We start from the raw sequence: 271607 nt of genomic DNA, 5'->3' as shown, positions 1-271607 counted from the left end.
GATATTTCAACATGAAACACAGCTGAGAAAAATATGAATCGACTATATTTGCTGCTTTCATGGACTTATCTTATGACGTGAACTAAAAAGTTAAGGAGGAAAAAAAGATTCGATTCTCCTGTCGTTTTCGTGGAATTTTGACATGAAAGAAAGAAATTTTGGAGAAGTCTTAAAGCTTGAACATGAACCGAAGATATGGGGAAGGAGGAAACGATGTGAATTAGAAAGATTTGTTTTTGAATTTGTTCATTTAAAATCAGAGCTTTTCTATTTCATTTTTGTTTACTTATTTTTCAATAGATTTACCTCTCTTTTGTTTCACTTTTATTCCCTTCCAGCACTTCTTGATAAATTTTTATGAAATAATAAACAATACTGATATACCGAAAATGTATAATAATACATACATACATACATAGAATGGAAAGAAATTTAAGAAGTTTGTTATCCAAGAAAAGCAGTTTTTATGCCATGTATATATCAAATCCTACCAAACTGTATCTCAATTTCCAATGTGATATTTTTATCAGGCTATATCCTCTTATTATTCGATTTCATCTAATCAATGATAAATTTCATACATATCTCCGACTTTTATCTCAATTATCAAACGTAAGCTAAATGTCTTCATTAAAAGTGTGATCTTTGGAGCTTCTTGAAAGCCATGGAAGCGGAAAGTCAACCTCACAGGCCGAGGCATTTTCTCAGCGTATGACCTCAAAATAAGAGAGTGAAACAAAAAAAGTCCTAGACCGATGAAAGAATTTAGCTGCGTTTGATCGTCCTATAAAACTTCGGATATGATATGTTTTATCCTATCCCGGGCTATATCCTCGGATAGTATAATGTCGGATGTAGAGGATATAATCCGGATAAAAAATTTCAGGGAGGGGTAGGATAATCCTCACTTTTATCTCAATTATATAACAAGCTAACTTTTAGAATGATACACTTTCTTATCCATTGTTTCTATTTTCATTTTATTTATTTTTTTTTTTGCAAAGAGGTTTGAAAATCTAATAAAATGTGTATATTTTCATTTTTTTTTTGTATGAGAAGGTTATTTTTATAGTAATAAGATCGAATATTTCATGGAAGAGGCATATATGCATTTATATTGATATATTTCTACCAAATCGATATGATAGGCTATGAGACATTTTAAACTTTAGACGTAGTGACTCACGAAATATAGATAGCGATATGCAAAATATTTTTAGCCTCTATGCAAGTCTATCAGGACTGATCCCGAAACCAAACGAATTCTATATGTTTTTTAGGCCAAGAATGAGAGCAAGCATTAATGTTTCTTTGAACCCTCGATGATCTAGCGATGTAGATTCGGTAGATATTTCCTAATTGAACATTCTATGGTCCCCATAGGATAAATAAGACCAGTCCCGTAGTTTGCGTGAACCATTAAATGAATTTGAAAGAAAAAGAATAGTCGGATCGGCTTTTGAAAGTGGAACATGTTATTTGAGAAATTGATTTTGAGTCGTCACTTACGGACTGCTTTGATAAACGGAAAATGTTGGATGAGAGAGCAATTTCAAGTTGATTGCTTTAATAAACGAAAAATGTTACATGAGATAAACATTTGTTTCACAAAAAACGAAAAATTTGAAAATTATTTTCCTAAAATGATAATTTGTATTGCTTGATATAATTACTTAATAAAATAATTTTTTCATTATTGATAATAATTTGTGTTTACATATTTTGATAGAGGTGAAACTATTTGTTGTCCATTCATTTTTGCAAGTCATACTAATGATCATTTAAAAATTATATTTTTCAAATAATCAATTTTTTGCGAAATATATGAACCCTCGTGTACATGAAAATTTCTTGTTAAAAATTATGAAAAAAGTGGAAAGAGAAAAAGAGAAAATGATTAATACTACAAACAATCTCAATCGATATAATTGTGACAAATTTATCCTAAAGTAATTTTTTGACCATCAAAATCACAAATCGGTACATCCGTATCAAATTTACTATTTATTAGTTTTCGTTAAATTTCACCGTTAAATTGTTGAGTTAGTAACATGTGGCATATGACAGGTTTAAGTTTTTTACTCTCTATTTGTCATAGGTGCATCAATTTAGGGTTCTTGGTGGTATAAATTCAATTTAACGAAAATTAATGGAGAGTAAATTTCTCACCGATATTTGAATTGGGAGTGTTGGTGGTCAAAAAAGTTATTTGGAGTAAATTTATCGTAAATGCATTAGTATAGATTTTTTTGTGATCAAAAAATTAATTTGAGATAAATTTATCACAACGTACCAAACTTCCATAGTATTAACCCAAGAAAATTCGACCTAAAAAAAAACCCAAGAAAAAAGAAAGAATTGGGAGCCACCGTGAATTTGACCGGGAAAACAAGCACCCGCGGGCGAATATGTTCATGCCAGTTATCACAGCAAACATTGGATGATGGCCACTGGAGGATTCCATGGAGGACGAGGAGACGACGATGTTTAGTATTAAACAAAGCGAAATGGGGTGGGGTCCTCCCGATAACCCTAACGCTAAAAGTCAGTCGTTCTCGCGTAAATTGTACTCCAACCAATCAATTTGGGGCCGAAAGAATCATGTCAGCTTCTTACATTATCAGTCATATTTATATGGGAAGGCAGTTCAAGCCACGAAGCGTGGAGTCGGAGGGGACAAGGCCCACAGCAAGAAGTGGCGTTCAAAAGTTTGCAAACCAAGCTTCCGAGATAATGCTTCTCGAGGGAGCCGATTCAATTGGGTACCCTCTCTCTCTCTTTCTCTCTGTATTTTTATCTACTACTGTTTTGACGGGAGAGGTTGACGGAAGACATGCGTCTCGCTGGGTGTGTTTCTGGACATACGGGTGTTCATTTATGTGCTACTGTTTCATTAAACAACTGATGGGTGTTTGCTTTTTGGGTTGGGAAGTTTGGTGGATTGGTGTTAACGAAGGGTTGTGTCAGGAATGTCATGTAGAAGAAGAAGAGGAGGAGAAAAAAAAAAGGTTTGACTTTTGTGTGACGAGATTCATACTTGATGCTCTGTTTGGTTGTGTGGGTAAAATTAATGAGAAAGAAGGATTTTTTCTGCGCCTGTGTTGGTTATTGGATCTTGGAATTTGATAAACGATGCAGTCTTCGAGATTGGTGTGGTTGGTTTTTCATATTCATGTATCTCCTTTATGTTCTGAAAGTCAAATTTAGCCCATTCATATCCAGACTGCCTCCACAGTTTATATAATTAATTCTTCTTAGTAATTTCCTTTGGTAGGGTTGGCATTCTCTAATGCTCGTGCATACAGAGGTTTACCTGAAGTGTGGGATATTTGGTTTTTCACACTTCCGTAGGGAGAGCCACCTATTATCAGGAAAAGAGACATGGCGCCTTTCTGACTTCCCAGCATCTGGTCTCTCTCAGAATCTCAAAGTACTCAAGTAAGCTTTACTTTGAAGCAAGTCCTCGATTGTCCTAACTAGATACATGTAGTTTATAATGACAAGGAAATAATTCATAATGCTGTGTTTCCAAGTATTTCTAGTTGAGTAAGGAATTCAGAGCCGTAGAATTCCAGCAGGCTCTGGCAGAAGTTCGTTTGTGTTTGCTTTCTTTTCTTGGGGTGGTAGAAGGGTTTGAGGGAAGACTGGTGATGGAGCTGATACTGTTCGACTGCAACTTTAGTGTTATCTTGTACACTGCTTGTCTCTTGATTGCTTTGATAGTAGGCTTGCAAGTATTTTGGTTATTATATACTGACAGTTTATAGCAATCTGAATAGTGGAAGTTTATTGAATTAACTCGTATTACTTTTAAGATGGGGGGATGGCATTTCTGAAATGATCATATTGGGCAATTGGAAAGGAGAGAGATGTTGAATAGTAGGAACGGAGTAACCAAACGGTTGCTGGCCAACCCAAAGTATTGTGGTTCCCCTGCAACTCTCCAATAGTATTTCAGCACTCATAAGGTTTTTGTGAAGTCTTTCATGTCAGGTAACCTGATTAGGGTTTCTCTATCTGTGTGATTTGGGCACGCTCCTGCAAGCATGTGACTGTAATTTGTCCAAGTACTGCTTCGAGTGATTTCGTTTCGGTTTTATTTATTTTTTTTTTTTTTCTGGGCTGAGAATTCTGGGAAATGCATCTTGTTTCTGGCTAGTTTGTCTCTCTCTCTCTGTCTTCATACCTCATAGTCCTGCCTTATAATTGAGTTGGTTCCTGCTCTGTGTCCATTCAGGTAGCATGGTGGCACCTATAGAATTTGATTGAATTCCGCTTTCATCAATTTCTTTTCTTTCCTGCTTTCATCAATTGGATTGAATTATATAGGATAGGTGTCTCCATAATGCGAAAGAGCTTTATTTGTGAAGACTATTCAAAGCATGCAGCTACTTTAATAAATGGGAAGTATACCGAGAATTTAGAAAATCAATCTTTGACTGACTGTGATACCTTATTTCACCTTATTGCTTCAGGGTCTAGATACACGAAAATGTCATCGCAAGTAATAGAGAAAATGGAGAATGAGCTAGCTTTTAAGGGCAGTTGTCAAGACCTGCCTCTTTCATCTTCTTATGAAGCTGCAATGGAAGCACTTTCCTCACTGATAACACGTCAGAAACGTGGAGACCGAACACCTGTTGGTGGGAAGTTTGGGAAATTGGAAAGGATGTCGATCTATCTCAGGGTATAATTCCAAGGTCATTCAGATATGAATTCATATGGACTGACTTCATGGTTTTACCCTGGAACTTAGCAGTCATGCTTAAATAGAGTGGAAACATCTCTTTCAATCAACTCCATGCATTTTGAGGCATGACAATTATGAGTAAAAGTCTTTTCACATACTACTGCATCAACTTTTAAGCTAGTCAAGTAATGCGATAATGCTGCAAAAACTACTTTTTCTTGATCATCTAGTGCCTTTGCATATTAGTTATGTAGTTTGTCTTTTCTCTACATGCATGCTCTTGGTATTCTTCTTGCTCGTTATATGCAGTATGAGCTTTTCTTGGCTCGTCTGGACTTTAATGGTTAACATAATAAAAAACATGGGCCTTGTCTACTAAATCAATTGTCTGGCTATCTTCGTAGATACTCGGGTTGGAGGAAAAGATTTCTGGGCTTAAAGTAATTCATGTTGCTGGAACTAAAGGGAAGGTAATGTGAAGTTCTTCTGTTTTTCCGTCTCTATTGGACTCATTGGTTACCTCGACTGATGTTAATTCAACCTGTAAAAATCCTCTTATGTTCTATTACAGGTTATTTGAACTGGAAGTTATTGTCTATTTCTTCAGTAGAAATCAACTGTTGCCTCTGCATTTAGTTTAGTCAGTGAAAAAGTAGAAATTACGAATCGAAATATCCTAGATGGTGTAGCTGCAGATGAATGGCTTTTGGTCTAATGCTGAGTGACAGGTCTCTACGATCTACTTTTCGTAGCGTTGTAATATAATGTAAATGTTTCTTCAGAATAACAGTGATGACAAATTTCGTATACTTGATAGAGTTTCCTGTCTTCCTAAATCCATTTCTGATTTGTATTGCAGGGTTCAACATGTGCTTTCTGTGAGGCTATTTTGCGAGAGTGTGGATTTAGGACTGGACTGTTCACATCTCCTCACCTAATTGATGTGAGCGAAAGGTTCCGTTTGGATGGGTCAGTACCTTCTTCAACTTGTGTTTTTATTGCAACCTATCGATTAGTAAACCAATTTCTCTGGTGTCGTATAGTGTGTCATTAACGTGAAGAACTATTATGGGCGAAGTTTGATTGTTGAATAGCTGATGGCCCCATGTATTTCATACTTTAGAAGTGGTGTAAAATGAGACTTATCTATTTGCAGACCAGTATTCTAGCACTATGATGGCAGCTCATTTTGTAGTTTATCCCACTATCAGGAAATAGATAAATCAATTTTGTTTCTTAGTCATCTTTACTGATTAAACGTGATACAAGTACACTCCCACCTTGAAGATCAAGAATTTTCGAGATGGGCCAAGGCTAATGTCACACGGCCTTTCATCTGTTTATTTTAATAACCAGTGAGCAGATGATTTTTTTAAGAATTTTCGAGATGGGGTAAAGGGACTTTTTGCAGTGACAATAACTTCTTGTCATTACTGAAACCCCATGGACTTTTCTGCAAGTCATACATGAGGCAGCTAATGATTCTTCCATATGAGAGCTTCGCACTTGGATGATGACTGTCGACATATGCCCCATGCTGATGATTCTTCTAATCGTCAGTCTATTTGTGACAGTGTAGATCGATGTCTGGTTGGCTTTCATTTAAGAGCAGAATCTGAGTCTGAATTGTATTTAACTATGATTGCAATAATTATAATTGAATGAAATCATGTTGTATTTTCTAAGATAAGATTGTTCACTCCAGCTTGTGAGTGAAGTTACTTTTGGTAAACGCACTGTCAACGTCTATTGCTTCTACTTAAATGTACTTTGTTTAGGTTGGATGTGTCTGAGGATAAGTTCCTGATATATTTTTGGGATTGCTGGAGTCAACTGAAGGTAATATATCGTCTCTTTCTTTGGGCTCTTGAATGGCACAAGTAATGATCAATGTGGGTTTTATGTTTTGAATGAGGAACTGGGAGCTTCCTGTTTGTGGCGTTAACAACCACATTCCTGGATTAGGTCTCTGCCTTTTTCGGCTTTTACAGCCAAGTTAATACATTGGAATACGTTAAAGCATCATTACCTCATTCTTCTCTAAAGCTCCAACTTCTTTTCTGGAAGCTTCTCAAATATCAATTTCTCTTTACAATGGAAGTTTCAGTTACCTTTACTATAAGAAAATAGATGAAGACATGAAATGTGGAAAAGTGAACTTTGAACTTGATTGACGGCACGTGCTCTTGAATTCATGGCTCTGTGCTCAAATTGTCATCTCAATGATCCATGAATGTGCTCGAGTGATCTGTACTTTATTTGGGAAGGTGATTTACATGGACTTTACTTTTAATTCAGAGATTTGGATTTACAGGAAAATGTTTCGGAAGATCTACCAATGCCACCATTGTTCCAATTTCTCACGATACTTGCTTTTAAAATATTCATATCTGAACAGGTATGCTGTCATTTGTTTCTTGCTCCCAAAGCTTCATAACAAATGACATCTCTTTGTTTAAATTGGGTTGTAGCAAGAGTTGCTTTGATCTCTTTACTTCACTTCATTAGGGTCTGTCTTGGCCTGCCAACTGGATGATGGCAGAAGTTAGGTCTCAGAATGATGTTGACACCTATGTTAGTGTTGATTGATTTATTTGCTAAAGTAAGATATCCCTGGTTTATATTGCAATTTGACAAGATTAAAGGCTTGTTTGGGGTTGGATCTATATTTAATGAGACTTTCTAGAGATTAATTTGAGGAAAGCAGATGCAAGGTTCTGAGGCAGTCTGAGCTAACCATGAATTTGGCTCAATGCTTCAAAATCTTAAATGGGAAACACTTTCAAAGAGCTTTGTACTTTTTCTTTAGTTTTATGGAGTTCCAATCATAAAGATCCTGCAACGTGGTTTGTTTATGCCAGAGGCAGCATCATCTGTTAATCCACCGAATGAGACCATGTTTGGAAGAGTTGCTTACATTTTTCTGAAGCTTCTTTCCCAGGGTTGTGGTTTTTGTCAAAGTGACAACCCGAGAGTTCATGCATGACCTTGTATTTGATGGAGGAAGCATGCAAGTTCTCGATGAAAATGCAGTCAAGTTTTTAGATTTGAAGGAGGATTTTCATTTTTGACATTTCCCAACCTTTCCATGTTCTGTGCTTGCAAACATGAGTAGGGGAAAAATGTAGTTCTGTTTTACTTTTTGATTTTTGGCTCCTGAGTCTATGCTTAACACTCAGTTGCCTGTGGATTGGGGTGGGTAGAGAGAGATGTCATGCATTCTAATAAGGTAAATATAATACATTCTCAGTCATCTTGTACTTCATGGTTGATTTAAGTTGCACTTCTGAGATTATAAGTAAGGAAAGTTGAGTCGCCAGAAAGGAGGGAGGGAGGGAGGGAGGGAGTGAGAGAGAGACATCACGCGTGCTCATAAATTAAAACTGCGATGCTAATTATGTGTGATTTTCTCTGTCTTCTAGTATTGCATGGTTGATTTAATTGGCTCTTCCAAGATCATAAGTAAGGAAAGTTGAGTTATAACATTTTCCTTTGTTATAGAAGTACAGTCATTTGTTCTTTGATACCTATGCAGTCTCTCTGCGAAATTTGATTTTTGGTGCAGTTTCATGTTCCAGAACATTTTGGTTGTCCATGGTGAATTTAAATGTCAATGTATCTCCTGGTTAATCAGTGTTTGCCAAGAATTTTGGTCAGTGCCACTTGACAAAATTGTTTTCTCAATAGGTTGATGTGGCAATAATTGAGGTGGGTCTTGGAGGGAAAAAGGACTCAACAAATGTGGTATATTCACCTCCTCTAATTTTGAGCTATTTTTCCAATTATAGAACTGTTCATGTGTGTTTCCTTTTATTTAATTATGGAAGCATGCTCCCAATAAACCTTATACCAATATCTCTTTCTCCTCTCCCGTGAACAACTTAAATGTCAAAACGATTAGGCAGTCAATGGTCACTATTTTTGGTGCTATTGTGCAGATAAAAGAGCCTGTTGTTTGTGGCATTACTTCTCTTGGGCTGGATCATATGGAAGCTTTGGGTGTGTCTAGTTTTCATGTCTCCGTCAACAACTTCAATTTGTTCTAATTCTTAAGCCCCGACCACCTGTATCACTGCTTAATTGGTTTTTTATGTGCCTATGTCAATCATGTTCGATAGGAGGGTCATCAAATGACGCTTTACATGTCTTATGCTATGCAGGAAACACCCTAGGGGAGATTGCTTCTCATAAGGCTGGGATTTTCAAGGTGTAAGGCTCTTGCATAACGGACTCAAAATCAGCATAGCATTGTTCTTTAACAAAGTTGATTTATTGCAGCATTTCCTTTATCATAAAACCAACATATGTAGTTTGAAGTTTGAGTATCTATTTTGAATTTTGTGAGTCTTGCTCCTGAAGCCTCAAATTCCAGCATTCACTGTTCCCCAACTATCTGAAGCAATGGATGTTCTTGAGGAGACAGCGGGTGGACTAATGGTAATTTTCCCTGTCAATCATGATAGACTGATCGTTTTTCTCAACAATGATTAGCTCATTTCTCAAGTGGTAGTTCGACTACCTTTGCTTTTTCCTAAAGTTTAGTAGCAGTTACAACGTTTTGTTGCCAATCTTAAGTTACTGAGTATAAACCTACCTACTTGTTTTTTAGATTTGAAGGATTAATTATTTTCCCTGTTAATCATGATAGCCTGATTGTGTTTCTCAACATTGATCAGCTCATTTCTCAAGTGGTAGTTAGACTACCTTTGCTTTTTCCTGCTGTTTTTTGTTGCCAATCTTAAGTTAACGAGTATAAACCTGTTAGAAAGTCCTATCCAAAAACTTAAGCTATTAGGTGGAGGGAGACCACATGAAGATAAAGAGCATATAAGACTCGTTGTAAGGCGAGTTCATCAAAACCTACCTACTAGTTGATTAAATTGGAAGATTGATTTTTGGAGCAAAGAAGATGGAGCTGAAATGGTAATCATGGCATTTTCCAATGAGTTGACAGTTCTTTCTTCTTACAGCAGTCGAATGTGCGAGTAGTTTGGATATACTTCTGCAGATAGACATTATTTATGATCGTGTAAACTTTCAGAAGTGGACATTATTTATGATCATGTAAACTTTCAGAAGTGGGCATGGCTTGCTATTGGGGTTAGGAGTACTCTAAAACCAGAATCAAGTGATAGAGTATCTTAGCCTTCGCTTTCTCAAATTCTTTTACGTAGCACCAAGTCAGAGAACATCCTATAATAGATGAACAGTGTCCTGGCCATTGCTTCGTATTTATATTACTTATACCCTGCATTCATCATTACGCATTCTCAGAGAATATATCGTTTAGAAATAAATCTTCTTGATTTGAAAGAGAAATTTTGTGAGCCGATTGGAAGAGAGAAGGGGAATAAAAGTTGTAATATGAAACCAAGATTGGGACCGTGCTGTAGCGCATGCAACTTGGGAGCTGATGTTATCTTGAACCTGAATCAAATCCTGAAGGAATCTACCAAATTAGACCTATTAACTTTTGAACGGGCAAGATAACCTTAAAGCTGTTTGGTTGTGGTGCTGCTAGTTTGATACAGATGGGGTAAGGGATCTTTGTGTTTTTATTGTCTGATGCATCTATAACAAATTAATGGGCTGTTAAATTTGTAAATACTAGGTAGGGAAGTTTGAGATGTCTCGACATTCTAAATCTCAATATCAAGCGGCACTTCTTCTCTTATTGGCTGTTTGGACCTTTGTGGGATTATAGATTCAATGAGTGCAAAATCTAGCTCACTTAATTTGATGTGTAAAGAGCATGTCTTCTCTATATGGCATCCTTGGATAACTGGACTCAGGAGATACTGAAATATTTCAGATGGCTATTACATATGGTTTCCTGTCTCATTTATGAGCACATTATTGCTATTTGTGGCTTTGACTTATTAGAGGTGTTGTAGTTACTGTCAACACAGAAACCTTGAACTTCTGCTGGTAGTGTCTGAACTGAAAAGCCTTTTCTTATAGGTTCCATTGCAAGTAGCTGTACCACTTGATATTCAAAGGTGGGGCGGAGACACACTAAGCCTGTCTGGGGATCACCAGCTTGTTAACGCTGGGCTTGCTGTTTCACTCTGCAAATGCTGGCTTCAGAGAACTGGAAACTGGGAAAAACTACTCGAAAAGGTTGCTTCGTAATCCTGTGGGCCTCTCTTGAATTTTAAACAGAATTTAAATGGACAAACCTGCAGACTTAAGCTCCTAATTTGGGTATAAATGGTTCAACAATTTGCGTTAAAGTGGTGAGACTACACTTGGATTACAAACCTTATGCATAATGGCATTGAACTTCTCAATGTTAGTTTAGAATTAATGTCAGTGAATATCCATTATTTATTTTCTCTTCAACGTCAAGGGAAGGGTGCTCCCATCTAATTATTTTGTGTTATCGTTGTACCATTGTTATTTGAATTTGGTGAACACTTCATTCTGACATCTCAATCGCTGGTGTCAGAAACAGGATGAGGTGGCAGCTGGATTAGAACTGCCTCCTGCATTTGTTAGAGGTCTTTCAACAGCACGCCTTTCTGGAAGGGCACAGATTGTCCATGATACCCCTTTGATGTTTAATGGCTCAGCAGATACTTCAGAAAATTCGGGAGAGTTGACTTTCTACTTAGATGGAGCTCATAGTCCTGAGAGCATGGAGGCTTGTGCCAGATGGTTCTCTGGTGCCACTAAAGCAAACAAAACATCAACGCCATTGTCATCACCACCATCTACTTCTTTCAATGTTCTCAATATGAAGTCATTCTGGGGAAATGGTTGCCTCAATTATGAAAATGATTGTGTGCAGTCATCTAATAAGATGTCAAAGCAGGTAAAGTTACTCATATACTGAGTTTCTTTTGAGATGAAAGTATTTTTAATTTCTTTTATGAGGTGTCTTTTTCCAAAGACAAGACACAATTTTTGTCATTTAAGAGGTTCAGTTTTGCTTTTTTTTTTGTTGGTCAGAAAGTTCAGTTTCAGTTTTGCTTGTTTTGTGGGTTTTTGATAATTTGCTTATTTTATATTTGGTAGATTCTATTATTTAATTGCATGGATGTTAGAGACCCTCAAATTCTGCTCCCACGACTTGTGAATATTTGCGGTTCATCAGGTATATCCACTTCAAAAGAAATATGCACTCTTCATGATGCAAGATGTTTCTTTTTGCATTCTGACAAAGCCTGTATAATTTAGTGCGTGAAGGCATTTGATTTGCAATTTGATAGTTTTCTCTTGATGATTGTCATTCTCATTCCTTGCTATATCAATGTTATCATGTGTGCATTGATGCCTCAGTTCTCTTTGTATTGTATGCTTCTCATGCCTGATGGCGATCAGGGTCTTCAAGATGACTTCACCTCATTCTATTATCAAAGCATATTTTTCCAGTTAGCTGCGCTCTTCTTACCCATCATTGACACCCTTGTATAATGATCGTTAAATAGAAAATATATTATCTTCATGTAGAATTTGGTGCATCAGCTTTATCCTGGAAATAATTTTAAGCATTTATCATAAGTGAGGTGATGCAAGTTTCTGTTGCTGCTGCTTCTGTGGAAATAATTTTAAGCATTTGTCATTTTGCAAGGCTTGCAGATGACTGGTTAAGAGCTTTGTTCTAATCTTGTGCAGGGACCCATTTCTCAAAGGCTTTGTTTGTCCCTAGCGTGTCAACGTATAATAAAGTCACTTCTGGTACTTCGGTTATTACATCAGATATCCCTACTACTAGGGACTTGTCGTGGCAGTATAACCTCCAAAGGATTTGGGAGAAGATTATACATGGGAAAGGTTTGTCTACTCTCAGAAAAAACCAAACTTACAAAAAATAGTGTAATTGAACTGCAGCCTGTAGAGTACCATGAATAGGTTTCATTGTTAGCTCCAGCACCATATTTTCAGAAGTGGCCTCAAACAAGTATTTCATGTCAGTTCTTTCCCTTACAGTTTGTTGCTATTGCTATTAATTCTGGTGTTTGCTTCATTCTTCCACATGCTTCTGCTAATGTTAGTTGTAGCTCACAGCAAGCTCTAACTGGCCTATGAGATTAAGGTGGGTTTGCATTGAGTAGTCACGTCAAATAAATTAATCAACAATCAATCAAATCGGTCAAATGATACGGCCTCTATAGAATTAAGGTTGATGTTTCCAGTTGCCACTCGATTGAAAATGCTCCCACCACAATAAAGTTTACTGATCCGTCTATGGGAAAATGTTGAAGTTTCGCTGGAGCTTGTAACAATTTCTTTATACATGAGCAGATGTTTCCCTGGACAAAAGTTCCAAGATGGACAGTGTAGACTCCTTGCCTCCTCACGAGTTACTTTACCAAGACATTTCCCATTGCAGTCCGACAGATCGAAATTTCGCATGCAGTGCGGTGATGCCTTCCTTGCCATTGACAATAAAGTGGCTAAGGGACTGTGTTAAGGAAAACCCTTCTTTACGCCTTCAGGTAACCCTTCTGTCATGATCATGATGTTATTGATGTCCATAGGTTGCTACTAGGAGAGTCTTACCAAAATATTTGTGGGGCCAAATGGAAAATATGTGTTTCTACTGTTAGCGTGAAAGAGATTCTGAATTTGAGAGCATATAGTATGGTCTTTTCACTTGATCTGGTTGTCTTTCGTCATTCAGACCAAGGGAGATTTTTTCCCCTTGATTCACAATATCTACCTTTAGTGAAAAACAGAGACGGAAGATGTGTATATAGAGTGGTTTACATGCTCATGTATCAGACCATTGGTTATATTAACTATCTAATCAGTGGATACACAGGTACTCGTCACCGGTTCGCTGCATCTGGTAGGAGATGTGCTCAAGCTATTGAGGAGGTGATGCAGATAAGGAAGGCATTCTTGTTTAGAACTTCATATACCATGCTATTACTTGTCCCTTTCCTCCGCATAATTGCTGAGGCCATGATTTGTTGTTCATTTAACTGAATAATGCCCTCTTTGCCCCTATTTTCCTTTGGTATTTGAGCTTTCTCCTATTATCCCTCAGGGTTAGTATTGGGGGCATTTGCCGTCTTTCATTCTTGATTGTGAAAAGCCATCTCGGCGTAACATTATCGTTGACATACATTCATTCTTAGGATTAACTATATAGTGCGTGGAGCAAAATTGATGATTTAGTTTCCTGCAACCGATTTTGTACCTGCTCCTGGGATAGTAAGGTAGCTCCACACGGTTTGGGGGGCTTCGGTTTGGTTTTTCAATCTCAACAAGTCGTCGCACTGAAACATAGTGAAAAAATCTCAGCAGTTCCCAGTCACAGTTCAGATAGAATAACCTTAGGATGTAATAGCCCTTTGATAAATTAACCCCGTCCGTAGAGAAGAATTCTTAAAACATTGGGATAAACATCCACGATAGGGGCGCAGCAAAGAGAACTGCCGAAACGACAATGTATAAGTATTTTCTAACCCTTAAATGATTTGCTGTGATATGTGAAAGTTTATACTGAAGACAGTTCTGAACACAAAGTGGAAATGTGAGGTAAAATCTTCCTAGAGTGACTATTTGTATAGTGTAAATGGGGGTGAAAAGTAAATCCTCCCCGCCCCCCTCCAAAGAGAAAAAAATGTCCGAGCGTATGAATAAACATATAAGAAGATTGGCAATCCTGGGAAAGGACCCAAGATAACCGTAAGGAAAAAAAAAAAACGGGGCAAATGCAGAAAAAATCAGCCCGATATAGGGGAAAAAAAAGAGGAAGAACCCCTCCAGGTCAATGCTGTATGCTCGAATCCCGAAATGTACGTCAACGCTTGGGTAGTGATCGGGAAGAACCATAAAACTGGAACTGAACGTCCAATGCCGGCTAGATCTGGCTCCAATCTCTCTCATCCGGCACATTCCACTTTGGCAGAGATGTGTAAATGTCGTGCTTTTCTCAAATAAGACCGGTTATAAGGAGGCAAGACTCACTGTATCCTTAATGCATCAGACAATAAGTGAGAGTCATCCGCACCAGGAGGAGATAATGGTGGGACTGCTGAAGGGTGAATATCGCTCTCGGTACTTTCCAATACTCTTCTTGGGATTGCTCGAGACTCTTTGTTGGTACCTATCTTTCTAGAGGAAACCTCTCCAGATTCAAGTTTCCTAGAAGAGTTCCTGTTCTCAATGGACACAATCTTGTCCGTCTCTTGTGCTGATGCTATTACAGAGCTGAAAACACCAGATTCTCTCAATCCTTGCACGATAACCTGTAAAGTTGGAAAGGAAATGCTACTAGTGATTTTGTTCAATCTTATAGAAGTATCTCACTACCATAAACTTACTTACTGCACAATGTAAAGATGCCCCTTAATTAGAACTTACCATAGGAGCATAAATGCGAGTCAAAATGCCTCTCCTAAGGAGTTTAAGATTCACCGTTCGGTCTGTCCATACAACTCGTTCTCGATACCTGCAGGGAAAAAGAAAGAAATGCATGCAAAATAACTTCAGAATTCAAATGCATCTGACAAAACTGCTTCAGAGAACTGATCCAGCGAAATGTTATCGAGTACACAAAGTAACATTCTCAAGATCCTGTCATACATGGAAGATCCTATGGTGAATGATGACTGTGTCTCTACTCTCCTTTAAGAGAGTTTCACTATGTAAGAGCTGGCACAGAGATATGATAGTCTAAGTCCAAATGGACAAGATAAAAGAAGTCCAAATGGATAGCAATAGTACTCTAATGCATGACCGTACTCTAGCCCCAAATGCACAGCAATGTTATTCTCACGAATGATCAACCCCACATGAAAAACATAGGTGATTGTGGGGATAGCCATAATTTATCCGATGACTTGAGAAAGAGTAAGTTGCTTAAACTTAGGTCAAATGAGTTCACCACCAATTTTCGTTCCTAATCCAAATGGAACCAAAAGCACCACCCAGTTGAGGAATGGGATTCCTTTCCTTGTCCGAATCAAAGGGACTCGTAAATTCTGACCATGCTACAAGATAATAAATCATGGACAATAGAGTGATGATGAAGTGCATTTACCAGCGAAGCATTTCCTCCTCTGTCGCAGTTGATGCAATAATGAAAGCCTGCAATATAATTGAGTGTTGAAAAAATATTGACAAGTCATAAACAAATCTCGCCATCGTCAATTATGATTTTAGTTGCCCATCAAATGGAAATTAGATTCTTAAAATTTCCGAAAAAAAAAAATGTGGTCCTGTTGCTGGGAGCCGGCAATAAATCCCCAGTGGGAAGGAAAAATATACTGTAGGAACTTACTGCTCGGTCAAACTCCAACATGAAGCATCTTTTCACATCCTCCTTTGTAGGCTTGCAGCCACACCGATCACGTCTTGATGTCAAATCCGAAAACTTTGGATATGTGTAATGCAGAACAGCGGCCTCTTCCAATTTAATCTCACTACCACAGATCGCACACAATAATACTTCGTGTCAGCAGTATGAGATGAGTTGCCATCAACTTACAAACAAAAGACATGGCCAACAATGCGTGCGTTGCATGAGATGAGATCCCATAAACACTATCCAAACAAAGGCGAAACATTTGGAACACCTCACTACACACGCATGCACACATGGCATCTCTATATCATCAGCCAAAAAGTGAAGTAAATAAGCATGCAACCACAGCCATACTTTGGGGTTTTCATGTAGTTGTGCCATCTGTGAGCACCATTGGGACGAAGATGATCTTGAATACGAGCCGCAGCCTTCCCATTTCCATAAGTCAGAAAGTAATTTGGATTACCACGAGTTGCATCTTTGTAATTGCCAAAGTATACATCTTTTGTTAGATGATCATAGTTCTTTTTAAACATTGACACCTGTAAAAGACTAACACTTAGATAAATGTTGAAAGAAAGAGTAATTTTTGGTGAAGACAGAGACTGCTATGGCCCAAAACCCAACATAGACGTTTGATGATGATCTAGAGTAGAATATATGTCTCTAAATTATCAATGCACCGTGAGGACCAAGAACATACAATGCATGCAAAATACTAATTGATGCTCTTCCAATGAAAATCGCAGAATGTAGCTCGGAAAGTTCGATGTGAAACAGGTAAAAGATGAGCTGCTTTATATTTAACCAAGTTGATAAATCTAATGGAAGGCTCCAAAGTACATCATGCCTTTTAACCTTGTCAAAGTGATCGCGTTGCAAATTATGCTGACATTAAAAGTTCTTCGGCCAGTTAAGTTATTTATATTCATTACTACCAAAATCAGCTGAAAGATAGATGACAAAATGATCGAAAACCTTACCTCACTAAAGGGCTCTTTAACATCATCTCTCTCCACACTGCTTTCCTGATATAAGAGGATCGCATATTAGTGGATAATCAGGACATCGTGGGGTAGAAAGGGAATTCAGTTTCCACATGCTAAAGACATTTGACTCACATAATTTGGAAAAATGACCATATCAACATTTCCAGGCACATCAGCCAGCAGCTGTCTCAATGAATACTCACGAGTTCCAGCTGGATATATGAGCTCGTCAGTGTCCAGATGGATGATCCAATCCATCCCTGCATCCTAAAATCGAAAGAAGATATTAACTTGCTATGAAATATTCAAATGTCTTTCTAATGAATTTAAAAGACATTTTGGACGATAGGATTAAGCAAATACTATGCATACCCTTGCCATGACAATAGCCATTTCCATATTTAGGGATTGCTTCACAAAAAGCTCATAGTTGCATGGCTTGAAGAAGAAGCTTGCCAACCAAGTCTCATTCCAGATACGGCTGAACATGACATTATATACAAAAATAAAAATAAATTCATCAAAATCGGAAGAGTCGAGCAAGATGCAAAAATGGTTGCTGGTCAAACATATAGCACAACTTCAGTTTTCCTTGTTCGTTTCAACCGATCACACTGTGGAGAGCCAGTACAGTCGAAAAGCTGGCAAGATGACCCTATTTACGTAGGAAACGGCACTTAGCCAAAAAGGAAAAGAAATGGGAGTAGGAAATGGCTCAATCATCGTTGTAGTAGATTTGCATGGAATAATGATTACATATGTCGATTGTACTTCTACACCTCATTACTTTTGTCAAGAAATCTCTGCATCATATCATGTCCAAAATCGGTTGAAGTTTCATCAAATGTTCAAGAAAGAAAGCATGAGAACACTAGAGAACACTATTGTAAATAGATGACTTTCCGAAGACACGGATTATACAAACCTTTTTGCTTGCTGTTCCTCTAGTTCTCTCGTCCTGTATATGACCCTGACCCCCTGAAAATAAATTCCTCAGCAAATTATGAAATAATCATGGATCAAAATTTGATGGGAAACAACAAGAGAAAGATTGCAGAACAGGTGGGCCACTGTTTATATAATTCGGAGAAAACACATAATTTCAACTCACTGGAATAGATTCCAAAACTTTAGACACTTCAGGCGAGGCAGCCTTTCCTTCCACGAAAAGGAAAAAGGTTGATACTCCAATAACCTTATGATAAAATAGCCATGGCAGTGTCTGTTCTAGGCCAGCAGAAGTGCTTGTCGTGATGCATATCTGAAAAAGCACAATAGACATATCAAGTCATCTGTACATCGCTTTAGCAGGAAATAGAACGAAAGGTTGTCATATGCAAACAAAACAACTACTCTACCTTATGAAATCTCACACATAATTAGATGAGAGTTATTTTCTCTTTTGGTGGGAAGAGGAAGGGAGGCAGAGAAAAGAAAAGGGATGAAATGAATTATCAGCCTCAAAACTTGCCATTTCTAAAAGCAAAACTCATTTCAAGACAACATAAGTAGAAATCACCCTCAATTTATGACAATAAGCTAATATCATTCCACTGGCTATGTGAAAAGGATAGGATTTTATGAAAGTGAACCTGCCAGTTGAGATAATATTCCCGTTTTGGGCAGGATAAAAAAAAATCAACATAACGCATAAAGATTAGATGATAAAGTTTGGGTACTCATGTTGTATGAGACAACACAACAGGGTTCTACAACTCTGCAGTATGGATGGAAAGGAATTTCCTCTGTCAACCGAAAAGCCCAACTCTGCTTCCACAATTGTGAAAGGTCATCTTGAAATGCCAAGACATAGTATGCAACTCACGCAAAAAAAGGCCAGCTTTTCTCCAGGCTTTGTAAATGACTGGTCTATGTGTGTGTGTGTGTGAGATCTCTCTCTCTCTCTCTCTCTATCTCTATATATATATATGTATATATGTATGTATATATGTATGTATGTCAATTAATATAGAGTATAACTAACAAAATTTACAGCCAGACTGAATGATCTGACAGATAGGCTCTGACCAGTTTGATAACTCATCCTCCCACTCGTACACACTGCACAATGTTCCATACATAATACCGGTAGAATTTCTTCTAACTAATAAAACCAACACCATACGGGTTGCTCTATTTTCATAGTTAGCAAATCAAATGACCACAAGTTTGCATTCCTTATGGAATAAGTTCCTTAATTCCTGATCCTTGCCCCGTATGACGGAGACAGGCTCAATTTATACACATGGGAGTTGACTACGTCATCCTAGATATACTATAAATCTCGGGCAGTACTGTTATTGGAGAGTGCACATTTGCCATCTCTACTGCTGTGATTAATCTACTTGTTGCCAAATAATTCAACAAAATCGAGATGCTACTGCCGCTTGGTCGTGATCAGGTCATGCAAATGCAAGTGCTAAATTCACTAGTCCACATATCAAACACCGCCAAGTACGCACAAACTGGACATTGAAATAATAAATAGCAACACGAGCCAGCTCACTCAAAATGAAAATGGTGCCTCACAAGCCGTAAGTCACAACGCTTTTCGCACATTGCACAAGCATGAATTAGTAAGAGTCCACACGCGATTATCAACCCATTCCTTCGTGTAGAAACACGACACGTCTCTCCTAGCTTCGAACTCCAATAGCAAAACCGCGGCGCGCCCACATCAGGGAACGCACCGCAAAATCGCTGGAGAACCGAACTCACCTGAGGCCGCAGATCCGATCCGAGATCGAACTTCCAATCGCGGTAGTACGGGAACGACGCCGTCCGGCTCCGGCCGAGGACGTCGGCGCAATCGGAGCCATCGCCGCGCGAGGCGCGGGAAGACGGCACATTGGAGCCCCCGGCGCCGTCCATGCCGGGGAACTCGAGGCGATCGGTGGACCAGCGGGTGACGGGATCGTTGAGGCCGCCGCGCCATTGGAGGACGAAGGCGAAGCAGGCGAGAGTCAACGGGAGGGCAGTGAGGAGGAGGAGGAGGCGCGAGGCGAAGGCCTGGTGAGACGATTGAGAGGAGTGGTGACCCGCCATTGGAGGAGGTTAGCGAGCGAGCGAGACGGAGATGGACGACTGGTTGCATCGACTATATCAAACTCTCCAGCGTTATATGGAGAGACATTGACATTGAAACTGCAGGAGGAAGAGGAAAGCAATGTCACTCGGAGCCGTTTTGTTTTTGTCGTTGGCGGTGTTTTTCTTAATTCCCTTCTTCTTTTTTCTTTTTCAGTTTGCTTTTTTGTCTTCTCCTCCACCTCTTTTGAGAAAATCGCACAAATAATCCTCAAATTTTTACCCAATATACAATATCATCCCTAAATTTTTAATTTGACCAATATAATTTCTAAACTTTTATCTAATATATAATGTGATTCCTGAATTTTTTATTTATTCAATATGACCCTCGAACTTTTGAAACATATTCAAATTAGCCCATGACCTATAAAAAAAAAATCCAATATCATCCATAAATTTGAATTAATGAAAATACTACATTGAATATTATTTTATAGTTCATGGATTAAGTTGAGTATATTCCAAAAGTTCAAGAACCATATTGATCAAATTAATAATTCAGAAACTACATCACACATTGAGTTAAAATTTAAGAACTATAATGGTCAAATTAAAAATTTATGGACCACATTATAAATTGGGCCAAAGTTCAGCAACCATTGGTGTCGTTATCCCTCCTCTTTTCCTCCTCTCTTTTCTTTTGTGGGGAACAAATTGAATCTAAAAAAAAAAATGGAAGAGAAAAACTACAAAATGCATTTATAAAGGAAAGAGAAAAAAAATAAAATAAAGTATGAGATTTGTCAATAAATAAGACAAGTCAACTGATTTTTTTTGTGTGGAAAAGTCAACCAATTAAAAAATCCATATATATTACGAGAATTCACACACGAAAACCCCTCGAAATTGACTTGTTATGACAAAAAAAGAAGCAATTAATATGGGCTACATTAATTGCTTTAGTAAATATTTTATTCATCCACAATAATGGCCGTTGGTTTTAAAATTAATTTTTTCTATTAAAACATTTCCAAAATTGTGGAAATAAAGATTAGGCGACATCCATGATAATCCTGAATTGGCTAGAAATAAGCTTATATTATAATTCTAAGGGTTGCATCTTTCGGGACACACAGGTACATTCCCATCGTGTATTCTTAGGCCTGTCACTAAAAAAGGGTCAATTCCATGCATAATGCATTATGAAGATTTCATCATATCACCTAAAATCGTACCGTAAGATATGAATATCTATTGTCTACTTACTAAGCATCAACCTGAGAAAGTTGAATCCGCCCATGAGTATCTACTTTCACGAGCTTGCATGAAACCGAGACACTCGCTAATTGCCAAATAAAGGAACTAAAGTGAAGCCCTCCCAAAGGACAGAGAATCTTCATTTCACCAAAGTGTTGAATATCCCTAACAAGCCCGAGTGACATGTCTTTGTTGCACCCTTTTGTAATTTTTCCTCCGCATCATTTCTAAACGAACATTTTTCTTGTTTTATCTCTTTAAATTAGCAACGTGGTGGCAAGAAATTAAATGTTGGAATGGCTTCATGTCATCATAAGTATGCTTAAGAATTTTTAAAAGTAAAACTTGCTGAATTGAGACGGGCACGGAGAATTATGTATTGTATGGTTGTCTTTTCAATAGTCATGGGTTAAATTATTTCTATAATGCCTTCAAAATGAGTTTGTAAATATCAAATGCAGTTGTCAAGACTCTTAAAAATATTTAGTACATGGTATGACATCGGCAACTTGCCGTGCTCTTTGACAAATCTTGTTCCGCCAACATTATGTTTGGCCAAAAAGACAAAGGTAAAATTCATTGATTTTACATGTTCAAAATAGATATTATTTTTAAGTCACACACACGTGGCACAATGTGACTAGATTACACGTTAAGACACGTGGCAGAATACGATTAGAAACCATGACGCGTATGATTCTGACGTGGCTCTAAAGCGGAGTCGAGTTCGACCGCGCGAGAGAGAGAGAGAGAGAGAGGGAGGGAGAAAGAGAGGGTCACTGAGGAAAACCAAGACTCTCACTGGGCGGCGACTCGAGATTCAGCCATGGCAGCTCGCAAGAGAGCTTCTGTTTCCTCGGACGCTTCCGCAAAGCCCCGTCCTCCTCAAAACGATGAGACCCTCAAGGCCCTGCCCAAATCCACGGGCACCGCACCGATCGATCCCCCAATCGCCCCGCCAAAGCTCGGCTTCATCCTCAAGCTCTCCGCTCTTTTCTTGGTCCCGTACCTCTATCTGATCGCGCGCCACTTCGACATCGATGGAGAGCTCAAGAGGTCGATCCTCATTAACGCCGGCCTCAGCCTCGCGGGGTTCTTCGCCACGGTGAAGTTGATCCCGGTCGCCTCCACATACGTTCTGAGGCGTAACCTGTTCGGATACGACATCAACAAGAAGGGGACTCCTCAGGGGACGGTAAAAGTGTGAGTATTTTGCACGAACTGCGTGATTTTAGCTGCAAATTTTGATCTTTGTCGAGGTTGTAAATAGAATTAGCTGGTTTTGTACTGCGTTTGGATGCTTGAACTAGAATTTGCTCAACAGTCGCGTTGTATATGTTACATTGAGCTGGATAGGAGTGGAATTCTTGTTCCTCCAATTGGCTTCACGAGACGAAGTCGCTTATACTAAGTTTGGGACCTGTTGCATTTATGATGTAGTTATCTGGGGTTTCCAGCAACGTGATTTGCATTCGCATTTTCATTTCCCGCATTCTAGAATGAAGTATTGCGACATCTCTGCAGCTCCAGTGGCTTGAATTAGAAGCTGCGGTTTGGAATTGGGACACTACAGCTGCAAATGATGTGGTCTTTCTCATTAGGCTGTAGATTTAAGTTATGTCCTAGACAGTAGGTATTGGAATTTGTGTTTTTTCGTGATATAGGCGAGTTGTTCATTGCTTATTTGGGATCATTGGGTTCATAAATTGTTCACCTGGCATGTGATCATGGAAAGCATAAACTCAGTTTTCCCTATGTAGTTGGGTCATTCAGTAAATTTGATGTCTTCTAATTATGTGGCTCTTCTTTGGCAAATGTAATGGTAACACTTGTTGATATGCAGGCCTGAGTCACTGGGTATTGTTGTTGGGATCGTATACTTGGTCTTGGCAATTGTGTTCCAGTATTTCAATTTTACAGCAGATTCAAATGTAAGTTCTCTTGTTTGAATGGTTGACAAGCACGATGATTAGGTGGCTCTTGTTGTTTCTTGGAGCAGTTGACTTAGATAATCAATTGAGCCTCTATGGGAACTTCTTTTGTTTCTTCCTAATTTCAAACTTAATGGCGTGCTGCACTTTTCTTAACTATTCTAGGTTTCTTTTTTGCTCCCTTTTTGAGCTCATAAATTTACTTATACTAAACCTTGAGCTGTTAACGTGGTTCCCTTACCCTATTCTTCATAATGTGATGCCTCAGCTTCTTGTCATGAATCTTGCCGTCTTCTTGAACACGACTTAAAATGTGTAGGGAGTAGTTCCTTCATCATTTCGTCTGGTTGTTTATTTTCTCAATGCTTTGGTTTAGTCATGTCAATTCCCAACTGGTGCATTCTTTCTCCATCTTATCTTCTCTGGTTAATAACCATTGGTGTAATCAGATTATTTCTAAAGCATTGCAAACACTGGGTTTATTAAGTTCTTTCCCACCATGTATTTTTCAACTCTGAGCTCCTCCCTTTGCTAATTGAAAATCAAAATTCTGCTGTTTACTTTGTGCAGTGGCTTGTTGAGTATAATGCAGCGTTAGCATCAATTTGCTTCATGATTTTGCTTGGTTTTATGGATGACGTCCTTGATGTTCCCTGGAGAGTGTAAGTCTCTGTCGATCCATCATTTTCAGATGTTATTGGAATGTACTTCAATATTAGGAGAAAACGCGTGTTGGTATAACAAGCTCACCCGGTCATCACATAATTTATGCCACCAAATTATGAGATGGAACTGACTCTATTCTGGATTTACTTCTAATCTGCAAGAACAGGAAGTTAATCCTACCATCATTTGCTGCTCTTCCTTTGCTGATGGCCTATGCTGGGCATACAACTATTATCATACCAAAGCCTCTCATTCCATACGTTGGTATGGAGATATTGAACTTAGGTATGTATTGGAATCGAAGTTCAAAAGTCTCTAATCATTGAATGCATCCAAAGTGTTTGCTTTCCATGGAAATCTCAATTTCTTTCCCATCTCAATGTCTTTCCCACCCTCGAGGTGATCTAATTTCGGAAATTGTATACAGTTGGACATGATATTGAGAGTGGACATGCATGCTGATGTACATAACTCTTATATCTGTTCGCCCAAAAGTCACATTGGAGCACAAGTATACTGGCCTATTGGGATATCACAGATTGACCTAGCTATTTTTTTTGTCACTGACCGAAACAAGAAAAGAGAAAACAACCTAATTTTGATTTATGCGTTGGTTGGAAACTCATAATGGGTAGTGCAAGTAATGTTGGACATAAGGAGAGGATTGAATATGAGCAATCACCAAGATATTTATTGTTGTCTTGACCATTGAGTTGCTTATCCTCTATGTCGCAAATCCAATTATGATCCGGACAGGATGGATTTATAAGCTATACATGGGACTTTTGGCGGTGTTCTGCACAAACTCAATCAACATTCATGCTGGCTTAAATGGTCTTGAAGTGGGTCAAACGGTTGTCATTGCAGCTGCGGTAAGCACGAACTAGTGAGCATTTAGCATCCCGTTCTATAACAATCTTACACATTTAACCCATTTACAGATTCTGCTGCACAACATTATCCAAATTGGAGCATCAAAAGATCCCGAGTACATGCAGGCTCATGCATTTTCTATTTATCTTGTTCAACCAATGTTAGCCACGTCCTTGGCTTTGCTTTCATACAATTGGTAATCTAATGAATATCTATCCTCAGTATTTTTGAATGTGTTATTAGTAGATGTGGAGAACCACACCTGATAAGTTTCCTGTCTCTGCCCAATGTAGGTATCCATCTTCTGTTTTTGTTGGAGATACTTACACTTACTTTGCTGGGATGACAATGGCAGTGGTTGGGATTTTAGGACATTATAGGTAGGCCCTTTCTTGTGGCTTCCACATTTTAAAGATGCTCTTTCGCTGTTTAAGGAGATATCAAGTGCAGGCATAAGCGAAAGTGCTTTCATCTTTTTTCCGTTATGTGGTCTGTCTTACCTGCATATGCTGTTTTACGCAGCTGAAATGCAAGCATTGTTCCAGTTATTCAGCACCAGTTAGAAAACTATTATACACGGCCTGAATGTTGTTTCATAAATGACTTACAGCGAGTTATTTTTCGTAGATTGTATTCCAAACTGAATGAATTAAGCCGTGCGATTAGCTGTTTAGATTCGAAATAGTATGGGGCTCTGCTTATAAGTCCTTCAATGACATGATGGTTAATTACACGTCCTTTGACCAGACTGTTAGAAAATTGTCCCCTGATGGTGATATACCCCTCTACATATGCACAATTAGCTGTTAAATCATTAATGGCAAAATAAGAGCTGCTGTTTTAGAAACTGATACCAATATAAATCATTAGTTATGTTGCTATCATGTGGGCCATTTTTTACCTTAGGCTAGCTTCCACTCAGTTCCAATTGCAAGTGTTTACCTTTTTTGTCTGGTCAACATTCTGCACAGTTGCATTTGCTATTGCAGCTGAATTCTTGACAAGGCTTTGCAGCTAATTATTTTTCCGTTTCTACTCAATTTGGTTCAGTGAAACACTGCTGATCTTCTTCCTCCCGCAAATTTTGAACTTTTTACTTTCACTACCACAGGTTCTTTCTCTCTCTCTCTCTCTCTCTCTCTCTCTCTCTCTCTCTCTCAATTCTGTGTATTATCTGGGCCATTTTTTTTAATTAATTTTACCTTCTTTTTCCAGCTAGCCGGATTTGTCAAATGTCCAAGGCATCGTCTACCTAGGTAGTATTATTGACCTCCAAATTTTTGGCTTCCACTATGGTAATATTGGTCTATGTAATTTGATGACATGATGATTTTGTGTGTATGAATTTTAGATTTGATCCTCAGAGTGGACTACTGACTGGCACCAATGACGGGACACTAGTCAATTTCTTTCTAAGAGCATTCGGCCGGAAAACAGAAAAGTCGCTTTGCATCCTTCTTCTTCTGTTCCAGGTTTTTTATCTCTTGCCTCTGATTCGTTACTGGATGAAAGAAAAAGAATTATTTAGGACTCTTGGGGTCTGTTTGGCCCATAATGAGCATGACTATTTTCCATTAAATGATTCGATCAAAAACTTTTTGATTCAATGATTTTTGAGAATCAAACAATTAAAATTTTGTTCCAAGAAACGCGTTTGGAGCAATTTCCGTTCCCAATTTTCATTTAAATCAAATAATTATATAATCACATTTGATGGAAAAAGGAAAATAATCAAATAGTGATTATGGACAAAAAAAAAAAAAAATTTCCGTTCCCAATTCGTTTGTCGATTTTCATGAGTATCAATGTTATATTGTTTGAAAAGTAATTCGTATTACATTTACAGAATTTGTCTAAATCATTTGTTTGTTATTATTTATCGTGACTTTAGATTGATTACCCAAAAAAAATAAAAGAAAAGCTCCTCATTGTGCAACCCAAATTTTTTCTCTTGTAATTACACATCGTACAAGCTTACAAGACAACTCAACTACATGATTTTCCTTCACCCGACTTGACAAAATTTTGTGCGCTCGAAAAATGGAGAAAAATGGAGATTTAGTTACGGAGGGTTGGGTCCAATCTTTAATAAAATAAAATAAAAAGATAAAGTTGAAAAAACATAATAGGAAATAAAAAAAAATAGCTAAAAATTTGAAAAAATGCATATTGAGGTCCCTTAATATAAAAATAAATTAGATTATTTAAAAATTTTCTAAAAACTAATTTTTAAATATAAATATAAATTTAAATTGAATTTAAAAATAGGCTTAAAATTTTACAAAAAAACTAATTAAAAAAAGGGGGGGGAAGATTGACGAATTTTTTCAAAATTTTAGCTATTTCAATCTAAATTTTTTAATTATTTTTAATTATTAAATTAAAAATATAAATATTTTCATTTCCCCCATTTCTTAAATTTTTAAATTTTTTATTAAATTTTCCTTAAATAAAAATTTTAATTTAAGAAAATTAGTTTTAGCAATTTTAAAATTGAATTTAATTTATTTTAATTTATGTAAAGTTGAAAATCCACGTGGACTTTTTTTTTAAAATAATACCATTTTATATTAAAATTTTAATTATAAGTATGAGGGATAAGTCATAAGTATATTGTGTAAAATGATCCCCAAAGTGTCCAAAACACAATCATCTTTTTGCTTAAAAGTGTCCAAGTTCCGACCGATCAAAATCATTTTTTTCCATTACCAAACATGTTTCGATCTTTTTGTTTCGGAACAAAAGAGATCGACACCGCCAAACGACCCTTGTTCTCCTATGAGCATGACTATTTATAGGTCCTGCCCATTAACAAGTTTTGTCTAGACTAAAAGGTGTTGTAGTGCAACATCTTGCCCTTGCCCTATAAGGCATTTTAGTTGGATCTTCGGATTACCTTTGATAAGGGCTGCAGGCTGCTACATGGTTCACCTTTTCCCTCTTTTAGAGACCAATAGTTATATCTATTGTAAGCTTTTTCCTCAAATGCACATCACATATAATTGGCGTCACCATGCATCACTGTATTTTTAATTTCTCTGCTTAGCCGTTCTCCACGATTGTCACAAATAGATGTATGTTAACTTCCGACAGGCTATGGCATGCTGCTTCTGCTTCTTGTTGAGGTGGTTGCTTGCTGGATGGTACAAGTAGAATGGTGGAATTGTAGTAGTGCAGCACTGTTCTGCTCGTGAATTCTTGGAGACTCGCCTCTGAATGGTGGCACATGTTGTATTGTTTACACTTCCATCACAGAATTCACTTCACCTCCTCAGGCTCGCAGATATTTCGGAAAGAGATGCTGAAGATTTGTAGCTTCGATAGAGAGTTGAACTAGATTTTGACACGAGATGGTTAAAACGTATCCTATGCTCTCTGATCAGCATGTTTTGTATTAGCATTGTTTAGTTGTTTAATTACAACTTATTTTTGGTGGAAGATATTGATTAGTTTTCTTAACTTTCTTTCTCAAAGCAATGTCTGAGATATGTGATCATACAAATGTAAGATTTCGGCGGGGGATTCCCTGAGAAACCTATAGGGAGCTTCTTCTTTTTTTTTCATAGTTTTTGCGTTTTTGGTTTCTTTTTTATATTTGGAGGTTGCGAGTGACTTTTTAAGATTATTTGTTATGTCCAATCGTTAGACAATATTGGGAATTCAACTCTTGCAGTTGCTCTTTTATTTGTTTGGTTAATTTCGAAATTAAGGTTAAAGTTCTTCAAGACTAATATATTCTTGACTATAATTGCACCCAAACGAGCCTAGATATGATTTGCTTTTCAAAAGAATTTAAAAATGACATTATATTGGGATAGTATATGTATTAGATGTTAGGATTGGTTTGATTTAACCGAATACGACAATATATCCATGATATGTTTTTATAACGCATGAGATGATTTTGTCAATTGAGAAGTAGATTTGTCATTCAGAAAGAAGAACAAAGTCCATGTTAATATTGATTTTTGGCTAGCGAGCTCAATTGAAAGTTCTAAATAACTCCCTTACTACGAGCATTGTCGAAAGTTTAAGTGATGAACAATTAGTTTACATTGTTTTCAAAACGTCATATAAATGTGTTTGAATCTTCATCTACGGTCATATTTAGTGAATCTACCTTAGAATAATTATGTAACATTTTCTATAGATATCTAATCTTATTTAATTGAATATTTAGAACCATCTTTGATGATTTAAACGGGGGTCGTTCGTGCAACGCAATTGCTCTATATGATTATTGGATCCTCGAGAATCTCTAAAAGAAGAAAAGTCGACGAGGAAGATATCAATCAATTGTTTTCTCAATCCTTCAGGTGCGAAATTGGTATCCGCGAAATAGATGGGTTCACGTGATCCAAGTAAATTCCACTTTCAATTGCTTTTCATTTTGGTTGAATTTTTTTTTTTCAAATTATCTTAAAGTGATACAATACTGAACAAATTAGCTAATGTTGAGTCTAACAAGAGAAAAGCAGTGTGCTTCTTAATTTTTTTTTAGGTTAATACTATGAAAAATTTCAAATTAGTACATGCATGATAAATTTACCAAAAACTAATTTTTTGACCATAAAAAATTCCAAACCGATACACCACCTTTCATCAATTTATGTCAATTTTTTAATGTAAAAAATTATTGAGTTAAATGATACGTGATAATTAACGGATGTACCAATTTACAATTTTTACCTTCCGTTTGTCATATATATACCAATTTGAAATTTTTAAAATTTTTAGTAGTCAACAAATTAATTTTCGATAAAACTATCACACTTGTACAAGTTTGAAATTTTTTTAGCTAAAATAAATTTGCCACAAATGTATCAATTTAAGATTTTTTGTGATAATAACATATTTTTTTGTGCATTATCTATGTCACATGCATTTGATTTTACTTATCTTCTCTGTCCACAACTCTAAATTATAAATGTAAGCTTTTGCGACACGAAGTATATTCCATATCTCAATATCTAAAACCTGAGTAGCGCAAGCAAATTGGAATTTTTTAACAAACTAAATTCCCTAAAGTACCAAGGATTAATGCACTAAATTATGTAAGCGAAAGATGCAGTACACCTATAGAATGCAAGAGTAGCTCATCCAAAGCTACTTGCCACCTCCTCAAGCAAATGGGGGTTGATTTTCCTTTTTGTTGTATAGCGTTAACGACTGGCATTGAAACGAGGACAGCAGTACGCCTATCCGACGTCTTAAGCTTGTTCCTAAGACATGTCACAGGGGTCTACCATATAGAAAGAGGCAGGAACCGCAGCTAAGATGTTTGGGTACTTTCTGAAATATCTTTCGAGCACCCAATCGAAAACTATAGTAAAAGCAAGCCAGAAACACTTGTAGACGGGAAAAGGAAACGCTCAAAATCATGCCTCAGATCTGCGCAGACATTTACCAACTTCCGACAGGATCAATTTCTGTGCTCCCGCTCAAATAGTACACGCTAACTGAAACCGAATTTAGTCAACATCCATGGCCTGTTCCTTCATGTCGTCGGCACTGGTCCAAAGCTTAATTGTTCTGTCATGCGACACCGTAACTATATGACTTGCATCTGCACAGAAAGCACATTCATGAGCTGGTAGCAAGTGGAGAGGAATCCATCTAAAGGGGGGAAATACAATGTCATCTGACATTATTCAACAGTGAAATCTCTGTTTTCCTTTATTCTTGGAAAGTGAAAATCATCAAATGAAATACCACATCTGGAGGCCCATTTACTCCGCAATTTAGACAAAAATGAAGTTGTGAATGCTGAGATCTTCACAACCATGAAATACTGTATTCTCTCTCGGATAGACCCTAAAAGGTGAAGGAAGACTGGAATGCCAAGTTGCATCTAGTATTGAATTCACCATCTGCGATAGTACCCATTTTGGGCATGTCCAGTGTAATAGTCATCGAATGGGTAAATTGCCAATTCTTGAAACGGACTATGAAATGTATTTTATCTGTTAGGTTTCGTTATGGGAGGGATTTTACTAGAGGTTTAGATTGTATCAATCTACCCTTGTGTCATTCCAATTAAAGCATATACTGGGAGGGTGGGATAAATCAGTTTGTCATTACTCTTTCTTGTCAAACAATGACAAGTGACATAATTCAACAGTGAAATGCTCTCTTTTCCTTTATTCTTGGGGATATTAATCAGTCTGTCATCAAAACACCAAGAATTCCCCGATGCAGGTTACCTAATACCATGGAGTAACCAGTTTAAGAAACATCCGCACGACAGTAAGTTACAAAAGGCTTAGAAACTACTGAGCAATCAGAGATCTCAAAGTTGCACTTGACTGTATTTATAGATCACAGAAGTCGCTAATGTCAGCCCGCGATCCACAGGATCTTGACATTACTTTGAACAGATTTAACTATTCACCAGATCATAAGTACACACATGACGTCAATAGCAACCGGGGCTGATCAAGATTCAAGGATCATACATGCTGTTCTTTGGGGTTTCAGAGCCACCTAACCTATCAGTTTGGTAACTGAACCTTCAAACACCAATCAATATAAACAATATACATTGCCACCCCCTAATGTTGCTATGTCATTTGCAACCACCATCACCTCATACCATCTAGTCTGGCCACCATATAAACATTTTTTCCTTTTTTGGGTGTGGGTGGGCATAGACTAACAAATTATAAAGACTGAACAATAACCTGTAACAACCATAGTTGTTGTATATTGTTCCCATCCCACCCACTTTATCTCTTGAAACTTAGTGCTTTGCGATTGTTTTTCTCAGTATTGCAACCATTAAAATTTTAAAAAACCTATTTGCTAAAGAAATGAACTGGAAAGTGGATAATTCGATTTACTTTCAGAAAGACTGTCTTAAAAGTAAGATTCCTCATATTGACAGAAAGAATACTATGGAACCATAAGGAGGCTCGGTTCATCATATGGCACGTATCTTCCATGATCAGCCACGTCAAAATTTTCCCGAATAAGTAGAGCACTAATCATATTGCACAAGTTTTGCATAATTTACCCTCAAAACCATAAATCTAAGAGAATTATAACGATGTTATGCTTGCATAAGAATGAAGAAACTTACCCGCAGTGATATCCATTGATGTTATTTTGGCTTCATGCACTGACAAAGTTTTCACCGGCTTAAAGTCTCTGGCCGACCAGACCTAATCGCGTGTAGACACCAGATGTTATATAAACAAGAACAGATTTTCTAGAACAATTTAATTTTAGGGCGGAAAGCCAATCTAGTAAAATGAATACCTTTGCCGTAGTATCATATGATGCAGTCACCAGAAAATATCCTTCTTGAGGCTCAAATTTCACTTCTGATATAAGATTTGCATGAGCAGGAATAGTATACAATGACTTTTTCTTTCTTAAATCCCAAATACGACAGGTATTATCTTCACCACCAGTTGCTAAATGATATCCATTGGGTGAAAAGCTGATTCCCAGAATCTGAAAAGTGTATGGAAGATGTGTAAAAATCAACAGATGACAATATATTGTCAGCCAAGCATACATCAACAACAACAAAGGGAAGCGTGCAATTGATGAGACTCACTGGCTTAACATGTCCTTCCAAAGCAAGGATGCTTCTACCGGTGCGGAGGTCCCAAACACGTGCAAGAGCATCCAGTCCGCAAGATGCCACTAAAGATCCATCCTGGTGGAAGTCTATCCCATAAACACTTCTACTATGGCCTTCTTGAAGAAGTAGTTCCTCACCAGTATCAATATCCCACAACCTCCATGTCTTGTCAAAGCTAGTTGTACCCAGGTACTTCCCTGATGGATGAAATGCAATACGACCAAGGCGATCCAGATGCCCCTCAAAAGTCTTCAAGACAGTTCCTTCAGCATTCCATAACTTTGCAGTCCGGTCAGCAGAAGCAGTTGCTATATGATTTTGCACCGGAGAAAAGGCCACATCAGTAGCACGTTCTGTGTGACCCTTCAATGTAGACACTTTACTTACTTGAGGCATGCGGCATGTGTCCCATAACTTAGCAACTCCACTCATGGAACTAGCAAAAGCAGAAAAACTAAGTTAAGTGATTCTCATACAATTGCTAATGCCCGAGTCTACTCATGAAATATTATTTGGAAAGCCTGATTCCTAATTTATAATGAAAAATGAATAACGATGTTATGCTCGACACTAGTCAGCATGACTGGGTGTACAGCTAGCACATAAAGTCAATGGGATTTCATCCCTCAAGAGGCAATTTGAAATGTGGTTCTGGCGGGTGGACAAAGAGCTTCCAAGATTCAAATAAACACTTAACACGCATGCATCGAGGAGAAAATAAGTAAATTACCATGTGGCAAGCAGCTTTCCATCATGCGAGAAAGAGCAGCCTGAAAGAGGTCGTTCGTCACCAATCTCACTGCAATGCAAGGACAAGCTCTCGGCCTTTTTCAATGCCCAATCTATCTCTGCATCCACATCCTCATCAGGGTCATCCCTTCTCCTTCTTGCCCGTTCAAGACGCAGGGCAGCCCTTGTGATCGAAAATTTTGCAATATCTATTCTAGCATCCAAAAGAGCTTTAGATCCTTCAGTATAGAATGGATACTGAAGCATCTCTTCCTCGACATCCTCCGGTGCAGTGGAAGCAGCGGCCTCCTCATCCTCATGGGCTTTCATGAGCTTCTCGAGCTGCCCTTCAGCATCTAATTTAGCCATAAGCATCCGCAGCCGGTCCCGTCTTTCCATCTCTCTTTCCCCAAAGAGGGTCATAGGTTCTCCGAGCCGGCGAAGACGAGCACGTACAGCCTTATCATTAGTGGGCACTGCCAGAGCGGCAGCGCGCCGCTTCATCATCAGATCTTGCATTGCCTTTTCATGCCGCTCCCGCACCAGCCTGCTCTCTTCTGTAATCTCATACTCGGCGGTCGACCCAGGAACATTGCCCGCACGCCCCCCATCGTCATGGTCCGAGTCCGAGTCACTACTTCCGGCCTCTTCTTTTTTGGGTGCAGGAGGCCTGAAAACAGGAGGGCGGAGGGGTAGAGGTGCCAGAGGTCGAATGACCGGAGGATTCGTAGGAACAAGAGCAACCGGAGGCCCGGCGGGAGGCGGGATCACGGGTGGAAGAACTGGTAGGGTCGGTTGAAGGGTAACACTATCGACAGCAGAACCCAGAGCCTGACTATCGACAGCGGCATCAGTAGACTCCGCGAGGGCATTCAAATCTTCGAGATCCTCTTCAACACCCATGACAGCTGAGAAGGAAAAAGTTCAAAATGAGGAGCTCATCACAACTGGAGGAAAAAAAAAAACACAAAAGCTGCTTCAAGGGTTTCTTCAACAGCCGTACCGGATTGACGAACGCTGGGCAATCAACACGGTACAGGTCCAATTCGAATCAGCACTCCCGGCCGGCGTTGCTAGTAAAAACCAGATATCAAGGCAGAACCTTAGCAAAATAAACGACGTCTTAGCAATGCCGGAAGCTAATAAGAGGTTCAGCCAAAACCAGTCATCTTCAACAGAAAATCAGGAGAAGGCAGAAATTCCACGCAGGAGAAACGCAAGAAAATCCTCGTGCAGAAACAAAATACCCTGCTACGAGAGAGAGAGAAAAACCCGAAAAGGCTGTAGCTGAAGCTTCCTTGATCGCTTGGAGTGCAGTGAGAGCGCAGTGCAGTGCACGAGAACGAGAACGACGGAGCTCCTCCAACCTCCGCCACCTCGAGCGTATCCCAGCTTGGGATCTGCTTCCGCGAGCTCGGGCTGAGCATTGTGCTGAGTTATAGTTCGTAACGGGCCGGGCCGGGCCAATTGTGGAGCCCATATTAGAAGAACCCATCTACTCAAAACAATCATGCAGATCGGGCTCGCACGGGCCTATCGAAGTCGGATCAGGCCCACTAAGGAACCGATATTCATACCAACCTTACTCGCGTGTGAATCCAACAGCACATAAAGGGCTAAAAAGCCCCCGCCGGAGCGAATTTCCAACTCGGATCACGGCGTCTCCCGCTCAGAGGAACTCGAAAAGCTACACCTATCACGTAATAAGAATCGTTCACGTACGATGCATGTGACAAAGTGATTATATCGCGTTCGTGAATATTGGTCGAGTTGAGAATTCGTGCAGGTTTTGGCTTGTGGGTGTCTCCCCAAAAGGATGTAAACCAAACAATTATGCATCACGGGCCAATAAATCCTTAGCTGCAGAATAGCTTATGCAGCGCCTAGTGAGCCGATAACACCAAACCATCCTTCCTTCTATAGTTATTCTCAAGAACAAGATAGCGAATCAAATCCATAGTCAACTTAAGTTGGACATCCAATTCATCGAACGAGACACACAGAATACTTTAGCACAACTAATTCGGCTTGCCATGACCAAAATGACATCAACTCTCGATCAATTTGTATATGGAATGCCAATCCTATCTCCAGAATTTCGTCAAGTGCACTTATTGTGTTTTAGAATTTCTAATACAAGTCATCCTGGCATATCAATTGTATCGTTCATTATGCATCACTTACTCTTCGTCTTGACGCCCCAGGTTCCACTCATGCGGGAGTACGAGAGAATTCAGTCCATTGAATTACGGAACTTCCGATCTGTGACGCATGCCCGGATATTCCATGGTAGCTACGGTGGTGTCTCCTTATAGCTTTGGCAAGGAAGGAAAGGCAATTCTATCTTGGCATAAGGCATAGCGACGGCGGGAAGAAAAACATCCTTGGACGCAACGGACTTAGATTCTCCTAGGAGATTTTAGCATATTCGGTTGTTTCGTACTTCAACCACCAAAACGACGTCTTTTTATTTGTTTCCCTTTTTCTAGACATTCAGGTGTCGAACCGGCGAGAGAGTGGGACGCTCTACTGTTTTCTTCAGTCGCCGACGGCTCAATGGCGGTGTCGCCATCAGCGGCTCGCGTCGCGGTCCTGTCCTTCGCGTTTCTGCTCCTGAACCTGCACCCAATATCGCCGGCGACGGTGGGGTCCGATCCCGATGCTTCACCGGTTAAGCGCCTCCCGGCGAGGCCGGGGTCGCCTTTCAAGATCGCTCTGTTCGCCGATTTGCACTTTGGAGAGGACGCGTGGACCGACTGGGGGCCCCGCCAGGACGTGAACTCCGTCTGTGTCATGTCCACCGTGCTCGACGATGAAGTTCCTGGTGAAGGCTTGTTTGAGTTGTGTTCCTTGTCTTCCAGTGTGTTTCGCTTCGTGCTTAGTTCGCGCCAGAGGTTTGGCGAGTGTATTGGACCGGCCAGATCCCTGGAAATTGCAAGGATAGTATGTTGTACTTGTGCCTTGAGAATGTGAGTGTGAGTGTGCTGTGGTGGGCGAGCTCCAATTAGTAGACTGCGGGTCGTAAGGAGATCGAATATTGAAGAAGAGGGGATAATTGGGTGGATCGGAATGAAGTTGGCTGAGATAGAGAGAGAGGGGGAAATAGTCTTTTCGCCTTTTGAAAATACTCAGACTCTGCTAACAATTCATAGGCCTTAAGGTGTTCCAATTTTAGCTCCTGCTGCTGCTATTTCTGTGAATCGGCTTCGAACCTGCTAAGTTTAGTGCAAGGCTTTAATTTGTGCGTTTTGAGACATTACTCGCTTGCTAATTTGCCCAGGAAGCTCTTTGAAAGAGGGACCTGTGTTTCATCTGATCCACATTGAATTGCATTGCAGATTTTGTTGTGTATCTTGGAGATGTCATAACGGCGAATAACATTATGATAGCAAATGCAAGCTTGTACTGGGATCAAGCTCTCTCTCCAACAAGATCGAGGGGCATTCCCTTTGCTAGTGTCTTTGGAAACCATGACGATGCAGCATTCGAGTGGCCATTGGAGTGGTTTTCAGCCCCAGGCATTCCTCCGGTTCACTGCGCTGTCGCAAATTCATCATTTTCAGGTAAACATTAAGGTTTGCTTACTTATGTTAAAGTTGACGATGCTCACCTTCAAACTGAAAATGTTTCTAATAGCCAGAAGATAAGATAAAGTACTAGGATATCTTCACATGGATGTGATTGCCAGCTTGATGGAGTCATTGTTAGACTTGTATCTGAGATGAACAAAAGAAGCAGAAAGAATTGCTAGTCTAGTCAATAATTGATAAATGAAGTTGCACAGCAAATACGTTCTTGGAGTCGAATAAACTCAAAAAATGATCTCGTCTTACAGGTACGTGATTGACGTGTTGGATCTTATCTATAAATGATGTGTTAATTTGTGATTAGGAGATTGCAGCTTCAGTGGAACACATCGTTTGCAGCTCATGACAAATGAGATAGAGCAGTATGCACTGTCCTACTCTAGCAAGGGTCCAAAGGATCTGTGGCCAAGCATATCCAATTACGTTCTTCAGATCTCGCCAATGGATAATCCTCTATCCCCTATAGCGTACCTTTACTTCCTTGATTCTGGCGGTGGATCTTATTCAGAAGTATTATCAAACGCCCAATCCGAATGGTTCAAAACCCGATCTCTAGAGATCAACCCGGATTCAAGGTACAAAGAAATGGCAGCACAGCTTTAATCTATTTTGCATGCACCTATAACTATCACTGATAAACTGAACTTATCCAGCTCTTTTGCCCCGTTTCCCAGGAAGAAGCAATCACAAACACTGATAATCACTGTTGTAAAGAAATCTTTTTCTGTTTTTCTCGATAAAAAGTTGGAGGAACTATATAACGAGAGAGCAATTCGATGTTGGTTAGAATATCTATGGACTCTTTCTCCAGTTTTCTTGTGAAGAACAATTTCATCGTATGGCGCAGGGTACCAGAGTTAATATTTTGGCACATACCTAGTAAAGCTTACAAAAAGGTGGCTCCATGGAGTGGTGTACCTAAGCCTTGTGTGGGCTCAATCAACAAGGAAACAGTTGCTTCTCAACAAGCTGAAACAGGGATCATGGAAATTCTTGAAAAGCGGCCTTCTGTGAAGGTAATAATGCCACGAATCTGTTTATCCATTGATACTTTGATGATCATCGGGGTGGGCTGCTTTTATCAGCTGGGGTTTTGTCTTTGTCAACATGCGAGTATCATCCCGAATCTAGACAGGCATGAAACCAAAAAAATGGCAACACTAAATGCTTCAACCACTTTCAAAAATTTGCCTGGTTTCTTCTTTAGTTTTTTTCCCCGGTCAGCACATTCTTGCTCCAGGTAGAAATGCATGTGGCTATGTACAAGTTACTCTGGTAAAAAAGGAAACTTGCTTCTCAAAAATTGCCAGTGGAAGCATGTACCACAAGTTTCCTGCAATAAGTTCTGAGATATTTATATCTTGATAGTTCGCTATGATTGAAATTGTAATTTTTCGTCACGATGGCAGGCGGTGTTTGTTGGACACAACCATGGATTGGACTGGTGTTGCCCCAGCAAGAATCTGTGGCTATGCTATGCCAGGCATACTGGGTATGGTGGCTATGGCGATTGGGCTAGAGGTGCGAGAATAATTGAGATAAATCAACACCCTTTCTCTATTAAGTCTTGGATAAGGATGGAGAATCACGATGTACACAGTGAAGTTAATTTGAGTTCTTAAAATCAGTCGATGTACAGTGAAAAAGTAAAAAAAAGCCGCATGATAAAGTACCGAGTGTTGGTAAAATCAGTCGATGTACAAATGTATTGAACTCTTATAGAGAATGTATTGATAATAAATTGTCGATTATATCGTGCTGGTAATCCATTTATCAATTACAATACTTAACCCATTTCGGCGCCTGTAGAGTAAAATCCTTGCAATCATTGGCAAGTGAGTTCCAGCTCCTCCAAGCATAGTATAATATCAATTCATCAAACCGCAGAACTAATTTCCATCAGTGCAGCTAGGCAATTCTGTGTCCATTCACACACCCTACGAGTTTTTAGAACGACGCCTTTTCCGATGGAGGGACGGTGATCAGGAAAATCTAGCCTGCTGCACTGTGGAGTGTGGACTCCTAATACCAAACTGAGTTTCTATGCAGCCACAGACCAACCACTGTTCTCAGTCTTGTTACAGCGGGCCGTCCTGAAACAAGATGCCAAGAATTATACCCGCATAACAGTTATCAAATTATGTTTTTTGGGGTTGGAATCCGTTAAAATAGAAGTTTATGATTATGAACATTCATCTATTAAATAATAGTTAATCATGTCTGATGGTGTCGAGGATCAACTTTCTTAACTGAATTGAATACTCAAATTAGCTGTCATGCGTTAGAGGAAGAACTGCATGAAAACTTTCGTGAGTTATTCTGATTGGCATTTCCTCTTCTTTCCTGTCTTTGCAGGTTACATAGTACAGCAACTCCCTTTATTTTAACATCATTGAGCTCAAGATAGGTGTGCCCTTATTCCTTAATACAAGTCGGTGTGCACACACTAGTTGAAATTAATAGGGTACTTCGGCTGCCTATTGGGGAGAAAGAGCCCCCAATGTTTCTCATACTCCGGGTTCTTCTGGTTCTCGTCAAACATAGCAAATATGTAAGTTTCGGTCGGCTTTCCAGGCCTCTTGGGAGTCCCTTGCTTCACGTGCTGAATCAAATTCGAGTTGTAAATTCTCGAGTTGTCAATGGATGTTGCCTGCCCGCCAGCAGATGGCCAACCGCTCTCCGACACAACCACTTCTAGGGAACCCCCACCGGCTTTCTCCAGTGCAGAGTAAACAGCATCTAGAATTGCGTCAAACAAGTTGCGGTACCCGAGTGATCCATCCGACACCACGACTGAGTTTGCCGTGAACAGAGCATAGTCGAGGCGTTCCTTGGGATTGTTGATGTAGCTGAAGTACGGATAGAGGTTGACAAGCAAAGGGGACTTGTTGTTGACTAGGAAGCGGATTATAGGATCTAGGAGAGGTCTGTAATCGGACTTAAGTGTGCCCTTCGATGGAGGATACGATTCTCCTAAGATGCCTGTGTCAACAGCTGTTGAGACCTTGATCTGGGCCCCGAGTCCGGCGTTTGAGATGGCAGTCTGGATGTTTTGCATGGCGGGGACGAGAAACTGGGCATATTGAGAAGAAGGCTGCACTTCATTGCCAACTGCTATGAACCTGAACTTGACATTGCCATAGTTCCTCACATTGTTTTGGACCCAAGTGTTTGCATTGGCTTGGCTAGAGGCAATCCTTTGGAGGTCCTCATTGGGAAGGCCCAGCATGAGCTCAATGTTGGTGCCTCTAAGGGCTTGGAGAGCGGGCTGGTCCGGGCCATAGAGCCGCATCCGGCGGATATTGCGCTGGTTGTAGAGCGCAACCACGTCTGCCCGCGAAGGCAAGTTGCTGCCCAGCATTCCATAGCAGACCCCTATTTGTGCACCTGAATGGAATGAACAGAAGAGTTATTACTTCAACATAATTTTAGACTCTGCTTACAATGTGAACGAAAATCTTGCAAGATCTAACATCATTAGATGAATCAAAATTGTTGAAAGGGGTCTTTCATACGAATTCAAACTTATGATAAAAAGATTTTAAGATTATTCTCAGGGTACCTAGCACTGTCTAAGGAGGTTTTGACATCTTGTACTTCTAATATAAAAGAAGCCTAGTTTTGTGACCTTACCAGCTTTGACTTCAGGCATGGTCAATTCAAAAGCCTGCTTATTTGAGTGGGCACAGATTTTTCCCACTGCACTATCTTACCTTATACATGACATGATTTCTAGAAATTCCTCCATAGACTTTCCTTGTAATTTTCTTCATTTGGGCTAAGCCTCTAAGGTAAGAGCAGGGAAATGCCCATCTATATACCATTTCATTCTGTGCATCTTTGATGAGAATCCATTTCATGGTCACAAGATACGTCCGCGGCCTGGTTCGGCTCCATTTTATACAGATATGCGTGACATATCAAGCGCATAAATCTATGGTGAACCATGAAGGAAGATGCCATGCATTAGTTCCCTCCATGATTGCTCATCCAAGAGAACAAGTCAAGCGTAATCTCTGTACGTTACCATGCACGTGAGTGACTAACTTGCTTAGATAACTCATCTAGCTATTCGGAGATCCTAGGTGCGAAATGAAGAAACCACGGCATGAGAACACGCACACAGAATCAAAAGATAAGAATGAGTATACATATTATAGTGCCATTAAGAAGTAAAAAAAGATCTGATTCATCATCTTGCTGATGACGAAATGAAACCATTGGATGATCCAGAGAGAGAGAGAGAGAACGGGCCTGTTGTATCAAAGTTAGCTGCTAGAAGAGCCAGTGTTAGAACGACAGGGAACATGGAAGATGTGAAGGAAGCCATTTGAGACGGAGTGAGTAAGTTGCACTTTGCAGTATCGGAAGAGGCTCCCTTTTTATAGAGGGAGATGTGCATTGTGTCACTACTTCTGCAGATTTCTGAGTCATGACATTCGAAGACTAAGCACAGTCTCTCCTCTCTCTCTCATCCGTCCAATCAAGACTTCATCGTCTGCCAGGTCAAGTATGCAAAATCCGAATGAAGAAATCTTCGGCTGCAGAAGAAACTAGATGATGAAAGTCATCTCCATCTATGGATGGGAATGGAATTTGCCGCTCAAGCGACTAAGACTCTTTCAACCTCCCACGAGGTCCACTACTGAGTGGAACTCCAAGCTATCGTGGCATGAGACTCTTTTAGGACTTTGAAAAGTTGGCAGAGGCTAGTGTTAGAAAACCAGGACATTCTTCCACAGACGGGGAAAATCAAATGCGGTCCGAGTGATGACGCGGATCGAGAAATCATGCTTTCTTCCGGGATACGGCAAGACTTCGGTTTTGTGCATGCTTCACACAGTGGTCAAGCGACGGTACCGAGCTCGTCCTTACAATTGCATGTCGAAACTGGATTTCATAACGGATGTGAGACTCTTTTGAGTAATGCCAGAGAGGTTGTCAATGGAGAATCCTCACCCTTTTCACACGTGCATATTCACACATCAAAAAGATAATAGCTCTTTGCAAGCACCTTGAACTGGAGGTGTTCCTGTGTGCGTGTTTTTTTTTTTTTTTTTGGGGGGTCATAGCACTGAAGGTGTTTGTTATGGTTAACTTTTGCCATTTCTTGTGAACTTTTAGGATTTGAAAACACGTTCTTATTGAGCATCTCAAGTTCATAAAGCCACCTAACTCATGACATTGTAAAATCATATGACTTCTCCATAATATTTTCTAGAAGGGGTATTCCGCTTTGTCACGGGGTGGATTTATTGTTTCCAAAGTTTTGCTTCTAACCAAGAGAATTATCTTCATCAATAGACCTCGTCAAACAACCTATTCCACCATTCGCCCACTCCATTGGGTCCCTGTAGAAATTCTTGTCTGGATGGTTGGAAATTTACGCCTCCCACACTAGTCAAAGGATTGATATTGACATTCCGACTAATGAATGCCAAGGTTGAAGTTCAAGCCTAGTGGTCCACTGACATTCCGATTCAAGCACCGTGATTGGCGCCATTGCATTGGAGTCCTACAAATCAGGTCTATCAGCACTTATTCTTTGTTAACCCACTTAATGTAAGCTACATCCGGCATTCGAAAATTGGAAACAGTATCAGGGATAGTTAACGTAGTGATCTTATCTAGACAAACGAACTTGCACCATCGATGGGGGTATATCTTGTCCTGTCCTTCAACTGATTTTCACTCTCTCTAAAATTTTGAAGAGCATATGCATCAAGACAAATGAAGATAACGGTTGCACAGAATTTCATCTAAAATTAATCAGAATGACTTATTTTGATTCTTTTTTGGTAAGAAACAGAAGGAGCTCTATTGAACAGAGGAATACATAACTCTACTTTGCCGAAAAGATAAAAAGGGAGAAAAGCTCCATTTCATCTACTGATAGACAACTAACTGTCGTACAGGAGTATAAACTCACAAATAATGCAGCATAGATGATCTTGACCAATTTACACCGACATACAAACCAGTGGCAGTTAGATGGTTGCTAGAATCACCATGCTCCAGCAATATCCTGATTGGGGGGCGATCTACAAGCCATGGAGATGAATATCCAATCCTCCTGGGGAAGTTAAATAGAAAACGGCGCCTCACAACAAATCAGCTTCGCTTTTTGGAGCCATTCTTTAACACGCCTATTTTGGAAGAATCTGTGCATATGCGAGCACATACAAATGCTGCAGTTCAATGAGGTCATATTTTGTCAATTTGATGTCAACCAGCTCCAACCAACAAGAACGAAGGCATTAGGCTGGTTGTCCAGGAAAGCTCAATCGCCTAAGGAGAAGTCATCCTCATCCAATCAAGGAAGTAGTGTCATCACTCCTCATTTTCAAGCAGATGACTCCTCAATATCATGGTTATCTTTTGAAGGACCCTATCATTTTGAGCCAGATATTCTTCCACTTCATGTTTAGCACAGAAAACCTCCCCGTGTATGTGGTATGTGGATCCTTCTTTCAAGATAATCCCATGATCACAGGCCAATTCTAAGACCTCCGATTCCAAGCAAAAACCCTTTCCAAACATGATTCCTAGTTCGGCTTTCTTCTTAGTTGGTGCCAACTTATTTTTCACCACTTCCACGCAAACCCCAAGACCAGTTGGCTAGTGAAAACACCACCCAAAAGTAAATGTCAACAAATAATAAGGGATAATACTATTGGAAAAATCATAGTGCAAGAAGATTCTCTGTACAAACAATCTAAAGTTAGAAACTGAATTCCATCAACTAATAAAAACAACCCTCTGAAAGTCAGAATATTCTCATTTTTACAGTTAAGAAAAAGAAACCCCATCTTGAAGATCTTGTTTATGTTTCATTCACACAAATATCAAAATAGATAACCTTTCCCTACAAATCAGAACAAGATCGTAATGAGCAAATCCTGTAATACTTCTGCTCCCTTCCAAATTTTGAGAGTCTAACAAATAGAGGGACACTATAGGCTCCATCAATTAATCCATAGAAATTTACACTGCTTGGAACATACTAATAAAAATACTTAAAAGTGATTTAGGTAAGGGAAATTAAAACTTAAAAAAGGTGCACCAATGCCAATACTGATCCCATGGAAAGTGTACATAGCAACTATTTGAGAAAAATCCTCTACTTCCAACAAATGGGAAAATGCAACTATCGGAGGGTGGTTACCCATTGAAATCCGTCAAGTAAATGAACAAAGATACTTTAAGAAATTGAACCTGATTCTGATAACAATTTAGAATATGCAACCTAATAGCTTAGACTATTCGGTGGAAGAAGATTACACGTATAAAGACCATACAGTGACCCCCAAAAGAAATAGTGTCTCCAAAAGGCAAGGGAGATTATCGTCTTCTTTGAAACCAAAAGGTCATTTACCTTATCGTCTGTTTTAAGCAATCCCATCCTGACCAGTCTCATCCGGACAGCCGCATAGAACTTCAAAGCATTTCCACCGCATGTAACCTCATCTCGATGTCCTCCAAAAGCGTGACCAAATTTTGGAACTGACCTAACCTGGAATTGAGTGAAGCTCATGTTTAGAGGCCATCATCCTTCTTCCTATGAGAGACAAGTCATCCCATGCAAAAGAAATGGAAGTTAAAACAAACCTGATTCACAAAAACAATGAGAGTTTTCGACTGGAGAAGAGAACAGTGGATCTTTCTAAGAGCCTGTGTCATGATTCTTGATTGTATGTCTTTGTTTCTGCAGCCTATTGGTTCATCGATTTCACATTGGGGCACAAGGGCAGCGACCTGCAAGAGCAATGCATGCCACAGGCATATGACAAAGCATGAAAAAATGCATGGTAGCAACACCAGAGAGAGATAGCCACTAGCCCACCAAAAGCATGCTACCGTTCAATTGTACAACCCGTGTTCTCTACAGGATTAGCATTAGACAGCTATACCAACAAGCATTATCAGAAACCAACAGAAGAAATTGAAGCAATAAAACACTAGAGTTGCTATGGAAGAATGTAGCGTAAAGATAAATAACACTAAAGGGGCATAAAGAGTTCTAGTTAAAATATGGGATAAACAAAGAGAAGAGCCAAGCGCTTACGCTATCAATGACAATGACATCTAGGGACCCACTTTTTGTCAGTGTATCAACTGCACTAAGCAAATTTTCAGCAGAATTTGGACGGAAAAGAAGAAGATTTTCTGTGTTTATGCCCATTGATTCTGCGAGTGATGGGTCGAGTGCATTCTCCACATCAAAGTATGCACAATAACCTGCTCAAAGAAAGAAAAACTAAAGGAGATGAAGCAAACAGTCTCTCTGATTATAAGCCATTCAAAATAATCAAATAAGAGAACAGATTCAGAATAGGCAAACAATTGCTTAGAAACACAACTAACTCTAAAAAACGCAAAATGGTCTCAGAAGCTTGCTATCTTCACAGCAGGACCAAGAGAAATCAAATCATAGCCTACAAATAGAAACTCTGCAAGAAGACAGACGCATACCACCAAATTTCTGTGCTTCTTTAATGATGTGAAGAGCAAGTGTTGTCTTGCCAGATGCCTCTTTCCCATATATTTCAACAATTCTACCCTGAAAATGGAATGGAAATCTTTATTTTTGGGTTCAAGGGCATGAATAATCTAAAAAATTCAAAACTTCACCACAGGCTTATCAAAACATTCAACTCAAACTCTTTATGCAAAGAAACAATTGGACATAGAGAATTCATATCCAACAGAAAGTAAACGTCCAATCCTAATCAGCTTCACATAAAGATAATAGATAGTGCTTAAAGCAGCTATAAAGCAATAACCATGGTACTATATGTTAGAATGTTGCTCATAAATCATGTCTAAGAGTAGTTCCAAGATTTAAGTTAAGTTTGAACAGCACAAGCTTTCTTTTCTTTACCAACACCCAGTCTTGACAGAAATGCATTCGATACAATTCCCATAACTTAAATCCAATGTACAATTGTCAGGAAATCCATGGTAATAGCTATCAACGGGACAAAACCATTGCCTTGTGACCAAGTAAACCATTAACTTCACTATTAAAAAGATAAGGGCTATCTATAATGAATTCCAGTTAGAGAGATATTCTCTTTGATTATAAACTTTTATCAATTAATCCTCTGCATGTAAACGTGTGCTGTGATTAAATATGATAGTTTCAATAGAAAGAGGACCTTACCCTTGGTAACCCTCCAATCTCAAGGGCTAGATCAAGCTTTAAAGAACCAGTGGATATTATTGGTTGACGCCGTGAACTGAAAAATCGCCTCAAAGACAGCATGGATTCTCTACCAAATTCACCCGCAAGGCTTGACAGAGCATGACGTAGGGCATTTTCTCTCTCCATCATCTTCACATCATCATGAAGTCCGTCGCGTTCAAAATCCAACTCTTCAACTAAATTGGAAGAATATGCATCAAGTTCAAAAATTAGTCCTAACTACCATCAAAGACCAACCCAAATTACTCAACCAGCAAACGAACTTTTGGTGGACGTGTTTTGCAAATTGATGTAACATTGACGCTATGTGAAGTTACATCTTTTCCAGTAGCCATCCAAGTAAATAATGTGACTCACGAAGCTAAGAATGTACCGTCCAACCAAACAAAACATGCTGGAGAAGCTACTATGTGAGACAGTTTGTAAAATGGATTTTCAAGTTGCAGCATTTTAACATTGTTGAAGCAGAATCCAATTAAGAAATGCCCACAATCTGTGCAGCTAATCTTCAGAACAGTAGGGACATCGTAAAACCACAAATCATGCCACTAAAACCCAGAACCTTCAAAAATTGGGAGGCATGTAGAGTCAACCCATAAGAGGGCAAAAGAGTTAGACAGGCTAAATTTGCTTTTGACAATTCCCAGCATCCAATTGTGCAAGGCGTCCACAAACAGTGGAAGCAACAAGATACATGCATGGGGGGAAGGAAGTGAGGAACTGATTACCTACAGTGGAAAGGCAACGTGTGCGCGTCCTTGTTCTGGAAACTGAATTCCTTCCGTTGCTCTGTCGACGGGAGGAGAGAACATCACAGAACAGAAAGACAGGGGGGACAGATATGCCGAACCAAAAGGCAACAAACATGATACCCAAAACCCTCTAACTAGGTGAAAACCTTAAGATAACTGAGACCTCCAGTTACTAAGAGAATAAAATTGTCCGACAAAGAGAAGACCCCTGCCCCGAATAGTCCAGCACGAAACGCTTATATACCAGTCTCCCTCCCTCATGAGCCCACTCGCAGCTAAAGAAAACTACTAGCTTCCACTTTCGCCATCCACGGCACGTTCCCATGCACTCGTAATCACAAGCGGAAAAAATACAAAAAAACTTCAATCGAGTTACTTGGCGTCGAGCAACTTACCTGGCCGGAGGAACTCAAAAGGGAGGAGAACAAGAATCCTCGAGAGGCTCGGAGGCAGAGAGAATGAGAAAGCGGACGCGGGAGAAACGCCATGTCTTCTTCTTTGGTGATCGCAGTGATGGAAGTGAAGGTGTTAGGGTTTTCAAATGGCGAGAAGAAGCGCCAATTTCCCCACTGTCCTGAGATTCGCCTTCCTCCGGTCTTCGTCCCCTCCTCTTTTACCATTTTTCGTTTCGGTTTACTTTTTTTCTATCGGCCCCTGAGCTTCTTGGTATTATCGTTTTGGCGCGGGTCTATTTATGTTTCGCGCCCTAATATTTTGGGATCGCCTCAAGTTGCCCCCAACTTTCTACTTTTGCAATTCTTTCTATGAATCTTCAAAATCGGGTGTAATCCAGTCCTTCCACTGGCTTCGGCCAAATTTTGCTAGTAAATGTAAGATTTGACGTAACAATTTTTGGAGGGTGATTTTTTTTTTTTGCTGATGTTGTGGTTAGCTTTAATTCCAATAAAATTAATCATTAGACATCTAATTTGGTCACATCTTTCATGTACGATATATTTTTGAACTATCCTTTCACTTTTTTGTGTGAATACATATGGGCAACCGATTTTGTAAACTCAGGAGGCACACTTTGAAAATTTGAAGGTTGCACCTAGTAAGTCCCCAAAGCCGTCTACGGCCAAAACTTACATGCAAATATTCAACCCAAGCCGATACCATCTCAACGTTAGTTGGAATGGACTTTCTTGAGAAAGAATATCACTTAAGCCCGTCATTCTAAGATATCGATTATTCACCTCCATCCTAAAGAATTTAGCCTATATGTATTTACAATATCAATTTGATTCTGTGTTTGTAATGGTTAGGTCGACCAAAACTATAGTAACTAAATTAAATTAATCGCATCGACAAGTCTTACTTCGAAATTCGAGGTAAATAATGTCGAATAGTTCTTCTCTGAAGGCTCCGAGAAGGAAAGGAAAATGATTATTCGAGGGGAGTAACGAATGATTCATGTTGCATGCTCAACGCTCTGTCAGAATTTCCGAATAAAGCCAGACATATAGCCGAGTCGGCCACCAAAACCAGCACGAAGAAGTCAAATCAAATCAAATCACAACCTTTTTCTCTATTGATTGAACTCTCTCTCTCTCTCTCTCTCTCTCTCTCTCTCTCTTTTTGTCAATCCAAGCCAAGGTCAGCCAAAGAGCTGCTGCTTCTTCTTCTTCTTCTTGTCTTCGATTTCGATTCCCGGAGTCGATCCGCGCCGTCAGCATGGCATCAACCGCGACAACGGCCACCGTCTCTCAGTCCCAGCTCTCCTGCTTCTCCGCGATCAATCGCAAGCTCCAGCTTCGCAAGCTCTCTGCTTTGACCTTCCGAAACCATCGATCGAAGGTACCATCCGTGGGATTGTTTCGATTGTGCTTTGCTCGGCGTTGCCGCATTTCCATCGTGGTTTCTTGGGGATAAGCGATGCGGGTCATGACGTTCTCGATATTCTCACATTCGCCTTTAATAGGAGTACCTGCTTAGAGTCATGATGTTAGGCTTGGTCATCGAGTCTCACATGCCTTGCAATCGAATTGTGCAACTGGGATGATCTTGTATGTTTGTTCATGTTGCATAAGTTTTTTGCAATGTCAGCATTATGGAATCAGAATGGTTTTTTCAACTGCATATTTTGCACTCCCCTACATTGGACAGGCTTTTTGAATCTTTTTCCGATATAGGAAGAGACATTCTTTAAGAATCATTGTTCTGCCGTTAATAGGCCATAGATTTCATGGACCCAATATTTGTGTCTTCGTCTCGGGACCTGTCCTCGGATGTTTCAGGTATGTATGTAGACTGTAGCCAGATGTCCAGGATAGTATTACTGTGGTTTGCTTATAGATCGTCTGCAAGCCAGAGCTTTTCATGCTCCATTGGGAGTGAAAGTGGAGAGTGTGTTGTGCTATCTCATTGCCTGCTGCTTTTTTATGAAGTTAATTTCCAGGATTTCATGTATCTGGAAGTATTGTAAGTAGCTTATCTCATACCAACGGCTTTTTCTTGGTGCATTAACGAAGTTCCCAACTATAAATTCAGTTTAGATTTAGTGGAGTCATACTCTTTGTCCCCTTGTTTTTTGCTTCATAATGTTTGCATAATGTCTGGAACATTGTGTAGTCATCGCTTGTCATGAGTCTTGAAGGACGTGGCCCAGAGACTACTTCCCCTGGCAACAGAAGTTCTTTGAGTTACACAGATGACGCATCAGGATCACAAATGAACGGGGCAGCAAAGTCATATACATCTATGGAAGACCATAATGCTGAAAATAGGGGAGTAAGTGAGCCTGAACAGGAACAGGGTGTTGTGCAGCCGAAGAGGGCTGCTATGATTCATGATTTTTGCCTTGGAATCCCCTTTGGTTAGTGTGCTGAATATGAACTCCTTATTGTCCATCATCATAAGAACTCATAACTTGAGGCCTATCTCAAAATGCATGCCTGCCTTTGGTCCCCAGCTTAGTTCAACATTGTTGCAAAGTAGTTGAGATTTGTCTTGTTGATCACTTGATTCACATAACCTTTCCATCGTACATGTTCAGCTTTCAAACCTGTTAAAGGTTGTAATTTGACAGCCTCAGGAGGAAAATTACTCAGGTAATTTTGTTGTTTCATTCAACAGGCGGTCTAGTTTTCAGTGGTGGACTTCTTGGTTTCCTTTTCTCGAGAAATCCAACTGCTCTGGGCAATGGTGTACTATTTGGAGGCGCTATATTAGCCCTTAGCACCCTTAGCTTGAAGATCTGGAGGAAAGGAAAATCCAGCTTGCCTTTCATTTTAGGACAAATAGGTACTTGCGATTCTGTTGATCCATGGTCCATACAGACTTTACCATCCTTGTGAATTTTCATCTTTATATCCATGAGAAGTGCAAGCAAAAAGTATATGGAAGATAACCTGGAAGTATGAGCGTGATGTTTTCCATTTTGAATGCCTTGCTTTCTGCATCAAGTGTTTATGCACCTTGCATATGGGGCTGGAGCTCATTATTTATGATAAGCAAGCATAACTACTCGACCAAATGAAGTACATACATTGTTATAGCGTACTCAGCTGTTGGCAATGTAGCATTTCTGCTTAGGAACATGATTGTATTTTCAATTTCTGCTGATGGAATAAGTGACAGATTTGAAGTAGTGACAGATTTGGGCATGGCTTCACAAGTATTGTGGAGATGTATCACTATGCTTGTTAGAGGTCCTTCTGCTACTTCAAATGGAGGATGTCCTGGGAGTGAACCTCACTTGTTTAGGAGATGCAATATTTGGTTATCATTGGATCTTTAGTTTTACTGTCTTACAAAAAAGGCAGCTTTTCAACCTCAATTAATCTAATTTATGGTCTTTCAAGTACAATTTTCAAACAATCTATGAGGATTCTTCTCTCTTTAAATCAAAACCTGTTATGCATGACTTTGCAATTATGATTCCATCATGCTGATCATAGTAGTTAGTGTATGATATACATAAAGGAGTACTTATATGGTCAGGACACTGACCTGCTGCATCAATGTGTATTTGAGTTAACAAACATCCTTGGTCACAATCTCTGTGTAGAGACCTCTCCGAGCTTATCTGTGCTTATTATGCATCTATTTTTCATCTTGCAGTCCTCTCTGCTGTCATCTTCTGGAAGAACTTTCAGACTTACTCTCTGGTAGGTCTCAAGCACCATACCCTATGATGCTCTTTATCTGTGAAAGTATGATGTGCACAAGCGCATGTCTGGGCATTTCCTGTAGATTGCATATAAAGACTCATTGGATGGTTCTTTGTCTTAACACTTGCCACTTGTGTCACAAATGCAGACAAAGAAAGTATTTCCGACAGGGGTTAATGTTCTTATCAGGTAATTTGGTTGTTGCAGAGAAATGCTTTGCTTACTAGACTCTGAATTCGGTAAAGTGACCTGTATGATTTTTGATTTTGTGCATGTAGTGCTGCGATGCTGTGCTTCTATACGTATGTAATCTTGTCGGGAGGAAATCCGCCACCAAAGAAGTTGAAATCTTCTGCATATGTCTCGTAGTTACATGGTTGCAAATGTTTGAATGAGATAGAGAGGTTGGAATCTTTTTCTTCCTTTTTGGCTGTAATAGAGTTGCATGGTGAACTGAACAGAAGTCATGGGTGGATGGGTGCAGCCTGTAATTTCATGTCGATCTGTATTTGTTTACTTACATAGCTCCCAGTTATATGCATTTGGAGTTCACAAGGATGGTTTGCTAATATAGAGTTATTTTGAGGAAGAAGCACACCACTCAGACCGACTCTTTCTTGTGAACCCCTGAGCTATGTCAAAGAGTGAAGATTCGGAGGTATTTGTACTTAATGCAGTGTTTTTTTTGTAAGCATCTTTAGTGCAGCGTGCCGCTGTGGGTTAATAACAGAAATTTTTTGTGAACGGTAGTTAACTTCTCAGTCCATGTACTTGGACCTTGTCGCTCTATGTATCAAACTAGAATAAGAAAATGAGGGTGAAGATAAGAAGATTTTCCTAGTTATGGACCTGCTGGTCTCCTACCCGCGTGGCTTTTACTTATTATAGGGACCTGATCAGTGTGAAGGTTGTCATTATGATAACTATGCAGCAGGGTAGAATGGAAATAAAGTTTCATGAACACGAGGTTGAAGAAAGGGCATGCTACATTGAATCATGGATTTTCTTGGGCGCATTAAGTTTCAAAGAACATCTTCAGTTTGGATTTATATTTGGAAACACGCTTAGAGTGTAGAATTTCTGTTTAGACAATCCATCTCAATTCAAAGTTGCGGGAACGAAATCATGGCATTTATATTTTTGCTTGCATTAGACCGAACTGTCATTCACAATCAGCTTTCGTCAGCGTTACCGCCTTAAACATGCTCAGGGAAATCCTTTACGTGGAACTGTGACTACCGGTGGCCCATTTCGAGATGCCATCACTTTTGTTTCATTACCAGCAGAGCCAATTTACGTTATCAACGAGCATGACGACTCTCGGGTTGCAGCCGACTATTTGCTATCAAATATAGCTGCTTCATAGGTGGCTAAGATAAAGGATTGCTTCCACGAGCTAAGGCAAGAGAAAATTCTATGGTTGCTAATCGGACCAATCAAAGAAATGCATCATAGTGTAACTACGCTAACTTCAAGTGAAAAGATTCAATTACTCTTTGAGTTAAGTTCATAACTTGTGAGTTACAAGACTTGCAACAACATTTATAAGGGGACTCAAACTTGCGCATCAGAGAACTAGGTACATCAAAGAGAGTGATGATCGAGCTAATGGTGTAGAAGTACAAAAGAAGTTGAGCTTATCAACTCGCGCAATTGTTAGTGACGAGGTAGCTATTCTCTTTGTGCACCTTCTGTCCAGCCAAGACCCGGTCTGCACACTTCCTCTTGCAATTCCTCATAGTCTCGCGCATCACGCAGAGCAGCTTCAAAGTCTGTAGAATCACTAGCAACTGGAAGAAAGCTACTTATATCGTCTCTGGCCCCAAAACCTCCAGCCCTTATTACATCATCAGGAACTATGAGCGCTTCCATGTTTACTTCGCCAGAAATGTTAGTGTCATTAACAATTGCATCCAGTCCAACAGTTCCCCCAGCTTCTGGATCAGAAACTTCGACCTGTGGGATCCTTCCAGGGGAACTTGGAATTGGTTCCAAGAAATCCTTAACTTCAATCGAGGAAAGCCGATCCTCTTTAATAACATCAACGCTTTTGTTGCTCTTCTTGCTGTTTATTTTATCTGGAGCACCCACAATGCAAAGATTCTCAATTTGGAGAAAGGACGGGGAAACCAAGTCTATACATTCAAGGCAAGCCAAAAATTTCCATGGTCAAACTAACAGACCAGACATGGCAATTTGCCAGAATTTCCATCATCAGATCGGTCTGTTCTTATTTTCAGTACAGAGAGGTAGTGTAGTGACAGGCAACCGGCATAGAGAAAGAGATTGGGCACAGAGGTAGATGTCTCGACATTCCTGTCTAGAAGTCGGCATGGACTGAACGGCCAATAACGGGTGTTCATTTGTACAACGACACGAGATATCTCAAGAAGTCATGATACTGAAATCATCAAGTAATAGTCTATGAATAACCATAACATCCATTTGCTGCATAAATAGCCCCTTTTACCCACATTACGATCTTTCAAAATCTGTCATGGAAAGGAAGTGTGAGCACATCCCTGCAAAAAGCAGATCATGTGGGCAGGGGAGGGGGCAAGAGTTCCACAAAGGCCACCAAGAGTAATCTTGTTAGCAAATCGACAGCGCTTAAAATTCTCCCAAGACCCAAATATTTTTTTGACAGCAGACGAATGTCAAACAGCTTCTCTGTCCCTAAAACTATACAAGCTCTCGTCATGGCAAAGGAATTGAACATCAAAGGATGAGTAAGTTCTTACCGAGTGAAGTTTCCAGCCGATTGTCCATGTGGTGTCACACAAATTTTTTATACTTCCTCTAGCAGTCCTCCAAAAGCCTCCAAAACTTGCCTGGGAAAACCAAACAAGAGAATAAAGATAGTAATGGTTTTTGTGGGACAGAGACTTTCCACTATAGGCCCCAAATGAACATGACGTATCACATCGCACAGAGAAGCATTCCCGGAGCAGCAGATGAAAAAGAAGATGCAACTATGGTTTTCCTCAAACCATAGAATGGGTTGGATGGCACTCAGATCTCATAACACAAAAGCACAAGAACTTCGACCCGACAACGCGAATTTGTCAGCTAACAAGTCTAAGCTACCTTGGAAAGAGTTGCATGTCCTAAGCCAAAACCCGTAAGAGGAACAATAGTCGGATACAAACTCACCAGATAGACACCGATAGAAACCCAACAACTAGACGACCGTTCCTTCTTCCGGAACAAAGCAAGCCCAAGCAATCTACTTCGACTATTTCGGCCGCACGAGCAAGAACTGCGACGAGATTCGGGGCATTCGTATGGATCACAAAAGCGAAAAACGAGGAGGGGGAAGAACGGGAATTTCACAGAAATGAGTTTCCGCGTCTCACGTAGCTAGAAAACTGGTCTCTAGGATTTCCAATGAACTCTGTCGGACATTAAACATGAGGGGAAATCGAGACATACCCTGTTCAAGAATTTTTTTCGCTTCGAAGGAGATTGTACCTTAGCGAACGCGACGCGATCAAAACGACGAGTGATTGCAGAAGAGTGTTGTTTCTTTTGCCGCAAAGAGCAACTTAAGCTAGATTCCGGTCGGTCCAGTAGAAACACGGCCGATGTTCGGATCTAGACGATCGGGACCCACAACAAATGGTAATGGCCCGGCCCGACCCGGCCCGTGACCTGAATCCTGAGACCTATATCAGAGCGACGAGAGCTTAATTTCCAATTCATTAGCAAAGGTCCACCTCAACACCGGAAAATTTAAACGATTTGTCCCCTAAAAATAACGACGACATTTTACAGAAAATTTTCGATTTTTCTGCAAAACAAACGTAACCATGCTATATTCTTTCCCTCGAACCCCGTAAATAAGAGGATGCTTTCCGGACCGCGTCCTCAATACGCGTGTTAAACATCAAAGAGAGGACAAGAAAATCCAAAATGACCGGGTTTGGGATATCCAATCTACTCACTTCAGTCAACAATCCCAACACGTCTAGAAAATCTCCACTGATGATCACCATGATGAAGACTTTGTGCTAGCTGCATTTGACTTGCGTCGATGGGAGTTCCATGAGACCAATTTTGGAGCAATGACGGTCACATATCTCCTAATCCTTGCTCGGGACATTCCATGTCACGGAGACACGGGTTAAGAGTCATAGTTGATTTCTTCAAAAGCCCATCGAAATCGAATTGTCTCAGAGACGGATAACTGAAAATCGAAAGGTTTGATCATAGGATTCAATCCAACATTTTGGTCCATCTGGGTAACAAACTACCGCAGACTTTAGTGAATGTCTGAAGGGTTTTGTGAATTGGCACTACTCCATAGACAAGTTAATTTGTCTATGAGGCAACCGATCTTGGGCAATTACTTTCATAAATAATGATACAAATAGTCCATAAATGTTGGCTTTATGTGCAATATGATCACCAAAACTTTAAATTTATTCAACATCGAACATTTTCGCACAGCCTAGGGATTAAATTGAACATGTATGAAAAAATCTAAGGACCACATTAAAGAAACCAAAAATTCATGAACAACATTATATATTGAACTAAAATTCAGACATTGCTTTAAACAAATTTAAAACTCAGAAATCACATTATACTTTGGACGTAAATTCAAAGACAATTTCTATCACGCCCTTCATACTTTTTACTGCTAAAACAAAATTTTGGGACCGTAACATAGAAAGGAAAGTGTTTTTGGCAAATCGCATGTATAACATTTGTTCATACATAGATCCTCTCTATCAGGTGCACAAATCCGAGATAGAACTCTATTCATATGGAGTCCGTTCAATTCACATTCCATTCTTGAACAAAATTCTGATGGCCAACGCAAAATTGCAACTAAGTATCTGTCAATACAAATAATCAACAAGGATTCTTGGTAAACAAACATGAATATCTCCCACAAATTTCGACTTTTCTCATCTCTCACAACAGAAGCTTTCTTTGGACAAAAGCTTCACATAATATGTAAAAGACGCCCTAGCCCTAAAAAGAGGTGCTGCTCAAAATGGTCAGCTCCAAAGTTACCAAGCAGGCTGTGCCTGCACGTGCTCCAGAACCCGACTTACCGAGCAGGTTGTGCCTGTGTGTGCTCCAGAACCTGAGTGACTAGCTTGTGAGTGCGCCCTGAGAGTGCCTTAGTATGGTCTATCAGTTGTTCATACCTGCAGAAAAGGATAAAAACAGAAGTGCTATAACATTAGCACAGTTAATTTAAGGACGTGTTCGTCCACATCTGCATACCTAGAGAAAGAAAAGACACAAAGTGACACGAACAGAAGGTGGTTTAGATATCATAATGATTAGCAAATATTTCTAAAGAGCTTGGAATTTGAAGGCAATCTTACACATTGGGGTTATTGGGTTCAATGACAACGGTCCCCAGTTTGGAATCAATCTTGGCTTCGAGTTTTGAGGTCCGAATAAGATTGACAATCCATCTCTCAGCATCTTCATAATTCAAATTCAGCTTCTCTGCGAGGACCCTGCAAGTAAACTATTAGAATAAGAAACATTGAAGAAAAGCCTCCATAGATGGTATATACCAGGTGCTTCAAGAACAGAATCTAAGAAGTCCATCACAGCTATTCCTTCTATTTTGAAAACAATTTTGACTTGTGCAATTTTCAATAAAGTAGAAGCAAATTGGACAAGTTAAGGTCCCTCAGTCGTCATGGTATTCAACTGGCGGTTTTTTTTTTACCAAAAAAAGCTGCATGCAAAATTGATTTAGATAAAGACAAGACCCCAAAAATAACTTGCATGTCTGGGTAAGGCCAGTCCAACTACTATAGAGCTGAATGTTACACATTTTCCCCAAAATGTTTTTAAAACCCTTGCAGTGGAGATGATCATATTGCTATTTGCTACCCCTTGACATGATTGAATCAAATGAGAGCCATCATAGAGGAGTTGTACTATCACTCAGATGAGACTATGAGTAAAATGAAGTTACAATGGATGCACCAAAACAAGCTTCAGAATAAGAAAGCTCAAACCAATATCAAAGGTTTTCAAAATGCTGTGAAGAGATCAATTTCAAATCGTCTCTTAAGTTAAATCTTCCATCTAAATAGGCCAATGATGCGACCTTGGTGATTTCTTCTTTTCGGATTATGAGCGACATTCTCGAACTGCAAGCCTTGACTAAGCAATATGAGCACACTAACTTGCTATTAGAAAGAGAAAAAACAATGGCAAAAAGAGCTGAAAAAACAAAAAACAGGAGAAAGGATGAGCCTTCAATAACCATTGCCATGCAAACTAATTCAAGCAACCAAAGAGATAGCAATCCCTTCAGATGGAACTCTATTATACATTCAGTCACCACATACATACCCCATATCAATTCTTCTATGAATTCGGCAGTAGGTCTCAAATATGAAGAGGCGGGCATTTTCTAGAAACTCATCTCTCAATGGCACGGTGGAGAAGTTCCCTTCTTCAACTCTTTTTCCAAGGAAAGGGTCATTCAAGATCACCTGCAGAGAATGACAATTAGTAAATCCACAGTCCAAGCTACAACACTTCACTTCCAAACATGGTACAGCAGAAAGAAGGCTAAATGAAACTTCAAAGACCATGCAGTATATCTTTCCTATTAAAAGCAGAACAGCAATTCCCCTTTCTCAAGACAAAAAGAGGATCTAAACTGAAGCCTGACATTTACCAAATTCTGTGAATGCATCAACAGTAGCATCAAGACAAAAAACTTACTTCTTCACACTCTCTCATTTTCTTTTGTGCACCATCAAAGTCGTAATTGACATAGACACAAGCTAAAAACTCTGTGATTGGATCTTTGAAGGAATGCTGCTCTTGTTGAACAACCCTGATGAAATCCTTGAACTGAGGGCGCCTTCTTTTATTGACGATGAATGCAGTGGCCAGATAACGTAAAAGATGGGGAGCACTTGTCTGAATGGCATTCAAGTACCTGCAAAGAAGAAAATTAAATTACTTTCAGACAGTTATTTAACAAGATCAAGACAGTAAATACGTGTTAATACAACGCCACAAGAAGAGCGTAAGCTACATCTTGGGCAGAAACTTTTAATAAGGCATGATGCACAAAAGAGGAAGATTGATCAAACAGGGAAATAAAGATCCATACTTGTCTTGGTTAAACAGGTCAATGATCTGAGTCCTCCCATTCTCATTGTTGAAAAAGATGAAGAGACTCCAATTCATCAACCATATCCTACTTTGCACTTGGTTCAGAGGGGATGAAAAATTCTGCAAAAGAAATCAGCATGAATAATTTCAACCCAGGCCCAACAACAAAAACTACTCTATCAATTTCACCAAGACAAGGATTATCTAATCAATTCTGAATAAAACAGTCGGGTATGCAGCCAAAACCTTGGAGTCTACGATCTCTTTCAAACGATTAAGTTCCTCAAGAGCAATGTCCCAGTTTTGCATCAGAATCTCAGCAGCCAGCTTTCCCCACAATGCACTTAGACTCCTTTCACTGTTTGTGCACAGTGCCCTGTACTGATACAAATAGTCAGCAGCACCTGAGTAGTTCCCGCATTCGAACTGGAATTTGGCATACTGATACAGTGCCTCTATCTGATCTGGACCGATCTGGCAAACAGCACCACCAAGTACGCCAAATTCACACCATAAATTTACCACGTTAACATAAGCAGAACAACAAGAAGTATAACTAAACGCAAGAAATCAAATTGCTACACTTCTGGCTTCTCAAACAAGTGCACATCACCGCACGTGACAAAGCTTTTACATTTAAAATATATGGACGGCCTATTGCAGAACAACTCCTTTACTCGTACTTATTGCGCTCGCACCAGTGTGTGCAAAAGAGAGAGCTTCAATTCCATCGATAGTGTGACCTTAGAACATACACCAAACACTTCATGATCTTACCTGATATCGATCGTTGAGCATCTGGAGGTTGTAACTCCTGTCGGCCCTCAGCTCCTGAAAGGCGCTAGGGTTCTGCAGGAACGTGACGAGGGGCGCCGCCGCCTCCTCCAGCGACTTGAGCCTCGCCACCACCTCCGCCCTCCTCTCCACCATATCTACACATAACAAACGCACCGGCACGCGCACACCCCGATCAAATTGCAGACTCGTCGTACCCTCCAAAACCCTAGCGCTTGCGCACATAAACCAATAAAAGAAAATAAGGACAAACAATCCAACGATGAAGAAGAAAAAAGTATGACCTTGAGGGACGTCTTCGGTGTGGTAGAGGCTCTTGTGGATGTCCATGGCATAGTCGACCATGTTGGTCTGGCTCAAGAGCTCGATCTTCGCCTTGAGGATCTCCTCGTCGGGATAGAGCTGCCTCTCCTGGAGGAACTCCAGCATAGGGAACACCAGATGCCTGTCGAGATTCGGCGCGACCCGAGGCGTGAGGTCGTACGCGGCCATTGCTGCGTCTTCTTCGTGAGACCGAAAACGGAGAGGGAGAGGGAGAGGGAGAGGGAGAGCAAGGGTTTCTGCTCGTGATTGGGCTTCGGTTTCTCTCAAGACCTCCCGGGTCAAGTATTGTCAATTGGATAGCCACGCCTCCGACCCGTAAACCAATTGATATTCCTATAGCTATTTTGCTTAAATGGTTTTTCGGCAAATTTAAACCTATTGCTATGTGAAAAATAAAAAGTAATCTCTCCGTCCATACCCACAAGACAACTTACCTATTTTTCGTCCTTCCATCTTCAAACCTCACTTTTTCGATTGATTTTATTTTTATTTTTTGTAATTTCGCATAGTTCAAGAAAATGTCACGTCATTTTTTCGGTTAGAAAACATCACTTTTTTTTTTTGTCGGAATCACATCTTATTTACTATACCAAAGAATTTATGTTTTTTCCTTGCTATGCATACCATGTATAGGAGTATTTATACCCTAAAAAATCGGCGTAAAAAAAATTATGCGCATCGATACATCTTGAAAAGCATTTAAAACAAACTCTTCGTTTCTATAAAGTTTTAATCAATCAGATTCAACTTTTAAAGCTCACTTGAGGTAATAAAAAAATCTTTAAATAGGGTTTCCTTTTATAAATCATCCGATTATATGATCAAAGATAGATGATAAGAAAGAGTTTGATGATGACATGCACAAAAAATTTAAACGTTCATAACCATATGACCGTATTCTTTTTCTTTTTTTTTTGTTGAAATCATGTAACTGTATTGAAAAGTTGTTTATTTGGTAAACTTTAAATTACTTGCCAATTAATCCATAAATTTGCTCGTTAATGTACAAAAGAATTAGGCGGCTTAAAGATTTCTCTTTTCAACAAAAGTAGTTTCTATAGAGCTAAAATCTAAAAATAAAAAAAAAAAAATAGCGTTTTTTAATATACACGAAATACTCATAATTAAGAAAAACAAAGCATATGATATTCTCAATTATAGCAACTAAATTTTGTGTAGAAATAGCAAAAAAAAAAAAAGAAGGAAAGTAAATAAATTTGAGGCTACTATATCAAATTGCAATCGAATGATTGAGACCCTTTTATCTATTTAATTAAAGTGTGGAAGGTTTAGTTGGAAGTTTTAAACTTGTCATAAAAATATAATTGAAGCCTAAATTTAGAAAAAGTGCAATATAAAATTATCAAACTTGTGCAATCAAAACTTCCGTAAACTCCGTCATGTGATTTTTCCATTATTTTCTATATCCTATGTGGAGTGACGTGGTTAAAACAACATTATTTTGGTCCAAATCTAATTTTTAATGTAACTAGCGATATTTGGGGCGGCGGTGGCAATCCTCGCCACCTGATTCTCATTTTTATATTTATTTTAACTTAGATAAATAATGTATGAAAAATAAGATTTGACCAAAATGATGTAGTTTTAACATTATATTTCATGTTCTAGTCACATCATTGTCACGTAGGATAAAGAAAAAAATAAAATAATTCAGAAAAATAATTGAAATTTTCAAAAATACTAAAATATTAGTAAGAATGTCCACGTTAGCGCTAATTATCACGAAGGAAGGCTGATATCTACGTTAGTAATTCCCATTTAAAATTGATCGAATAGAAGTCAATTAGACAAAATTTGAAAAGGTTTAGAGCATAACTTACAAAATTGAGAAGTTTAAAACTAAATTGATTAAAGTGCAATAGGTTTAGGACTTTTTGTACAATTTTCCTTATCAGGTTTGGGCAAAATAAGTTCAAGAAAGGATCTAAAAATTTAACTTTTTACGACACATTGCAACTTTTTTTTTCCCTCATAAGTCACTAATGACGTTAATCAATTCACGCTCCTTCCAAAATTACCTTTAGAATTGGAAAAGTTACTACACTGGAACAAAATTATTAATAATTCGTAAGAGATAACTTTCCTTCTCAAACCTTTGAACTTACTAAAGAAACTTACTTCATATAATACGTAAAACCTAATTTTTTAAAATTACTAAAAGAATTAAAAAAAATTACTGGCTAACATTTATAGTGCAATCAACAACTTTGCAAACTTAAAAAATCAAGTACTCTTCGTTTTTTGCAAATAGTAGTCTTTCAATATGATTAATAAGCTTCGAGATAAGAAGAGTAATTCTCAACTTGGCCCCATTATTTACGCAATCACAAACCAAACTCGAGATTTTTAGCAGCAAAAATGCTTGCGGAATGAATGGTAGAGTGCGAGCTCGCCCAGGCTCACCCAATTATTTGCCATTAACTTTTTCTATCTTGATTCAAATGATGCTACACTTGAATAAACTTCATATATGAGAGCTACATTTCGATCGATTGGATATTGATCCTTTATCTCGCAAGTTCTTATGTGGGTATCTTGACCATCGATGTATAATTTATCTATACAAATTGATAATTAAAAACCGATTGAAACCCCCACGGAACCATCATGCAGGATTGAGAAATTTTATTCCAATTCTAACTTTGCTTTATTTGGGATCAAATGACAGAGCTTCGAAACATTGTGGAGATGAATTACTTCTCTTTGATCAACTGACATGATCAATGTCAGGGAACATTTGGGAGCCCATTTAATCAAAATTTCTCAATTAGCAAAAAATCGACGCATTTAACAATGTTGTTAGGCATGTAAATCACGCACCACAAAATTCTAGATTGTTTTGTGCTAGAACTTTCGCAAAATTCAAGAATGATCTTCAATACCAAGACTTTATGAACGATCGATTTAGTCCAAAAACCTTTTTAAATCGTCCATTTAAGAGATTCCGGTGAAGCAACATCATATTTTCCATCATTAGAGTCACTCGAGTGATCGCTCGCTCAAAATTGTGGCACTTAACTAACCCTTTGAAAAATTTTGATAACAAAACGGGAGCCGTACAAACAGCAAAAGTTCTGACACAGATGCCATCCTTATCCCGGATTAGAACCTTCTACAATCCTGGAATCTGCCATTCACTCATCAATTGCACAGAGTCTGAATCTAGACTAATCTTCACCAGTACATATTGTTGCATTTCATCGTCATAGTAGTGCAGAGACACATACAAGACTAACAATGGCCATAGAAGCACTGCAGCACCATTTTTGGCCCCCGGCAACTGTTCCACATCAGACAGAGGGGAAAAAAAAAAAATTCACGACAGCAATCAGATTGAAGAAAGCAACAATGTAAGATCGTCCGAGGAACAATTTTGACATCAGTTACCCTTTCTATCTGCTTGTGTTATAAAGAGGAAGGCATCACTCAAGACAAATGTTTTATTGCTGTAGAACGGATCATTTCTTCAGAGAAAGGATGATGATGAGGGAGGAGAAAAGGAAGAGAATCATTGAAAAGAGAACGAAGAAGAGTGACTGATGGCATTGGCAAGCTATAATGATAATTGGAAGCCTATTTGACAGAAGCAAACGTAACATTAGACCAGTTCAAATGGGGAAAAAGAGGCCCCAGAGACGCGAAAAGTACTTAGGAAACATCAACAATACTGCCCGAGAACCATCCTAAGGATCTCAAACTCAAGCAATAAGGAAAGGCAAGACAATCAGCATGAAGCCCTCATAGTTGAAAGTCGCCGAGCCCGAGTACATGGGGTCCCTCTCCTTGAACTTCTCTGTCAGTCCCTGCACACATCATGCGAACAATGGGGATCAATACGATAAGTTCCAACTCCTCTGCTTTTGGTTAAAACCACTATAGACATCAATGAAGACTCAATTGGGGTAAACAGCGAGTGCCCGCGTGAGTATGAAAGCTGTATCTTCCGAGCCAAATTTTCCAGCAAAGAGCCCAGGAAAGCAAGTTGCAGTCTTTGATACCAGTTAGGCTAAAGATTGTGAAGCGAAATCCAGTGCATAAACCCAAATAGAAATCGGAAAGAAAGGTTATGTGGAGCGAGAATTCTCACCTTGACAGTGAGGCAGCACCTGCATCAAAATCAAACAAAGGAAATTCAAGCATTGGTTAGTTAAGCGGTGACAACAGGGAAATCCAATGGTTTACGAGGCATAAACTCGTGACATAATGGGTACTAGGCAGACACTAGGCACGACACGTACTCGATGAAGTTGTCGTATTCGATGGCCTTGTTCTTGCCTCCACTCTTGTCGTACTTGGAGACGAGCAAGTCGAGAACAATGGGCGAGACGGAGAATCCCAGACTAAGAAGCGCCTCTCTCAACTCGTTGGCGTCAATCCTCCCGCTCCTGTCCCTGTCGAATCTCTCAAATATGCCCTGAAGAAGTTGGCAACAACACAAATTAGCGACGCCGGAGGCATATGTGGATATCTCGTGCCGTTTGAGATTACAAATGGAAAGCTGTTAGATTTAGAACTTTACCCTCCAGTTCTGGAGACTGTAAAACACCTCGGTGAATTCCTTGGGTCCTGCCAAAAGATGGGAATTTGTAAAGGAAGTCCTCATAGGTCATCAAGATATATAAGCCCGGTCACTTTATGAATTGATGAAAAGTAACATCTCAAGACGACAGCCACAAAAATCAGATCCGACAGGACTGCAGATTGCGAATATTCGCGCTCTCGAATCACCGGTGCCTGAAACCAACTGTCTAAAAACTCTTTCGCACTGACAGTGCCTGCCCATATGCTGGAGCGGCGCTCGGTAGCCGCAGTTCCGCGGCACCTTCGGGGTATCCCGCCATTTTGATTGCGAGAGTTCACGCGCGCAGAGAGTGTCTGATCGAGAGCGATGGCGAACGTCGTGCTTGGACAGACTGAAATGGCGTATAGCATTCCGGTCGGGGGGGATTAGGCTCGCGATTGGCGATAATTACGGTTTGTGCCACTCACGTGAATCGCGATCGGGTCGATATTAAGTGGGCTACATATCGAGTAAGATAAGGATGTCCTCATTTTAAAGGATATTTTCGCAATATGGATAGTTATCTCAAAAAAAAGTTGGCCTAAAGTCGTAGATACTGAACCTTTGCATCTTTCATTACTATCAAATGCGCACAGGTGGAGCGGTTGACTGGCTCCCCAGCATAGAGTTGATCCAACTCGAGAACGTACACGGCTCCGCGACTAGTTTTAGACCTAAAAAGAAGAATCGGTCGAACTCTAATGGAAAATTCTCACGCTTTCGGCCACCTTCCCATCCACTGCTCAACCACTTTGCTTAGTCGTGGCCGTCAAAAAAAGGAGTAACTATAGCAGGCACCGTCGGTGTGGCAAGAGTTTCTACACGGGATGGGCTCAATTTAGGACTTGAGAATCTAAGTCAACGATGGATGGATGGATGGATGGATGGATGGATGGATTAGAGATTTCAATGCTTGAACCCTGGACCTTGGCCGGCCTAAGTAATAAGAGTTCAATAGCCCTAAACAAAGTGGAAACGAAAGGAGCCCTCATCCCACTCTTGCCATTTCGTCTCCTGTCACGATTTACATGGATCTCTCGACTCGAGGAGTAAAAATAAGAGGAAAGAATTAATCAAGTACAATAATGTTTAAAAAATCTTGTAATCTTGAATTGTCCTATCTGTTATGCAATCAATGTGAAAGCGCAATTGCATTTTCGTAGATATTATCAAAACAAAGTGTTATAGAATGCATATGTTTTCATTGCCCGAGAAATCGCGGTTGAATATCCCATGAACTCTTTTTGGCTTGAAATTATTATTGGATTTATTTCTTTAAAATGCGACGGTGTCGTTTTTGCTTGTAACGTTCGGGGCGATCTCTCCGCGAATCCATCGCAAAGACCAAAAACGCGCGTCGTCGCGCCCAAGGCAGAGCGAGACGAAGTGAAACCCCTTCGAACTCCAAATTAAACAGCTATACGCACACCACCCTTCAAAATCCTCGCAATCAATCGAGCTAGATCGAGGCCCGTATCGGCTGGAGTAGTAGAAAAACTCACCGATCTTCCTCGTGTTGGTGTTGGTGAACAAGTACATCAGCAGGTGAACCGTCCTCATGCTGAAGCTCTGGCTGTAGCCCGACAGCGCCTTCTGGAGCTCCTTGTCGTCGATGAAACCGCTCCGATCCTGGTCCGCCATCTGGAAGCCCGCCACCAGGTTCGGGTCCGTCCCCGGCGGGAACTGCGACGGCATCAGCGCCGAGAACGGGTTCGCGTACGGCGACGCCCCCGGCGCCGGCGGGTATCCGCTGGCGGCTCCATATGAGTCCTTCGGCGGCTTGTCCTTCGCCGGCTTGTCCGCAGGGTGCGGCGCCCCGTAGGGGGCGGACGGCGCGCCGTAGGGAGCGGAAGGAGCGCCGTAGGGCTGCTGCCCGTACGGCGGAGCGGCGCCGTACGGCGGTGGCGGGGCTCCGTAGCCGTAGTTCGGTGGCGCGTTCGGGTATCCGGCCATTTCTGTTTGGGGGAGAGTTCACGCGCGCGGAGTGTGGCTGTCGAGAGCGATGGGATGCGTCTTGCTTGAACAGAGTGAAACGGTGAGGTGACCTATAAGTAGTCTTTCAGTCGGGGGATTAGGCTCGCGATTGGGGATTATTACGGTCGTGCCACTGACGTGAAGCGCGTTATCTCGGCTGGTTGGTCAACGCTTTGTTTAAAGTGCTCGATACACAGACGTACGAGCCGGACCGCATCAAATTAATGTTTCAACTAATGCAAGTTGGGAAATATCGATTAGAATAAGGATGCTTTTACTAGGGGTTAAGTTTTCATTTTTAAATTGGAATTCTGATAATATGGAAAGTGGTCTAGTCATGCCAATTTAGAAAGTTAAGCAAAGTCATAGATCACGTGCATGAAATTTATTAGGTCTACATGTCACCCATGGATTTTAATGTTGTGGGTTTTCTTCACTACATGTTAATATGAAAGGTAGTTTTCTTGTGGTTCTTTTCAAGTAACTTTAAAGCGAATAGGTTCACATAATCGCCTCATTACAATTCAATGTGACGTGGATCATCAGAAGCGTGTTAAGTATAACCATGTTTGGAATCAAAGCTCCTCAAATAGGAAAAATGAGGCGATTAGATGAGATGATCTAACTGTTTCCCTCGTTGGGTTTGGGATGGGACCCCCACGGCTCCTCTCTTCTCTGCATACATCCACATCGGTACACGGACTATGAGGAGCTATCTCTCGAGCATATATACACATACTTAAAGGATCTTTCATTTGAGGGAAGCTATCAATGCTATGCAATCAATTAGTTATGTTGCTGTCTCTTGTAATGGCAAACTCCATATTTATTTGATAATAATTTCTTATATTCTCATGATCTCGAAATGAAAGCATTAAATGTCTTGCATATAAGTGAAAGACTCGACTTAAAATTAGATGTGAAACCGATTAGAAAAATTGATATGCAGTTAGTCGAATATATTTATAGCAAGCTATACATTATGTGGCCAAAGGTGTTGCCCTAGAAAATAGTTTGTATGTTCTTAGAAAACACGTGGAAAATAAACATTTTACGGAAAATAATACGTACTTTATAAATAACTTAACTTTGAACGAACACTTTTGTATTTTATTCGAAAGCATGGAGGGAAGGAAAGACAAGAAAAAAATTATAAATTTCCCCATTTTCGCTTCAAAATGGCCTCACTCAAGGCCTTTGTGGCCACATTGACCACGAGCGAGGCGGTTCTCGCCTAATTTGGGCACGGCGTTCACGGTTAGCAAGGATGGCCGGTGGCCCTCGCTGCACAAGGAGGAAAAGCAAAGAAAAAATAAAAATAAATCAATAAAATTATCAAAATTATTCTCGTGAGCACCGACTATGCTACGAAAGAACACCAACATTTACGTCAACGATCTCCGGCCATGATTAGTTATAAAGACTCAATTGACAAAATGTAACAAAAGTTTTGCGAAGAAATTGGCACAAGTGTTTAGATTAAAAAAAATGATACAAATTACAATAAGTTTATGATTTCTGTTGGTAATTTTGAAAAGTTGCTACCACTCTGTTGTCAATTCTTAAGCATATCTCTTAGTACAAGTTCCCTTGTACCATTGTAGAAATCATGTGAGGGAGCAACCGTACACTTCAAACATGAATAGCTAGTAGCGATCCAATTTTCGCGGCGTCACATTCTGCCCATCCTTCCCACATGACTCTCTTTCCCTCTCCCTCTCTCCGGTCTTAGCATCCAGCTTTCATGAGTTGACTCCGTGATCGAAGTCAACTCCAATTATCCAAAACGTTAAAGAAAAATGTCAACTTGATATTTGAAGTGTTCCTATGACATCGTCAACGGGTAAAGGGAATGAAACTGTGGGCATGCTATCTGCAAATTCGTTATCCTCTCGAGCCCCTCACCCTCCATCAATTTACTTACCGAAATTTACGCACGCGCGAAATTATGCTCATGTAGCTCGTCCGAAGCAATTTTCTCATGCCGAGCATCGACTCGAGAACCGAACCTTCGCTCACATGCCAAGACTTGAAAGTCAACTCCGGGTGGGAAAGCTACGAGAAGAAAGCAGACATAGTGAAACTACGAGGACAATAGAGTACCTTCATCCGAAATTCGAGGCCAATCACCGCGGTTGACTTTTCAAAGTTTTGCTTGACTTATTGTAGATCCGTTGGTCGCCTTCCGGTACAATATCACGAAAAAAAAAAAGAAGAAAAACTATAATTCCTTAAGCACTCGCATAATATGATTCTAAAGATCTTTGGTCAAATTTGTCTTTAAACATTTTGAGGTTTTCAATATCATTAAAGGGTACTGCTAATATATACGTAACACAAATATTCATTTATAATGAATTGATTGTGCATAATGCAACGGAAACCGCGTTTTAAGAATTGATAAAAATTTCTTTAATTTGGATGTTTACCCGGTGCCTAACAAAATCTAAACGAGGATAGTACTCTCGAACTTAACATATTCTAAGACATCCTAATTTTTTTTATTTACTTATTTATTTATTTTTTTTGCATTCTAAGACCAACAAAATATTCAGAAAACCTATTTATGACTCATTTAAGATACTTATCTCAGCTAATCCATTTATGACAGTTTAAAACTCATTTAGGACCTATTAAATTTCTAAGTAACGCATTTATGATTCACTTAAATTTGTGTTTAAGATTTAAGCCAACTCATTTGTTACTCACTACTGTTAAATGTGGGTTCTAGATCCATTCTGCCACCTCTAATTGAGAATAATGATGTGATAGTGAGGATTGAGAAATACGTGTGTACTTCTATATGTATCACAATAAAGATTGCATGCATAATCAAAATAATATAAAAAATCAGAGAAAATTAATCGGATTGAAGCTACAACGTCATCATTTGCTGGAATCGAAATATCTGCAAGATCCGGATCACAATTTGTAAATCCTAAATATATCTAGAAGGAATCTAAATATCTTTAACAATAGCATGCATTATCATTGTGAAAGAGTTTTTACACGCTGCACCATTGATTTGAGAAAGTGAATATTTACAATCTTTGATTCAATGTCGAATAATATCCCTTGTGTAAAATTTCTTTACATTGATGATCTATGATTGTCTTTCTTAGAAAAATATATATGCTTAGCATTAGTTTGGTACATCTTCTTGTGGCAGCTTCGCCCTTGGAAAGGGTTGTCGCAATCTTTAAGAGTGATTGGCGAATGCCTAAACTATTGCAAAACATCCAAAACTACAACATACAGAATCGCAATTTCTTCAAAACTTATGAGATTCTGCAACTTTTAAACTCGTGCCACTAGATATATAAATCACAATGCGTCATAATGCGGTTACAAGACAAATAGTTACATTCATCGACAACTCTACTTATTATTTTAGAGTGTTTCGGCCCGAATTTACAAAATTGGGTAGTGACAGGAGCACATTCATTTGGATTGAGCAAGTCAAACGTATGTAATGGCCATTGAGGAAACGCTGTGATTTCTCTTAACGCAGTAGTTTTTAGGAGGACTAACATTGCTTAAAACACCCAATAAAGCAAGTAATTTTAGACTTTTTTCTCTTTTTCCCCAGCACTTAATTTTAATTCTGTTTATTCATAAACTAAATAATAATGATTATTCGACTCTATTTTGTAAGGATGTAAAGCAACTTATGTTCACTTATAAAGAGGACTAAACAAAGACATCAATTAATTACGCGTTACTCAGATAAAAGGCACCATTGACATTATTGTTAGAATTAATTTTGTGTTTCCTTATCAATCCACCGACATGTCTATTTAAAAGGCCTAAATCTTCTTTTTCGCTTTAACTTTATTCCTACATTAATCAGTTTTATTCACTTATGATCAAATTTAAGCATATCTTCCAAAATTATTATCAAGTGTTTGCACTAATTTGTTTCATAAGTCATCGATGTTCATCTAACTATAACTTAAAAATGCGTCAAATACGCTATTTTGCTATTATGTAATCCGAAATAGATAATGATATAGCCAACCTCATTTGCTATGTCAAAAAAAGTTAAAACTACAATAAATGACAAAACATAAAATTTTTCATTTTCATTTTTTTACGTATGCAATTATGCATCTTAGAAAAAAAAAATGAAGCCGGTATTTGATTTTTTTTTCATCTTGTCCCTTTAATTAGCTCATAGAGTCAATGAGCTTTCGATGAAAGCCTTTCAAGAGCGAATGTCTCGTTAGATTTGTTGCATTGCCAGCACGCAATTATATCTAAAATCTCAAATCCTAGCAACAGTTTGCATCAAACACCACTCACTTTTCAATAATCGCAAATTTCATCCCCAAATAAATTATTGTCTACAGAAACATCGAACAATCTCTCCGTCAAAGTCAAACTTTCCCTTCTTAAAATAAGGATCGAAGAATTTTAAAATTAAGCATCCGCCCCGACCATCCCTCGGCGCATGTAAACTACCGTAATCCATCATCGAAAAATTGTTACGTGTTCTGGAGCTTTTTGCATTGTTGGATGACTCCCATCTAAGAGTACATGAGCCGATGCATCCATTGTATTCGCAGCACGCGATTATGCTTGAAATCTCAAATCTTAATGATATTTCGCATCAAATTCCACTTAATTTTTCATAATCTCAATTTTGTCTCCAAATTGTTCCCCATTTACAGAAATACTAAACAATCTCTCCGTGGAAGTCAAACATCTTCGTTCTCAAAACATGATTGAAGATTTTCGAAATTAAGCATCCACCCCACACATCCCTCGGTGCACTATGAGCGAAAACATTCTTGCATGTTCCAGAGCTTTTTGCATCAAATTATGAGTTGATGGACCCATTGTATTCGCAGCACTCAATTATGCTTGAAATCTCAAATCCTAATAATAATTTGCATCAAATTCCACTTTTTTTTTCATACTCTCAATTTCATCTCCAAATAGTTTCATATTTACAAAAACACGGAACAATATCTCCGTGGAAGTCAAACGCCTTCATTCTCAAAATAGGATTGACGATTTCCGAAATTAAGCATCCACCCCACCCATCCCTCAGCTTAAGTTAACGAACGTAACTCATCAGTGAAAAATTCTTGCATGTTCCGGAGTTTTATGCACCGTTGGATGACGCCCATCTAAGAGTAAACGAGCCATTGGATTCTCTCTACTCAGGCCACACAATTATACCTGAACTCTCAATTCCTAACAATAATTTGCATCAAATTTCATTCAATTTTTCATAGTCCCAGTTTCATCTCCAAATAGTTTTCAATTTACAGAAATATGGAGCAATCTCTCCATAGAAGTCGAACGTCTACATTCTCAAAACAAGATTGAAGATTTTTGAAATTATGCATCCATCCCACGCATCCCTCGGCACACTATGACGAGTACAGCTCATGGCAATTTTTTTTGCACGTTCCAAAGGTTTATGCACCATTGGATGACGCCCGTCTCAGAGTAAATGAGTAATTGAATTCGTTCTAGTCGCAGCATGCAATTATCCCTAAAATCTCAATCCCTAACAATAATTTGCATTAAACCCCAGTCACATTTTCTTAATCCCAGTTTCAATCCCAAATAGTTTCCTACTTGCAGAAACACGGAGCAATCCCTCCGTGAAAGTCAAATGTCTTCATTCTCAAAACAGGATTGAAGATTTTCGAAATTAAGAGTCCGTATGATAACGTAAAAGACAAAAAAAGTAAAATGAGAATATTTTTGAGAAACGAAAATACTTTTGGAGCATAAACAATAAACAAGAAAAACTTGCTTACGTGTTCTCGGAAAACTTTTTAGAAACACATCTAGAATATTTTTAGAAACAATTGGGAACAATTTTGTTTTTGAACACACTTTTTTTTCTTTTATTCTTGCATGATGTTGACACTTGATTTTTGATCATTTTATTTTAAATAATTAATTAAAAATATGAAAAATTCATAAAATTACAAAATCAACCTTGGAAGCTTTGGCCTAGCCTTAGCAACCAATTTTGAACAAAAAATATTTTTTGTAATATTTGACATTTTGCAGATTTATTTTAATTATAAAAATAGCTGAAGATAAGGAAAAATAGTATTTGTGGTTAGAAAGATGTGCAAAAATAGTCCATATTCTTATTTTAATTCCCTTTTCATTTTGGTCTCTTAACTTTAAAAAAATTCAGTTTGGGACCACATGCCTCTTCATTGAACATAATCCTAAATTGACTAAAAAATTTCATTTTAAATCATTTTTGCCAAAATTTTTACTTTTAGAGTCACGACATGAGATTTTAATACCTTTCATCTTATTTCAGTCCTCATGTTTGGAAAAATTACACAATTGGACTAAAAGAACCTAAATGCACAAATATTTTTCATTTTAGTCACCGATTTCACTCAAAGTGCAATTAATATTTTTCTAAGGTCCCCATTTAAAGGTAATTTTATTTTTAACTACTTGGGAACATTTACGTGTAACTCATAATTGTAATTTTTCATATCTCTAGAAAACATATTTGATATTCTCGTTGTCTAATTCCAATTCGTGTTCTCTTTCGGTTTTTTTTTTATAGTTGATCTCGTCCATATCATCATTTGATAAATCGTGCATAAATTACTTATACATATATTGGCCCAATTTGATTTAGTAAATTGAACAAATGCGATTTAATTTGATTTAGTAAGAGTTAAAAGATAAAGACATTTTAATTTATATATATATATATATATATATATATATATATATAGTCCCCTTAATTAAATGAAAAAAATTAGGAACAATTTTTTTGAAGCAATCCTTTTCTTCTTCTTTTTTGTTTACGAATAGAAATTTTATGCAGTTACCAAATGTGCTTATGTTCTTTTTTTTTATTTCGGGAACAGATTGTTTTTTGCAGTTACCAAACGCATTTTTATTCCCAAAAATCGTTGTTGGGAAAAGAAAAAAAAAAATGTTTGTTTCTAAAAGTGGGAAAAGGAAGCATTACCATCCTAAGCATCCATCCCACCCATCCCTCAGCGCATGTTAACAAAACTCATCAAGGAAATTTTTTTTGCACGTTCCAGAGTTTTATGGCACAATTGGATGACACTCATCTAATAGTAAATGTGTCGTTTCGCAGCACGCAATTATGCCTAAAATCTCAAATCCTAACAATAATTTGCACTAAACCCCCCACTCACTTTTTCTTAGTCCCAGTTTCATCCCAAAAATACTTTTTCATTTACAGAAACACCAAATAATAGGTCAAATGTTTCCGTTTAAAAAAAATATGATAGAAGATTTTAGAAAATTGTTGCCTAGCCCGCCCATGCCTTGACGCACATTAACAATTGTAACTCATAAAAAAAAAAGTTTCTTATATATTCCGGATTTATGCATAGTTAAATGACGCCTATCTAAGAGTGGATGTGCCATTGAATTCGTTGTATTTGCAGCACGCAATTAAGCATGAAATTCCAAATCCAAACAATAATTTGCATCAAACCCTATACACTTTTGCATAATTTCAATTTCATGCCCAAATAATTTCTTATTTACAGAAACACCCGACAATCTCTCAATTGAAGTCGTACGTCTCCGTAGATCGAAGATTTTCGGAATTGAGCCCCCACTCCACCCATCCCAAGGCGCACGTTAACAGCGTAACCCATTAGGCGCATTTTAGCGTGTGCCCCCCTTCTCCACCAATGCTTCCGACACCGTCTCTGTCTATGGCTCTCCTCTTTCCGCCTCTCCACTCTCCCTTTCCCTCCGTCGCTTCTTCTTTGGACTTATTAGGGTTTCTTCCGGTCTCTTCTCTCTCTCTCTCTCTCGCTCTCTCTCATTCTCTGTCTATCGCCATTGACGACGGATTCTGCATGCGACTGACGGAGCGAGGCTTTCGCTCGTCGGCGTTGCCATGGACCCCTGGAGGCACTCCAAGGACTCGCTTTCCTATCCCAATCTCTTCAATCTAGAGGTCCTTCGCTAGCTCGTTATTATTTTGTTTGCGTTTTGTTTCTGTTTGATTCTAGTTATTTTTGTTGCGGTTGGCATGTGCTTGTTTGGCGAGTTGAATTGGTTTGAATTTGATTGAGTTGTGGACTTTTGGGGTTCGCTTTAGGTTTCGTGTAGTTTTTTTGCTGCAGTTTTGCTTGGCGAGTGAGCTGATTCGGTGCTTTTGATTGTGTGTAGCCACTGATGAGCTATAAGCTACCCCAGCGCGATGATGATTTCGACTACTATGGCAGTAGTAGTCAGGATGAAAGCAGAGGTAGCCAAGGTAACTAACTCTCTTTGTTCGCCTGTTCGGGTAGCGGCCTTGGAGTTCATGCCTTAACCAAGTGTACTCTGCAGTCCTTGTGCATTGAGTTTTCAGGGTAGAAATGGTTTGGCGGGGACATAGTTTGAGGTATTGACGTTGCTTACTGCAAACGGTTTTTTCTAGGAGCAGCATTGCGACAAAGTAATGGTACGATGTCTAATAAGAAGAAGAAGCGATCTCTTAATAGTGATAATGAAGATGGAGACAGTTATTATGGAACAAAGATTACAGAAGATCATTACCGAGCAATGCTGGGGGAGCACATTCAGAAGTACAGGAGGAGACCGAAGGATCATTCATCCCTTCCTCAACCAGCAACAGTGGGCATTTCACTTCCGAGGAGCAATAATTCTGGCTCGAAAACTCATAAATTGGTGAATGAGCGGCATGGAGGCTCATATGACGTGGAAACTGAACCTGAATGGGCCAACGACATCAATCTTCATAAGGCTAGGAATAACCAGAATGCCGATGTAGCACCCAGTAACAATTTGGAAAGGTCTGCTTTTTATTTATGTATACATTTGTTTTATCTGTCTTTATACTGGTCTGCAATGCAAAGCAAATAAATTAAAGATGCTTATCTTTTAATTCTCGTGTCTCTTGGCAGGGTGGTATATGAACCTTCGTTTTTGGACATTGCTGATGGCATAGCATATAAGATTCCCCCAACTTATGATACACTGGCAGCTTCATTGAATTTACCAAGTTTCTCAGATGTCATGGTAGAGGAATTTCACTTGAAAGGGAGCTTGGATTTGGGTTCCTTGGCAAAACTGATGGCCAGTGAGAAAAGGTTTGGGCCTACAAATAGAGCTGGAATGGGAGAGCTCAGGCCCCAATACGAATCACTTCATTCTAGATTGATGGAGTCTAATGCAGTCCAACAGTTCAGTCTTAAAGTATCAGATGTCGGGTTGTCCTCAATTCCTGAAGGAGCGGCTGGGAACATAAAGAGGTCTATTTTGTCTGAGGGTGGTGTTTTGCAGGTTTATTATGTGAAGGTCTTGGAGAAAGGAGATGCATACGAGGTATGCATGCGATACATGAGGTTACCGCGAACAAATTAGTATTTTTTGTGAGCTTATATGTTATATAGCCAGATAGCCAGGAGAGAAGTGCAGAACTTTGAATTTTTCTCTTTTTGCTAAGATAACTAAGTTGTCGTCTTACAGATCATTGAAAGAAGTCTGCCCAAAAAGCCAAAACTGATAAAAGACCCTTCTTTGATTGAGAAGGAAGAAATGGAAAAGATTGGGAAAGTTTGGGTGAACATTGTCAGGAGAGACATACCAAAGCATCATCGGATTTTCACGACCTTTCATAGGAAGCAACTAAATGACGCCAAGAGGTTCTCAGAAAACTGTCAGAGAGAGGCATGTTTATGAGATGTTTTTTTTATCAAATAATCTTCTTTGTATTTACCAGGGAAAGTTCAAGCACACACTCACATCTGATGCTTTAGTCCTTTCTGATTAATGGGGTTAACAAGAGATTTCATAATTAAACTTTCTTTGAACAGGTCAAAATGAAGGTGAGTAGATCACTTAAGCTGATGAGGGGTGCTGCTATTCGTACAAGGAAATTGGCTAGAGACATGTTGCTGTTCTGGAAGCGAGTAGATAAGGAGATGGTATGGCACATACTCTTTCCTGTAGCTTGTTGAATTCTTTCATGATATTTGTCTAGTAATATTGTGATCTCCAATTGTGAAGTCTCACCGACACCTGAAAATATTTCTTGCTGCACTTTGTTAAGTAGTGAAAAGCTTGTACCTTGTGGCTTGACTTGAGCAAAACCTTGTTCTTTTTCTTTTTGACAAGTAACTTCCTTGCCATAGCAGAATAATATTTTGGATGATCTGTCTACAGAATCATGTGACAATCTCAGTAGGAAGTCAAACCTCTTTTTTTTTTTTACTGTTAGCTTTCTGTGTAATTATCTTCCTCCGTATTCTTAGTGAATTGATTGAGCTGAAAGTTCATTAGCTGCTTGCTTTTGGAATATGCTGTTGTAGTTTGACTGCTGCCCGAAGTTAATTTGGCAAGATTTTGGAGGAATCCGTTTTTATTAGAAGTCCCTCTTCAAAGCAGTTTCTTTGCTTATAACCATAAGAGGACAGTATTTTACAGTTATGTTAATCGTTGTCCCATCTCTACCTTCTCTGTTGGTCTACAATTTCTTTCCTTCCTAGCTTCCAATGTTGTTTTGTTGTCATGAAGAAGCTGCGGGTGAGCTTGTTCGGGAATTAGGTTCTTTTTCATAGCCTGGATGTTGCTGTCTCATTTTGTGAGATAGTCTCTCTGAAGATGACAATCATAATGTAGTTGTTTGTTGTGGAAGTATGTTGTGCTTACAGTTTACCTGCTTTACAGGCAGAACTTAGGAAAAAGGAAGAGAGAGAAGCTGCTGAAGCCTTGAAGCGTGAGCAGGAGCTTCGAGAAGCAAAAAGACAGCAACAAAGACTTAATTTCCTTATACAGCAGACGGAACTGTATAGTCACTTCATGCAGAATAAGCCAAATTCACAGCAGCCTGAAGCTTTTCCTGTGGGCGACACAAAGGCAAATGATCAAGAAGCACTACTCAGTTCTTTGGATGTCGGGCCTGGTGAGGATGAAGATCCTGAAGAAGCTGAATTGAGAAAGGAGGCTCTGAAAGCTGCTCAAGATGCTGTCTCTAAACAAAAAAGGCTAACTGATGCATTTGACACTGAATGCTTGAGATTGCGCCACCCCTCTGATTCTGAGGTGACTCTGCCAGATACCTTAGTAACAGGATCGAGTAATATAGATCTTCAGACGCCGTAAGTCTATTTGTTCATCCCACTCGGACAATTAATAATATTTGTTTGATTTACATGCTTCTTGTGCATAGATACTTAGCCATTTGGATGCTTTGTTGTCTACAGCTCTACCATGCCTGCTACTTCAACTGTTCGGACCCCAGAGTTATTCAACGGCAGCCTTAAAGAATATCAGTTAAAGGGGCTTCAGTGGCTAGTCAATTGTTATGAGCAGGTCGTTAGACAATTTCTTGTGAGCATTATATTGTGCTTTTTACATTAATTTCGGGGCATTTATTGAGTTAGAATATTTTTAGGGCCTGAATGGCATACTTGCTGATGAGATGGGTCTTGGGAAGACTATTCAAGCAATGGCATTCTTGGCTCATCTGGCTGAGGTAACAAATATTATGACTATTGTATGGCCTTGGTTATCTTCTCCTTTCATATGTAGTCAAATGAAATGGCGAATTTCCTACAGGAGAAGAATATTTGGGGTCCGTTTCTTGTTGTTGCACCTGCCTCTGTGTTAAACAATTGGGCAGATGAAATTAGCCGATTCTGTCCTGATTTGAAAACTCTACCTTACTGGGGTGGGCTTCAAGAACGGACGGTACTCAGGAAAAATATCAACCCAAAGCGCCTTTATCGAAGGTAAATGCCTTCTAATTACCCCCCTTTTAAACCAGTTGAAGGTTTAAAGACATAGAGTGATGGCTTTTATGTCGGATATGTTTGTTCATGGTGCAATGAATTCATCTCAAATCATGTGCGGGTTTTTAAAGGATATGAATAATTGTCGTAGGAAGTGTCCTCGAGCCATAAGTTCATAATGGCTGACCTTTGAGACAATGTATCTGCCTTGTCTTTTACATTTCCTGTTGTCAATATGTGATTGTTTAGTTCTTCTGTACTTAAGTGCACATAGCCAATAGAAGATTGATTTCTGAGCTCCCGCTCTAGTGTTTAGGCAACTGCTCCATATAGGATTTCTTAACTATGTTTAAATTCTATATAATGAGGAGTGTTAGAATAACTAACCCAAAAGTTTGTGGAATTAGGTGAAGGTAGATTCCGACCGTATCAGGTCGTGATAAACCTTGTAAGCAAACATTGTGAGATAACACTTAATACCCCCTTTCCCATGCAAATTAGTACAAAGAATGCATATGGAAGGATAACTTATGCGAGCAGAGAATTAGAAGAATTAACATGCCTGGAAGCTATAGTCTTTCATATTCTGCAAATTGAGTTCTGTGAAATGGAGTTTTTAATTAGTTCTGATTCCTTTTTTTTATGCCAGGGATGCTGGATTTCACATTCTCATCACCAGTTACCAACTGCTAGTTTCTGATGAAAAGTATTTTCGGCGTGTGAAGTGGCAATATATGGTACTGGATGAGGCACAGGCAATAAAAAGTTCGAGCAGGTTTAAGTTTGATTAAGATTAATTGTTTTTCCTTCACACATTGTGCTTTCATTGAAGGACCAAAGTTCCCCCCTCCTCTCTCTCTCTCTCTCTCCCATATTTATTGAAATTTCATATGTTCACACATACACAAACATACATAGATGTTGATGTGCTTACATGCTGTTTCCCTGTGCATCATCTAAGACTGCCCTGTTGGACTACATGCAGACAGATGCAGTAATTTTCCAGCACTTTGCAAAAACTTAAGAATTGTTTTTGTTAGTCAAATACATAAAGCAGCGACATCTCCAAATACAATAGCTATTATAATTTTTTCATGGGATATAAACAATTTGAGTTGTATTCTTCCCTAAAAATGGGTTTTACATGCTTTAGAAATGGACTTCAAGCATGTTGTCGTTTGCTTATTTTCTGTTTTCTCGTATAATTTTTTTCTTGTTGGATGTTATGTTACAGTATAAGGTGGAAGACACTTCTCAGTTTTAATTGTCGGAATCGCTTGCTTCTTACTGGCACTCCAATCCAAAACAATATGGCTGAGTTGTGGGCTCTTCTGCATTTTATCATGCCTACGTTGTTTGACAGTCATGAACAATTTAACGAGTGGTTCTCTAAAGGGTAATCGTTCTCCTGAAGATCGTCTTTACTATATGAATATATACTTGTAGTCTCATAGTTGTTTCTATGTTAATCCATCTCTTTTGTGTTGTCTCAGAATTGAGAATCATGCAGAGCATGGTGGAACTCTAAATGAGCACCAGCTCAACAGATTGGTAATCACATTTTGTCTGTAATTTACTTGGATTGTGTATTGAATTGATTTCATCATTGGCTGTTGATTCTGCTATAACTTCATGCTTTGCATGGTTAATTCTGCAGAATTGCAAAAATGAAAAAAGAAATAATTGTTTCTTGTTGGACTTTGCTTTCTTTTCACGTGCAAGTTACCTAAGGCATTTACCTGGCAACTTTGAGCTTGAAGTGTGAAATTGTATAACCTCCAGAACTAAGCCAATTGGAGCTAAAATAATTGCTGTTATTGTTTATGGCATGGGAAGCTTCCTATGATTATTCAGGTGGTTGTGTAGTTGCAGCCAATGACATCTTTGTATTCTCTTCTTCCATCCTGCATGATGTTTTTATGTTTGTGTCTCACAGCGAAGCAACTTTTTATTTTCTTCTCTGTACTTATGGAGTTATAATGCCTGCCTGCTGTGCCTTTTTTTTTTAATATAAACTCTGTGCAACTTGCCATGCATATCTATTATATTACATTCTTTATGAGAGGTATGTTGGCGAGCCTGATTAGTATTTTGACATAATCACCAAAGATTCGGCAGAGGAAGTTTTAACATGTTTGCTTTTTTTTGGGGACTGTGTTGGAGTTTTCAGACTGGGAACAGAAAAAATGTAGTTGTGTTTCTTTGTAATTCCTCTATTTTGTACCATTGCAAAGGTGGCTGTGAGCCTGTGACCAATCTTTTATTCATGACTAAGATGTTCCTGTTGTCACAATCTATTCTTGCTGAATATTCGAGGGTTCACACTTATTTGCTTTTCTGACTTGTCATATACTTGCTTGAGTGGTCAGCACGCAATTTTAAAGCCATTCATGTTGAGGCGAGTTAAAAAGGATGTCATCCAAGAGCTGACCAGAAAAACAGAGATTACTGTGCATTGCAAGTTGAGTAAGCGGCAACAAGCTTTTTACCAAGCTATCAAGAACAAGATATCTCTCGCTGAATTGTTCGATGGTAGCCGTGGACATCTCAATGAGAAGAAAATCTTGAATTTAATGAATATAGTTATCCAGCTGAGAAAGGTACTTTTTTCTTTATATGCCTTTTTTCTCTTGTTGCTGCACCATCTACCGCGAGATAGCTGGCTGGTGCTGATGAACCTTATCTTTGTAGGTCTGCAACCATCCAGAATTGTTTGAAAGGAATGAAGGAAGCACATACTTCCATTTTGGAGAAATTAAGAATTCTCTCTTGCCTCCTCCTTTTGGCGAATTGGAGGATGTACACTACTCAGGAGGTCAAAATCCAATAACGTACCAGGTACTCTTCCAAAGCTGTGTGCTCTCACAGATTGACGATAGAGAAACATACGTGAGTGAACTAAAAGTATGGTTCAGAGCCCAATCTTATGTACAGACAGATAATCTAAGTGTAGCTCTACATTTTACCTCAAAAAATCTCCTCCTATCTGAGAAAAACTTCTATCTCCAGTTTTGGAGTTCCTCCTAAAAAAATCTAGAGGTTTACCTGTTTAGTATGTATCTGAGAAGAGTTTTGCCTTTTCTGCATAGATGTTTCTTCATGTCTTTTCACAGTATTGTTTGAAATGAACTGCTGGCAACGCTAACTGCCAGCATTCTTTATATTTTGTTGAGTGATGATAGTTGCTCCAAACTTGAGGAAAATGGTCAATTCATCTAAAAGCTTAAGTTGTTAAATGGGGTTGTGGATTATTATTTACGTGCTCTAAAACTCCCCCTCATGCAAGCTTGAATTTGGAATAAGACTGAAGTGAAGATTCATTATAAATGGAAAGAAAAATTAGTAGCTTGATGAGATTTGAACACAGGACTGCTCACTGAGAACACGTTGGACAAATAATTTTCCTGAAAAGTTTAAACTATTTGAAGCAGGCCAGGAATGTGTTTATAACATATCCCTCAACCCTAACTCTCACGTGTAAGCCAGTCCTTACATGTGAAACACAGGGCAGGGGCTTAATCACATCAAATAGACAACTAAGACCGGAAAATAGGTTAAATAGGGCGGGGCCGTAATCACATCAAATAGACAACTAAGACTGGAAAATAGGTTAAATAGAATGAGCAATTCACGGAATGAAGACAAAATGGGAGTATGAGTATTTGTTCTGTTTATGCTTTGGCATCATGTGAAAAGGACTATATCCATAGAAGCTTAATTTATCGGATGAAAGCTCAGTTTAATAATTGTATTCTCTGATGTCTGTACGGTACATTTCTAGGACACAGTGCTATGTGCGTCCAGCTCATGCCCATGGGGGCTTATGAGCTCAAACTAGGATAAAGACGACATCTACATAGTAGATTAAAGGTTATTATTTAGAATTTTCCGTGATGTTTTTACTTTAAAAGAGAACGGTAGTGTGTGACTCTGTGCACATGATTGTCACACTGACAGTGCCCAGTTTTTTGTGCTGAAGCCGTTTGATTTAATTAGTTAAGCACATTGAAGCGGTGAAAATGCTTTCTGGAAAATTTAAAGATCTTCCCCTAGCACCCTTATGAGCTAATTGAAAGCTAAGCACTTAGGGAGCTTGTTTGAGTGCACAATTTTTTCATACCAATTTTGAGTAGGCATTTTGCGCGAGCTTCTTTGCAACTTGCCTTAGTGTCATTATGAAATTTTTTGGTACCAACTTTATTTGAGTAAACTGACTTCCTTGTTTAACTGGATGCTACGTGCCCAAGACAAGTGTACAGTGCATGTGTTTCACATAGATATACGAAGTAGAATGTTGGATTCTTTTTCGTGGCTGTTAATAATACTTAGTTGACATATTATAATGTGCACCCATGTGTGCGGGGTGACATTCATCAGTGCTTTCCACTATTTGTGTAGTCCTCCTTATTTTTAGCTTGGACACCTATATTCCTTCTGCTTTCTTGCAGATGCCAAAACTGGTGCATGGAGAAATTCTACAACACTCGGGAATGCTTGACGCATCTGTTAGGCATGGTTTATGCAGACAGTCCTACCTAAAACTTTTTAACATATTCTCCCCCTCAAACGTGCATCAATCTATATTTTCCGAGCAAAACAGCTCTAAGGGACCATTTGTTAAAAGTGGTACCTTTGGTTTTACCCGTTTGATAGATCTTTCGCTGACTGAGGTTGCATTCGTCGCTACTGGTACCTATATGGAGAAACTGTTATTTTCCATGGAGAGATGGGACAGTCAGCTATTGGATCAAATAGTGGACTTTTTAATCGAAACCACAGATGATGACATGAGATGCAATCACCTTGACAGAGGAAAAGTGAAAGCCGTCACGAGCATGCTGCTAATGCCATCAAGATCCGAAGCAAGCTTGCTTACAAGGAAATATGCTACTGGTCCTGCCGAGGCTCCATTTGAGGCTTTAGTTTGCTCTGATCAGGATAGGCTTCTATCCAACTTTAGGCTACTGCATTCAACACATGCATTTATTCCCCGAACTAGAGCCCCTCCGGTATCTTTTTATCTATCAATTCCTCTTATTTGATCTTTCAATCTCATTTTTTGGCATACATATTAGACTGTCTATCTTTCTGCAACAGATTGGTGTCCATTGCTCGGATAGAAACTTCGCATACAAAACAATTGAAGAATTACATCATCCTAGGATTAAGAGATTGTTCTTAGGATTTGCCCGCACATCAGAGTACAATGGACCAAGGAAGCCATTTTGCTCGCCTCATCCTTTAATTGAAGAGATTGATGCTGAGCTACCTATCTCACAGCCTGCTCTTCAGCTTACATATAGAATATTTGGTTCTTGTCCTCCCATGCAGAGCTTTGACCCCTCGAAGTTGCTTACTGTAAGCTATCTACATATTGGAGGCTCCAATCTGTTGGCATTGATATGTTAAGAAATTTTTGTGGGAACAGATAATCTGATTGCTTGACTGTTCATTTGAAATTGGATACAGGATTCTGGTAAGCTCCAAACATTGGATGTGTTGCTGAAGCGCTTGCGTGCAGAAAATCATCGTGTCCTTCTGTTTGCTCAGATGACAAAGATGCTCAATATTCTTGAGGTAATGTTTACATTCGATCTCTTCTGTTCCTTGTTCAGTCAGGATCCTATAATTTTCCTCAACTTATCGAGCTCTCCATTGCGGTTTGTCATGCTCAGTATGATTAAAGTGAATCGGGAATGATTTGATTGTCCTTTTTGGGCGTACATTGTTCACCTAATGGCTCGCCTTTCTTAAGTCTTTACGCGCTGATGAATTGCTGAAGCCCTAGTAGTTAATTGGAATATGTATGATGATTTATCTGGATCCAGATTTAGGGGGAAAACTGCAATCCCTGTAGATATCCAATACCATATAGTAAAGAGGCATAGAACTCGCCGTCCTTTCATAGTTCACAGTGTACTCTTCTTTTTCTTTCTTTAGGGACATATTAGAGTGCCTTTTCATATTTGTTTTTCTTCCCCTCTTTGTTGCTGGATAAGTCCTTGCATGTGATTCCCAGTATCACATGTTGGTGAATCTGTAAGTCTAGAAGGAACAAAGGGCAAAGCAGTTGATGTCACCTGTGGGCTGCCAGTTCCAAACCTATCAGTTTGTCTTTCCTCGACCCACATCCCCTATTTATCCTCCCTTCATCACACTGGCTTTCCTCTGAAGTGGCCGTGGCAACACCCCCTCCTCTCTCTCTCTCTCTCTCTCTCTTCAAAAACCTCTTTTGCGAACAATAGTCCTTTGGCACCAGGAGATGCAAGGTGGTTTAGTGGAATACAAGTGCACTGTGCAGATTGAGCAGTTGCGTTCCCTTTCGAGCAAGATATCTTCAGCCTATTTATCTCGTGAATATTTGTTTGCATCACCGTTCTCTTGTTATGGGGAGAAATGGATTGATGGTCATGTATCAATATTTATTGCGAGTGGATACTTACAGTTAATCAGATTTGTTCCGAGCTGGTTATCTGACATGCTGCATCTTTACAGGACTATATGAATTACAGGAAATATAAGTACCTAAGGTTGGATGGATCCTCCACCATTATGGATCGACGAGATATGGTCAGAGACTTTCAACATCGGTAGGGACTTTAGAATGATGTTCCAACTCATCTTATCCGCAATACGAATGATGTTTTGTGTGTGATTCCCTGTTCTTTGGAAAATTTGGTAGTGTCCAATTGTTGTACTTGTCTTGCAGGAATGATATTTTTGTCTTCTTACTAAGTACCAGAGCTGGTGGATTGGGAATTAACTTAACAGCGGCTGACACAGTCATATTTTATGAAAGTGATTGGAATCCAACACTTGATTTGCAGGCGATGGATCGAGCTCACAGATTGGGTCAAACAAAGGATGTTAGTTGTGAAAACTCTCAAAGGCTCTTTTAATTTCCAGATCCTTATTTCTCCATTATACTTGTCTTAGGAGTATATCTTTGCCGCCACTCCTTCCCAAAAAAAAAAAAAAAAAAAACTCCTTACACAGCATTTAAGTGACGTTGGGTATGCCTGCAAACAGTCAAGGCAAACAGTCAAGAACCATCTGTGCTTGCTGAAGTTGGTGTCCCTTTGGCCTCTATGGATAAGTTTTGTGATATGTCTGTATTTTGGATTCCATCTTTAAATGAAAATTTGAGTCGTCTTTCTGTTTTATAGGTTACTGTTTATCGGTTAATCTGTAAAGAGACCGTTGAGGAGAAAATTCTTCAAAGAGCTAGTCAGAAGAATACTGTTCAGCAACTTGTCATGACAGGTGGTCATGTCCAGGGCGATCTTTTGGCTCCTGAGGATGTTGTATCGCTACTTTTGGATGATGCTCAATTGGAGCAAAAACTAAGAGAGGTTCCACCACAGGTTGGAATAGAACGTTTGTCATTGTCGTCTTTTTCGGACTTTAGTTGATGCAGTTTTGCCTGTACTCTGTTTGAGACATTTCCTAATGAGATGGAGAAAGCACAATATAAATGAAGCTTGAGTTTTGCAAAGGGTGATGTATTATCTCATCCCGTTGTCAGGTTAAGGATAAACAAAGAAAGAAGCAGCCAACAAAGGGCATCCGCTTAGATGCTGAAGGAGATGCATCTTTGGAAGACTTAACAAACATTGCTGCTGAGGGTGCTGGAAATGAGCCCAATCCTGATGCAGACAAATCAAAGTCCAGTAGCAAAAAGGTATCCTCTCGTGTTATGATTTTAGCAGTCAGAAATTGGGATTTACTCTGTGAAACTATCTAAAAGAGAGGGGCATGAGGCATGACTGAAGGAGCATAATTGTGTGATCTGGGATAAAATAGTTGAAATTTGTTGTTACCGGTGTAAATACCTGAACTTTTGAAGTTGCTTCCTTTTGTTGTGCAAGCTCTTGGTCTAATTAGTGAATTCTGTCCCTGTTAGCACAAATCAGATGTGCACTGTTATCTGAGGCTTTTCCATTTCAAGTTGTTAGTAGGAGGGATGTCGCAACACCCCTGGGTAACATTCTCTAGTATTGGTCTGAGGAACTGAAAATTTTGAACTCACAGGAAAACTTTTGGTAATAAATCGTGGATGTCAAGTGAATATCCTTTGCTAATGGTGATGGATATCTGCTGGCATCAATGTGTTCCTTGTCCTGAATTGTTTTCTTTGTTTGTTGCAAGCTCCATGTGGTCCCCCATTTTTCAGTGCACATTAATCGTGAGAGGGGTGGGTGAGCTTGAAGGGATATCGTGCTAGTGTGAGCTTTTATATTATGTGTCCCTAGCATAAAAGCTGGTTCTTTTGTCTAATTGCCATGTTGTTTACCCATTGCATTTATTGTCAATGTACATCCTAACTTGATTGCTGCTGCCGCACTGTTTTTGTTTGTCTTTTTGCCTTATTATGCCGTGAACTTTTTTGCTGGTGATTCTTTTAGTCTCTCCGTGGTCTTAGACACTAGCATGACTTGTAACGATGGTGTCAATAGAATGCTGTGCTTTCTCCTGTTTTTTAGCATGCTTTGCTGGTCATGCAGAGGAAAGCTGCTGCGGACAAGCAAAACTCGTTGAAGTCAAGAAACCCGCCTAGGATGAACGAAAGTAGCTCATCGCCTGCAGAGTATCCTTTTGACGACGGCTTACAATATGACGACCAGCAATCACAGAAACCGAAGAGACTAAAGAGGCCTAAGAAGAGCGTGAATGAGAATCTTGAGCCTGCATTTACTCCTGCACCCAACATGCCTCCAGAGCAAGCTCTATTTCAGTCTATCCATGAATTTGGTTCCAGTGATCCCAGCATATGAACAGTCCTCAACTTGTGACGCCATGATATAAAGGAATTGTGAAGTGTATAATCATATCCGCTCCCACTTGCTGACCTTCCACATCACGGAAGGCATCGAGCGCCGCTTTTTGGCCCCTTAACGGCGTGGGGGAAGAGTGATGAGATTCGAGGAAAGGCAAAGTCTGACCTGTATAATTTTTTTTGTATAGGTTTCGGCAAAGTAGTTGTAGATCTACTGTTTATTGATAGCTTGTATAGGCCGAGGTTATCGAGTCTTTGTCCCATAATGCAGAGATAAACATTTGTACAGGTCAGATCCCAATTATAATGGATAGTCCTGTTCGGAAGAAGAAGCTGGCTTCAAGTCTTGTAGCCTACTCGTTCATGAAAAGAAAGCCAGTTTAGCGAAAAACATGGCGAAATCACTTGTGAAAGAAATGCCATGAGTATTGAAGCCAAAAAAAAAAAAAAGAAAAAAAAAAAAAAGAAAATCGATACACTATATTGTATTGTATAACATATAAATATTGGAATTATTATTTGGTGATTCCAGGCTACGTTAGCCAACTCAATGTTGGTCGTTAGATTCGGTGGTGCCATTTTTTTTTCTTCTCTCTTTTGCCCACCTTGCCAGAAAAACCATGGACATATTGGGGGTTGACGGGCTTGGCCAGAGAGAGAGAGGGCAGGCTAACGAATGAAGTAAAACAGGGCAAAAATTGAAATGGCGGAGTGACTGAGATTGAGGCCAATGTTGAGTCCTTTCATGGGTACTCTCGTATTAATGACCGTTTGGGAAGTCGGTAGCTTCCAAAATATTTATTGCACTTTCGCACCGGCCTCTATGCTCAACTAATCCCGCCCTCTCATTTAATGCCTCCCTCCGTCTCTCTGTGGCTCTCTCCACATGACTCCAGCTCACCAGTTTTTCGTTTCAGCTTGGTGAGCTACATGCAACTCTCCTCTTCTGCTCCCAATGACTCGCTCCAATTCACAGTCGCAGTCGCACTCTTGTTATGCACCCCGAGCTTTAGCCGGTTCTTGCCTCCTGGGTCCGGCAATGTAGTCTTGAACAAGAGAAGAAGTAGAGTCAGGTTTGTAAGTGGGAGAGCGTTGTTACGATCACAAGTAAATGACCCTTTATTGGACGGCTCGACTTTGGAGTTACCGACACGGAAAGGTCGGTCTTTTCTCCCTTCCCAGCAATATTTTAGTGGCATTTTGGGGACTTCCGTTGAGGCTTTGTAGTTGGGGTAGATGAACGAACTTAAGAAGACGGAGATAACAAAGGTGGCTAGGTTGGTCAGAAAATCTGAGTGGAAAAATGCAGAGTTAGTTTGAGTTTTGGCGTAGAATATCCAACCAACAAGATTTCATTCTTCTGATAAACAGCGAAAACTCGGAAAAAGTGGGGAAATCTCGTGGGGTTTCAAGCTGGGGGTTGTGATCATTCATTTGATGAAGGACTGTTGTTGAGAGAAGCAGCTGCATAAAATCAGGTGGGTTTTGCAGTGTCTGATTGTTGTGGAATTAATGCAAGCATCAAAACAATAGTAAGAACTGGTGAGACATACAAGCATTCGCAGGGCCACGCCTCTTCAATATCGCCAAGGTCTCAGAAATTAAGGTGGTGCTGGTATTGTTGATGATCTATTGATTTTGGAGTTGTATTGTATCAACTCTTTGGGAGAAAATGGTGGGTAGTGTTGAGAGGGTTGCTCAAAATGGATACTCAAATGGATCCATTCACAATAATGGGAATGGTTTGGAGGAAAAACTCGACGAGCTCAGGCGTCTTCTCCTCAAGGCCGATGGCGATCCATTGAGAATTGTCGGTGTGGGGGCTGGTGCTTGGGGCAGTGTTTTTGCAGCTCTGCTTCAAGATAGCTACGGCCAATTTCGTGACAAAGTTCAAATCAGGATATGGCGAAGGCCTGGTCGAGCCGTGGACAGAGCCACGGCTGAACATCTCTTTGAAGTCATAAATTCAAGGGAGGATGTCTTAAGGAGGTTGATACGACGCTGCGCGTATCTGAAGTACGTCGAGGCTAGACTTGGCGATCGTACTCTGTTAGCTGATGAGATTCTGAAAGACGGTTTCTGCTTAAACATGATCGATACGCCTCTCTGTCCCTTGAAGGTGGTCACCAACTTGCAGGAGGCCATTTGGGACGCCGATATCGTGGTGAACGGGTTGCCTTCCACGGAGACGAGTGAGGTGTTTGAAGAGATCAATCACTATTGGAAGGAGAGGATCTCCATGCCCATCATTATTTCTTTGGCGAAGGGCATAGAAGCTGCATTAGATCCCGAACCTCATATTGTAACTCCCACTCAGATGATCAACCGTGCAAGTAAGAGTTACCTCCTTGGAGTTAGAAATTATCTATCACCCTCCCTTTCTCTGGAGTGCGTTGTGAAGGGTTTTGCTGATTTGTGTGTAGAACTCTGTTTTCCTCCTAGTCTAGCCAACTCTGCTCCTGCAAAAATATATTAGAAACTTGGATATATCCTGTCTGTTTAGGACATTGATGAATACTTCCCTTCCAACGCTGAGCATCATCACTAAACAATTTGAGTCTTCACTCAATTCATCTGTTGCATTGAAGTTCAATCCTTGCTTATTTAGCCTAGCTTTTACAAAAGGATGGTTGCATTCATCTGCTTTCTAAGCATTTATGATATCCGCTCGCTTGGCAGCTGGAATCCCCACGGAGAACATACTTTATCTTGGTGGACCGAATATTGCCTCTGAGATTTACAACAAGGAGTATGCAAATGCTCGAATTTGTGGATCCGACAAATGGAGGAAGCCTCTCGCGAAATTTTTGAGACAACCCCATTTCATAGTGTGGGACAATAGCGATCTTGTCACGCACGAGGTCATGGGCGGCCTCAAGAATGTCTATGCCATTGGAGCTGGTAATTTGTCAATAATCAGTAACTGTTGTACAATGCAAATATGTTTGTAACATTACCATCATCGATACAATCATTTTAAGAACCCCCTGCATTGTCCTCCTTCCACGCTGAATTTTTTTCCAGGAATGGTTGCTGCTCTTACCAATGAAAGTGCTACCAGCAAATCGGTGTACTTTGCACATTGTACATCGGAGATGATCTTCATAACCCATCTGTTGGCAGAAGAACCGGAGAAACTGGCAGGGCCTTTGCTGGCCGACACGTACGTGACATTGTTGAAAGGTCGTAACGCATGGTACGGGCAGATGTTAGCCAAGGGGCAGCTGAACCTGGACATGGGAGATAATATCAGCGGGAAAGGAATGATTCAGGTGTCCGTAGTTTGAAACCTTACCGTCTTGATGCAATTGTCAGCTTACACATAACTCTGATGATTGAGTTCATTTAATAGTTCCTGTAGGTTGTCTATATATTTTGCCGAATTTCCTTCTGTTAGTATATGTTTGATCTTACACTCAGCTGTTGCCTGACTTCGACATGTTAATTTCAGGGTGTCTCAGCTGTCGGAGCCTTCTATGAACTATTGAGCCAGTCGAGCTTAAGCTTGTTGCATCCAGAAGAAAAGAAGCCTGTTGCTCCTGTTGAACTCTGCCCGATCCTGAAGACACTATATAAGATTCTGATAGTGAGGTACTTTCTGTATTGCATGATGGGAAAATTGTCTAAAGTCTTAAACTTATTGCACAACGACTAGTTCAGTCATAAGTCTCATAATTGTGCTAATTGAGTTTTAAACCTTTTGACAATTTACCAATTTAGTCCTTCGGTTAATTTTAGCCCGAAATTGCTGTTGTGGACGTCGGCTGCCCTACTTGGCACGGTTGACAACCGACGTGGAATTTTTTCAAGCTTTTTATTACAATTTTTTTTATTGTTAAGGGTTGGCAAGGGCCAAGGGCGAGGGATGCGAGCCTCGCTAGTGGTCAACGGTAGTCCCCGAGCCTCAGCCGCTAGCTGGCAGCCCTCAACAATAAAAAAAAAAAAACTAAAAAATTTCAAAAATTTCAAGTCAGCATAAATCGTGCCACTTAGGACAACTGGCATTCACATCAGCAATTTCTGATCAAAATTAGCCGGAAGAACTAGATTGACAAGTTGTTAAAAGATTTAAGACTCAATTGGCACAATTATAAACTTTAAGACTGAATTGGTCAAAATGCAACATGTTTAAAACTTTATGGACAATTTTCCTGAATTTATTCTGATTTTGCAACTCAATGTGCGCTTACTCTCTTGCATATATGCTACAATCCATTTCATTCTGCAAGCCGACTAATCTCAGCTCCCTCCAATCATTGAATCCTTTCTATGAAATTCATTTTTGTATGGTCACCATTTGCCAGGGAACAACCTGCGCGAGCTATCCTGCAAGCTCTGAGGGATGAAACCTTGAACGACCCTCGCGAACGAATCGAGATTGCACAGAGCCATGCTTTCTACCGACCTTCGCTTCTTGGTCAGCCTTGAGCAGCTTGTTCATCCGAGAGAGCGATAATAAGAAACCATCGTCTTCACAGGACAGGACCATTAACTAATACCCAAGACAGAAACATAATGGGCTTGTAATGGATTTTGATTTAATACATCTACATTTTGATCAACTGGTAGCTCTTGCGCTTTAGCTAGGAGTGGCTGCACAGCTTTTCTGCAGGATTTTTCTGAGTCTTTTCGAACCCTTCTCAAATGAAGATGGAACTTTTGTCCCCATGTTCTTAAGAATTAAATCTGCTTAATAGGTCGGCTTGCATTACTTCGATCCTGACAGAAGGGCCAGAATCAAGTTGGATCCAACTGGATCGCACCCCTCTCTAGTCTCGTCGACTTTTTTCGATGTCGGTGGTTTGTTGGGTTGTAACTGGGATATGGATTCAAATATACGGAAAAGCTAATGGATAGGAAAGATTTTTCTTTTTCTTTATTCTCTTTGAACAAAGGATAGGAAAGAGTTGAACGAACCTACAATGTTTAGAGGAAATGGGTTGGCTGAGTGGAGTCAATTGAGTCATTTTCATTCTCCTTGAGACACTCAGCAAAAAGGATGTTTGATTCTCCAACCAAGATGCATCATCTCTAGGACACTCTCTTTGAAGGCAGGGTGATTTCATGGCATGATAATCTCAGCCAGTATCATGACCAAACTGCAAAACTATCATTACATGTCGCAGATGATCTGTGAAATGATTTAACTGGAACTCCCCCAGAGTCACCTAATAGTAATAGATAACCAGTAGTAGTAGATGACCAGCAGATCAAGAGAGGTGTTGTCTAGAAAAGGCCAACTCTTTCCAATGGGAATATTTAAGTCACACGTGTGGTTAAAGATTTAAATCTGACTATGAACAAGGCAATGTGAGTCTCAAAAACAGAATCTCTGTGCTCGTTTCCACTCGGGCCGAGATAGTTACCACTAAAGCTTAACCAAACGGAGCCTGCAGACCGCTCTTCCTGCTTACCTCATGCCAAAACTGAAAGCTAGCTGAAGGAGTTCTGGCTACAAACTGTCTGATTAATGACCGGTAACATAAGGAGTTCTGGCTACAAACTCTTGCCTGATATTAATGACCGGTAACATTCTTTCACAAAGACGATATATGATGTTAGCAGAATTGAAAATTTCAAGGTCGGTAGCGATATCACCTGCATTTTCTCAAGATTCACAAACAAAATATACAAACTCTAACTCCAGGACAACACATTGTTTCTACTTGCCCAATTGTACGAAGTGCAAAAGATGAGTGATTCAGTACATGAACTTGTGGTGAAGATCTGACATTCTGTAACTATGTAATTGTTCTATCATTTCCTACATGCTTACTCTTTCAGCACATGTGAATACCTATTTATGTACATCTGAACAAGATGTGTATTAAAGCTTTTCTTACTAAAGTACCTGTTACTTTGTATCACCTCATGTATGATTTCCGGCCATGGTCCTTTGAAGATGGAGCCAACCCTGTAACCCACATGGATCAGCACAGAACTTTCCAAGGTGCAATTGAAGTTGCAAGAACACCCACAAATGCGCATATACAAGCTGTAAGCACATAGCGGATATAAACCAGACTTGGAAATACGCACCTGTAATCTAGCAGCGACCGACTTTATTAGCTATTTGCTCGACCAGCAACTTTTTTTTAAGCTTAGAGTAGTTTTTGAGTTTGTGTTTCTTTGCAATGTCCCTCAGATCCTTTACCTTCAAACTCTCCAAACTGACTTCAGCAGGGCTCCGCAATATCCCCAGCTCGTTGTGTAAATCATCTGATTTCTCAGATTTAATCATCAGTGGTTTGGTCTTACATCCAGAATCAGATACTTCTGCTTCAAAGTTGCCCATGTGGGTAACCCACACAGAAGTTACTGTGTTCGATGTCTTCTGTCTTTTCCCTTGTTGCTGAGAAACCAAACCTGCAGTAACATCAGGGGCAAGAGCAGGATGTCTGGCTTCAGAGTGGATTGCAAGAACAAACTCCTTTAAAATCTTTCCAGTCAAAGGCTCATTTACATTGGGGCACTTATTAACAATTTTGAATAATCGTCCCCCTGCGGTGTTTGAAAGGGATGCACTTGGTGCAATTTCCACTTGCTGCAAACTTTTAGAACTCGATAAATTTTGCTCTGTTTCCCTCTTACCCTTCTGCTTATGTGGCCACTTTGACTGGATCAAGTTGGATCTATCAGCAACAGAAGCATCATCCTGTAGTTTGACTGCAGTGGAAATTTGTACTTCTTCCCCAGGATCTGTCTTCATCACATGTTCACTCTTCGGGTCCCCTGGCTCTACCAATGAGGTCAAGGCAGAACTACTAGTGTCAGGATTTCTGGTTTTCCCACTAACAATCGGAGATGAGCTCAGCAAGGCCTGCTTCTTGGTAAGAGCACCCTTCAGTTCTTCCTTTCCATCTTTCAAGGCAATTTTCAGCATTTGATCGCTATATCTTGGCTCTTCATCAGGATTTCTGTTGTTTTCTGGAAGTGCTCCTGTTACAGCGTTAGGTGTCTTCGTTCTCCGATTGCAACCACCATCATGAATAGAGGGATCTGGAACAGTATACTCAGTGGTTGCATCTGGAGGCTGGCCATTGAGATGAATAATGGTGTTACTGATGGAGTTGATATTGCGTAAGTGCTTTTCTAAGAGTCTGCCCTTCAACTTCCCAAACCCAATGAAAATGACGGAGGTATTTCACTGAAGCAAATGAAGAAAATGAAATTCTTACCTCATCAGATTTCGCAGTTCTCCCCTGCAGCTCCATAGGCTGATTTAAGATTCTGCTCGTATCGCTAGCACTACCATTTCCATGTTCAACATCGTCGACAACTTCCAGTTTAGGCTCACACAGCTTAACCATGTTCCCATTGTGAGTAGTTTCATCTCTTCGAGCAGACAAACTGGAGCTTTTGACGGTGGTATTTGAGGGCTATGGATAGCAAGAGGAGAAAAGCAGAGGTGAAAGTCAGATAGGTTCCTGGAGCAGTAGAATCAGACTAAAAAGATGATTAAAAAAAATGCAACAGTGCCATGATTTGCACATTTGAGCTGAGTTAGTATATCAAACCCGAGTAGAGAACTTAAGAGTACATTTTTTAGGTACGTAATCTAAATGCACTTTTATCTATCGAAGAAAGAAATTATTCTATTTTTCTCAGACTTGTTTGATGATTTTAGGGCTGCAACACTACAAACAGTTATGGAACTGTATCCAACCTCTGCAATTAAAGCTTCAGGATGAGGTTCCCCCTGTTGTTTCCCGTCAGAATCGGAATGAACAGATGGATCATCTACTGCATCTGTACTGGAACTTTCATCAACTGTTTCCAGAGAACGTTCATGCTTCTGCAAAAAACAGTCATCATCAGTCACTAGATGAATTAGAAGAGAGCTAGAAGCTGCTGGCAGTTCTATCAGGAACTCACAATGAGTATCTGACATATTCAAATCTGTTTAAAGAAGCAAAAAGGAAACTACAAACTACAAAGGCAGAAATAATTGTCAAGATATTTTCTCATGCTTTGCCCAAAAGAGATGCTGTGCCAATGCATAGATTGTAAGATGTAAATAAATATGTGAAGAAGAAAGAGAGTACTTATTGAAGACATTCCCTCAGTTGTAACAGTACAACAGACATAGCCCAATCAAATATTTATGCTCCCTGTTTGACATAAATTGATCGAAAGAGGGGGACGCTTGCAGGATTTATGATGTTACTTGGCTGACGAATAGGTGAATATGGTCAAAAAGAGGATGCCGACAAGTGATTTATTAAACTCAACACACTTACCATTCTAACAAAGGGCACACACATACTTCTAATTAGTATAAAAAGAAGATTCATACATGGTATTGCTTACTGCTACACGGACATGTGGATATCTCCTAACTTAATCCACGAAGGAAAACAAGAATACTGTTAAAATCATCACCAATGGTGGATTTGCTGATTCTGAGGACTGTTCATTCTTTCGGATATCCAAGCATGGAATAATCAATAACAAAAAATGACAATAAACCTTAGTATTCGTGACATAGGAACTGGAAGCAATTGACATAACGAATGGGACACATTAATTGTTGAATGGAAGCAGTTAGCCATTGCATCTTTGGCACATGAACACGAGATTGTATTCAACCATTCCTTTCTACTCGCTCTCTTTTGATCTAGTTAGGAACATCAGATCCTGGTGCCACAGCAAGCACAGGTTTGATTGCCATTAGAAGTACAGCGATAATGAAATAAGAGCCAAACCTGGTCCTTTTCATGGCAGTGGCTCCTAAGTAGAGCCTTCACCATGTCATGCATTCTCTCAGTAGGTTCCTCATTCACATTTGAACGAGCGCCAGAATCATCCTGATCTCTACACCTCAACCACTTCAGAGATACACGAAAGTAATCAATCTTTTCTTTCAATGCATTGCAGCATATGTTAGGCCATTCTTCATATTCAATACACGCTAGTTCACTTTGCAGGCACACCAGATGCTTTTCTAGTTCATCGATTTCGTCATCGGCCTTCCTTACCAATATTTGCAGCACTTGTACACAAGCCAGCTCATTCGCCGCATTCCCTTCTAGTAGATCTGCAACCAGCAGACATAGTTGGAATCACAGTTCCACTGTTACTGATGACATAAAGAACACTGCCAGGACTTGTGGAGAAGATGAGGATGAAAACTCACCAACACCACAACCTCCGTGGAAGTCATGTTGACACCCAAGTGGCATGTCGATGCTGCTCTCTGGTTCACCCGTGTAGAAATAATTGAATTATAACAATGCGATGGTACACAAAAGGAGCCTTAATATTGAAAAAATTTATCAAAAAAAGTAAAGAGCAGGAGAACCTTGGATATGGGGTGGATCCCAGAGATCCCATGCCATAATTTCGTAACTGTTTATCCTGGAAAGTTTGCAATTTACCATCAAATCTTTGTTGTTAACATTACCATTCCCGAAACACTGATGTAGACCAAAGTTCATGAGTCAACAAACACACGAAGAGGTTTAAGCAAGCTTACAGTGTGCAGATGACATACTATAGCAGCTATTTGCAGATAGATTGGGCATGGGAAATTTATTCGTAGAAATTGTACAACTAGAACACACAATCGATTTTTCATGGCCATTGAACAGACAAGCTAAGAAATTCATCCATAGGCTGTCAAGAAAAGCACGTAAAAAAAGCAAGAATGTGCGAAAAACCAGCAGAAAAGGGAGGAAGGAAGAGAAGAAATACCCAGTCGGCTGCATCAATGCTGAACATGAAATCACCCACCTGAGAAACCAAAGCACGCAGGAATGTCACTTTGACAATAAATTAAGGACATGAATATTCCATTCGATCGATGATGCGACCCAGCCCCGAGGCGAATAGCTATAAAAACTACGACAACGACCTAATCAACTCGAGCGAAACAAAGCCAGCAAGACAAAGTTAAAGAATCGCAGTCGAAGCAAGTGAATGCTGAAAATTACAAACTCAGAATCGCTAAGGCGAAACTCCCAAAACCCGATCGAACAGGAATGCTACAGCCCTGGAAAAAAAAGCAAGAGCAACCCAGAAGAAGAAGAAGAAGAAGAGAGATTGTGGGTAAGGGGGCTTCAGTTACTGCAAGTTCTTGTCGTCAGGCGCAATAAAAGAGGCTGGGCGCGCAACGCCAAGAAGGTGCAAAATGGAGCCTTTGTTCGTAATGGTAGCTTCTGAAAATGTCGACAAATTGCAACAGCTAACGCACGCGATTTCGCGGTAAATGTCGCAAAAAAAGATACGCCAATCCTCTGCGCATGTGCGAGTCACCATCTTCGCCAAAATTAGAAAAAAAAAAAAAGTAGAGAGAGAGAGAGAGAGATGACAATGCACCACCGTCAAAGACGAAGCGAGAAAGAAAATATTGGCGTGAGAAGAGTGAGAGATGGAAAACCAGAACGGAGCGTGAAGCAGCAGCAGTACCTTGAAAACGAGAGAGAGAGAGAGAGGCCTGCAAATGAAAGCGATCGACCAGCTGCTCCTGTTCCTGCTGTTGCTCAGCTCTCAGGAGAGAAAGAGAGACCGCTGACTGCATTGAAGAAGGTGGAGAGAGAGAGAGAGAGAGGTGGGGCCCACTTCGGACAACCTTTTTGGACACGTAATCAGCCTACGTGGACGCTGTGGACCTCGTGGAAACGAAAACGGCTTTGCCTTGCCTGCTAAGTATATTAATGATTAATGAGTAATGAGAGACCCACTATTACGTTTTTTATGAACAGCTCTTTTTATTTTTTTTCAAAGTTAAAAAAACAATTTATCACCTGAATATATCATTTGAAGTTAAGGAGAAAATTCTTTATTTTTAAAGATAAAAATCGACTATCATCACTATTCTTCTTTATAATCGGTAAAAACACGATCCACTTTTTATTCCTTCCAAAATTACCATGCATAATAAAATAAATAAATAAATAAAACTATTATGTAGAACTGAAGTCGAAGCTCAAATGTTGTTCCCTCATATGTTCGTCACTTGACATTCGATATTATGTCGGTGATTGCCATGTAATAAGCGGCATGGCATAGTTATGCCATATGACTCATACTTGACCGGCTAACATTTATTTAGTTATTTGACATGTTTTAACTTCCATCACATATTAAATTAAAATTTAAAATAGGTAAAGAGAAAGTATCCTCAAAAGTGTTCTTTGAAATTTCAAGTTTAAATTGATAACGTAAATCAAAATAAGGATAACGTTCACAAATCTTGAAACGAATTTCCATTGTTATTCCTAAACATTTATCTCTTTTGATTCACCTCATTAATTTTAAATTTGAAAAATATCTTTTCTATGATAGGTCCATGTTATTTGAAATTAAGTAAAAAAGACGAATGTATCCTATTACATGAAGGATGTTCATAATTTGGAGCATAGCGTTTTTTAAAGAGTTAATATTATGAAAAATTTCAAATTGATACACATATGTTAAATTTACCTTAAACTAATTTTTGACCATGAAAAACCTAAACAGACACGCCTGTAATAAATTTATTTCAAAGTAATTTTTTGACCACAATAAATCTCAAATTTACCCTCCGTTAGTTTATATTAAATTAGGTTAATAACACGAAAAATCCTAAATAATAAATGGGGAAGGTAAAACCCCAAACCGGTATACCTGTCAACTAGCATATGTCATCCAACTAAAAAATTGAACAAGAAAATTTAAAAGAGACTAATAGATAGTAAGACTTCCGTTTGTTTCGCAGAAAATGAGTCGTTTCTAGAAAATGCTTTTCGGGAAGTCAATTTCCAAAAAAATGACTATATTTTTTGGGTGTTTGGTTGAAATATGAGAAAGATCAGGAAAATATTTTTTGTTGTTTGGTATGGGAAATTGGATTTAATTTTCTTCCATGCACTTTATTTAATAATTTATTATTTTTCCATCTTTTTCATTTTTTATTTTTTAAAATCGAATTTTAATATTTTTAATTATTTATCTTTTTTCCCCTTTTTTCTCCTTTCTCTTTTCTTTTTTTCCTTTTTTTATGTTTTTCTCTTTTCTCAATTATAGTTTTCTGTCGGTAATGATTGGGAATTTTTTTTATCGTCTTTTTCTGAATAAGAGGCGAAACATAATTAACTTGAATTCACGACAACTATTCGAAATCTTAGTTAAAGACTGGATTTGTTATCTCATGTTTGCTTTTCGTGAAAAAATACCAATTGAAGTGGAGGGTTTTTTTCAAACAACAAGGAGTTGGGTCAACTATTCAATCAAATGATATTGAGCATATTTGACGGCCGGCGACCGGGCGTAGGCAATACCTGGCCTCACACAAGGTCGGCAATCACCGGCCTAGCCTTGCGCGAGGTCGGCTACGCTAGGCCGAGCCTTACGGTTTGTGCGAGGCATGCGACGGTTCGCTTGGAGTCGGCTCCTCGCCTTGCCGGATCTGGCGAGGCCAACGATGGTTCGTCTGGTTTCGCTCGAGGTCGATGACGCTTGGCCGGGCCTTGCTCGAGGCCGGCAACGCCAGGGTTCACCTTGGCGACCACCACTGTGGCTGTGGCGGGCGACCGGGCGAGGGAGAAGAAGGAATACTAAAAAAAAAGAAAAGAAAAAAGACGAAAAAAAGGAAAAAAAAAAAGAAAGTAATTAAAAAAATGAATTTTATCCAAAAAATAAAAAATAAATTTTTTGAAATTTTGAAAAAATAAATAAAAATGAAAAGAAAGAAAAAAATAATTAAAAAAGAAAAAATAGTTAAAAGAGAAGAGGAATGAAAAGTGTGAGAAATGTTTTCCTCTTTTCAAAACGAAGAAATCATTTTTCTTAGTTTTAGAAGGTGTTTTTTTGTTGACGGGAAAATATTTTTCATTGACCGCTTATTTTCCGTCCCCCAAACACCGGAAATTGGGGAAAATTTTTTCGAAAAAATATTTTTTGTGAAACAATCGGAGCCTAAATTTATCACGGATGTGCCGGTTTTGGTAATTTGCCACAGTTTTATCAATCTGAGATTTTTCGCGATCTTAATCTTTTTTTCAAATTGTGTGAATATATGCATTATTTGTCCATTCAACTTAAAATTAAACTAGAATTTATTAAAAGATGATTAATTTTGATTATTTCAGTTAATTTTCCCTTCATATTCACTAAATTAAACACAGAAATGGAATAACAAAAAGTGCAACTTACGTGAAAAATGCGTGTTTATTTACGCTTAATTTAGATTTACTTCCTTTTTTTAAATTCCACTTAATCTAGAATATCTTATATCACGCGAAGCAAATTTGTTTAGCAGAAAATGAAAAATGACAATAAGATATCAAAAAATAAGATATAAAAATGCAGCTCCCACGGCGGGGTGGGCCTTGCCCGGGTCAAGTCCACGTACTCCCTCAGCCGCTCCGAGACGTCCCCGCCGCCCTCGTGCGCCAGCGTTAGGTACTCGACCAAGATCAGCTTCTTGACCCTGGCCGGCGATCGGAGCACCGTCGCGGGGTAGAAGGCGCCGCACAGCTCGGGGTCGGAGCTCGTCGCCCTTGGCGGAGGAGAAGCGCGATATTGTGGAGTGGGCACCGAGAGCTCAGGTAAGTTTTCCGTTCCGTTTAATTTTTCAGTTTGGTTGAGTTAACTGAATCGAACTAAACTAACTCGAACGGAAAAGAAGAGAATGGTTATTTTTTATTATCCGAACCGAAAACTGAACCAAAGCGAAGTGCAATTTTCGGTTTGGCTCTGACAATCCTATATTCCAATAGAGATCAAGCCATCAACCTCCGCTTCGCGAGGAGGATCCCAAATTCGCGAAATTCAATTTGAATCTAAGCCAATGTTCAAGAGAAGAGAGAATTAGAGGGTTGTCACGATTTGCTGATGCTTGCTCGAGTCCTGCAGCGACGATTAATCTTGTAGGGCAGACGAATCTGGTAAGCACTGTTGCGCTTTCATTTGTTTCCTTGTCGAAACAACTTTCCTCTTGTCCTCTACTGGTGCCTGCCAACTGTTTGATAATTTGTAGCTATAGCTAGAGATGGCCAAAATGAATCGTGGGCCCAGAACTGTCCCGGAACTGGCCCGTTGACTGGGCCCATGGTTTCGACCCGGTTTTAAAAAAAAAAAAAAAAGGGAGGAAGCCAGGGGAAAAATAACCATTGGGCCTAGGAACCGGAACCGGCGGTTCCAAGGAACCGGCCACCTCTAGCTATAGCCACCCAAGATTGTAATTTTGATTTTGGACATGTATGATGAAATTATGGTCCAGTAGTTGTTTTTCTACGCTGTTGCCTTGTCATTTGGTTTCAAGGAATTGGTTTTAGGTTAATCTTTGCTTGATGATGATGGTTGAGTTGTTATGAAATCAATATGCAGCTATCTGATTCAGTGCACAATTTTCGCTCATTTTTCTGAGAGTGGAGTTGAGCAATTTTGTGTTGTTTGAAATTTTGGAAATGTATAGGACTCCTCAAAGCCTGATGTGGATTTAAAAGCCTACCTAATTGGCGTAAAAATGATCAGTGACAGCTGCCATATACTGGGAGCAGCCAAGCTGCTTTCCCGTATTGCAGCAAAATCAAATTGTTTCCATTAATTTTTCTTAATGAAGAGAGAAGTGGGTATAAAACTGTGAAAAATGACAAGGTGATCATCTTCACTTATGAAACACTGCTCAACTGGCCAGCCTCTGTACACTATTGAAAGACTCAAAGAGCACACTGTTGCTTTTAGATTTTTAAGTTGGAATTTGTTGTTAACATGTGGAACTGACGTTAATGGGCAGTGTCCGAGGTTGGACCCTAGACAGCACACAATAGGTTTCAGCTTGTAGAGAGTGGGAGCTTGTGAGTTACATGAGGAGGTATATTTTTTTGTGTGTAGAAAGCTCATGGATTCGGAAAAAAGCAATGGCGCTCAGATCATTTACCTTCAAACTCTTCAAACTGACTTCAGCAGGGCGCAGCAATATGCCTAGGTCGTTGTGTAAATCATCTGATATCTCAGGTTTGATCATCAGTGGTTCAGCCTTACATCCAGAACCAGATACTTCTGCTTCAAAGTCGCCCATGTGGGTAACCCACACGGAAGTTACCGCGATTGATGTCTTCTGTCTTTTCCTTTGTTTCTGAGAAACCAAACCTGCAGTAACTTCAGGGGCAAGAGCAGGATGTCTGGCTTCAGAGTGGATCGCAAGAACAAACTCCTTCAAAATCTTTCCAGTGAAAGGCTCATTTACATTGGGGCACTCATAAACAATTCCGAATATTCCTCCCCCTAGGGTGTTTGAAAGGGATGCACTTGGTGCAATTTCCACTTGCTGCAATCTTTTAGAACTTGAAAAATATTTCTCTGTTTCCCTCTTACCCTCCTGCTTCTGTGGCCTCTTTGACTGGATCGAGTTGGATCTATTAGCAACGGAAGCATCATCCTGTAGTTTGACTGCAGTGGAAATTTGGTCTTCTTCCCCTGGATCTGTCTTCATCACTGGTTCACTTTTCCGGTTCTCTAGCTGTACCATTGAGGTCAAGGCAGAACTACTAGTGTCAGAATTTCTGGTTTCCCAACTAACAATCAGAGATGAGCTCGGCAAGGCCTGCTTCTTGTTAAAAGGTTCTTCCTTTACATCTTTCAAGGCAATTTTCAGCATTTGGTTGCTATATCTTGGCTCTTCATCAGGATTTCTGTTGTTTTCTGGAAGTGTGCCTGTTCCAGTGTGAGATGTCTTCGTTCTCTGATTGCAACCACCATCATGAATAGAAGGATCTGGAACAGTATACTCAGTGGTTGCATCTTGAGGCTGGCCATTGATATGAATAATTATGTCATTGATGGAGTTGATTTTGCGTTTAAGTGCTTTTCCGAGAGTTCTGCCCTTCAACTTCCCAAACCCAATGAAAATGATGGAGCAAATGAGAAAATGAACTTCTTACCTCATCAGATTTCGCAGTGCTCTCGTGCAGCTTCAAAGGCTGATTTAAGATTCTGCTCCTATCTATAGCAATACCATTTCCATGTTAAACATCATCACTAACTTCCAGTTTAGGCTCACACAGATTAACCTTATTCCCATTGTGAGAAGTTTCATCTCTTAGAGCAGACAAGCTGGAGCTTTTGATGGTGGCACTTGAGGGCTATGGATAGCAAGAGGAGAAAAGCAGAGGCCTAAGTCAGATAGGTGAACAGTTCCTGTAGCAGTAGAATCAAACTAAAAAGATGATTAAAAAATGCAACAGTGCCATGATTTGCACATTTGAGCTGAGGTAGTAGGATCAGACTAAAACGATGATTAAAAAATGCAACAGTGCCATGATTTGCACATTTGAGCTGAGGTAGAATGTCAAACCTGAGTAGAGAACTTAAGAGTACACTTTTTAGTTAAGTAATCTAAATGCACTTTTATCTTCTGAAGAAAGAAGTAATTGTACTTATTCTCAGACTTTTTTGAGGATTTTAGGGCTGCAACATTGCAAACAGTCGTGGAACTGTATCAAACCTCTGAAATTAAAGGTTTGGGATGAGGTTCCTTCCATTGTTTCTCGTAAAGAATTGTAATGAACAGTTGAATCATCAACTGTATCTGTACTGGAACTTTCATCATCTGTTTGCAGAGAAAGTTCATGCTTCTGCGAAAAGCAGAGTCATCATCAGTCACTAGATGAACTAGAAAAGAGTTCGAAGCTGCTGGTAGCTCTATCAGGAACACACAATGAATATATTACATATTCACATCTGTTAAAAGAAGCAAAAAAGAAACTAAAAACTACAAAGGCAGAAATAATTGTCTTAAGATATTTCCTCATGCTTTGCCTAAAAGAGGTGCCGCATCAATGCATAGATTGTAGGGTGTAAATAAATATGTGCAGAAGCAAGAGAGTACTTCTTAAGGACATTCCCTCAGTCGTAACAATACAACAGATGTTGCGCAATCAAATATTTATACTCCCTGTTTGTGACATAAATTTGTCGAAAGAGGGGGATGCTCGCAGGTTTTCTGATGTCTTAAGCATTGTTTTCAAATTCCCGAGCCATTCTAAATTTTTAACTTTGATGGTTAATCTCAACTGGAAGGAAAAGTTTTAAAATGATAGAACTGGTATGAACTTTTTATTTGAGCTCCAAAACTGGTGTAATTTTCTCCATGATGATTTTCTGTACTTTAGTAGAAGCTTTAGGAATGTCACTGATAAATGTGCGTGTATGTTGCATCGGCTCGACACGTGACATGACACGACACACGGACATGTGTCTGACACACACGGACACGTGTCCGACAAGCAAAAAACGCCCAAACTCCTGAGTCCGTGCTACATAGGCGTGTACCAGAGAGTTTTTTTCATTCTAAAAGCCACTGTGTCTCCTTTTATGTTTCCTGAATGTCAGTCCTTAATGTTTGTTTGCTTTCCTTTTGTTTCCTTCTCAAGAAGTATGTCCGATTGGTGTTTCATTACTTTATTTTCATTCTTTTTGCCTATAAAATGCTTCGCATAATGTAACAGCATGGCACAAAATTGATGAGAGTTGAACTGTTTTCTTCTGCAGATTCCTTGACGAATAATGTCCAAAATGGACTCTGAAGATTGGGACCGCCTATCAAGTGACCCTGATTTGTTAGAACAAGACTTGCAGGATGAAGAGGAATATAACTACACGTCCAACTCTTCGTCCAAGTTGCAATTCAGGTCAGTTACTACGAGAAATAGCTTTTCCATGACACTATTGAGGATGCTTTTGAAATTGATATTACAATCTATGAAGGCATGTTTTACAGGAAAGTAACTTCTGTAGCTCGGTGGAGTAGCTCGGTTGGAATGTCTGAGGTGGTGGAAAGGAAGGGTCAGTTATGGACAACAACTGGCATTGTCCGTAGCGGGAAGCTTTACTGCTCAATTGAAGAGACTTTGTAGGTGATGCATTATTCGTTGCCAGTCTATCCATTGCTTTGCTGGTGCCTTGATTTTCAACTTCTCTATTCCACATTGGTGAGACTAAAATTTGTTCTCTTGTCAACTAAGTGGGCTTTTAAACAAGAAATTTTAATTCATAGATTCATAGACATCTATTGATTAAACACATTTACATAGTTAAGAAGCAGATTTGTCCAGTTAACTAGATGTAAAATTGTTTGTTGATTGTTTATCTCTCCTTTTTCCTTTTTGTAGGTTCTTCATGGAAATAGGGGCTTTGCTTCTTTTGAGTGAGAATGATCAATCCGTCTCCTTGGAAACTATGTATCAGCAACTAACAGAGGAGAAGGATGGATGCTGTTGGGAGCTTTATGAGGTCTATAGACACCTGAAGTCCCTTGGTTACATTGTTGGTCGGCATGACATTCCTTGGTCTTTGAAGAGTGTCAAGAGAAACACTGGCACAGTTTCTTCCGAAGGTACTTCAGAAAGCCTAGAAGTGCACTCAGCTCGAGACTGCAATTCTATAACTGAAAGATTTGTGAAGATGGACTTGAATGAACTGAAGCTGGTATTTGATGTTTATTTCCCAAATGGAAAGTTCAGAAAATCTTCTCCTGGTGAACCAAGCTATGTGCTTTGCTTGATCAGGTAATAATTCATTAGATTTCTATAACTCATGTTTTTCTTTGGAAGGCCCTGCATAAAGCTACGTGTGTTGAGTATTCTCTCTGAAATATAAGCAGATAATCGAAATTTCTCATTGCATTGATTGCCAATGCAAACTATTGAAATTCAATATGCTATCCCAAGACCCGAGTTCCTCGTTCCTGGGTTTTGTAGCCGATGTTTGTGTTAACGTAAGTTGAGAACATTCCTAGGTCCGAAATTTTGCAGAGAAACATATTATATCGCGATAATTTGTTTTTAGTTGGTGCATCAAAGTGATTGAATCGGCTTATCCTGAGAAAAGAATATGAAATTCAGTTCAGTTCAATCATGATGCGGACGTGTGTGTAAGAACTGTGTTAATCATTTCATTTTCTGAATAACTTTTTGGGTATCGTCAATGCTTCTATTTCAATTTTTGGAAATTGGTTACTTGCAGAGGCCAACCACCATCTAAAATCGAAATTGAAATTCTTGAAAGACAATGTGGAGACATTCCACTGAAATTTTGCCTTGTGGAGCACGGGCGTGTCAGTTTCTATTCCTTCAGCAAAGTGGAGCTTCCTGTCCTGCCCTGATATGTCTGTGTGCGTGCAGCTCCATAGATTTATTTCATTGGAGTTTCTTGACGCTCTTTCAGAATGAAGGACTTTAAATGGAGGTGAATGATTGTTTCTTTTCCCTGGAGCCTAGAGTACATTCTATGATTGTTCTTCTACTCATACTTAATAGCATTATTCTTCCAGAAGCCAGCGCGCAATTTGATGGAACAAATTTTTATTATTCTGGCAGCAGGACGGCATCTTGTCAAGAATCCCCAAATGATTGATTATTTAGTTTGCTTCCTGATCCTGTTTATGTTTCCACTTTCCCCCAAGAATTTGCTCAAACTGTTTGAACTTTGAATGACCAGGCTAATATCTTTCCTCTCCCTTTACTTTCAGTCAATCAAGCCTTGCTTAGTTGTTATTGCATTATATATCTGTTTTGTACCTTTATGAAGGTAACAAATACCAAAAAGGCCAGTTGGTAAAATTTATTTGGCTGTTGATTTTCTCGGTTACATGGCGATGGGGAATTTCGCAGAACTCTCTTTGATAGCTTTATAAAGGAATGTCCTTTTCTTTCTTGTCTATTTTTCGCTGAAAACTATTGTTGGCCATAGACCTACCTGGATCTACTTTAATGTGCAGAAAGAATAAAAGATGAATCTATATTATTTCTAGATCTCCGGTTGTACTCATATCTTGAATGGCTTCTTTCAAGTGAAAAAACAAAATTGTTTCTAAGAACCTTGAGATAAATCGTGTCTGAAATGATCCAAATTTAGGCTATGGATTGACTCATTGCACCTTCGTGGTCCTTTATTGGGCAAGTTTCCTGGAAGGGATTGTGTAATTCAAGTTTGGTCCTACTACGTAAGGTCTCAAAAGTTATAAATGGCTAGGACTGGCATTGGCCTTCAGTTGGATCTGACGCTCTTTGAGATTATATAGATTGCTACCTCTTGTCTATATTATTCCCCAACACTATCTCTGATGAGCTTGTGGGGTTCCTAGTTCTAGCGGCCTTTACTTTTCACTGTTGATCAGGTATCCTGATGCTTGGTGTGCTGAATTTAGTTGGATAAAATCAGTGGCCATAGGGAAATCTTTCCTATCTTGTTATACAAGCTTGGTGTGCTGCTATCATCTTTGGATGGAAAGCTACAGAAGACTTCATGATGATCATGTTGTCTTGTGTGTTCGGCTGTGTGTTTAGTGATGCAAGATTCAGGGTTGAGTCGTTGTAAAGCGAAGCAAAGGGCCATTAATGTAATAATCAACTCAGTGAGAATTGGGTTTTCATAGTTTTGTTGTTTTGAACTGTTGGGCTGCTGTATTTGGGGCCAATAGCATATGCATTTGCCTCCTGTTGGTAAATATTGGTTTTCAATCTATGCAACTTGGTCCCTAAACAGGGTCAAAGGATCTTAAACCAATACTTTGTTTAGTTCCTGCAATCCTTTTCTGAGAATGAATGGTATGCGAATGATCTGATTTGACCTCTTTAGGGACCAAATTGCGTGGATTGAAATGATTTTAAATCAATACTTACCAACTTGGTAATCGAGCCAAGACCAGCTCGTTTGTCATTTTTAATTCCATGTCTTTACACTAAAAAGAAATAATAATAATAATAATAATAATAATAATAATAATAATAATAAATAAATAAATAAATAAATAAATAAATAAATAAATAAGTCTCCAACCACTTGGGTCTTGGCAGTTTGTAAGTACTCTCGTCCGAATAGTTTGTGCGCAATTGATGAAATACGAACATGGGACTTCTAGTTTCTAAATTAGAAATCTTGACACAAATATTTATGAAAATTTCATAAAGCGTACACCACCAACATGCAATAAAGAATTTTACACGGGTGGTTTTAACTATCAACTCTCTTACTAACTATCAAATCAAGGGTTGATTAGGTCACTTGTGGAATTTTTTTTTTTTTGCGCCGATGGTGTATGTTGTAATTAAACTTAATTTAGTTATACACAACAGCACTATTCATATCTTTATTCATATCTTTTAGAATAGATAAATGCGCTAACTGTGGACATGATGCTGGAAGACAGAATTTTTTTTTTGAAGAATTTGCCACAACTCTTTGTTGTACTGCACTCTTCAAGTGTGCTTGTTTCAAAAAAAAAAAAGGCTTGTTACATGCTTTATAGGTATGTCATAATAAATCCGAACACTTGCCCCGGATCTTATCTGAACAAGGGCTTTAATTTTCCAGGGCCTTGGAAAAATTACTTTTATTCAATTCATCTTTCCTACCAACTTTCCAATTCCATATTCAAGCTAAACTTATCTTAAACTAAGAAATAGTCTCGTCATTGAACATTCTATTCATCATTATATGTGAAAATCCTTTAATAAACCGACCATGTCGGATCAACATTCTGTTCACAAGTGGGACCACTTGCTCCCACCTTTTAACATCTTTTGGTCAATCACAGTTCTTGCCATCACATTACCAAAATTTCTTTGAAAAACTAACAGAAAAAGGCGGGTCATCAGTAAGTTAACACTCGTCGATCTAATTAATCATAAGTTAAAATCTTATGGTATTCAATGGCCGGCAGTTCAGTTTTCTATCTTTCCTCCGTATATATAAGACTCATTCCCGGTGCATGAAGCACAATAATTTAGATTGATCTGGTATTAAATTTCAAAGAACAATTCTTTATTCCTAGGATGTCTCCCTCTTGATTTAACTACGTCCTTGACTACAACTGTATGATCCAAGAGCCCAGGACAAATCACGAGCTAAGTTCTTTGTAACTCTACGGATAGTTATGAAGAGACGGTTATCGGAACTCGTTCTCTATTAGATCAAGTCAATTACATATTGTGAATGTAGAATATATCCACATTAAAAGTTGCTAAAAACACAAGCACTTAGATAACTTCCGTATTACGAATGATTTTTATGCGTCAAATCATTCAGGCATAATTATGATTAATAATTAATGCGAGAGAAAAAAAGGATAATGGAGAAAATCTATCTGGAGATGTGAGTGATGAAAGAGTCCAGCTCGGCCCGAGAAACTCCGCCCTCGTCCATTGACCCCTGGACAGCTGCCCCTAATTCAGCCGCCCTCTTCCTCGTCTCCTCCCCTTCCTCCGATGCCATGAGCGCCTTCACGGCCCCTTCAATAGTGGAGGACTTCACGACGTCGTCTTGGCTCATCCAATGCTTGACAATAAGTCCAATCTTGAGGACTCGTGTGATCAAGACAGCATTCCTGGGCTGATCCGAATGCATAGGCCATGCAAGGATCGGCACTCCCATGCTGATGCTCTCCATGCAAGAGTTCCACCCGCAGTGGCTCAAGAACCCGCCCGTCGCTGGGTGCCCCAAGATCTCCAGCTGCGGTGCCCAGTCCCTCACCACCACGCCGGAATCTCGGGCCTGTACCGTCTCTTCGAACCCTTGGGGCAGTTCGATTTTCCTCGCCTCTCCTCCTCCGCTGAAAATGTCGGCCTTGTCAGCTTCCCTCAATACCCAGATGAACTTCTGCCCACTACGTTCCAACCCCATCGCGATCTCGCGGATCTGCTCGTCGCTTAGCGCCGTCGTGGTGCCAAAGGACACATATATCACCGAGCTCGGTGCTTGCTTGTCGAGCCACTCCATGCACCCATGAGCCGATCTTCTCGACCTCTTTTCGTGTAATTTGACCGGGTTGAACGGCCCGATTGCCCACTGCTTGGTCGCAGCGTCGCCCGTGGTTGCGCTGGCAAATAAGTCTACGTAACGGCCTTCGACTACCCTGCACGTGTTGTAGATGCTCCCTGAGCTGAACTTCTTGAAATCGTTCTGCGACGCGAGGAACTTCAAGAACTCGTCGGTGGAGGAATCCAAGAGGGACGGGAAGCCCTTGGAGATGAGCTCCGTGATGTCCACCGCCACCTCCGGTGGGGGCGCCATCCCTGTGCTCTCCCACATGTACCAACAGAGCGTGAACGCGGAAACCGGGTTGAAGACGTAAATCTCGGCGTTGGGGATTGAGGCAGCGTCCTGGACCACGGATGCCATCATCGAGTCGTGGACCACAACGACCCGCCTCGACCCCGAGGACAGGGAGCAGACGAGGGAGGCGACGGGGCTGCGGAGCGAGGAAGTGACGTCGAAAGCAGGCTGGAGGTGGGAGGGGAACTTGTAAGGGGTATTAAGGCTGGGGGCAGGGGAGAGGAAGGGCGGGGTTGGGAAGTCGTGGAAGCGGATGTTGCCGGGCGTGGACGAGGAGGGGAGGTGGGAGCGGAGCTTGGCCTGGTGGTTGTGGGAGGCGGAGCCGACGTAGTGGACGGGGACGCTGTAGGAGGCGACGAGGTGGGCAAGCTCGAGGAGCTGGTTGAGGTGGCCTTGCGCCGGAAGAGGCACCATGATCACCACCACTGATCCTGGGTCTGGTTGGTCATGGTGGGGGTGCATTTTTTTTTTTCAAATTTGGCTTGAAGAGAGAGATCAGAGATGAATCAAATGCTGGTGTGCCCTGAGAGGCAAAATTTTGGTTTAGGGTGTGTTTGAGTGAGGGGTTAGCATTATCATTATGTTTGATAAGCACCCATGTCCTAAAATTTTAATTTCGATGGGGACAACAGTTTACTTAACATGGTGTCGGAAAAAAATAATAACACTAATAAGAACGTACGAAATTTAGTTCACGTTAGTGTACTTTATACACCTACATATCATAGTGTAACTATCGGGGATCGAAGGGTTGCAACCTTCAAGAAGAGGAATTGCAAGCTGCGGAAGTAAACGTCGATGCGGGGATACCGCAATGGTCTGGGTCTTTCGGTAATCGTTTGTAAATGCATGTTGCTAATTTTCAGTCACGTAAGATGTTATTTGCTTTCTCTGAAACCGTGTTAACTAGGCCAAACCAAATAAAAAAATCCAACAAGGAAACAAATATTACCAAACAGGGTCGACCCGCTGCCAATTTAGGCCGCGCGCGGGGCCGGGCGTGCGCCCAGGCCGATTGTTCATGCTTCATCTCACGTCGCCCCCGAAGGCCGCTCACTCGCTTAGTGCCGCCCGCGGCCCGATGCGACACTCACCGCTGCAGTTCAGCGTGTAGGAGTAAACAAAGCCATCCCGGTCTCATTATAGGGTGAGGAAAGGACTATTAAAATAGAGCGTATGCATCATGTTTATGAATTAACGCTCATGTTTACGTTGCGTGTTGTGGTTTCCTTACCATGCCTAATGCTTAATGGAGCGGACTCACAGGTACACATCTTCCATAAATTGGAATTATTTGCAAAATGAGTTGCGAAGGAACCACACCATGTCGACTGAGGATGAGTTGCAAATGGATTTCATCTCTCCTTCCAATTGAATCGAAGGTCTTGATGGAGAGGTCGCCTGAATTGAAAATTGGGGATGAGCAAGTGAACAATCAAGTCCGCGGAGCAGAACAGCACCACCCCGGGCAACAAGAGCAAACGAATAATATCGACGCCGGAAAACAAACAGCAGCAAACAACAACAAATAGCCCACCTGCGGACCGACCGGGTTTGACGTCATCGCTCGCGTAACCAAACCATGTATTATATAAATTTCATTAATATTTGTCCATTCCAGAAACAAATAATAATAAAAAAATATTAAAAAAATAAAAAAATAAATTAAAAATTGATTAAAAAAAAACAATAAAATAAAAAAAAGGTTGAGTCTTGCTCGGCAATATGAATGCCGAGCAAGCATAAAAATTTTTAAAAAAATATGCACACATCCGCTTGGCAATCAAACTATCGAGCAGAAATTTTTTCTTGATTTATAAAAAAATTTTTACACTGATTGGTAATTATTATTATTATTTTTTATCTTGGTTTGGAAAAAAGCCCTGTTAACTACCGGTAGTAGTATAAATGCTTGACTCGTAGTTTGCTGAAGAGCCAACAATCAATCAATGAACATCAATTGTTTGATTTTATTTTCACATTATCTTTACATTCCAATACCCTCTTACGAGGACGGCCGCCTCGTCTATTGGCGTTTCCTGTCCGAGAATCAGCAGAGGACCCCCCATATCCTTTGTCGTTTGGTTCGTGGATCTATCCTTTGAAAGGTATTTTCTCGACACTTTCCGGCAAAATAATTTCAGAAAACTTGTGGGAGGGGCCTTGGAATCGTCTACGATGACGGCGGTTCACAACCCTCTCTACATAAGTCCGTTCGAGATTTGCTTACAACATGACTCGAATCACAAATCGAGCTCGTGGGAGCACCGGACCATCTTGACTAGGCGATGAAGCCTTATGTCGGCGAACGCTTGCGTTTAGTAAATGCTCTCTTTTATCTTTCCTAACCCCTCATAAACTTGCTTAGGCACCAGCATACAATCCAATCTTCCCATCCTTAAAAAGCCGGACAAGTTTATAAGTAATTTATATTGATGACTATCGATCCCAAACGATCTCAAGCATTGATGTTTGTTTCTCTCCTTTCGGCATATAATATCTCCTCAAGAATCTTGACTTATCCATTCAAGCTAAAAAGAGGGCCCCTTTTGCAGAGATAAAATGCGATTCACACATACACATCGGGCACATGGAGTCGGTCGTCACATTCATATCGAATCTCAAAGATATGCAACATCAAATGGAGAGAGACTACTATGAATATCATCAACCATTTTTAGATTTCTACGACGTTTTGTTTCGCGTGATGGTCTTTATCCGCAAACCCGCACATAATTAAGCAAATGGAACGATGGATCGAGAGATTAACCCGAGTTCTCACAAGTGGAGATGAAAGAGGGCGTCGTCGTCGTGCTGCACTACTACCGCAACGACATAAGGACAAGTCTCTTGTTCTTTGGTGCTGGGTCACTTTCTGTGGCCACCAACATTGTTAATCGCACTAGAGCCCTTGATGCCGCTCGTCGGCAATTGTCTTGATTGCGATTTCAACGCTCGGTCAAATTGATATGTGTTTGTCGTTTATCTTCGTTTTATACTTTTGAGGTTCTCCGTGATGGGGCACGGACGTATGAATTCTTTCCTAACGGGACAATTGAAGAATTTGTCATCAGTCCACAAAATTTATACTGACTTAGGATATGCCATAAGATCATTTTACACTGGAAAATATTTCTTTGACAATACTTTTAGGGATGGTACAATCTCAAATCCTAGATTTACATATCATTATAGCGTGTTTTGCATAAAGTACACACTAATTGGGAGATCGTTTGATAAGAAATAACTAACAGTCTTGTTAGATTATTATATTAGTGGCTTCATTTCTATACGAGAAGTTAACCGATGTCCCAAACTAGTGCTTAGGTATCAAAAGAGAGTGGGTGATTTCCGAAAGTGGATGAGTGGTTACCTTTTGGGAAGGTCAATGAGATCGAAGAGCCATTTTTATTTTTATTTTTGGTTTTAGGTGCGTTTTTTGAACTGCAAAAATGAGATCGAAAACCCCAACTTTTCATTTAATAATAATGTTAGATTTTATGGATGGGCAGTGGGCCACCTATGAGTGGGCTAACCCGGCCCAAGCCCATAGCCTTGGATAGTAACTGCCCCTTGGATGAGAACGTTAAAAAAAAAACGTTTCTCACGTCTGTTCTTTAGAGGAAGAAACTGATGTTCACTAAATAGAGAGAAAAGAACAGAGACTGATGGCGTCCTTCTGTATTTCTCCTGAACGTAAAATCAACAACGAGATTTCTCTCTCTTTCAAGACTGCGTCAGGAAAATTTAATCCGTGAAAATCGAGGCACGCTCGTTAGTGATGTACTTCTCCAATCAGTGAGTATGATTTTTGGGCATATTTTTCGTGTAATCCGCTGCGTTGTATTCGGGATTCGTTTCCTTCAAATAACATAGATACGCATGTAGACAGACAGTTGTGGAATTTCTCTTTGGTACACAAACATGTGTCAAGACAAATTACAAGCTTTTCGAATCCAAAAGACCAAACGATAAGGTTGAACATCACATGCGACCCAAAGTCCCACCAGAAAGCTCCGATTTATTTCACGAAAAATAAATAATTTGAAAAATACTTTTTTTAAAAACGATTACTTTTATCTCTTACAAAAATAAATAAATGAAAAAATATTTTTCATCATCCATAAAATATTTACATATGAATTATAATCGAACATGGAAACTTTTTGTCATTAAATAATTATTTCAATAAATACGAGCGATCGTTTTTAGAAAATATTTTTTAAATTATTTATTTTTCACGAAACAGATGGACTCATATAAGTAGTGTCCGATTAGAGCGCGGCTAATCCCTACGTCGGCACAAGGATGAGACAGGATCGGATGGATAAGGCGAGCAAGTGTCCAGAACCCAGAAAGAAAGGATCAAATCGACCTAGTCTCTTCGATCTCCCGGTCTTCCAGTCGTGCAAGGAAGGTGGTGCCTGGGGGACATACTTGGTCCACATAACGTGATGGCCCCCTAGGGTTTTCAGAACAGAAAGTTGCATAAGATACGGTTCAAGCTGATGCTACCTGACAAGGATCACCATTGCATCGTTGGAGCGTCGAAGCACTGACGACGCTCCTAATGGCGGAGGATCTGGAAAGGGGATGTTCAGGTTCTTCTGCAGAACTACAGGGGACTACTTCCAACCTCCAACTAACGGCAAAACGAACAAGCGTTGACGTCGACTATGTTAAATGGAGTCGCATTTTTATTCTCCGAGGAAGTACTCCCAACAACCTTTGATTTGTGTGTTAATACTCCACATGCATGAATGTATCGAACCGTACCAATTATAGATTTTTTCGGAAGAAGTTTCATCCGAAAGGGATAGAGGTAAATGTGATTGGAAATTGAAGGAAACGTTTGAACAAAAGGGAAAGCGAAAGGACCGACATCGACATTATCCCACGTTGCCAAGGCCCGGCTATCGGTGATAGGATTTTGGTGAGATTTCCTTTATGAGCTCTCTCTTGTTCCTCTTAGTTCGATCACAAAATAGAGTACCATTAGATTGTTGATGTTTCGTTTACTGTGAACATGATCCATTTCTGTATGCACACACACACAAAAGACATAGTATATACATCATGACTCGAGAGCAGCCTTTGGGGGAAAAAGTGTTACAACTTAATTAGACAACTTATGTAGACAATAGAAATTCCTATGCATGGTTATCAAGAACATGACATTATCATTGTTAATTGTAGTTAATACTATACGTTAAGATGCATGTCTTTTTAAATTTTTGGATTGGATATTCTGACATGGTGTCAAAGTATAAGTTGAGAGTTCAAATTCTAGCATTCTCGTCTTGAGTACTACTAACTCATGCCAAACAGGAGTTGTGTCCATTTGACAAATGACCGAGCTGAGTCATACACGTCTAACTTAGGAGTCGGCTTATACATGAGAGGAGGGTGTCAATTGTAATCCGCCATCACTTAAATACATGGGTGTAACGTGCCTTACATACATGTAATCTCCTTCTACATAATGGCTTAACTTTTTCAATTGGATGTTATTATAAATCATCGCAGCATGTCACGTCAGGCTTAGCTAGATGCCCCCGATCAGGGAAAAAATTTTTGGGGAGTCCATGCTATTAGATATGTCTAAAGATTGCAAGCTAGACGAAATGAAAAACCTTGCTAATTCTGTCCGTTGAGATTTTCCATTTAATATCGTTTGGCCAAAAAGATTCATCATAGGACACTAGGGCGAGTTTTGTGCCCCCACGCAGCGTGACTCACATTCGTCCTTGGATTGAACCTGTAGAAAAGAGATCCTTGTCTGGGTTGTTTACCGTCATTATCAATTGACAGTACAATGACCAGCATACGATGATAGGACAATTTATTGAGTAATAAATGTCGTTAGAACCAAAGATATGTCGCATAGAGATGAATGTTTACCATATAATTAACACATGAAAAATGCATTATTAATTTTACAGAATTGCTAGCTTGACAATCTCACAGTACTGTTAGTTTTTTGGTCACACAATCTCCGGTAATTATATGAATTTACGTTGGAGATTGTAGAGTTTTTGACAGTACCATCAAAAATGTATTTTTTTTTCTTTTTGCCCTCGGATATCATTTGTCCGAAGGTCAGTTGATTGCCAGCTCAATGATTTTGGATGCGCCTTTGAACGTGTTTACGTATGTCCTCGACGACAACTGGATATTAAAGCCGCGCACATGCTTATGTCCTTGACAGCCACTGCGCGTTCCTAGAGCCCAGTTCAAATCACGACCTAAGTTCTCTGCAACTCTTCGAATACTTAATTTGGAGCGATGGTTTTCCGTTTCACTATATCAAGTCAATCATATACTAAAAATATAACTCCACGTTAAATTTTTCTGAAAATTCATGCTCTCATATGATTTCTATATTTAAATAGGAGTTAAAAAAAAAAAAATCAAGATTTGAAAGTAATGATAGAGAGAGAATGATAGACAAAAGAATGGTAGATCAAGAGAGGCTTAAATAAATATTTGTTGTGGAGCCCATGGATAAAGAGGGTTTTCTTCTTTAATCTACCAAAGCTTGAAGAGAGGAGGAAGAGAAGGAAGGAAGGGGTTTCCATATATAATAAACACCCAAAAGAAAAAAAAGTACGCACAAAAAAGACCAAGTAGAGAAAAGCCAGAAAGAAAGCAAGAGACGTGTTTCGGCCGCGGCGGCGAACACGAGTTGCGTGAGCTTATTTTGTTATATCCAAGTAAGTTGTTTATTGTAAACACTGGGTGGGTATAATCAGGTCGGAAACACGAGCGTATGAGCGATGAATTCCGATCGATTATAGTGGATTATCTGGCTTCCCGTGGATGAGGTACATATCGGACAAACGTAATGGTCATTAGCCGTTATTCGTGGCGCATGATTATTGCAAGATGGTAGCTTCCCACGCGTTATATTACAACAATGGTATGAGCACAGGTTCGGATATTCAGATGTGATTGGGGCTTGCTTGTCTCCGATATCCGTGATGCAATTAGTGGAAAGCTGAAATGAGAAGTTAACGGAGGAACAACTGGTTATGAGTCCAAGATGGAGCGATATGACAACTCAAGGTTTAGCGAAGCATTGGAGGCAAGGAGTTCCAAACGATGACAGAAAAAGGATGTGGTAATGAGGAAAGCTAGAAGTTTAATCGAATTTATCGGATGAAGTGTTAATAGAGGTGGTGAGGAGAAGGATAGCATGGGGCAAAACGGGCGCCATGGAAGGGTTGAACAATCGCTATATATTGAAGAGATGTTCGAGATAAAGGTGTCTATCGAACCCATCAGATGAATTTAATAAACTCAGATGGATTGAAAGCAAACAAGATGAAGAGCGGGGCATGATGTTGTAGCTTACGAGTCATGGGAGCACTTTACTCACGCGGCGTACACGATTACCCGGAAGAGGTAAAGTCCGCTATTTTCTAAAGAGTGGCGAGAAAGTTGCAGAGAGCCAGCGAGATGAGCGCGAGGACTAGTGATTCGGGGTAGAGAGCAACAACGAGGGTCACAAGAGAAAGCAATCAAGTCACGCACGAAAGTCCAAGGGACGCGGAAATGCTGAGTGTCAGAAGAGGCACATAGGAGAGATTGTCCTAAGTTGAGAAACAGAGGTGATAAGAAAGCCACAACCGGTGCAACGTAAGAGACACTAGGAGCGAGGCTTTTTGTGTGGAGGTTCATCGGAGAGAATGGGTGCTAGATTCGGGGTGTTCTTATCATATGACCCCAAAGAACCGTACTACTACGAGAATGGGGTAGAGTTTGGGAAAACGCACCAAGGGGGGATAGGGACAGTGGATCGATGCAAGGCGTAGTGCGCACAGACGACGAGGCATGTGAGCTCAAGAAGAACCTATTTCTCCGGGACACATATACGGGTGAAGAACCAAGGTGGAGTAAGATCTCTGAGCAACAATGAAAGGGAAGAAAGTAAGTTCTCTCATCATCTACAGGAGAGGGGCGCGCATCGTGAGTCGATGATTTAACTGTTATGGCATAGCGCAGGGAGAGTGGGCGGGAGACGAGAGGATAGAGGGTTGTAAAGGAAAAACAAGTAGTAGACTAGTGAGCACCGTATCTTGGGAAGCAGGATAAGTTTGCTACGGTATTCATCACCAAGCAAGTAGAAATATCATTGGACGCGGCCGCCCTTCTTGAAAGAGGTGCGTAATCACATTTATCGACGATTATTCCAGAAAGTATGGGTATACTAAGCACAAAATGTGTTGATGTTCAAGAAATTTAAGGCATTGATTGAACGACAAATAAACAGATCAAGTCCAGAACGATAACGGCATGGAGTCGTGGTAAAGATTTACGAGTAAGAGAAGGATAGACACGCAAAAAACACCACAAAGCGGAGAAGAAGAAAACTACAGCGGCCAGCATGCTGCATAAAGCAAGGAATTTGGGCGGGAACATGGCATGTTACCCATAATGATCCACAGCTACAGTGGAAGAAAAAGTATGGTCGGGAAATATTACGATAGAATATGATGTGAGCAGCAGGATGGTAGCTGACAGGTAAGAAGTGCATATTGGTTATGCACAGGGGGAAAGCTACGGCACCGATCCCGATCACCGATTTTCTAATCAAGATGTGATCTGACGAGATTGCAATCGAGAGGAGTTCGGACAAACAGAAAGACAATCATGGTGTAGAGGAGGTGAGATCGGTGGAGACGAGACCTAGAGGTAACAATGTGAAAAGCCCAATCCAAGCGGTGATAGTGAACAACAGAAGATAGTAACCGAAAAGAAGGCAAATTAAACCACCACGTATGCTTAAAATTTGCTATGCTTGAAGGTGATGAGGTGGAGAAGATGAGCCGTTACCACGCGATGGCTAGTTAGTCGAAGGCTAGGGCTAGAGCGAAGAATGGAATCACCATGAAATACAGGAGTTAGTTAAAGTACCCAAGAGCCGAAGATTATCGAAGTAAATGGGTCTACAAAAAGAAGGCATTCCAGGGACGAGATAAAGCGAGACTGCAAGGGGATACCAAGGGAAGGCATACAAAGGTGTTTTTCCCGTGGTAAGGCATACTTAGTGTTTTACTTGCCTAGTTCGCAAGGATCTGAGTTGGAGCACTTGATGGAAAGCGTTTCTTCACGTGAGTGGAGGGGTTACAAGCAAGGGATTGCTATTCGAAGGAAGATCATGTTTGCTTATTAAAGAAATCTTATATGAAACAATCCAGACAATGGTACAAGCGGTTTGATGCTATGGCAGTCAAGACTATTCAAAGAGTGATGGATAGATGTTTATTTAGGAGATGGAGGACGGGTCTTGATATATAATGTGATGATATGTGATACAAAAAATAGGATATTGATGTAAGAGGCAGTAGTGCCGAGTTTGAGAGAAAGATTAGGTTAAGAAAATATTGGGTAGGAGATTTACAGAAGATTATTACGTTTGTCTCAAAAGAAATATATTGAAAAATTGTTCACGTTTTAATAGCAAAGAGACGCCATTAGCAAACACTTAAACTTGAAGTTAGCAAAAGGAGGAAGAGGAACATATTCTCGTTTCCTATTCTAGTGCCGGGTAGTATATGTACAGGTATGCACTAGGCCCGATATTTCACAAGCCGGTGGTAGTGTTATAGAAACGTCCGGTAAAACCATGGGAAGGGAAATGGATCCGAATATTGAAGGGGACATGACGTGGTATAGTATACGGAGGACAGAATGGTAGTGAGACCACGGTTTTGTGGATCGATCACAGGGACTGGATGAGTGGGGTCTTAGCCGGGTCGTGTTACGCTGCGGGTGCGATGGAAGGCGCAACAGGATCACGTGGCCTGGTCAAGAGGCGAGTACATGGCACCACCTTGTGAAAGAGGCAATATGGTTGCAAGGTTGCATGGACTTGGGTTAGAAAAAAAGTGTTGATATAGATAACCAAGGTGCGATTACGCATATAATCGGTTTATCACGAGCGAAACATACAATATCGGACCACTCATCCGAGATGTCTTAGCGAAGGGTAAGATTGTTGGAAAAAATTCAAGACCCCGGAAGATGACAAGCCCTGGCAAGCCAAGCTCGAGCACTATGGCGTCCGAGAGAGTGAGCCGGGGGGCGGGGAGACAGCATGGATGATGAGCATTATTAACTGCTAAACATCGAGCCAAGTGAGAATTGTTAAATATGTCTCGAGTTTAAAATTGTTATTGGCACCACAAGACAAAATATGGGACCACGTTTATCATTCTCAAGATTTTGGTCGACACTTCTCTCTGATAATGATAGATCAAGAGAGTAATGGTAGATCAAGAGAGGGGCTTAAATAATATATTTTGTTGTGGAGCCCATGGAGTAAAGAAAGAGGGTTTTCTTTCTTTAATCTATCCCTAGCGAAGCCTTCGTAAGATGAGGAGGAAGAGAAGGAAGGAAGGGGTTTTCTCATATATAATAATGAGCACCCAAAGAAAAAAAAAGTGAGCCGCACAAGAAGAAGACCAAGTAGAGAAAAGCCGCGCAGAAAGAAAGCAAGAGACGTTCGTTTCTTGGCCGTGCGCACCGTTGCTGGGCTTGAACACGCGGACGGTTTGTGCTTCGTGAGCTTTATTTTGTTATATCCAAGTAAGTTGTTTATTTGTAAACACTTTGGGTTTGGGTATAATCTAGGTGCGGGAAACACGAGCGTATTGAGCGATTGTAATTCCGATTCTCCGATTATAGTGGATTATTCTTGCTGGCTCTCCCGTGGATGTAGGTACCGATATTCGGACCGAACCACGTAATTCCCGGTGTCATTTATCGTTCCTCGTTATTTCTCGCGGCTTTTCGCATTGATTTATTTGCAAGATCCGGGTTAGCTTCCGCACGCGTTATATTACAACATATATAATGACTGCTTTTTGCATTGAATCATTCGCAGACCGACTCGTTAAAAACAGAATAAGGAAAAGGGAGACAACTTATCTAGAGATATGAGCGATGAAAGAGTCCAACTCGGCCCGAGAAACTCCGCCCTCGTCCATTGATCCCCGGACGGCGGCCCCTAACTTGACCGCCCTCTTCCTAGTCTCGTTCCCTTGCTCCGACGCCATGAGCGCCTTCATGGCGCCTTGGATCGCGGGTGACTTCACGACCTTGTTTTGGCTCATGCAGTCCTTGACGATAAGTCCAATCTTGAGGACTTGCGCGATCAAGACGGCATTTCTTGGCTGATCCGAATGCATCGGCCATGCGAGGATTGGCACTCCCATGCTGATGCTCTCCATGCAGGAGTTCCACCCGCAGTGGCTCAAGAACCCACCCGTCGCAGGGTGCCCTAAGATCTCCAGCTGCGGTGCCCAGTCCCTCACCACCACCCCTAAATCTCGAGTCTCCACCGTCTCTTCGAACCCTTGGGGCAGTTCGATTTTCCTCGCCTCTCCTCCTCCGCTGAAAATGTCCGCCTTATCAGCTTCCCTCAATACCCAGATGAACTTCTGTCCACTACGTTCCAACCCGATCGCGATCTCGCGGATCTGCTGGTCGCTCAGAGCCGTTGTGGTGCCAAAGGACACGTATATCACTGAGCTTGGCGCTTGCTTGTCGAGCCACTCCATGCAGACGTGAGCCGATCTTCTCGACTCCTTTTCGGGTAATTTGAGCGGGTTGAACGGCCCGATCGCCCAGTGCTTGGTCATGGTGCCATTGGCCGTTACGCTGGCAAATAAGTCTACATAACGGCCTTCAACGACCCTGCATGTGTTGTAGATGCTCCCCGAGCTGAACTTCAAGAACTCATGCTGTGACGCCATGAACTTCAAGAACTCGTCTGTGAAGACGTCCAGGAGGGACGGGGAGCCCTTGGACAAGAAGAGCTCCGTGATGTCGACATGTTCCTTCTGCGGGAGCGTCCTCCCTGTGGCCTCCAACGTGTACCAATAGAGCGCGAATGCGGAAACCGAGTGGAAGACGTAGTTCTCGGTTTTGGGGACTGAGGCAGTGTCCTGGACCACAGACGCCATCATTGAGTCGTGCACCACGATGACGCGCCTCGACTCCAAGGAGAGGGAGCGGACGAGAGAGGCGACGGGGCCACGGAGCGACGCGGTGGCGTCGAACGCCGGCTGGAGGTGGGACGGGAACTTATTGGGGGAATTAGGGTTCGGGGTAGGAGACAGGAAGGGCGGGGTCGGGAAGTCATGAAAACAGATGTTGCTGGTCAGGGACGAGGCCAGGACATGGAAGCGTACCTTGGCCTGGCGGTTGTGGGAGGCGGAGCCGACGTAGTGGACAGGGATGCCATAGGAGGCGACGAGGTGGGCGAGCTCGAGGAGCTGGTTGAGGTGGCCTTGCGCCGGGAGAGGCACCATAATCACGACCACTGATCCTGAGACGTCTTTCATTTTTAGGCCATTTGGTAGTTTTTGGACATGGGTTTGGTCAAACATTTCCTTTATGGTGTCTAATTTTTTGACAATGGTGTAGCCCGAGAGGCAAAATTTAAGGAATGGAATGGCAAGACGGGATCGTTCTGACCTTTCCTATGAGCTTTTTCCCCTTGATATCTCTTGTAAAATTGCTTATAGAGACGTGTTATTTATGGAGAAAATTTTGTATTAAGACAAAATAAATCACATCCATGTCTTTATCGATGAAATGCAATGTAGGTTTTACTTTTTCCCTGTTTGTCTAATTCGTGCGGTAATAACCTAAAAAAATTGACACATGTCGGGTCATAAATAATTCGACCCAAATAAACACATTTAACCTATTTATGATTCATATATTGTGATGCAAATCTAGTTACCTATACACAGCTAGACCCATATCCAATATATACCCGACTCAATCCATATTCATAAAACACATCCATATTTAATTAAATCTAGAAAAACTCATACTCAAATTGAGGTGAGAGTACAAAACGAGCGGGTGCGAGATCGGTGAGGGCGAGAGACAATAAGAGAGAGTCATAGAGATGAGTTGGATCTAAGTAGGTGTACTACTATTATTGCTCCAACAACAACAATAACAAAAGGACAAGTGCCCTTGTTCTTTGGTGCTTGGTCACTTTCTGTGGCCACCAACATTGTCAATCGTCCTGGGGGTCCAATGAATTTGTCCCAAGGATTCTCCATTCCCTCCTGCGTTAGGAAAGTTTCCGCTTTCAACTTGAGCTTTTGTGCGCCTCTTAAAGTTGGAGAGAGTCGTGTGAAAGATGCCAACAGAAATCTATTGTAACCCCTAAAGTCTGTGGCTGTCGTTTGTATGTATCCCGTAGGGTCTAGGCAAACGGCGATCAACACGATGGAACATCGAAGGGCTCTTTGTCGTCTACGCTCGTGTCATACCACTACGTGCCCTTTCGATGCCGTCGGCGATTGTCTAATTCCGATTCAATCCAATGATGCGTGTGCTTGTCTTTTATCCTTTCTTGTAAACTGGAAATAGCGACGGACCTATGAGCTTTTTCCTGACGGGACAAACTAAAGAACTTGATTACCAGTCCACAGAATTCTATTGAGTCTCTCAAGTTAGTGCTCATGTATCGAAAGAGAATGGTTAGTTACTGAGATGAGTGAATCGGTGGTTACTTTCGATGGTGGGAATTTTCCAAAACGTCCAAAATTTATTGCCTTTTTTCAAATTCAATTCTAAATTTGTCAGTTCGACAAATCTAGTCTTAACAAGGCTAACCCTCGCCCTAGCCCGGCCAGGCATTGCCTGTGGCTGGTGGCCAGCCACCGACAAAAGGAAGAAAAAATAAAAATAAAAAAATAAAATGATAAAAATAGAAATATTATTAAAAATTATTCACATCAACTCGCTCATGCCACGAGAGAGTGCAAGCGTCCACGTCGGTAATTTTCCGGCCAAAATTGATCAAATGGACTCCATTGGTAAAGTGTGAAAATGTTTACAACTCAATTGACAAAATTGAAAAATTTAAGATTAAATTGGCAAAAATTAGGTTCAGGAACTTTTTTGAGAAATTTCCCCCTTTCAATGCGTGGGTTATTTGGAAAAGGGTCAGTGAGATCTAAGAGCCCATTTTATGGCTCTAGGGGCATTTTTGAAAAGAAAAGATGAGATCGACAGATAGATAGATGTGGGTTTTTTCCTTTTTGTACACAAACATGTATCAAGAAAAAGTACGTGAATTATGTTGGACATGTAGTCCTGAAGCAAAGATTCCAAATCCAACACGACAAATATCGCGGGGAAATTGGTACCAATGGATAAGAATGAACATCACATGCAATCCCCAAGTCCCCATCAGAGGGCCTAGATCATCTCATGCACACATGCACTGGGAAATTGACGGCTGACCAAAGTGAATCGCATGTGTTCCAAAACCCAGAAAACAGAAAAGATCACTCGTCCTAGTTTCATCGATCTCCTGGTTTTCCAGTTGCCCAAGGAAGGTGATATGCACGAGGCGTTGTGCGGAAAAGCTCTTTTAACTAGATGAGATGAAAAAGAAGAAAAAAAATAATAATCAAGAACATTGAGATTTACGTTGTTCGGCGAAAATCTGCCCACATCCACGAGAGAGATGATTTCTTATTTATGAGCGTAAATAGATACAAGGTGCAATGCTGAATAAAAAAAAATCATTAGATTGGTATCCCTAAAAATCTTATCAATTTAAGAAACTAACTAATAAATCTTTACTAATTATCCCCCAAATCTTTTAATATATTTTGATGTATCTCCAAGTCTTCCTTGACTTCATTTGAAATTCAAGACAATATTAGCACGAGGGACAAAAGAGTAGGGGTAAGCGATTTCATGTCCGATCTATGAAATTTACCCATCGAAAGTATGGGCAAGTAGTTTCACGGTTGGTCCAAGTTTCACATGAAATCTGGAATCTACCCATCGAATCAATTCTCTTATTTTTGAAATCTGAAATCTATCGTGCATATCTTGAAAAACTGGAACCGGTCTGATTTTCCGGCTCCCGATTCTAATTTGGAATCATGCTCACTCCTATAAAAGAGGGCTACATATTTCATCCACATAACGAGATGCTCCTTAGGGTTTTCATTACGTTGGTAAGATGGGGTGCAAGCTAATACTAACTAACGATAATCATCATTTTATGACTAGAGTTCCAAAACACTGATGTCGATCCCAATGGCTCTTTGTTGCCGCAAATGAGAGAGAGAGGAGTATCTGAAACCCTATGTCCTGGTTCTTGAGCAGAAACCATAAGGACTACTTTTAAGTCCATCTAATAGCAAGAGGAGGTACACCAACAAAACCCTTGATTGGTGAGTTATAATCCCCGCATGTAAATTTATCATGATAGATCAAATGTGGGTAGCATTCGTCCTTGTAACCAATCGGAGGTTTTGTTAGAAGAAGTTTCATTCAATAGAAATAGAGAAAAATACAACTGAAAATTGAAGGAAACGTTTCAAAAACAAACAGAAAAGTGAAGGACGATTCTGAATTTCGATCATGGGCATTCAGACCAATTTTGAAATTATCCCTCGTGCCCACATGGCGTCTATTAGTGATAGGATAGAGTACTATTAAATTGCTGTCCTTTGTTGTAAATACGATCCATCTTTGCATGCATACACACATAAACAAAAACATGTGTTGGAATTCAATGAGGTCCTTCAGAAAGACATAATTTACACACGAAAACTCAAGAGCTGCCTTTTGGAGATAAGATTTTACAACTTAATTAGACAGCATGTGTAGACAATACAAATTATGACGCGAGATCATCAAGCATATCACATCACCATTGTTAATTGTAATTTCAATGCTTTTAAGCTTTTTGGTTGGATATTCAAATTCTAGTGCACCCATCTCACATTTGTGGTAGTTTCACAATAATTCACACATAAAATAGGAACCACACCCAATTCACAAATAACTGAGCTGAATCATACACGAGTAATTAAGAGACAGCTTACACACGAGGCGGTGATAACCGTGATCCCCCATCGCTTAAACACATGGTTGTAAAACGCCTTAAAGATATGTAGTTTACTCTACTCAATAGCTTAAATTTTTCGAATCGGACATTTTAGGGCGCGCATGATAACACTTCTAGAAATCAACCGATCGAAGTGATTCCTTCTCCTCAAAAGTAGAAGTTGATTTTCATTTCACTTAGATTGACTTTGATTAGAAAATTTTGTTTGATAATGATTGAAAATTTCTACTTTGAAACATTATTAAGAAAATCTTCCATATCGGCGCGTGGTCGGCGACGGCGCGCGGCGGTGGGGTCGGCGGCAATGGCGGGGTGGCGGCCGGCCATGGCGCTGGGCGAAGGTGGGGGGCTAGCCGACCGGGTGTAGTCCAAGAAATATGGGCAGAAGTGAAAATTTTTTACTTCTCAAAATTGACCAAAAATCCTATCAAAAGTGAAAAATCCTATCATAAGTCAATTTTTTTACCAAACGGATTCCTACTTCGATCAGGTTTTTATCAAACGTATTTCTCCCATGGGCCCGAGAAATGAAATTTCTGTCATCAAGCCCTTAGTAATCGTCACAACATGCCGCGTAGGCCTAACAAGATGCCCCTGATTAAAAAGAAAATGCAATGAGTTCGTATAATGAGATATATCTAAAGGTTACAAGTCAGGCAAAATGAGAAGCACCAGTAAATTCTCATGTTTGAAATTTCCAATTCAATATTGTTTTGGAAATTTGGGTACCTCCTTGAAGACAACGATTGCATATTCCTAGAAAGTCTCACATGTTTTTCAAGTACATTTTTTTTTTTTTTGGGGTCGGATTTTAAGTATGTCCTTGACAACAACTTTACAATCCTAGAGCCCAAGAATTTAGGAGGACTTTTGTGTTATAGCTAGCGTCATCACCAAGAGAGGAGGTGAATAGGTGATTTCAAAATATTTTAGAAATCAATGCAGAAATTCAAATGAATAAGCTCAAAGTTTTGTTTAGAAGATGATTGCTAAATAAGATCCGAGGTGTCCTCATATGCAATAATGTGCACAATACTATTATCACAAAATAATAGAGAGTTTAAAGGATAGAGAATTTTCACAAAGAGTTTATAGTTAGTTCGGCTTTGTTTAAGCCTACATCCATTTCTTTACATTTGCCGGCTAATCAGCTGAATCCCACTAGTAAATAGCTCAAAGGTTACAACTCAGTGATAGCTCTTGAGTCGAAAGACTTTTCGCCTAACACTCACTCACTCGAATATTTTTCCTCTAAGTATTACAATGCTTGGATCAAAGGTATATAAAGAATGTGGAGCTCTCTTAATCTTGAAATTTAGAATTCGGTTCTCTTCGTGCGCCCTTTTTCACTTCGACCTTGAGATGTTCTTTTATACTCCTCCACCTTCAACTACTTGTTGCAAGGTGTCCAAGGATCACTCTCCAAACTTCCCCGTTTGGATGAAACTATATGTGACGTCCCAAGGCGTTATCACTTTGCTTAATGAGCTCTATTTTAATATGATATTACACATAATAGAGGGCACATGCGGAAACTTGATCAACTAAAACAATCAAATGGCCATACAAAATCATACAAGTGCATGAAAACAAAGGAAGACATGAGTCATACGACGCCTAAAAGGGGTATGGCCTTTTATAGAATTTGCTAACCTATTCCACACACTAAAACACAAAATATTAATTTTTATATAATAGAAAACTATTTAATTACATCTTTCTTTACTCAAATGACTACCTAAATACACTAGAAGGATTCAAAAGGGGGTAAAGTCTACTCCCGAATACTACCACCAACGACGTGCTTGATCACTATCACCATCATCTAAAGTCACTTGAACTTGGGTATCCGAAAAAGATGGAACAACTACGAAGTGAGCTATAAGCCTAGCAAGTACAACGTTTGGCCTAACGACTAAACTATCCGAATCGCCATTCATTCAAACGAAAACCAGACAATCAGCAAAAGTACACAACGGTGAGCACAACAATGCACACATGTAAAGGCTACGATTAGTCAGAATTCCATCGGAATCAACTATCGAAGAGCATCGAAGGTCATGATTCCCTTATAGGGCTCACGGCCAAACAGCCCTTATACATACTTCCATGTCCAATTTACTCCATTCCTGCTATAATTTCGATAATTTGTCCTCAAATTCATACTACCCATGGCTAAGAGGTCGAGATTTAACCAATAGCTTCAATAGGCAAGCCACAAGCAACATGGACCATTCCTTATAACCCACGGCCAACACTCATGTATGGTTCTACTCCAAAATTCCACTAGTTCGATGACATTCAAGATGATTAGTCCATGAGTCCTATCTACCCATGACCCGAGGAAGTTAACTCGAGCAACAGATCGTTCCCGCAAATGTGATTTCCCTTCCATGCAAGCAGAACTCCCACATAGCACACCCATTTTTAAGACAATGCATATCATTAAAACAAACAACCATCGGACAAGCTATTGGTTAGGATAGAGGTAGTACTTGCCTTAGGATCGCGTACGAAGAAAACGGAGCTTGAATCACCACAAGAAAGAGCTCGGGGTTGTTCCTTCCTCTTTGGCCGCAGCGACAAGGAGAGAGATGGAGCGGGTGGACGAGGTTGAGCACAGAACCTAGAGGAGCCTGAAGATCATCGTCGCTAAGGAAAGAGGGAGCTCTGGCGAGAGAGAGAGCGTCGGGCGTCGACTGCTAGGCGAAGAGACCGAGAAGCAGAGAGGGTTCGAGAGGGGGGGGAGTCTGTTCACGAAGGAAAGGGAAAAATGAAGAGTGGAGAGAGAGAGAGAGCATGGGGCCTTATATAGAGGGGTGAGGCAGTAGCTTGGGGCTGTCCATGGTTTCGCGATCAAATCATGAACCAACTTTGCTCCGGATTGATTATGTACAAACTACACGCCCACACCATATCAATTTGCCAAATAAATTACCACGCCTACTTGTCTCATAACCTTAATAAATCTACCATGCCAATAATAAATCTCCCAATCATAATAACTAATAAATCACGTCCGATATTGACTAATCCGTTCGTTAATCTAATTGGGCAAAATTCAGATCTTCACACCGTATGAAAGAGATCTCGTAGCCGTTGAGGTTGACAAAAGAAAGAATTTTCTATTAGATCAAATCGTCCATACAATCGTGATGGGTTTCCATAGGTAGAGTTCTTCATTAGGTTAATCATCCTCGTCTCCTTTCATCCACACCCTTGATTGATTTTTAGGTTTGAGAATCTTCAAGAACAATTTCACTTGATTTGCTAGCCATTGTGATGATGTAATATTCCAATAAATCATCTCATCGATATCTCTTGATACTCTAGTCGTGCACATTAAAAACTCTCTTAGACCTTGAGTTCTATTCCAATGTCTGAGCTTCCCGCTCAACATCTAAGCTCCATACATCGTCCTTTATCCACATTCAATTGGATGTACTTACACCTTTGGACAATTCAAAAAGGTATTCATTGCATTAACTCGAATAAAATAACATGAATTGTTTTGCCAATCTTCAAAATCAATTAGCGATTTTTTTCAACACTTTGAACATGCTTGTGTCCGTTTTTGTGTAAGTTTCCCACATGTTTACGTACTTGACAACAACCGCATGTTCCTACCCAAACAAAACTAAGTTCTCTACCGTAGCAATATTAAATCTACTTCATTCGGCATATCTCAAAAAATTTATAATATTATCTGTAATTGATTAACTTTCATATTATGTTTACCTTATTACCTTAAATAATTCTCTAATAAAGTCTATAATTAGGCCTATGTAAGTTTCGTTGACGCCTAAATTTTGACTAAACTATTTTTGCAAAAAAATTATAAAAATCACTCACATATTTATTTTTAGCGTACATGCATTGGCATAAACTTAATATTTAGCATGCGTCTAGACTAGGCACGGATGAAAAATACACCGAGAAGATTTGAAACATCGTAAATATTAAAATTAGCGCATTGCAAATACTTGGAACTTTAGGGGTATTCAAAAAAGTCGATGAAGAGAAGAAAGAAAGATATAAGAAGGTGATAAGGGAAGATGAAAATGGAAGGTGAAAAAAAGCTTACAAGGAAGCTTCGGAAAATGGAAGTGAGAAGGAAGAAAAATGGAAGTGAAAAAATAGGTATTTCATTGCATTAACTAAAAAGATATAAGAAGGAACGTTTTGGAATTGTTTTGTCAAAAAGAGAGTTCTTCAGAAAAATCGAAATTAGAGTGATTTACGATTCAACACTTTAAACATGCTTGTGTCCGATTCTTGTGTAATAGAAGGTTTTCCTCCCACATGTTGATCTACAAAAGTAACCTTTGGTTTGAACATTTGTTTTTTACTTTAGACATGCCACGTGTTCCAAATTTTAGCATTATTACATGTTTTTTTTTTTTTTAAAAAATTTTTTGTGGGTTGTTTTTTTTCTTTCTAAATCACCCAAGGCAAATCATGACTAAGTTCAATGTTCTACACCCTATAAAAAGAAAAAAACAAAAAAATTTCATCTTTGAATTTCAAGTAAAATTCATCAAAATTGCCAAATCATATTTTTCTTTCAGGGATTATGCATATTTTATTTAGATTTCTAATCAACCTACCAAAATGATTAGTGGCGACTTCAAATTCAGAAATTCATGTTAATTATTTGAACCTTAATTGTTTGGTTGGGAGGGGGGTTGGGTTACCTTAAATAGTTCTCTAATAAAGTCTATAATTAGGTTTATGTATAGTTTATCAATAAATATCGAAATATATAAGAATTTCTCAATTCCTCTTTTCCGCTTTATCATTCTCAACTTGATATTAAAGCCTCCTTTCTAAAATAAACCTAGTGCACCCCATGCACTTTGTAACAAAATAAATCCACTTTGCCGCTCCATGGTGCTCACCCGAGTGCCTCATTCTTGTCTAAGAAGCACCATGATAGTTGTGTTAAGACGTTGACGAGGCGTCGCCAAGTCAAGCTTTTTTCACAGAGATGGTTTTTTTTTTAATGCTAGCTGCACATATTCCACATTGCTGAGTAACTATTTTACTATGCCAGCTATATTGGTCGCTTGATGCTATGACGCCAGCCGTATAGGCTGCATCGTTTATTTCCTGTTTTGCAAGCCAACCATATCGGCTTCTTGCTGTTTCCCCTCCGATTCTTGACCTTTCGCACGTCATTTCAAGAAGCCAATACCACTATCGCCGCCCTCAGACTAGCTAGATCTGAAAGTTTCGCCATAAACAGCCACCGAACGCCATCTAACCATCCAGCTGTTTATACAGCTTAGTTTGAATACAAGTACAAACAACTCACATGACAGATTAGATGACGTCCGGTGACTCTTCTTTTTCGAGTTTTCAACTTCTACAACTCTTCGAATACCTAGTTTTGGAGTAATGATCATCCCAACTATTTCTACTATATCAAGTCAATTATATGTGGACAATCAATATATATGTATCCATGTTACATCTTACTGAAGATACAAGTTCTCATATGATTTATATATACATTGATTCCTTTTTGCGTTGAATCACTCGCAAACTGACTTTATATAGGACTCTCTCTCTCTCTCTCTCTCTCTCTCTCTCTCTCTCTCTGGTTAACTAAGATAAGTCTTCAACGCTAGAAACAGAATACAAAAAGGGAGACAACTTATCTAGAGATATGAGTGATGAAACTCCACCCTCGTCCATTGACCCCCGGACGGCCGCCCCCAACTCAGCCGCCGTCTTCCTTGTCTCCTCCCATGCCTCTCCCCACCTCCTCTGTCATTCGAGAATCTTAATCCTATGTTTTATTTGACTTTGCAATCGATCATCGGATCAATTTTTAACACCGTGAACAACACAGCCAGACAAATTACATACAATAGCTATTCTAACAACCAAGGTTAACATTCAGCATGGAAGTCACCAATAGAGTCGCAATTGAAGAATGCCCGATCACAAAGCATCTCCAATTGCATGACATCCTCTTGGACCTCGGAACACCAAGCAAACAACCAAGATGATTCTGGTTGACCGACCTCGACCCGAGCATTGCAGGCTTTGAGCTCAAAAGGGCGAGGTTTGGCGGGTGAGGGTAGAGGTGCACGTGAGCCGCAAGGAGTAAGGGCGAGCATGGTTTTAGGTTGTTCAATCCGTTTGTATATCTATGCACGTTCAAGGACTGCAGTGACTTATACACAGCAGGCACACGTGGAGGAACCGCCTAAAATCACAGAGTCTTTCAACCTTCGACAGAAGAAAGACGAAATGTTGTCAACCATTTATTTCAGTTTTCAACTATACCTCCAGCTTTCCCACTAAAATCCCAGTCGGGAAGAGAATAGCCTTCAATACATTCAGGTATAGCCAATAGCCAAAAATCTTAATTCCGATAAAAGCTGACAATGTTTCTCCAGTCCCCATGAGTTAGGGTGGCAAGTGAAAAAAACAGCAAAGCGCCATTACCCTGTGCAGACTCCTATACCCCTTAGGAGCCATGATATTGTGCTCGTGTTCCACCACGAAAATGCCGAAATTTCTGCCATTGAGGATCCAATCCAAGAGAACAATTCATTTTTGTGCAGCAGCACAATGTTTAAAAGAGCGTGTTCTTCCTTTTCCACTGTTCTTTCGGATTCCCTATTATGAAAAAAAAGTCTGCATAGTATGATCATCACTATAAATTCTACATATTTCTATGTATCCACATATATTGGACAGTGGATGCATGAGTCCTCTTGAGAAAAGGGGGGACTTGTACAATGAGCTGGAAAATCACAAGTACCTTACGCCAAACTCTTACTACAGATTCTTGAGCAGCTTTAGCAGGTTGGTTGTTCATCCCAACGTTGGAACAAAAACGCCTCTTAAAAATCAGATCAATCGCAGTGTCATAAAGTATTAACCATGGGCAGTAAATCCTCCGCATTGGAAAATCAGAGGAGCTAGCAAAATGGTCTAGAAAGAAAAGTCAACGGCCTCGTCACCTGCATGTAGGATTAACCATGTGGCTGCTATCCATTACGGGAGAGGAAAATGAGATTTAACTCGATCAACTTTTCTTTATACATCAGATTTGCTCATCGATCCAACACTTAGGAACCAAGAATGGCAGGCGGAAACGCCTGTTCAAAAGAGAAGTGCTTCTGGAATATTCGTCAGGCCATCCGCATGTCGATATAAAAAAATCGCAAGGTCCGGTTGTGCTTAAGGAACCAACTATGGGAAGCGGAAACGCCTTTTACCGAGAAAAATGCTTCCGGAATATTTGTCAATCTATCCACATGTCGATACAAAACAGTTGCAAAATCTTACAGGACGATATTTCAATGTTTCCCGCCATAACTACCGGTAGCATACCATGCCATTATTCATTTAAGTTCCAAATTCGCTGTTTCCTCTACAAAAGAGGGCATGTTTGTGACCAAGGAAAAGTCTATTTGCTTTGTGAAAAGCAAAGTACCATTCTTTCATAAATGTATATCGCGTAAAACTACAGGAAGTAAAGGCAAAAGAGTCCGCGAGAAGCACCCGAGCACACACAGCTACAAGGACTCTTTCACATAGGTCGGCACAAAATGATCGAGCTCTTCAATTATCTTAGCTGGATGTGTGCATACGCAATCTATTGCTGATAGGTTTTAGAATGATGCAATCAAGAATCTATATCGAGGGAGGAAGATTCCATTAGCATTAGTAAGTGGATGAAAGCCATGACTTATGCTTTCGACATAGTAAACATATTAATGTAGACATGATACAGAATGAAGGCTTATGCCAGTAATAAATTTTCAGAATTAGTGGTATGGCTTTGGAGGGGTTGTCTTAATATGTCGTTAGCAAGGGGTAAGCTACTCCGCTGGAACAGCATCTATCCCGATGAATTTTTAGCTTGTTCTTTGGCCCTCTTCTTTAGCATTGGTTTACTCAAAAGTGTTGGGGTGTGGTTCATACTCCCCATCGATAGGAATCCACTATTGAACGTAACCCTAATTTAAGGTGAACCATGATAAAATCTTGTATCTTGATTTCTCTTTCTCGCTTTTACATTTTACTTCGTTGTGATTGTGCACAGAATTCTAGTAGAAAGAAACTGTCCTAGCAGATAACTGAATACTTGGAAAAGTTTTCGTCCACGCTTCAAGCAGGTAAATCTACCAGGAATATCGACAACTCATTTTCCCGCGCTTCGCAATCATCTCCAAAACCAGAGCCGTTCTCTCACACGAGGAACAGCTAGTACTGGTGCTCCCGCGCGCCCGAGAAGATAAGAGTTTTCACCTGTCGGACATAGTCGCGATGGTCTTGAAAGCGAGGATGAGGCCACGATCTAGATTCGAGCCTCGGTTCTGCCACCTACCCAGCGACGACGAGAGGAACTCCCGGGAGGTCCCGTTTGGCTTCGCAATCACAGTGGACCAGCCCGCCGTCGGTGAGGAGCGGGTTTGTGGGCCTGCCGACATGGACGGGGCCATCGTCGCCCGATTTGTTGGTGAAGGTCCTCCACTCGGAGGTTTCGTCGATGGAATGCGACTCGAGCACGAGGCCGCACTCCCAGCACACCGTGTTGCCGGCCAAGTGGTCGAAGACCACCTCCGTCTGCCTCTTGCGGTCGCTGCAGAACACATCGGACATCATTCGGAGCTCTGAAAAGACAAATATCAATTCAGGCTCGCCGTGAAGTGTCCAAAGGTTTCCGTGGAGTTTACGTTATGATGATCGTCTCAGACACGAATCGTTCATGAAAAGTGCAAATTCTACTGTCCTGTTACTGTTATATTCGAGTAGAATGGGATATAAATGGAGCTGGATAGAATTCTCCACATATTTCTCTCTCTTGTTTGATAAATAATTAAGCATGACATTAAATACGAATAAATACTTATAGGAATCGATTGCGTTATCGTGTGTGGATACAACGAGTTCAAAGGAAAAAACGAATTCGTATTGAAAAGAAAACTCATATTGATCCCACGATCATTGCCCACCAAGGCGAGCGACGAGGTTTGTCTTGTAGCCCGGTCCAATGATCACCTCGCAGCGACCCTCCACATAGAGAGAGAGAGAGAGAGAGAGAGAGAGAGAGTAGCAATGATGATAATCAAACCATTGGGAGGCATTAATCCAAACAACGAGCAGGATAAAGATAACTCGCATCATATCATCTGTAGATGTATCGCATACTAAACACAAATCAAATAGATCAAGTTGACTACACTTAAAAGAAAATTTGTATCGACCAAAACAAAAATTGTAAGAACAACCCACTAGAGTATTGGATGGTATACAATGTCGTGCAATTCATGTCAAGCTACATTATAAGCAACTACAGTATTGTATGGTATATTGGACGGTATAGGGTCGATTTCAATCGATGGAATTGGAAACCAACCCTGTCCACTTCTGACCCGAGCCGGACCGGTTTCGAAAATAGAGTGTTTTTATCTTAAATGTCTTATCTTTTTTTCTCAAAAGTCCTTAAATATGTTGAAAGTTACTTTAGTAGGGTGAAATTAATAATCACCGAGAAATTACTAGTAACACAAGATATTAATCCCACAAATAATATACACCTTTTTCCCTTGTTGAAAAAAAAAGTTAAATAACATACTCTGGGGCCGATTCAATTCGATTCTGAAACTAAAAACAGATTCAGTCCGGTTCCCGAATTAGGCCGGGACCAATGCTGTTCGACAAGAACACAAGATGGAGGAAATTACTTTTACTCGGGCTTCACATGGCATCCCTGAAAGCTACCACCAATCAAGAGCCCAACAAAGTAGTGCCTTGTAATAGTCGTAAAGGGAAAGCTCGGGCTAGCATGGTAGGACAAAATGAACCATTTCATACCAGACTTTGGGCTTTAGCTTTGGTCTAAATGTGCCTCCAGTTTGAATATTAAAATCTAAACAAAGTAATAATGGCCTGCGAAGGTAGCTTTATAGTGAAAGATTTCTTTGCAATTGCACTGCCAGAATCGTTTACTTTTGGGATACCAGACCATATAGAGTTCCTAGAGAAGTCGCATGCCAATTTCAGGTCTTTATTAGGCTGAGGAATGACGATTTTCGTGGTTTGGTTCGATATGGCGCAACGTGATGCTGAGACGATGACAGATTGTTCCGATTTCGGAGCCAAACCAAACTAGGTGGAGTAAGGGAAGTCAACGCTCGAAGCAAGCAAACTTGAAATCCGTATTGAAGATATCACCGTCTACTCTAGAATCTTCAATAGCGTGACTCTTCGTAATTTTATGGTTGTCGATAGACTTTTCGGTTTTCAAGGGACGTCTATCCGACGCGGGTGTTTAGTGTCATTATTGTTTTGTAATTTTTTAAGAGTCATTATTTGTCGTGTGTCCCGAGAGTCTTTTAGTATTCCGATATGTAATTATTGTTATGTATCTAGACGAGTCTTTTCATGTACCTAGGGTATGTCAGGAGTCATGTTTCTAAGCCTATATAAAGGCAAGTCTTGTAATCGTCTTCTGTAAGGTGAAAGTAAGGTGAATACAGAAAACTATAGAGTCCATCCATCTCCTCCCTTGGAAACTTCTCTTGTGTGAAGAGAATCTTTCACCTTCTATAGTCTTCGATCATCTTGAGGATCGAGACGTCCTTCGCGACTCTAAGGTTCAACAATCCAATTGCGAATCCCTTTAAATAAGCTCAAGTCCTTAAATCAATCACAATAAAATCTTAAATTCTCGATTAATCATAAGGCAAAATTTGAAATCCGATTTTTATACTTAAATCTTCTTGTGACATGTTCTAAAAGTTATTTTACAGAGAGTTGGGACCAAAAAAGGACGTTCTTCACTCTCCTATACGCGTCACTTCAAATTGGATCTCTTGGCGAAAATCTGCAGAGCCGTGATTGTTGCAGAGCCGTACAGCGATACCGAAAGCGAAAGCTCTATGCACGTGATCCAAACAAGATGACATTACCCCACTCGATAAGCACGTTGGGCTTGGGAGTTGCGAATGAACGAACTTGCTTCCCTCGATTCGTAGGACGAGTGTTGTCCGAGGATTAATTTCCCGCTCTCGAGCCCATGAAATTCTGAAATTTTGTGAACAATTTCCATTCATAAATAATTTTTCCTATTTCTATTCCTCAGAAGAATTTGAAAAATACGTTTAGTAACCGTATAGAATTTATCAAAATTCCTATTCCCATTTTTTTTCATTTAATTATAAAAATGTTAGTACAAATTTAACAATTCGTGTGTGAATAAAACTAGACTTTAATAAAAACTTAACTGATCAAAATATCTCCACGAAATTAGCTTTCTAACCAGCCAGAAGTCTTATGGACACTTCTTCGTAACAAGGCTCCTTTAACGGGCCCTTTTGGTGTTGCGTAGAATATGAATGAAGGTTAATTTTTCTGACCCAAAAAAGAAACAAAACCGATCAAGATATTCTAAGATAGTCTCCTAAAATCCAACATAGTAATTAGTGAGGGTGTCGCAAAATATCAGACCCTGACCTACCCGACCCAAAATTTACACTATTTTTCCATTCCAGTCTGGTCGGGCAAGGTAATGAATGAATAATTTCGGGTAATTTGACTCTTCGGGTCGGTTTTCTTTTTCTTTTTCTTTTTCACCTGCATTCCTAAGAATTCTGAAAAGGCACCATTATTAATTAATCAAAAGATGTGACTATGTATGTAATCGTTCTATCAGTTCCTACATGTAAATATCTATTTATGTACATCTGAACAAGATGTAAACCAGACTCTGATATACGCACCTGTGATCTAGCAACGACCCACTTTCTTAGCTATTTGCTCGACCAGCAACTTTTTTTAAGCTTAAAGAAGATTTTGAGTTTGTCCCTTTGCAATGGCCCTCAGATCATTCACCTTCAAACTCTCCAAACTAACTTCAGCAGCACGCCACCATATCCCCAGCTCATTGTGTAAATCATCTTATTTCTCAGGTTTGATCATCACTGGTTCGGCCTTATGGCTGCAACACTACAAACAGTTATGGAACTGTATCCAACCTCTGAAATTACAGCTTTGGGATGAGGCTCCTCCCGTTGTTTCTTGTCAGAATCGGAATGAATAGATGAATCATCTACCGCGTCTGTGCTGGAACTTTCATCAACTGTTAGCAGAGAAAGTTCATGCTTCTCCGAAAAGCAGTCATCATTAGTCACTAGATTTTCTAGTTAGAACCTGCTCGTAGCTCCATCAGGAACACACAACAGAGAATATGACATATTCACATCTGTTGAAAGAAGCTAAAAGGAAACTACAAACTACACAAGTAGAAATAATTGTTTTAAGATATTTCCTCATGCTTTGCCCAAAAGAGATGCCGCGTCAATGCGTAGTTTGTAAGATGTAAATAAATATGTGCAGAAGCAAGAGAGTACTTCTTGAAGACATTCCCTCAGTCGTAACAATACAACAGATGTAGCCCGATCAAATATTTATACTCCTTGTTTGTGACATAAAGTGGTCAAAAGAGGGGGATGCTCGCAGGATTTTTTATGTTACTCGTCAGCCACTAAAACACGAATAGGTGAATAGGGTCAAAAAGTGGATGCCAACAAGTGATATAGTCAACCCAACACAGTTAACATCCTAATAAAGGGAACAGACATACTTCTGATTAGTGCAAAAGGAAGATTCATACATATTATTGCTATTGCTACACAGAAACGTGGATATCTCCTAACTTAATCCACCAAGGAAAAACAAAAAAGCACTGTTAATTACCCGATTTTGAGGACAGTTCAATCTTGCAGATCTCCAAGCAAGGAAGAATCAATAAACAAAACCAATGATAAACCTAAGTATTCGTGACATCGGAACTGGAAGCAATTCACAACTCACAAAATGAATGCAGCACATTAATTTCTTAATGGAAGCAGTTACCCATTGTATCTTTGGCACATCAATCTTATTGCCAATGAACATGAGAATTCAGTCAACCATTCCTTTCTCCTCGGTCTCTTTGGATCTAGTTAGGAACATCAAATACTGGTGCCACCGCAAGTACAGGTTTGGTTGCCATTAGAAGTACAACGATAACGATATAAGAGCCAAACCTGGTTCTTTTCATGGCAGTAGTTCCTGAGTAGAGCCTTCACCATGTCATGCATTCTCTCAGTAGGTTCGTCATTCACAAGCATCTTGATCTCTACACCTCAACCACTTCAGAGATATGCAAAAGTAATCAATCTTTTCTTTCATTGCATTCAGAGATATGTGAAAGTAATCAATCTTTTCTTTCAATGCATTGCAGCATATGTTAGGCCATTCTTCATATTCAATACACTGCAGGCACACCAGATGCTTTTCTAGTTCATCGATTTCGTCATCAGCCTTCCTTACCAATATTTGCAGCACTTGTACACAAGCCAGCTCATTCGCTGCATTCTCTTCTAGTAGGTCTGCAACCAGCAGACATAGTTGGAATCATAGTTCCACCGTTACTGATGACATAAAAAACACTGCCAGGACTTGCAGAGAAGACAAGGATGAAAACTCAACACCCCAATTGCATGTCAACCCTGCTCTCTGGTGAACCTGTAGAGAAATAATTTTATTATAATAATGCAATGGTACACACAAGGAGCCTTAATACTGAAAACAAAATATTAAATAAGTAAAGAGCAGGAGAACCTTGGATCTGGGGTGGATCCCAGAGATCCCATGTGATAATCTTGTAACTGTTTATCCTGGAAAGTTTGCAATTTACCATCAAATATATGCCCAACCTACCTGCAAATAGTTGCTATAGTATGTCGTCTGCACCTGTAAGCTTGCTTAAACCTCTTCATGTATATGTTGACTCGTGAACTTTCGTCTACATCAGTGAAAAGGAAAAAAAGGAAGAGAAGAAATACCCAGTCGGCTGCATCAATGCTGAACATGAAATTACCCATCTGAGAAACCAAAACATGCAGGAATGTCACTTTGACAATGAATTAAGGGCATGAATATTCCATTCGATCGATGATGCGACCCAGCCCTGAAGCGAATAGCTATGAAAACTACGACGACGACCTAATCAACTCGAGCGAAACAAAACCAGCAAGAAAAAGTTAGAGCATCACAGTCGAAGCAAATGAATGCTGAAAATTACGAACTCAGAATTGCTGAGGTGAAACTCCTGAAACTCGATCAAAGAGAAGTGCTATTAACTATGAGTAGTAGAACAATCACAAAATGTACTCTAGGCTTGAGGGAAAAGACACAAACATTCACTTCCATTTAAAGCCTAGCAAGCCAAAAAAAAAAAAAAGCCTCGAATCTAGAATCCTTCGTTATGAGAGAGCGTTAAGAAAATCAAATGAAATAAGTCTGCTGCAAGCACAGACACATTTATCAAGGCAGGACAGGAAGCTCCACTTTGCTGAAGGAACAGAAACTGACACGCCCGTGCTCCACAAGGCAAAATTTCAGTGGAACGCCTCCACATTGTCTTTCAAGAGCTTCAATTTCAATATTAGATGGTGGTTGTCCTCTGCAAGTAACCAATTTCCAAAAAAATGAAACAGAAGCATTGACAATACCATAAAAGTTATTCAGAAAATGAAATGATTAACACAGTTCTTACACACACATCCGCATCAAGATTTAGCTGAACTTCATATTCTTTTCTCAAGATAAGCCAATTCAATCACTTTGATTCACTAACTAAAAATAAATTCCCCAGATATTATAAATTTCTCTGCAGAATTTCAGACTTAGGGATGCTCTCAACTAATGGCTACAAAACCCAGGAATGGGGAACTTGGTCCTGGGATAGCATATTGAATTTCAATAGTTTGCATTGGCAATCAATGCAATGACAAATATCAATTATCTGCATATATTTCAGAGAGAAGTACTCCACGCGTAGCTTTATGCAAGGCCTTCGAAAAAAAAAAAAGATGAGTCACAGAAATTTAAAATATTATTACCTAATCAAGCAAAGCACATAGCTTGGTTCACCAGGTGAAGATTTTTTGAACTTTCCATTTGGGAGATAAACATCAAATACCAGTTTCAGTCCATTCAAGTCCATCTTCACAAATCTTTCAATTATAGAACTGCAGTCTTGAGGTGAGTGAGAAGAAATTGTGCCAGTGTTTCTCTTGACACTCTTCAAAGACCAAGGAATGTCATGCCGACCAACAATGTAACCAAGCGACTTCAGGTGTCTATAGACCTCATAAAGCTCCCAACAGCATCCATCCTTCTCCTCTGCTAGTCGCTGATACATAGTTTCCAAGGAGACGGATTGATCGTTCTCACTCAAAAGAAGCAAAGCCCCTATCTCCATCATAAACCAACAAAGAGAAAAAAAAGGAGAAATAAACGATCAACAAACAATTTTACATCTAGTTAACAGGACAAATCTGCTTTTTAACTATGCAAATGTGTGTTAATCAATAGGTGTCTATGAATCTATGAATCAAAATTTCTTGTTTACAAGTCCACTTAGTTGACAAGAAAACAAAGTGAAGTCTCTCCAATGTGGAATAGAGAAGTCGAAAATCAAGGCAACAGCAAAGCAAATGGATAGACTGGAAACGCATTATGCATCACCTACAAAGTCTCTTCAATTGAGCAGTAAAGCTTTCCGCTACGGACAATGCCAGTTGTTGTCCATAACTGACCCTTACTTTCCGCCACCTCAGCCATTCCAACCTCACTATTCCACCGAGCTACAGAAGTTACTTTCCTGTAAAACATGCCTTCATAGATTGTAATAAACGCATCCTCAACAGTGACGTGAAAAACCCATTTCTCGTAGTAACTGACCTGAATTGCAACTTGGACGAAGAGTTGGATGTGTAGTTATATTCCTCTTCATCCTTCAAGTCTTGTTCTAACAAATCAGGGTCACTTGATAGGCGGTCCCAATCTTCAAAGTCCATTTTGGACATTATTCGTCAAGGAAGCTGCAGAAGAAAACAGTCCAACTCTCATCAATTTTGTGCCATGCTGTTACATTATGCGAAGCATTTTATAGGCAAAAAGAATGAAAATAAAGTGATGAAACACCAATCGGACATACTTCTTGAGAAGGAAGCGAAAGGAAAGCTGACAAACATTGAGTACTGACATTCAGGAAACATCAACGGAGACGGTGGGAGACAAATAATGGATGAGATACTAAAGTCTGCAGGTCAATGTGGCTTCTAAAATGAAAGAACTCCCAATTGTTTGATATACGCACATTTACTAGTGACATCCCAATAGCTTCTACTATAGTACAGAAAATCATTTTGTTCCATCATTTTGAAAATTTTCCTTCCAGTTGAGATTATCCATCAAAGTTAAAAATTCAGAATGACTCGGGATTTTGAAAACAATGCTTGAGACAGCTTCAGATGAAACCAAGAAATGCTATAGCTGAACAGTAAACATGCATTGCCTCATGACAGATCGTAACAAAATCAAGTCGAATATCTCTTCACACTTGTACTCTACCGCACTTATATTGCCCTTTTTGCGAAACCATGTGCTTTCTTCACACAAACAATCTACCACCTCATGTAACTCGCAAGCTCCCACTTTCCACAAGCCGAAAACTATTGTATTGTCAAGAGTAAGACTACCCATCATCGTCGGTTCCACGTGTTAATGAAAAATTCCTATTTAAAAATTTAAAAGCAACTATGTGCTCTCTGAGTCTTTCAATAGCATACAGAGGTTGGCCAGTCGAGTAATGTTTCATAAAAGAAGATATCACCTTGTCGTTTTTCACAGTTTTATACACATTTCTCTCTTCCTTAGGAAAAATAACGGAAACCATTTGATTTTGCTGCAATACAAGAAAGCAGGTTGGCTGCTTCCCAGTATATGGCAGCTGTAACTAATCCTAAGAGCCACTTAGGTAGGCTTCTCTAGACTTTTAAATCGGCGTGAGGCTTTCAGTTCTATACATTTCCTCCAAAACTCCAAACAACACAAAATTGCTCCACTCCACTCTTAGGAAAAAAAGTGAGCGGAAATTACGCATTGAATCAGTCATCAAGCAAAGATTAACCTAAAACCAATTCATGGAAACCAAATGACAAGGGGACAGCATGGAAAAACAACTGTTGGACCATAACTTCATCATACACGTCCAAAATCCCAACAGGTCAAATTACAATCTTGGGTGGCTTCAGCTGCAAATTATCAAACATTTGGCAAGCACCAGTAGAGGACAAGAGGAAAGTTGTTTCGACAAGGAAGCAAATGAAAACGCAACAGTGCTTACCAGATTTGTCTCCCTTACAAGATTAATCATAGCAGGACTCAAGCGAGCATCAGGAAATCATGACAACCCTCTAATTCTCTCTTCTCTTGAACATTGGCTTAGATTCATATCGAATTTCGTGAATTTTGGATCCTCATCGTGAAGCGAACTTGAAGGGATTGATGGCTTGATCTCTATTGGATTATGTTGGGGTTCTTGACAACATAAAGCTTCGCATCCCTGAAAAAGTTTCAGCTCTGCAAATTTTGATCTATCTTCACCTATCAAGGTATCAAAATGAAAAGACGAGCCTCTTAACTATAAAAAGGAGGAGAGAACCTTTGATCCTTGGATGTAGCAGATTTTCCATGAATTTAAAACAAAATCCAATCTTTATTGTCACGAACTAAATTAAGATTCACGAACTTGTATTTTTATATCTTATTGTCATTTTCATTTTCTGCTAAACAAATTTGCTTCAAGTGATATCAGCTATTCTAGATTAAGTGAATTTTAAAAGAAGGAAATAAAACTACATTAAATGCAAACAAACATACATGTTTCACATGAGTTGCACTTCAAGTAATTAAAATTAGTTATCTTGTAAAATATTCTACGTTAATTTCAAGTTGAATGGATAAATATCGCATATATTCACGAAACTAAGAAAAAGCTATGCTTCAAATTATAAACATTACTCATGAAATAATATACATTGGTGTTTTTTACTTAATTTAAAATAAAATAAATATATCATGTTAAAGATGATTTTTCTTCAAATTTGAATCGAAAGAGATAAATGACTAGAAAAGCTTATTTGATGATCAATTAACCAGCGAGATCCTCACAATCCCACTTGGTTCTGCATTAACTGAGGACAAGCTGGTTTGGACCAACACAAAATCAGGAGAGTATACAGTCAAGAGCAGTTATAATAGAAGTAGAGAGGGGAATGAAAAGCAGAGCCATATCTCGGCCTCTACCTCCTTCCAGACCCCACGGTCGTTGTGGCCTAAGATTTGGAGAACAAAACCCTCCCCAAAAATAAAGCATCTTATCGTGGGCTTATGTTGAAATGCTTTTACCTGCTAAAGAAAATCTGTTCAGAAGAAGCATTATAGAGGAGGATACCTGCGAGTTGTGTAGGCAACATCCTGAAACACTTGAGCAGCTATTCCTGCTGTGTCCCTGGACATACGAAATCTGGTCGGACCAAGTAGTGCAAATTCAAATCTCCCGACAAGGGCTAACGAGAATCGAAGATTGGCTACTAAATTTCTCAAGCCCCTCAGTCAGTTTTGATCTCCTAGTAGTTATTCTCTGGCAAATTTGGAAGTCGAAGGACGATTACGTCTTCAGGAAAACTAAACCGAATCCGCAATACCTGGTGAGCTCTGCTTTCGCCGAACACTAGAACATCAGTAGGTGGCCTTACAAGGAGAGTAACCCAGGAGCAAGAGAGGAAGGCTCACCTGAATCTTGGCGACGACCGGCGAAGGGAGTTCTGAAAGTGAATGTTGATGGCTCATTCGTGGAGGGCTCGACGGAGGGAGCTATGAGCTGCGTCTGCAGAGATTATCTCGGCCCGCCTGGTGGATGGTTTTGCCAGAACAGTGACGGTGAGCTCGGCTACGCTCGTGGAGGCAAGAGCCTTTGTGGAAACCCCAGATTTCCTGTACGAAAAAAGAGGACAGCAGATCGTAATGGAGTCGGACAATCTGCACGTGGGAAGCAAATAAACTATTGGGCTTTGTTGATCTTTCTTTGGCCCATTACAGTAGGACTGCGAATCGGGCCGCTGACTGGCTGGCTACGGCCCAAAGGAATAAGTGACTGGCCCATGATTGGCTGGCCCATCCCCCAGAACCGTTTCGGAATTTACTTTGCTCCGAGTCTTCTGTCATCTCATTGCAAACTTTTAGTGGGTAATGAAATTTCTTATTTTCCGACAAAAAAAAAAAAAAACAGCTCTTTCTACTTTTTTGAAAGTTAAAAAAAAAAACAATTTATCAGCTGAATATTTCAGTTGAAGTTGCAAAGAAGATTATATATTTTTAAAGAGAGAAATTGATATAATTCAATCATTTTCAAAGTAGGAAACTTTTGTTTTCATTAATTAGAAATATCATTATTATCATCTCTAATCTTCTCTATATTCAGTTAAAACACTCTATCGACTCACTTTTTGTTCCTTCCAAAATTATCATACATAAAATAAAGAAAAATCTATTATTAGAATTAGAGTCGAAGTTGAGATCTTGTCCTCTCTTTCGCTGGTCGCTTGATATTTAACTTCATATAAGTGATTGTCATGTGCTAAGGCGACATAGTATGGTTATGCCATATGACTCGTGTTTGATCGATTATCATATATTAAGTAATTTTTCATTTTTAAACTTCGATCACGTATTAAATTAATATTTAAAATAGATAAAGAGAGGGCATGCTCAAAAGTATGTTAACAAGTACAAATGATCGATAACACAGATTAGCATAAGGATAACGTTCACACATCTTAAAATAAGTTTCTGTTGTTTTTCCTAAACATTTACTCTTTCGATCCAAATTTGAAGAATAATCATCTTTAACATGATATATCTATTTCATTTTAAACTAAGTAAAAAAAACAAGAATTTATTTTATTTCATGAGTAATGTTTATAATTTGATGCACAGCTCTTTCTTAATTATGCGAATGTATGCATTATTTGTCCATTCAACTTGAAATTAAACTAGAATACTTTACAAGATAACTAATTTTTACTACTTGAATTAATTTTCCCTTGATATTCATTAAATTAAACACATAAATGAAATAATAGGAAGTGCAACTTATCTAAAACATTCTTGTTTGTTCGCATTTAATTTAGTTTATTTCCTTGTTTTAAAATTCACTTATTCTAGAATAGTTTATGTCATTTGAAGCAAATTTGTTTAGCAGAAAAGGAAAATGACAGTAACATATAAAAATATAAGTTTATGAATCTTAATTTAATTCATGACAATAATATTGGAGTTTTATTTAAATTCATGGAAAATTTGATACAACCAAAGATTAAAAGTTCTCTCAAAATCCTTGTTATAATTTTTTTTTGTCAGAAAATAAGAAATTCCATTACTCACTAAGAGTTTGCAACAAGATAGCAGAAGACTCGGAGCAAAGTAAATTCCAAAACAATTCGGGTGGATTGACCAGCCGGTTAAGCGCTAGGTTGTGTCATTCTAGAACGTCACACGCTACACTTACGAGCTTCTTCTTCTTCTTCTTCTTCTTCTTCTTCTTCTTCTTTTTTGCAAGGTGGAAGCATAACAAGGGAATAATAACATCATACATCACCACATAACATACTTGTTATTGTGTATACATCACTAGTACATGATACTAGTAGTCTACATTACAAGGCATGTGGAGGGGTGAAAGTTATCTTAGCCCCATACTACATTTAGGTTATGACAAAAAGACGACCTCCACAAAAGTCAAGTTACGAGTCGACTACTTGATATTCATGGTGAGCTGCCGTTATTGAAGCCCAAGGGTCCGTCGAATCCTCTAAGGGGTCCGATTAACGTCCGTCAACATTCAAGTACCACGTTATATATACTTAAGGGACCGTTTCCCCTGAACCAACATCGACCCATATGATGACTTTGCTCCTAGTGAACACAACTTTAGTTTCCACGCCGAGCACATCATTCATAGAGAGATCGAAGTGCGCTGTGAAACCAAATCGCGGTGGCGGAGGAGTATCTATCCTATGGTCCTCGAAAGATAAGGAATGAGCTACAGCCCAGTAAATGAACCTCTAGTTCTAAATGAGGAGATTGTCCCATTGCTCAACCTGTAGTAAAACAACGTGAGTAAAATAAAGGCAATTTTAATGTACATATCGATGGCGGATCGATAGCAATATCACTAAATGCATGCGGATGACATAACGATTCATTATGCATTAACTTCATCTATTTGAACCATGCATCAAAATCATACACTTAGTGGCTTATTCACTCAATCCACAATATAAAATATAAGCATGCATTAGGTTCGTTACTCCATCTTTCTCTTGAACACTCCCAAGACATCTTGACATATGGGGTATCGCAACTTAGTGGCATCCCGCAACATCCGCCCACGGGACAACCCGACACATGGGCATCTCAACTCCCAAGGCATCCCGAAACACTCCCCAAGACATCTCAATGCATGAGGTATCGTCGCCACCATTTCGTGGACGATGACATTATTGTTCATAATACTTTCCATACGTATGATAGCATCACAGTTTAATTTACGTCCCTTGTCATCTATAATGCAACCAACACATACTCTCAAACATCATTTTCATTCACGACATTTTTCATGACTAGAAGCAATCCATGATCAAGCAAAGAACACCAACACTTCACGCACCATCATAGAAATTTATACACTTTATAACAAAGCAAAGCCAACAAACACTTAACCAAGTCAAGAGCACTAAGGGATCAATCTAACTTAGCTCCTAGAGTTTCACTTACCTTGAAGGTTTGGCTACAAAGTGACTTTGAAAGAAAGTGGTAGGAGAGAACTTTGCTTGAGGGAATGAGGAGAGCATGAGGTAGTAGTGGTGGTGTGTAAAATAAAGGGTTGGGGGTCTATTTATACTCTCCGACCTTAACTTGGCATTAAATGCCTTCATCATGATAGGGATAAGTGTGCCAATCAAAGAATTCTATTCTGCCTAAGCTATTGTAGGGGTGGCACTTTATTTTAGATAATTTGTCCCTAATGTAATATTATGGGACAACTATCTTGGCCACTAAGAAAAGTAGAAATAATGAGATCTTGAGATTAAGTTATTATTAGCCACAGTTTAGAGTGATTAAGCCTATGTAATTAGTGGCCCAATGAGATTCCTTAATGTATCCTTCATAATAGATTAATATAAATGGTTATATGATATTAGCCAAAGATATTTTGGGCTTAAGGTAAGGTGGCTCTTCCTTAGCCAATTAAATTAATGAATCATTGATGGCATTAGTTAACTATGGTTAAGATAAATGGTGTAAGTCATAGCTTCAATGGGTGGCTTGTGGGGTTAGCTAGAATGTGGCTTCTTGGGTAAGTTTGAGGGGGCTTTTTAGCCAAGCTTAATGGTGGCTTCTTAGACAAGCTTAATTTAAGAAAAAACAATATAGGCAAATTCCCTCACTTTTAAGTACTTAATATAAGAAAGATCTGTATGTCACATAAGCACTTGTTCTAAGCTACGCGGTAGATAGCCTCTTCCTGCACCCACTCAGAAGGTACTAAAGTCGTAGGGGAGGAGTATTGGGAATCGAGGGTTTGAGAATGAACAAATGGTTAGAGAAGGACCAAGGCTCCATCTATACTATTATGATCTGTTCAGCTACTGTGTTGAATTTTATAACAAACATATCTGGGTCCGTGTAAGCAAAACTTATTGATTCCATTTTCCAGGCTGTTCTTATTGTGGTTTGAAGAGCTTGAAGGTTAATAGCTAGACTATTAAAGAGCTTGCCGGAAAGGGTTAGCTGGCATTCCTGTAATTTCTCCTTTGAGGACGCTCCATTTAATATAACTATCTTTGTTTTATACTATAGGCTTCCCAATCTTCTACATAATGTAGCCATCCTCTGAGCTTCATGCCCCTCTCTCTCCATGGTGCGAGAACCAGAAGCTGGGGGCAGTGTTGTGCCAAACAGGAAACGAGAGCACGTAACTAGACTAACAACCAGGCATAGGCTAATATATTTCCTGTTCCAAGGAGGTAGAGGAGGAAAGAGGAAAAAGGAGCAGGAACCAGACAGAGGGCAAGAGGCAATCCCATTTCCTTTCCAAAGTAAGCGTGAGGGAGAGGAGAGAAAGAGAAGGACCGGACATAGGGCACTTAGGATTTTGGGTAAAAAGGGATTTTAGGGTTAGGGTTTAAGAGAGAACTAAAATTAAATCACATTGGGTAGAGGAAGACTCCACAACAGCGAGAGAACATTACTAGAGCCAATTCTTAGCTAGAAATTTAGCGATCTCTAAAGTAAAATTTTATGCTTTCCCCTTCTTGGTATAAATTAAAAGGCTTGTCTTTTCATTTCGATAGCCTTGACAGGCAAAGAAAAATCAAAATTTTGCAGAATTGCTCTTCTTGCATGGCTAAAACTTTCTCGAGGATGCAAAGGTTTACCATCATCAAGAACCCCACCATATTCCGATAACGATCAAGCCGTCAACCCCTTCAAGTCCATTTCATGAGGAGGATCCAGAATGCGCGAAATTCGATTTAAATCTAAGCCAATGTTCAAGAGAAGAGAGAATAAGAGGTTTGTCACAATTTGTTGATGCTCATTCGAATCCTGCAGAAGCGATTAATCTCATAGGGGAAACGAATCTAGTAGGAATTGTTGCATTTTCATTTGCTTCCTAGTCAAAACAACTTTCCCCTTGTCCTCTTCTGGTGCTTGCCAACTCTTTGATAATTTGTAGTTATAGCCACCCGCGATTGTAATTTGACCTGTTTGTATTTTGGACGTCTACGATGAAGTTATGGTCCATTAGTTGTTTTTCCACGATGTCGCCTTGTCATTTGGGTTAATCTCTACTTAATGATGATAATAGCTAAGTTATGACGAAACCGATATGTAGCTGACTGATTTAGTGTGTAATTTTCGCTAACTTTTTTCCTAAGAGTTGATTTAAGCAATTTTGTGGTGTTTGAAGTTTAAAAAAATGTGCAAAAGGACACTAGGAGTGTCAATATGTGTACGGTGTTTACTTTAGTGCCTACATTTTTTTCGGATTACTTAAGTACCAATTTTTTTTAAACGGTTATTTCAATGTCAACTCCGGTGAGCTTCGCCGGAAATCTGACGTGGCTCACCAGAGCTTCCAAGTCAGCAATAAAAAAAGCCAAAAATTAAAAAAATTAAAAAAATAACCTAAAAAACCTAAAAAAAAATGGAAAAACTCTGTTGAGTAGCCAGAGCTTGGAACCCTCGCCAGGGATATCATCCATTGTGGAACCAAACAGGCCTTTCTCTGCTTTGTTCTATTCTCCTCAGCCCATGAAAGCTAAAAATAGCTAATCTAGTAAGTGAAGTCGAGAGAGAATCTTGTAGAATTGAAGCTGGTTTCAATGAGTTATGTGAATTTCGAATTGCATATGCCATGTTTAGACCGTGAATCCCATTAAAATTCAAATTGCTCATATTTGACTCGCACACCACATGTTCGATGTTTTGTTTAAGAGATGCGTCAATTGTATTTTCGTATAATCAATCGCTTGACAGCGTCTAGATTTCAATTATTTTGCTTATTTGTCCTGTTGAATACGCGTTTGTACTTTGTCCTTCGTTTAATGTCTTGTTCTTGTGATTTCCGGTGCCGGCCATTGATGTAAATGTATGAGGAAGCTGCTTGCTCTCCACCCTCATCTTCGGCGACGCTTGCAAACGAGTTAGATTCTTGCGGCCTTTCTCTTCAGATTAATTGCTTGTTGTTTGCCATAGAGTCATAAAGGCCGAGTTTTAGTTGTCATTGAACGAAAAGTAATGCTCGATGATGTGTTACGCTAATTCTTCTCACATAATCTGTACATACGTTGGATGAAAAGATTAACAGAACAAGTGCAGCAAAGTAAAAATGGAGAGACGCAGATTTACGTGGTTCGACAGGTCGACCTGTCTACGTGCACGGGGGCAATCAAGGAAACTGACTTTGATAACCAAAAAATTACGACATAACCACGTAGATATTGCATACCTAAGATTCCTCTTGAGGGAGATAATCCCAGACCCCAATATCTATTGACGCAAAACTCAGAGAAAACCCAAAGTTATCCGCACGCAGATCTTTTGATAGCTGGGATGGACTTTTCGTTTTGGGATTGAACTCAGGCTCCAGAGCACAACAACTTACAACTGTTTCCCCCTTTTTTTTTCTGTATTTCCCCTCCCCACGTACAAAGGAAGTGGAGGGGTGTTTGCACACACTGATGTAATGGAGGGGTTGGCATGGGCGGTTAATCCCTATTTTTTTGTTGTCATAAAATGGTGGCTCGTTGATACAAAGCAGTCGTTGTTAGCACAGTCTATTGGTGGTCAGAATCGAGATCGGAGCGATATGTGGTGGTTGCGATTAACGTTGGCAGAGGTGTGGGTGACTGTGGTTGCCGGAGGTAGGTGGTTGACAACAGCAAGAAACTCCGGTGGGCGGCGGAATTTTGAAACCCTCAGTGACGTCTCTGTGATTCTAAGCCAATGTTCAAGAGACGAGAGAATTAGAGGGTTGTCACGATTTGTTGATGCTCACTCAAGTCTTGCAGCAGCGATTAATCTCGTAGGGGAGACGAATCTAGTAAACGATGTCGCACTTTCATTTGCTTCCTTAGTCAAAACAACTTTCCTCTTGTCCTCTTCTGGCACCTGCCAACTATTTGATAATTTGTAGCTATAGCCACCCAAGATTGTAATTTGATCTTGTTTGGATTTTGGCCGTGTATGATGAAGTTACGGTCCATTAGTTATTTTTTCATGATGTCCCCTTATCATTTGGTTTCAAGAAATTGGTTTTAGGTTAGTCTTTGCTTGAGGATGATGCCTGAGTTATTACGAAACTGACATGCAGCTGTAATTTTCGCTCACTTTTTTCCTAAGAGTGGTGTTGTGCAATTTTGTGTTGTTTGAAGTTTGGAAAATGTATAGAACTCCTCAAAGCCTCATGTTGATTTAAAAGCCTACCTAAGTGGCCTAAAAGGGTCAGGAACAACTGCCATATACTAGGAAGCAGCCAACCTACTTTCCCGTATTGCAGCAAACCCAAATCATTTCCGTTATTTTTTCTAAGGAAGTGAGAAGTGTGTCTAAAATTGTGAAAAAAAACAAGGTGATCATCTTCTTTTATGGAGCGCTACTCGACTGGCCAGCCTCTGTACACTATTGAAAGACTCAGAGAGCACATAGCTGTTTTTAAATTTTTAAGTAGGAATTTTTCATTAACACGTGGAACCGACATTGATGGATAGTATTACCCTGGACAGCACCCAATAGCTTTAAGCTTGTAGAAAGTGGGAGCTTGTGAGTTACATGAGGTGGTAGATTGTTTATGTGAAGACCGCTCATGGTTTCAAAAACTCGACAATATAAATGCGGTAGAGTACTAATTTGAAGAGATATTCGACTTGATTCTGTTACGATGTGTCATGAGGGAATGCATTGTTTTCAAAATTTCGAGTCATTCTAAATTTTTAACTTTGATAATATCAACTTGAAGGAAAAGTTTCAAAATGATAGAACTGGTATAAACCTTGTATTTGGGCTCCAGAACTGGTGTTATTTTCTCCAAGATGATTTTCTGTACTTTAGTATAAGCTATAGAAATGTCACTAGTAAATGTGCGTACTCCGGACAGTTGAGAGTTCTTTCATTCGAAAAGCCACATTGACCTGCAGACTTTAGTTTCTCATCCATTATTTGTCTCCAACTGTGTCTCCTTTGATGTATGTTTGTTAGCTTTCCTTTCGTTCATGTCCGATTGGTGTTTCATTACTTTATTTTCATTCTTTTTTCCCTTAAAATGCTTCGTGTAATTTAATAGGATGGCACAAAATTTACCAGAGTTGAACTGTTTTCTTCTACAGCTTCCTCGACGAATAATTAAGATCCAAAATGGACTGTGAAGATTGGGACGGCCAATCAAGTGACTCTGATTTGTTGGCACAAGACTTGAAGGATGAAGAGGAATATAACTACACATCCAACTATTCATCCAAGTTGCAATTCAGGTCAGTTACCACGAGAAATAGTTTTTTCATGTCACTGTTGAGGATGCTTTTGAAATTGATATTACAATCTATGAAGGCATGTTTCATAGGAAAGTAGCTTCTGTAACTCGGTGGAATAGTGAGGTTGGATAGCTGAGGTGGCGGAAAGTAAGGGTGAGTTATGGATAACAACTGGCATTATTCGTAGCAGGAAGCTTTACTGCTCAATTGAAGAGACTTTGAAGGTGATGCATAATGCGTTGCCAATCTATCCATTACTTTGCTGGTGCCTTGATTTTCGAACTTCTCTATTTCACATTGAAGAGATTTCAGTTTGTTCTCTTGTCAACTAGTGCACTTTTAAACAAGAAATTTTGATTCGTAGATTCATAGACACCAATTGGTTAACACACATTTGCATAGTTAAGAAGCAGATTTGTCCAGTTAACTAGACGTAAAATTGTTTGTTTATTGTTTGTCTCTCCTCTTTTGTGTGTAGTTTCTTCTTGGAAATAGGGGCTTTGCTTCTTTTGAGTGAGAATGATTAATCCATCTCCTTGGAAACTATGTATCAGCAACTAGCAGAGGAGAAGGATGGATGTAGTTGGGAGCTTTATGAGGTCTATAGACACCTGAAGTCCCTGTGGTTACATTGTTGGTTGGCGTGACATTCCTTGGTCTTTGAGGAGTATCAAGAGAAACACGGTCACAGTTTCTTTTGAAGGTACTTCAGAAAGCCAGGAAGTGAACTCACAAGACTGCAATTCTATCATTGAAGGATTTATGAAGATGAACATGAATGAACTGAAACTGGTATTTAATGTTTATCTCTAAAATGGAAAGTTCAGAGAATCTTCATCTGGTGAACCAAGTTATGTGCTTTGCTTAATCAGGTAATAATTTATTAAATATCTATAATTCTGATCTTTTTCTTCGTAAGGCCCTGCATAAAGCTACGCATGGAGTATTCTCTCAAAAATATAAGCAAATAATCGAAATTTCTCATTGCATTGATTGCCAGTGCAATCTATTGAAATTCAATTTGCTATCACCCAAGACCCAATTAAAGTTCCTCGTTCTTGAGTTTTGTAGCCGATGTTTTTGTTAGCGTAAGTTGAAAACATACCTAAGTCCGAAATTCTGTAAAGAAACATATTATATCTGGAAAATTTGTTCTCAGTTAGTGAATCAAAGTGATTGAATCGGTTTATCTTGAGAAAAGAATATGAGTTCAGCTAAATCTTGGTGTGGACGTGTGTGTAAGAACTGTGTTATTCATTTCATTTTTTGAATAACTTTTAGGGCATCGTCAATGCTTCTGTTTCAATTCTTTGGAATTGGTTACTTGCAGATGCCAACCACCATCTAAAATAGAAATTGAAGCTCTTGAAAGACAATGTGGAGACATTCCGCTAAAATTTTACCTGGTGGACCACGGGCATGTTGGTTTCTGTTCCTTCAGCAAAGTGGAGCTTTCTGGCTTGCCTTGATAAATGTCTGTGTGTGCAACTCCATGGAGTTATTTCGTTAGAGTTTCTTGATGCTCCTTCGTAACGAAGGATTTCTAGATTTTAGGCATTAAATGGAGGTGAATGCTTGTTCCTGTTTTCCTCAAGCATAGAGTACATTTTGTGATTGTTCTACTACTCATAGTTAATGGCATTATTCTTGCAGAAACTGGTGCATAATTTGACAAACCAAAATTTTATCATTCTATCAGCAGGACGACATCTTGCCAAGAGGCACCAAACGATGGATTATTCAATTTGCTTCCTGATCCAGTTTCTGTTTCCACTTTCCCCAAGAATTTGCGCAAACTGTTTGAACTTTGAATGGCTAGGCTGATATCTTTCCTCTCCCTTTACTTCAATCAAGTCTCGCTTTGTTGTTATGCATTATATGTCTATTTTGTACCTTTGTGAAGGTAACAAATACTAAAAAGGCCAGTTGAAAAAATTTATTTGACTGTTGATTTTTATTTTTATTTTGGTTGCATGATGATGGGGGAATGTCACAGAACTCTCTTCCATAGCATCTTTAAGGGAATATTAATAGTTTGGCTTTTAAGGTTTATAGAGGTCTTTTTTCTTTTTTGTCTATTTTTCACTGAAAACCATTATTGGCCGTAGACCTACCCCGTTCTACTTTAAATGCGTCGAAAAAATAAAAGATGAATCTATGTTATTTCTAGATCTACGGTTCCACTTATATCTTGAATGTCTTTTTTTCATGTGGAGAAACAAAACTTTTTCTAAACCCTTGAGATAAATGGGGTCTAAAATTATCCAAATGTAGGCTATGGTTTGACTCATGGCCCCTTTCGTGGTCCTTTATTGGGCAAGTTTCCTGGAAGGGATTGTGTGTAATTCAAGTTTAGGCCTAGTACATAAGGTCCCAAAAGTTGTAAATGGCTTAGGAATGGTATTGGCCTTTAGCCGAATCTGAAGCTCTTTGAGATTATACAGATTGCTACCTCTTGTCTGTATTAATCCCCACACAATATCTCCGATGAGCTAGTGGGGTTTCCTAGTTCTAGTGGCCTTTACTTTTCACTTCTGATCAGGAATCCCGTTGTTTGGAGTGCTGAATTTAGTTGTATAAAATCAACGGCCACATGGAAATCTTTCCTATCTTGTTATCCGAGCTTTTCTTGGTGTGTTGCTATCATCTTTGGATGGGAAAGGTATAGAAGACTTCATAATGATTATGTTGTCTTGTGTGTTCTCGGTTGTATGTTTAGTGATGCAAGATTCCAGGGTGGAGTCGTTGTAAAGCAAAACAAAGGGCCAATAATGTCGTAAGCAACTTCGTGAGAAATTTGGTTCCATAGTTTTGTAGTTTTGAACTATTGGGTTGTTGTATTGGGGCCAATAGCATAAGCATTTGCCTCTTGTTCCTTGAAATCCTTTTTGAGAAGGAATCTATGTGAATGATCTGATTCGACCCTGTGTAGGGACCAAATTGCATAGATTGAAACGATCTGAAATCAATAATTACCAACGTGGTAATCGAGCCAAGTACAGCTCGTTTGTCATCTTTAATCCCAAGTCTTTACACCCAAAAAGAAAATTTATTATAGCAAATAAAGCTCCATACCACTTAGGTCGTGGCACTTTGCAATTATTCTAGTCCAAATAGTTTGCACACAACTGATGGGATACGATCATGGGACTTCTAGCTTCTAAACTAGAAATCTTGACGCACATTTATGAAAAATTTTAAAGTGTACACCAACAACATGTAACAAAGAACTTTACACGAGTGGTTTTAGCTATCCACTCGTTTATTAACAATCAAATCAAAGGACGATTAGGTCATCTGTGGAATTTTTTTTTTTGCGCCGACAGTGTATGTTATAATTAATCTTAATTTAGTTGCCCACAACGACACTATTCATATCTTTTAGAATAATCATTATTATTCAATCCGGCTTTCCTACTAACTTTCCAACTCCACATGCAAGCTAAATTAGTGGTCATCCACAGATTCCCCTCATCTTAAACTAAGAAATGGTGTTAAAATACGTCATGAGTTTGAGCCCGAAGCAACAATATGAATTTTGCAATTAAATAAATAAAGTCCGTTGGATTTTCTAGGACGCGAGTTGAGTAAATCAGGGAAAATGAAATATACAAGATTAGCTTCCCTGAGTTACGTTGGAGTCCAAGTTGAAGAAGTCCGAATTTTGGTCACAAAAGAAAGAAAAAGAAATAAAGTAAAATAAGAAGGGGCACACAAATTATGTTACTTCGTACCGAATCTCCCTGCGATTTTGTATGTTTCTCCAATAGGGGTGTGGCTTGTTTGCATTTATCTCGTGTATGTCCTGGTTGAGATTGCTTCTTAGCACGTGGGTCTTCCTTCGAGAAATTATATCCGAGAAGAATTAGTACTCATGCAATTAAATCTCGTGAGCTTAAGATTTGTTAATTCCTTCGTGAGATTGATAAATTATTTAGTGAGGAATTGTAGGGCTAAACACTGCGTGAGTTATTGGATATAATTGGGATTTAGAAGCATTAAAAGTGTTTGAGTGATTCGAGTGTGGTTTGTAATCTTCGTTGTATCGTCTGATCAATAATGGCATTCATTGTTGTTCTTATCGTGAACGTAGGTTTCTATGACCAAGAAAATCCTTCTATTCACAAGTGGGACCGCTTCCCACCTTTTAACATCCTTTCATTACTCGCAGTTATTACCAAGACATTACCAAAATTTCTTTGAAAAGCTAATAAAAAAGATAGGTCATCGATGAGTTAACACTTGTCAATCTAATTAATTGTAATCAAATCATTTTGGTACTCTTATTTTGAAATTTTCCTAATCTAGATTTGGAGACTATGCAATAATTAAGTTTACTCTACGATTATTACCTAAATATTCTTTGTGCATTAGTGTATGCACCGTCGTCTTTGTCTAAAAGTTAAAACCTTACGATATTCAATCAACGAGGGTTTGTTGGTGAGGGCATGGCCGATAGTTCAGTTTTCTACCTTTCCTACGTATAAAAGACTCATTAGTCCCGGTGCATGAAGCACGATAATTTTAAATTGATCTGGTATTAAATTTCAAAGTACAATACTTCATTCCTAGGCCGAACTCGATCATGATTTAGAAACGTCCTTGACAACAACAGTTTAATCCAAGAGTCTTGGACAAATCACAACCTAGGTCCTTTATAGCTCTTTGAATTGTTACGTAGAGGTGGCTGTCTGAACGCGTTCTATTAGATCAAGTCAATTACATATTCAGAATATATAATGAATCCGTATTAAACCTCACTGAAAACATAAGCTCTTAGATAAATTCTTTATTATGAATGTTTTTTGTGTATCAAATCACTCGGACATCATTATGAAAAATAATGGAGAAAATTTATCTAGAGATGTGAGCAATGAAAGAGTCCAACTCAGCCCGAGAAACTGCGCCCTCATCCATTGACCCCCGGACGGCCGCCCCTAACTTGGCCACCCACTTCCTCATCTCGTCCCCTTGCTCCGAAGCCATGAGCGCCTTCACGGCACCTTTGGATGGCGGATGACTTTACGACCTTGTTTTCGCTCGTGCAGTCCTTGACGATAAAGGCCAATCTTGAGGACTTGCGTAATCAAGACGGCATTGCTTGGTTGATCCGAATGCATAGGCCACGCAAGGATTGGCACTCCCATGCTGATGCTCTCCATGCAAGATTTCCACCCGCAGTGGCGCAAGAACCCGCCCGTCGCAGGGTGTCCCAAGATCTCCAGCTGCGGTACCCAGTCCCTCACCACCACGCCTGAATCTCGAGCCTCCGCCGTCTCTTCGAACCCTTGGGGCAGTTCGATTTTCCTCGCCTCTCCTCCGCCGCTGAAAATGTCCGCCTTATCAGCTTACCTCAATACCCAGATGAACTTCTGTCCACGACACTTCCAACCCGATCGCGATCTCGCAGATCTGCTTGCCGCTGAGAGCTGTCGTGGTGCGGAACGACGCGTATGTCACCGAGCTTGGCACTTGCTTGTCGAGTCGAGTCTCGACTTCTTTTCGGGTTCTTTGACCGGGTTGAACGGTCCGATCGCCCAGTGCTTGGTCACGGTGCCATTCGCGGTTGCGCTGGCAAATGAGTCTACGTAAAGGCCTTCGACGACCCTGCACGTGTTGTAGATGCTCCCTGAGCTGAACTTCTTGAACTCGTGCTGTGACGCCATGAACTTCAAGAACTCGTCTGTGAAGATGTCCAGGAGGGACGGGGAGCCCTTGGACGAGATGAGCCCCGCAATGTCGATATCCTCCTCCCACGGGAGATTCATCCCTGTGGCCTCCAACGTGTACCAATAGAGCGTGAACGTGAAAACCGTGTGAATGGTGTAATTCTCGACGTTGGGAACTGAGGCGTTGTCCTGGACCACGGATGCCATTATCGAGTTGTGCCCCATGATGACCCACCTCGACTCCGAGGAGAGGGAGTGGATGAGGGAGGCAACGGGGCCGCGGAGCAACGAAGTGGCGTCGAACGTCTGCTGGAGGTGGGACGGAACTTGTAGGGGGAATTTGGGTTTGGGGCAGGAGAGTGGAAGGGCGGGGTGGGGAAGTCATGAAAGCAGATGTCCTTGAGCACGGCCAGGACATGGAAGAGGACCTTGGCCTGGCGGCTGTGGGAGGCGGAGCCGACATAGTGGACGGGGACGCCGTAGGAGGCGACCAGGCGGCAAGCTTAGAAAAAACAAATTGAGCTCATGCGACCACCGATCAACTCAAAGCTGGCGACGATACCATCTAAAGCATTAAGCCTTGTTGGCCATTGCTTGCGGTAACTAAATTCTCTCTTTATATTTACTAACCTCCCGTAAACTTTCTTAGGCACTACCATATATTTCAAACATCCCATCCTTAAAACAACGATTGAAATTGGTTATATAAACACATGTCAAGCATATGGACCTGGTCGTCGTCCTAGTACATTGAATCTCCAAGTAGACCCGTCAAACGAATTAGTCGGGTCATAAATCGTCTAACCCAAATTAACATATTTTAACATGTTTATGACTAATTTATTGCAATGCAAATTTAGTTACCCATACTCAATCCATATTCCTAAAACATCTCTATATTTAATTAAATCTAGGAAAACTCACATGCAAATTAAGGTGAGAGTGCGGAGTGAGTGAGCACAAAATTAGTGAGGGTGAGAGAGAATGAAGAGAGACTCATAGAAATGAATTTGGTCTAAATAAGTTGTGAATTCTTTTATAATCCATTTACGATCCATCTAACACTCATAATATATTTGAAACCCTTTATGACCTATTTATTGAATACAATTGACTCATATAAAAACGCAATCCATCATATATGAATTAAGAAATGGGTTTATGACTATTTTGACGGGTCTATTTCCGAGATATATATCATCAAATGGAGAGAGAGAGAGAGAGAGAGAGAGAGAGAGAGAGAATATGCATGGCACATTGTTTGCTTAATGGTGGCAAACCCGCACACAATCAAGCAAATGAACAATCATGGAGAGATTATCCCGAGTTCTCACGAGTAGAGATGAAGTAGTTGTCGCGGTGTACTACCATTAGTGCTCCAACAACAGTAAAAACAAAAGGACAAGTGCTCTTTGTTCTTTGGTGCTTGGGTCGCTTTCTGCGGCCACCAACATTGTCAATCGTCCTAGGGGTCCAATGAATTTGTCCCAAGGAGTCGCCATTCCCTCCTGCATTAGGAAAGTTTCCGCTTTCCACCTGGGCTTTTGTGCGCCTCCTAAAGTTGGAGAGAGTCGTGTGAAAGATGCCAACAGAAATCTATTGTAAGCCATAAAGTACGTGGCTTTCGTTTGCCTGGATCATGTAGGGTCTAGGCAAACGGCGATCTCCACGGTGGAACACCGTAGGATTCTTTGTACTTTACGCTCGCGACATCCCACTACGTGCCCTTTGGATGCCGTCGGCGATTTTCTTAATTCCGATTCAATCCAATGATAGGCATGTGCTTGTCGTTTATCCTTTCTTCTGAGCTGGAAACAGCGACGGACCTATGAGCTTTTTCCTGACGGCACAAACTAAAGAATTCGATAACCAGTCCACAGAATTCTGTCGAGCGTCTCAAGTTAGTGCTCAGGTATCGAACGAGAATGGTTAGTTACTGAGAGGAGTGAATCAGTGATTACTTTCGATGGGGAGAATTCTCCAAAAAGTACTAAATCCATTTTTTTCTTTTTATAAATTCAATTATAAATCTTTTATTTTCGACGGATCTGGCCTTAGCGAGGCCAGCCCTCACCCTCACCCTTGCTCTCGCTTGGCCAAGCACTACTTGTGGCAGGCAAGGGTGACCCTTGCCTAAGTGAAGGCCAACCCACTTGGCCATCGCCTGTGGCTAGGGGGTGGCCACTAGCAAAAGGAAGAACAAATGAAAAAAAAATAAAGCAAAAATAAAAAAAATGATTAAAAAATATAAATAATAGTAAAATATCACTAAAAATTATTTACGTTAACGCCATCCATATCACGTAAGACTATAGGTATCCACGCTAACAATTTCCCATCAAAATTGATCAGATGGAATCCATTGGCAAAGTGTTAAAATGTTTAGGACTCAATTGATAAAAATTAAAAGGTTTAAGATTAAATTTGTAAAAATACAATAAGTTTAGGACTCTTTGTTTTGACAATTTTTTCTTTTTTCAATGCGTGGGTTATTTGGCAAAGGGTCAATGAGATCTAAGAGCCCATGTTATGGTTCCAGGGGCGTTTTTGAAAAGAAAAGATGAGATCGACAGATAGATAGATGTGGGATTTCTCCTTTTGGTACCCAAACATCTGTCAAGAAAGAATACGTGAAATTGTGCTGGACATGTACTCTTGTGAAGAAAGATTTCCGAATCCAACACGACAAATATCACGTGCAAATTGGTTACCACTCCAATGGATAAGAATGAACATCGCATGCAACCCCCAAGTCCCCATCAGAGGGGCCCAGATCATCTCATGCACACATGCGCCGGGAAAATTGGCGGCTGACCGAAGTGAGTAGCAATCGGAAGTATACGGCGGCTATTCCCTACGTCGCCACGTTGATCCGACAAGATCGTGTGAACAAGGCGAGCGTGCGTCCAAAACCCAGAAAAATGAAAAGATCGCTCTTCCTAGTCTCATCGATCTTCCGGTCTTCCAGTCGTGCATGGAAGATGATATGCGTGAGGGAGAAAAGAGCAAGGATAAGCGGTTTCAAGGTCAATCTAAAGTGCGCCTGAACTATAAAATTTACTCATTAAAAGTAGGGACAAGCGGTTTTAAGGTTGATCCAAGTTTCACTTGAAATTTGAAATCTACCCGTCAAAATCGATTTTCTTATTTTTGAAATCTGAAATCTATCCTGCATACCTTGAAACCTGAAACTAATCCGATTTTCTAATTCCCATTTTTATCCTGAAATCAAGGCCACCCTACAAAAGAGGGCGACACGTTTTCAGTATGTTAGTAAGATGGGGTGCAAGCTATACCAACTAATGAGAATCATCATTTTGTGACTGGAGTTCCAAAACACCGATGTCGATCTTAATGGCTCTTTGTTGCCACAAATGAGAGAGAGAGAGAGAGAGAGAGAGAGGGAGGGAGAGGGAGAGCTGAAACCCTATGTCCTGGTTCTTCAGCAGAAACCATAAGGACTACTTTCAACTCCAACTAACAGCGAGAGGAAGTACACGGACAAAACCCTTGATTGGTGAGTTATAATCCTCGCACGTAAATTTATCGTGATAGATCGAATGTGGGTAGCGTTCGTACTTGTAACCAATCGGAGGTTTTGTTAGAAGAAGTTTCATTCAATAGGAATAGAGAAAAATACAACTGACAATTGAAGGAAAACGTTTCAAAAACAAAAGAAAAGTGAAGGACGATTCTGAATTTCGGTCAAGGGCGGCATTCAGACCAATTTTGACAGTATCGCTCGTGACCACATGGCGTCCATTAGTGATATAGGATAGAGTACTATTAGATTGCTGTCCTTCATTGTAAATATGATCCATCTTTGTTTGCATACACACATAAACATAAACATATGTTCGAATTCAACGAGGTCCTTGAGAAAGACAAAATTTATACATCAAAACTCAAGAGCTGCCTTTTGGACATAAGATTTTACAACTTAATTAGACAGCATGTGTGGACAATACAAATTATGACGCGTGATCATCAAGCATGTCACATCACCATTGTCAATTGTAATTTCAAATACTTTTAAGCTTTTTGGTTGGATATTCAAATTATAGCACACCCATCTCGCATTTGTGGTAGTTTTACAATAATTCACACATAAAATAGGAATCATGCCTATTTCACAAATAATTGAGATGAATCATACACTAGTAATTAAGAGACGGCTTACATGCGCGGCGGTGTTAACCGTGATCCCCCGTAGCCTAAAACATGGTTGTCACGCGCCTTAAAGATATGTACTTTACCTCTACTCAATAGCTTAAATTTTTCAGATCAGACATTTTAGTAATCGTCACAACATGCTGCGTATGCCTAGCAAGATGCCTTGGATTAAAAAGAAAATGCAGTGAGCTCATGTAATGAGATATGTCTAGAGATTACAAGCCAGGTGAAATGAGAAGCGCTTGTAAATTCTCACGATTGAAATCTCCCATTCAATATCGTTTTGGAAATTTACGTATGTCCTCTTAGACAACAACTACATAATCTTGGGAAGTCTCGCGCGTGTTTTAAGTAAGGAAATGATTCCCCGACGGTATTGTTAGAGACGGGACGGTACAATCTCAACTATAGATCCACACACCATCGGCGCTTGTTTTGCATAAAATACTCATTGATTAAGAGATCGTGTGATCGGAAAAACTTACAATACTGTCAGACTAGCGGTTTCCTTTTAAGTACATCCTTGACAGCAACTTTACATTCCTAAAGCCTAGGAATTTAGGAGGGCCTTTGAACGTGCTTGTGTCCATTCTTGTGTAAGTCTCCCACATGTTTACGTCCTTGACAACAACTGCACGTTCTTAGAGCCCAGTTTAAATCACGACCTAAGTTCTCTACTGTTAGCAATATTAATTTATTTACTTCATTCTACATATCTCTTAGGATTATGCATATATCCCTTTTGATAGTGCAAATCATTAAATGATTAAATTTGATATTTATCTTATTACCTTAAATAGTTCTCTAATAAAGCCTATAAATAGGCTCATGTATAATTTATCAATGCAAATAGAAATATATAAGAATTTCTCAATTTCTCTCTTCCGCTTTATCATTCTCAACTTGGTAATAGAGCCTCCTTTTTGAAATAACCCTAGTGCACCCCATGCACCTCGTAACAAAATAAATCCACTCCGCTGCTCCATAATGCTCACTCAAGTGCCTCATTCTTGTCTAAGTAAGCCTTTTTCACAAAGGTGTTTTTCTTTTGATGCCATCCGCACTTGCCACATCGCTCAATAACTATTTTCCTATGCCAACCGTATTGGCCGCTTCATACTATGACTCCAGCCGTATAGGTGGCATCGTTTATTTACTATTTCGCAAGCCAATCACATCAACCGCTTGTTGTTTCCCTTCCTTTTTTCAACCTTTCGCACGTCATTTCTAGAAGCCAATACCACCGTCGCTGCCCTTAGACAGTTTCGCCATAAACAGCCACCAAACACCGCCTAATCCGCCACCCAATTGTTTAGGCACCTTGAGTTTGAATACAAGTCCAAACAGCTAGCATGGCAGATTAGGCGGCGTCCGGTGGCTATCCTTTTTTTCGAGCTTTCAACTTCTACAACTCATTCTAGTTTTGGAGTAATGATCATCCAAACTCATTCTAGTTTTGGAGTAATGATCATCCAAACTCATTCTACTAGATCAAGTCAATCATATATTGAAAACACATATGAACATCTTACTAAAGATACAACTTCTCATATGATTTAGGGAAAAGTTTTCTTGACAGTATTGTCAAGGATTGTATACTCAACTATAGATCCACACACTATCATTGCGTATTTTGCATAAAGCATCAATTGATTGGAAAATCGTGTTGTCAGAAATAATTAATAGTACTGTCGGACTATCATGCCAGCAACTTCCTATGATTTATATATATTGATTGCTTTTTGCATTGAATCACTCACTTTATATAGAATGCGCTCTCTCTCTCTCTCCCTTTCTGGTAAATTAAGATAAGTCTTTACTCTTTAATGCTAAAAACAGAATAAAAAAGGGGAGACAACTTATCTAGAGATATGCATTAAAGACAGAATTAAAAAAAGGGAGAAAACTTATCTAGAGATATGAGTGATGAAAGAGTCCAACTCGGCCCGAGAAACTCCACCCTCGTCCATTGACCCCCGGACGGCCGCCCCTAACTCGGCCGCAGTCTTCCTCGTCTCCTCCCCTTCCTCCGACGCCATGAGCGCCTTCACGGCACCTTGGATAGTGGAGGACTCCACGACCTCGTCTTGGCTCATCCAATCCTTGACAATAAGTCCAATCTTGAGGACTCGTGTGATCAAGACTGCATTCCTGGGCTGATCCGAATGCATAGGCCATGCAAGGATCGGCACTCCCATGCTGATGCTCTCCATGCAAGAGTTCCACCCGCAGTGGCTCAAGAATCCGCCTGTCGCTGGGTGCCCCAAGATCTCCAGCTGCGGTGCCCAGTCCCTCACCACCATGCCGGAATCTCGAGCCTCCACAGTCTCTTCGAACCCTTGGGGCAGTTCGATTTTCCTCGTCACTCCTCCTCCGCTGAAAATGTCCGCCTTATCAGCTTCCCTCAATACCCAGATGAACTTCTGTCCGCTACGTTCCAACCCGATTGCGATCTCGCGGATCTGCTCGTCACTCAGAGCCGTCGTGGTGCCGAAGGACACGTATATCACTGAGCTCGGCGCTTGCTTGTCAAGCCACTTTATGCACACGTGAGCTGATCTTCTAGAACTCTTTTCGGGTACTTTGACCGTGTTGAGCGGCCCGATTGCCCAGTGCTTGGTTGTGATGCAGTTCGATGTTGCGCTGGCAAATAAGTCTACATAACGGTCCTCGACAACCCTGCATGTGTTGTAGATGCTCCCCGAGCTTAACTTCTTGAAATCGTGCTGCGAAGCGATGAACTTCAAGAACTCGTTGGAGAAGGAGACCTGGAGGGACGGGAAGCCCTTGGAGGAGAGAAGCTCCGCAATATCGACCTCCTCCTCCCGTGGGAGCACCCTCCCTGTGGCCTCCCACGTGTACCAGTAAAGCGCGAAGGCAGAAACCGAGTGGAAGACGTAGTTCTCGGCGTTGGGGACTAAGGCAGCGTCCTGGACCACGGACCCCATCAGTGAGTCGTGGACCACAACGACCCGCCTCGACTCCAAGGAGAGGGAGCGGATGAGGGAGGCGACGGGGCCTCGGAGCAATGAAGCGGCATCAAACGCCGGCTGGAGGTGGGACGGGAACTTGTAGGTTGAATTAGGGTTCGGGGCGGGGGAGAGGAAGGGCGGGGTTGGGAAGTTGTGGAAGCAGACGTCGCAGGACGAGGATGATGGCGGGATGTGGGAGCGGAGCTTGGCCTGGCGGTTGTGGGAGGCGCAGCCCACGTAGTGGACGGGGATGCCATGGGAGGCGACAAGGTAGGCGAGCTCGAGGAGCTGGTTGAGGTGGCCTTGCGCCGGGAGAGGCACCATGATCACCACCACTGATCCTGAGACGTCTTTCATTTTTAGGCCGTTTGGTAGTTTTTGGAAATGATTATGGTCTTGTTGGTTTTGGTGGGAGGAAATTTTAGTTTTACGGTGTGTTGTGCGCTCCTTCTTTTTTTTCGAAATTTGGCTTAGAGAGAGAGAGAGAGAGAGAGAGAGAGAGATGAGAAATGAATCGAGGAAAGTTTGGTTTGGGAGTTTTTAAGGGGTTGGGTATATGTTTACGTAAAAAGGGGATGGGAACCCCATGTTCTTGTGAAGTGTTTGAAAAGTTAGATATACAATTTTGGTCCACGGGGGATGGTATAGGTTTTTTCATACATAAGGAAATTGAGCCCCAGGACGGAATCGTTCTTGGGTGTTTGTTTGAGGCCTTAGGCATAGGTTTTTCTATCTAGAAAGATGGAATTCAAGACGGGAACGTTCTGATCCTTTTTACTAGTTCTCCTTTGCATCTTAGATAGAATTGTTGGGAAATTTGATCAAAAAGTCATTACATTTTTTGTCAATTCAATCCTAAACTTTTTAATTTTGCCAATTCAATACTAAACGTTTTTACCTTTGACTAATTAAGTCTATCCGATTAATTTTTCCTATTTTTTATTGTCTACCTGTGTTTTAGGATCGAGATTGAGACCTCATGGTCTTGCATCTGGAAGAGCCCTCCCTCATGGATTATGCAGAGCCAGAACGCCCACGGTGGCTAAAGATCACTTCGCCGTTGCAAATACAGTGTAACAACGTAGGTACACGTGCGTGGACCCATACAAGCCGAACCTATCTAAGGCTGCCCAAAAAGGCCATCCCACTAGTGGGGAGATAAAGGCAGCCGAATTCTAGGACGGAGACAACTGAGGAGAAGAAAATAGAACGGAGATGAAAGGGGGCCCAAAAGGAAAAGCGATCCATTGGGACGGCCACATTCTACATGGAGACGAGCAAAATACGGAACAAATTCATGGACTGCGGTCTAAACATAAGACTGGTGCAAACCTCGTTTTGAAATTCCATTTCATCTTCCCAGGAGTATCATCCATGGAATTGTCACCCAGATGACCTGAACGTTTACACAGAGAGAGAGAGAGAGAGAGAGAGAGAGAGAGATTGCTTGCATGTCACAGGTATCCTCCAGTCGAGGGCCGAAAATACTTCTTGAACGAGGCCTTTTCAACATTTGAATTACAAAGTTTTCGATACATCTTGCAATAATATAAGAGCAAAAGAATTAAGAAGCACCATATTCTTTATGACAACAATTAAAATTTCGAGACTGTTCCGATTTCCAAAACTGACTGAAAGTCATCTAATGTCCACTCCGTCTGTATTATCTATGCACACTCAAGGACTGCAGAGATTCTTTAGATCCTCTTCCTTGGCATACCAGCTCGGTATTATCTTGGCAATGTGAGGATACAGATCCTTGTAGGAGTTCCTAATCGTCCCTTCAGCAACTCCAGTGGCTAGTGATATATCTGCATACATATTCGGTTATCTATATGCGCACGCTGTTTCAGATGCCATTTGCATATGCACCTTGATGACTGAATATGGAAACCATTAGTTCAATTTCTTCAGCATAATAAGTTTGTATTATCCCGTTGATTTATTTGACAAGATTTATAAAGTAAATAACCACTTTTCAAGATCTAACACCTCAAGATGTAAACATGACAATTAAGATTTTGTGAAAACATGTCTTTAGTTGTTTGAACCGAATAAGATTAGAGAAATTAAAACCTCGGAGAGGCTTCTTCTCATCGGAGATCTGAGTAATAATGTATATAACAGCTGCTGCGATGGATATGGGGCTCCTCCTGCAAATCAGGCAACAAAAACAGAAAACAGAATAGATTCAGCACTTGAAAAGAGAAAAACAGTAAAGCATCAGTTTGAACTAAACTTGGTAAGTAATCCTTATACACAGCAGGCACACATTGAGCAACCTGCTAAAATCACGTCATCTTTCAACCTTCAACAGAAGAAAGATGAAATGTCGCCAACGAAGTATTACAGTTTTCAACTATTCCTCCATCTTTACCATTAAAATTCCAGTCGAGAAAAAAATAACCACCAATATATCCAGGTAGCCACTAGCCAAAAATGGTAATTCCAATAACAGCTGACAATGTTTCTCCAATCCCCATGGGTTCAAGTGGCAAGTCAAAACAGAGCAAAGCACCATTACCCTGTGCAGACTCCTATAACCCTTAGGAGCCATGATATTTTGTGCTTGTGTTCCACCATGAAAACGCCCAAATTTCTACCATTAAGGATCCAATCCAAGGGAACAATTCTGTGACCTGCTCATTTTGCGGCAGCAGCACAATGTTTAAAAGAGTGTGCTCTTCCTTTTCCATTGTTCTTTTGGATTCCCTATAATATAGATTTGTTTTCTTCTATACTTCCTATGAAAAAAAGTCTACATAGTATTATTTTTCTGAAGTATAATGATTATATGATCATCACTATAAATTCTACATATAAATCCACATATTAGGCAGTGGATGCATGAGTCCTTTCGAAAAAGGGGGACTTGCGCAATGAGCCGGAAAATCACAAGTACCTTATGTCAAACTCTTCTGACTTCTGCACAGATTCTTGAGCAGCTTTAACAGCTTGGTTGTTCATCCCAACGTTGGAACAAAAACGCCTCTTAAAAATCAGATCAATCTCAGTGTCAGAGAGAGAGAGAGAGAGAGAGAGAGATCAGATCAAAATGGAAAAATGGAAAGAAGGATAAGGAAGGATCCTTTACCATGAAATCTGCAGCATGTATTGCTCCCATTTCTACTGACTGTCCCTTCTCTAAACCCAGTTGCTTCACAATGTACTCTTTTGCCCGGCCTATTTCCTTTTTGGTGGCTCCATTGGCAACAGAGCAAATTTCTAGTGGAAAACCAGATTCAGGGAAACTGACACATGGGAGGGCTATATCAACAGGAAGCTTCCGGAATTAGAAGAATTAAGCCATACCCTTTACAGTGCGTGGCTTGTCTTCTTGTCGACAAGCAATGTAAAGGCAAGCAGCCAACAGAGCATCTTGATTTCTTCCTCTACTAGACTTTTGATCTTCTACCTTCTTGTATATCTCATTTGCCCGATCCTTCATTTGAGAAAGATTGGCTTATCAAATATAGTTCAGTAGAAAATATACTTCCATACAAAAGAGATATACACATGAACAATTAGATAATGTTCCTAAGTTTAGAAATGTCCTTACTTTAATCAGAACTTACAATAGACACCATTAACAATGGATTACTTAGTTATTGATAAAGAATGGTAAGTGCATAAGAAATAGATGCGGGACAAGTCAATTCCTGCAAATAGGTACAACAGATTGCAAAGATATCTTCAGTAAATATACAGCAGGGTACTCAAACAATAAAGGCTGAAAGTAAGAGCGCCACTCCCAACATCGAAGAAGAAGAGTCCAAAGAAGTAAAAGCTGACAATCTCATTAAAAGCACACTATTATTGGATTAATAAAAATGGCCAGGTAGGGGGACAAGTCATAAAGTATCCATATGCAGTCAATCCTTTGCAATGGAAAATCAGAAATCAGAGAGCTAGCAAAAAGGTCAAGAAAGAAAAGTCAACAGTCTCGTCTCCTGCATGTAGGATTAACCATGCAGCTGCTATCCATTATGAAAGAGGAAAATGAGATATAACTCGATCAACTTTTCTTTATACATCAGACAGATTGCTCATCGATCCAACACTGAGGAACCAAGAACGCCTTTTCAAAAGAGAAGTGCTTCTGGAATATTTGTCAGGTCATCCGCAAGTCGATATTAAAAAATTGCAAGGTGCGGTTGTGCTTAAGGAACCAAGAATGAGAGGCAGAAACGCCTTTTACAAAGAAAAGTGCTTCTGGTATATGTCAAGCTATCCCCATGTCGTTATTAAAAAGTTGCAAAATCCACTTGTGCTTATCACATCTTACAGGACACTACTTCAATATTTCCTGCCATAACTAACAGTAGCATACCATGCAATTATTCATTTAAGTTCCAAATTTGCTGTTTCCTCTACAAAATAGAGCATGTTTGTGATCAAGTAAACATCTCTTTGATTTATAAAAAGCCCAAGTACCATTCTTTCATAAATGTATACCACGTGAAACTACACAAATTAAAGGTAAAAGAGTCTGCAAGAAGCATATGAGCACATGTAGCCACAAGGACTCTTTCACATAGGTTGGCACAAAATACCAAGCTCTTTAATTATCTTAGCCGGATGTGTGCATATGCAATTATTGCTGATAGGTTTTAGAAAGATGCAATCAAGACTCTATCTCGAGGGAAGATTCCATTAGCATTAGCAAGTGGTTGAAAGCCATGACTTATACTTTCAACATAGTAACAAATCAGGATAATAAAACTGTAGACATGATACACATTGAATGCCTATGCCAATCATATTTTCCGGAATTAGTGGTATGGCTTTGAAGTGGGTGTCTTAACATGTCATTAGCAAGCTGTAAGCTACTCTAATGAAACTGCATCTATCCCGATGAATTTTTAGCTCGTTCCGTAGCCCTCTTCTTTAGCATTGGTTTACTCAAAAGAAGCTAGCCTAGAAGATAACTGAAGACTTGGAAAAGTATGGAGATTGTGAAAAGCCCCGCAGTTGTCAATATCAGTAAGAGTAGCAGTCGTATAGGTACAGGTAAGCACCCCAAAAAAATGATAAGGAATGATGGCATACCTTGATGGTTGCAACAAGGCCCAACCTGAAAGCAAATAAGCAATGTAAGGAGCATAAATGGAAGAATATATCACGAGTTTAAACTATGTAATGCAGTTCACATTTTTTTTTATGGCGAGTACAGCTACAATTTACCAAAGTGGCAATAGCAAGAAAAGAACATAATCATTCTTGGTAAATATTTGTCAAACTCAAAAGCAATTCACTTCACAGCATAATATCTATCAACTATCAAGTAGAGGTCCAGAATGTCTATTCACCATATATAAAATGATGAAGATTCTAATCCGATACCGCCCGGTTACAATTCTATGTCGTGATCACAATGAAAGAGAAATCACTTGGATATAACTAACCAAATCAAATCAAGGTTCAACCCGCCTCTCTAGCCCTAATAATAAGGTACAGTAATGAGAAAAATATGCGAACAGTTGAATCCCTAGATACAGCATGATACTTATCAAGAGGTGCAATGACATCAAAATACTTAGAATCTATCTACATTGCTTCCCAACCATTTTATCACAACGGGCAAAATAGAAAAATAAATCTAGATTATTTCCCAAATAGAATGAAACTCATCAGAGAATATGTGTATGCAATCACTCAATTGATGCATATCCAAGACCATATTCTTAACTCTCACTTACATAATCGTTTTTCGCTGATAAAAGACCTTAAACTAGATCACTCGCCACAAAGTAAGCCGCAACAGCAATCCCAAAGTATCTTAATTCTAGTTAAAATCAATTCATATTGATCACACAGCAAATTCCTACATTTTGTGATTTCGAAAGCATTTCCAGCTCTCGTTTCCAAAATACTTGAATGAATTGAGATATTTATACTCGAATCAACGAGAACACGTGAAAAAGCCACAGCGATCGAGTAACCAAGAAAGTGCGATCGATCGTCCACGCTTCAAGCAGATAAATCTACCGGGAATATCGACAACTCATTTTCTCGCACTTCGCAATCATCTCCAAAACCAGAGCCGTTCGCTCACACGAGAAACAGCTAGTACTGGTGCTCCTGCGCGCGAGAAGATAGAGTTTTCACCTGTCGGACATAGTCGCGATGGTCTTGAAAGCGAGGATGAGGCCGCGATCTGGATTCGAACCGCGGTTCTGCCACCTACCCAGCGACGACGAGAGGAACTCCCCGGAGGTCCCGTTCGGCTTCGCAATCACGGTGGACAGACCGCCGTCGGTGAGGAGCGGGTTCGTGGGGCCGCCGACACGGACGGGGTCGTTGTCGCCCGATTCGTTGGCGAAGGTCCTCCACTCGGAGGTCTCGTCGATGGAATGCGACTCGAGCACGAGGCCGCACTCCGAGCACACCGTGTCGCCAGCCGAGTGGTCGAAGACCACCTCCGTCTGCCTCTTGCAGTCGCTGCAGAACGCATCGGACATCGTTCGGAGCTCTGAAAAGAGAAATCTCGAATCAGGCTCGCCGTGAATTGTCCGAAGGTTTTCGTGGAGTTTACGCTCCTGATGATCGTCTTAGCTTTGATCGAGTGACGAGGCGAGAGAACGAGAGAGATAGAGATTTGCAGAGCGACGAAACGGGAGAGGAAGGAAGGGGAAACGATACAGAGGGTGTGGGTGGGTGGGTATTTATAGACTTGTTGACTCAGGTTAGGACGGTCATGCGGCGTTGGGTGAGTTGGACACTGGTGGTGTTTGGCGATGAGGATAGTCGTGGACTTCGTTCGGGTCGTGATCGTGCTCCTGGATAAGGATATGCGTTTCTGTATGCCCATCCTCCAATGCGAGTAGCCCATGATGTTTTGTAGACACGAATGTCTGATGAAAAAGTGCAAATTCTACTGTACGGTTGCGACTATATTGAGTTCAAAAAATAAAAATGAATTGAAATTGAAAAAAAAATATCATAGCGATCTCACGACCGCTACCCGCCAAAGACGAGCACCATGACAGAGTTTTTCGTATAGCCCGAGTCCAATGATCACCTCGCAGAGACCCTACACTTACGCATAGAGAGAGACTGGCAATGATGATAATCAAACCATTAGGGGGTTTAATCCAAACATCGAATAGGATAAAGATAACTCACATCATATCCTCAGTAGATGTCTTGCATAACAAATAGATCAAGTGGACTAGACTTAAAAAAAAAAAATTAAGAAAAACCCACTAGATTATTAGATGGTAGGAGTTATGAGTTCTAAACGTTTTATTTCATTTCTTAAAAGTTATTAAATATTTTGAAAGTTACTTTAGCACAGGGTGAAAACACAAATCATAACTTTCGCAGGGAAGTTACTAGTAACACGAGTGATTATTCCCACAAATAATTTATGATTTTTGCCCTCGCTGGAAAAAAAAAGAGAGTAAATAATGTATTGCGGGCCGGTTCGGTGCGGTTACTCCTCCTCAAGAATCAGGAACCGGTCCGATCCGGTTCTCGAAGTAGACCGGACCGGTGCTGTTCGCAGAAGAGCAACACAAGATGGAGGGAAGTCTTTTTTAGTCGTGCTTCGTTTTGCTGGGCTCGCGATGGGTTACTTTAAAGCCCAGGCGCCCAGACTTCGGGCTTTAACTTCGGGCTAGCCGTAGTGAAATGTGCCTCCGGTCTGTATAAGTCGACGTGATGTAACGCGAGATCACCCCGTGCGAGATCTCGCGACTTTCTCGATTCGAGTTCTGATCAAAGCGCCAGAGAGCAGTAAGCCCAGTGCCGCGAATCAAGGCGCAACTCCAAACGAAGAGCGAGGCCAAAAATCAAGGGACAGCTTTCCAAATGATCAGGCCTGCGGATCACATGTCCCTTAAAGTTGGGGGGGTTCGGGGTCTAAAGTCACCCCGTGATAAAATGCCATCTTTGTCAAGTCTTTTGTCCACTTTTTGTTTTTTTTTTTTCTTCTTCTCTCCATAATCCAAGGCCCTCCTAATGCCGGACCGGAAAAAAAATTGTCCAATTAATCTTAAATTTATCGGATGGATACCAAATCGATTACAATTTTTTTCTCAAGCTTTTCAATTCAATCTTAAATTCTTGAGCGAAATTTCAATACAATCATTCTGATAAATTTTCGTCAAAAAGTTGCTGAAGCGGCGTTGTGCCGCATAGGACAGTTGGCTGTGATCGGACCACCGCCTTAGTGATTTTCGGGAAAAATCAACCGAATGGACTATATTGAAATTCCGCGCAAAGGTCTATGCTACATCTTCATTTTGAGCAAGGAACTGCCATCTATTGAAAATTGCAGAGCGACCCACCATGTAATTTGCCTTGCTTGACGTTGATCTCAGCCACCACATGGCTCTAATTTGAGGAACATGTTGAAGTGTAGTGACAAGATTTGGGATGAAAGACTAGATCAGGGAGTTTTGACATCTTCCTTGGAGAATAGGCCTTGTTAAACAATGGGTTGCAGCAAAGGAGTCGGGGACCTGTTCGTCTCCCGCCCATGCGCGAGCACCATCTCTTGTTGAAACTTACGAGCTACGGATTTCAAGCTCTCTATTCGAGTTGGGATTGATGTAGGGTTCAGCGAGCCGGTGACTTTTGTACTGACCAAGACATTTAATCAAAAAAATGTCACTGAGCACGCGACTCAATGGTAAGGGAATTGGATGTGATGAGGACGTTCGGTTTCAGATGTGGAGGTTTACTCTCGAGTTTTGCAAAGAGCCATGGTAAAAGTCCGACACAGAGAAAGGCGAGAGTTGAAGTAGGACGGACAAAAAAAATAAATAAAGATTGAGAAATTGAGCACAAGCTTATCTGTCTCTCATCGGTGGCCTTCACATGTGCAAATCCTTTGGGATCCCAGGTAACCTAGTTTGGCCGCACGCACGTGCGTCCCCACGTGACCGAATCTGGCCTCTTCGTGGGTGGGTCCAGTTCAGAGGAGTCGGGGTTCTTGGTCCAACGGTCAAACCCCGCAAGCTCGACGAATGAGATATGCCATAAGCGCCATAGACGACTCTTTCTCGGTTGTCACCTTCGAGAAATTTCAAGACATCTATACAGGGAGGAGTTCAAAGATGAACACTAGCCCTATTATTATTACTATTATTGTTTTGTTATGGATTCGTGTTAAACAAATACCATTTCAGGCACTTGTTAAGAAGTCATTTAAAGCGTGTCTGCCATTCACCGTAAGTTATTTTTATTGTGACTTTGGATATTCAATGTTTTCGAATTCGAAATGTCTCGTATGAAGTATACTCGACACTTGTTAACAGGGTTGTCTTCTGCTTATGTTGGACGTGCTTGTCCGAACTTGTTATAATTTTACGCTACTCCAATTGAAAAAAAAAGGAAAAGAAGATGTCATGGATCGGAGTTCGCGGAAGCAAAAAGCGAAAGATAAAAGCATGCTTGATTTTCGAACGGGCAATGTTTTCTGGTCCACCAAAACTCGCTTCGTGAATATATATGAGGCTAATGGGGTGTATAATCTTAGTTTTGCAATTCTAGAAGATTCTTTAACTTGTTTTGAACCAATGCGCTTAAGTTATGTATGAAGCATTTTGACAATCATGAATCTTTTGATACGGATCAGAATAATGTAAATTTTACCACACGCGCATAATTCACTTGCAGCTGCCTTTAGAACTAGTCGACAAGAAGTCCAGCTTGTCTTTCCCCTTGTGGGATTCGTTTGAATTTTGTACATATTTAATTAACATTACCTTAAATTAAACAAAGATTTTGCAGGAAACAGATGGGGATCAGCCTGTTCCAACCAGAGTCAATGCAAGGCCAAGCTGTCACATTCACATTAATCAACAGCTTAAACAGGCTAGCTGAGCCCACCCTCCAAGGTTCCTTCCCCAACTTAATCTTATTTTTTTTTTCTTTTTTTTTTCCTAACGTGCATGGTCGGAAATTCCAATGGGTTGGAATATGATGTTGATTTTCCACCGTCACCCCCATTTTCTTTTCCGTTTCTTTCTTTTTCCCATTTTCTTACATGTTCAAAATGGGCGGTTTTTACTAATTCCAACTAACTTAACGTTAGTATTTCCAAAAATATTCTGTGTTCTGGTCCACGGCTTTTAATAGGTCGTACCATCACCACCCCACATAAGCACATCGCCTAATCAAATCCGGTGGCCTTCAGCCGTGGCTGTGGACACTTCAACCACAAGCAATTCTATGTTCCTTCAGAGAGGCCTCATCCCACCCATCCTTTAGAAAATTCCCTAGCACTCGAGGCAAGGTAGGAATGTTCGGGCTGAGCAAAGACTTTACTTTAAAGTAAGTTCGGGCTAACTTTTAAACTAACCAAATCGTGCACAACTTCATATATATGTATATATATATATATGTGCGCGCGTTTATCTTATATAGCCATGTACAATGTAAAATACTATTAAGGCTAGCTTCGAAGGGAGACATTCTCATGGTGGCAATAGCCATGGAGAGAGATAGCTTTAATCTGACAAATTGCATGTGGCATGCCAAATTCGAATAAGATTTTAAAAAAAATAGAATATAGAAGCGAATAAGAAAGTACAAAGATAAATCAAGAAATTAAAGAAAAAGGAAAGGAGAAAAGCATGCGGTATGTGGGATGTTGATGTTGTTACACTCCATTTTCTTTGATAGGCCTTTGTGATCGTCTAGATTCATTTTATGCATCGAGTGAAATCACATCAAACTCACAATGGAATTCTTCATTCTTACTAAAAAAGAATTGACGTACCATGCATCCTCATTCATCATGCACTGTTTATTTTCAAATTGAGGAACATTGTGTGACACACATTCAATTTAAAGAGTGTCCATGGGACATTTGTTAAGCTACATTGATGTATTTTGAAAGTATAGAATTGCCCCTTTAGACCGATCAATCCTCTTAAATTGTGTACTTGGATTACAATATGGTGAATATCGATTGGTACTTAATAATTTTCGCTACCTTTAAGTTAGTGTTATGTCCATCAATTGAAGATATGGGATCCCCTCTTATTACATGATGGGAGTTTTTGAAAAAACTATCAAAATAGTCCTAAATATATTGCAATTGTGTCAATTCAATTTTAAACTTTTTTTTGGCCAATTTAGTCCTAAACATTTTGTAATTGTGCCAATTCAGTCCATTTGGCTAATTTTGGTCGACTAGTGCTAACGTGGACACCACCATCCGACGATAGAGTATGTTACTATTTTTTTTTGAATTTCTTGCCGAGGTCCAATGACCGGCTGGAGAAAGAAGAGGAAAAGGGAAGAAAAAGGAAAGGAAAATAAAATAAAGTAAAATAAAAAGTTTAAAAAAATATTATAATATTACGTCGTTGGACAATCGGCGCGGCTAGCAACCCACGTCAAGACTGCTTGGCCAAAATTAGCCGGATGGACCGAACTGGTACAATTGAAAAAGATTTAAGACTAAATTGGAAAAAAAAAATTTAATTGACATAATTGCAATAGGTTTAAGATTTTTTTGATAATTTTTCAGGGAGTTTTTCATTGAACTGAGGTTGGAATCTATTTTTTGAAATTGCTCTAAAAAGTATAGAAAAACTATAAATTAGAAGCTTAGGTCATCCATTGAATTTGTGTGCAATGACTAAGATGGTACATGTCACCCGGCAAGACATACATGGTCCTGAAGAAAATTATTCCGATGCCACGACCTTTCGGGTTTGAAAGAGAAAAGCTTAGTAAATAAAAAAAAAAAATGTGAATTTGACGAATTGGCTAATTGAATTGAAAATCAGGGCGATTCTTTAGGGTGGGGAAGAATTGAATGGCATCATCAATTCGCGTGAAGCATGCGAGTTACAAGATTCCACCATCCAATGAATATCGTAGTGCCTAAGTCAAATTATCAAATGTCGTCAGCTTGCCCCGAGTGAAACGCTTTTAGAATTCCGATACGAAATGTTGGAGCTTGCACGCAAAATGCCAAATTTCTTTTCGAGAATTTCCACATCGTGCGCTTGTTACTTTATAACTACGTATTCGTTTACTTTATCTTTTCCCAACGCCGCCCCATTTTGTCCGTTGCAATTTCTTTAGTCGAAGAATATCCTTCTTCACGACGATAAAATCAAATCAATTTTACTTAACTAGTCATGTATAGAGTCACGACTTTCGAGTTACCGAGTCAGTCGGGAATTTTGCGTAGTTTTGTTGGTGATATCGACTTCGATCGAGACACGTGAAATGATGTTTTAACTCAGACTATTTCTAACAAGTTATATCGATGCTGCTACTTTGAACGAGTCCGATACATTTTTTTGGCTCGTGGTTTTTGGACTTTGTAGAGCTGCTCCTTTTCTTGATATACACTAGCTGGCTTATATTTCTATTGATTTACATCGCAAAACCATACCTTGTTCCGTCCAAAGTGTATATCACAAACTACATCAATTTAACTTAGGTTACCACGTATGCATTGATGCGACATTATATTATAATTTTTTTATTCATGACAAATTAATTTTCTACCTACCTCTACGAGCCTCGTCCTCTTGCTAAGGTAGTGCAAGTCGCGTAACATGTTCCGAGTATTTAGGGTGCAAAATGATAACCATTTTATTCCCAAGAACTATTTCTATTTTCCGGATGAGTTTCAGATTATAATGGGCATATAAAGTATTAATTAAATAATTCAAGCTATAATGTACTGTTGGCCATCATCGTTGTTAAATAAGTTAATACAAGAGCCCGGGAATCACATGCTTGACACCTTTACCTTTGTTGACGATGTAAGTACCCTTTTGAACATTTAAAGATGGAAAGACCATGTCGTATAATATTTAGGTTGATACCACGGAAAACTCTAAATTGGTATGTCGGTGACAAATTTACTCCAAATTAATTTTTTGACCACAAAAAATCTCGAACTGATACACTTGTGATAAATTTATCCCAAAATGATACACCTATAACAAATTTACCCTCCGTTAGTTTTCGTTAAATATAACCATCAAATTGCTGAATTCGATGACACATGGTAGTTGGCGGGTGTATCGGTTTGGGATTTTTACCCTTTGTTTGTCGTATGTGTATCAATTTGGAGTTTTCGTGGTATCAATCCAAAATTTGTCATAGGTGTATCAATTTAGGATTTTTCGTTGCAAAAAAAAATAATTTAAGATAAATTTGTCACAAATGTACCAGTTTATGATTTTTGGTGGTCAAAGAAACAGTTTGGGGTAAATTTGTCACATGTATACCAGTTTGGGATTTGTCGTGGTTAAAAAAAATAATTTGGTGTAAATTTATCAAAAGTGTACAAGTTTGGAGTTTTTCATGGTATAAACCTTAATATTTATTTCCTTTTATGCTTTGTGATTTTTTTTATAGCATAAAAGCCTCAAAAAGTAAAAGTTTTGCAGCATAGTGCTTCAGCTAAAAAGTCACATCACAACAAAAACGAAAAGTCACAGGCGGAACGAGTAATCTGCATAAAAAACGATCTTTCCAGACGTATTTTCTGCCAAAATACATAAATAAAAGATGTTCAAGGTCCTGAAAATCATTAATTACACGTCCCCACAGATCCCGCCATATGCGCACCTCGTATTTGTTCCTACGGTACGATGCCCTGTTGAGGGCGATCAACGCATCGCACGAAGACGAAGCTCACAAAAAGCTCTTCTTCTAATAATCGGCGGACGCTCCTTTACGAGATGCGGATAGGGCAAGTTGAAAGAAGCTGACGTCATCGAGACCGGACATAATTCGCAATTGGTATTAGATTGGACGAACAGCAACAATTGGCTCGGACGTATGTTGTCTATCGATTTCGTGCTTGCTATCGCAGGACGAAGCGTGATCGATCAAATTGTTCGGCTTTGATTATCCTTTCCGAGCAGGTGGGAGACGTGCGTGACGGCCATAAACGCTCTTGTGCGACGGACGTACACTGCGGTCCTGAAAATCATTAATTTCGGCTGCCGTCTAGAATGAAGGATATGCAAGCTATTCAGTCTTGAGGGTGAGGTTGACTGATGAACTGCTAGGGTTTCCACTAACTTGCTTTATTCTGTTGAGCAAGTCATTTATCTGCTACGGAAAGGGCGAAAGATGAAAGCGTGATTTAATGGTTGGTTGTTCTCGCACGGTGGCGAGACTTTAGCCTAATACTAAGGATGAAAATACATAACGAGGGAGACAAATGAAGGGCATGCAAAAAAAAAAAAAAAATTCAAACATAGGACCGCCCGTTATGATCTCATGTAAAATATCGTGGTATTAATATCAATTAGGTGATTTAATATTTAAATATTTTAACGATATAATTTTATAGAGAATAGTCAAAATTCAAAGGCATCTCTTAAAAAAAAAAAAAAAGAGGAGGACACACTTGCTTTTAATCCCTCTTATTGAGTGTATTAGACTCAAAATAGAGATTATCTTAATTAAATTATCCATAGGCTCATAGCCCATTTTTTTTAGAGGGGGTCTGCTACTTCCGGTTGTGCTTCTCAAGAATCTAGTCAAGAAAATAACTCATCGGGTCTGACGTAATGTTGATTGATTAAGGTAGGTGTTTTCAATACGCCTAATTCAGAATGGACACCTCAATATTCATCGCACTAATCGCAATTTAAAAGTGCCAATCCTTTTCAGTCGTACCTAAAGTCAACATTCATCAAACTTATCACAAGTGCAAGCATCCATCGCAATCTCGATCATTGCGCCAGTCGATTTCCGAGAGGCGTCAAGCTGGAGGATAGCCCCACTACGCAGTTAGGGGATCGAATTGGTAAGTAGCTTCGAAGTTTGAAAGGAAGTAGCTAATTTAATCAAGTATCAACAACCATGCTCTTGCTCAAGCTTTCAAAAAGATGGGAATCTCACGCTTCCGATCGCGAGGGAACTCGTCCTGTCTAGAGTCGCGACGATCGGTTTCTGCGGGCGCACCCCTCATGAGAAGGTGTCGAGAGAGACTTGAGTTCGGGAACGCAACGTGAGTTGGAGGGTTCAAACTCGTGTCACGTGGGCGGGACCGAAGGAGCACCTCCGGCTATGCGGCACCCGTGACTGGAAATATCAATTGTGCCGTCTGGATTCTTAGATGCGGGTTAAAATTTCTTATTTCCAATCCTCAAAATATATTCTTAAAGAGACTTAGACTCCATATGTTTCACATAAAAAAATGATTTGAAAAATATTTTGTTACAAAACGACCGTTTATATTTCTTACAAAAATAAATAAACGAAAATTACTTTCATCATCTATGAAAATATTTGAAGATGAACTATTGACAATAATGAAAGTATATTCCATTGAATAATGGGGATAATTAATTGCTTCCTTAAAAAAGAGACCCTAATTTGCACCGATGATACTTAGCCAATGCAAGACATACCAAAAAGCGCGTAGAAGTTTTTGCATGTTTGTTGTGAATTTAAGAAAATGCTTCCCGAACAATACTGTCAAGAAAGGTACGATTTTAATCGTAAATTCACACATCATCATTATGTGTTTTGTATAAAGTATTCATTGATTGGGAGATCGTGTGGTAAAAAATAATTGATAATACTGTCAGATTGTTAGGGTAGCAATTTCTGTAAATTAATTATCAAGCATTGTAAATTCCATATGCGTGTTTCTACCAAAGAAATCAATTTTTAATTTTTTTTTCCCGACAAACGTGGTGGTTTAATCGTAAATAAGCGGGAAACCTTCGCGAGTTTCGGATACTTGCACTCATCAACTTGCGACGAAACGAATCAACCGGCTTTACCTTTCGTTGGGGTGGCCATCTTATCCGATGCTGTATTAAGTATTAACCGTGCACAGAAGCTGACATGACAAAAAAATTGCTGGATGAATACCAGCTGTCGAGGACGTGTTTTGGCACTTGGTTTCCTAACATGAAGCTACCTGCCTAAAAATTAGCTCAATAGAGCCAAAAAAAAATGAAGTTTTTTTTTTTTATCGGGATGCCGAAATTGGGATTGGAACTCTTGAATTCCACATCCGTAGAATGTCTAAATTAAAAATTTAGATGCTTTGATAGGTAAATTTAGATTGCATGCATGCATGTCACGTTATAATCGCGTATTTTAAGTGATACGAGATTACAGTTAACAGGCAGACCAAAAAAAAAAAAAAAAACCGACCAGCTCGCCGAAATCAAGAGGGAAGGCTTGAAAATAAAAGGAAATCAAAGCTCAACCATATGCAGCAGCTAAAAATTGACTACGAACGAGGAAAATAGTAAGAATTAAGAAGGAAGCATAACCGTGTCTAGGCCTCGGGGCCAACAAACGAACTGGGTCCAAAGCTTTCAAAAGAGCGCGTGGGAGGTTGAGCCAGCCAACCCGAATACAACCAGTCTCGTACTTCTCTCCCACACGCCATTGACCGGATTGAGACATTCTTCATCGTTCTCTCTCTCGCTCCCCCCTTCTTTCGTCGAATGGACTTCGAATCGAATCCATGCCTAGGAAAAAAAAAAAAACAGAAAGAGAGAGAATTTAATTCCGCCGCCCACGGATAAAATGATATCGATTCACATGATTTTTAGAGAAAATAAAGAAAAAAAAATGCCCCGTCGGGCATTACCCATTTTCCACCTTTTACGAATTCCTGGAAAAAATATTTATACGCGCCCGTCCTCATAATTTGTCCATAGCAAATTGTATACCTCGCGAATATTCGAAGTTATTTCCAATTTTACTGGTGCGGGACATGAGCTTATGCACCACCACCTTTCGCAAAGGGGGAAATCAACAAATCAGCTCATGGAATCAATCGCGGAAACCCTCACATGCAATTCTCCATTGAGAATACTGAATGCGATTATCAATAGTGGATGAAGCTAATCTTTTGTTTTTATAATTCGTGTTATAGAAGAGATTATTTATTTATTTATTATAAATTGAAAAAAATATTAAACGAGCGATGTCCGACCAAAAAAAAAAAAAAGCGATGCGGACGCCAATATGTAGAGTCCCTGTTCGGACATTTTCTCAATATTGCCACGCTCTGTCTCCGTCTTCCTCTTCATATTTGACGGCCCAGAAAAGCTCTGCCACCTTTCAACAGGAAAAGCACCTTCGCCATTTGCAACTTCCCTTCCTAGTTCCTCCCTCCTTCCTTCCTTCCTTCCTTCGTCGGGGGAAAAAAAAAAGAGAAGAAGAGCTCCCTTAAACCTCAAAAAGCAGGACTTTGTGTCTCTGCTACTCATACAACTCTCTCTCTCTCTCTCTCTCTCTCTCTCTATCTGGGTGCTGAAAAGCCCTTCTGAGGAAATCCCTTTGCAGTCGCTCTCGATCTTCCTTCCTTACGTGTTTCTCACAAATCCCAGTTGGGTTCATTTCGTTTCAAAGCGGGAGGCTGGTGAAAAAGGGCCAGGCGAAGAGGAAAGATCCGATCTTTTATTTTCTTTTTCGTTTTTGTTTGGGAACGAGCTTTCTGTGGGGATTCGAGAGAGATGGTGCACCACCAGAGGTTCCATCAGTGGAGGAAAGGCGAAGCCCATATATTCGACGACGAAGAGCATGGCTTCGTCGTGCTTGACTGTGCAAGCTCTGGCTACAAGAGGAAGAAGCCCAAGCTCTTCTACCTCCTCCTCATCTCTCTTCTGTCTTGTAGCTTTGTGTTGGTCCCTGAGCTGTTCGGTTCCGGTAGACTCTCTCTCTTGTGTAAGCGCTCTCTCTCTCTCTCTCTCTCCCTCTGGGTTTTGCTTCTTTCTCTTTGTTCCTCTTTATCTTGCTCTGTTTTAGTATTTTTTTTTTTCGCCTTTTCTTGATGGTCTCTTTGGTGGGTTTTGGCAGATTCTTTCGGCATGGACAGCGAAGGCGCTCTTGAGAACTACGATGCAAACGCTCCTCCTTGTTCTTCAATGTCTAATGGTGGGTACTCACTCCTGTTCTGCATCTAAAAAAAGGCAAATAGAAACAGAAGTAGATTTGTATTTGTTCATCGCAGTTTTTTCTTTATGCTTGTTTAGCAGCTAAAAAATGGTGGACAACAAGTTGTGTTCTTGGAACTTCTGTACTTCATAAACTGCTGCTCTCTGTTTATGGCCCTCAGTCCCTCTGTTGGGTTGAAACATATCTTAATCAGAGGACATAATCTTCCCAGTGATTTCATTAGTCATGATTTATTCTTTTGCTCATTATGGTATCTTGTGCCCTCGTTGCGTAAATAAATTATAGGCTGGACAACTTGAATCTCTTCTAGCCTTTTTCCAATTGTGAATTTAAGCATTTTGTCACGAAAAATCGCAGGAACCATATGCTGTGACAGGAGCGGCTTTCGCACTGATGTGTGCATCATGAAAGGGGATGTGAGGACACACTCTCCCTCTTCTTCAGTCTTCCTTTATAGTTCCAAACAGACGAGCAGGTTTATTGACTTGTTCTCGAGCTTTCTCGGAGTAGCCGAAGACCTCGATGATGAGGAACTCCAGCATGAAAAGATAAGGCCATACACGCGAAAATGGGAGAGCACTACCATGGGAACTATCGATGAGCTAGACCTTGTTGTGAAGAAAGACATTGTGGGCGCTCGCCATCAGTGCGATGTCTGGCACAATGTACCCGCGGTGTTCTTCTCGACCGGAGGCTACACGGGTAACATCTACCATGAATTTAATGATGGGATTCTACCGCTGTACATTACTTCACAACATTTCAAGAAGGAGGTGGTGTTTGTCATCCTTGAATATCACAGTTGGTGGATTACAAAGTACGGGGACATCCTTTCTCACCTCACGAATCATCCGCCGATCGACTTTAGTGGAGATAAAAGAAGCCATTGCTTTCCTGAAGCCATTGTCGGTCTGAAAATCCACAATGAGCTCACGGTGGATCCGTTGCTGATGAAGGGGAAAAAGAGCATCCTCGACTTCAGACATTTACTTGACCGCGCTTACTGGCCGCGGATTAACGGCTTGATACAAGATGAGGAGCGAGAGATGCAGCTGAAACTGAACCACCCGCCTTCATCAGGGCCAGTGCGGGAGCAATCGATGAAAACCACTAAACAGGATCAGAAACCCCGACTGAAGAAACCGAAGCTAGTAATATTATCCCGCAGTGGGTCAAGGGCATTACTGAACGAGGATCGCTTGATAAAAATGGCAGAGGATGTAGGGTTCAAAGTCGAAGTATTGAGGCCTGATAGAACGACTGAATTGGCGAGAATTTATCGCATGCTTAATTCGAGTGAAGTTATGATTGGCGTACATGGGGCTGCTATGACCCATTTTCTCTTCCTGAAGCCCGGTTCTGTTTTCATCCAAGTTGTTCCTTTAGGGACAGATTGGGCGGCCGAGACATACTACGGTGAGCCTGCAAGAAAGCTTGGTTTGAAGTACACCGGGTATGAGATTTTGCCTAGAGAGAGCTCATTGTATTCTGAGTATGATAAAGCCGACCCAGTCCTTACGGATCCAAAGAGCGTGACAGACAAGGGATGGGAATACACGAAGAAGATCTATCTTGATAGCCAGAATGTGAGCTTGGACATGAGGAGATTCGGCAAGCGGCTGCTTGAAGCTTACGACTATTCCTTCACGAAAATAAACTGGCATGCCAATCTTCCGCTGAAGTTTCATTCAGCGGTTTCGCTTGATTAGCTTCGTTGTTCATACATTGTTCGCCATTTTTTGTCCATACATTACATTGCTGTACATTGCAACCAGGACAGTCGTTTTGTAGAGGTTAGAGATTTTATTCAGAGTTTTTTTATCATGTACAGGGCATGCACCAAAATAAGTTCTTTTTTCTTAGTCTCTGCGCAATCGCGATGTAGTACGTAGACATGGTAAGCGAGGTTTCGACAAGAATCTTTTGTTGTTGTGCGTAAAGTAAACAGACACGAGGTCCTTAACTGTCAAATCAATGACAATCAAACTACCAAGTTGGCCAAGCCTTGCTAGCTACTCTGTTCTCTTCTGCTTCCTTAAAACTAGTGTTGGAACTTTTTCCATCGACTCTCTGGCTGAAGTTGAATACACAATCTCATCTGTAATTCAGTTTTTCAAGGTCAATCTCTTAATTCAGTGGCAAAGATAAAGGGTCAATTTCCTAATTCTTGACGCAACTCCAAGGCTCTTGTTTTCCCCTTTCAGGTTCATCATTAACTTGTACAGAGGGCATTTTCAATAATTGCCATGCGAGGTCCCAAAATTTGTTTTGATTTTTTTTTTTTTTTTGAAACTTTGGGATGACAAATTTCCAGATCTCCCCTTTCATGGGTGTCATGCTGACAAGAGGACCTTTTGAGCCTCATGAAGTTATTCTCTTATATCTTTTGGGTAAAAATAGCAGGTTCTGCAGCAAAGTGCTGTCAGAGCTTTCAGGAATCTTGTTTTTCTTTGTAAAGTTTGAGGGGATGATGTTGGCAAATCTAAGGCAACGGCTAGCTGCTTGGTTGTATCCTTAACTAAATTAAGCTGAAATTGTAAAAAAAATGGGCAACAGATCCTCTTTCAAATTATGGGCAATATAAGTTGCTGCTCTAGAGTTTTTTCGAAGGGCAACTGATGATCCCATAAATTTTTCATTGCATTGCATTTCTTTTATTGAACTAAGTCAATTATGTAAGTTCAAACGTGCACGTGGTATCATCGGTAATGTCAAAAACAAGTAACCTTTGTTGGATGATGCCACGTTGGCGTCATTTGATGTGTGTTTACTTAAATATTAAAATTTAAGAGTTCAAGCTTCTGGTATCATTGGCAGTAGTTGCCTAAAATTTCACAATATGAATGAATTTATCCCAAATTCTAAGCTCATACGCAGAAGAGCAAAGGCCCCTATTATGTTCCACAAACTTTGTTAAATGAAGCCAGTAACTTCAATGACAGTCGGAGATTCTCAGAACGACAGACAAGATCAGTTGTGTTTGGAAATACTGGCGTGGAAATCCTGATTTTCGTTTCAGGAAACTTGGGTCGATTTATACATACATGAGCAACGTGTGAAGCCCAAAGAATTTTCTATGGCATTCGTCGAGTCGATTTTCTAATCACTCTCTTGTAGGAATTTACAGTCAGCTCCGAGTGGAAACACCACCGCAATAGGCGATCGAGCACTTGAATCTCACCATAGATAGATATGGCCCCACAGTTTGCTGTGTGCAATAATGGGGTGAGGCTAGAGGAGGCGTCTCAGCAATTCTCGTATCTTTTTTATCTTCTCCAAAGAACAGAAGTGGATTCTCAGATGGGGGACGAAAATGAGATCAAAACATACCTTGTCGTTCAATCATCTTTATTCTGACTGACCGGACTTGGTGGGCTTGCCACCAAGAGAATAGAATACTTGCGAGAGACCGGTCTGGACCGGACATTCAAACCGCTGTTAGTGATTTGTCTCCAAAGTGTCATTGCGTTAGCTGCAATGGCTGATCCTCCATTGTAAATGAATGTGGTTGAATCCCTGACAGGCGAACAAGCTTCTGCCAATTTTCTTTGGTTGCTGCTGCTGCATTGACCACAGGTTTTTGTGGAGGGACACCGATGTGAATGGATTTGGACTTCATCCTTCAGTCAGAATTTCGAGTCGCATTATGTGCATTTTTTATACTCTACATAATTTGTCGAATGAAGTGTCTCGACGTTTAAGTAAAGAAATAAGGTGGGCCGTGATTTCCTTAACACGAGATATGCTGCCATTGATGGTTTGAGTGTTCAAGGATCGGTACAAACATTGAGCTCTCCTGGCAACACAATCAGGGTGTCATTTCTGCTAGCTATGAGCCCTTCAGGACTAGGAGTCTTTTGTTAGCTCGAGAGGGGAATTTGCAAGTTGAAGGAATCAATCGGGCTCTAGCGGCCTTTCAAGGGTGATTCTCTGTTGCAGAATTCTCCTGGTTCAGACTGTTGTGGGAGCTGAGAACTTCCGTGTCTTGGAACTGCCCACATTTCTGATTTGGTACCGCCTCAAGTGGCTTCATCGAGTCATCCTGATCTTTGATGCGTTTAACAAATCTGCCTCAGGGTTAACATAAGCGAGCATGGCACCTCTCGTTCTATAGGACGCTGAATAATGAGCACTTTCAATCGTAGGATGAAGCTTCACCAACTTGTCATCGAGACAAATCGGCATCTTGAAATTGGTACCTAGACAAAAATACTGCAGGAGAAGAGCAAGGAAGCTTGCTATTCCAGTGAGTGAGGGACGTGGGATCTCCTAAACAGGACAGAGGACCTGCTAATGGACTATGCCTCCTTCAGCCACTGGAGGTGAATGTCACCACCATGTGTACGGCAGCATAAGCACTGGATAGGCTGAAAACAGCGATTTCGGAGGAGAGCGCTGACGGTGGATACCTAGGCACCCAGAGACCAGGTAGGGTGAGTTCGGCGAAGATGGAGACGTTCTCTAACTGGTCAATGACACACACACACACTCTCTCTCTCTCTTCCTCCCTTCCATGAATAAACTTGAATCCGTGCTCAAGGGAAGAAGGCGGCACCGCTTGCATGATTCTGGAAAGACCATTCTCCGAACGTTGTAGCAATACGCATTCATTGGGATCAAATGTGGGATGTCGTAATTCTCGAACGTTTGGAAAGTTGTACGAAACAGGGATTTCAAAAGCTTCGATTTTTTATGGAAAGGATAATTATTCTGATGTACTATTGACCAAAAATTTGAGATGTTCATCATCTTATATGGTAGCTTTCACGTTGATCTTATCCCCACTTTATATTCTCTCCCTCGCTTTCCATATTTGACAGCACAGAACGACTCTCGCCATGTTTGAACAGAGGAGCACTTCCCCATTGAGGCACTTACCATTTCCAAATCTTGTTGCTTAGTTTGAATGAAATTTCTGTTTCAGTCAAGAAACAAATGGAGCATGCTTAGAAAACATCCTGTGACGCTGCTACTCATGCAACCGTCTCTCTCTCTCTCAGAAAATCCCTCCGCACTTGCTTCCAATCTTCCTGGATTTACGTGTTTCTACCGCTTCCCAGCTGGTTTCATTTAGCAAAATGCCTGCAACAGAGGGAAAAGAAATCAGATTTTTCCAAAAAATAGTCTGTGGGCATCAGTGCGGGAGAGAGATGGTGCAGCGCCAGAGGTTCCATCAACTGAGAAAAGGCGAACCGCATGCCTTCGATGATGAAGAGGGGCATGGCAGGAAGAAGCCCAAGCTCTTCTACCTCCTTCTCCTCCTCTCTCTTCTCTCTTGCAGCTTTGTAGTGGTCCCTCAGCTGTTCGGTTCTAGTAGCCTCTCTCTCTGTTGGGTTTTGCTCGTCTCTCTTTGTTCCTCTTTATTTTGCTCTGTTTCGTTATATTTTCCGGCCTTCTCTTGATGGTTTTCTTTCGTGGGATTTGGCAGATTCTTTCGGCGGGGACAGGGAAGGCGGGCGCGAGGACTACAATGCGAACGCCCCTCCCTGTTCTTCAATGTCTAATGGTGCGTACTCACTCCTTAACTGCACTGGAAAAAGGCAAACTGAAAAAAGGGAGAAAGGAGGGAAAAAATCACAGACAAAACCTTGAACAAAAAGAGTTTCATGGGAGCTGCTTTTGTAGTTGTTCCTTGGAATTTTTCTTTATGGCGTGTCTAGCAGGTGAAAAACGGCGAAAAACAAGTCGAAATGATCAGAACTTCAGCACTTCGTATACAGCTGCTCTGTTTTGTGCCCTCAGTTTCTTGGTGGCCGTTTCTCTGTTTTGTTGAAGCATAGCTTAACCATAGCCCCATAATAATCAAACACGTAATACATTGTGCCGTTGTTGCATGTAGAAATTCTAGGCTGGAGCTGGACTACTTGAATCTCTCTTGGCCTTTCCCAATTTCTGAATGAAAGCATTTTTGTCGCAAACAATTTCAGGGACCATATGCTGCGATAGGAGCGGCTTTCGCTCTGATGTATGCATCATGAAAGGGGATGTAAGGACACACTCTCCCTCTTCTTCAGTCTTCCTTTATCTTTCAAAACAGCCAAGCGGGTTCGATGACTTCATCTCAAGCGTTCGCCGAGTGGCCGGAGGCCACGACGGCTAGGAACTCCAGCACGAAAAGATAAGGCCCTATACGCGAAAATGGGAGAACATTATAATGGATAAAATTGATCAGCTTGACCTTATTGTGAAGAAAGATACCATGGGTGGTCACCATCAATGCGATATCCAGCACGATGTTCCCGCGCTGCTCTTTTCAACCGGAGGCTACATGGGTAACCTCTACCATGAATTCAATGATGGGATATTGCCGCTGTACATTACTTCGCAGCATTTCAAGAAGGAGGTCGTGTTTGTCATCCTCGAATATTACAGTTGGTGGATTACAAAGTACGGGGACATCCTTTCTCACCTCACAAATTATCCGCCAATCGACTTTAGTGGAGATAAAAGAAGCCATTGCTTTCCCGAAGCCATTGTCGGTCTGAAAATCCACAATGAGCTCACGGTGGATCCGTCGCTGATGAAGGGGAAAAAGAGCATCCTCTACTTCAGACATTTACTTGACCGCGCATATTGGCCGCGGATTAACGGCTTGATACAAGACGAGGAACGAGAGATGCAGCTGAAACTGAACCAGGCACCTTCATCAGGGCCAGTTCGGGAACAATCGATGAAAATCAATAAACAGGATCAGAAACCCCAACTGAAGAAACCGAAGCTAGTAATATTATCATGCAGTGGGTCAAGGGCGTTAGTGAATGAGGATCGCTTGAAAAAAATGGCAGAGGAGATGGGGTTCAAAGTAGAAGTTTTGAAGCCTGACAGAACGGCTGAATTGGCGAAAATTTATCATGTGCTTAATTCGAGCGAAGTTATGATTGGCGTACATGGGGCTGCGATGACCCATTTTCTCTTCCTGAAGCCTGGTTCTGTGTTCATCCAAGTTGTTCCTTTAGGGACAGATGGGGCGGCTGAGACGTACTACAGTGAGCCTGCAAGAAAACTCGGTTTGAAGTACATCGGGTATAAGATTTTGCCTAGAGAGAGCTCATTGTGTAGTGAATACGATAAAGCCGACCCGGTCCTTACGGATCCAAAGAGCATGACAGACAAGGGATGGGAATACACGAAGAAGATCTATCTTGATAGCCAGAATGTGAGCTTGGACATGAGGAGATTTGGCGAGCGGCTGCTTGAAGCTTACGACTATTCCTTCACGAAAATAAACTGGCATGCCAATCTTCCGCTGAAGTTTCAGTCAGCATTTTCGCTTGATTAGCTTTGTTGTTCATACATTATTCGCCATTTTTTGTCCATACATTTCATTGCTGTACATTGCAACCAGGCCAGTCCTTTTGTAGAGGTTAGAGATTTTATTCAGAGTTTTTTATCATGTACAGGGCATGCACCAAAATAAGTTCTCTTTTCTTAGTCTCTGTGCAATCACAATGTGGTTGATAGACATGGTAACCGAGGTTTCGACAAGAATCTTATGTTATGTGCAAAGTAGACAGACATGAGGTCCTTAACTGTCAAATCAATTACATATCAAACTACCAAATTGGCCAAGCCTTGCTAACTACTCTGTTCTCTTCTGCTTCCTCAAACATGTGTTGGAACCCTTCCCATTGACTTTCTGGCTGAGGTCGAATACCCACTCTCATCTGTAATTCAGTTGTTTCAAGGTCAATCTCTTAATTCAGTGGCAAAGACAAAGGGTCAATTTCCTAATTCTTGATGCATGTCCAAGGCTCTTGTTTTCCCATTTCTGGTTCATCATCGACTTGTATAGAGGGCATTTTCAATAATTGCCATGCCAGGTCCCAAAATTTGTTTTGAATTTTTTTTTTTGAAACTTTGGGATACCAAATGTCCAGATCCCCCCTTTCATGGGTGTTTTGCTGACAAGAGGACCTTTTGAGTCTCATGAAGTTATTCTCTTATATCTTTTGGGTAAAAATAGCAGGTTCTGCAGCAGAGTGCTGTCAAAGCTTTCAGGAATCTTGTTTTTCTATGTAAAGTTTGGGGGGATGCTGTTGGTAAATCTAAGGCAACGGCTAGTGCTTGGTTGTATCCTTAACTAAATTAAGCTGAAATTATATAAAAAAAAATGGGCAACAGATCCTCTTTCAAATTATGGAAAATATAAGTTGCTGCTATAGAGTTTTTTCAAAGGACAACTGATGATCCCATAAATTTTGCATTGCATTGCATTTCTTTGATTGAACCAAGTCAATTATGTAAGTTCAAACGTGCACATGGTAACATCGGTAATGTAAAAAACAAGTAACCTTAGTTGGATGATGCCACGTTGGCGTCATGTGAAGTGTGTCTACTTAAGTGTTATAAAACCTAAGAGTTCACGCTTCTAATATCATCGGCAGTGGTTGCATAGAGTTTTCAATGTCATGTTCCACGAACTCTGTTAAATGAAGCCAATAACTTCAATGACATCAGAGATTCTGAGAACAACAGACAGGAGCTGTTGTGTTTGGAAATACTGGCGTGGAAATCCTGATTTTCGTTTCAGGAAACTTTGGTCGATTTATACATACATGAGCAATGTATCAAGCCCAAAAAATTTCTATGGCATTTGTTGAGTCGATTTTCTGATCACTCTCGTGTTGGAACTTACGGTCAGCTCCGAGTGGAAACACCACTGCAACAGGCGATCGAACACTTAAATCTCACCATAGATAGATATGGCCCAGCAGTTTGCTGTGTGCAATGATGGGGTGAGGCTGGAGGAGGCGTCTCAGCACTTCTTGTGTCTTCTATATCTTCTCCAAAGAACAGAAGCCGATACTCAGATGATCGAAACACGGCCATAATAGGTGACCGAACCCGCCATAAGTAGCTATAGCTAGCGGTTTGCCATCCCCAATGATGGGTGAGGCGGGAGGAGGCGTCTCAGCATTCCCTGGGTCTTTTATGCATTATCCAAAGAACAAAAGCGGATACTCAGATGCGGGACAAAAATGAGATGTAATCATCTTGATTCTGACAGACCGGACTTGGTGGGCTTGCCACCAAGAGAATAGAATACTTGCGAGAGACCGGTCTGAACCGGACATTTGAACCATTGTTAGTTATTTGTCTCCAAAGTGTCATTGCGTTAGCTGCAATGGCTGATCCTCCATTGTAAATGAATGTGGTTGAATCCCTGGCAGGCGAACAAGCTTCTGCCAAATCTCTTTGGTTGCTGCTGCTGCATCGACCACAGGTTTTAGTGGCGGGATGCTGATGTGAGCCGATTCGGACGTCATCCTTCAGTCAGAATTTCGAGTTGCATTATGTGCATTCTATACTCTAGTGAATTTGTCGAATGCAGTGTCAAGACGATTAAGTCAAGAAATAAGGTGCGCCGTGATTTCCTAAACACGAGATATGCTGCCATTGAAGCTCCGTGTGTTCAAGGATCGGTGCAAAGAGTGAGCTCTCCCTGCAACACAATCGGGGTCTCATTTCTGCTGGCTATGAGCTGTTCAGGACTCGGAGTCCCTCATTAGCTCGAGAGGGGGAATTCGCAATGTTGAAGGAATCAGTCGGGCTCTAGGGGCCTTTCAAGGGTGCTTCTCCGTCACGGAATCCTGCTGGTTCAGACCATCACGGGACCTGAGAATTTCCGAGATCTCGGAACTGCCCACATTTTTTATTCAATACCGCCTCAAGTGGCCTGATCGAGTCGTCCTGATCTTCGATGCGATTCTGCCTCAGGGTTCACATAAGCAAGCACGGATCTCTTGGATGCCACGGTATAAAGGAACAGTCATCTGTCGTTCTATGAGATGCTGAGTATTGAGCACTTTCAATCGTAGGATGAAGCGTCACCAACTCGTGATTGAGACAAATCTGACATTTTGAAATTGGTACCTAGAGAAAAATCTTGCAGGAGAAGAGTAAGGAAGCTTGTTATTCCAGTGAGCGAGGGACGTGGGATCTCCTAAACAGGACAGAGAACCTGTTAAGCCTCCTTCAGCCACAGGAGGTGAATGTCACCACCATGTGGACAGCAGCATAAGCACTGGTCAGGCTGAAAACGGAGACATCGGTGGAGAGCGCTTATGGTGGAATCCACCTAGGCACCCAGAGACGAGGAAGGGTGAGTTCCGCGAAGATGGAGACATTCTCTATCTGTTCGATGACACGCTCTCTCTCTCTTCCTCCCTTCATGATTAAACTTGAATCCATGCTCAAGCGAAGAAGGCGCCGCTTGCGTGATTCTCAAAAAACCATTCTCCGAGCGTTGTAGCAATACGCAGTCATTGTGATCAAATGTGGAATGTCGTAATTCTCGAAGGTTTGGAAAGTTGTCCGAAACAGGGATTTCAAAAGCTTCGATTTTTATGGAAAGGATAATTATTCTGACAAACTATTGACCAAAAAATGAGATGTTCATCATCTTATATGGTAGCTTTCACGTTGATATTATCCCCACTTTATATTCTCTCTCTCACTCTCCATATTTGACAGCACAGAAAGACTTTCGCCATGTTTGAACAGAGGAGCACTTCCCCATTGAGGCACTTACCATTTCCAAATCTTGTTGCTTAGTTTGAATGAAATTTCTGTTTCAGTCAAGAAACAAAAAGAGCATGCACTTAGAAAACAGTGTGTGTCGCTGCTACTCATGCAACTCTCTCTCTCTCTCTGAGAAAATCCCTCCGCACTCGCTTCCAATCTTCCTAGATTTACGTATTTCTACCGATTCCCAGTTGGTTTCATTGAGCAAAAGGCCTGAAACAGAGGGAAAAAAATCAGATTTTTCCAAAAAAAAAAGTCTCTGGGCATCGGTGCGGGAGAGAGATGGTGCAGCGCCAGAGGTTCCATCAACTGAGAAAAGGCGAACCGCATGCCTTCGATGATGAAGAGGGGCATGGCAGGAAGAAGCCCAAGCTTTTCTACCTCCTTCTCCTCCTCTCTCTTCTCTCTTGCAGCTTTGTAGTGGTCCCTCAGCTGTTCGGTTCTAGTAGCCACTCTCTCTGTTGGGTTTTGCTCGTCTCTCTTTGTTCCTCTTTATTTTGCTCTGTTTCGTTATATTTTCCGGCCTTCTCTTGATGGTTTTCTTTCGTGGGATTTGGCAGATTCTTTCGGCGGGGACAGGGAAGGCGGGCGCGAGGACTACAATGCGAACGCCCCTCCCTGTTCTTCAATGTCTAATGGTGCGTACTCACTCCTTAACTGCACTGGAAAAAGGCAAACTGAAAAAAAGGAGAAAGGAGGGAAAAAATCAGACAAAAACTTGAACAAAATGAGTTTCATGGAAGCTGCTTTTGTAGTTGTTCCTTGGACTCTTTCTTTATGGCGCGTCTAGCAGAGTAGCAGGTGAAAAATGGCGGAAAACAAATCGAAATGATCAGAACTTCAGCACTTCGTATACAGCTGCTCTGTTTTGTGCCCTCAGTTTCTTCGTGACCGTTTCTCTGTTTTGTTGAAGCATAGCTCAACCATAGCCCATAGTCATCAAACACATAATTCATTGTGCCCTTGTTGCATGTAGAAATTCTAGGCTGGAGCTGGCCTTTCCCAATTTCTGAATTAAAGCGTTTGGTTGCAAACAATTGCAGGGACCATATGCTGCGATAGGAGCGGCTTTCGCTCTGATGTATGCATCATGAAAGGGGACGTAAGGACACACTCTCCCTCTTCTTCAGTCTTCCTTTATCTTTCGAAACAGCCAGGCGGGTTCGATGAGTTCATCTCAAGCGTTCACAGAGTGGCCGGAGGCCACGACGACGAGGAACTCCAGCATGAAAAGATAAGGCCCTACACGCGAAAATGGGAGAACATTGTCATGGATAAAATTGATCAGCTTGACCTTATTGTGAAGAAAGATACCATGGGCGCTCACCATCGGTGTGACGTCTGGCACGATGTTCCCGCTCTACTCTTTTCAACTGGAGGCTACACGGGTAACCTCTACCATGAATTCAATGATGGGATATTGCCGCTGTACATTACTTCACAGCATTTCAAGAAGGAGGTCGTGTTTATCATCCTTGAATATCACCATTGGTGGTTTACGAAGTATGAGAACATCGTTTCTCGCCTCTCAAACTATCCGCCTATCGACTTTAGTGGAGATAACAGAACCCATTGCTTCCCGGAGGCCATTGTTGGTCTGAAAATCCATGATGAGTTCACTGTGGATCCATCACTGATGAAGGGAAATAAGAGCATCCTCGATTTCAGACACTTCCTTGACAGTGCTTACCAGTACCGGATAAAAGGTTCAATGCCAGACAAGGAGCGAGGGATACAGCTGAAACTGAATCAATCGGCTTCAGTGCCAGCTTCAGGGCAATTGATGAACATTAATAAAAACGACCAGAAACACCAGTTGAAGAAACCGAAGCTAGTAATAATATCGCGAAGTGGGTCGAGGGCATTAGTTAACGAGGATTGCTTGGTTACATTGGCAGAAGAGGTGGGGTTCAGAGTAGAAGTTTCGAGGCCTGGTCGAACGACTGACCTGGCAAACATGTATCACCTACTTAACGAGAGCGAGGTTATGGTTGGTGTACACGGGGCCGCTTTGACCCACTTCCTCTTCCTGAAGCCTGGTTCCGTGTTCATCCAAGTCATTCCTTTAGGGACAGATTCGCCAGCTGAGGCATGCTTTGGCAAACCTGCAAGAGAGCTCGGTTTGAAGTACATTGGCTATAAGATTTTGCCTAGAGAGAGCTCGCTGTATAACGAATACGACAAAGGCGACCCCGTCCTTACAAATCCAAAGACCGTAAATAAGAAGGGATGGCAATACACTAAGGAGATCTATCTCGAGAGACAGAATGTCAGCCTGGACATGACGAGATTCCACAAGCGGCTGCTTCAAGCTTATGACTATTCCTTCAAGAAAATAAACGGTCAAATTAGCTACAGTCAAACCACCAAGTTGTTCAACCTTTGCTAACTACTTCGTTCTCTTCGCCTTCCTTAAATAATTGCTGGTTTTTTTTCCAATTGACTTAATGGTTGAAACTTGAGTAAGTATTCTCATCTGTAAATCAGCTTTTCAGGTTCATAACAAGCTTCTAAAGGAGGCATTTTTAACAGTTTGGTGAATTGGATGACTTGTTAAAGATGCCGCTCTGTCCCTTCATTTGTGTTTTCCTGACAATAGGAGTTTTGGGTAAATCTAAGGCAATGGTCATCTGCTTGGTTCAAGGCTTATACTGAATAAGTCAACTATGTAGAATCTACATCACGCGTGGTGCCGCCTAAACAAACAAAGCAATATCGATTTCAGGACATGTGAAGCTATTATAATCAACTATGCTAGAAACAAGAACACTTGATGCGTTAACATCATGTCCGCGTCACGCTATAGTCTCTGAATCTAAGCTATACAATAGAAGAGCAGCTGGTTTTTTAGCAAAGGCACCCGTCATTTCCTCCCCCACCGTCAAATGATGCCAATAGCTTCAATGAATTTAGTCAGAAATTCAGAGAGACGATGGGCGAGAGCAGTTCTGTTTGAAAAAATTGGCAAGAAAATTTCGGATATTATTTTTTTTTGGTCGAATTTTTCGGGTATTATTTGAAGCAACGTGTTTCAACATGTACATAAGCAGTGTGTTAGATCAAAAAATTGCTATTGTGTTCGTCAGCTGACTTCTCAGTCTTTCTCTCGTCAATTCTTGGTGTCTCATCTATCATGTCAGAACTTCAGTCAGCTTCGAGTCGAAGCATCCCTGCGCTGGTCATTGAACACCAAATTTCTCCACCTATAGCTACAGCCAACGCTTTGCTATCTTCGATGACGGGTGGACCGGAGGAGGCGTCTTGGCATTCCTTGCGACTTTTACATCTTATTGTAGAAACAAAAGTAATTACTCAGTTGATGGACAGATGAGATGACATATACACTGTAAACTAAGTTAAATTTAATTAAGTTGACTCTGCTTACCGGAATTAGTGGACTTGCCACCCAGAGAAGACCGGCGAGACTGGTCTGAGCCGGCTGTTTCAACACCTGTTAGTGATTGTCTCCTACGTGTCCTTGTGTTAGCTGCAATCGCTGATCCTCCATTGTTACCAAACGTGGTCAAGCCAACAGGTGAACGAGCTTCCATCACATTTCTTGGATTCCTGCAGTTGCATAAAAACCAAGTCTTAATGGCAAAATACTGATGTGAGCAAATTCTCACATTACCCGACATTTTTGGGAATTTTCAGTTGCATAATGTGTATTGCATACTATACAATATTTGTCTAATGCAGTGTTAAGACTACTTAGTAAAAAAATAAAATTCACTGACCTCTTTTCGGATCCATTTATGAGCTTCCCTATGGTGCGCAGGGATTTCCTTATATGAGATTCTTTGCCATTCATGCTTTGAATTGGCAAGTTGGGTGTTTGAGGATCAGTACAAAGAGTGAGCTCTCTTTGCATCACAATCTGGATCTCTTTTTTGTTAGCTAAGACTGGTTCAGGACTAGGTGTCTTTGGTAGCTCAAGAGGTGGAATTTGCACACTAAAGTAATTAGTTGGGCTCCTAGCGGCCTTTCGAAGGTGCTTATCCATAGCGGAACCCTGATGGTTCAGACTTTCACAGGACTGGAAGATTTCTGTATCCTGAAACAGCCCATATTTCAGATTTGATGCTGGATCAAATGGTGGGGGCTTCAATTCATCTTGTACTTTGATCTGCAGATTATTATTTTTGGCGGTTCTCGGGCCTTCCAAGCTCAATCTTCGTGTGCTAGTAGATGTAGGAGTTTTTCTTGCCTTCGTCTCAGCGAAATTCATGATTCCCCCAGTTTTGATTGTCGGTGTACGGTTTTCAATGCTTAATCTTCTCAAACGCAGAGGTGTGTGTTCGTTTGCTGCTTTTGGTCCATTTGGAGACTTGGGTTCCTTTGTTCTACTGAACTGCATGCTTTGAATGTCCTTGCTTGCCAGTGCCTTTTTAAGACTTTCAATCTGTAAGTTCTCAACAAATAAAGTGATAATCTCCAAGTCAGAATTGCAGCTAAAAGGTGTGTTGTATGTAGACATAAAAGCACCTGCACATTATTTCAATCTGAGAAATCATGAAACTGAGAGTATGATGACATGGTCTATTCATTGAGATGCTTGAAAACCTACTTATACTCTTATGACATTAATAGGGGGTCTCCCCCGGACCGCCTGGATACCATGAGTGAATAGAGAAACACTGAATAAATAATGTTACAAAAAGCTTAGAGAGAGAGAGAGAGAGAGGCAATTGGTTTGTTGGTTCTTTGGACAATGGATTTCATAATCACCCAGCAATAACGAGAAAATTAGGAGAAGACTGTACAGAAAGATCATGTCTGTACAAAACAGATTGATGTATCCAAGTTTTAATTGGGGAAGACTGTTAAAACATGCACAAACCAGTCCTGCAATAACACCCATTGAAGGATGCCTTCTGTCGCCTTAAGAAGAATTAGGAAGCCAAGATCCCCAGATCCGGCCCTCTATAATTGTAATGTTGATTATTGTCAAAAAGGCATCTGAAACATAGAAATTACCCAAGTACAAACCTGTTCTTTGAGTTGCATGACCTCCCTGGTCTCTTTGTTCACGCGTGCGACACCAAGTTCAACCGTTGAAACTCTCTGAGCAAACTTCAAGGTACTCATTGATTCCCCAAATGAATCTGCCTCAGGGTTCAAATGAGCCAGCATCAATGTTTTCGCATGCCCTCCTGAAATGAAAAGTTTAAAAGCAATGTCACCATTTCCCAAAGACCATAATCAGAGTATCTCTCTTCTATGCTGAGTCTCGGTATTAGTAATTTTATCCTGAAATGATGCTTCAGTAACACCTGACAAACTTCAAAACGTCGAAATAGGTACCTAGAGAATCTTGCAGCAGAAGCGTAAGTTTGCTATTGCGGTAAGGTATGTGGGAGTTTTTCTGGGCCAAAGCTGTGATAACATCTCCCAGACAAGACAAAGACCGGTTAATGTACTGCGCCTCCTTCAGTCTCTCTCCTGTGACTTCAGATTTATCTACCCGTTCACTTCCTGCAAGATCGACCAAATGCAGGCAACTGCGGAGGATGGATCCAGATACATCTTTCCCTTGAACATGTACTGTCAGCACACTGCACAGATGCATCCAATGGACATCGACATCACTCCATCGAAAAATCTATACATTGGAAACTACATTGCAATAAATACAGAAAAAGAATGGGAGGAAACTCTGCCTGTCCAAAAACTGACCTGTGAGACCGGCTACTTCTATTGTTCAGTGCTGTAGAACTGACGACACGATTCATATCACCAAGTTTCATCAGGTTGAGCACATCAGCTGTGGACTGGACGGAATGCATGGTAGCATCTGGAAGGCTCAAGCCACCGTCACTGGTACAGCTTCGAATCTCTAATTTGCACATCGTCAAGGAACCCAAATTTACATTTCAGAAACTTAGTTAAGCTTCCTTCAGTCTATTTATCAACTCATTTGACACCAAATGTATCTATATGAGACAGAAGCGTCCATTTCAAAGGATATCTTGAGGATGCTGAATCCTCAGCGAGGAGATCACGCACTTGCTCATTATATATTTCAACCATCTGAACGTGAATCTCGTAGTTTATGATGTCCTTCCTTCTGTTAGACAACTCAAAGAGATCGTTGAGAGCCAAGTAATTAATCCCCATGTCCTTTGTCAGTTCACCCGATGGACCACTCTATAATTCCAAAAGGCAATCAGTAGTTATCCTCCAATCCACGTTAACAATCAGCATCTGCTTAGATTTAATTATGTACATGCTTTGCAGATAGATAAATGAAATTAACAGTACATCCATCTTCCAGTGAGGAAAATGCACACTTTTCAACCATATAAAGAAATCATCTAGGAGCCTAGGAGATGATCCGGCACAAAAGTTGGATCTACTGAAGCTACACTTGCAAGTTCTTACCATTGTATGTGTTTTACCCGATCCAGTTTGACCATAAGCAAAAATGCAGACATTGTAACCATCCATGACTGATCTAATCAAAGGTTGAGTATCCATGTACACATCATCTGCAAAGAGGGTCGCATGATTACATTGTTGTTTACGAGCTGAACGGCAACTTGCAGAACAATCTCTTGGCCAATGTTATACCCAGATATAGTAAGATGAAGTCTAACAATACCTTGAGTAGCAAGTGGACCGAAAACCCGATTAAACTGAAACATTTTCCTTCCATCTCTTTGGGGTTTTGAAGGGTCAACAATCACAAGTGAACCAGCTTCTCCAATGAGATCTACCACAGTTGTAGCTTCCGCATTAAAAATAGGCCTAATTCTGCAGTATACTCGTATATTTCCTGTAAAGATGTTTGTCAAATTAAACTCATAATAGTGGAGTTAAAACCACAAAAGCTCCTTTACTTAAAAGCGACTAACCCATGGATAAGCATATACTTCTGCAAATAACTGCTGACTGTTTGAAAAAATGAGTTATGCGATCCAATTCACATAACAAATATCTCTCCTTGAAAAGAGAGCTAACCTTTTAAATCCTGGACCATGTTGTATAGGTTTCGATTTTCCTTCACCACCTTATGATACCCAAGAGCAGCCGTAGACATCTCCTGGACTTGATTACCTGATCCATGGGAAAAGCAAAATGTCACAAGTAGCCTGGTCTCTGTTTAATAAAATACAAAAGCTAGAAAAAGATTGTAACAAGATCCCATAAATTCCTTCTTGAAGTTGAAATTGAGGATTATTGCCAAATCATAGGAAGCATATTAATGACAATGGCCTCATTCTGAGATAATGTCATTCAGTGGAGGAGCCGTAATACATAAATAAGTAAATAGAGGACCCTCATCTAAAATGGTTGACAGTCAATGCAAAAGGACAAGGGAATCGACCATGTCACAAGTGAACATGCAGTTCTCTAAGTAGAGGAGATTCTAAAATGAGGAAATTGACATGCATGCAATTGCGTTAGGGAGCTTAATGTCCTAAGCCTCATCTGTGCTTGGAAAAGAAAAAGAACTAATTAGACCACTCCTTTTTTTTTACTTTTCCCACCTAGATGTTTTAGATCTCTCTGAAACTGGGACTGCAGATCTTCAAACTCTCTTTTTGTCTTCACCAACAAAGTTTTAAGATCCTGCAAGATGCAAATATTAGACTTTCTCATCCGTTTCAACTGTTGTCGGGAACATAAAATCACGATAACTTAAAGACCTTGCTCTATTATTCTATACTGCAAGCAAGTTTAAATGAAAAAATTTCTATTATAGACCAAACATCCCCTACTGAAATTTCTTTATCAAATAAAATCTTTCCAAATTTCACCAAAAAAAGTTCGCAATCTTTTCTTTCCCTAAAGATTTGCTGAATTATAAATAGAGGCACTCACCAAAAGTTCTCTCTCTTGCATCTGAAATACATTTTGATGATTGCAGTTACCCTCTTTAGAGCAGGTTCTGCAGCACTATGAACAAGAAGAGTGTGGAGGCATCAGATTACAAATTCTCCATGGCGATAATAGCTACTTAGTATGCAAATACTTGCTAGCAGCAAGATATTCAGGTATAGATATGTACTAAGAACTAATTTCTAGCTTTTATAATCAATTGATGGTTGATCAATGAGCCACTTTTTTTTTCTTTCTCAGTATGGTGATAGAAGAGAATGCAATACCCATTCCAATGAGGACAATAACCGAAACCCTATCATGCTAATCGACCAAAACGTCAATATAAAACATCAACTAATGGAATGACAAGAGCTAAGTAAGGGAACATAATAGATACAAATTTCTTTCACAATTATCTAATGCCAATGGACAACGCTATATGACAAATGTGGGAAAAACAATATCAGTAACTGCAACTTAACTGCAAAGGAGTAAGTTCACAAAGATAACAAACCTTGGATCCTCGGGTGTACAAATCCTCCAGGGGTGAGGATGTTGACAGCGACCTGCCTTTTACTTTTAGTAAATCTCCAAAAACTAAATCCAGCTGAAATTGAATGTTGAAACAATTATGTCATTTGCGATTATGATAGGAAAAAAAAAAACATAAAGTTTCTGGTCCATATCAATTATATTGGGCTGTAGATTTGAGTACAAAATGTGTCCCTGATCATTGAATAGGACATATAGTTCAGCACAGAAGATTTAGTGCTTATTTTGTTTGTAGAAAGAAAAAGGGAAATTCCACTCGTGTGACGTTTAGTGCACTTTATTTCTTGCACGGATGCAAAGGAAGCACTGGAAAGAAAGAACATATTTACCCCTCTGGTCAGTCTAAAAACTATAATTTTAACCTTGTACACATCAACTAGCCACGAAAAGCGTGGAAAATTTCTACAGGAAATATTTGCTCTAACTATTCGATAGAAGAAAGTGATGCCTTCTCAATCTACGAGCTGTATGTTTTCATACCCTTCCTACCTTCTGGTGCATTTGTAAAGTAAAAAAAACGTGTTAGATCCAAGGCATATACGCAATGAGCAACCAATGCTGCTATGGAAGAAATTCAAAATTCTTACCTCAGGGTGCTTGCCTTGAAGTTGCTCCTCCAAACAACGTGAGATTATTTTTGTGAAGAGCTTGATTGAATCCTATGACAGAAGAATAACAACATAGAAGAAATATCAGGAACTGGGCCTGCAGTTTCATAGTGATTTTGTCAAAATCTGACTTCTTACCTGTTTACCATTAGCAATGGTGGCAAAAAGGTTCCTGTCAATGTTTTCCTTTCCCTCAACCATATAGTCAGTGAGAAACTTGACTACTGATTCTACAATATCAATTATCAAGTGAAGCACCGAAAGATTGTCAGTGGGGAAAAGTGAAGGCAATTGAGGACTAAACTGAATATCGAGGAATGCAATTGAGGACTAAACTGACATGCGGATTCCCTATTCAACCAGCAAAATTCTACGTAACTAGCCAAAACTGGTACCTACTTCTAAGGACAACAAAACGACATATACTTATTTTAGGTTCTGCGGTTTTTATCTCGAAGTCATGTATGAATACCCCTTATTGTAGTTGCAGAATATTTCTATCGAGGTGTTTCCATGCGCATTAAAATCATTTATTCATCTAAAATTAAATTTAAATGGCCCAAATTCCCACTAATTTTTTCTTCTTTTTGGCATAAATGAAACACCATATTATTCCTTCAAAGAGAGCCCTGGCATTACAGTGCTTAGCCTACATGGAAGAACCGTAGGTTGTCCTCAAAGATTATGGAGTAAATTAACCTTCAAAGCTTCCACTTTCACCAATAGGGGGTTGTCTATCATTTGCGTAGGAAGTGTCGAACAATTGTCTGCGAGAGTCCGATGGAGTCGCAGCTGAGGATCTAGCATTCATCCTATTAGCAGAATGCATGACTAGAGGAGATCTCATATGTTTATGAAGTCCATTGCTGCTATTCATTTGCTTCCACTCGTGGTAAGCTTTGAGGCCCAATATGCAATCAACAACCTTACCCACTGAGCCTGCTTCCAAAGTGTCCTGCGAGAACCAATTTAAAATCATTCAACCCCTTTCAATATAAACACATTAAAAAGCATAAAACCGTAGTTAGTATTAACTTACCCTTTCCAGATCCGAAGCTTCAAATGCTGGGAGCTTTAGATCTTCAACAGCCACGAGGAAGTTCCGGACATTCTCAAAATACTGATAAGCGGTCAATGGTTGGGTTTCGCCTGTGTGCGATAGCTGAGGAGAGTTAATCTCCACCACCTAACAATCATTGCAAATACATGGTAAATCAAATCGACCAAACAAATATCAATTTTCCTTCTTGGTAACTGTGTTTTGAGTTTGACCAAAAAAAAGAAAAGAAAAGGAACTGTGTTTTGAGAAGCCATACTGGCCAAACATTTAGGTTACTCCACTTGATCCAAATAGAGATGCGAGGTGGTCCAGATTGCTAACACGATCACACGCACATTCCATCTACTCTAATTAAACAAGTGCCTCCTTTTCCTCGGCCGACTGAAATATAAATTCAAGGGCAAGAGAACAATCAATGAGATGGACTTAATACCTTGGGCACAGCTCCAGGTTGAATTCTATTGATGGCATTGCACAGAAATTGTCCATTTCTCAAGCAAGCTATGAACTCTCTCTCGGATGGCTGTCGAGGCAATCCGAGTGGACCCGCAAAACCTTCAAGCCACTCGGTGGCCTGATACCGTCTCCAAGCTGCGGAAAAAGCACATCAATAAAGCCGATACTGGCAACCCCCAGTCCAAAAATTTTCAAAAGAAAGGATCCTTAAAGTCTTATAAAGAGGCCGACCTGCTTCTTCAGCTTTTCTCGAAGCCAAATTGATGTCATGCATCCTTGCTCTCTTTGAGTCCTCCATGAGAGCCATTTCCTCTATCTACCAACAATGGACATGCAGAAGTAGATTCCGAATCAAATGCCAAACCCGCGTCCATAATCCAAAACGAAAAGAAGAAAATGAATTCTCGCAATCATTCAGTGATCAAGAACTAGTCGCCTCATTTCTTTCCAAAGGGCAAAGCGAGAAATGAACAAGCAGATAGGAAATGGGTCCTCAACATATCCGGAGATATTCATACTTCCTGACCGAAAAGGAAAATGGGTCCAAGAATACCTCTTGTTCTTGATCTTGGAGAGAGACAGACTTTCGATCGGAGAAAAGAGCGGACACGCTTGGTGCGATCGCTGAGGGTGCTTCAGCACTTCCTATTTCTGAATTTCCTTTCCAGAATCGAAATGGCACCAACTCAGGTTCGGAGTTGGGTTCGAGTCCGTGCCTGAGGCTGCAGAATCGTAACGTTGCGTTTGACGTTTTGAATTCAAATCTGTGGGGACATCGCATCCCTCGGTGCACGGTCACTTCGAGCCGCGATCGTGGCCGTCGAGTGAGGTGTAGGCGACGGCTGTGATTTCTTCGAAGGAATGTCTTGAGTGGGCCTAGGGCTTGGGATGCGGGATTTGGGCTTTGGGTTCGAGAGATGCGGGAACGAGCGGTGGGCCTTCGCTTTTAGTATGCTGTACGGCTTTAATTTTAATATCGAACGTAAATTCTCCTAGTAATTTTTTTTTTTTAGAAAATTTTGTTTAGATTAAACTTTGCGAATCTGACTTAAATTCTCCTCTCCGATCCGTCAAAGGCATTATTTGCGAATCTGACCTACGTCGGGACAAGGGGATTCCCGAGGAATTATTTGCTTATCGGGCCCCAAGTAGTTATCTCAAGTAGAAATCGAGATCCGGAGAGATCGTTTCAATTATCAATGGATCGACCAGTAATAAGGAAAGCCATGAGCGGTTTTCAGAAGAGCAGAATCCATGCCAAATAGACTCTTGCATGTGCTAAATGTGTGTATGGAATCGTGTAGGGAAACAAATTAAGTGTTTCAAATCTCGGGTTAATTGAATGCTCGAACTGCTCAAACACAGAAAGAATTGTGTTGAGTCGATTGATTCGTGAGACGATCAATAAGTAGCCTGACATATTTATACATCCATTTTTTCCGTACCGCAAAAGCAAACTCAAAATCAATTCCCAACCTTAAATATTTTCTTGATAGCCCCAAAAAACAAAAAAAGCTCGTACTTGTTACAAGATGAACAATATCCGGATATAGATGTAGAAGTGGACGCTCAATAAACTGAACTATTCTAATTATGATATAGTCCTTTTCTATCTATATGCTGTTTCTTTTAAATTACAGGCAAAGGATTAGCGGAATCAACACAATGACACGAATAATCTAAAGATCCGAAGTTACGGAGACTTATAATTCTCGAATCTCGTCCGCATTATATATCATGATCCATTTCGTCCGAACATTAATCATATAGCAAGTTCAATAATCGACTCAGTTAGATATATACGTGACAAACTTGCATAAGGACTAAAAACTCTTGAAATGGAAAGTGCAATCTAAACCTAACCTTTGGGAAAACATGGAGACACCACTGTACTACTTCCTCTTCCACATGAAAGTTAATTGATTAATCGCCCCGTGAAAAATTGTTTCGAGAGATTGGCTGAACGATTAATTAAGCGCTTAATTTGAATCTAACGGCTCCCATGTTTAAGTTTCAAATGGTGCTCACTTGTATTAACTTTAGGTCACAGCCTTAGCGTGGGTGAGCGATTGCGTATATCCTTAGAGATTTATTCAAGGGGGTGGGACGGAGACGAAGCCTGCGCGCAAACAGGTACTAGCTAGAGCTTTTGCCAAGCACTAAATTAACCCAGGGGATTCTCTATAGTAACTATGCTTAACATACTTCATGAATGGTAGCTTCACGTAGTTATACCTCCGTAAGCAAGACTCAAAATCAATTTCCAACCTCGAATTATTTCTAGATAATCCCAAGAAAGGTCGCACTAGTTACGGGATGAATGATAACGATATTGACTGGATGGCTATATAAACACAACTTCAAATCATCTTCGATGACACGATCTCTCGAATGTGGTACATACATCATAAGGGTAGTATTATTGTTTCCCTAATTATGAAAAAATTGCCCAAAAAAAAAAAAATCCTAAACTTATTATAATTATGCCAATTCGGTTCTAAAATTTTTGTATTCATGTCAATTCAGTCCTTCCGATTAATTTTGGCCAGAAACCGTCGACGTGGGGCAACCAACGCTGACGTGGCGGCAACCGACTGTAGGAGGAAGAAGAAGAAGGGAAAAAAAAAGCAAAGAAAATAAGAAATAAATCAAAATAATATTAAATTGGCCACATTGTTAATTTTCGATTAAAATTGGCTGGAAGGACTGAATTGACACAAATGCAAAAAGTATAGGATTGAATTGACACAATTGCAATAGGTTTATGACTTTTTTTTGGTATTTTCCCCTCCTAATTATCAATCCTTGATTCGATCTGGACATCTAGATAACATAGATAGATTTCGTATTTCCATAGACCAAATCATCAAATCTTATTTTATGCCTCCCAAGACATTAAGGACCGACACGGCTTTCCTCCCCGCCATTTAAAACTAATCAAGTTCCGAGACAATCCAAACGTAAATAATCGGATCCCCCAACTATTCATGACACAGCTTCGATGCTGAATCACGTACATATGAAGACGACGACATGCATGAAAAGGACAACCACGTCCTCTACTGGCCATGCCCTTGCCCACGTGGCACGACCCCGAGATTTTAATTCGACCCCTCTAAAATTTTGTTAGGCCACCAATCCCATTGGGTCATGAGGCATTGGTATTCCTCTGTTTGGAACCGTCCAATTTTTTTTTTTATTTTATAAATCAGATTAATTTAACTTTATCTCATCACCCTCTTGGACCTATGTTAATGATAACGACCGATTATGATAATTAGTTAGGGTTTATTATTTAATTAGCTCGAGCTTGTTTCTTTTGAAACGGGACGTGTACGAAGTACAAACTTTGGTCTCCTCGGCCACATATTATCCATTTTCGCATTGAACTGTAAGCATAGGGTTATCGACACTTCCTTAAACCGTATCATGAGATTAAGCATGCTTAAAATAGGAAGATTGTAAGAAAACTCTCCAACCTTAAAATAAGACTATGGTTGGACAAATTTTTTCTTCTTTCTTCTTTCTTTTTTGGTTTTTTTTTTATGGCAAACGGCTCCAAAACTCTAAACTATGGTTTATCGTGGCACATTTACCTTAATCTTTTTTTTTCCAGTGACACTATATGAACGCTGGAAAACAAACAGTATTGACATGGAGCCCACATAGTTTAAATAAGATAAAAACGACATTGTTTTGGCTGAATTAGTTATCTAGTCCACAAGTTTTGGATTTTTTGTATCACAAGAAAAAATTCATGGTAAACATGTCGCAATTGATATAGCCAGAAATTTTGGTGGTTTTTTTCTTTTCATTTTTGGTTTTCTTAATTGGAGTTGTAACGAGGACCAGCAAGCAAAATGTGCATAAGAATTAGCAAATTTGGGATGTTCAATTAATTGGAAAACTATCATGCTAGTTTCATATAGGAAAATGCTTTCCCGACAGTATTGTCAGAGACGATACAATCATAATCGTAAATCCACATACTATCACCACGTGTTTTACATAAAACACTCGAGCAGCTTCCTTTCATATATGTATATGGCATAAAGGTGACATGATGAGGCATTCCATACGATGGGAGAGAAAAGGCCATTCCAAGTGGTAAAAGGAGCCAATGCCCCCACCCATATAAAACCCTAAAATTGCCCATAGATGTCCTGGTAATGAAGGCAAAGCTTACTTACAACTGTTCTTGCAGAGAGAGAGAGAGAGAGAGAGATGTGAGGTTGAAGACGGCTTCATTAGGGTTTCTTTTTATATTTATGAGCGTGGGAACAATGATGTGTATAGTTACCTTACCCAAAAAAAAAAAAAACAATGATATGTATAGTTTATGCTTTACGTCTTCATCATGTTCCTACCACTTCCGAGGGCCGTTGGGTGTCTTTGTGTGGCGATTCTAATCCCGACGGTCAACATGCTGCGTCCCCCAAAAACAATGTTATTTACCCTCCAAGAGAAGAAAAATAACGTGATCGACATAGACAAAGATCGGCTATCAAAATCGTAGCCGTTGCATTGGCTTGAATTCGAACCGGCCCGGTTTTACTACATGACGAAATTGATGGCAAAGATTGCGATTTCAATGTATCTTAGTGGGCACAAGACATAATGTCGTTTTCTTCCCTCTTTTCTTGTGTACATGGTAATCAAAATTTCGGGCTCGATCAACCTCCATAAGTGTATGCACTGTTTCGTCCGTGTGCATTCAATACGGCTCAATCCTCGGGGGTGGCGAGGATGATTCTCTAAATCACTTTGCGTGGAAGATATTCTATTTTGACTTCAAGGTCTGTCGCATCTGAATTGAGCAATTACCCATTTCGCCCAAGCGTCTTAGGGTCCCTCTTTTCTTTTCAATATTTCCATCTCGGTTTGGATATTTATGACTGACGGATTTCATCATAGTGAACTTCTCATTATGGTTAAATATTTTTCTATCAAATGATTAGTGAATTACATAGTCAATTCATCTTAGTCGCTTCACGTCCAAGATGCTCTTCAAGAGGGCCATCGAATCGCCAAACTCATGATCTGGTCCATTCAGGACCTTCGATTTAGTTGCTTGAGCAATGACCCGCACGCGAACACATAACACGCGCATAGGCATAGGAGGAGGGGCAGAGTGGAAAGCGAAGGCAAAGGAAAAACTAATTCAGATCGTTCGAAAAATGTGATGTGATGTGCTAACGCTTGAAAGATTAGGTTTAGGAGGGAGCTTTTTTCAGTAACAAGGATAGTAAACGGGGAGAGAGAGACAAGAGAGGAGCTTTCGAAATTTCTAACGGGTGGGGCTGTCTCGACATGCATGGCGCTACCAATGGACCATCTTATTGCAAATTTGACAAGGGTGTCTCACCTAATATTTTCCACTAGATTTAGAGGTTCTCTATTCAACATAATATTTACATTGGCCAATCTGCTCTTGAAGGGGGAAATCACAGAACACTATTGGCTTGTCATTAACCATGTGTGAACATTTATTTTTTTAAGGTAGATGTTATAAGATCGGGAAAGAAAACAAAATATAAATGGAGAGATAAAACGGGTGAGCATGCACAAGCAAATGATGATAATCTTAATAAACACACGAACCCACAAAGCCTCCACAGTCTCCCCTTTATATATAAATTCCCCCACCTCTCCCCCAACACCATCATCATCATTGTCGGCCTTCCCTCTCATCCCTCCATTGGAAGCTTCAAAGCAACCACCAGAACGAAAAGCTTCCTCCACTTTCTCTCCATTTCGTCGAATTGTCCTTTCATCTTCTCTCTCTCTCTCTCGCTCGCTCGCTCGCTCGCTCGCAGTATGAGATCACAGGAGCTCGCTCTCCAGAGAACCACCACCACCACCACCACCGGCAGCTACAGAAGCGCCAGAAGAATCACTCCTTCCTCCACCTTCCCTCGACCGCGTACCCCACCGTCACCGCCGCCGCCGCCTTCTCTCTCCCACCATGAAGACATGGCCGCCTCCGCCGCCTCCGACAACAAGCTCCTCCTCCGCAAGTCCTCCTCCAGATCATCGGCAGCAACCCATCATCGCTCCGTCAGAATCTCCTCCCTCCTCCGCTCCTTCCTCAGCCTTATCTCCTCCTTCCAGCTCCAAAACCTCATCCCCGCCCCAGCCGCCGCCTGCCGCTTCCTCTCCTTCCCCCGCCATCTCTCCCTCTCCTCCTCCTCCTCCTCCTCCTCCCTCGGCCGCAAAGTCACCGGCACCCTCTTCGGCCACCGCCGCGGCCACGTGTCCTTTGCGGTCCAGGACGGCCCCCAGTCCGACCCTGTCCTCCTCCTCGAGCTCGCCATCTCCACCTCCGCCCTCGTCAAGGAGATGTCCTCCGGCCTCGTCCGCATCGCCCTCGAATGCGAAAAGATCGCCGCCGACCGCCCGCCGAGGCTGTTCCAGGAGCCTGCCTGGACCATGTACTGCAACGGGCGCAAGTGCGGGTACGCCGCGTCCCGCTCGTGCACGGAGTCCGATCTGCACGTCCTGAGGACGGTGCGGACCATGTCGGTCGGGGCCGGTGTGATCCCGGTGCTGGCGGACGACGGCCGGAAGTCCGGCGGTGGGGACGGGGAGCTTCTGTACATGAGGGCGAGGTTCGAGCGCGTCGTCGGGAGCCGCGACTCCGAGGCGTTCTACATGCTGAACCCGGACGGCAACGGGGGCCCCGAGCTCAGCATCTTCTTGTTGAGAATATGAAACAGAACAGAGAGATAGGGAGAGAAAGCGACGTGAAGTGAGCTCAGTCTCTCAAATCCCAAATCCCCCGGTCGAGAGCGGTAAATGTACTGATCCAAGCCGTCAGCTGCAGCGGAGTTGAAGTTCTCGTCGTCAATCAGTCATTTTTCAAACATGGTGGTGTGGGAGGAAGAAGAAGAAGAACAAGAAGAAGAAAGATGGTCAGTAATACATTATACATATCACGATGTAATCCAATAGAATCTGTAGTAGTTTTCTAGCGTGCATGACCCAAACCCCATGTGTTTTTTTTTTTTTTTTTTGGTTTTCCTATTTGCTTTCGATGATGATAATGATGTTTTTAGACGTATTTGTGTAGTATACTTTGTTGTTGTTTTTTTTTTTTATTCCTTTCTTTACACATGCATGCAGGAAAAGATAGGAAAAAGTCAATTTCATATTTCTCGGTGAGCTGTTATTTTCGATTAATTAATTAGTTAGTCGATTGATGGAGGTGAGTGTTAATGTTATTGCAAGAGACGTCTTTATCAGCGTGGGATCATCGTCGCCTCCCTATCATCATCGCTCTCTAAATTTAATTCTTTGCGCGCATGCCACGGCTCTCGTCATAGAAGGAACGTAAACATTTTATATAAAAAAAAGAGAGAGAGGAGAAACATAAATTTTTTTTGAAGAAATAGAGGATTGAGCATGCTCTAAGTCAAGCTGAAGCATATATAATTTGCCAGATTTGACCTGGCGTGGATAATCAACATATAATTCTGACTTTAGGCAGGAAAAAGCCAATGAGTTTTCAAGCTATTTTAAAGTTTAGAATTGACCAGCCGGCCACATGCGAGGTCGAAAGGACAACCTTATGATTAACAAGGTCGCTACTTACTACTCGTAGAAATACATGTTTTTCGCGTACACATACGTACACAAAGACAACATCGGTATGTATGAGACATTTCCTAAAATGTACAGTCATAAACTCAAATTTTTCTACGTGTCTTTCTTTCCTATTTCTATTAAAACCAGAAAAGAATGGAAGCGAAAAATAGACTTGCAAGTGAAACATAGTCAAGGTGCACGTTTCCTTTTGAATTCTTAACATGTCATAAGACAAAAGGTCAAGAAACTCCACGCCACCATTCCACCCTCAAAATTACTCTCTTTTGGAAAATTTTGTGGCATTTAGATAAGGAAAATGATTTCCCGATAGTACAATCTTAACCATAGATTCATGTACCATCATAGCATATTTTGCATAAAGCACTCATTAATTGAAAGATCGTGCGGTTAGAAATAACCGATAAGATTGTCAGACTGTTAGGCTAGCAACTCCCCTTAAATAATGTGCTTTTCTATCACATTGGGTTTTTCAAAAGATTGCGAAAGTCAGAAATTCACGATTTTAATTAGTCGCTCAAAATACAAAAGAGAAAGATAATTGTTAAATAAGACTTAGCCCAAATAAGTTCTTTAAAAATTTAACGATTAATTATTTTTAAATAAAGAAGGGTAGGACAACCCCGTAAATTTTTCTTTAGAAAGAAAGGTTATTCGACGATAAGTTTCAACGTTCCGATTCCCAAAATAAGTTTGTATGGGCAAGAATTACACCTCTTAAATCATATAACGTAATCGATCGATCGAGGGACAAGTTTCCCCTCCTCGTGGGATCATGATTTGAGAAGAAATTCTCAAAAAAGTACAAGGAAAAAGGAAAACCACTCGATCGAGGGAGAAGAAAACGGAGAGTGTTCTTGTGGGAAGTGGGGAGGCGCCATTCGGGTGGGCGCGTCCCCACCGTCCGGATGAAATGACACCCGTTGAAAAAAGAGGTGGGGGGGGCCCCACCCTCTAGTTCCTTAACTTTATGTCCTAAATGAAGAGGAGCATCTTTCCCCTATGACTATAGGGTGAAAATCCTTTTCGGACGCGTCGTTGTTCACTCCCGCTATTTGTGGAGAAAGCATCCAGATACCCGAGGGTCCGTTTCGTTTCGCAAAAACGAATTATTTTAAAAATATTTTTTTAAAAAAACGACTACTGTATCGCTTAAAGTAATTGGATTGGCAACGGTCGATGTTTATTTTCATGAACGATGAAAATATTTTCCTTCGTTTGTTACTTCAAACGATATAAGAAATCATTTTCAAAAAAGTATTTTGCAAATCGTCTATTTTTGCCTAAACAAATTGAGCCTAAGTAATAGATTTTTTCGGACTTGAGAAATAACATACAACAATGTCTATCGTTTGAGTCAATAGCAACACCCTTAGGCACTACGGATGCTCTCGATTAGTGCCATGGGTCGAAGGCCAAATCTGCGCTTTGGAAATGGCGGAATCATTTGTGATAGGGTAAAAAAAAAATCTCAAAGAAACATTGAAATTAACGATGAAGCTATCTTGTGAAAACCCTAACGTGGGATCTAGGCACCAAGGCGGCCGTTTATATGTTTTGGATACTGTTGTACAAACATTACAATCGTGCCTGAGCAATGAACATGTTTGAAGCGGGTCATTTTGTGTGGGAGTTGCTTTTACGGAACCAAGGTCAAGTTCCACCTATAACTTTGTGGTGAAAGACCGTATGGCCGTGCCCAAGGATATATTGATCACCATCTATGGTGTGGCACATCATTGGTTCGCATATCTTTAGGATAACTCAATGCAAACCAATTGAATATTTTCGACATGAGAGATGACGTGTGTGTGTCTATATATATATATATATTGCGCCTATAGGATTATTCTATTTACTATTAGATGTAACTTTGCTAATGGTAAGTATCCATTAAAAGTTTGCATCTATTGACTCTTGTGAGAGACTTTAGGAAAGAATTCTATTCAAGAAAAGAATCACATTGTGAATCTTGTGCTTATAGTCGCGAAAAGTCAAGAGCTGAAAGACTATTAAGCATAGATTTTAATCATAGAAAAGAGAAATCTGTAGCGTAAATTCACTAACCAAAATTACCTACTAATCAATATGATATATTCACTAAATAATTTGTCTACTCATCAACTACCAATTTGGCTCCCCCACTTACTTGTTCTGAATTCGTTCATGACCGGGATCTAGCATAAGCTAAAAGGAAAACGAAATGAAAAGAGCATGGATAGAATTGGCAGCAATCCTCCACCTTGATTAGATCCATAAACTACCATATCTTATGGAGTAAGTCTCGCCCAGACTTATTCTACTAGATCAAGCAAATCATATGCGGGGCAATCCGGAATGACCCCCTTTCTTTTGACTCTTGAAACACATGCATACGGAGATTAATCACATGTTGAAGGTTGTATCGAGACATAAACTCTTTTTCAGAAAAAATTTATCGAATGAAGATCATGGCCTGTCGCCTAGAGCTCGTCGTACGATAATCCGTCAAAATACTCGTACAGAATTCTCTCTCTTTGTGAATGAATCTGAGTGCAAAACAAGAGAAAACAAGTTGATGTGGCTCAGTTTGCACCAAGGAACAGCAGTCAGACGACAAGATCAAGGGGCATATATATATATATAGCAACAGATCTCGCGTGCAAAGGTATGGGTGCGTCACCCATGTGGGACGTGCACATTGAACATCGAAACAGCTAGCGAAGAATTAGCGACAAGATCAAAGGATGCAATTGTCATCTCATTTGACATAAAAAGATCAGAGAAAAAGATTGGAGAAAAAGGTAAGTTGTGAAGTAGTGCTGAATTCAATCATTTAGATAAGGGAAACGAAATAGAAAAAGTTTTGTGATGCTCAAACTGGGCCGACCCGACATCTGAAATTTTATGTCGAGTCTAAAGGATTACGGTTTATATTTCCCGAAAGTTACACTCGGCATTAAGCAATTAGACAGGCGATGGCGCCCGCTAGCCCCTGGGTATGCCGATTGCCGATGAAGAGGACTTCCTCTAACCAAGATGGCATGCGTTTTTAAAATAACCATTTTGAGAATATGGTTGACTATTAAGGAAAGGTTCATTACAGGCAGAGAGAGGCACGTGGGCGATGCAATGATCTTGGAGGAGATAAAAGTTTTGCTGAGATACTCTTCTTTCAGTGTCGACAATAGGATAGAAAATGTGCAGCATGCGTCAACAACTGGGAGGACAGATGTGGCCACTAACGGAAATTAAGTTAGTCAAACGTACTAAATTAAAACTATCGAGCTCCATTTATCGGAACATCGAACTTGAGTGGGTTCTTAATCAAGTTCCGGTAGCTCGACCGCAAAAAAGGAGTCGAGTTTGAGCTTCTCAATACTAGATTTGAGCGATTCGCATGCGAAACCACGTCGAGTGTTGCATGCATACCGCTAATCCTCATTTTTGCGTCCCATTTAGAGCACAGATACAGAAATTTATTTCTCAATCCGAGACACGCTTCTTCCCGGTTGTTTTCCGCGGTATATAAATTACTACTGTGCCGACACAAATAACACGTCCTTGCAATTATCATGGACTTTGGGGAACTGTACTTCAAGCCTAATAACTCGTATGGAATCAAGTTCAGTAGAAAAATCTTGACCTTTTCTGCACCGAGTCATGTTCGAGCATTGAACTTATTGACTAGACTCGGCTCGAATATTCCTAATAGCAAGCAAAGTCAAGGTAAAACAGATAACGAACTGTCAAAACGTTCATATCAACTTCAAATTGACTTCAGTAAAACCTGATTAAGCTGCCATTCTGCTAAAAGGGTGTTATCAATTCGCGTCTCGAGAAGCAGAGTTTGCGACTCATGAGCTCAGTCCCTGTCAAAGGATTTGCACAGACCGAAGGACCAACCCAAAGGGCTCGCTAACTTCATTAGTCTACTAAGTAAGGATCAATCACAGAACGACTCTGCCTTAAGAATAAAGTATCTTGTATAATAGATATATGAAATGTAACCAGTCCAAATCTCAACATATGCAATTGAGAGAAAGGCTTATTATCTGTACGCGTGAACTAACTTTTCTGAATAGCTATAGGCTTGCTTCTTCATGTTATCTCAATGCAACATTTGCACAAAAATTTGAGTTAACCAACCACGCATGTACGGAGGGTGCAACAAGAATGATTAGAGAAAGATATCCACTTTTCCCTCTATAAATCTGTCAAAACTTTCATGGGATTTTCAATGATTCAATCAAATGTTAAAATTCTCTAAATTTCTTTTGGAACTTGGTACAAGTATAATCCATTGGGATTGATGAATAGAAAGATCTCATTGAGAAACAGAATGGGCATTATTCGACCGCCTAGCTAGGATGGAACAAAACTGAATTGACAGACATTGGCAACAACTAGACAGGAACGGGAAATGTTCTCATTTATTTGCCTCAATAAATTCTCTGTACTCATTCTTCATTTTGACTCCTGGGACAATCCTGTATCACCAGCATAGAATAATTTGCACCAGCAATTAGAGCTAACTCACTATGTCAATAACAGAGACGGTAAATTTGCCAAATGGCTATTCCTGAACAGAAAGAACTCTCCGGATGGGGAGAATTGCCTAAGTACAGCACCCAAGACAGGAGTACTTTGTCTGATCTCAAACCAACATAAAAAAAATATCTCCCAAACATGCAGAATAAGTAAACAATTAGCTCAGTTATAATAAAGATATGAATCCTGGATGCAGAGGCAAACAAAGAAGTATGGAGTGAGAGCTCTAGATAATCTAACCTGATCATCTCCCTATTCTTGAAAAACTGCACACATGGCGTGCCCATAATTCCGGCTGCTTCTGCTATTTCCGGATCTTCTTCAATATCAATTTCAACAAAATGCACATTTTCATCAAATTCATCTATCACCTGTTAGAAGGAAATAAGTAAAGTGACATAGTTAGCCAAACAGGTGATCACAATCAGATATTTGCAAAATATATAAGGCGCATTAAATGCAGAGACAAAAAAATCAATATAGCTCGAAATCTCATGTGCATCCCACAGGAATTATGTGGCATTAGCACCAGTACACAATTTTACTACTCAGCACCCGAGAGTGAGATTAATGCAAATGTTGAGAATGACTCAAACAAAGCTTTTCATATCACACTCAAACCTTAGGTGGTCATCGATAAAGCAGTCATTGCCTGAACGCATTCTGATTTCTCAGAGCTTACTAGATCTTTGTAGTCCACAATTCATCAACTTCTTTTATTTTAATGGAAGTTCTCAGAAAGAAATTAGAAGTCTCATGCAGAGTTGTCATATCCAAAGTATAATTCCAAATTTGAGGTGCAGAAGCCAGTGGAAGAGGAAAGCAAACAGTGCAGGCATAGTACATTTATGAAATGCCATGGAATTTGAATTGAAGGGAGCACCATAAAGTACCTTGCCAAGAATAGGCTTCAAAGTCCGACAGGGACCACATGTTGGTGCTGTATATAGTACACACAGAAGCCGAGGGCTTTCATGGTACAACTTCCGCAGAGCATACTGAATTAGGGAAAACGAAAATACAGGTTAAGAAAAACTGAAGGCCAGAACTTTAGAATTTCCAACAAGGAATTATTAATCATCACGTGCTAATTTTTGCATCTGCACAAAAGCACACCTGCCCCCGATGCTTGGTCCGTGTGATGTCAAATCCCTCTTGCACATCTCTATCAGTGATTTCTTTCTTAACTTCTTCAGTATGAGGCTGCCAAAAAGTTTGCATCAAGAGGACGTCGTCAATTTTGGACAATTAAGAGTTCTCCCTTCATTGATGGGTCCAGAACAGCAAAGAATTCCAACACAGCTCAAAAAAGTAAACTACATACAACAACGAAGTGTTTCAGACCAGCTAACAGTGTGGCTTCTGAAAATCTAAAAGAGCAATTTTATTGGTAGATCATTTACCCATCCAAGTTACTGAAAGCACATCTAGGCCACTGAAGATGTACAAGACACATATAGAGCAACTAATAGCAAATCTAAGTTACAGAAAATGTGTCAAACACCGCGCAACATCTTAAATGCACATTTAAAATACAATGCAAGCGCAAATAGCTGCAGACTTTCCTTCTCTTGTTAAGCTTTCTGAAGAAAAAAGAAAATAACTTCTACCGTATTTTGTAGCTTTCTCAATAGAGACATATTGACCAAGGCAGATTAGTTTGATAAATTTCTCAAAAAGAAAATAGAGAAGCTGCCACGAAATTTCTTCAAAAGTTCAAATACCTGATGAAACTCAACAAGCAGATTATTGCTCGCAAGATATCTTTCCACCGACAAAGCAGCAATACATCCTGAGCCAGCAGCAGTTACAGCTTGCCTCCATTCATGGTCCTGTTAAATAGGCACGAAATAACAATTATTAGGAATCTAGAAGGTCATATGATTATTTTGTAAAATATCGCAACCTCTGGGACATAGTTACTGGCAAAGCTTATGAATTTGTGATGATGCCAGCAATGCACCAAACCCCAAAAACTTGATTGAGTGAGCCAATTGAATCACCATAGCGTATAGAGCCGAATCACAATAACCTAGGGGCTGACTAATGAAAAACCATGCTCCAATATATAGTATGCTAGAATAGTCTCACTATTGGATCTTGATAAACATAATAGCTGGGACTGAGTAATGAAAAACCATGTTCCAATATACAGTATGCTAGAATAGTCTCACTATTGGATCTTGATAAACATAATAGCTGCGCCTGGCATGCTGAATCATATCGTGTTCTATCAGCCAAGGTTCGAATAAATAACTGTCAGAATATTAATTTTTAGTCATGAGCATTGAAAATTACGATATTACTTTAGTAGATATAGATACTAGATATGATAGGATCATCATCCAAATATTTCAACATTTGCAAAGAAGAGATCGGCTCGTGAAGAAGATCGGTTATCATTAAAAGCGGCAGTTCAACCATTCTACATTCTTGGGAAAAAAAACTACTTAAAACTTTAAAGAGAGTCCCCAATAAACTCATCAATAAGCAAAGAAAAAGACATGTTAAATCAGTCATGAGCTCTTGTGTTTTATATCAGTTTATGTGCAAGCTGAACTGAATCACTGGATTCCCCAAAAAACAGGTGGACACATAGGATCCTCAGTAAGAATGCTCCTATGCTTAAGAAAGCGGCAGAGTAGGAGCAGGGCAAGTATGAGAAAGCTTGATATATTTTTGACGAGGCTCGAAAGACTCTAGAGTAGAACAATACCGAAGCACAAATAAATCTTGACTTTATTACCTGTACATCTCCAGCAGCAAATACACCTTCTACGGAAGTCTTTGCAGAACCCTCCTCAACCAACACGTAACCTGAATGATCAAGTTCAACCTGCCCTTCCAACAACTGACTGTTTGGAGAATGGCCTATACCGTAGAATAAACCCTTTACCTCGAGCACAGACTCTTCCCCCGTGTTGACTCTTTTAAGTAAAAGGCCAGACATTTGACCTTTTGAATTGCTCTCAACATCGGCGACCTCCGTGTTGAAGTGCACGGTAATATTCGGATTATTGTACACTCTGAAACATTCGCGATAATCAACCTGTTAAACAAACATTTCAGGAAGTTGAAACTCAACATACAGATGGTTCATTAGTACGATAAACTTCCCAACACTAATGCAGCAAATCTAAGGAGAAGCTTGCCCAAAAACCTTTGTAGTACCTTCCAGATTCAGTATCTAGGTGATTTGCCTAATAATCTAAGTCTACAATACAATATGCTAAGTTGTGTTATGGTAACCAGAATTTTCTTTAGCAGCAAATGAGCTGATGCTGCAAATTTATAATAACTTTGCGTAAGCAGACAACTATTCCTAGTAACATAATATACATTTAACAAGTGATTGAGATCCTTACAAGTAATTGAGTATCAAAATGTACGTTTCATATAGCAAGGAAAGTGGTGAATTCTCTCATACTATAGCAGGCCAAGAAGTACGATGTTAGTTAATTTTTTCAGCATACAGAACTGTGATCTGTACCCATAGTTCAGTTGAACACCTGCAGCTGATATCTATACTCTATTAAAATAGATGAAAGGACAGTTTTGAGGTGGACATGTGTCAATCACTCAAGCCCTGCTTTCATTATTTTCTTCTTTACATATTCACAATTCACCCAGTCCTTTCTTTTTGCTTATTTTTTATTTGGAATAATAATTTAATTACTTTTATCAACAAAATTGCAAGTTAGACTTCTACTGTTCATATCTATATATTGATTTTCATCTGCATTTTAAACTATTCGCTTATCTTTTTCTTAATAATAGTTCTTTTCTAGAAAAAGTTCTTTAAAGTTTTTTCAATTTGTTCCATTCATTCTCTTTAAGTATTGCTTTTTTGAGTTTATTGCATTAAATAATTTGTATGCTTGGCTTCGCTTAGTAAAAAACCAGAAAATGCTTACTTACATGGAAAAGTATATGAAAATATTGAAATATTGTAAAAAAACTTCGAAGTGACTTTAGATATTGATAATTGTTAACCTTTTAAAATTTTGTGGTTTTGATACAAAATAAAAATTCATTACCATGCATCTGAATAATTCGCACTTATGAAATTGAATGACGAATTAATTTAGAACTTAAAGGACAAACAAATTGTCGTACTGCAAAGGTGTCATGAGAACGCTAACTCTTCATCACATGTAACTTGTCATCCAAATCTAACTAGTTTTTCATGCATATATACGAATAACTGGATTTCAACCTAGGTGATTTGGTGACTTTCTCTTAATACCTAGGACTACATTTCCACTCGACTTAGTGTTTTGCCACATTTTATTTTTTATTTCTCCACTATTTTTCCTTTTATTTGAATCTGTATTCCTCAACAAACCAATCTTAACAATAATAAATTGGTATTGCCAAATATTGTTACGAAGAATAATTTTTTTTTTTGACAATTATGACTAAGGAGAGCTTGAACTTATGCTTGGGTTCTTGTATTTTTTGCTAGTTGATTTTCTGTAAAAATAAAAATTGATATATGAAAGCAATAAGTGGATGGATTTGCTATTTGGCCTTCGATCGGGTTCTTGGTTCTTCTTCAATAGAATGCTGTTTTGGAGTTCTTATACTGATATGATTCAATTTTAATTTGAGAAATCAATTCTCAAGGAGACTTTCATATGACATTATAACGCCTTGAACACTCTATCATATCATATCAATTGCTCTACAACAACCAAACAAGAATATAACATACAAACCATTATCTCCTAAAATTAGATCTCTTAAGATAATGATTGTACATGAAATTACTTTAATCACGCTTTCAAAAAATTAAATAGTCAACATTTATGTTCTAGCTACCTTCATAAGTTTATTCACAAGCTGTCACCTCGCAACTTGAGGACCAAAATAAAATTTTGAGAAATATCTATTTCCCCATCAATTGATAAAGCTTTATTTCTTTTTGTTTGCAGCATCGAGCAGGGAGCTAATTAGTTACTGTAAAGAGAAGGATGTATATGAGAACAAAGGAGCCAGTCGTCAGTTTGATTCAGCAATCCGACATGCACATAACTAAGAAAGGAGGGATTTTCACTTCACTGCCAGCACCAGCTCCTTTTCCTAATAAAAAGAGGAATTTATAAAAGGAAACACACTAACCCACCCAGAACAGAAAGCCTATTGAATGCGAAACAACTCTTAGCCATACATCTACTAAGTTCTCCAAGAACTTTTCGGGAGGGGCACCATACAAAAGCATTTGCATGTTGAATTTGAGATTCTAAGGGTCTGTCAGGAGGAGGTCTCTTTTCAATCTTCACAATTTAATCTGAATTGACCAACTATGAAAAGACGTTGAATTTGTCATTTTAAGGGTCTGTCAGGAGGAGGTCTCTTTTCAATCTTCACAATTTAATCTGAATTGGCCAACTATGAAAAGACGTTGAATTTGTCATTTTAAGGGTCTGTCAGGAGGAGGTCTCATTCATTTCAATCTCCACAATCTAATCTGAAAGGACCAACTAAAGCTTACGACTGGAAAATCTAGTGACCCAGCTATTAGAAGTTCAGAGCATAAACGTTCATGAATTAGGTAAAACTACGTTAAAAGGAGATGCAAGACAACATTTTTTCAAGCAAAGAAGAAAGCAGCAATGCCTTGTCAAGAATGATCCAGAAGGGACCACAATACTGAAGAATATAAGTTATGACAAATTACTGACTAAAAGAGAGATGACAAATTAAAGATGTTCAACTATGTCAGCAACATATTAGAACCTACTTGGGCAATTGATGCTCGCTAAAATAAGTTGTTCTGTGATATGAACATGAAATAACAGACAGTCTCACCGATCTTGCATTGCTTTGGATGCTCTAAGGTGGTCCCTACGGACAAGCAAGTGAACATGCCGAGCATATTTAGTCAGGTACAGTGCTTCCTCTGTAGCTGTATCTCCGCCTCCAACCACAGCGAGCACTTGCCCCTTAAAGAGTGGTGATGCACCATCACAGATAGCACAAGCACTTATTCCCCTACTCCAGAATTCGTCTTCACGGGGTATCCTAAGTCTTTTCGCTGTAGCTCCTGTAGCATATATGAGACTATAGCACTTAACCTGGAATACAACCACAATGCAAAATCATTTTAGCCAATCATATGTGCAATTTTTAGCATCTGTTGAGCCAACTACAAATCCGCAAGAACAAAATCATGGGACATTAACAAGGCTAGCTGGCTATGTCATACTTCTTTTCCCTTTCCAGTAAAAGATGACACATATGACATTACAATAGAAGACTGAGAATCTCAATCACCAGATTATTTGATTATCAAGGAATATCCTGCAACTTCTTGCTTTACAGCAGCAATAATATGCATGAGATTCCAATGCTGAAAATTCTTCTGTAGTAGATGCTAATGGTTGAGATTTGGTACACTAGTTCTGCTCAAATCTTATTCATGTTATACGGAAAAGTCAGCCATGAAGGATAAATTATTTCACACAGAGAGTTCGCACAGATATTAGCAAAGAACCTATTTCTAAGGCATTAAACTAGCATGATCAATCAGTTGCATTTCAAAAACATTCCTTTCAAGTTAGTATTTCCAATAAACAATTGTCAATAAATCACCTCACGTTCACCACTTCGGACAGTAAAAGGGATATTCTTCACATCAAGAAATTCTACATCTTCTTGATGTAACTCTGCTCCCCAACGCTCAGCCTGCCGCTTCATCCTAATAACAGGACCATGCCACGCCAGATTCTCATCAGCACCATCACATAAGTTGAGAGAAGAGTACACATGTTGCCAAATACATGATGACACACAAGAGAGGCAAGGTGTGTCCCACATATATCTTTACCTGTCCATCAAATCTGGACCAGCGATTCCATCAGGGAAACCGGGAAAATTCTCCACTTCAGTAGTGGTCATCAACTGTCCTCCTGGTACACCACCAACTTGAAACCCCTCAAAAACTACCGGTTTCAAATTGGCACGAGCAGCATATATCGCTGCCGTGTATCCAGCAGGACCAGAACCAATGATCACCACATTCTCCACTCCTCCGGCTGCAAAACAAAGAAAGGGGGGAAAATATCAATTAAGAGTGTCATCTATCTCGTTTCTTTTGCATTGATATCCAGAAAAAAAAAAAAAACAGAACGTAAACTGGGTTAAACGCTGCACACATGATTTTTAGGATTATAAAGAGCTAAGACAATGGTTAAGATGAAATTCCCGTATCAAATGCTTACCCATTCAGGCAGTCTAAATCAACCTGTAAAATCAATACCGAACTCAGGCAGGAGAGAACAAATCCTACTTTCCAAATCCTTAGACAGCAGAAGCAACTAAATGCAACACACGTTCTTCATCCACAAAGCGAAGAGCCATTAGCAGTCACAGACTCACAATGCATTCACCCAGCACATACATCCGCACCACATACTAGATAAGACATAGATACAAGACGTATGCCCCAATTTGATGGAGCCTAACTCAACACGCGAAATGGACACGAGAACTTAAAAGGCGATCGAAGGCACGTTTTCACGCTCTCGGAGCTATCCAAAGTCAACACAAATTGTTCCAATGCTTCAGCAGGGGGCAATCCGGCGACCACAACCACATTGTACACACCGCTGACGCAACATTCTCATGAAACAAACTGCCTACAATCACGAAGCGCGCAATCGGATACGAAAATCGGGAGCACCGACCTGAGGAACTGGACGGAGGCGAGTCGTCGGAAGAAGCTCTGACCCGGAGAGGGAGGGGAGAGCGCGAGCGTGGGGAGTCGAGGCGGAGGGAAGGGCGGCGAGCGGACCAGCTGGTGAAGTAGAGGAGGGAGTGACGGTGAGGGAGAGAGGCGGCTATGGGCGGAGTCATGGCGGTGGTGGTTGCGGTGGAGGTGGTGGTGGTGACTCGGTGAGTCGGCGCGGTTGCGATCCCGACGGTGGCTCCTATCCTCGCGCATGCGCTCGCAGCCATTTGTTTCGGACCATACAAAAAAATTGTTCGACGTCGACCAGCAGTTGAAAGCGGGTTGAATGCCACGTCTCGGTTGTTGTGCACGCGCTGGGTGGCCTATCTACACCGGGTCGAGCAGGCAAGAGCTACTCGCTCTTTCCGATTTTGGTAATTGACGTAATGGAAAATTTTAAATAAGCGCTCGAAATGTCTTAATTTTTTTTTTTTTAACATTGGAGTTTGAAATGGACATTTTTCGCCAAAGTGGTCAAATTATCTCAAATGAAAGCTTGAAATAGTCATGATTATTTCAAATAAGGGTCCGATCTCGTCACTTGGTCAAGAACATTTTTGCCAAAACATAATTTTAATATAATTTTTAGTTAAATTAAGTTTAAAATTTAAAAAAGCAAAAAAAAAAAAAACAAATGACGAAAATGCACACTTCAGCCGGTGAGGAGACCCCTTTTTTTAGACTAATATGGTCACTTCATGCACTTATTTGAAATAATTTCTACTTCAAACTTTTATTTTAAAAAATAATGACACTTCGTACCCTTATTTAAAATAGTGTTCACTTCATATCCTTATTTAAGAAAATAAGTAAAAAGGGCACTCCAGTTTCTTATTTGAAATTCTCCCTTGACATAATTACTTGTACATTTAGAAAAAAGAGAAAATGACATAAAATCCAGTAAATAATTTGGACATATGCTAAAGATTCAAATGCCATAATGAACAAATTAAAAGTTCGGGGATGACGACATTATCGCATTGGGCTAACATTCATGAACCGTATTGAACAAATTAAAAGTCGAGAAATCACATTGCACATTATGCCGAAATTGAGGGACCATTTGTATCATTTTTCCCGGAGGAAGAGCATGTGCTCCCAAAATTTCTTGGATTCTCTTGTTGGGCAGGCATTAAAAAGAAATTCTTTAGTCTTTAAATTAGAAACTTCCACGGTAATTCACGTTACTTTATGGGCCTTCTAGTAACATACCATTCTCGTGAACTTTCTTACTAACTCAAACGCAGGCCGATTTTTGGTGGTGTTAAAACACCCTCTGTAAGGCATGAACCCTATCTACTCGAAGTTATGCATCCATGCCAATTCAAATTGCACCACGACGCTTAAATCGCCGAGGAAAATAGAAGGGAATAACCTAATCACGCGGCTTCGGGGAGGACTTTAACGGTCTAAATTCAGCTCCGTACGTGAGTATTGACTTCTTGATCCAGAGAAACAAAGCACTTCAATACTGAGCCCATGTACTCTTTCCTCGTGCCTTTCCCAGCCTACAGTCAAATCAAACCATGGGCCTCAAATTGGTTGCCCTCGGCCCTTCATCGCATCAGCTTACCAAAGCTGGAAACGTGGGCGCTTCAAATCTACAGGCTCTGTAAAATTTGCGGGCTTTGGACCTGAACAAGTCCTTAAATTACTTCGTCTGAAATTGGGGACGTAAAATTCGGAGTATTCCCTAAGATGAAAGGAAGAAAAAAATTTTCTCTCGACTTAGGAAATTACTTTTGTTATCTATCGTCGGGCAGATAGATATAGTAGTTTTTCACACCTAGAGTGAGTCATCGGAGCTTCGGCTCCCGCATCGTCAACCCGTGCTTCACACCATGTTTTGTAACCGACTTGTCGGTAGTGCACCCTATGTGTGCTTCAAATCTACAGGCTCTCTAAAATTTGTGGGCTCTCTCGAGCGCTAAGAAGGGAAAAAGGAGCAAAATTAGGTTTAGCTTCTTTTGATTAATCACGTCACGACAAGCAAATACGAACTTTATATTCAAGGGGTGCTCGTAGTATTTTTTTTTCCATTTTTAGATACGAATTCGGCCGTGATTGGTGGGCCCCCACCCTACGCAATCCCTTGATCGGCCAATGGGAGCACAAGCTGCGGATCGCTCCTTTGGCTTTGACGACGTGTGTACAGTGACAAAACCGGCTGATTACAAACTTAAACTAAGAAAGAAATTTCTGAAAGCTCGAGTCAAGAAAGCTCAGCTGCCCACCAAAATTCACTACATTCCAAAACTTCCCAATTATTAATTTTTTTTTAAGATAACAAATCGTTATGTATTGATTAATTAATTAATTGATTGGTTGGTTGGTTGGTTGGTTTTTCTCCTTCCACCGTTCGCGCTGAGCCCCTCGTTCTCAAGATGGTGTCAAAAACGAATTTGTACACGTGATTTACCTTCTCACGTGATGTGCGTGGCATTGTCCTCGACCGGCTGTTATATATATAGTTTGATACGAATTATGACTGAATTTTGTTACCTAATTGTCACTGAACTTTGGTTCAATGTGTAATACCGTTCTTAAACTTTTGATGTGTTCAATGTGCTCTTGAAACTTTTAAACACTTTCATATGGCTTATAAATTGCAATGAATATTTATCATCATTTGAGGACTACGTTAAATACAAGAAAATTCCAAGGAAGGAATTACATTGCACATTGATCCAAAGTTAATGAATCATATTGCACAAATTAAGAGTTCAAGGACGAAATTGCACATTTGGCCAAAGTTAATAGATCACATTTCTCAAATCAAGAGTTCGAGGACCACGTTGCACGTTGGATCAAAATTTATAAACCATTAGCGTTATTATCATCCCATATGTATTTACATTCTCGGGACTTCGAAGTCTTGAATTGTAGCAGATTTTCGCGGACCTTGGTTATTTTATCTTTAACCAATCTCTGGTTTCGTTCATTCAACTAAACCATATTCCAAATTTACTCTTAATGCTATGTATTGGGATCTGGAAGAAAGCAATGATCTGGCATGGATTGTTTGACCCCTTTTTCTAAGCTTTTCTTTCCTAGAACTTAAGAGGGTGCCCGTTCTTACTTAAACTGGACCGAATGGCCTTGTTGACTTTTCCTTAGGGATAACAATTCATCCTTTTATCAAATGCAAATGGTATAAGATGACTCCAACCGTTAATTCCGTATTTTTAAAGATTCGCGGCGTTTAATTCTAAACCAAAGCCCAATTTCAAACTCTGAAATTTCGAGCGAAAGTTATATTGAAGCACTATAGCTGGAAAAGGTCAATTCAATGATCGAAACAGAACTTCTAGAGCTAGAGGTCGTGATAAAGAAAAATGAACGTGCATGTGTTCCTTGGGGCAATTTATCATTATAGTCCTAAACCTATTACAATTGAGATAATTTAGTCATAATTTTTTTTTTATATTTTTGCCAATTGAGTCCTAAATTTTTTGTATTTGTATTAATTCAGTCCATCCGGTTAGAAATTACTAACATGGACTCGTCCGTCCCGCGTGGTGTGGCCGGTGTTTACGTGAATAATTCTTAATGATATTTACTTATTTTTCGAATTTATTAGTTTAGGTGATTGGCTAGAGGAAGAAGGGAAGGAAAAAAAATAGAAAGAAAAAAAAATAAAAATAAAATATATTAAAAATTATTCATGTCAATGCGAAATCCGGCCGATGGATTGAATTTGCACAAATGCAAAAGCTTTACGACTCGATTGGCAAAAAAAAAATGATGATTTAGGATCGAATTAGCACAATTGCAATAGGTTTATAACTATTTTGGTAATTTTCTTGGTCCCTTGATACGAAGCTTCTTCAAGCATGACCTTCGCTTTCAACTAGTTCCACCACGATTTTTCGGTCATGGGGGACTCGAATCGCGTACCCAAAATTCCACCCGCGTATTCGGCTTTTTTCTTTGCAAATGCCTCCCCTTGACTTTGAGTGTTAAGTTTTCTACGTAACGCGTTTCTGCAACTAGGGTCAGAGGAGATACTCTCTCTCTCTCTCTCTGAAGAAGAAGAAGGAGGAGGAGGTGGTGACGCAGGAGACGACGTCGTCCAAGTGGATGAGATCACGGCGGTTGAAAATTCATCGATCAACCGTCGGAAGCTTTTTGGATGGACGAACTCTCACGTCAGACACTAAAAAAATTTCGAATTTAATTCGAAATCGACCCAAGAAAAGGGTCGGCGAAAGTGCAGCACACCAAGAAGAAATTAAACAAAGTAATTATTCGATTTTGGAAGAAAAAAATCTGATGGGCCACTGCAAGACGACCCACCCCACGTGCCCCCCGCCCCGACCCATTTCCATGGAAGCTTCAACCCACGGGAAGGTTTCGGAGTACCACTTTTGTCCTCGCACCATCTCATTCGAAACTTCCCCGACCAGATCGAAGAAACTGATCGTGTTCTTGTCTTTGTCTCCCCCTCGTAACAGTGGTCGAATTGGCTTTTGCCAAAGATCTCACCCGTGCCGACTAAAATCCTACAAAATATTTAAGACTTTTTCGTACGATCTTTCCTGTATATTCGTATATATATGATTATGAGTGCGTTTGTTTTAGTAAAAATATTTTTTTGGGAATTGAATTTCCTGATTTTTGCTCGTTTGGCTTGTAGAGAATGACTCTAGTAAGTGGAAAATTCATGCATTCAATTGGGAAAGGGAATTCATAAATCTAAAGAGGTGAAAATACTTTTCCCAAATTACCAATCTCGAATTTTTTAATATTTTATTTTACTATTTTATTTCTATATTATTCACATTTTATGTTTCATAGCTCTTATATTTGTATATTTGTATGCTTTAATTTTGAATATTTCTCTTTTTTTCCCCCTTTTTTCTCTTCTAGTGGTTGGCCATGGCGACGGCCGGTGATCATTGCCGCAAGCGAGGACGAGCTCGCCCAAAAAGAAAAAAAAAATTAAATTTTCTTTTTGTCTTAGATAAAGTCTTGAAATCGAAATCATTTTCCGAACGAAATCCAAACATCGAAAATGTTTTCGTATCACCAAATATAGAAAAATCATGTTTCTTAAAAAACGATTTTTCCTTTTATCATCCGATTTTCTCCCATCCAAATGGACCCTTAAGTTGCAAAACCGTGTATATGAATGAGACGCCCCTTTGTCTTTTCAAGATTTCTTTTGTCCGCTGTACACGACCGGTCAAACAACGTACGCCATCCAAACGAGGAATTTCAGCAAAAGGGTTTTTTGGTTGGTGCGATGGATCATGCGTCCATCGATGTGGCAATAGAATCGAATTGGTGGTGGTTCTATTTGGACTAGCGCCCTGACTCCCACCACACATACTTGTCTAGGGTTTACGTGCGGACTGTCAAATTATTTAACTTGACTTTCCCCCCAGAGAAGTCTACGCCCAAGGCACAACTTTTCCTCGCGCACACACTTGAAATAAACAAAGGAAACAGAGGAATTTCCAAAGTTGGGATCGTTCCATGATCTTTCTCGAGCATACATAAGAAGAGAGATGAGCCTCTAAATCAAACCCTTCTTCTTCTATTTTGTGTGAGAGAGAGAGAGAGGAAACGAAAGAACAAAAAGCAACTCTTGCAAATCTCATGAACTGTGGAATCGTGTTGGGTTTCTATTGCTGGGGTTGGGAGTTCTTAACTGCCCTTCTTCTCTTCTCTTCTAATCATCTCTCTCATCCTTATTGACTACCTTCTTCTCCTTCCTTCCTTCTTTCTTCATCTCCTCTCAATCCTATAAAGAGAGATACGCCGAGAGGTTTTGCGTAGTTATTGCATATGATCATGGAGGCGAGCGGCGATTATATCACCGAGAAGAAGGGCCTGCTGCTGGAGTACGTGAGGAAGTCGACCCCCCCGCCGTTCCTGCTGAAGACGTACATGCTCGTGGAGGACCCGGCGACTGACGACGTCATATCGTGGAACGCCGAGGGCACCGCCTTTGTCGTGTGGCAGCCGGCGGAGTTCGCCAGAGATCTCCTCCCCACGCTCTTCAAGCACAGCAACTTCTCCAGCTTCGTGAGGCAGCTCAACACTTATGTGCGTAACACAAAAAGGCTCGCTTGCGTCCACTCTTTTTCAATCTTCCCGACGTATTATTATCCTTTGGAATTCCAAAGGGTTGATAATTTTTCGTGTCATGTGAATAGCCAAACTATGTTTAAACTTAAAAGTTTTTTAGCATCATGGAACATATGAATCGGAAAAAGTAAGAAAAGGCAAAAAAAAAAAAAAATTGCTTGAAGTTAAATGGGGAAGTGTAAAAATTTCATGCGTTGATTTTGTCGTGATCTTTAGTCTCGTTCTACAACACATGTTAGCTAGGCTAGTTTGACTGGGGATCTGTGTTGGATTTGAATTACCTTCAATCATCAAAGTTCAACTTTGATCATCTTTCTAGAGGTTTTAAATATAAAGTGCATATACGTATATATATATATATACGTATTTGATGTGTATATACCCATTTTGGTCACCTGAGCTAATCTGAATGCAGACTATTCAAAGCACACGTCAGCACAAGATAAGCCAGTCAAAGTCGTAACATCATCTATACTTGATAATAAATTGAACCAATGGTCTAACATCACATATACACATAGATTTTCTCTTTAGCTCGAGGAGAAATTTATCTCTAAGTTTGGATTTTTCCAGCCAAAAAATTTTTGGCGGACAAGATTGACTTCTAAGCATCCGTTCCCATTAGTCTTGCCTCTGTCTTGCCCCCCATGTACTGGAAACCCTACACGTATGATCCTGGATTATGCAGAATCATACGTAGACAGAAGTGTCGCTTTGCTTCGATTTCGTTAATTAGAAGTTCGGGTGATAATACTTGCTTCGATATGGTTTATCATGTTCGGTAATTATACCGATTTTTTCCAATCGCTTTCGTTTGTTTTTGTCATGTCATTAGGATAGCAAGAGCTGATCTGTGTAAAAATTTGCATCTTTTTCTTAAATTATAGGGCTTCCGGAAAGTAGCGACGAGCCGATGGGAGTTCTCCAACGACATGTTCCGAAAGGGGGAGAGAGAGCTTCTCTGCGAGATCCGGCGCCGGAAAGCCTGGGCGAACAAGCAGCAAAACCCGAGCTCGAACCCTTCAGCGCGAGCTCATCAGGACGCCAACAACAACAACAACCAATCCTCCGACGAAGACCAGAGGTCGTCGTCGACCTCCTCCTCGTCCGAGTACGGCAACCTCGTCCACGAGAACAAGCGACTCAAGAAGGAGAACGGGGCCCTGAGCTCCGAGCTCACCAGCATGAAGCACAAGTGCAAGGAGCTTCTCGAGCTCGTTGCAAAGTACGGGCTGCACGAGGACAGGGAGGGCGGCGGCGAAGAGGAGGAAGAGGAGGAAAACAACGGCGGCGAAGGGCTGAAGTTGTTTGGGGTGAGATTGGAGGTTAAAGGTGATGAGAGAGGGGAGAGGAAGAGGAAAGGTGCAGGTTTTAGAGAGAGCGCAAGTATTTTGCTTTCTCAGTCATGCAAGTGATGATAATTTTAAAAAGGAATATATCATCGTATTATACAGTAGCATGAGAAAATAATTACTCAGGAGAAAAAAGAAGAAGAAGGAAGGCCACTATGATTTTAAGGAAAAAAGATTAGTGGCCATAAGTTTTTTATTCAAGTGATACAAATCAGTGCATGAATGTATATATCGAAATGCGACTGTGAAAGGAGTTTCACTGATCAAGATAGATGTGTAACTTTCTGTGGCATCGAAATGAATTTTAGCATATTTCTATTGTTCCGTGCTCTAACATAGATTTTCTTCCTTTATGTGCTAGTAAATTATAAAAAGTATGGGCAAGATTTTTAGGAGAAAATTGCCAAAAAAGTTATAAGCCTATTGCAATTGTGCCAATTCATTCCTAAATATTTTTTTTAATTAAGTCCTAAATCTTTTTGTTTTTATGCCAAACTAGTCCTTCCGGCCAATTCTTCGCCGGCCCTCGCCTTTGACTGGTTCTTGGGCTCGGCAGCCAGCTAGAGGGGGAAGAAGAATAGGATAAAAAAGAGGAAAGAAAAAGACAAAAAAATTAAAAATAAAATTCAAAGAGGATAAAAAAGAGGAAAAAAAGGTTAAAAAAATTCAAAATAAAATTTAAAATTGGCCACGTCAATGCCCGCGGCATCACATCAGAAATTTTCGAGCAAAATTTAAGGGAAGAATTGAATTAACACGAATGCAAAAGGTTTAGAAATGAATTTGGGAAAAAAAAAGTTTAAGACTAGATTGGCATAAGTGCAATAAGTTTAGGATTTTTTTGGTAATTTCCCAAATTCACAAAGTTATTGGTGAAAAAAACTAGACGTGGTTTTTTTTTTTCCATTTTTCAGGTAATTTATTGATAACCTGATAATATTTTCATGGAAATTTTAATTCGTCTTTTAATTTGCAAATGAGCAACTAGTGAACTAAATCAAAGAAAATTAGGATGTGACAATGCTTAGCAAATTGTAAGCGTGAGGCCCTCTGTTTTGAGTGGACCTCTTTTCGAAGGAGTTGTTACGTATGCGATGAGCATTTTCAAGAAGCTTATGTTTTGCCATAAATCAGTGTTTGTGAAAATAAATTGAGATTTTAAGAGAAAACTTACTCGATACATTAAGTATTGCTGCGCGGAAATGTTACCTAAATAGAAAATTTCGAGAAAATTACTCATTCAGTCATAAACATTACAATTTTTTCAATATAGTATTAAACCTTTGAGTGAAATTTCAATTTAGTCTTTTAATCGATCTTCGTTGGGAATTACTCACATGACGGTCTAATTATCGCCAACCATCCTTTATGGGCACATGGCTGTATCAGCAAGGATCAGCCAGAAAGACTATATTGAAATTTGGCGAAATTAAAAAGTTCAGAACTGAATCGGTAGCCGTATAATAGATTTATGGGTGATTAGATAATTTTCTCGAAAAATTCTTGTGAAATTTCAAACGGTCGGTGATGCTTCCCTTGAATTTTTTTGGGACGGAGTGGCCAAGTGATGATTTTGGTAGGGTCTATATGTCCCTCAAAGGATCAACAAATTTCAGACCTTATCGGATAGTAAAAGACGATATTCACCTTGGCACGCGAAAAACGAGATCGACATATTTTTAAAAAGTACATAGTACTCTAGAATCAATCATAACCACTAAATATAAATAAAAAAATGATCGTAGGAATATACTCACGTGACATTTCACATATTGTGAGCTACAAAAAAATGAATAATTATTGTGGGATCCACTTTTTTAAAAATCTGCGGCCCACAACGTGCTGTTATTCTTACAGTCACAAAAAAATTGTTATAAAGCAAGAAAGTTATAAAACACGCGCCATGAAATAAATGATTATATAATTAGTCTTGGGAATTCCTAAAAAATCAATTATCCGGACATAAAATATATTTCGAAAACAATGGAAAAGAGGGGATGGAGAAGATACAGCGGCTACCTTATTTGACCCGTGAAGATGTATAGTGCGAACGTGACCTGGCAAAATGATTTTTTTTTCTCAAATAATAATAATAATAATAATAATAATAATAATAAAAATAATAAAAGAAGAATTGACAGCAGAGAGAGAGAGAGAGAGAGATGTATGCATCGCGTAAACTGTTGATCGTTGATTAAATCGAATCCCATGCAACAAATATTCCGCAAGAGCACAACGATTTCAATAGGGCATGTTAAAATCCACTTGACCAATCAAAATTTTGACTACGGGGATAGATTAACAAAAAAAAAAAAAAGAAATTCTAAACTTATTGTACGGATACCAATTCGGTGCTACACTTTTCAATTTAGTTAATTTACTCATAATCATTTTGACGATTTGTCAATGTAATCCTTTCGGCTAGATGTGTCAAAATGAGTTGAAAATATATATTCCAATTCTTATTCAATAAGATGTTTTCAATATGTGTTAGTCAAGTTTTAATAAATAGGTTGTTGATGGGTTTGATTTATAAACTTAATTATACGTGGGTTGCAGATGGGTTTAAAGGCAAATCCATGTACAACCCATTTAGCTTATGGATGTTATTCGTTGAGTCAACCGATTCATATGCCTCTCGAATAGATTTTATGTGTTATATATATTTTTATTTTTATTTTTTTATTTGTAATTGATAATTTTCTTTTTTCTTTTTCTTTTTTAAATAACAAATTAAAAGTCTGGTCGGCCGCCGCTTCTGGGTCGGGTATGGGTTGTTGGGTTGGTCATAAAAAATAAAAAAAATTAACATTTATAAGATTTAATTTTTTAAAAAAAATTGATTAATTAAGGGAGTGTTTTAGCAATATGTGTTGTGTCGGGTATGAGTCATTAGATTTGAATTGCATGGATATGGGTCGAAACGGTTAAATAGGTCAATATGAGTCCGACCATTTTCGGCCCGCCACCCGACTCATCCCTTTGATAGATCTACTTTCGGCCAATCTTGGCCGGCAACCGCCGACCCGACACCGGTTGTCCTACGTGACACGGCCGGCATTGACGTGGACAATTCTTGTAATTTTTCTTAAAATATTTTGATTTTTTTTTTGTTGTAATTCTATTGATTTTTTTATTTTCTTTTGTGTCCCAATCACATTGTTGCGTGACTCAAATAAGCACTTCTCCAACTCCAGAGAATAAATCAATGGGTCATTTTCCTATATGAATTAGTCCTTTCGATAGAAACTGGTGTATGGTTTCCTGTCAGATGTAGCTGTTCCTACGTTGATCCGTTCCATGTGAAACGCAAAGAGGGAAATGTCAAAAGGATTGATAAGGGTTGTCTCCCTCTTTCTTGCCTCGACTCGTGAAGTTTAAGATACTACTTATGGAATAATTGCCCTGGTCTTGTCTAATGGGCTCAACTAATCTTATCTTATTCAAAGTGTGATCTGAGCTTGCCAAAGACAAGGTATTCTATGATCATAAAGACAATATGCAGAATAGTTTACTTCATTTGCTTTTAAGTTAGCCAGGGCATATCACTTTCTGCTGCACTACACTTACATTGCAGGGGAAAAGTACCAAACAAGTCACGAACCTATTGTATCAGTGAGTTTGGGAGAGCCATTGGAGAATCTTTATACGACAAATGATTCGCTTCCTCTCTGTGATGATTAAAGGGTACAATCGAGATTAGGGAAACTCTAGAGCTGGTTGAGTGATTGAATAACCATCATGCCGGATTCATTAAACTAAACGGATCCAATCGATTTATATAGCCTCGTAAACGTACGCTCAATCTAATGAACCGCATAATAAGTCACGTATATAAGAAAACCCATTTTTCCTACAAGAAGGCCTCAAACCAATCTGACCAACGAGAACTCCTCCAGCAGCCCCGCAAATGTACTTAGGGCCACTGATTGGGAACAGATGTTGAATATGACGATGCGATCTAAGCTTCCCCAACAAGAGCTTTCAAACTTGCCGTTTTCCTCTCCAAATTCCAGGAGAAAAACACACGAACAATGTCAAAGCAGTCGGCAAATTTTCTCATGGGGTAGATGGCTAATTGGATCGATTTCCGTCTCAAGTGTCAACAATCTAAGCAAGAATTTGGCAGCTCAGTTTCGTGTCGTGGGCTCGGATAACCTACCGAAATGGGAGCTTCCAAAGGAAGAGAGACCCAAGTACATGCTTAACCGCATCCGTGAAGGGGAGAGAGAATGAGTCCAGCTAAAATTTTTCTCAGCCAACGACAATCTGACAAAATGATAACAACGTTGAACCCTGTTTTTTTTTTCTTTTTTTTCCCAAAGTCTCTCCAATACCTACATGGTTTCTGCCGAAAGAACTTGTGAAGTAGATAGATAGAGAGAGAGAGAGAGAGAGAGAGAGAGAGAGAGAGAGAGAGGAGGGGACCACTGGTGGATCATTTTGTCATGGAGAGTCACCGTCCACTGGGTTAAAGTTTTTCTAGCATTCACACTCGATGTAGGTGAGCCCGATATCTTTCTTTTCCTTGAAAAAGAAGCATCTGCCTCGGATGTCAAGATTGTCAACTACGTACATTCCGGAGTACTTGTTTTGTTCATTTGATTGTTGCAGTTGAGGTCGGATCTAAGTCAGCAGCTTTTTGGTAGATTGAAACTTGAGAATTAGGAATGAAGAATGTGTGGGAATTACTGTAATTTGTTGCAGGTTAGGAAAGACCATACCATGTGTCCACTCTTCTGGTCACGCGTGGAGTCTAGTCGTTCAAAAAAAAAAAAAACAATAACTCTCGTTGCCTTTTTGAACCATTCTGTCAGAGCTTAGTTATATGAAGGGACATTGGAGTAACCTCACGGAAGCAATTTAAGGTGTGAACCTGACTGGACAGTTCAGTTTCTGGAGGATAGACTTTAGCCAACTTAATTTAATTTGACTTGGAATTTATGTTTGTGCCGGGCGGGCGAGGAGACCCACGAGGGGTGTCTCTTTCCTCTCGTTTTTCTCAGTCGCTCATTTCTGTCTCCTCCGTTCACTTTCAAGATTCAAACAGAGAGTTGCTTTCTAGGCATTAGATCAGCTTCTTTCTCTGCCCGTTTCCATTCTTAGCCATGTCTCAGTCGCCCATTTCTATCTCCTCCATTCACTTTCAAGATTCAAACTGAGAGATGCTTTCTAGGCATTGGATCGGCTTCTTTCTCTGCCCGTTTCCGTTCTTTGCCATGTCTCAGTCGCCCATTTATGTCTCATCTATTCACTTTCAAGATTCAAACTGAGAGATCCTTTTGACGCGACAACATCCAAATCCCGCAAAGTCATACTCGCGCACTGTCGACATTGCCATGAATTTAGTCTGCACGTCTTAGGGCATGCATAGTAACGATTCCAATTCTCTAATTTTGTTATCTTGAACAAAAAAGAATGAGAATCGTGTTTGATAATATAATAATTCTAATTCTGATTCCGTTTCAGGGAACAGTTTCGGAGCAAAAATAATAACAAAAAAAAAAGTTGGTTCCGGAAAAGGAATCATTTTTGAGAATCACAAAACAGAACACATCACTCACTTTTTTCTTTCAATTATTTTATCACTTTTCACTCGACCTAAAACATAACGAGGTCTCATTTTCAAAGAAAAATATACTAGATAATAAAAAAATTTGAAAAAATTTATGAAAAAAATTGAAAAATCAAAAAAATTTAAAAAAATCCCTAAAAATAGAAGAAGCTTAGATTATGCTAGTTTGACATTATTTTCATAAATTTGAGCCTAAATTCCCTAAATTCCATTGATTTTATTCTTTTTTAAGAAAATCATAAACACTTTTGAAATTGAATCCGAACCACGTTTCTATTAGCCCTTGTGGCTTTATTAGGTTTTTATGATGCAATTTATTAATGTCATGATTCCCTGATTGCATACTTGATTTCATTTGTTGTGATTTGCCTAGGTTCAAGTGCTTTAGACTTAGCTTAATTTTAGAAAATTTTAAAAAAGACAAAAACAACCTGCGTGAATAGTTAGCATTGACTTATCTCATAAGTTTAAAAATGAATTAAAAATTTGCATGAAACACGTTTAGAAAACAATCGACTTCGATGCTGAGAGGGTATCGGTAGAAACACCTACGTAATTAAATCCCTAAACCCTAGATTTCTCTGGTTGCGTAGAATCAAACAGTTTCTCCTGACCATTTAATAAAGTTCCAAATCTACTTCCTCAAAGACCGGTGCCAACTCCATTTGCATGTACACATACACACACCATCGATTACACTAAGAAAAATTTGATATCCCTTCATTTCGATTTGATATAGACCTGCGAAGGCCAAAGCTAATCCGAAAGCACATACTAACCCAACATGATCTATTCTTTTTTAAAACTTAAAATGACTCGTTATGATATGACAATTAGACAAATTAACACGAAAAAATATTATATGCAAAATGCATATGTAGATAGAGAATCAATATAAATTAATATTTAATTAATTCGAAATTTAGAATGAAATTTCACCAAGTAACTATGTAATTATTTGACTCAAATGACGAAAATTGAGAAGAAAAATATTTTCGAGAACAAAAATTTTATGCGCTTACCAAACGCGTTTCTACTTCAAGAACATAAATTTTGAACAGTTACCAAACACATTTCGATTTTCTAAAACTTATTCCAAGAATAGAATTAGAAAAAACAATTCTAATCGTAGTCACTTTTTAGAATCGGAATCGATGGAACGATCACGATTTTCGACCAATAAAACAGCAAGGTGACCAAAAAAAAAAAAAAATCAATGCTCATCAGTTATTGTCGAATCGCTACACGATTTTCGACCAATTCTACCACCAGTCTACAAAAGGAACGGTCAAGGAGTAGAGTGCTTTAATTACTCCTTCCAGGAGGCAATAACTAATTTACTCTTAGCAAGTGCGTTCAGCTAAGAGCTGCAGGCTAATGAGATGAATCAAGGAAAGGCAATCAGGAGCTTAGAGAAGTGAATATGGGTACCTCCAATAAATCCGATCATTACGTAGGGCTTCCAACATCGAGACAAAAATCAATATCACAAAATGATCAGAGCAACAATTTTAAGGAGAGAGATTGACATGATTTAATATTTTAATCTACTATACAGAGCTATACTGATCCTACTCACCAGGCAGTCGAGGCCCAACTTTTGATTGTGCGGCATTTTGTTATTAGATAAGACCAAAAATGTCATTAATGTACAATGAGCCAGTTCGTTCTATCTACTAACGGCTAAAAGAATCGTGCAAAGGAAGCGCTCAAGAAAGACGGCTCTTCCTCCGCCCCTAACCAACGCAAAATTGACGATGCTTCAGGCATTTGCTGCAAAACGGTTGAATATGGATTCCAAAGTAGATTGACTAATACTGTATTCGGATATTCCCAATCGGTTCCTGACAAAAACAATGTTAAATTGTCAGTAACCAAGTTAAGAAAAAGAAGGACGAAAGAACCACAGGCAAAGGTTACCTGTTTCTTTCCAAATGCCCAAAAGCATTGGCAAGTGAGGATCCTTCTCCGTATGGCAACTGCAAAAGGTGCTCTGATTATTTTCTGCTTTACTTAACAAATAAAAGTCGAATCCCAAGTCCCGCGAGGAACAAAATGAACTAGTCAACTACATGAGAACACACTTGCCCACAAACTCGGTGTAATTCGGAAAAAATGACCAGAGTCAGCACAGCCAACCAGCCACCAAGAGAAATGATTAAACTCGAACGACATTCTGATCCACTTTGCAGACAAACAATCTTCCCGAGATAGTTAATGATCACAAAAGTCTAAAGCAATCGTTAGTAGCTGGGCAAAGGCAGTTAAATGACAGCTTAGGAACCCAACTTTAACACTACTTTAAGATCGATTCATAAGCAACTTGATATTATCTAACAATTAACACGTGTTTTAGTTACCAATGTTTGTATCATCCACCAATTAGAGGTCGACTTGAGATATTTCTCTCCAACTGGGGTTGGAGGCAAATATAGCTTATAGATTACATTGTGCCTAAAGATTTTCTTCAACTAGTCCCAAGGCTGAATAAAGGAGGAAGGAAAGGATAGGTTGGATAGAGGACAACCAACAACTCTTTTCTAGTCAAATCCCTTTGAAATGAATCTCATACAGAAATCTACATCCAATGGATGAAAACTTCAGCCCATCCCCTGCCTCCTCCCCAACCCAAATTACAAAAAGAAGCACACATAAAAACTCCAAATGATAAAATGGCATCATGATTCAGGGCTTTCTTAACCCCCACCCCCCCCCAAAAAAAAAAAAAAAAAAACTGAGTTTGAAGAACTTTCTTTTGCTAAATCTAGCAACAAGAATGACAAAAAATGATCCTCCAGCATTCAATTGCTGAGCAATTGAACTGGGATGCTGAAATTTCAACACATCTAGTAGTTAAAACCTCAGTAGGTTTTTGTGCTTATCCTAGTAATAATTACTTGAGTTTACTAGGAAAAAAAATTAACTATTTAATCTCATTATTTGATGAAGTGAAATTATTGATGCACCAAAAGTAATTGGTGAAAAATGAAATGATTCATATTCCAAGGTTATTGGTACAAAAGTTCTTCTTCTCCTCTGAAGTTGGAACTCCAATTTCAACCTGGTGATCTGAGGAATTAGCAATGATTATCTTACAACCACTCTTTCATTGCAAAATTATCTATTCAGATCATACGCAACTCATTTCATTGCTCAGCAGTGGAGTTAGAAAAGGAAGTCAAAACATAAATATAATGACAACCTAAGATGCCTGCAAGGTTCGGCCTTTCAGTCGATTTTGTTCCTAACACAACTAATATAAATAACATAAACTAGGTATCATTCAGCAGATTCAGCACACTCTGAAGTCATCATCACTTTACCTGATATTTGACACACAACCCATTGCAATTCTGGAATTTTGCACCAGGAAAGGAAGATACAACAAATGAGTCAATGACTGAAAACTTTTCTTTGGTTAACCACCACTCGCAAAAAATGGGCAACGGTATGCCACCTACACGAAAATCGATACAAACAAGAGGATAAGGCCAATTCCTTCAGTAATAAACTAATGAATATATGAATGTGACTTTGAAGCTTACAAAAGCTTTACAATTAAGGTAAGAAGACTATACCATCTCGAAACAACTGGTCGGACAACTGTTCTCCAACAACCCCGTCAGAAAGGTGTACCTCCATTAGAAGTGTCCTGGTCCTTTCTTCATTGCCAAGCCAGTGTCCAACTGTCATTATCATTTCTTTTGACAAGCTAATCTCTGCCACTGTTGCATTTTCTGCAGTAATGGAGTCCATGGCCCCAATGCAAACTTCGAGGCCATCAAGTAAGCGTCTAGGCTGAGGAATATCAAAAAGTTTTCCTCGAATAATTTGGCAAAGGTTGACCAGGTCTATTGGGGTCGACTTCGGTAGGTTTAACCTGAAGAAAAAGAAGCAGCAATGGGCATTTGAAAAAGCCATAAGAACTTCTTATACATTGCCATACCTCTAACTCAAGATGATTGCCAAAACGAGTTTTCAAATGCTGGGGACTCCCGATGCATCTTAATCGGCCTCCAACCTTTTATAACAAGAAAAGAAAACAATAAACCCACACTTGATGAACATATTATTTTCAGCTCATGGAAACCACTATTTCAATCGGTACCATTATTCCAATCCTCGTACATAAAGCTTGAGCTTCATTCATACTATGAGTGGTTAGAATAACTGCAGTCTTTCCTCGTCTGGTTGATAAACGGGATATCACGTCCCACATGAACCGTTTGGCAATGGGGTCCATACCTATCACAACAACAAAAATTGCATTTTAGTAATTTTAATCAGGCATCATAAAATGTGCATCCTCTTAGAACCAATGCCTATGAACCAAAGCAAATAACTCTCAATAGTTTGCATCACCTTCAATACATTTGCCTAAAAGTTTTGATAGGATAATCTAGACACAATAATCCAAGCATCTTTCACGCCTGCTATCAGGAACATACATCGAGAAGAAACTGCACATATTTAAAACAACTAAAGTACTTCTACGATTCCATACCAACTCAGACAACGTCAAATTTCATAAAATGTGTCTGCACGTTTGAATGGAAATTATGTCTGTATTTATGTACAATCTAAAAAAGGCCCAAGATATTTCCATTTAATTAGAAGTTAAACAAATTATCAAAATTAGAGCTTTCAGAGTTGCAGACTTCCGTGAGAATTAATGACAAACAACTATACTTAACTTCCAACATGGTAGGAAGAATGTCATCTCAGTTGCCAAAACCAATTAAGAAAAAGACAAAAGACATTTAACATACCTGTAGAGGGCTCATCGAGAATGACTATAGGAGGATCCCCAATCATTGCGATTGCAACAGATAATTTGCGCTTGTTTCCCCCACTGAGAGTAAATGATGGTCTTTTTGCATATTTAAGCAGGTCAAACTCCACTAACTTCTCCATTACAACCTACAAAGACAGAGGAGGCATTAGCAGTCCATCTTCGGGGAGTCACTGATTTATGCACTACATGAAAAGGGCTACCACTACAGTAAATTGCGATCTGCTCGACACTTTTCCATACAAGTATTGAAGAATCTATAATCTTATTCTCAGTCTATACACAAATACTCAATAAGGAGCCATCTCTTTAGCATAAATAAGATAGCAATTATGAAAAATCTCTCATTTTGACAACGTACATCATTAATCTTTTGGTCTGCGACTCTTTTTATCCTTGCATAAAGCTCAAGATGCTCTTGGACAGTGAGATAATCCAACAGCGCATCAAATTGCGGGCAATAACCAATCTGGAAAAACACGACGTTAGCAAGCTCCAGATACTCCCGCAGTTGAACATCAACTGCAAACAATATAAATAGTGCAAGCTATCAAAAGATACATGTCGCCGAGCGGCCTTGGGATTGGAGCGGATATCTTTGCCAAATACGAAAGCAGTTCCACCAGTTGGATATTCCTCCCCTGCATACGCATGTCATTTGATCAGAGGAAATATCGCCTCTTCCACTACCCAAATTACTACTTTTTTCTCCTATTGTAATTTAACACTTCTTCCATCAAGGGAAACGGGGTGGGGGTGTTGGGCCATTTGATAAAATAATTTTTTAAAAAGGTTCAAAGGATAAATTTTGTCCATCCTGTTCAGTAAGACTTCCTCCACTTTTTGGTTTTCTGTTAATTGCAAAACATCAACATCACATTTATCGCAAACTAGTTGGGGTGTTAATTGCAAAAGACATGGAAAAATCCTTGAAAGATCTAGATAAACAGAGAAACATCAACTAAGAAAGAAAAAACTGCAGGAGATAACATCCTTTTTTCCAGACATTCTACTGTTTCTTAAAAACTTCTTCCTCAACAAACGGGGACATGCACTAAGAAACATTTAAGTGATGATATTAACAGTAACAAATCTTCAGTGTTACAAATTAGCATTGGTGAAAAAATTCTGCACCAACCAGTCAGCATTGATAGTGTTGTCGTCTTCCCTGCTCCATTTGTCCCCAAAAAACCAAAGCATTCTCCTTCTTGAACTGAAAAGGTCAAAGAATGTACTGCCACCTTTATGCCATGATGGTTACTTCCAGAGTACACCTAAATTTGTCGATTAAGTCAGAAAAGTTGTAATGGACAAGAGCATTTGATTCACCAGAAGAATGGCAGTACCTTCCTAAGGTCCCGCAAGTAGATGATGGCATTATCAATGGAACCTGAAAGTACCCTTTTCCGTTCCATTAGGACATCACTGTCTTCATCATAATCAAGAGAACCACTTTTGGAAGAGGATTTTAGGAGAGGCTCCGAGTAACTAGCAGAGTTATCAGAATGGTTCTTCATAATTTTTTGCCAAGACTCTTTGACAGCAGCCAACGTCAGCTTGTGAGAAGGAAATTGTTCAAGTCCAAGAGTCAATGCGAAGTACACAATACTCTGCCATGAAAGAAAGTTAAACTAAATCAGAGTTGGCCTATTTTCAATTAATCAACAACATAAAATGCTATTGCCGGAAAAAAAAAAAACAAAAAGATTTCGATATCTAATACAAAGTACATAAACTCATATTTAGTATGTGTGGATGCAAGCATACACTTGCAATATGTGCTGCGAATAAGCATGCACCTTTCTATTAAAGATCCTTTTTGTTTTTGCAAAAGAAAATAGAATGCGAAAGGCCTCAAGAGCTGAGATGAGAAATACCTCTACACCAAGGTAAAAAAGAGAGGCGCCAGTCACGTTCCAATCATAATAAGTCCCTCTGCTGGAGTTATCCTTCATCCCTTGCCGTAAAAGAGCTAGTGAAGCAAGTCCATCAGCAAAACAAAACCCTGGCGACACTCTAAAGAAGTTCTGCGAGAAGAATATCATGTGTCAAAATCTCCAGATCAACGTATGACTTACAAACATGAAGCTTTGCTGGAACAGTCAAATGAGATGGAATAGAAAAGACACTTAGCTCTCCAAAAATAAATCTTAACTTGGAGTTTAATCATGGATATGCTGTCACTTAAATTCAATAGATTAACAGATTGATCAAACACTTTCTAGAGAAGTTCAGCACGGTGAATAGCCACATCAATGTACCACGTTAACGAAAGTGAGGCAACAGCACACATTTCCAAAAAATTCAAGACACTCAATGTATTTGTCTAGACAAAAAGAGTCATTAGCACAGATTCTGGGGGATCAAAATAACAATCTGTATCTTGGCAACTCTCTCGAAAGAAACATAGGCCCACTGGCAGAATGGTCCAATGTAACCTGGAGGTGAAAGGCAGCAAACAAACTTTCTCTAGACTCCAAAAGGAGAAACTAGACACTAAGATTGCCATTAACCTATCTTGAGGAAAAACAACACAAAATTGAATAACATGATACTAGCGGTTAATATTTAATCTGACACACACTAGGTCTTATCGAACAGTTCACCAAGCATCCAAAGAAAAAATAAAAGCTTGGCTAACAATTATATCCCAGGACATTTCCTAGCGAAAAAAGATGCATAAACCAAAGCATCCGAAACATCTTCCAACAAACACACTTATCTCAACTCTCAACACTGCTTTCTTATTGGCATATACTCAACTATGACGTAATGACTGATCCCTGACCAAGATAAGAGCCATTCATAAAGCAATAACTTGAACCTTGAGAAAATCATTTGTGCTTCTTGTTGTCTGTATGAGCCCCATGATGAATGAGATGACCATGAGAATGAGACCAGTGAAGACGTGAACCAGAAGAACCACATTCTGCAAGTTCATTAACATCACCAGATCTAGTAAAGCTCAGTGTCTGAAAAGCCAAATAGCACACTCAGGGAGATTTGCACACCTGTGCCATGGTATGGTCCGTAAAGAAGAACGTGAGGCAATATGTTGACGAAGCAATTGCCAGGCCATACTCCAAAAACATCAGGACCGTTGGAAGAAAGCTACCGGCTCCAATAAATTGATCCAAACCTAAGAGATCAAACCAACTATTACATAGAGGTGAAGGGACTATTTAACCATGGCTAACTAGTAGAAAGCGAATTCCCAAATCTTGTCAAAGAGAGAGTCCTCCAGAATGGTTTTTATTTGTTTCCCTTTGTGAGGCTGGTGTATTTGTCTCCATTACCCTTACCACAAATTTTAACCTCTGCCAATTTCATGATTAGAAAAGGAGGTTGAGAAAAGTGTCCTCACTAAGTTTTATTTTATCCAGATTTTCATACCACTAGCAGGTAAAGCAGCTAAAACTCTTTAATTATGTACAACCCACTCTGTACTCCCTAAGCCCTTACCAAGAAGCTTTCCAAAAAATCAACCACCCATTGATTTGAAATGAATTCAAAAAACAATCAAATACTTAAATCGCTGCCTTTGGTTTTCAAGATAGGCTGAACATAGCTATTACTGTAAAAGGTAAGTCTTGGTCACTTCAGATGAATGGATGGAGCAGCCAGCATTACATCCTGTTTTCCTTTTTAAGGTCTGTTTTACAACTATTTAGTATTCAAAGGTCATCTATAAATGGCAGGATTGAAGCAATCGCAGAAGGTTCCTAAATAGGAAATATGGACGAAGTTGTTTCATTTAATAACGATGGCAAAGAATGAGTCATGTATATCCAGGCAGAATGTCAAAGTGCATACCGAAAATGTAGAAGAGAGCAATTGCAAAAGATGAAGGGAATAAGAAGCTGACGAAGTCCCATGTGTAGATGGACGTCCAATATGAGAGTATCGAAACCTGAAAGTAAAATAGGTCCATGATCTTTGATTGTACTTTGTTTACAGTTGCAAATTACAATGAAAGCCTCATACCCCACTAATTAGTTGCTGGTGTTTAGCTTTCACTTCCCGCTCCTGCATAGAGCAACATCATTCAATAATTAAACAAAAATCACAGGATTCCTTATCAAAAGGCTAAGGACAAGTTCAAATGTGGAAGCAAACTTGCATGAACAAGACAATGCACTACTTTTTGATATACTGTATATCCAAGCTTGATTAGGAACGTATGAAGAAACAGAGTTGCTGGCAACAGTGAAGTAACAGGTCAACATGACAAGTAGCACTTTCCTATTAGACCTCAGAATGTATGGTGCTCAAGAATGGTTAGACAGAAGGGGAAGTTGGCAGACAATAACTATAAAAATCTGTCAGTCCTCTAGGAAAGAAAGAATCTGAGCATTTGCTAGAGCAATGCTTAACAAAATAATGTTGTAGGAGACATGTATGTAGGACTTAAACCAGTATGCTACACATCAATTAACACAATGCCTAAAGGAGTACATGAAGCTGGAAAGGATCACTTGACATACTAAAGAGAGTAGAGTTCTCGCGTGTCCAAAGGTAGATATCAAGCAAATCATATACATACAAAAAAATTGTAACATTAAGAGGCAGAAATAAACAACTCAGAATAATACCACCTATCTAAGGTATTAGCAAAGCAAACACAGATAAAACTGATGCAGTTCAAAGGCATAGCACTAGTCCATACTACAGGAGAAGGCTTAGAAATAAACCTTCACAATAGAAACTGCAAATGAAGCAGGAATAAATGAGAACGCAATATTAATTATAATTGCAGCCGAGAAAGCATCCAGATCCTGCATTTTACAGACAAAAAGGAAACGTTTTAATCAAACAGCAATTTAAAAAGTTCAGAGCCAAGAAACAAAGTACACAGGGAAGAGGCATGCATACATGACGCTGCACCCGCTGGCTCACTGTCATTGGAAGAGGGTGATTGCGAGTTCGAATAGTCATGTTTTCGTCTTGCGTAGCTAGCCTAAGAATTGCGGAATTCATCAAATTGATGAAAGTCGGAGCAGAATGTTGACAAGAACAATTGTGCAGCACAGTGTAACCTAAACTTCCATCATCATTTTGATCATCCATCACAACAGCCCCATACCTGCAAATAAGATGCAAATCAGAAAGACCATGTCATTCAAGGCGTAAATTGATTCATCATGAAAGATAAGATACGCGAGCCACACAGTTTTACATTGAGAATTGATACAAAAGTTAAAGCCTCAATCATGACTTGTAGCCTTAAATAAAACCAAATCAAAAGTTAAGCTTATCAAACGATACGACAGTCCCCAAGATGAAGCAATTATTAAATGGCAATTTTTTTCTGCTGCTTCTTGTATGAACAGAGAACAGTGTGAATTCCAGAGCCTCATAGATTCTTATTCCATGTCTGATTAATACTTCCATTCGCCAAGGAAAAAATAATGTGCAGATGGACACATGACTAAAAATCTAAATCTGGTTTTGAGACCAGGCCTACAATGTTCGTCCAATCACCACACCATTTAGAGGGAGGAAGCGAGTCATATATTCTACTTAGTGGGAAATCAGATTGTTCCTATCCAAATAGTACTTAAGGTCCAAATACCCTAATGGTGAAATTGAAATAACGCTCAGCACTAAAATCATCTTATCTCACCATTCAAATTAATAGGATACCCTTAAAACCTGGAAAAACGTCATGTCATTCTGAAGATAGAAAACAGTGGAAGAAAGAATCACCAGAGAACTTTACTTAAGCACCTAGGGTTCTCTGAAACTAGACATGAGATATTTACTTCTGGAAAGTAAATCTGAAAAAATGTAATGTCATTCTGAAGACAGAAAAATGAGGGAGAAAGAATCATCAGAGAACCAAGCACCTTGACTGGTAGGATTCATTGAAACTAGACATGAGATATTCACTCATGGAAAGTAAAGCTGGTCCTAAATTAGGCCCAGCTACCTCAACTGCATCAACCAATGCCTGCTGGGAATCAGGGAACTTATATGTAGTCGGTTTGAATCTCTGAATCAATCCTCCTTCAACATGTTGGGCTACCTGGATAATAGGAGCTTTCAGAGGAAGGAATGATTGCATTGGTCAACAAAACTCAAAGCATGTGAAGTTGGTCAAAGCATGGATCATAGTTGCTGACCCCTTTCACAATCCACTGTCTTAAGTCCACATATTAATCAAAACACGGCATGACAAAATGCCACGTGTATCTTGCATACCTCATTTGCTATAGGCCATGATAGATCAAAAGGGATTGGACCACCACCTCCACCACCACTCAGTAAAGGATTAAAATGTGAAGTTGTGTAAGTGATGGACTGTTGATCAGGATGTGGCTTAAGCTTCAGCAGTAGAAGCCCAAGAAATAGAAAAACTGCTGGTATCAGAAGCTGGAAAACAATTGTTTTGCGGTCCCTCCGTGCTGAAATGGCCCTCTTTATGAACAAAGCTTTACAATGTTGCCAAAATATGGACCTTGAAATGATGGAACAACTACAGCACTGCATACTAAAGCAACTCAATAAGCTTAAAATTCCCGCAACAAAAAAACTGCAAGCTTTCCCTATTAAGGCAGGCAGAATCCACAAGGCCTTTTTGTAGCATCCACAGACTTTATTGTGGAAGGTCATTTTCGCAGTACTGCCACAAGAATCTTGAGAGGAATTGTTGTTAGTTGAAACAGAGATGTTCTCCTCTGCAGCCGTTTCAGCTACATCATAATCACATCCAGCTACTCTTAGGAATACTTCCTCCAATGTTGTGACAGATATACCATAGCTTTCTATGCCAAGATTTTCATCAACACCTAATTTTCGTGAGGAAGACATTGATCTCTTCATGCAACCTTCAATTTCCCTAAACATACTCTCGAAAAAAGGAGAAGATGCCAAAGGAAGCTTGAAGGAAATTTCAGTTCCAACCTGAAAAGGCCATTAAATACACCAAACATGAATCCTGTGAATTCACTTACAACTTCCAAAAAGGCTAATGTAGAGAAAGATGATCAGCTTATGGACAGAAGTATCTTAAATGGCATATCAATACCAAACATGTTTAGGCTTTCAGCCAGACATTCTGTGAAGTATATCAAATGTCTAGCATATTGTGGAATAGTACGCAGCACATGAAACAATGTTACCAGACTCCCTTTATCTGCTGATGCATGTGTGCGCATACATGTGGCAACTATCATCACAATTACCTCGCTTATACATATTGCTGATGGAATATGACGGTACACAATATCAGCAGCAACAGATGCAGTTGGAGCAGACTGTGTGATAACAGCGCAAGTACAGAGAAAGCATGTCAGTGTGAATAAACAACCTGAGCGATCAGGACATAGAAAATGAACACAGAAATGACTCTACCTTCACCAAAGTAAGTGTATAGCCCACCCCAAATTGATGCTTCAAGAAAAGGGAACTGGCCAAAATCATTGTCCAAGGGAACAACCATAAGAAATTGCAATCCACTTTCAGAGTATCAAAATATTTAACTGAATGCAACCTAACATCCAAACTATGATAAATATCAATAAACATAAATTTATGGCTTCACATCATATTCAGAAAAAGGTGATGACAAGATCCTCGTAGAGAGAGAGAGAGAGAGAGAGAGAGATGGGAAGACGGAGATGGAGAGATGGAGAGATACCATAATTTGAAAGTCACATGCTAATTATTTCATATCTCAATACTTGATCATTGTCTCTTACATCGTTCCATTTGTGGCCTTTTCCTTACTATGATCTTCTCCATACAAACAAAATCTTTCACCAACGTACAAGACCTTTCCAAGGAAAAGGAGGTCCAGAAAGAAAGAGTTTGATAGCATGACCTTTTATTGTTAGGCTTTTTCATCTTTAAGCACTTTTCTTAATGTCAGCTTTCTGGTGCGCAAAAGACGTGGAACACATCATCAAAACATATCATTTACAAATGGTTTCCCTCAATCAAAAGTCGTGGGCTTCAAATGCTTGACCCACGTCTCGAGTTGCACACTAAGGTCTATGATAACTACCAACCTTCACGTGAGGAAGAGTTTTGAGATATGCGACATTCCCTGATAGCTTAACTGTTTTTTAACAAAAAGTGGTGCACTCAACTTTAAGAGTTCCAAGTTCTGCACCGCATTACACCATGTCTATCCATATGATCTTTATGCCGCTCCACCAAAATCAAATCTCCAACATTACGTATAAACATGGGACAAAGGTGATCCACTCTTCCCAATCTGACTTCTTTAAAAGGCGTCCAAGATTATGTCACTCCTATATTTATGCAGTCACAAGTAGTTGCAATAACTGCTCAAGAAATTCAAGTATAGCTCTCTGTGTCCAGCACACATGAGCTTTTCAACATAAGTATCTAGGCTTTTCCACATTCAAATGTTTCTTTCTGATGAAATGACATGACACAAAAAATCAAACGAGGATGAAATCAGTAACTTTTTACAAGTAAAGTAGATTGAACTAACCTTCCCCAGCATTTTAACGAACCATTAGCCATTATGGCAATCCGGTCTCCCAGCTCATCTGCTTCATCCATTGAATGTGTAGTTAATAGTACTATCCTTCCTTTTTTGATTTTTTTAATTAATTGCCATGTCAATCGCATGGAATATGGATCCATTCCACTAGTTGGTTCATCAAGAATGATAACCTGGGAACAAATTTAATTTGTTCAACAGAAATTACTTAGTAAAAATAGGGAATAAAGCATCCGAAAGGAAACCTAGAAAAAGTTATCACCTTACTGTTTCCTATCAGAGCAATCCCAAGAGACAATTTTCTCTTCATTCCACCAGAAAGAGCCCTCACGCAGGTGTTGATTTTATCAGCCAAGCCTACCTGGTCAAAATTAACATAGAGTGATCCCTGTGGTATCCTGCAATAAAAGGACACAGGAAAACTAGGGCAGCATGACTTTCCTCTCAGTGCCTACATTTTGCATCTATATTATCAGGATCCACTTAAATACCATTAAGCTTCTTTTATGTAAAACGACCAAGAAAGTCATAAACATAACCATCCAGAGAAACGTTCTCTGATGCAGCCCCAATTGCGAAAGGCACAAATCAGCAGCTATTTGCCAGTACCAGTATAGGGTTTAAGAGCACTATTTGTCCTTATATTTTGGTGAGAAAAGCTAAAGCCCTACAAATTAATGGTGTAGCGTTGAGGCACTGCTCCTAACAACTAAGAAGTGCAGCTCCAACTCCACAAGCCTGCACCCCCTTCAAACTCATGCAGTGTATGGGGAGGGGCGGCTTGCACATTCTAAGAGCTTTTTACCAACCCGCAAAATTCAGTTACGGATCTCCTCCTATTTAGCACAAACAAGAATAAAAGAAAAGCTCCTTAAAGCCTTTTTATCAAGAAAGAGGACCGTTAATAATATCTATAGGTCTGTATTTCCCAAATGATAAGAGAATGCATTACGGAAGTTACATGTCGATTGTATAGAGAGAACTCACTTCATCAACCATATCAGTCACAACACGCTCCAGTAGATCTTCCCCGACACCCTTTAATACCGCGTATATTTCCAAGTGCTCCCGAACCTGCCAACAATAGTCAAACACGTCAAATAACAATGATTAAGAGATATGCAAAAGCATTGAAAGGTAGTCAAATAACAAAAAAAAGAAGGTATATCAAGCAAAATGAATTCAGTTGTACTACATATGGAGATAAAGGGAGGAGAAAAAGGACAAATGCTACTCCATTCTTAATGAGGTGAGGATATAAGGATGTGCACAGCAAACCTACAAACACTATCTGCTTTTCCATGTAAGAAGAAGTAAAAACTATATTGAAACTTTAAAAAAGGAGAGTGACTCATTTATGCAATAATAAAGCCGAGTAGCAACCCAACCATTGAACATTGACTCTGGCACATTTTCTGACAGTGGCATTCATAAATAAGGCCTCAACTACCAAAATGGACCAGGAGTTATGCATATGACAGATCAATTGTGACTTGCCAATCCACTCAATGCTCAAATACACAGGCGATTTGCAGTAATAGCACCTTCTGCATTGGATAACTATGATTGTCTGAGTCATGTGATAGGCACAAAAATCAATCATTTCAAACAGAGATCAAAATAAACGAGTAGTGGTCCCCTTTCAACCTTTTCAAATATAGCACAAGTTAAGGGGACAATTCTAGTTCCTAGATCCTAAATATTTATGATCTAGTGAAACTAAAGTAAAAATATGATGTGAAAACAACTTGGTCAGAGAGACTTAAAAATGATTTCCTACTTTCAATTCTATTTTTCCAAAACCAAAATTTGGCAACAGAAAAAAGAGTACACAACTCATTCAAAGGTCTTGTAAGTGCTTACCTCACCTGCCTTTTATCTATGGGAATTACCCGATCAATCCTAAATCTATTGTATATATGTCACTTCATTCCTAAATTTTCCAGTTTTTCCAATTTAGGCCTAAACCTTTGTGCGACATTTCAATGTAATCCTTCCGGTCAATTTCGCCATAAATGTTGATGTGGCAATCCAGTCATTGCCAGCTGTCCTACATGGCACTCCGCCATGTTGGGGATTTCTGACAAAAATTGGCCGAAATGACAACATTGGAATTTTACACAAAGGTTTAGGGCTCAATTGAAAAGGTATCATTTACACAAGTACTGTCATCTGAAGAGAACTTCAAAAAGCATTTGGAACAGTAACCAATGTTCCATGTGGCATGAGAAACGAAATTGACATCGAACCATGAGAAAATACATAAACTGTTGACTGGAAAAACAGCCTCAATGATGCAACCTAACTCATCTGAATGACAACCATGTTGATGACTACATTGAGACACACAAATTAAGAACGTCATCACATCCAGTTCCAGAAGTGGTGAAGAAACTTATGGACAGTTTAAAATAGTATTTGCAGCATATTCTACGTTGTAATTAAGAGACAAACAAAGTGCTCACTTACAGTCAGTTCAGGAAAAAGGATATCATTCTGAGGGCAAACTCCCAGACATTTCCTTATCTCATCCTGCAGAAATTTCATCCATCTTAATGAGTAATTTATATTTGGAGAGAGAGGAAAAGTTGCAAATCGTTTAAGACACTAAGGTCCAAATCCTTCAGACTTCATGATTCTATCAGTCTTCAAGTGACAGGGAGCGTTAAATATAAGTTAAATATAAGTATAAATAGTACATTGTCTAACAGCTTAAACTTTTACAATAACGGTTGCCCACACAACTTTAATGCAAGTGATACAAAATATCAGGCAAAATAAAACCAATCCCCGCTTATAAACCCCATCAAGAAAATGCATAGATGCAAACAGAGAAGGCTAATATGTTCGGAGTTCAGTGGACACACAGGACACTGATGCCATCTTGGAGAAAGATGGATCGACAAAACTCTCCAAGTTTTCCAGATGACTGACAACAGTACAAGAAGTAGCAAGCTAGCAACACTATATGCACAAACCTACCATTCCTCGATTTGCTGGAGTCAACTACATGGGTACTGTCGCAATATTTGAGGTTTTTTACCTTGCAGTTTATTTCGTCCTATATCCAACACACGCACTTTCGACTTGATTTAAGTCGCATGTTCAAATAGAATTATCCTACTGTCACTGCTTCAGGTTCAAACCAACTTCAAAAAGATTGGCACATATCACAGGAGAGAGCAAATGAAGAGCAAATGAAAGAATTTGGAGGTTGTTCTGTCACTTGAAACACCTTCCTCTCTAAAAAAGAGTTGTTCTCTCTACATTCCTAGTTCTTTGATTGATAAGGAAGCAACATCCTATGAAGGTTACTTGTCTCTACCCTTCTTTACCAAAAAAAAAAAAAAAACATCCTATGAAGGCACACACTTGCAACAATGTAAATTACAATAAGGCTGCATCCCCCCACATGATGCCCGTATACAGGGAAGCTAAAAAAGCTTAAGAAAGAACATAATCAGATTATTTGCCAGACTCATTGGATAAATAAGTCTACTAAAATAACCGAAAAATGAAATGAGGATACCATATCGGATAAGTAGTGAAAAGCTGGATCATTCCATAAATTAAGAACGCCGCACAAATTTTCCACATCATAAGCAGAAAAAAATGACCAGCACAGAGAAAGTATTTTGGAAGAGATAGTTTACCATTTCTGTTGTAATATTTCGGCCAAGCACCAAAGCATCCCCTGATGTGGGAGAAAGAAGTCCAACAAGCATCGAAATTGTTGTGCTCTTACCAGCTCCATTATGTCCTTCATACAGAGCGTTTGCAGATTTAGATGATAATAAAGTAAACATTAAATGGGCCAGATTAATATCATTGGAAAAGACATTAAGAGATATACTTTTTTATGAGGGAACCTACTGTGCAAGTGCATACACTAGAATGGACATAGAAGTCAACACAGACAAAGTTGTAGCTACGGATATGCTCTGTAGTGAGTTATGTTTTATTTCAAGAGAAAGTCAGGCCTAGAGAACCCAATTAACAGGATATCCCTAAATGAGCTGGAGATTTTTTTTCTTTTTGGTCGAAAATGAGCTGGAGTTAAGACAGTCATAATATTAAGAGGAAATAAGAGTGATCAAAAAGAATATTTCAATAGACAATCACGGAAACATGGCTGCCCTTCAAAAGTATAGCCATTCATTTGTTAGCCAAATATCTTCCAGCATTATTAGTCCAAAGATTTAATCGCTGGTTTGCTTTGGAACCATATTAGGGAAAAGGCTCGATATGAAACATATGCACCACACGATTCAGACTAGAGATCACCAGGACAGGTTAGAAATCTAATAGAATCTGTAGGGAAAGGGACAACATAAGTGTCCAGCATAGTGCTCACTTGAGCGCCATAACTTTTTTTTCGATCACTTGAGTGTCATAACTTATGTACAACACTCAATTGAGTGCCATAACTTTTTTTCCAATCACTTGAGTGCCACATAACTTTTCAATCGATCACTTAAGTGCCATAACTTTTTAAAGACGTTCACCACAAGTGTTATGCCACGTCAGATTTCCAACACTTGGGTGAACAATTTTAAATATTTTTTGCTCCGGCACTTGGATGAACGATTTGAAATATTTTTGTCACTTAAGTGATTAATTAAAAGTTATGGCACACAATTGATCGTTTTTTAGAGGTTATGACAATTAAGTGGTCCAAAGAAAAGTTATGGCACTCAAGTCTTACGAAAGTTATGGCACTTGTGGTGTCCTTATCCCAAATCTGTAACTACACCAAAATTTCCATCATTATAGACTAAACATTAAGCCAGATAAGTGGGAACAAAGTCAAAAAGTTGACGACTCTTTAGAATCACAAGAAAAACACATTGAGGCACTAACCTAGAAGAGCTAGTATCTGATTCTCGTACAGGGTTAGCTGCAGTGAGTTCACTGCGCAACACGTCCCCTTCTTTGTGGCGTACACCTTATGCAAGTTCCTAATCTGTATGCATCTGCAATTTAATCAGCTTAGTGTGTGAAAGCCAGAGACATAAGATGGAAAAAAGGTAACCCTATATCAACAGTTCTATACCGTTGATCAAGCTCCTGTTGTTTCATTTCCATGCTTATTGATTCGATAGCAGGTTCGCTATCTATTCCAGGAAAAGCAGCCCTCTTCTTCAAAACTTTACTTTTGTCATGTACTTCCACACTGACAACTTGGTGCTTTGGACTATTCTTTTTCCGTCTGAATCCCTTGTCAAGTATAAAATCCAAAGGGTAAAGCACTCCACGCTCACCCGTAAGGACCTGATGACATCAATAAAATACCAACCACAGAAGTTTCAAAAAATAATAGAAAGTCAAATTCCAAGAGCAGCAGGAAGGTGTTAGCAAATTGAAGAACCCCAATAAAAGAAGAAAGTCATCCAGCATCTCATAACAAATGCAATAGTCAGGAATCCAAATATGGTTGTAATTCAAAAGTTTCCATTCCAACTTTGATTCTAGAGTAACAAATTTTAATGATACCCAATTTAAGTGTAATGGTCTTTGAATATATCTAGAAGATTACTTCTTGTCCTATTGGATTTTTATTTTTCAGTTTCTTATTGTGGCTTATGCTAATTTTCTTTTTGACAACTAAAGTAAAGCTCATCATGTTATGTCAACTATAACTTTTTACTTGGGCGCTTACAGCTGCCTGAAGATTTGACAGCCACTTTGCTTTCCCATCACATGCTTGTAATTTGAAGATGGGTCCCACAACAGATGACAACTGTGGGGATTCTGTACTCGAGAAGACAATTCTCTTCAGAGCACGACTAACACAGAATCTGAGGATGATGCAGAAAGAAAGAAAGAACTGGAGCAATAAGATGCTCTCCTAAAGCTTTTTGTTTTAAGAAGCTCTCTCAAGGTATAGATTACATGAATCAAATAAAAACCCCACAAATCAATGCAATAAACCAGAACGACAGAAGCTGAGGAATAGCTCTGGCGCACTTTACAAACCATAACAGAGAACATGATATTCCGATGGACAGCAGAAATCGACGGTGGTGGATGGTGGTTCATGCAATGGATATCCTATTCAGAAGCTCATGTATGATAGATCCACAATGAGGAGACACGGCTTGCCAAGATCAACATTGGGTTAACAGAAGCAAAGGTGATGGTTCAATGAGGACAACTCATGGATGAGAACATCTGGCTATGGCTCGGCAAAGATGACTAAATAACAAGATGCAAAGAAAGAATGATGCTGTGCAGGTGATGGGGAATTTTAAAAATTTAAACTTTTTTTTAAATTTATTTTAGAGGTTGTTGTGGTTCTAACAGTACAAGTCAAATCTTTCCCCCCTATTTGCCTCCCCATTTGAACATTTCCACGCAGTGTCTTTGCCTAAGCGGGAGTTGAATATAAAATATTAAACCACCTTCTCTCAAGCTTTTATTGGTTGTGGTTCTAACAGGAACAAGCAACTTGGTTGTGACTGTAGCAACCCACAACAATCTTCTCCAACTATTAAAGATGTCACAAGTGGCTGAGATCAGTGGTGGCCCTCAACACAACAGCAATTCCATTGAAGGACAGAACATGCAAACCAATAAAGCTCGAAAAAGGAAATCAACACTTGAAGATGAGAATTGATGGGGAATAGCAGGGGAGTTGACAAAACTTCACTCTGCGTAGCACGACAAGGCAACCAAACCAACAGTGATGAATTGACGGATGGCAACAATCATGTGAAGGTACTCTAATGATGAGATAAGAAACAGAATATGATGGCTAAAACAAGAAACGGGGCCATCAATTCTGCTCTATCTCTAGTTCAAACAGCAAGTTAAGATCACAATAGAAAGAGCAGAGGATATCAATAGCTACATCTTCACTCACTTCACTTATTGCAAGATTACATAGGACGATATACTTATAGAGTACGTACAAGAGAGAATCTTATATAACGTCCCCGACACTCATCTAGTAGCCATAAATATCTACTTTCCAACACTTAGTTACAAAAATAGTAATCATTTCTAAATATTCTTCAAAGAGGACATACCTTATTCAGGTAAAAACCAATCAGACAACACAAAATTGAGTCGAACAACATCATTACTACACAGACCAGAAAATTCACTCCAGATGATGCCTGCATGAATCATCATCATGATCAATTAGTATCAGTTATATAGAACAGTACATAATATCTAGACTCCAAAACACAACGGTACCAGCCAAATGTTGCTCCACCGGAGCCCAACATGAGCACGTTCATAATCAGCAAAGTTAACAGACCCCAAAGCAAAGGCCGTTGGTGAAAGCAGAGAAGCAATGACTTTTAGAATCCTATATGCAGAAAACTGTTGCATAAGTAACCTGGTACTGTGAATTTAATCAAAAATAAAATTTCCTCAATTAAATATTTTAGCAAGATTGCTTACATAGGAACACCTTCATCATTCACCGTGTAATAAGGAAAGAAGGCCCCAAGAAAAGAAAGGGTACCAACTGCAACAGCTGTTTTTGCTCTTGTGAAAAATGCAGAAATCATAAACGACATCATGATTGCACTGAGTCCAAAGGAGAAGAAGTACACGAAAACCACGGATTTGTCGCTGTACTTGAAAAGGTTGTCCATTGTACAAACAGTGATAATTCCAGAGGAAATTGCAAACTGCAGAAAATATCAAACTAAGAAATTGAGGAGCCTGTCAAAATATTGTGCCATAGTAAGTAAGAAGCTAGACAAAACAAATGGGGTTGTAAGTAGTAACACTGAAACACTACAGGAAAAAACTAATCAGTAGTTGTATGACCCAATACGAACTGAACAAATGATTGACCAATTAAGAGGCCAGACAGAATACCATCAACTTCTAGAAGAACCAAATAACAATTTCAAACAAACATCCCAGCTCCACCGGTATTTCTTGCAGAAATTTCCACTCTTGGTTTATGTAAGTGACAGTGTGGATTGGTAAAAAATATTGTCCCATTGTATACATACTAGCGGCCGTCCCCAAGGGCAGCAACCACACCCTGCGGGAAGCAGGGGCTAACTTATCCCTAAAATAAGCTGTATAAGAGCGATGAGATGAATAAGATAAACTACATTTACCTGCAAAGAATATGTAATAAACCAAGACAGATGAAATATCCCATCTTTCAAACCCATCATGTAGAGACCTTCTTTTATCTTCTCTTCCTGGCATTTTGTGAACCAAAAAACAGATAACCCGGGCTGAGAATTTTTTTGTCAACTCTGATTTAAAATAATAAATAGGAGATGGTGTAATTTAATTGTATAAAATACCATCATTGCACTAATGCAGACATTATTTTATGTACCTTCTCAAACACAGAGTAGCTGATTAGGCGAGAAATTGGGTAGAGAAAACCCAAAAGGTACCTGTTCATTTGGTTCCAAGGAGGGCATAATTAAAGGATGATCAGTATTTAGCAGAACAGCATCTTCAGAAGATTACCAGTACCAGAATTCAAGTGAAATAGCATTTGACAAATGAAAATATCTCGGATTACATACAATACTCCCATCACTGTCTTGATGATAGACTGGAATTCATCATCAGTGTATTCACGAGTTGGAAATGGCACTATCCTTATGTCGGAGGGAATGAATTGCTTCCAAGATAGATCAAGTGAGGAAGATCTCTCGGATGATTTTGACAAAGGTTCAATGGTCATATTCAGCATGTCGGCCTGGGTTTGCTGGGCGGACAGAAGGATAAATGAATCTAAGACCTGTTGAAGCTGCAGAATATTCAAACATTATAATCTCATCAGTGTTTGAGCTAAAGTACAAAAGTTCTAGCATTCATTTCCAAGATGGTGAAATTACTCTTTTCTATATCGAAAACAAAGTTAAAAGTCCTTTATTTAGGGTAACCAGATGTATGTAAATCATAAAAGAGGTACTGTTTGTTAACTGAAACAATAATGAGAGGACAAGTAATAATCATCAATGAAAAGAAGCAGTACATTTCAAGTACAAAGAAGTGAAAGACAAGGAGGTACAAATAGAAGAGAAAAGACTACACTAAAAGTGACAATGCAAACTAGTTACTCATTATGAGACCAAGAATCACACTACAAGAATCATCAAAAGGGTAGTAAAAAGAATGGCAGGTAACAGCAACATGATGAAAGAACAGACAAAGAAGCATAGTTGTAAGGATAGTGCTGCATACAGTAAAAAATCCACTGGAGCTATACTGCATCGTTGGTATGATATTAACACCCAAATGCAAGTCATTAAGGAATGGGCCATTGGTGTCCATAATGGTTTTAGGGTTGGGAAACCCCGAAAAAGCCCATGTATGGTTGAGGCGTATACTGTAGTCATATATATGAGGGCCTTGACCATGAAACGCGACTGCTCCTTTAATTTTAGGATTTGAACAGTTCCTGCAGAAGACAATAAAATCCATGCTAAGTGCCACAGTTCCAACAAGTAGTCGCTTCCCTTGTGTGAAAGGAGAAGTGGTTACTTTTTCCATGAGTTGAGAAACACACCCCCCCCTCTTCAAAACCAACAAAAAACATGGAAAAAAAAAAAAGCTTCAGAACAGTGAACATGATGGAAGTTAATCTAAGTTAAAGTTCTTCCTTACACAAGCACTCTGAACAATGTGAAACAATATTACATAAATGAATGGTACATGGAAAAGGGCTTGCAATGCTTGTGCAGCTTCACATATTAAAGAAATTGAAAAATGCAACCTAAGTCAAATTCGACAGGTAATCAAAGGCTATGTCGGATCAAGCAACGTGAAGAAGAATACAAACAGTCCCAAGAAATCTCCTCGATCATACAAACAATAAAAATCTGTGACGTGCAATTGATGGAAGGGAAAGGACCTGACAAGACTTAAAAACAACAGCAGAGCACAAGATCCCGAACAAAAGGTGATCCAATGAGCTTTAAGAAGTACCGCGATTAAAATCTATAATTTAAACAATTACACTATCCTCTAATTAACTCATCATTTCACACAAAATCATTTCACACAAAATAGAAGGCAGCTGCGACAGAAAGTTGCCTCTAGCATGCTACCTCATGTTCACACAAGCAAGAATGTATTACTCACTCAATCTCGCTGCAGGTACCATAGATGTCTGACCGTATGTAGGTTTCTAGCTCTTCTTCATCCTTGTATATTTTATGTACGAGCTGCATCATAACAATTTACCTTGCATCATCTATACACATCACATTCACATTTCATACTACATTGCAAGGAAAAAAATCTCATCTATATTATTTAGCTTTCCATAAACAAGACAACCCATCGTCAAATGCAAGAGAGAAGAAGAAACTTCCAATGAAAACATAGACAAGTAAAGGATAAAGTCTCTAATGGGGAGGGGAAAAATAAACTCTGATGGAGAGAGGAAAAAATAAACTACTTCTGGATAGAAATGACTGCGCAATATTTTACTTTTTCTTACACACAGGCTGTTGCAATTTATGTCTTCCAAAAGTGCTCGGTTGTTGAAATAAGAGGCACTGTATCATTCAATTTCATGAGTCAGCTATCATGGAGAACATAATTGTCTGGACTATAAATCCTCCAACCAAATGTCATGAGAAAATCGTTAATCTCCAAAGCACACTTATTGTGAGGCAGAAAGAGATGTAATGTTGACAACATTGGCAGAAATTTTGTGGAGAAACATCATGAATGAAAAATGTCAGGATTGACACTCTTTATGGGTAAGATATCAGCAAGTCCTATCAAAGAAAAAGAATTTCTATTGATGATAAAAGGAAAAAAAATCCGGCTGGACAAAACCAATTCTCGGCCACCAATATATTGATAAGTCCTTTTGACATAATTGTTATCTAATACTTTTTCCCCAAAAGCTTTACCTATCAGGTAACAAGCTCATATTGTATATCAGGCCTATGTCATAAAGCTACCATAGTACAACCAGTATGTTTTATATAGGATGTGGACTTGACCATGTTAATTGGAGCAAGAACAAATACAAGACAGTATTAGGACCCAAACTAGGGATGAGCTATGCTCTATACCATGCTAGACAACATTTTTCTCCCAAACGCTTAAATTTTGAGGTAGCAAATTCACATGCCCACATCATATATTAGGCATAACTCTAAACAATCATAAAGGTTGAGACTTGGCTCCATTACATCATCCTAGAATAAGATGTGCTCCTCGATTAACGAATCGAAACAATGCTGCACCCCCTGACAGGAGGTTGTCCAAGACAATCATGCAATTTAATTTAATCCCCGTATCCAAGGAAGCCAGTGTCCTCTTGGGATCAAAGTTACACAACTAAGAAAACATCAGGTTGACAGAATCCAAACTCAATGGACTCATGCAGAACTTCAACCATATCATTAAATGAACAAAGTAGGATGACGGCATGGATGGCAGTTACTGAACAAGCTAAGGAAAACTCTAAATTAACAAGGACTGTAACACACATTGCACGCATGGATAAATATGTGCATATATATCTAAAAGGCAAGAACCACCAGTACCTTCAGTAAGGGAAATTTTATGGACATCCAATCAATCATCCGTCTGGTCTCTTCTGTGTCGGGTGCAAAAGCCAAAAACTCTCTATCCGAGTATAGCAATTCCAAAACTTGCTGAAAATTAGGGGATATCCCTTTGCCAATTTCCACTAACATCCCCTTCCGGATGTGCCTGGTACAAGCTCTTGCCATCATCTTATTTGTATAATGCTATTCATCGTCAAATCAATTAAGCTGCAATTTTTCAACACCTTGCTTGTGGAGACTAAAGTCAAAACAGAGACATCTAAAGCAGAAAAACTTCCCATGGCCACGGATTACACAAGTACTGTTACTTATGCTCATCACGAAGCATTAACATATCAGGGCAGCAAAATTTAACCGGTAACGTGAACACTAGTCACAAAGAGGGTAAAAGAACTCACGATTGCGCCGGATGAATCTGTGTGTCCACTCGCGTCCTGACTGCTACCAGCAACAAAATGACGATCGTAGGAAGCAAAATCTACCAGAGACAAACACGCTCGTCAGTTGAGAGTCAAGGACTGCTCGGGACAAGCTAAAAACGGCAAGTCAAACGAGAGACAGCGAGCTGGGAAAAAGGTCCGACAAATGTCATCACTCAGCAGACTCCGAAACGACAGGAGTCAACAGCTATTCAGAATCGAAACGGAAAAGAAGAACGACCATAAGTCAGAAGCCGTCGCAATCGATGATCCAAGAGCGAGTCGGACGACTGATCACTCCGATTCGATCAAGTCCTCGACACAATCCGAGGAAACACGGGAGCTCTTACAACCCATCTCGAGCTGGAATTCAACTAGAGAGAGAGAGAGAGAGAGAGAGAGACCTCAGCGGCGGTGACGAAGGGGTTGCGTATCTTGAGGAGCCAGTTCTTGCGAAGCATGACCTTCAGCTGCCTCCAAGAGTCCCCCATATTTGCTCGCGGAGGACTTCGAACAGCGCTCTCGGTGTTCTTCTCGTAGCTCTAGCTTCTCCGGCGGATTAAACCCTAGACCTCATCCGGAGAGAGAGAGAGAGAGAAAGAGAGCAAATAGCAATGGCGTGTGAAGCGGAGGGAGGAGGTGGCAGAGGGCGAGGAACGTCGCTGCCTCTTGGTGGTTTGGCTTTTCCGAAGTCATGGACATTTGGAATTTCAGTCGCCCAAACTAACCGCAACGTAAGTTAACGCCTTCCCTTTTCTTTTTCTTTTTCTTTTTTCTTTTTCTTTTTCTTCTGTTTTACTCCGTTTCCGTTCCCCTGTTAATAAAGTGCAAAGTACGCAAGGAAACAACTTGGAGAAGCTGCTTGAAAGTTTATTATTAATTGGTTTCCCTTGGAAAGTATTTATAGAGATTAAATAGGGAATTCCCATCGTAACAAAATATTTGAATTACGTGCATTTCCATTTAAGTCTACGGTCTCCTAATAATGACATTTATTTTTTTTTTTTGGTTAGATGCATTTAATTGGCACGAGTAATTCCTTACAAGGTTTCAATAAAAGTTTCATATACTGCACGAATTATCATAAGCTGCACTTTAAGAAATCATATCATATTTGTTTTCAAATGACTGAAAGATGCCCAAAACATGTCAGCCTCACATGTATTTATAAGTTATCTAATTGTACCAAAACCATGCAAGGCACGCTGGAAAAACTTATCATACTCGCATTCAAATGATTGAGAGATGACCAGATAAATAGCTTCATATATAATGGTAGATGATGGATAGATACTTTAAAAAAAAAAATATTGTGTAGCACTCATGGAAAACTTCTTCTTTTTTTTTTTTTTTAAATGACCATTAGCATATTCTATGTTTATAAATTATTATATCGACCTTCTCCATAAAAATTGAGCATAATCAAAGACGGATGGTAACGTATTATAATTAGTTGATCTCGCATGCTACATGAAAATTTTCTTAGTTTTTTTTTTTTTTTTTCTGCTGTCAATGAGTCGATGCTTGAATCAGGTTGTTGATTAAATAGAAATTCCATTAGTGAACTCACCCTCGGAGTCGATAACTATTGAGGTTTTCTTGTTTTTTTTTTTTTTTTTGTGGGTCTTGGTCTTTGTAAGGGCACCTTGCCTTATCGAAATGGAAAGATTAGCGTAGTAAAAGGCAACCCTTGAGGATGAGCTGTGATTGCTCTTTAGAAGACTGTTAGTGAAGGATGCTAAATCCTTGTTTCTATACAAAATACGTGCGAAAAATCTTACTGTAAAATGCTCAATGAATCAATAATTTGTGTCATTAATCGAAGCACAATCGCACGAGGAAACGTATCCATTGTCCACAGATTGAGAGCCTCCGCCAAACGGCCTTACGATAATCAATTGTCCAAAACGAGTGCGAGGGAGTCTCGGGAGCGTTGTGCTTTAGAGAGGGAGAAACCGACGTTTCAAGGAAAAATCGACGTACGTTTTTCTTCTTTTATGTTATCTCTAATTCGAAAAAGATAACTCACTATTTAGAAACTTCCGATAATCGCCTTTAATAACCTCCATCCGGTAGCCGCCTTTCGGTAACCGCTCTCCGGTAATCGCCATTCGATTTGAGCCAATTATGGGCAAATCAATTAATTCTAATAAATTAATTCTAACGGTTAGCAATTTCATCTGGCAAGGAAAAAAATGCTATTAAGCATTGTCGACCGTCATGAGCCGTTTTTTTTTTTTTTTTTTGGCTGCCCTTTTTTAATAAGTCTCTTGTGATCAAGAACCCACTTTCCAAAGCGAAAAAAAAAAAAAAAACAGCTATAAGCTGAAGTCGTCGGGGCCAATCGGATTTGGATTTGGATCCGATCCGGTTGGTCAATTTTATTTATCTCACATGAGAGTGTGAGATTTATGTGATCAATGACCGTGACAGACTCGTTTCAATAAAAACAGGTTTCCAGCTCGAAAAAAAGAAAAGGACAATGTAACATGCTCCCAATGCATGTCTCTTGTTGAAAGCATCGAAGCCGAAGTACATAAAATCACATGAAGTATACTTAATCCCTCCCTTTGTAAAACTTGGTAGGAACAAGGAACATAGGGGAGTTCGTTTACAGCCCAATGCTGGGTTACCCAATTTTCAATTGAATTTACACAACCCGTCTCATCCTTCAAAAGGGAATATCTCTAAGCATATGCCTCTTTCAAAATAGATCTTCCGTGGCCCGTTGGACTTCGGACCCACCGCCCTGCCTCATTTCTTCGTGGTCCGAAGATGGGGACCACGGGTTTAACGTTGACGGAGGCACGCACGAGGGGAGGTCAGGTACCGATCACTCGCGGCCATTTATCATTCGAACCGGGTACCTACTACGACACCTCCGAGATGAGCTTCGATCCGAGATAGGGCAAGCTCATCGCTCCTCGCCACGTGGCAGTGTCGGGCGTCGCCGCAACCCCGTTTCCTACTCAACCAGCCGCGACTCTTTTCGAGGAGGGAAGAACCGGCCTCGCCGTGTCCCTGTAATGTCAAACTTGCACGCTTGAGATTAAGCTCAAAAGAGACAACCAAAGAATAAAGACCAAGATTCTCTCTTCTTCTTCTTCTTCTTTTTTAATCTTTCCTGTCGATGTCAATGATGTTTCGGGAGTAGGTGCTCGGTTTTGCCTGCTAAGTTACTTTTTGAGTTCAAAACTAAACTTCCTTATATTATTATTAACATCTTCATAATATCGACCCCTTAAATCGATCACATAATTCGTAACCCACAAATTCAATTTGCAACTTTTTTATAATTCCTCGTAAATTGAGTTGTTATTTTTATTTTAACGTGAAATAAAAATTTAGCTAATTCGATATAGCTTATCAGCCAAAGGGGCAGAATCGTCTTCGATCGATGAAAGAGGAAGAGGACATTCGAATGGGATGTTAACTTTGGGGCAAAGCATGGCACTCCACTTTGAGCTTGTCGTGGACTGTAAGGCAGGGTAAGCTTTATCGGACGCAAAAGCACGGTCGAGATCAAGACACAAAAAAACGCGGGACCAAAAGGTTCGACCTTCATCATCTTTTTACATTAATTAATGGCTTTTTTCCTCGGTTTTCTCAAATTCATGCATTATAATTATTACCTCTTTTTTCCCACGCAAACGATGCCCAATGCCCTCATCAAGAGCGTTTGGTTGCTTGTTGGATGATATTATTTTTAATTTGCTGATTAACTAAAGTAACCATCCAGATCAAACATTTTAAACCGGGACACCTGTTCGATCCACACGGGACTTCTCTCTAATTTCCTCTCTCTCTCTCTCTTTTTTAATTTCATTTCTCTTTGATAATTCTAAAATGATTAATGTACGATGGTCGCCTTTTTGTTTAATGTTGTTATGTACCTGCCTGCCGCAAGAGGTCAACATCGGCGGCGTTGACAACGAGGGCTTCCGCTTCGATTAGGTTGGCGCTAGAGCTGGCCATTGGACGGCTCACACCAACTCTAGAAATCAATGAAAAGTCTAAATCGGGTCAATTCTATCGTTTTGAGCATCTGGTGGCTAAGATAACTAGGCAAAGCTATAAGCTCGTTGTATCAAGATAACACCTCGAACGCAAGCGACATTACGATCGGTGTTGACGAGGATTAGCGATCAAGGCTCTAGGCTGTCTCGAACGCGCGCGCACCGAATTCTCTCTTCCATCGCACACGGAACTTTGTAGGAAAATAATCAAGCAATTGGAAAGCATGAGCGGAAAATTCCCCTGTTAATCAGCTGGCCGTCTAAGTGATGGAGGCTCGCGTTCGGACAATTTTTTCCCTTGGGAGATGTCGTATTTCTAGTTTTTTTTTTTTTATATACAAGTTTTATCTGATTTTTCAGAAGTGAAACCATGAATTCGCGGTTCATTTTTCAAATTTCACCGAAGAATTGCCAAACCTTCTGAATTTTAAAAGAAAAAAAAAAGTAATCGGTGACTGGTTTTGTCAAGGAAGAATGTTGGTTTAGAGCCCACATGAAAACACTTCAGAAATTTCATTTCTCTACTAGAAGCACATCTCGCAGAAAAATGCGTTTGATAAAAATCTAATCGAAATAAAAATTCGTTTCGTAAAAAAATTGACTTATGGTAGAATTTTTCACTTATGGTAAGATTTTTCACTTATGATAGGATTTTTGGCCAATTTTGAGAAGTAAAAAATTTTAACTTCTCGGCTCCAGAATCACTTCTTGGACCACACCCGCCTCTGCCGACCACCGTTGCTGCGACCACCGGCCGCGGACCACACTCTTGCGGCCACCGACGCCGGCCGCCAACCACCGCCGCCGACCACCTCCCGCGCCTACCACGGCCGCACCACCGTCGCCGCCTACCGCGACCACCGGTCGCCACCGCTTGCCGCCGGCCCGGCCCCCCCTCTCGCCGCCACCACCCCCACCGCCGCGGCCCACTGCCGCCGCCACCCAACCACCGTCATCGCCGCCACCGCCTCCGCCGCCGCCGTCGGCCATCGCCATCGAAAATTTTGTTAATAATGTTGCAAAAGTAGAAATTTTCAACCATTACCAAACGAATTTTTCTAATCAGAAGTCAATTTGGAGCATAAGTAGAAAAATCAACTTCTACTTTTGAGACTAAGTAGAAAAATCAACTTCTAATCATAAGTTGATTTCTTGTAGAAAAGTGTTACCACGCGCGCCCTTAGCCATCATTCGCGACCTTTAATTGCACAAGGATAAATTTCAAAGGACTCGAAATGGTCATATTAGTCTCAAAAAAAGGTGTGACCTCATTTGCTGAAAGGTTTTTAAGTCCTTTTAATTTTTTCTTTTTATGTTTCTTTTTCTTTTTATTTTCTCATTTTTCCTCTTACCAATGGAGGTCATCGGACTTTAGCGAGGGTTGCCCCTGCCGACTTCTAGCGAGGGCCGCCCTCGCCAACTTAGGCGACGGCAACTCTTGCCCACCCAAGAAAGGACGACCCTCTCTCGAAGCCGGTGAGGGCCCTTGCTTGAGGCCGTTAATGGCAGGCAATGGCTGGCTATGGCCAAGGAGGGGAGGAGAAAGAGAAAAAAGTAAAGTAAAGTAAAAAGAGGCAAAATAGTTATATACTTAGAATATTTTTTCTAAAATGCCCCTTTAGAATATTTTTTCTAAAATGCCCCTTCTTAGACGGTTGGAATAGTCACATGATCGTCATCGGCCAAAAGTTTTTATTTGAGACGATTTCACCACTTCAAATCCTTATTGAGGTAATTTGGCCACTTCAGGTCATTATTTGAAACATAATAGGCCCTTATTTGAAAAATGAGGACGCCTTATGCTCTTATTTGAAATTTTTCCACTGCACATAGGCTTCTCTCGCCAACCCTTCAAATCTTAACAAGATCGGATGATTTGGGTGTTCGAACCGAATTTGATCCAACCATATCGTTGGTAGATACAATCGCACCACTTCTTAAATGAACCTAAGAAACACATCTCATCATTCCCAGGATTATTCAGAATATTATATCATGTACACGAAAAAATTTACTAAAAAGTACTAAGCATATTGCATTTATGTCAATTCAATTCTAAATTTTTTAATTGTATTAATCGAGCCATAAAAATTTTAATGATTTATCAGAAATCGCTAACATAAATACATGTCATCCTATAAGACACAGCTAACGTGAATGTGGACAATTATGTTTTACTTTTTCTAAATTGTTCATTACTTTTTTGTTTTTTAGTTTTCTCTTACTTTCTCTAAATCTTCGGTGCTCACATGGCCAACCCTCACCGCGAGGGCCTCTGCCCCTCACCTATCAAAGCAAGGGTTGTGACGCCCTCGTTTGGTCCGGGTGAGGACATCGTGGCCCTCGCCGACCGTAAGCAAGGGCATCGCAACCCTCCCAATCTCAAGCGAAAGTCGGCCCTCGCCTATATATGGGTGAGCGCCTCACGCATCAGAAACGTGGAATCCGAAGAAGTGTGGTTTATAAAACACTGCAATTTCTTCCCGCGAGAAGAGAAATTGATGCTACGAAGATACCTCGAGAATAGAAGACGAGAGGTTGAACGGAGAAAATCACGAGATGAGAACTTCAACTCACAATTGGAACCTTTGCTCCTAATTACCAAAAGCATTTTGTCGATGACGCAAAAAGTCAATTAAGGGCATATATGGCAACGATTATGGTTCTCCGATTCTATTCCTTAGACCAAAGAATGATGAGAATCATGTTTGGTAACATAAATAATTATGATTCTCATTCCGTTATCGAGAATAGTTTCAAAGCAAAAATGAGAACAAAAAAAAAAATGGTTTCGAAAAAAAGAATCATTTTTTAGAATCACAAAACAAAATGAAGTTCCACATCTCTCACTTTTCATTTTCGGTTCTCTCATCACTTTTTCCTCGACGTAAAATAGAACGAGGTCTCATTTAAAAAAAAAAAGATAACTAAAAAAATCGAAAAAAATTCTAAAAAAAAATCATAAAATCCCTAAAAGTAGAAGATGCTTAGATTAAGCTAGTTTGACCTCATTTTCATAAATTTGGGCCTAGATTTCATAAATTTTGTTATTTTTTTAGAAAAATCATAAACACATTTGAAAGTAAACCCAAATCACATTTCTCTAAGCTCTTAGGGCTTCATTAGGGTTTTATGATGTGATTTATCAATACCATGATTCCGTGATTGCGTACTTGATTTCATTGGTTGTGATTTGCCTAGGTTTAGGTACTTTAGACTTAGTCTAATTTTAGAAAAATTGAAAAAAGACAAAAACAACTTTTGTGAACACTTAATTTTGGCTTACCTTGTAAGTTCAAAAATGAATTGAAAATTTGCATGAAATATGTTTAGAAAATACTCAATTTCGATACCGAAAGGGTATTGGTGGAAACACCAACCTAACCAAGTCCCCGGACCCTAGATTTCTCTAGTTGTGTAGAATCGAATGGTTTCTCCCGATTGCTCGATAATGTTTTCAGTATACTTTCCTCAAAGATTGGTGGCAACTCTATTTGCATGTACACATATATATGCAACCGATCATACTAAGATCGAATCCGATATTCCCTCGTTGCGATTTGGTATAGACTTGGGAGAGCCCAAGTTAATCTGAAATTACACACTAACCCAATATGATCTCTCCTATTTTAAATTTAAAATGATTCGTTATGACACGACAATTAGACGGAATAGCACGAAAAAATATTATATGCAATATGTTATATAAGAGAATTGATATGAATTAATCTTCAATTAATTCGAAATGTAAGATGAAATTTGACTTAGTAAATACGTAATTATTTAACTTAAATGACAAAAATTAGGATGATAAATTATTCAAAACAAAAAATTTGTGCGATTACTAAGCGCGTTTATGTTTCAGGAATATAAATTTTGTACGATTATCAAACACGTTTTGATTCTCTAAAACTCGTACAGGGAACAGAATCAGAAAAAATTAATTTTAATTAGAATTATTTTTTCGAATTAGAATCGTTGCCATTCAGGCCTTAATAATCAATCTCTAAGGCATGGAAATGACGTTGATTTTTCTTGTCTCGGTGGCAGATCAATAATAATTGGTATTTAGCAGACAAATGTACGGCCACGAGAGGAATCTTCTTGATTTCCACTCATGCGTGCGGACCACAAGGGCTCTACAGGAAGCTTCCTTACAGAACACAAACAGGACTTGGTCTCTCTTGTTGCTTCAAAAGCCCTACTACCGTCTGTCCCTCCACCTTAAATCGCATGTACAAGGACAACTTTCGATTCCTACTAAGGAACCTGTTAACGGGTTTGCTCCCACAAAAGTGGTTTAGCGACTCGTCGTCTCGATTTCCATTGCGCTCATCCTTACTCGGGCGGTGAATTGTCATTATCTCAAAAAACGAGTCTTTCCTTAATTAAGTATTGTAATTATCATTGTGACCTTACTACTACGACAATCGTCACGTTGTCTTTTCGTTTGAACGACCGGTAAACTTGGGCCTTTCCTATGCTGTTCCTGTTCTTGCTCTCAACTTTATGTAGTTCGATCCTTCTGTCTTTCTTCGTTGCTGCCTCGATTTCTTCAACAGCTAAACCGATCATGGGTTATTGAGTTCGCCAAAACTTTATTGCCTTAAAAAGGTCAGATTGCTCTCTTACATGTCTCTCACCTTTTTTTTTTTTTTTGAAGTTAAAGAAATCTTTAAACAAATGGAGTAATGCCGGAATCATCCTCGGAAGGAGGGTATCTTAGTTATGACTGACACGGTATATTCCTCAGGGGGAAGGAAGTTGACGAAAGTCGGAAAGTTAGTTAATTAACCACCACCCCCTCTCATTGGCCAAATCATGCCCTCCCTTGCCCTTAACTGGCCCGTGGCTCGACTTTAGGATCACTCCGAGAAGTAGGCCAATCGAAGCGCGCCAAAGCCGTTCTGGAAGTCGCCTATTCGTTGAGCCGAAGAATAAATCAAATGAGGGGAAGGGCGTCATGTTTGTGAGACCGACAATTATCGTCGCTCGACGGAACTTAAATTGAAATGGAGTTGAGGCGAAGAACGGTAGTTAACCTTACAAGCGTCGAAGTTATATTTACCGAGACCGATGATTATCACAGCTTTGCTTGAATTTTAGTTTGAAGTTGAGTCGAGGTGAAGAATGTTAGGTGACTATGCAACTTTCAAACCCACAGCCCAAAGTAAACGGATGTTGAAGTCACAAGTTGAAATGGGACTTGTACATCCGCGATCCGTCCATGTCAAACATTATCAGTGCCTACAAGTCAATTAATCGGAGGGTACTGAAAATTTAATTCCCGCTTCCTTTCGCGTTGTCGTCCTTTTTTTTTTTTTCCCTTTTGGAGTGGCTCGCGGTTATGTGACATCCCTTCCTGGTCAAGAAGCCGTTCCTTTGGCCTGGTCAAAGATTTGAACCTTTTCATGTCTAAAATATGGGGAATTCGCGAGAAATTACTTTCGTTTCATGTACCTCAATTCGAGAGTAGGTAAGAACTAATTGGGGGCAATCAACCAACTCATCGAGCTTTCTCTTGTCATATGTGATGGTTTCGTGAGCGTGTGTTGATGGAGTTGAGGAGCAAGTGGAACTAGAGTCTGTAGTAGGGAAAAGTGTCAAAAAAGTCTTAAAACCTATTATATTTACGTTAATTTAGTTATAAATCTTTTTTTTTTGTGTCAAATCAGTCTTAAAACTTTTGAATTTGTGATAGTTCAGTCCTAAACCTTTGATTGTTGTCAATTCATTCACAAATCTTTTTGTATTGATGCCAATTCTGGATTGAGGACTTTTTTTTACACTTTTCCCATCTATAGTGAGGGTGATGGGTTCCCTGGCGGATCATTTTCAACTTGGTACAAGGAACGGCCTTGCGACACTTTATTCTCGATATCTAATTGGGAACCAGCCCGCTTTTTACTTTGTATAAAGAATCAAATCCTTATGAATA

At 39.9% G+C, this 271607-nt stretch overlaps 27 protein-coding genes, 2 long non-coding RNA genes and 2 pseudogenes across 65 annotated transcripts; 13 read left to right on the top strand and 18 right to left on the bottom strand.

Moving 5' to 3' along the window:
• The first annotated feature begins 2830 nt into the window (after nt 1–2830).
• Nucleotides 2831–13848, top strand: LOC115730984 (folylpolyglutamate synthase). 7 transcript variants are annotated; one of them, XM_030661629.2, is made up of 17 exons: nt 2831–2847; nt 3275–3438; nt 4476–4687; nt 5095–5160; nt 5550–5659; nt 6469–6529; nt 7005–7088; nt 8378–8434; nt 8629–8689; nt 8851–8897; nt 9050–9127; nt 10652–10810; nt 11139–11504; nt 11708–11786; nt 12308–12466; nt 12938–13131; nt 13458–13848. In XM_030661629.2, the coding sequence occupies exons 3-17, from the start codon at nt 4493–4495 to the stop codon at nt 13515–13517; spliced, it is 1776 nt and encodes a 591-aa protein (XP_030517489.2). In that variant the 5' UTR covers nt 2831–2847; nt 3275–3438; nt 4476–4492; the 3' UTR covers nt 13518–13848. The 7 variants fall into 7 exon arrangements, with proteins under 7 accessions (XP_030517489.2, XP_030517459.2, XP_048127110.1 ...); XM_030661599.2 differs by lacking the exon at nt 2831–2847 and adding an exon at nt 2855–3155; XM_048271153.1 differs by lacking the exons at nt 2831–2847; nt 3275–3438 and adding an exon at nt 3852–3993 and having other exon boundaries at nt 11145–11504.
• LOC125312609 lies at nt 9233–9735 on the bottom strand. Its single transcript, XR_007196661.1, has 2 exons — nt 9551–9735; nt 9233–9448 (listed from the first exon to the last, which is right to left on the bottom strand). It is a non-coding gene; the product is annotated as an uncharacterized LOC125312609 (long non-coding RNA).
• Nucleotides 13849–14110: 262 nt separating the features above from the next.
• LOC115733120 (glycosyltransferase-like At2g41451) lies at nt 14111–20131 on the bottom strand. Its single transcript, XM_030663790.2, has 11 exons — nt 19658–20131; nt 18051–18200; nt 17865–17917; nt 17312–17420; nt 17072–17206; nt 16934–16978; nt 16305–16492; nt 15927–16068; nt 15687–15733; nt 15008–15095; nt 14111–14892 (listed from the first exon to the last, which is right to left on the bottom strand). Exons 1-11 carry the CDS (start codon nt 19982–19984, stop codon nt 14608–14610), a joined length of 1569 nt encoding a protein of 522 aa, XP_030519650.2. The 5' UTR covers nt 19985–20131; the 3' UTR covers nt 14111–14607.
• A 1853-nt stretch (nt 20132–21984) lies between these two features.
• Nucleotides 21985–28377, top strand: LOC115734106 (UDP-N-acetylglucosamine--dolichyl-phosphate N-acetylglucosaminephosphotransferase-like). The gene is made up of 11 exons (XM_048271159.1): nt 21985–22426; nt 23067–23154; nt 23725–23816; nt 23987–24105; nt 24577–24692; nt 24762–24889; nt 24987–25073; nt 25744–25804; nt 25909–25949; nt 26045–26165; nt 27787–28377. Exons 1-11 carry the CDS (start codon nt 22050–22052, stop codon nt 27844–27846), a joined length of 1290 nt encoding a protein of 429 aa, XP_048127116.1. The 5' UTR covers nt 21985–22049; the 3' UTR covers nt 27847–28377.
• Nucleotides 28378–29678: 1301 nt separating this feature from the next.
• LOC115731956 (U4/U6 small nuclear ribonucleoprotein PRP4-like protein) lies at nt 29679–34301 on the bottom strand. Of its 5 annotated transcripts, none has more exons than XR_007196659.1 (7): nt 34014–34112; nt 33012–33918; nt 32255–32717; nt 31951–32148; nt 31772–31853; nt 30078–30259; nt 29679–29915 (listed from the first exon to the last, which is right to left on the bottom strand). XR_007196659.1 is itself a non-coding variant. In XM_048271158.1 (7 exons), exons 3-7 carry the CDS (start codon nt 33911–33913, stop codon nt 30165–30167), a joined length of 1740 nt encoding a protein of 579 aa, XP_048127115.1. In that variant the 5' UTR covers nt 33914–33918; nt 34014–34083; nt 34283–34301; the 3' UTR covers nt 30051–30164. The 5 variants fall into 5 exon arrangements, 3 of the variants coding, with proteins under 3 accessions (XP_048127115.1, XP_048127113.1, XP_048127114.1); XR_007196660.1 differs by having other exon boundaries at nt 30101–30259; XM_048271158.1 differs by lacking the exon at nt 29679–29915 and adding an exon at nt 34283–34301 and having other exon boundaries at nt 30051–30259; nt 34014–34083.
• Nucleotides 34302–35346: 1045 nt separating this feature from the next.
• On the top strand, nt 35347–38243 carry LOC115731139 (probable inactive purple acid phosphatase 16). Of its 2 annotated transcripts, none has more exons than XM_048271161.1 (5): nt 35347–35834; nt 36349–36573; nt 36902–37172; nt 37445–37661; nt 38001–38243. In XM_048271161.1, exons 1-5 carry the CDS (start codon nt 35567–35569, stop codon nt 38217–38219), a joined length of 1200 nt encoding a protein of 399 aa, XP_048127118.1. In that variant the 5' UTR covers nt 35347–35566; the 3' UTR covers nt 38220–38243. The 2 variants fall into 2 exon arrangements, with proteins under 2 accessions (XP_048127118.1, XP_030517632.2); XM_030661772.2 differs by having other exon boundaries at nt 35355–35834; nt 37445–37613; nt 38007–38243.
• Nucleotides 38244–38894: 651 nt separating this feature from the next.
• On the bottom strand, nt 38895–40999 carry LOC115732141 (glucan endo-1,3-beta-glucosidase, basic isoform-like). The gene is given in 4 exon segments (XM_030662803.2): nt 38895–39984; nt 40852–40932; nt 40935–40974; nt 40976–40999. Coding segments are annotated over 4 exon segments (1086 nt in total). The 3' UTR covers nt 38895–39043.
• Nucleotides 41000–42463: 1464 nt separating this feature from the next.
• LOC115729999 (DNA repair protein recA homolog 2, mitochondrial) lies at nt 42464–47173 on the bottom strand. The gene is made up of 8 exons (XM_048271160.1): nt 46950–47173; nt 46531–46591; nt 45761–45978; nt 45070–45157; nt 44663–44835; nt 44206–44352; nt 43973–44110; nt 42464–43215 (listed from the first exon to the last, which is right to left on the bottom strand). The coding sequence occupies exons 1-8, from the start codon at nt 47040–47042 to the stop codon at nt 42928–42930; spliced, it is 1206 nt and encodes a 401-aa protein (XP_048127117.1). The 5' UTR covers nt 47043–47173; the 3' UTR covers nt 42464–42927.
• A 954-nt stretch (nt 47174–48127) lies between these two features.
• On the top strand, nt 48128–51507 carry LOC115731250 (protein FATTY ACID EXPORT 1, chloroplastic). The gene is made up of 6 exons (XM_030661908.2): nt 48128–48351; nt 49126–49369; nt 49630–49797; nt 50617–50663; nt 50815–50855; nt 50945–51507. The coding sequence occupies exons 1-6, from the start codon at nt 48229–48231 to the stop codon at nt 51033–51035; spliced, it is 714 nt and encodes a 237-aa protein (XP_030517768.1). The 5' UTR covers nt 48128–48228; the 3' UTR covers nt 51036–51507.
• Nucleotides 51508–52139: 632 nt separating this feature from the next.
• Nucleotides 52140–53459, bottom strand: LOC115733684. Of its 2 annotated transcripts, none has more exons than XM_030664317.2 (2): nt 53408–53459; nt 52140–52744 (listed from the first exon to the last, which is right to left on the bottom strand). In XM_030664317.2, the coding sequence occupies exons 1-2, from the start codon at nt 53433–53435 to the stop codon at nt 52338–52340; spliced, it is 435 nt and encodes a 144-aa protein (XP_030520177.2). In that variant the 5' UTR covers nt 53436–53459; the 3' UTR covers nt 52140–52337. The 2 variants fall into 2 exon arrangements, with proteins under 2 accessions (XP_030520177.2, XP_048127711.1); XM_048271754.1 differs by having other exon boundaries at nt 52140–52752; nt 53410–53459.
• Nucleotides 53460–55439: 1980 nt separating this feature from the next.
• LOC115732593 (eukaryotic translation initiation factor 3 subunit E) lies at nt 55440–59152 on the bottom strand. Of its 2 annotated transcripts, XM_030663278.2 has the most exons (9): nt 58856–59152; nt 58554–58708; nt 58023–58250; nt 57775–57896; nt 57378–57597; nt 57000–57142; nt 56009–56146; nt 55744–55825; nt 55440–55702 (listed from the first exon to the last, which is right to left on the bottom strand). In XM_030663278.2, exons 1-9 carry the CDS (start codon nt 59061–59063, stop codon nt 55685–55687), a joined length of 1314 nt encoding a protein of 437 aa, XP_030519138.2. In that variant the 5' UTR covers nt 59064–59152; the 3' UTR covers nt 55440–55684. The 2 variants fall into 2 exon arrangements, with proteins under 2 accessions (XP_030519138.2, XP_030519145.2); XM_030663285.2 differs by lacking the exon at nt 55440–55702 and having other exon boundaries at nt 55726–55825.
• Nucleotides 59153–62427: 3275 nt separating this feature from the next.
• Nucleotides 62428–65510, bottom strand: LOC115733649 (calcium-binding protein CBP-like). 2 transcript variants are annotated; one of them, XM_030664288.2, is made up of 6 exons: nt 65305–65510; nt 64980–65271; nt 63436–63482; nt 63155–63330; nt 63004–63022; nt 62428–62719 (listed from the first exon to the last, which is right to left on the bottom strand). In XM_030664288.2, exons 1-6 carry the CDS (start codon nt 65428–65430, stop codon nt 62615–62617), a joined length of 765 nt encoding a protein of 254 aa, XP_030520148.2. In that variant the 5' UTR covers nt 65431–65510; the 3' UTR covers nt 62428–62614. The 2 variants fall into 2 exon arrangements, with proteins under 2 accessions (XP_030520148.2, XP_030520140.2); XM_030664280.2 differs by having other exon boundaries at nt 64980–65509.
• A 7555-nt stretch (nt 65511–73065) lies between these two features.
• Nucleotides 73066–86288, top strand: LOC115730656 (chromatin-remodeling ATPase INO80). 3 transcript variants are annotated; one of them, XM_030661278.2, is made up of 23 exons: nt 73066–73396; nt 73612–73699; nt 73871–74240; nt 74352–74772; nt 74917–75117; nt 75264–75374; nt 76117–76547; nt 76653–76761; nt 76844–76924; nt 77008–77180; nt 77830–77955; nt 78415–78576; nt 78674–78731; nt 79550–79780; nt 79872–80018; nt 81629–82189; nt 82278–82538; nt 82650–82757; nt 83676–83770; nt 83890–84046; nt 84347–84544; nt 84706–84861; nt 85685–86288. In XM_030661278.2, the coding sequence occupies exons 1-23, from the start codon at nt 73337–73339 to the stop codon at nt 85952–85954; spliced, it is 4575 nt and encodes a 1524-aa protein (XP_030517138.2). In that variant the 5' UTR covers nt 73066–73336; the 3' UTR covers nt 85955–86288. The 3 variants fall into 3 exon arrangements, with proteins under 3 accessions (XP_030517138.2, XP_030517131.2, XP_030517143.2); XM_030661271.2 differs by having other exon boundaries at nt 73067–73396; nt 73865–74240; XM_030661283.2 differs by having other exon boundaries at nt 73347–73396; nt 73774–74240.
• Nucleotides 86289–86826: 538 nt separating this feature from the next.
• On the top strand, nt 86827–90542 carry LOC115733017 (glycerol-3-phosphate dehydrogenase [NAD(+)] GPDHC1, cytosolic). 2 transcript variants are annotated; one of them, XM_030663696.2, is made up of 5 exons: nt 86830–88289; nt 88636–88857; nt 88981–89228; nt 89408–89547; nt 90261–90542. In XM_030663696.2, exons 1-5 carry the CDS (start codon nt 87629–87631, stop codon nt 90382–90384), a joined length of 1395 nt encoding a protein of 464 aa, XP_030519556.1. In that variant the 5' UTR covers nt 86830–87628; the 3' UTR covers nt 90385–90542. The 2 variants fall into 2 exon arrangements, 1 of the variants encoding a protein (XP_030519556.1); XR_007196762.1 differs by lacking the exon at nt 90261–90542 and having other exon boundaries at nt 86827–88289; nt 88981–89313.
• A 1028-nt stretch (nt 90543–91570) lies between these two features.
• On the bottom strand, nt 91571–96609 carry LOC115729001. 11 transcript variants are annotated; one of them, XM_048286050.1, is made up of 10 exons: nt 96179–96354; nt 96023–96139; nt 95650–95688; nt 95258–95313; nt 95093–95161; nt 94662–94993; nt 93623–93751; nt 93135–93335; nt 91996–92989; nt 91571–91870 (listed from the first exon to the last, which is right to left on the bottom strand). In XM_048286050.1, exons 1-9 carry the CDS (start codon nt 96211–96213, stop codon nt 92003–92005), a joined length of 1965 nt encoding a protein of 654 aa, XP_048142007.1. In that variant the 5' UTR covers nt 96214–96354; the 3' UTR covers nt 91571–91870; nt 91996–92002. The 11 variants fall into 11 exon arrangements, with proteins under 11 accessions (XP_048142007.1, XP_030515277.2, XP_048142010.1 ...); XM_030659417.2 differs by having other exon boundaries at nt 95093–95152; XM_048286053.1 differs by lacking the exons at nt 96023–96139; nt 96179–96354 and adding an exon at nt 96364–96609 and having other exon boundaries at nt 95258–95372.
• Nucleotides 96610–99699: 3090 nt separating this feature from the next.
• Nucleotides 99700–105312, top strand: LOC115729049 (tRNA-splicing endonuclease subunit Sen54-like). Of its 2 annotated transcripts, XM_030659495.2 has the most exons (5): nt 99700–99822; nt 103429–103571; nt 103661–103792; nt 104052–104447; nt 104905–105312. In XM_030659495.2, exons 2-5 carry the CDS (start codon nt 103447–103449, stop codon nt 105041–105043), a joined length of 792 nt encoding a protein of 263 aa, XP_030515355.2. In that variant the 5' UTR covers nt 99700–99822; nt 103429–103446; the 3' UTR covers nt 105044–105312. The 2 variants fall into 2 exon arrangements, with proteins under 2 accessions (XP_030515355.2, XP_048142021.1); XM_048286064.1 differs by lacking the exon at nt 99700–99822 and having other exon boundaries at nt 103251–103571.
• On the bottom strand, nt 100742–138051 carry LOC115730007. The gene is made up of 2 exons (XM_030660650.2): nt 137953–138051; nt 100742–101689 (listed from the first exon to the last, which is right to left on the bottom strand). The coding sequence occupies exons 1-2, from the start codon at nt 138034–138036 to the stop codon at nt 100742–100744; spliced, it is 1032 nt and encodes a 343-aa protein (XP_030516510.2). The 5' UTR covers nt 138037–138051.
• Nucleotides 108007–121377, bottom strand: LOC115729020 (zeatin O-glucosyltransferase-like). Of its 3 annotated transcripts, none has more exons than XM_048286058.1 (2): nt 120722–121377; nt 108007–108851 (listed from the first exon to the last, which is right to left on the bottom strand). In XM_048286058.1, the coding sequence occupies exons 1-2, from the start codon at nt 121341–121343 to the stop codon at nt 108022–108024; spliced, it is 1452 nt and encodes a 483-aa protein (XP_048142015.1). In that variant the 5' UTR covers nt 121344–121377; the 3' UTR covers nt 108007–108021. The 3 variants fall into 3 exon arrangements, with proteins under 3 accessions (XP_048142015.1, XP_048142016.1, XP_030515305.2); XM_048286059.1 differs by having other exon boundaries at nt 108007–108869; nt 120740–121377; XM_030659445.2 differs by lacking the exon at nt 108007–108851 and adding an exon at nt 119844–119857 and having other exon boundaries at nt 119921–121377.
• Nucleotides 130366–165136, bottom strand: LOC115729026 (zeatin O-glucosyltransferase-like). 5 transcript variants are annotated; one of them, XM_048286063.1, is made up of 3 exons: nt 163608–165136; nt 163521–163559; nt 130366–130518 (listed from the first exon to the last, which is right to left on the bottom strand). In XM_048286063.1, exons 1-2 carry the CDS (start codon nt 165023–165025, stop codon nt 163556–163558), a joined length of 1422 nt encoding a protein of 473 aa, XP_048142020.1. In that variant the 5' UTR covers nt 165026–165136; the 3' UTR covers nt 130366–130518; nt 163521–163555. The 5 variants fall into 5 exon arrangements, with proteins under 5 accessions (XP_048142020.1, XP_048142018.1, XP_048142017.1 ...); XM_048286061.1 differs by lacking the exons at nt 130366–130518; nt 163521–163559 and adding an exon at nt 152648–152669 and having other exon boundaries at nt 163579–165135; XM_048286060.1 differs by lacking the exon at nt 130366–130518 and having other exon boundaries at nt 163450–163539; nt 163587–165135.
• On the top strand, nt 137150–137936 carry LOC125316761. Its single transcript, XR_007199845.1, has 2 exons — nt 137150–137228; nt 137270–137936. It is a non-coding gene; the product is annotated as an uncharacterized LOC125316761 (long non-coding RNA).
• LOC115729072 lies at nt 139033–143689 on the bottom strand. 3 transcript variants are annotated; one of them, XM_048286065.1, is made up of 5 exons: nt 143555–143689; nt 140657–140796; nt 140445–140588; nt 139813–140181; nt 139033–139373 (listed from the first exon to the last, which is right to left on the bottom strand). In XM_048286065.1, the coding sequence occupies exons 2-5, from the start codon at nt 140779–140781 to the stop codon at nt 139235–139237; spliced, it is 777 nt and encodes a 258-aa protein (XP_048142022.1). In that variant the 5' UTR covers nt 140782–140796; nt 143555–143689; the 3' UTR covers nt 139033–139234. The 3 variants fall into 3 exon arrangements, with proteins under 3 accessions (XP_048142022.1, XP_048142023.1, XP_030515379.1); XM_048286066.1 differs by having other exon boundaries at nt 143467–143658; XM_030659519.2 differs by lacking the exon at nt 143555–143689 and having other exon boundaries at nt 140445–140576; nt 140657–141065.
• On the bottom strand, nt 156709–158391 carry LOC115730036 (annotated as a pseudogene).
• A 1001-nt stretch (nt 165137–166137) lies between the features above and the next one.
• Nucleotides 166138–171303, bottom strand: LOC115729042 (transcription initiation factor IIB-2). Its single transcript, XM_030659476.2, has 7 exons — nt 170777–171303; nt 169718–169742; nt 167981–168110; nt 167763–167893; nt 167571–167659; nt 166745–166821; nt 166138–166479 (listed from the first exon to the last, which is right to left on the bottom strand). Exons 1-7 carry the CDS (start codon nt 171127–171129, stop codon nt 166346–166348), a joined length of 939 nt encoding a protein of 312 aa, XP_030515336.1. The 5' UTR covers nt 171130–171303; the 3' UTR covers nt 166138–166345.
• A 10358-nt stretch (nt 171304–181661) lies between these two features.
• Nucleotides 181662–184452, top strand: LOC115731305 (xylan glycosyltransferase MUCI21-like). Its single transcript, XM_030661964.2, has 3 exons — nt 181662–182305; nt 182438–182515; nt 182894–184452. Exons 1-3 carry the CDS (start codon nt 182095–182097, stop codon nt 184243–184245), a joined length of 1641 nt encoding a protein of 546 aa, XP_030517824.2. The 5' UTR covers nt 181662–182094; the 3' UTR covers nt 184246–184452.
• A 3965-nt stretch (nt 184453–188417) lies between these two features.
• On the top strand, nt 188418–190002 carry LOC115732020 (annotated as a pseudogene).
• Nucleotides 190003–193178: 3176 nt separating this feature from the next.
• LOC115731315 (protein MIZU-KUSSEI 1) lies at nt 193179–210633 on the top strand. The gene is made up of 2 exons (XM_048271126.1): nt 193179–193188; nt 209245–210633. Exon 2 carries the CDS (start codon nt 209378–209380, stop codon nt 210269–210271), a length of 894 nt encoding a protein of 297 aa, XP_048127083.1. The 5' UTR covers nt 193179–193188; nt 209245–209377; the 3' UTR covers nt 210272–210633.
• On the top strand, nt 193294–195687 carry LOC115730052 (xylan glycosyltransferase MUCI21-like). Its single transcript, XM_048271127.1, has 3 exons — nt 193294–193520; nt 193621–193698; nt 194104–195687. Exons 1-3 carry the CDS (start codon nt 193343–193345, stop codon nt 195447–195449), a joined length of 1602 nt encoding a protein of 533 aa, XP_048127084.1. The 5' UTR covers nt 193294–193342; the 3' UTR covers nt 195450–195687.
• On the bottom strand, nt 195816–204267 carry LOC115731289 (kinesin-like protein KIN-14L). Its single transcript, XM_030661948.2, has 20 exons — nt 204114–204267; nt 203792–203876; nt 203538–203695; nt 203084–203230; nt 202744–202999; nt 202183–202274; nt 202024–202095; nt 201399–201491; nt 200885–200959; nt 200551–200632; nt 200021–200116; nt 199662–199835; nt 199442–199548; nt 199029–199207; nt 198737–198901; nt 198365–198615; nt 198050–198213; nt 196798–197462; nt 196446–196627; nt 195816–196346 (listed from the first exon to the last, which is right to left on the bottom strand). The coding sequence occupies exons 2-20, from the start codon at nt 203865–203867 to the stop codon at nt 196270–196272; spliced, it is 3111 nt and encodes a 1036-aa protein (XP_030517808.2). The 5' UTR covers nt 203868–203876; nt 204114–204267; the 3' UTR covers nt 195816–196269.
• Nucleotides 210634–215321: 4688 nt separating the features above from the next.
• Nucleotides 215322–223724, bottom strand: LOC115732944 (thioredoxin reductase NTRC). The gene is made up of 10 exons (XM_030663630.2): nt 223381–223724; nt 222522–222729; nt 222287–222392; nt 221504–221769; nt 218439–218718; nt 217417–217524; nt 216809–216895; nt 216586–216690; nt 215933–216063; nt 215322–215631 (listed from the first exon to the last, which is right to left on the bottom strand). The coding sequence occupies exons 1-10, from the start codon at nt 223649–223651 to the stop codon at nt 215571–215573; spliced, it is 1623 nt and encodes a 540-aa protein (XP_030519490.2). The 5' UTR covers nt 223652–223724; the 3' UTR covers nt 215322–215570.
• Nucleotides 223725–228943: 5219 nt separating this feature from the next.
• LOC115734113 (heat stress transcription factor B-3) lies at nt 228944–230941 on the top strand. Its single transcript, XM_030664699.2, has 2 exons — nt 228944–229475; nt 230405–230941. Exons 1-2 carry the CDS (start codon nt 229215–229217, stop codon nt 230930–230932), a joined length of 789 nt encoding a protein of 262 aa, XP_030520559.2. The 5' UTR covers nt 228944–229214; the 3' UTR covers nt 230933–230941.
• Nucleotides 230942–237853: 6912 nt separating this feature from the next.
• Nucleotides 237854–262391, bottom strand: LOC115729625 (ABC transporter A family member 1). Its single transcript, XM_048286074.1, is given in 41 exon segments — nt 237854–238288; nt 238365–238423; nt 239768–239901; nt 240023–240296; nt 240298–240324; nt 240391–240465; nt 240553–240689; nt 241214–241364; nt 241598–241705; nt 241798–241877; nt 242375–242510; nt 242583–242846; nt 243114–243263; nt 244061–244165; nt 244248–244375; nt 245050–245146; nt 245221–245262; nt 245928–246011; nt 246109–246319; nt 247083–247261; nt 247438–248139; nt 248421–248492; nt 248590–248644; nt 249698–249882; nt 249972–250070; nt 250697–250783; nt 252179–252241; nt 253363–253469; nt 254570–254682; nt 254763–254980; nt 256738–256827; nt 256910–257024; nt 257120–257352; nt 257797–257883; nt 258027–258087; nt 258223–258449; nt 258887–259103; nt 259787–259869; nt 261211–261379; nt 261633–261712; nt 262058–262391. Coding segments are annotated over 41 exon segments (5673 nt in total). The 5' UTR covers nt 262145–262391; the 3' UTR covers nt 237854–238206.
• Between the last annotated feature and the right edge of the window lie 9216 nt (nt 262392–271607).

This window comes from Rhodamnia argentea, chromosome 10, assembly GCF_020921035.1.
Source record: "Rhodamnia argentea isolate NSW1041297 chromosome 10, ASM2092103v1, whole genome shotgun sequence".
NCBI classification, from domain to species: domain Eukaryota; kingdom Viridiplantae; phylum Streptophyta; class Magnoliopsida; order Myrtales; family Myrtaceae; genus Rhodamnia; species Rhodamnia argentea.
This window is presented reverse-complemented; position numbering and strand designations above follow the sequence as displayed.

Excerpts from the sequence above, each read along its gene's own strand:
- LOC115730984 (XM_030661637.2), top strand. Across the intron at positions 4,688-5,094 it reads GGATGTCGATCTATCTCAGG|ATACTCGGGTTGGAGGAAAA; the intron begins GTATAATTCCAA and ends CTATCTTCGTAG. Across the intron at positions 11,787-12,307 it reads GAATATTTGCGGTTCATCAG|GGACCCATTTCTCAAAGGCT; the intron begins GTATATCCACTT and ends AATCTTGTGCAG.
- LOC115733120 (XM_030663790.2), bottom strand. The coding sequence starts at position 19,984 with ATGGCGGGTCACCACTCCTCTCAATCGTCTCACCAGGCCTTCGCCTCG. Across the intron at positions 16,493-16,933 it reads TTAAAGAGCCCTTTAGTGAG|GTGTCAATGTTTAAAAAGAA; the intron begins GTAAGGTTTTCG and ends AGTCTTTTACAG. Across the intron at positions 15,734-15,926 it reads TGTTGGAGTTTGACCGAGCA|GCTTTCATTATTGCATCAAC; the intron begins GTAAGTTCCTAC and ends ATTATATTGCAG.
- LOC115734106 (XM_048271159.1), top strand. The coding sequence starts at position 22,050 with ATGGCAGCTCGCAAGAGAGCTTCTGTTTCCTCGGACGCTTCCGCAAAG. Across the intron at positions 24,106-24,576 it reads TATGGAGATATTGAACTTAG|GATGGATTTATAAGCTATAC; the intron begins GTATGTATTGGA and ends TGATCCGGACAG. Across the intron at positions 25,950-26,044 it reads CCAAGGCATCGTCTACCTAG|ATTTGATCCTCAGAGTGGAC; the intron begins GTAGTATTATTG and ends TATGAATTTTAG.
- LOC115731956 (XM_048271158.1), bottom strand. The coding sequence starts at position 33,913 with ATGGGTGTTGAAGAGGATCTCGAAGATTTGAATGCCCTCGCGGAGTCT. Across the intron at positions 32,149-32,254 it reads TGGAAGGACATGTTAAGCCA|ATTCTGGGAATCAGCTTTTC; the intron begins GTGAGTCTCATC and ends TACACTTTTCAG. Across the intron at positions 30,260-31,771 it reads ATCAATGGATATCACTGCGG|ATGCAAGTCATATAGTTACG; the intron begins GTAAGTTTCTTC and ends CTTTCTGTGCAG.
- LOC115731139 (XM_048271161.1), top strand. The coding sequence starts at position 35,567 with ATGGCGGTGTCGCCATCAGCGGCTCGCGTCGCGGTCCTGTCCTTCGCG. Across the intron at positions 35,835-36,348 it reads GCTCGACGATGAAGTTCCTG|ATTTTGTTGTGTATCTTGGA; the intron begins GTGAAGGCTTGT and ends ATTGCATTGCAG. Across the intron at positions 37,662-38,000 it reads TTGATACTTTGATGATCATC|TGGCAGGCGGTGTTTGTTGG; the intron begins GGGGTGGGCTGC and ends TTTTCGTCACGA.
- LOC115729999 (XM_048271160.1), bottom strand. The coding sequence starts at position 47,042 with ATGGCGTTTCTCCCGCGTCCGCTTTCTCATTCTCTCTGCCTCCGAGCC. Across the intron at positions 44,836-45,069 it reads AGAAGCACAGAAATTTGGTG|GTTATTGTGCATACTTTGAT; the intron begins GTATGCGTCTGT and ends TTCTTTGAGCAG. Across the intron at positions 44,111-44,205 it reads TCATTGTTTTTGTGAATCAG|GTTAGGTCAGTTCCAAAATT; the intron begins GTTTGTTTTAAC and ends ACTCAATTCCAG.
- LOC115731250 (XM_030661908.2), top strand. The coding sequence starts at position 48,229 with ATGGCATCAACCGCGACAACGGCCACCGTCTCTCAGTCCCAGCTCTCC. Across the intron at positions 49,798-50,616 it reads TTTCATTTTAGGACAAATAG|TCCTCTCTGCTGTCATCTTC; the intron begins GTACTTGCGATT and ends TTCATCTTGCAG. Across the intron at positions 50,856-50,944 it reads GGGGTTAATGTTCTTATCAG|TGCTGCGATGCTGTGCTTCT; the intron begins GTAATTTGGTTG and ends TTGTGCATGTAG.
- LOC115733684 (XM_048271754.1), bottom strand. The coding sequence starts at position 53,435 with ATGGACAATCGGCTGGAAACTTCACT. Across the intron at positions 52,753-53,409 it reads AATCGGCTGGAAACTTCACT|TGCTCCAGATAAAATAAACA; the intron begins CGGTAAGAACTT and ends TTGCATTGTGGG.
- LOC115732593 (XM_030663278.2), bottom strand. The coding sequence starts at position 59,063 with ATGGCCGCGTACGACCTCACGCCTCGGGTCGCGCCGAATCTCGACAGG. Across the intron at positions 58,251-58,553 it reads TGCTCAACGATCGATATCAG|ATCGGTCCAGATCAGATAGA; the intron begins GTAAGATCATGA and ends GCTGTTTGCCAG. Across the intron at positions 57,897-58,022 it reads AAGAGATCGTAGACTCCAAG|AATTTTTCATCCCCTCTGAA; the intron begins GTTTTGGCTGCA and ends TTTCTTTTGCAG.
- LOC115733649 (XM_030664280.2), bottom strand. The coding sequence starts at position 65,430 with ATGGCCGGATACCCGAACGCGCCACCGAACTACGGCTACGGAGCCCCG. Across the intron at positions 63,483-64,979 it reads CACCAACACGAGGAAGATCG|GACCCAAGGAATTCACCGAG; the intron begins GTGAGTTTTTCT and ends ATCTTTTGGCAG. Across the intron at positions 63,331-63,435 it reads ACAGTCTCCAGAACTGGAGG|GGCATATTTGAGAGATTCGA; the intron begins GTAAAGTTCTAA and ends CAACTTCTTCAG.
- LOC115730656 (XM_030661271.2), top strand. The coding sequence starts at position 73,337 with ATGGACCCCTGGAGGCACTCCAAGGACTCGCTTTCCTATCCCAATCTC. Across the intron at positions 77,956-78,414 it reads GCAATAAAAAGTTCGAGCAG|TATAAGGTGGAAGACACTTC; the intron begins GTTTAAGTTTGA and ends GTTATGTTACAG. Across the intron at positions 82,190-82,277 it reads CCCGAACTAGAGCCCCTCCG|ATTGGTGTCCATTGCTCGGA; the intron begins GTATCTTTTTAT and ends TTTCTGCAACAG.
- LOC115733017 (XM_030663696.2), top strand. The coding sequence starts at position 87,629 with ATGGTGGGTAGTGTTGAGAGGGTTGCTCAAAATGGATACTCAAATGGA. Across the intron at positions 88,290-88,635 it reads TCAGATGATCAACCGTGCAA|CTGGAATCCCCACGGAGAAC; the intron begins GTAAGAGTTACC and ends CTCGCTTGGCAG. Across the intron at positions 88,858-88,980 it reads TGTCTATGCCATTGGAGCTG|GAATGGTTGCTGCTCTTACC; the intron begins GTAATTTGTCAA and ends ATTTTTTTCCAG.
- LOC115729001 (XM_048286050.1), bottom strand. The coding sequence starts at position 96,213 with ATGGTGACTCGCACATGCGCAGAGGATTGGCGTAT. Across the intron at positions 96,140-96,178 it reads TGCGCAGAGGATTGGCGTAT|CTGTTGCAATTTGTCGACAT; the intron begins CTTTTTTTGCGA and ends CGCGTGCGTTAG. Across the intron at positions 94,994-95,092 it reads CCACGGAGGTTGTGGTGTTG|ATCTACTAGAAGGGAATGCG; the intron begins GTGAGTTTTCAT and ends TGCTGGTTGCAG.
- LOC115729049 (XM_030659495.2), top strand. The coding sequence starts at position 103,447 with ATGTCCAAAATGGACTCTGAAGATTGGGACCGCCTATCAAGTGACCCT. Across the intron at positions 103,793-104,051 it reads TGCTCAATTGAAGAGACTTT|GTTCTTCATGGAAATAGGGG; the intron begins GTAGGTGATGCA and ends TCCTTTTTGTAG. Across the intron at positions 104,448-104,904 it reads TATGTGCTTTGCTTGATCAG|AGGCCAACCACCATCTAAAA; the intron begins GTAATAATTCAT and ends GGTTACTTGCAG.
- LOC115729020 (XM_048286058.1), bottom strand. The coding sequence starts at position 121,343 with ATGAAAGACGTCTCAGGATCAGTGGTCGTGATTATGGTGCCTCTCCCG. Across the intron at positions 108,852-120,721 it reads GCATGAGTTCTTGAAGTTCA|TCGCGTCGCAGAACGATTTC; the intron begins GCTCGGGGAGCA and ends TCTTGAAGTTCC.
- LOC115730007 (XM_030660650.2), bottom strand. The coding sequence starts at position 138,036 with ATGCTTGTGAATGACGAACCTACTGAGAGAATGCATGACATGGTGAAG. Across the intron at positions 101,690-137,952 it reads ACTGCCATGAAAAGAACCAG|CCTCAAGATGCAACCACTGA; the intron begins GTTTGGCTCTTA and ends ATCAATGGCCAG.
- LOC115729072 (XM_048286065.1), bottom strand. The coding sequence starts at position 140,781 with ATGTCCAAAATGGACTTTGAAGATTGGGACCGCCTATCAAGTGACCCT. Across the intron at positions 140,182-140,444 it reads TGCTCAATTGAAGAGACTTT|GTTTATGATGGAGATAGGGG; the intron begins GTAGGTGATGCA and ends TTCTCTTTGTTG. Across the intron at positions 139,374-139,812 it reads TATGTGCTTTGCTTGATTAG|AGGACAACCACCATCTAATA; the intron begins GTAATAATATTT and ends GGTTACTTGCAG.
- LOC115729026 (XM_048286063.1), bottom strand. The coding sequence starts at position 165,025 with ATGAAAGACGTCTCAGGATCAGTGGTGGTGATCATGGTGCCTCTCCCG.
- LOC115729042 (XM_030659476.2), bottom strand. The coding sequence starts at position 171,129 with ATGTCCGATGCGTTCTGCAGCGACTGCAAGAGGCAGACGGAGGTGGTC. Across the intron at positions 169,743-170,776 it reads ATCGCGACTATGTCCGACAG|GTTGGGCCTTGTTGCAACCA; the intron begins GTGAAAACTCTA and ends ATTTGCTTTCAG. Across the intron at positions 167,894-167,980 it reads CAAGCCACGCACTGTAAAGG|AAATTTGCTCTGTTGCCAAT; the intron begins GTATGGCTTAAT and ends GTTTTCCACTAG.
- LOC115731305 (XM_030661964.2), top strand. The coding sequence starts at position 182,095 with ATGGTGCACCACCAGAGGTTCCATCAGTGGAGGAAAGGCGAAGCCCAT. Across the intron at positions 182,306-182,437 it reads CGGTAGACTCTCTCTCTTGT|ATTCTTTCGGCATGGACAGC; the intron begins GTAAGCGCTCTC and ends GGGTTTTGGCAG. Across the intron at positions 182,516-182,893 it reads TTGTTCTTCAATGTCTAATG|GAACCATATGCTGTGACAGG; the intron begins GTGGGTACTCAC and ends GAAAAATCGCAG.
- LOC115730052 (XM_048271127.1), top strand. The coding sequence starts at position 193,343 with ATGGTGCAGCGCCAGAGGTTCCATCAACTGAGAAAAGGCGAACCGCAT. Across the intron at positions 193,521-193,620 it reads TTCTAGTAGCCACTCTCTCT|ATTCTTTCGGCGGGGACAGG; the intron begins GTTGGGTTTTGC and ends GGGATTTGGCAG. Across the intron at positions 193,699-194,103 it reads CTGTTCTTCAATGTCTAATG|GGACCATATGCTGCGATAGG; the intron begins GTGCGTACTCAC and ends AAACAATTGCAG.
- LOC115731289 (XM_030661948.2), bottom strand. The coding sequence starts at position 203,867 with ATGGCTCTCATGGAGGACTCAAAGAGAGCAAGGATGCATGACATCAAT. Across the intron at positions 201,492-202,023 it reads TTCAAGGCAAGCACCCTGAG|CTGGATTTAGTTTTTGGAGA; the intron begins GTAAGAATTTTG and ends ATTCAATTTCAG. Across the intron at positions 198,616-198,736 it reads AGAAGTAGCCGGTCTCACAG|TGTGCTGACAGTACATGTTC; the intron begins GTCAGTTTTTGG and ends GCATCTGTGCAG.
- LOC115731315 (XM_048271126.1), top strand. The coding sequence starts at position 209,378 with ATGAGATCACAGGAGCTCGCTCTCCAGAGAACCACCACCACCACCACC.
- LOC115732944 (XM_030663630.2), bottom strand. The coding sequence starts at position 223,651 with ATGGCTGCGAGCGCATGCGCGAGGATAGGAGCCACCGTCGGGATCGCA. Across the intron at positions 222,730-223,380 it reads GCCTCCGTCCAGTTCCTCAG|CCGGAGGAGTGGAGAATGTG; the intron begins GTCGGTGCTCCC and ends TTTGTTTTGCAG. Across the intron at positions 222,393-222,521 it reads GGTCCAGATTTGATGGACAG|GATGAAGCGGCAGGCTGAGC; the intron begins GTAAAGATATAT and ends TCCTGTTATTAG.
- LOC115734113 (XM_030664699.2), top strand. The coding sequence starts at position 229,215 with ATGATCATGGAGGCGAGCGGCGATTATATCACCGAGAAGAAGGGCCTG. Across the intron at positions 229,476-230,404 it reads TGAGGCAGCTCAACACTTAT|GGCTTCCGGAAAGTAGCGAC; the intron begins GTGCGTAACACA and ends CTTAAATTATAG.